Consider the following 286,776-nt stretch of genomic DNA (forward strand, 5'->3'; position numbering starts at 1 on the left):
TTGGCAGGCATTTCTTAAGGCTGTTCTTGCGATGTTCCAGGGGCAGGAAGGGTTAATGGCAAGAAGTCATTCATGAGACCCTCATGCAGTTCAGACTGGCTTCTCGGCTTCTTGCTTATTGACTGCAATCAGTCAAGTTACCCCATAACAAATTCCCTTAAATGAGTGCAACAGTCACGGACGCAGCTGGATGGTGCAAGTCTATATTCATTAAGAGGTTGTCCACACTGCCTGTCTCCCACTGGGTAGGACTCAAGATGATTTGTTCCAACCGACCTGACATTTCTCAATGCTTGCCATCTGCAAACTATGCATGAGGACGCTGAAATCCCACGTGCATTTTTTACAGGTCTCCGAATGCAGTCCTCAAGGTTTCGCCGCACATATCCATGGGATAGCCACACAGACACACATCCCAAGTGTCTTGAAGCTTCTTAACAGCACGTATGCTAAGTGCTTAATATCTGCTGATGACAGTAAAATCCGTGATTAGAAACAAGTTCCTCTCGATTACAGGCAAATTAATGAATTTGAACGCAAGAAGCCTTTGTTTCCAAAATGCAAATTTCCCCCAGCTTTATGGAGATATAACTGACAAGTAATATTATATAAACTTAAAGTGCACAACGTGATGACTTGATATATGTATGTATTGTGAAAAGATTACCACAATAAGATCATTCAACACGTCCATCACTTCGCATAGTTAATACTCTGTGCGTACGTGTGTTTTGAGAACATTCAAGGTCTACTCTCTTTGCAAATTTCAAGTACACAATACAATATTGTTAACTATAGTCACCGTGCTATACATTGGGATTTTTGCCCTGGTGAAAGGAGCATTAGGAAATACAATATTTTCTTAAGGAAACTTTCCCTGTAATGAGATATGGCAGAGACTAGCTGCGGTAGGGCTGATGAAGATTAAGATAGGCTCCTTAGAAAGCATCATGAGACAGAACATGCAAATCACCATGGAAACCAAGCCATGTTTTTATTGTATAATAGGTTTGCTAATTATACTGAAAAGGTAAGAAAGTCCACAGCCTAAGGGGAGATCAGGGCAGGTAATAATGAGTAATACAGCAGAAAAATGGAGAAATGGGGCAGCTAGGAGTATCCATCTCTCCCTGACCGGGCAGGCAGGTGTGCTATGCAGGGCTGGGCAATAGGGAGTCTCGCTGTCCTGGGTGGAGGGAAATGAGACTCAGCTATGTTTCCCAGGCTCTGATGGTTCCTGTACCCCCGGGCCCCCCCCAGATTGTGGGAGAGCAGACCATAGGAGACTGTGCTGCTGCCATCCCAACCCCCAAAGTCAGCCTGGCCCTGCAGTATACACCTTACAGGTAAGAGGCTGGACCAGAACACAGACGGGCAAGGAGGATGTGAGCCAATCCTGGGTACTGCCCACGGAAACCTCACCCACCTTAGCTCACTGAATGCTCTACTAAAAACTTGTCAGGACAAAACTTAACATTCGGTGAACACCCACGATATCTGAACACTGCACCTTTTTTTTATTCTAATAATCTCAAACATAAGGGAATATGAAGTAAGGGACTGGACAGTCCTCTAAATATACACAGGCTAGATTTAACATATAGTTTTGCCACATTTATTTCAGACCGTTTATATTTTAAATAATACCTTTGTTTCAGAAGTATTGATATCACAACATTTCTGATATCACTTAAGTAACTTCTGAAATACCCATCCCTAGTCGGGTAAGTCCTTCCTTCCCTCTGTGCTTTTACTAATCCAAGTACTTACCCATAAAAAAATATTGTATTTTAGACTTTACATAATTGGTATCACATTGCATTTAGATTATGCAGCCTAATGTTTTCATCTGCCGTTAAGTTTTCAGGAACTATGGGTATTGAGAGGGCAGAACAGGAACTGAGCTCAGCAATGCAGCTGGGCTCATCCCATGAATACAGGGAAGTCGTGAGGAATGGGGTCCTTAGGACCTGAGACCTAGACTGTGGTCAGTTTATGGAATGTCCCATGTGGGCCTGGAAAGCATGCATTGTCTCTGTCTATGGGGTTCTTCTGTGTCTATTAGAATAGTCACGCCTGGAAGTGGTATGTATTAATTGATTAGTGTCTACATAATCTCAGTTCTGAAGAATTATGTCTAAAAATATAAACTTTACATGTCTTAGTTATTTTGGTTATCATAACTTTTCAGAAACATATATCATCTGAGGCTCAAAACTGGGAAGGGACAGGCTTAGGGGTTGGAAACTGTCTGCTTCTAGAACTCAGTATCTTCAACTGAAGAAATGGTGTAGCCACTGGGGCAAAAAGAGGCAATTTGGCCTATGTTTCAATCCAGGTCTGTCAGACTCTGGAATAACTTTCAACCTCTAAATGATTGTGCAAATTATAGCAAAGAAAAATCGAACCTCTCTGAATTGTTTCCCGCCACTCTGCACCTAGCATTCTGGTTGGCCCTGTCTGCTGACTTTGGACGGATCACCCTGACTTTTCCCAGGTGTACAACTTCCCTTGAATGTCCCTAAGGGCACCAAGCTCTTCAGGCCTCACATCACCCTCTCCCACCTGTCAAGGCTCCCCACTGAACGTTTGTGAAAGAGCTCTCTGTGCCCCCCGCCTTTCCAACTGTGCATCAGGCTGGGCGTCTCCCCCACCCCATGGGACACGCTGGTCTTGGTCAGCCCCACTCCACTGTGACCTTCAAGCCAAGGGAAGGCCGTAGCTCCTAGCTCAGCAATCCGCCTGGGCCCCACCCTGCTCCAGCTGCGTCCACTGGGCTGCTGCGGCAGGGCCAGCCCGAGCCAGATGATCTGACATGATGCAAAGGGAAATTCTCAGCATTCTTTCAGCGGAAGACATTTGCCAAATGCAATGCAGAGAGGAGAAGCAGGCTGGGTTGTCTTGGGCAGCCAAATGCATCTTCAACCTTAATATCGTTCTAAGGGGGAAACTGGACCACATCTAAGCCGAGTTTCAAGGGGAACCGGTGTCTGCTGTGAGCAGAGCGGGGGGCCTGGGAGGGGAAGGCAAAGGAAGGGTGCAGGACAAAGCACTGAGATGCTCTCCTGGTGCACGAACTTCCAGTTTTGGAAAAATGTCTTCATATTCCCAGAAATGACCCCATGGAACAATCAGGTTACATTATTTTCTCCAGTCATCGATGCACAGTGATGGTTCCAGACGGGAAGGGCCAAACCCTGCTTTTAACTCTGTCCTGACTCCCACACGAACCAGTTACTTCAAGTTTCTCATAAAGGTCCTCTTTCCCAAATGTTCATTCTCTTCTCTCACCAACAACTAAGGAGGCTTGGTGGGGGAAATGTGAGTCCGTCACTTTGAACTTCCCAAGCCAGCTCCAGCGGGTCAGCTTCCACCAGGACACTCGAGGGCTGGCAGAGCCCTCTCTCCCCACAGCCACTGGGCAACTATGGCTCCAGAATAATTCCTAACATAAGCTACCCGGAAGCCTGTGCATTTTACTTATTAGAAGCATTAGATTATCTAGCCATGCTGGCAAAGCCAAATATTCCCTCAAAATTCAGCTGGTCACCTCCTCCATGAAGCCTGTTGGATTGCCTCCCACCTTGAGACAGAATCAAGCATCTGCCCCCCTCCCCAAACATCTCCCTAGAATATATGATTTTATATAATTGTCTACATCAATTCTCTCTTCCGTCACCAGTCTGGAGGCAAAACATTTCCATTCTCCCTCCCAAGATTATGTCTCTACTACCCTTTAGAGTTCAGAAAGACTTCCCACTTACTGCCCACTTAATTGTTATGAGTTGCCATCTTATAAATAAAGGAGCTGAGACTTGGAAAGACTGTCAACACCTAGACCTACACCCAGATGTTCTGAGTTCGTGTCTGGTGTTCCTTTCAGTGTTCAGGGCTCCTGGTAACAAGGCTTTAAGGCAGCGGTTCTCAACCTGTGGGTCGCGACCCCCTTGGCGGTCGAACGACCCTTTCACAGGGGTCCTGCATATCAGATATTTACATTACAATTCATAACAGTAGCAACATTACAGTTAGGAAGTAGCAACGAAAATAATTTTATGGTTGGGTCACAACATGAGGAACTGTATTTAAAGGGCCAGAAGGTTGAGAACCACTGCTTTAAGGGAATGGAGATATTGGAAGGGCAAAAACCCAGAACACAGCTTATCTGCCCTCAAGTAGAAGTTAGATGATAAGTTAAAGAGCTGACAAAAATACAACACAGTCACAAACTAAATGCGTACAGAGGCCAAGCAGAGACTGTGAATGGGGAAGCAATCTGGGCGGACACTGACCTGCCTGAGGTCTGTTTGCCTAATGGGCCCATCGTTTAAGCAGAGCCAACAGACTGCTACCACACAAGAACACAGCCCAGAATTACTAATTTTATTTTTGTAGTTGGTAATCTAGACTTTAATATGAAATCTCCAAATTTCTTTTTGTTAATCCTCACCCGAGGATATTTTTCCATTGATTTTTAGAGAGAGTGGAAGGGAGGGGGAGAGACACAGAGAGAAACATCGATGTGAGAGAGACACATCAATTGGTTGCCTCCCACACGTGCCTTGACCAGGACTAGAGATTGAGCCTGCAACTGAGGTACGTACCCTTGACCAGATCAAACCCAGGACCGTTCAGTCCACAGGCATGCTCTATCCACTGAGCCAAACCAGCTAGTGCTAAAATCTCCAATATTTTTAATGTTGGTGGCTAATCCAACATTTTAAAAAAAATGCTTAAGGGCAAACAAATACATCTACCAGCTGAACATGGCCTACAGGCCGCCAGTTTGCAAACTCTGGGGCAGGCCCACTCCCTGAACATCCAATCAACCCATGCAAATTAATCTAACTCAGCTCCAACACCCCTGCCCACTCTCATGGCACCCTCTTGCCATGTAGAAAATGGGGTGGAATACCACATTTCCTGGTGTACTGCCTGCACTGCTTTGATTGCTACTTCAGGTGGAGAACTGGTGATTCCAACACAGAAATGGTGGCCGTCAGCAATAAAGCTGCCACTGCGACTTAACTCTTTGCTCCTCCATGATACCTTTATTCTCACAACCCACAGTCAAATAACCTCGTGATTCTGATGAACCAATGGGCCATTCAGATCACTCAGCCTCACAGAAAGAGACTATTATTTTAAACTTCTGTCTGACTTAACATTTATTTTGTTTCCATCAGGCGTTCAACTACCTTCTTATAGGATCCCTTTCAGATTGCTATCTGAGTGCCCCACAGAGCCTCACATGATGGTTGTACGATAGTGAACATTCCACAAATGTGAAATAGAAGAACAATGGACTCCAAACCTTCAACCCACCCTCTCCTCCCTGCCCCTTTGCAGGCATTTTCATCGCAGACCAGCTGACAGACCTCAGCGTTCCTACCATTCACCAGGCCCCACTGATTCCTCACAACAATCCTCTAAGACAGGTCCTAGTGTGCTCCTGTACTACAGATGAGGAGGACAAGGCCCAGAGAAGCATTAAAACAAAACAAAACAAAACAAAACAAAACAAAACAAAACAAAATAACAACACTTAAGTAGCAAAGGTAGGATTTGAACCCAAATCATAGCAATCCCAAGGTCCACACCCAGTGATACGAGCTATATAACCTCCATGGGTCCTATTAAAACCCCATTGGACAGATGGCGAAAGAGGTCAGAGTTCAGAAAACATCCTAAAGTCTCGCCCAGCTGCGGAAAAAAGCAGATTCACAATTACATCAGGTCAACAACAGACTCAGTTCTAAACCCACTTCTAAATTTTCACGTTCAGTTGAAATTTAAAAATGATGATAATGTGCTTAAGAAAAAAGTGTATCACTGGCTTTGTGCTAGTCTCTGCTAATCATGCCTTTAATTAAAAAAACAAAAGTACACATGAGCTTAGCATGTTGGCGCTTCCCCTTCATTTGTAAGTCTGATTTCTCCTCTGTTTACAAGTTTGCTCTTGTCTCCCAACCTCTCAGTACTCAATGTGTGGTCCATGGATCAGCAGCATCGGCAACATGTGGGAGTTTCCCCAGGAATGTGGGATCTCAGGCTCCCGGAGTCCGAATCTGCATGTTAACAAAACCACCCGATGATTCGTAGGGACAGAAAACTTTGAGATGCGCTGACATGACCCCAAGAAATCTCAACTATCAGCCATTGTATGAATAATTCTCTTCTGTGTATCTCAAGAAAACATTGGCCAGTGAGTGCTGGTTTGGGGTGTTTTTTTTTTTAATATATTTTGATTGATTTCAGAGACGGAGGGAGAGAAAGATAGAAATATCAATAATGAGTCATGGATCGGCTGCCTCCTGCACGCCCCCTACTGGTAATCGAGCCCGAAACCCAGGCAGGTGTCCTGACCGGGAATTGGACCATAACCTCCCGGTTCATAAGTTGACACTCAATCACTGAGCTACACCGGCCAGGCTAAGTGCTGGTTTTTAAATACAAAAACTCCACCCAAAGACACAGCTCCCAACAAGAACAGCCTGAGGAGACCACAATGAAATGTCTCAGAAACCTCAGTTTGCGCATGAGTGAGTCCACTTTGGGGAGCCCCAAGTTACACCAGGGTCACCAGCTCCCCCCTGTACCCAGCCGTCAGTGTCGTCTGCCACAGCAACTCTGCCTCTTCACCCAAGATGCCCACGTTCCCTTCTTCGTGTGCTCTGGGTCTGTTTTTCAGAGATACAGGGAGGGCAGCATGGCTTTCAAACAACACCTTGCGGAACGACTGGAGAAAAACTGATCTTTTGCTACATGGAAAAAAACGCTCCCAAAAATGAAGTAATAGGGGAATAACAATGAACTTTAGGGGCCGTCCATAAAGCAAGCCTACGATGGGTTTGAGAACTTCCTTATAAAGCCATAGGGTTCCTCAGTGGCCGCGCTGTGGGTGGGATGGGGCTGGGACCAGAACCATGGAATCCTGGGTTACAGAAGGTCGGAACGGCTTCCGTCACTGGCCAAATCCTCAGTGAGTCCTTGAGGGAGACGCAGGGGAAGGGACCCTTGGCTAGGAGAAGGACCCAAGGCCGGGAAAGCCGGGAGCCTTCTCCAGAAGGCGATGCTTAGCTTTTCTCGGGGCCTGCTGGAATCTCATTATCCTGTGCACACTGTGCAAATGGGAATTTAATAATTAATTAGGGAATCGCTCGCCTGGGAGCCCGTGCAGGGGGATTAAGCAAAGCAACCGAGATGTGGCAAGGGGTTGAATATTTTATAGTGTGTTTAATTTGCAAATACTACCCACCCAGAAGGCTTAGGCAGAAAACCTATCATCATCATAATTATTATTACTCACGCAAAACTACTTGAGTTTCCATCAGACCTCCTTCCTTTCAAATGCTTTCACCAAACACTTCTCCCCAAAAATGCAATCTTTTTAAAATGAAGAAAAAGAAAGTAACACATGTAAAAGAATATTAGAAATAAAAAGGAACACGTTTGGATAAAAACGACTAACCTAAACACTACCTTTGTTTAGCCTGCGATTCTTTTGAACACTCAAATAGCTTCCATCCTGATCATTTTCTCTCACGTGCAAATTATCTCTCAGATCATTTTCTCTGAGTACCAACAGAGCTCGGAAGCACCAAGAGAAGACAACGTATTATTTCCTGTGCATCCCACACACACACTTAACACATTAATTAAGCCGCCCATTGATTCTGAGTACCCCAATATCCTATCTATAAATTCTCCTCTGCTGAAACAAGCCAGAGTCATCTATTGCCTCCCAACAAAAACCACAACTGTTCTAGATTGTGCGGATGATAAGAGCTCAAGGATTACACCCCAGACAATCTAGCTCAGTGGTTCTCAACCTTTCCTGCACATTAGAATGACCTGAGAATCTTTCTAAAATCCTGATTTCTGGGCCTCATCCTCCGGAAATTCTGTTTCTTTGTTACTCACGTTGTGGCCCCACCCCATAACAAAGAAACAGAATTTCCGGAGAATGGGGCCCAGAAATCAGGATTTTAAAAAGATTCCCAGGTGATTCTAATGTGCAGCCAAGGCTGAGAACCACTGCTCTAGCTAATTCTCTCTGTTCCTCAAGCACCACAGGTTGAAAGCTCAATCATCCACCATGAGGTCAGCAAACTTTGTCTGGAAGACACCAGATAACAAACACGTGAGGCTTTGCAGGCCATACCGTCTCTGTTGCAACTTCCTAATTCTGCGGCCACAGTGGAAAGCAGCTACAGACAGTATGTCAACCAAAGTGAGCATGGCTGTTTTCCAATAGAACTCCATTTACAAAAGCAGGTGGCAGGCCTTGGATGACCGACCACCTCATTGTTTAAGACTGCATGCAACTTTACTCAAAAAAATTTTTTAAAAAAAGCAGCCCTGGCCGGTTTGGCTCAGTGGATAGAGCGTGGGCCTGCGGCCTGAAGGTCCCAGGTTCGATTCTGACGCAGCGGTCCTCAACCTGTGGGTCGCGACCCCTTTGGCAGCCGAACGACCCTATCACAGGGGTCGCCTAAGATCATCCTGCATATCAGCTATTTACAGGACGATTCATGACAGTGATGAAGTAGCAACAAAAATAATTTTATGGTTGGGTCACAACATGAGGAACTGTATTTAAAGGGCCAGAAGGTTGAGAACCACTGGTAGGGGCACAGGCCGGGGTTGCGGCTCAATCCCCAGTAGGGGGCGTGCAAGAGGCAGCCGATCAATTATTCTCTCATCATGTTTCTCTCTCTCTTCCTCTCTGAAATAAAGATATATTTAAAAAAAGAAAAAAAGAAAGAAAGAAAGATGGGCTCTAGGCCTCTGGGCATGTTCATATGCAGACCTGCATACATGCAAATTAAACCAGTGGTGCTCCCATGTGGCAGTGTCTGGAGACCAAGGTGCACGGCGGAATGGGTGCCACACTCAGAAGGGCCCCAGCCACACATGTGATTTAATAAATACTCTTCCATCACTGTCTTGAAATTCTTAACGATTTTTGTGCAAGCCCCCGCCCGCCCCCACCATTGTTATTTTGCACTCAGCCCCACAAATTATATTGGCAGGCGTGACGACTAGGGAGGTGCCGCTCAGGTTTGGGTTTAGCGGGCAGAGGAGGCCTGGTTTGCTGTTCAACAGCCCACAACTCACAATACAGCCCCACAACACAACACAATTATCAAGATGTCGGTACACGGTGACCCCCACCCACCCACCCCAACCCCATCCACAGTTTCACTTACCCGCTGACAGCCGCGGTCTGAAAATATTAGATGAAAAATTCCACAAACAAGCAACGCACGAGTTTTACAAGCCGCCGCCATTTTGACGAGCCTGGCGAAGTCTCGCGTGATCTGCTCCGTCCCGCGCGACCTGCTTCGTCCCCGCGCGATTTGTTCTGGCCGCTGGGACTTTTCGACGCTCCCTTCGCGCAGCTGCGCGTGGCGGATGTTTCCCACGCTCAGCGCGCGGTGGCGGCTGGGCGGTCACGTGACTGTGGCAGGATCTCGGTGCTGCTGTTCACCTAAATCCCTATTTTACCTCGGAATGGCCTCAGCATGCAAAAGGGACGCGGCTGGCCATTCGGAAACGCCCAAGAGAAGCCGCACGTGCTTCCTTTAGTGAAAAGGTATGTATAGAAAAAGCACTGTGTGTGTGTGTGTGTGTGTGTGTGTGTGTGTATATATGTAGGGTTCTGTCCTATCCGGGGTGTCAGGCCTCCACTGGGGGTCTTGGAACGGATCCCCCAGAATAAGGGACTATTGTAGTGGACAAGTTAAAAACCCGAGGTTAAACCATGTAAAATAGTCCAGGTTCTACCTTTTTTTTTTTTAATCTACACATAAAGTCATTTTGTATGGTTCAGCGTAATCGAACCAGGTTTTTACATGCATGTAAGACATAAAAATATTTACGAAGCAGGAACATGTCCTCTATCAATCATCTATGCCAGCGGTTCTCAACCTGGGGGTCGAACGACCCTTTCACAGGGGTCGCCTAAGACCATCCTGCATATCAGATATTTACATGACGATTCATCACAGTAGCAACATGACAGTGATGAAGTAGCCACAAAAATAATTTTATGGTTGGGTCACAACATGAGGAACTGTATTTAAAGGAAGGTTGAGAACCACTGATGCATTTCCGACTTCTTTTCGTCCACCACAGATAAGCCTCTTGAAAGCTGCCCCCACCTGCCCAGCCTGTGTGGCTCAGTGGCCGAGTGTCCACCTGCGAACCAGGAGGTCACAGGTCGATTCCCAATTCCAGGGCATGTGCCGGGGTTGCAGGCTCGATCCCCACCAGTGGGGCGTGCAGGAGGCAGCCGATCCATGATTCTCTCTCATCATTGATGTTTACATCTCTCTCTCTCCCTCTCTGAAATCAATTAAAAAAAAAAACCTTTTTAAAATCAGTCCCCACTTTGTGTACCCATGTATTTATTTGTTTACCTTTTTTTTCTGAAAAAAGTAATACATGCAAATAGCAGAAATTTTTTAAGATTCTGAAACATACTCAGAAAAATTAATCTCCCACCTAACCTGCCCTTCATCCCTGTTCCTCTTCTCGGGATAATCCCACTGATCATTTTCCCTCCTCACACATTCTTGCAGAAGGGGCGTTCCATACACGCAGTTATCCCTGGCCGGTATGGCTCAGTGGTTAAAGCGTCAGCCCTCAGACTGGAGGGTCACCTGCAGGTTAAGGGCATGTACCTTTGTTGCAGACTCAACCTCCGGCCCCCTGTGGGAGAGGCAACCAATTGATGTGTCTCACATGGATGTTTCTCTCTTCCCTCCCCTCCACTCTCTAAAAAAAATATCCTCAGGTGAGGATTAATATTAACACATGTATATATATCATGTTTTCTTTTTTTAATATATTTTATTGATTTTTTACAGAGAGGAAGGGAGAGGGATAGAGAGCAAGAAACATCGATGAGAGAGAAACATCGATCAGCTGCCTCCTGCACACTCCCTACTGGGGATGTGCCCGCAACCAAGGTACATGCCCTTGACCAGAATCGAACCTGGGACCCTTCAGTCCACAGGCCGATGCTCTATCCACTGAGCCAAACCAGTTAGGGCTATCCTATTTCCTTTAGAATGCCTTTTATCTGCCCACCTCAAACATTCACCCGTGACCCCCTGTGCCTGGCCCAGCCCTGCCTGCCTTCGAGCTTTTCCAGGGCGAGCTACTTTCCTCAGAAGGACTCCAAATGTTCGAGGGCTTTCTCTTCCACCCCAGCTCCTCCTCCTGTTTCCCGTCTTTTGAAGTCACGGCAGAATAAACGTAGCGTTCCATTTTCCATTCCCTACTTTCTCTTTGTCACAGAAATGTATTCTTGCTCTATTTAAAATCTGCTGGGACCCAGCGCCTGTCAGAGTTGTTGAACGGAATGAAAAGCTCTGGAGCTCCATTCAGGCCAAACCTCTATACATAGATCTGGCCCTCGTTTCTGTTCCAAGCGGAGCAGGAAAGAGACAGGCTGATGTTGGAACCTCTAACTTCCCTGGTATTTTGACTTGAAGGGTGAACTGGGGTGGGGTGGGGGGGGCCTACCTCTCCCTAGGCGTGTGAGCACGGGTATATGCGACCACATAGGTTGCTCATAAATTGTTAATACCGCTTTCGAATTAAAAAGAGAAAAAAAGACAAGCAAAAGCAACCAGAAAAGCATAAGCAGCAATTTAAAGAAATGATGAATTATTTAGAAGTATTTAACCCCTGTCTTAATTCAAGGGTGACATTTCTAGGCGGGAGAAGGGAGAAACCCGTGGGGAAAGCATGGCTCGGACCCCAGCCAGCAGCAGATGCCTGTGCAACAGCACCGGGTCCTCAGGAATCTGTCCTCCTTCCCATCTTGACCTTTGAACTCCCCGGTCACTATACTTTGCCCCCCATGAGGAAGGCTGCAGGTCCCAGTTTCCCCTCACACTCCAAGGAGGTGAGAACTGAGATGCCCAGGAGGCTGGTTGTCCGGGCAGCTTAATGTCAGGGGAGGGAAAGCTGGGCCCCGTCACTACTAATGGGGTCACGTCCCCCAGGGCGGAGCACAGCGCTACTGTCCTTACCTTCCAAGGTGACACTGACGGGCACAGCGGATGGGAAGGCAGCAGAGGGGGTCTTATGGCTTGGGAGGACATCCTTCCACCTCCCAGTCTTGCTACCTTGTCCTTCAGGGCACGTTAGCCACATCCCTGTCTAAATGGACGCCTTGAGGTGGTGGAGAGGGTGCAGGATAAGGTAAAAGAACAGAAAAGAGCCGAAGCCGGTTTGGCTCAGTGGATAGAGCGTCGGCCTGCGGACTGAAGGGTCCCAGGTTCGATTCTGATCAAGGGCATGCACCTGGGTTGCGGGCATATCCCCAGTGGGAGATGTGCAGGAGGCAGCTGATCGATGTTTCTCTCTCATCGATGTTTCTAACTCTCTATCACTCTCCCTTCCTCTCTGTAAAAAATCAATAAAATATAAAAAAATAAAAATAAATAATAAAAAAAAAGAACAGGAAAGAAGCATTTGGAATGGCGCAGTAATCTCACTTTAAGTTCCCGTGAGACTGTGCTAGAAAAGCCGGTGAGATACACATCGATTTACCATCTTTTGTCGTTTTAAAGTGTACAGTTCAATGGCATTCAATGCATTCACACCTTTGCGCAACCATCACCTATCTCTAGAACTACTTCGTCATCCAGAACGGAGCGTCTGTTCCCATTAAACATCAAGGCCCCATTCTTCCTCCCCCCAGCCGCTGGCAACCACCAACTCTACTTTCTGGCTCTGTGAACTTGACTCCTCTAGGTACCTCGTATAAGTGGAATCATACTGTATGGATCTGCTTATTTCACTTAGCATAATGTCCTCAAGTCCCATCTATGTCGTACCACGTGTGGGGATCTCCTTCCTTTTCAAGGCTGAATAATATTCCATTATATGTGTGTACCACCATTCTGCTTTTCCATTCACTCACCCATGAACAGCTGGGTTACTTCCACCTTTTGGCTGCTGTGAATAATGCTGCTGTGAACATGGGTGTCCAAATATGTGTTCAAACCATGTGGCTTTTTTAAAAAAATACTCATGCCCAAGCCTTAATTTGGGAGGTTTTCATTTCACTAGCCCTGGAGCGAGTGCTGGGAACTTGCACTATTAACAAGAACACCCCCCCCCCTCCTTCTAAAGCCAAATCAAGTTTGAAAAACAAGAAAGGAGATGCCTGAACAAATTATGCTAATCCCAGGGAGTCCTCTTGTTTGCTCCTCTGTAATCAGATGAGTTCCTTTGTAATCCCTAGTGATGGCAGTAGAAACAGCTTTCACTTTGTAAATGTCAGCTCCGGCCTGTCTGAACACCGTCTGACTTTCCTGTTTACAACAGGGCAGCTGAGACCGAGACACAACCCAAGCACCAGGACTCGAGCTCTAACTCCAAAGACCTTGCTATCCGGCTGGTGTCCTGTTCTGCACTGAGTCCCCCCAAGCCTGTGGCGGCCCTCCTGGGTGACACAGGGCGACATCAATTCCGAGGGATACGAGCAAAAGGAGAGAAAAGCTCTGACGCTCGCGGGGGCTGCCGCAGGAGTGTGAGATGCAGCGTGTGTTGGTGGTCGCTGTTTCTTCGTTTCTGGAAAGGTGTCACCCACAGCTTGGAAACAGTGAGTACGGCTTGTGTTTGGCTTTAACACAGTAGGTCAGCTTCTGGCCGGCTTTAATGCAGAGAAGATGAACGGAGACCCGGAAATGCCGGCTGCCTTTTGCTGCATGCCCACCGCCCCATTCAAGATCCCGTTCTTGGTATTTTATATGATTTCGCTTTTTGAGTCCTCACCAGCCCTTCAAGGAAAGGTCTTTCTACTTTATGAACATGAAAAGTAAGAGTTAACGATGTGGTGTGATTGGCCCCCTGGTCACTCAGCTAATGCCAGAGCCAAGGTTTAAAACCAGATCCCTCTGACTTGGCAGTTGTGGGTCCTCTGCTCCTCCCTCTTTGCTTTCTCCCTCCTCCGTCCCCACCTTCCATCTCCAGAGCAAGCCAAGGTCATTTTGCCCCATTAAAACATTTCACAGATGAAAAAGATTTAAAATCGCGGCACTTGAAGATTGGTGCCCTGGAGAAAAAGTGTCCAGGAGAAAAAGAAGGTTCTCATTGTTATGGCACACTCTGCTAAACTTCCCATCTCCTGGGCATTAGCGTTTAAGACTGGAATTCCCAGAAAAGGGGCCACTGTTTCACCAAACCTACTGTTAGACAAATGACCCCTTATCTCTGAGTTGCATTGATGCTTACTACCTGGTTGCTTCATAAGATCTCCCGGGCATTTTCAGGGAAACGCGATATGAGTCCGTCACACTTCTTGCGATATTTTACAATGCCCTCCACAATGCTGTATATGTGTTTATCTCAGTAAGTTATTACCGATTAGATGAAGGAGTGAGTGAAGGAATGCATACTTCTCATACATCTCGAGTGGACCTGTTTGAATGGAGTATTAGTCGGGGTTCTCCAGAGAACCAGAAGCAGTATGCATATGGAGAGAGATTTACGAAATTGGCTCACATGCTTGTAGGGGCTGACAAAAAAAAAAAAGAATTGTTGAGCAGGACAGCCTTCTGGAAAGTCAGACAGGGTTTCTGTGTTTCAATAGTGAGGCAACATTCCTTCTTCAAAAACGTCAGTCTTTGCTCTTAAGGCCTTCAGCTGATTAGGTGCGGCCCACCACATTACAGAAGATGACCTACTGTACTTGAAGTCACTTGACTTAATCGTATCACCCTAGGATATTTTTTCCATTGATTTTCAGAGAGTGGAAGGGAGGGGAGGGGCCAGGGATGGAACCTGCAACCTAGGAATCCAACCCGAGACCCTTCAGAGGGAGGGTGTACACTAACCATTGAGCCATTCAAACCAGGGCAATATGAGGCCAGGTTTTAACCTCTCCCTTAGCAACAATACTTATTGGACAAGAGAAAAACAAATAGAGACATTGATCTTGCGCTGAGTTGATCCACCCCTCACCACTTGTGTCTTGGTGACCTTACCTTATTTTTTTTAATATATTTTATTGATATTTTTACAGAGAGGAAGGGAGAGAGTTAGAGAGTTAGAAACATCGATGAGAGAGAAACATCGATCCGCTGCCTCCTGCACATCCCCCACTGGGGATGTGCCCGAAACCCAGGTACATGCCCTTGACCGGAATCGAACTCGGGACCCTTCATTCCGCAGGCCGAAGCTCTATCCACTGAGCCAAACCGGTTTCGGCACTTTTTTAACCCTTCAACCCAGGTTTGCCTGTTTCCGGTCCACATTTCTAAGGAATTCAGGCCCTTTGCAGTAAAGAAGGCATGCATTCCCTGGCACTTTCTATTAGGGTTGTTTCTAGATTGTCAGTTGAAAGCCCATACATTTGTTAATTTGCACCCTAAACACACCCCACAGCCTCATTCAACCCTGAGTGCTCATCTGTGTATTGCAACGGGAGGATGCCTGGTTCCAACTTAATCAAGGACTTAATGAGTTGCATTAATATTCATTGTCTTCTCCACAGGAGCGCACGCTCATCAAGGTAAATAGCTGCTGGCCCGCCGCCTGTGCAGCCGGTGGCTGAGCTGAGAAGTGCCTGTTCTCATCTAGACAGTGGACTGTTTGTCCCCCAAGATGGGGAAACCCTCCTGGGCACATCCCACAGGCTACGTTTTAAAGCGAGATGTTTCCACTTACAGATCTTTCGAAAATGCCAGGCGACATTGGAAGAGCACTGGGAAATCTATTATCTGGGTGATAGGCAGCCCACAATCTTGTATCATGCCTATTGTGTGCCAGCAGGCACTGAACTGAGTGCGGGGGAGGCACTGAGGACCCCAGACAGCCCTTGGTCCTGCCCTCCCGGGTGCTTACATTTCGGAGGGGTCACCCTCCTGAGTGGAGAACTGCAAAGTGAGATCAGTGTTAGGAAGCAGAGCATGAGGTGTTAGAGCCATTTCCCAAGGAGATCATAAAGCTTAGTTGAGCCCTGGCTGGTGTGGCTCAGTGGATAGAGCATCGGCCCGGGGACTGAAGGGTCTCAGGTTCGATTCCGGTCAAAGGCATGTACCTCGGTTGCAGGCTCGATCCCCAGCTCTGCTCAGGGAGTGTGCAGGAAGCAACCAGTCCATGTGTCTCTCTCACATTGATGTTTCTCTCTCTGTGTCTCTCCCCTCCCTTCCACTCTCTCTAAAAATCAATGGGAAAAGATCCTTGGGTGCGGATTTAACAAAAAAAGAAAGGCATTGGCGATAAAGCTTCATTGAAAGGTGAAAAACCAGTCATTCACCAGATATTAGGGCTGGAGCATACATACACACACACGCACATGCACGCTCACCCAACACCCAGTACAACTCCTCTAGTGTCCCAGTTTGCCCAATATCTTGCCCAAGGTCAGAACTAATTATAGAAACCAGCCATCCCAATACCCATCCCCTTCCTGCTAAATCCCAGGATTTTATTTATATCCCAGCTATAGATTCTCTCCGTACCCTTGGCCCAGAAGATGCAGGCTGTTGTGTTCAAACCACATCCCTCAAGACCACAAGCATCAATAACGATCGAGCTTTAAAGCAGATGCTGTCTTTTCATTTTGCAAATCCAAAGATTCCCCCATCAAAAAATCCAGGGCACTTCGCTTTCTGTGAAAACCGAAGGTCATAATCCTATCTGAAATGCCCTGGCACATGTCTCTACCCCCGCGATGCATGATCATTTGGGCGTGAGTTGCGTGTTCAGGCTGACTTCCCGCCCAGGCGGGGTTCCTTCACATGTGCACATGGCTTTTGGGTGGTTCTTCGCTCTTTCCCCGGAAGGGCCTTTCCCGGACTCTGGGATTTACCGCTGCTGAAGTCGCGAGTCTGTGTTCTCGAGGGTGGGTGTGTGCATGCGCTGCATGGGAAAGCATCCTTTGGAAAAGCCCGGGCGAATCCCCTTGCAATCTGTACGTGTGCGTGCAAAAGTGCAGAGCAAGGGCTGGAAAGAACCACAACGGGGCACACCCTGACCCAGGGTTACCTCTGGGGCGCGGCTGCAGTGGGGAGGGGCGCGCTGTGGTCTCCTTTTTACTCTAGATAAGTCTGAGTTGTGTGAACCCGCACGAGGGAACGCATCGTGTGTTACACATTTCAAACATATTATATACATTTTTAAAAATCAGAATCTTTTTTTTAAAAAAACATCTCCATAGAACAAAGGTGCGTCTCCAGAGAGCAGCACTTCTCAGGGCTCAGACTGTCCACCGCGGAGACCTCACAGTAACTCCCGCCATCGCCATCGTGGAATTGCGGGTACAAAACGTGCTCTCCACGGCACCCCGCGGGAGATTTGGAAAGTTGGGGGTATCTCGGGGATCGCTGCACTGGGCCACGCACCCCCCTCACGCAGCCACCCAACCCCTGCTGTTGCGGGAGGGTGCGGCTGCGGCGGGGCGGGGCGATCCGATCCCGCACCCCACCTCCTCCTCCTCCGCCTGCGCTCGCCCCCCGCCGGCGCCCGGGGCGCTGGCCCGCCCCCTCCCCTCCGCGCGCAAAGGAACCTCGAGACGCAGCACTGGAGGCGGCAGGCGGGGGCCGGGCGAGGGAGGGGGCGGCCCGAGCCATCCGACTCCGCAGTTGCCTCCGGAGCGCGGGCTGCGCCGCCCGAGCCGCTGGGCTGGGGACCCGCTCGCCGTTCGCTCCCGGGCCGGCTCTTCCAGGCGCTCGCCAGCATGCAGCCCGGGAGCCGGCGGCGCACCCCGGTCCGCTGCTGAGCCGGCCGGGGCGGCGGGGACCTGCGCCTGCCGAGCCCCTCCTTCCTCGCCCCGGGGCGGACGAGCGGCGCCCCGGCTCCCACGCTTCGCCCATGCAGCCGCCAAGGTAAGCGCGGGGCCGGCGGCCGAGTGGACCCGGCCGGCTCCGGCTCCCCCGGGCGCCGCGGACACTTGCAGGGGCCCCCGCACGGGCTGGGTCCTTCCCAGCCCCACGTCTCGTCTTGCCCAGATTGGGAGCTTCGCTGCGCCTCGATGGCTTTCGCTCTTGGCAGCAAAGTTCTTGTGGTTTGGTATCCGCTCTTTTTTTCCTAAAAGGCTCTCCCCAGGCAGCCGGCGGCGCGCGTGGTTGGACAGCCCAGCGCAGTCTCCACTGTGTGCGGGCCGGGAGCTCCCTTGCTCCTGCTGGACCATCTACTCCCGGGAGCCGAGGACGGAGCTGGCCACCGGGCTGTCCCCCAACTGAGCCAGCTCGCCGGGTTCTCGCCCCCTGCCCCGCGCCAGACTTCCTGTGCCCCGGGGCTTTGGGGCAGGTCTAGGTCTGGGCCCCAGTCCCAGCGGTCCTTGGTGCTGGGAGCGCAGGGAAATGCGGGACTCGGCTTGAGTGCTAAGGGATCGGGTTCCCAAGTGTCCCCGCGTCCCTACGTGGTGGTTGGGCCCTTCGGTTCGGGCCACGCAGGGCGGTAACTCCGCGCCTAGCTCCCGCCGTGGCGCCCAGGGGGACAGGTGTATTTAGGGGGAGGGTCGAAGTGGGGACGCACCCCGTGAATGCATTTACCTTGCATTTGCTCGGAGGTAGAGCCAGTTCCCCCAAATTGTGATTTTCAATGGGGCCTTCGAGCTGCTATTGCGCCCTGTGGTTTCCGAAGGCGTTGGGTTGTGTGGGTTGTACAAATAGGGTGTCTTGCGGACGAATTAGGGGAAACCGCGCCATCTAGAGGAAACGGTGAGCTCCCAGCTCCTTGAGGCCGCACGGCTGCGTGTTCACTGGGGAAGGTGTCTCCTATGGCAGGTGGGGAGGCCGGCGCTAGCCTCCAAGGAGGAGGAGTCCCCTGTGTGTCTACAGTCCCGGGCTTCCGAGTTCAAGGGACAGAATTGCAGGTCGTGCTGAGTGGCAGGCTGCCACCTCAAGATCCATCACCTCCTCTCTCTGGCTTTAGGATCCTCCAGCAGAAAGATAAAATGGTACCTGCTGGTACCTATGGCAGAAAGCTGGGAAATCCATGCACGGACCTTGCTCTTCTCCCGAGTGATTTTCCGGGGACTCTTGAGCCCCGATCCCTGGAAAGGGGGTTGGCTGTGCCGGGAAGAGCAGCTGAAGGAGAACTTGGAAGGGTCTCTTACCCACCCCTGCAGGAACTGTGCGGTGTAACAACGCCACCTGTGCATCTACAAAGGAGAGGTTTCCTGCAGGCCCACCGCCACAGCGGGCAACAGGCAAGCCCCCTGTATCAGGGACATGGTCTCCAGTAACAGTGGGGCAGACTTGGCTGGTTATGGAGGAGACCGGAGGAAGGTTCTGGGTGGGGCACCCCACAGCCAGGGAGCTCCGCGTTCTCCGGGGCTGGGTGTCGCTGCCACCTTCCAGGCCAGCTGGTCTTAGCAGTGAGCTGGGTGCCCCCTATCCTGACAGGGACGTTGGTTCCTTGTAGGTTAGTGTCCTGCTCTGCTGGTGGTGAGACCCGCTGGGCAGAGATGGTGGTAAGGGAGGTCCCAGCCTCCTTTTCTCACCAGCCCTGCTGCTCCCATCATTCCCTCCCCGATGACGGACAGGTGCCTCCTGTCTGAATGGACATGCAGAAAGGTGGGTGGCTGGCCTCCCCACCCCCATGCTGCCTCAAACTATCTCTCCATTTGCAGGTGTTCATTCAATAACCAGATTTGTGACCCCCAAAAGGGGTCTTGCAGTAAGGTGGCACTTTTTTCAAGGAGGGCTTCCTGGCCTTTGCTGAGAAACCTGTCTGCTTTCTCTTCTTCCCCAGCCTCCCCAAGGCGCAGCTCACCGCCTCCCCCGTGTGCGTAGCAATACAGAGTGGAGGCGTGAGGAGCTCCTGTTAGCACAACCCTTTCATAGGGCTCTCCAGCCCCCCAGCGTGGGATCCAACGCAGGCATTCTTAGATGAGAAAATGCAAAATACAATGAAGACGTACTGAGCACTCGCATCAGTGGGACGGGGAGCTTTTTGAGCCACACTCCCAGTGTCCCTGCATGTGCTGGCATTTCCATTTCTCAGAAGAAGAAACTGAGGTGCAGGGGTGCAGCCCTGGTTCTGCAGAACTAAAGTGCTTCCCCCCCTACAGCCTCGCTACCCAATGCATTAAACTCAAGCGCTTGCTTTTACCATGCGCGGTCCCCAAATTTGGTCACGCCTTGGGAGGTGTGACCAGCCATCTCTCCAGCAGTCTGCCCTCCAGGGAAAGGGAAGGGATATTCCCAAGCGAAACTGCGCGGAAACAAACGTCTTATCAGCAACCAGCGCGGGCCCATTGGGATCTGCTATGTCTGTGCACTGAGAAGGCAGTCCCCCTTAGAGAACTTGACTTCTAATCCCACAGGGAAGGTCAGATAGCACAGGTGTCTGCGGTGTTCCTGAGGCTCTGTAGGAAAAGGCTTTGCTTTCCAAACACCACCATTGTGTCTTCACTCAACAAACTGAACAGAACTTGAACCTGAGGAAGGGAGGGCCAGACTTCCCCATCTGCCTGGTACCCAGCCCCATTCCAATGTCAGGCATTTATTTATTTTTTTATTTGGCCCTCCCTTCCCTTAGCTACAGCGCTAGGAAGGAGCAGCGTGAACAGGGCAGTGGAAAAAAGCGAGGACTGCCTCACCCAAGGGTGCATACGAGGTCAGACTCACCTGGAGACACGATGAGGTTCCCCGGGGCACCCCCTCACAGGCCCGGACCTGCTCATCAGCCCTCATGGCTGAGTTTGGAGGGTCATTGTGCCCTGAAACGGGACACATGGGAGTTCATGTTTTTCCATCAGCCAGTGCAGCTCACATAGCCTGATACTTTGTTTTCTTTTTTTTTTTTTTTTAAATATATTTTTATTGATTTCAGAGAGGAAGGAAGAGGGAGAGAGAGATAGAAATATCAATGATGAGAGAGAATCACCGATCGGCTGCCTCCTGCATGCCCCCCACTGTGGATCAAGCCCGCAACCCAGGCACGTGCCCCCAGCCGGAATTGAACCTGGGACCCTTCAGTCTGCAGGCCCATGCCTTATCCACTGAGCCAAACCGGCCAGGGCTGATACTTTGTTTTCAACATCCTGCTTTCCAAATGCTTCCCTGACCATCCTGAAGCGCACCGGCTTTGTATCTTGGGCATCTCAGGATCCTATGGTCAGAAAAAGCCGGATGCCACTCTTTTCCATGCTCCAGGGTTTTTACGTTGCTTTCGTGTTTCTCTGTTGAGAGCGCTTTGAGGAAGGAGATCCCTAAACCCCACGTGTCTGATTTTCCATGAGGAGATGGATGCTATCGGAATCTACTAACTGTGGGCCTGATGGGGAATAGATGGCCATTCTGTGGCTGCCCCGGGAGCTTACTGAGAAACTCCAAGGTCAAGAGGGGAAGGTGTGAAAAGATGGAGCGGGGGAGGCTTAACCCCGAAGCAAGAGTTAGTGAGGACAGAGCAAACCCAAGCCACGGTGATGCCCAGGCCCTTCCTTTCAGGGTCAAGAGCCAACCTCCAGGGGCGGAAGCCCACCTAGCTTTGAATTTGAGACGCGCTCTGAATGGCCTGAGGTCTGAAGGGGCTGCCATGAATTGATACTATGGACAGGTTTCCTTAAACATCTTGGTGTGCAGTACTCACCTGTGGTTCAGTGGTTAGCGTCGACCTATGAACCAGGAGGTCACAGTTCGATTCCCGGTCACGGCACATGCCCGGGGTTGCAGGCTCCATCCCTGGTAGGAGGTGTGCCAATCTATGATTCTCTCTCATCATGGATGTTTCTCTCTCTCTCTCTCCCCCTCTCCTATCCTCTCTGAAATCAATAAAAATATATTTTAAAAAAATAAAACTTGACCTAAAAATACCATTGAGCATCCAAAAGAAAGAAAAAGAATTCTGTAATTATTTCCACGTAACTAAGTAAGGTTTTTAGGGGGATGAGGGAGATGGTTCAGGGAAACTTTTCTTCAAATGCTCGTATGTTTTTATTTGTTTCTGGAAACAGTATAACCCTAAACATACTCCCATTTCTAATTCATGGTCCATCAGAATACGCACAAGGCATGTTATCTGACTAGCAACAACAATAAAAAGCCCCGGGCGACGATGAGAAGCAGCTGTGGTTTGGTGGGAAAACGACTGAACTTGGCATCGTAAGGTCCGAGGCTTGAGCCTCTCTCTCTGCCATCTCTATTCTTGGTGACTTCGGGGTTCCAAACAATTTTAAAAGGAAAGCCATGGCCCTAACCAGTGTGGCTCAGGGGATAGAGCGTCGGCTTGCGGACTGAAGGGTCCCAGGTTCGATTCCGGTCAAGGGCATGTGCCTGGGTTGCGGGCACATCCCCAGTAGGGGGTGTGCAGGAGGCAGCTGATCGATGTTTTTCTCTCATCAATGTTTCTCTCTATCCTTCTCCCTTCCTCTCTGTAAAAAGTCAATAAAATATATTAAAAAAAAAAAAAAAAAGGAAAGCCGTGGAGGGGAGAGCCACGTACATTTGACACTTTTGTCCTTTCTGGATTGGCACCCTTCCCCACCTCCCATCAGCTGGGCTCTTCTTTCCTTCGGCTTCGCATCAGCCAAACTCTAAACAACTTTGAACTTGATGAATAACTTGGTTATCTGCTCCCTACTGCCAAGTGTCTGTGCTGTTTGTGCTTGGCACCAAACGGTTCATTAATCCAGCGACTCCAGCCTTCTGCCGGTGGAGAGAGACACACAGGCCCCCTGTCCGTTCAGACGCTCGCCTCTCGGTGCGTAAACGGTTCCAAGCTGGTTCTTCTCCCCAGAACATGCTGGAACGGGGAAAGGTAAACACGGCCGTCTGTTGTCCATGACGGGAACCCGGTGCAGTCTTGACGCCGTGGCCCGAGAGCCGCTGTAGAACAAGAGGTTGCTGAGTGTTTTCCCAAGGTGTGGTTTCAGGTATGTAGAGTGCTGCCGGGGCTTATTGCTAAAGAATTTCAGGCCGACACGGAAGCACAGAACGTCACCATTCCCGTGACATTTCCCACTTGTTCAGCGACAGGTTCACTTGGTCGGGGGTGGGCAAGGCCAGTTAGGTGCACAGCCAACACCCGTTCACTGGCTCCCTAGAGATATGGGATCCCTGGAGCCCGAAGATCACCCCCAGGCAGCCAGGTCATGATGGCAGGTTGAGAAGCTGAGGGTACAGCCCGGCCTGGCCGGCGTGGCTCAGTGGTCGAGCGTCGACCTAGGCACCAGGAGGTCACGGTTCGATTCCTGGTCAGGGCACATGCCCGGGTTGCGGGCTCCATCCCAAGTAGGGGGCATGCAGGTGGCAGCCGATCCATGATTCTCTCATCATTGATGCTTCTATCTCTCTCTCCCTCTCCATTCCTCTCTGAAATCAATAAAATAATATATTTTCAAATTTTTTTTAAATAGAGAAGCTGAGGGTGTTGCAATAGGACAAGGCACCCAGGGGCTACTGAGCCAGGGGCAGGGTCACTCCATATTCCATGTCTCTTTCTCCATATCCACTGCAATGTCTAGATTTTTTGCAGCGGTTCTCAACCTGTGGGTCGCAACCCCTTTGACGGTTGAACGACCCTTTCACAGGGGTCGCCTAAGACCATCCTGCATATCAGATATTTACATGACGATTCATCACAGGAGCAACATGACAGTTATGAAGTAGCAACGAAAATCATTTTATGGTTGGGCCACAACATGAGGAACTGTATTTAAAGGGCCAGAAGGTTGAGAACCACTGTAGAAGTTTCCATCTCAACGCTGATGACAAGTAAGCAGTATGTAGACCAGATAGTAGGTGTGCTCTGGAGTCTCGAGCAAGAGGCGCAAGAGGAAAGTAAGAAGGGGAGACTTTTATTTAAATATGAAACTCCAGTTAAACAGGAGTTTAGAACCCCGGGAGGGAGAAGTGGGAGACGGATCAAAAGAGAAAAATGTGTCCTGTTGGCGTTGCTCAGTGGTTAAGCATTGACCGGTGTACCAGGAGGTCACGGTTCAATTCCCCGTCAGGGCACACGCCTGGGTTGTGGGCTCCGTCCCCAGTGTGGGACCTGGAGGAGGCAGCCGATCAGTGATTCTCTCTCATCATGGATGTTTCTCTCTCTCTCTCTCCCTCTCCCTTCATCTCTAAAATCAGTAAAAATGTTTTTTTTAAAAAAGAGAGAGAGAAAATGTGGCTGCCCCAGGAGCTTACTGAGAAACTCCAAGGTCAAGAAGGAAAGGTGTGAAAAGGTGGAGGGGGGAGGCTGAAACCCACATATCAGGGAAATGCAACCCTAGAAACTGTCACAGGCCACCAAGGGGGCTCCACCCAGCTGGGCGGAGGCTGGGGGAGTCCTTACTTCTGTTCAGAGCGAAAGGATAAGCACGTGGATAGAGTAGGGTTAACAGAGGAGAATCTGACCCCAGGTACTCCGGTGCCTGGGCAGGAGTTGGTGCGCCCGCTCGCGGTGGTGTGACAGCCCAGTCACCCAGAAGTCAGCAGGGTGGCTTCTGGCAGGTTCCTTGCCTTGTGCAGTGGGATTTGAGACAAGAGCAAGTTATGTGTGTGACTTTCCAATGAGAAGGGACAGCATTAGTGTCTTCCAGTGGGAACTGAAGTCCCAGGGACGACGTAGCAGTTAGACACTTGGCATTCCTCGTGTGGACTCCTTTAGATGTCATTCCGTCTGTACACACATCTGTGCGGCCCCTTAGGCTGGTGAGCTCGGTTTCTCCCTGACTGCTTGGCTCCTGCCAGGACGGGAGGGGGCATTGGACTGTTAAACTGAGGAAAAAAACCAAGTAGAAAGTGCTCACTGGGGAGGGAGTAGGCAGCAGGTTGCTGGTGGGTTTTGGTAAAATGGCAGGTAGCTAGATAGCTTGACTGGTTGGCCTTATGTGTGCTCTTACCTACCCTGGGACTACCTGGAGGGAAGGGGCCGGTGGTCATGAAAGATGGCCAAAATGGGCAAGTGTCCTTCCATCCAGGCCTGCGCCCCAGGATGGACACACTGGACCCCCTGCCCACAGGGGAGCGCGGCCATCTAGGAAGAGGCATTTTTAATAGTCACTTTGGTGGGATATATACTCAAAAGTAAAGTCCCCGTTAACTGGACGCAGCCAGATGCGTTTTGTGAGACGAGACCGTGAAACCAGACCCATTGGCTAGCCTTCTCTGAGGGGGCAGAGACAGGCCCCGAGACGAGGGAGAAACCCAAGGGTGAATTCTGTTTAGACTTCCAGAATTCCTCCTGACAGAGTCCCACCCCCAGGGTCACTTACGATAACAAGTCCTTGCAGAACGCAGGGGGGGTGGGGGGGCCTGGTTGGGGTTGGGGGTGGGGGGGGGGATCGCCACAGATCGGAATTGTCCTTAGAGACAGGAAACAAAAAAGAAAATAGGATAAACAGGTACTTTTCTGGATGAGGAATTATAAACAGTGGGGATCCCCAGGGACCATGGTGCTCCCAGACTTACTTTAAATGTTCATATTTCATCTGGAGGAGAGACTGCTCGGCTAGGTCCAGGCCTGCAGATGGAATGGATGGCAGACAAATGGTGATTAACCGCAGGGCGGGCGGAGCCGGTAGCAAGCAAATGCATACTGAGCTGGTGCAGGGAGAGGGCCAGCCTCAGTTAGTGCGTTTCGGAGAACATAACCCAACTTTCAAGAAAAATGGATCCTGGAGGGGATCTTTGCAAAATGTTTGTTTGCTAAAGGCCGTGCGGGACCAAGTGTTCAGGAGGTGCCTCCCACGAGGCCCAGGCTACAGCCTCGGGGAGAACGCGTAAGTGGTCAGACTCTTAACAGGAGCCGTTTGTCTGAAGTCAACTACACTTGGAGTTTCTCTGGCAAATGAAGCGCTGAGTTCCAAAACCCAAGGTTTCAAGAATGTCTTGCTCTTTTGCAAAGAGTTGGGGGGTTGTCAACAAGCCGGGCCGTTTGGCCGGTAGACACAGGTTCCTCTAGGTCAGTGGTTCTCAGCCTTCCTCGTGCCGCGACCCTTTCATACAGTTCCTCATGTTGTGGTGACCCCCAACCACAAAATTATTTTCGTGGCTACTTCATCACTGTCATGTGGCTACTGTTATGAATCGTCATGTAAATATCTGATATGCAGGATGCATTTTCATTGTTACAAATTGAACATCATTAAAGCACAGTGATTCATCACAAAAACAATATGTAATTATATATTCAACATGTGTTTTCCGATGGTCTTAGGCGACCCCTGTGAAAGGGTCGTTTGACGCCCAAAGGGGTCACAACCCACAGGTTGAGAACCGCTGCTCTAGGTCAACAGGACCCCATGCTGCTCTGATGGGGCCGGAGTCCTCCTGATAGTTAGTTTACACCGTGCAAAGGCCAAATCTCCACTTTCATGATGTCCACATTCAGCCGCACACACTTTTTCTTGTGAGAAAAGAAAAAAAAGAAAAAGCCCTTGGCATTACCGTTCCCAAATTATTTGCTCCTGCCATAAAAATTGTTTCTGCCGTCCAGATGAACGCCAATCAATCCCCTAGCAGGAATGCTGCGGAGTTCCCGTGGCCCTGTACCCCTCCCATATTGTATGATCAGCCAGCCCCTTACAGATGAGGAAACTGGGGTGTAGAGACCAGAAGTCTGGTTGCCAAAGGTTCAGTCTTGGGCCAGGGCAGGGCTGAAAGGGGCTGCTTGGAGGGTTTTGTTTTGGAGAGGAAGGGAGAGGGAGTGAGAGAGAAACATCAATGATGAGAGAGAATCATTGATTGGCTGCTCCTGCACGCCCCACACTGAGGATAGAGCCCGCAACCCGGGCATGTGCCCTGACTAGGAATCGAACCCTGACCTCCTGGTTCTTAGGTTGATGCTCAGCCACTGAGCCACGCTGGTCCAGCACTTGCAGGTCTGTGCTGTCTTCCTGGCTGGAGGTGCCCCAGAGGTGGTGGTGGTGGTGGTGGTGGTGGTGGTAGTGCATTTGCTGGTGGGAATACGAATGGGACGGTCCCTTCTCCCTCATTAGCGGGAAGCTCAGACTGACTTGCGAAAGGCAGAATCCAGATGGTGTGAACGGGTGGCCCTGGCAGGTGCCCCTGTGCAGGCTGGCCCTGTGCCCGCCTCGGTGTGCCAGGGCTGTCCCGGGCTTCTGACGAATACATTGGTGGGTTTGGCCCAAGGATGGGCCAACCTTGAGGGGAATGCCATGTGCGACCTGGATTGCCGTGGGCAAGCCTGTCGCGGTCTGCAAACTAGGGCTTCCGGTGAAACTCAGCATAGGGGGGAGATAATTGGGCAGAACCTGCTAGACTGAGACCTCACTATGAGAGGGGGAAAGATGGTGGCACCCCAGCTGTAAAGGCAGGCGAGCAGAGGCCCTCCTGGCCTTGAGTCCTAAGGGAACAGCCGCTGGCGGAGGCCTGATGCCCTTTCTTGCCCGTTGTGAAGCCGGGTTCAGAAGTGTGATTCCTTTGGGTTGTGCCTGCTGTCTTGGGCCTTTTTCCCTCGCCCGGAGCTCGCTCCTCCATAGCTGGACTCCCCTCCTGGCAGGCACAGCGCCCCGCAGCCTGTGTGGCCTCCAGCGAGCGAGGACTGTGATAGTGCTTAAGGGAAACATCGCAATTGGACAAAAACGCGGGATTCTCTTCCAAAGAACCAGATGAGTAGGCTTGGAAGCGAGGTGAGGGGGCCAAGGGGAGGAATTGGTTTGACTGAAAACACTTGCTCCGGCGCATTTGTGCTCCGTCCAGAGGATGCTCAGGGGGAGCTGCCAGCCCCTTAAATAGCCCAGGAGCAGGGGCAGGAGCGCTCCGGGGCTCAGGGAACCCTGGGGAGGAGGCACTTTGCTCCCAGAAAAACAGGCGACCCAGCGAAGGAAGTCATCACCCCATGCCCTGCCGAGCGCCGCCTTGGTGGCAGGGCCCTGAGCAGCGCGGGGACCGCTGTCCCCACGCCTCCCCTGGGGTGGCAGCCCTCCTGCCTCTGACGGGCCCGCAGGCCCCCAGCTCCCGGGCGCAGCCAGGGCAAGTGCGAGGGAGGCAGCGCGGTGCTGGGCGGGGAGGGGGTGCAGGAGGCAGCCCAGCCAGGCGGGTGGGTGGCCGGGGCCACGGCGGGCGGGCGGGCCTCCAGGTGCGCTCCTGGCTGAGGTCCCCAGGGCCACCCCGCCTAACCCCCGGACAATTTGGAGAGCGGATCTGCGGGCCGCTTGCACCCAGGAACCCCTCAGAGTGAGAGAAACGAGCGGCTTCAGGCCGGCGGTCGAGTTGGAAAGGGGACCTCGGGTTGGTCTCCAAACAGTTTCTTTCCACTTGGGTTGGAGATTTCAGGGGGGAGATTTGGGAGCGCGCTGCCGCCCTAGCGCTCTTGCAGGGCCAGGCGGCCCGGGGGCTGGGTCCTTTCCGCGTGGGGAGCCGCGGGGCGTCCCGGGGTCCCGGGTTCCCCGAGGTCCCCGCGCCCAGCGCCGCAGCCGGGCGCCGCGGTCCCCGCCCAGCTCCCCCACCCGTCGCGGGCGGCGCTGAAACCCGAGCGCGAGGGGGCGGGCGGCGCGGCGGCGGGGGCGGCGGGGCCGGGCGGACATTGGAGGGGACCCGGTGATGGATGGCGAGGGCGGGGCCCGCGGGGAGGGGGCGCGCCGGGCGCCCGCGGCCGAGGGGAACCGAGCCGCCCGGCTCGCTGCTCCCGCCGGCGGAGCGAGGGCTGCCTTGGCTGCGCAGCGTGATTGATTTTCTGCTTTTCTTCTAAACTCTTCTTCCAGGGAGAGGCTAGTGGGAACAGGCCGAGCTGGATGGATGGGTATGGGGAGAGGGGCAGGACGATCAGCCCTGGGATTCTGGCCGACCCTCGCCTTCCTGCTCTGCAGCTTCCCCGCAGGTAAGGCATGGATGGCCCCGGGCGCGGGGACCGCCTCGCAGCCCTCGCCACGGCCCCCGAGCGCGTCGGCGGCGCCCCCCGTGGGGGACCTGGCCTCCCATCTCCACTGGTCTTTGTTTCTCCCGCTCCCCGCGGAAGGCGCGATGGATGCCCGGGGAACTCCAGGGGGGACCCTACTCGGGCTGCACTGAAAAGCAGCCAGTCGGAAGGGTCTCTTGGGCCGGAGGTGCCTCCGAATTTCCCAGAAAGAGGGGGGGACCAGGGACGCGCCTCTGGGAGGCCCTGGAGGGAGGGGCGCAGGGGAGGCACGGCTCCGAGCAGGGGGGCGCTTTCCCGGGCTCCTCACCCACCGCTTTGCAGACCTGCCCGGTGCCCAGGGGTGGCTCCGGGGGCGCCCTCGACGTCCTAGCCAAGTCCCCGCCGCCCTCGCCTGCGGGACCGGCCGGCCCCACGCCGGGAGCCCTCGGACTGGGCTCCGAGCAGCCCGTATTCCTGTTTGATAACATCCCGCGTCGCTCCCCGTTTGTTTTTATTGTGTCAGAAAGGGAGAGAATTTCAGAATTAAGGCTGAAAAAGCCCATCTGTTTCCAATGAATCCCCCACAGTTTTTCACAATGTTTTTGGCAGATCGCTGCCTTCAGATTCCTCCGAGCCCGGCCTCTTGTTTTTGTTGGGGGAAGGGAGACCAGCTCCACAGAGAAGCATTTGTTCGTTCCCAAACGCTCCGGTTTCTTGACTTTTTTTTTCTTCTTCTTCTTTTCCCCTCCCCTGTCGTGGGGGGGGAGGGGGAAGGCCCGAAACTTAAATCCCTGCTCTGTTTTCTTTATAATGTTTCATAAAACTTTATTTCATTTTTGCCATATGCTGCTCACAGCTGGGAAACGCCAGTTAAACCCTTTATACCCGTTTTTTTCTCTTCTCGCTAAAAAAAAAGAAAGAAAGAAAAAAATACACATCAGCCTAGGGTTCGGGCCTAAGGGTCCCCCGTGGCGAGGCGGGATCCCCCGGCCGGTGCCATGGTGTGGCGAGGCCCCGAGGTGTCTTCTCGCGAAAATGCGAGTGTGTTTCTGTGTCTCGCTCCGCAGCCCAGCGCGGATGCGCGCAGCCCCCGCGCACAGCGGGGACTTTGCAAGAAAGGACTTGAGTGAGACCGGGATTGCGTTGTTTTGTTTTGCTCCTCCGCCAACTGGGTTTCAGGAACTGGCAGAACTGGGCCATCCAGGCTGCAGGCTGCCGCTCGGGCAGGGGGACCGTGCAGGCAGGCAGGCAGGCAGGCAGGCCGGCAGCCCAGGCGGCGGAAAGGGCCTGGGATCAGTCTACCTTCCCGCCCCGGCCCTGCTTCGGGTGTCCCCGGCGGCCTCCGGGTGCAGCGCGCGCCCAGTTCACCTTCGGCAGCTGCACGCACCCCCCCCCCTAGGGTGCCCCGGGGAGCCCTAACCTGCTCCCCGCCCTGGATTCCACTGGGGAGGCCCAGGCGTAGGAGAGGGGGAGTTGGGGTGTCAGTGCCCCTAAGAGCTTTGGACCTCCTGCGCCCTGGCCCGCCCCGGGGATCCTAAAACCTCTGCAGCGGGTCCGCCAGCAGGGAGTCCCATTCCCCCCACCACCCCCTTTTTTTTAAAAAAAGGCAGTGTCTCCATCCACAAAGCAGTCTGGCTGAAAGGGGGATTTGGTTCTTTCCCAAGAACTAAAAAAAAAAAAAAAAAAATTAATTTAAAAAATGACCCTCTCTTGCAAACCAAGTTCCCCTTTCGGAGTACTGGAGTTTGCAGCGTGTGCACCCTGGTTTGGTCCCAGATAAGGATCCGGCCCATCGGCCGTTTTATCAGATGGGTTGATAGATGGCTTTTGTCCCCAGGCAGCCCTGCGGTGGTGGGGGATGTGATCTCAGCTCCGAGCTGAAATGGAGAAGGGGGGCTTAGGAGCCCTTAAAACAACACCTTCTTGCTCTTAAAGTGGCAGCGCTGGTTAGCTTCTCAAGCCAGACGGGGAGAAAGGACGAACTCGGAGGCAGGAGGGAGCTGCGAGGGCTACTGGCGGCGGTTTTGTTGTTGTTATTGTTATTGTTGTTGTTTTATTTCCTTTCTCCTTGTTTCAAACTTTGAAGTGTCCCCCGTAGTCTGGGGAAAGCGTTGGTTATGTAATCCGCCACCCCCGAATTCCATCACTTTTGTTTTCCAAGAAGCCCATTTCTTCTTGGCTTCCAGGCCCGTAACTCAAACCTGGCCGATGGAACAGATAGCCGCCGCACTGTCACGCCAACTGGCTAATGTTTCTTCTAATTTGAGGCCTTAACAGCTGCATTTAGTCAAAATTGCCCACCTTACTGAAACCTGAGCTTTCAAGAGCGCCAAACTCAATAAGCCGGGGAGAGGGGGTGGTTTCTGGAAAGTTGTGCGCTCCAGAAACCTGGGTCAAAGACAGTTTCTTCAGGAAGAGACGGGATGAGCCATGTCCACGGCAGAGATGGACTGTCAAGGGCTTTGATGCGCTGGCAGGGGGGCTGCAGGCCTGCGGGAGAGCAGGATGGAGGACAGAGGGGCAAAGAAAGCTCTGGCAAAGGGTGAGGCCCCGGGGACATGCGGGGACCCGGGGCACGAGGGCCGCTCCCGCTGAAAACAGGTGGGCTGGATTGAAAGCCTGGGTGTGTTCGGTGTGCCGTCAGCTTGAATGGCTGCCAGGAGAGAGCCCAGGGGAGTGCAAATTAAATTGGACGGAGTTGTGCGGAGAAAGATGCCTTGACGGCTGCTACACTGAGCGGGCTTGTGTCATTTAAGAATGTTTACATGTCCCCGTTCGGCGTTTATGGCACACCTACTGTGCCCCTGGCTTGAGTGACATGGGGGTGGAGGGGGGCGCCTCGCCCCAGCAAGGCTGGCATCTGCCATCGGGTAAAGGGGAGGGGGCTCTGTTGTGTCCCGTGGGCTGTGAGGGTGTCTGCTTGGCCGATGCTGGGCCTTTAATGGGTGGCAGAGCAGCCACGTGTAGCTGGGGTAGGGGAGACAAGGGCAGAAGAGACTGCTTAATACAGTCTTCCCCCAACAGCATCCTCTTCGGAACACAATTAATAGATACGGTTAAAACTCGGAAGCCGCCGAAACCGGTTTGGCTCAGTGGATAGAGCGTCGGCCTGCAGACTGAAAGGTCCCAGGTTCGATTCCGGTCAGGGGCATGTACCTGGGATGCGGGCATATCCCCAGTAGGAGATATGCAGGAGGCGGCTGATCGATGTTTCTCTCTCATCGACGTTTCTGACTATCTCTCTCCCTTCCTCTCTGTAAAAAATCAATAAAATATATTAAAAAAAAAAACTCGGAAGCCATTGGGACTTCTTAAACCGGATTTCTAAGGGAAACCCACCCGTGGCATATGTTGGCGATACGTTGGCGCGTTTCCTACAAGGACATATGGATGCTGTCTGTGCTCCAGCATGGCGGTTCTCAAAGTGTGGCCCCTGGACCAGCCCCACCTGCCTCCCCTGGGAAGTTCTTAGAAATCCAAGGCCTGGGCCCAGACCAGACCTGCTGCAGTGCACACTCCGGGTGGGACCCCCTGGTCTCCACTTGAACAGGCCCTCCAGGCCGCGCTCATGCACAGGGAGATGGCTGCTCTGAGAATTCTCCCCTTTACTCTTCAACTGCAGCTGCTTTTAAAATGTTGGTCCTCGCCCGGCTGGTGGGGCTCAGTGGTTGAGCGTCCACCTATGAACCAGGAGGTCACGGTTCGATTCCCTGTCAGGGCACATGCCTCGGTTGCAGGCTCCATCCCCAGTGGAGGGGCGTGTAGGAGGCAGCCCATCCATGATTCTCTTTCGTCATTGATGTTTTCCTCTCTCCCTCTCCCTTTCTCTCTGAAATCAATACAAATATATATATATTTTTTAAATGTTAGTCCTCAGTGGGGAAACTAAGGCTCAGGAGACCAAGGCCTCTGCAGTGTGCAAGGGTGTCTGTGTGGTCAGAGAGATGAGACTCTCTCTCTCTCTCTCTCTCTCTCTCTCTCTCTCTCTCTCTCTCTCTCAAAGCACATTTCCCATGAGTCTGACATTCTTGCCTCCTCCCAGGGCTCCTCGCGGCTCCCTCTCCACCCCTGGCTCAGCGTTCCACAGAAGATGCCACCCAGCCACAGGCCGGGAAAACCAGTTGACAGGGCTGTCACCGTGCACATTTCCCAAGTCAGACTCTGTCCTTTGGGTTTTGCTTATGTATTCATTTCACGCGCCATTTCGCCCGGGGCAGGCAGCATACCCAGGCGCCTGGGAAAGCCATGCGTCCATCCCTCTGCGCCCAGGTCCCTGCAGTAAGGAGCCCATGATTGCTCCCCCTGCTACGGAACGTCCCTGATCACAGGCTCACACCCAGGTGTGTGTGTGGGGGGGGGGTGAGGGGGGGGTGTGCGCGTGCCCTGGGCATGTGCCCAGCTGGCCTGCGTTTGCCCTCCCCCGGCAGGAGGAAGGTGGAGGACAAGGCCTGCCCGCGGGTGGTGGTGAGGGAGAAAAGCCACTTCAAATGAATGTTGACCTGGAGTGGCCAAGCAGAGGAGCCCGGGGTTGCTGGAGGCAGAGCCAGGATGGAAAATTAGCATTTCTAGTGCTAGCCCTAGACTCAGGGGGGAAAGGGTGATGCCTCGCCTCAAAGCAGAAAGACCAACTTGCTCACCTGCAAGCCTCAATTAGATCTGAAAAGGGGTGTCTTTCTTGGCCCATCATCACCCTCCTGCGGAACCCGGGTAGCTTAGCTTAGCTGTCCGCCTTAAGCCAGGATGGCATCCTGTGCCTGGCCCTGCCCCTGGCCCTGGCCCACCACAGGGCCCTCCTGCCCGGAGGAGCCCTCAGCTGCCTGGCTGGCAGCCCTGTTCGCCGTGGATCTGGCTCCCAGTGGCCGCAGTGGGAGCTGGGGGAGGGTGTCCACTTTGTAAGCGGAGGTGTGCCCTCTTCCTTGGCAGGCGGCGTGGTTTCTTGCAACAACTTGGCCTGTGTGGGGGCTGGGGCGGAGCAGCCCTGGCTGGGTGCGGCTGGGGGGCAGTGCCTACTGCCTCAGCTCGCTGAGCGGCGTGCAGCCACCCCTGCCCACACTTGGCATGTGTGGAGGGAGTTAACCCCCAGCTCCCCAGCCCTCCTCCCCCCCCCCTTCCTAACTCACTGAGAAAATTCCTCCGGCCTCGCTCTTCGCTCTTTCTCCGTTGGGCCAGTGCCTGCAGAAAGGCCCAGAAGGTCCCCAGTGCCTTCCAGGGGGGTAGTCTCAGGCTCGGTCAGTCCCTGGGACCCTCCTAGGCTGGACTGGGGAGAAAGGCCTTTCGAAAGGTGGCCAGTTCTGTCTGCTTGCCGGTTAAGTAAGGTGGCGTCGGCTGTCGCTGGCGAAAAAGCCACGCCGTCACCTGGGTGTGGTCTTCTCGGTGTCCGATGCCAAACACCTGCATGTTGACGTCAGGGCGATGGGGTGAGATTCCTGCAAGCGGGACAGACAGGCAGCCTTGGGCATCTGTCCGGCCAGGAGCCCCCAGAACGCTGCCCAGGGCTGAGCTTACCAAATACCAACCCTGGCTCGGGTGGCCGTCCCCTCCCAGCCTCAGAGCGGAGGGACAGGAGAGGGTGCAGAATGGCCGGTAGCTCCTGCTGCTGCCGGCTGCCACGCTGTGGGAGGCAGGTTGGCCCTCCTGGCTGGTGCTCTGTTCCCATAACCACCCTCAGGGCCCGCGCTGGCCTGTTGCTGGAGAGAGAGGAGCTGCCCCCGGGAGTGGGCAGGGAAGACGGGCATGGCATAGGATGACCGCTCCAGCACGGCCATCCCAGTGGCTGTGCAGTGAGTTCTCCTCTAAGCTCCACCCAATTGCTTCCATCCCAATGGGAGCCATCGCCTCTTAAGTTACCCTGCGCCCCAAAATGGTGTTCCGAGCGTGCCGCGTCCTTGCTGGGGCCCCTGATCAACTGGATCAAGTGGGAAGTCCTCAGGCTGGTGCCTCAGGGTCCAGTGAGGAGAATACAAACCACAGGGCTCTGTCCACAGAGGGATCTTAACATAGGGGGTGGCAGGTGGGTGTGGGGGAGTGAGAAAGCAGGAGGGATCACTGAGGCACACAGTGGCAGGAAGTGGTTTCCGCCCCCGGGCTGGGAGACAAAGGGAAGAGGTTTGGGGGCCCCAGTCCATGAGGAGGGCCTGTGCCTGGCTGGTCTCAGTACTTCTGAGTGGCACCAGTGATGCTTGGGCGGGGGGGAGGGGGGTTAATGAGTTTGGGGAGACAAGGGCCACTGTCCAGTAGTGGTAATAGAAACAGCCTGGGGTCCATCCAGATGGCTCAGTGGTTGAGTGTTGCCCTATGAACCAGGAGGTCACGGTTCAATTCCCGGTCAGGGCACACGCCCAGGTTGTGGGCTCGATCCCCAGTGTGGGGCGTGCAGGAGGCAGCCGATCGATGATTCTCTCTCTTCAGTGATGTTTCTCTCTCTCTCTTCCTCTCTGAAATCAATCAAAACATATTTAAAAGAGAAGGTGAACCAGTGCGCGCCTCCAGCCTTCCCTCTTCCGTCTAGTGCCCCCTAGTGGCGGAATCCAACAGGGAGCCCGGCGACCAGAGAAAAGGGCTTTTCAGATCCCCAGCCCCACTCAACAGAGGGAAGCTGCCCGCCGTTCGCTTTATCAGGGGCACAGCTGGCACGCAAGGCCCTTGTGTCTGGCCCTAAACTCCTGGCTGCACGCTCACCAAGCAGCAGTTAGCGTCTGGCCAACCGCAGCTGTGCCTGGCCCCTTGTGATTCTGGGACCCGTCAAATCCCGCTGCCCTTCCGGACCTCATTGAAATGCCGCTTCCCCGATGCCCTCTCAAGCCTCCATTCTTCCACCTTCGTTGCATTTTAGTGCTCAGATAAGACGTGTTTGCTCTGCATGCTGGAAGCTTCCGTGGCTCGCTCTACCTCTGCACGGGAGCTCCCTGGGGCTTGTTCCAGGAACAGCATGAAGCACGGTGCCTGGCACAGAGCTGCTTCCAGAACCTTCAGCAAGTCCTGCACGTTGCCATGCACGCCCCGGGTTTGGAAGCCGCCCGCCTGGCCACGGGGCTTGCATTGAAGCTGAGCTTTGCCCCTTTAAGAAGAGGCAGGTTTTTTCTGTTCCCTGGCTCACCCCACCCCTCCCACTCGGCATCTGAAACCTGATCTAATCCCTTTGCACGCGGGTAATTTATTGGTCTATTGGGCTTTTCTTGGTGGCAAATTGCATTGTCTTTATTCCTGGGTTCAGGCTTCGGAGCGGCTTACTGCATTCCTAAGACTCCTTTCTCAGGGCCCGGCCCTCACACCCCCTCCGCGCGCAGCAAAATAAGTTTTATTGGGCTTCTTTGTCATGCAAACGAGGCGGTAATAATCAGGCTATTATTCTCCCAGATTGGCCTTGATTAACAGTTCAAAGGAGGCCTCTGAAAGCCGCTAATGCCGTCCGGGCGCGTAAATATTTTCCTCCCGCCCGGCCCCGTGCAGCTGGGACTCCCAGCTCCCTGCCTCCCTCTTTCTGTTTCTTGAGAGGCGCTGGGTTGCTATTTAAAGGACAAGAATGAAGCCAGGCAGGCAGGCTGTGTGGCTGTGGTTGCTCTCTCCGCTGTGCCCACCTCCCCCAGATGAGAAACGTTACATATTTGGCGTGTGGGAGCCAAGGATTCCAGGACAAAAAAGAGGGGACCCGGGGCAGGAGGTGGCCCCCCGAGCCGGGGTGTCGTGGATGAGACCGGTCAGGCAGGCCCACAGAGCCGCTAGGGGGGTGAGGCCAAGACGATGGCCAGGGAAACTGAGGGCTGTCTTCAGCATTCACAGGATGCAACGGCTGAGCCTCTTCTCCGTGGCTCTACAGAGGGAGGGAGGCCCCATGAAGGTCCCTGGGAGGCAGATGTGGGTCCACAGCTGGAGATTCCGGGGCAGGAGGGGCCAGCCCTGCGCTGGCCCAGTTCAGTGCAGGGAGGTCAGGTGCCCGCCGGGCAGGGGTGCCGCAGGGAGGTCTCCTGCCCAGGAGGCTGTCTGCGGGTGGAAAGCAGTGACCTCTGGCGTCCCTCTGGCCCCAGGTTCTAAAATTCCGTGGAGGTTGGTCCCAGAGCGATCGTTAAGGCATTGCCTGCACCCCACCCTTGGTCGTTGCGGCCTCTGGATTCCCCTTTGTTTGTTCCCTGGTAGCTAATCCTGAAAATCCTGTCTCAGGGGGCCTGGGTCCAAACAAACATGCATCATGGGCGTCAAAGGAGCGTACGTTTCTGTGCGGCGACTGCACATTTCCCCGGGCTTCTGGGGTGCAGCCCTGGGTATAAGGGTGAGCAGAGGCGCCAAGAGGGTCCCTGCCCCAGGACACAGTGGTCAAGATGGCAGAGGGGTCAGTGGGGGGACGAAGAAGGCGGAACATCTGTAATACTTTCAGTAGTAAAGATAAATAGGTAAAAAGAAATGGCCCGGCCAGTGTGGCTCAGTGGTTGAGCATCGCCCTACGAACCAGGATTTCACAGTTCGATTCCCGGTCAGGGCACATGCCCGGGTTGTGGGCTTGATCCCCAGTGCGGGGCGTGCAGGAGGCAGCCGATCCATGATTCTCTCTCATCATTGATGTTTCTCTCTATCCCTCTCCCTTCCTCTGAAATCAGTAAAATTATTTTTTTTTTTTTAAAGAAATGCAGCTCAGGAAAACGTCTTATTTTCCATCACTTCTCTCCTTCCTGTCTCTTCCCCTATTGGCCGTCTGGGGCCCATTGAGAGGTGGCAGAAAGGCCAGAACAGGGCCCTCTGCCGCCTGCAGGAACCAGGCAGGAGGGAGACAGCTGGCCGCCTTCTGTCACCAGGCAGCAGGGTGGCTCCCTCGGCAAAGCCGCGGCCCTCCTCTCGCTCGCACCCGCTGCAATCGGATCTCTTTCAAACGCTCAGACTTTCCTCTCCTTGGACGCCCGCATCGGCACAGGCCAGGTTTTACGGCCTGGAAGCCGGGCCTCCTGCTTTCTTATTAAAGATACTGAACATAAAAATCAGTGCCTTTGGGGTCTCTGGCAGGTGACGCCACCGCTGAGAGCGCTTCCTTTTGATGCCGGGCCAGGTTACATTCCGGGCCCTGACCTGGGCAGGCCTCTGGCCCGTGATTTAGTGCCGTGGGCACGGAGCGGCAGGACGACTCCCTGGGGGCCGGGGGCCCCTCATCTCACCACCGCGGGGACTGTCCAGCCCTGACATCCCTGACGCCCTTCCCCCCGGCCCCCAGGAAGCGACAGCCCCATGCATGTCCACTCTAGGCCTGAAGAGGTGGCAGAGGGGAACGGGAGCCGTCAGTTCCAGCCCCTGATTTCACTCTCGGTGGCCTCTTGCGAGCCAAGATGGGCAAGAGCCGAAGGTTTTAAGCCGCTGCGGACACCCGGGCAGTTCGGGGTATTAAAGCCATGGTTCTAAGGCACGGCCAGCTTGTGAGTGACTTAAACAAGCGGACGCACCACACATCGAGGCAAACCCAGTGATCCCTCCCAGTTGCTTACTACTCTGCTCTCTGGCGTAGAATGGAGAGGCATGGAGCTCCGCCCACGAGGGGACCAAAACCAGGCCCTCCGTGCCCAGGGCCGACTAGCCAACATCCACTGACCTCCAGCCAAATGCTGGTGCCTTTCTAAGCCCTTGAACCCTCTTAGCAACCTCACAGGATAGATACCGTTGCCCCTTCCCAGATGAGTCTAATGAGGCACAGAGAGGTTAAGTAATTTGCAGGAGGTCACACAGCGGCTAAGCTTGGGGCACGTATTGAACATTGGGGCTTATTCCCCCCCCCCCCCTCCAAATGTCTGCCGCTTTTGCCAGATTCCTGGGAGATGGCTGTGAAGATGTAAACAGATGCCAATGGCCCAAGGGTGGCCCGCCTGCGCCTACAGCCCTGCTGCCCGGAAACACTGACCATTCATTCCTCTCCAGGGCTGGGGGCTGTGGGAGGGGCTGCCACCAGCCCGGCCGCTTGGGGTTATTTCGAGCCGCGCGGAAGGATTTGGACAACCTGACTGCTATTTGCGGGTGGTTTTTTTCACCATCTGGGTGGGCGCGCGTTTGCAGAGTGGGCGGTGCCGGCTCCGACGGGGCGTCCTGGGGCGTGCGTGCATGCGTGCGCCCACCCTGACGGCGTGTCCCTCCCTTCCTCCACAGCCGCCTCCCCGTGCAAGATCCTCAAGTGCAACTCTGAGTTCTGGAGCGCCACGGCGGGCGGCCCCTCCCCGGCCTCGGACGACGCGCCCGAGTTCTGCGCGGCCCTGCGCACCTACGCCCTGTGCACGCGGCGCACGGCGCGCACCTGCCGGGGCGACCTGGCCTACCACTCGGCGGTCCATGGCATCGAGGACCTCATGAGCCAGCACAACTGCTCCAAGGATGGCCCCACCTCGCAGCCGCGCCTGCGCACGCTGCCGCCCCCCGGGGACAGCCAGGAGCGCTCCGACAGCCCCGAGATTTGCCACTACGAGCGCAGCTTCCACAAGCACGCGGCCGCCCCCAACTACACGCACTGCGGCCTCTTCGGGGACCCGCACCTCAGGACCTTCACGGACCGCTTCCAGACCTGCAAGGTGCAGGGGGCCTGGCCGCTCATCGACAATAACTACCTGAACGTCCAGGTCACCAACACGCCCGTGCTCCCCGGCTCGGCCGCCACGGCCACCAGCAAGGTAAGGCTGCGGCTGGGGCTGGGGCTGGGGCGGCCTGTGGGGCCCCATCGCCCAGGCCCTGCTTTGGGGGGCGGGGGGCAGACTCAGACCCCTGCCGACCCAGACGCCTCCTGCACCCACCCTGTCCTCCTTATTGTTAGTAAATGAGCAGATGATTTAGACAGGAATGTTCTAGAGAGTCTTAATGTTGCCTAGTGCGCGGGGTTTCTCAGACTGCTGGCCACCCCCACTCGGGGTGTGTGAAATCAGCTTTCGGGGGTCAGAAACCACCAACCGTGAATAGATGTAGATCAGTGGTTCTCCACCTTCCTAATGCCGCGACCCTTTCATACAGTTCCTCATGTTGTGGTGACCCCCAATTTCATTGTTACAAATGGAACATAATGAAAGCATAGTGATTCATCACAAGAACAATATGTAATTCTGTATGTGTTTTCCGATGGTCTTAGGCGACCCCTGTGAAAGGGCCGTTCGACCCCCAAAGGGGTGGCGACCCACAGGTTGAGAACCGCTGATGTCTATGATTGGTTTCACTGGGCGTAACCTGGCCCGCACAGAGGGCAGCCTGCGAAGGCACTGTTCGTGGGAAGGGGAAACTCTGGAGGGGACCTGGTTTCTGTTGTGTGCGTGTGCGCACAAGCATGTGTCTGTGTGCTCACGTGTGCACACCCGTGGCCCAGGCCACGAGACAGCCCCGTCCGCCGCAGGTTCACCCCCCGCACTCACGGCTGGAGGGTGTCCCGTGGCCTCCCGTCCAGACTCAGCCAGAGGGAGGCTGGCGGACTCGGGGTCCAGGTGATGGGGACACGCCTGCCCCCTCAGGGCCGGGTCCACCAGGGCCCCTGGGGTTCCCAGGTTGGCAATGGGTCTGTTTTCCTAGGAAGAACATGTGGCAAGGGCGCCAGGCTGACCCACAAGGGCGCCAGGCTGCCCCTGCCCCCCCGTCCCTTCCTGCCCCTCTGTCCCAGAGGACAGTGAGGTGACCGGCAGCCGGCAAAATCCCTGCCACTTCCCTCTGTGCCAACAGCCTTCGCGTGCCCACGGGGGGCCTGTTTCTGAGACCAACCGCTGGGTAGGAAACAAGCGGGTCTCTGCCCCGTGGAGGCCCTCGGCGCCAGGCCTTGGAAGTGGCGGCCGAGTTGTGGCCGGTGCTCTCTGCCCTGTCCCCCTCCCAGCCCTCCGCGGGCCGAAGGGGGCCAAGCCAAGACACCCCCCCGCCCCCACCTTCTCTGCTGCCCCCAGTGACGGGGGTGACACGGTGGAGCAAGAGCCGTTAGGCCACAAACAACAGGAGTTCGCAGGCGGGGTGTGTGCCAGGCCCCAGATACCGCCCTCCGCTCTCTGCTGACTCTCGGGGGCCCCGAGCCCAGCCATGCTGTCCCAACCCAAGTGGGTTCCTCATTCATTCTTGTGCCCCCTCAGTCACGTGACGGCCTTTTCCCAGTGGCAGCTGTGGTGCACACTGTTGCAGGGCACAGGCTGGGAGTGCCTCCCTTCCTGTAGCAGTTTCCAGAAGGACATGGGCCCTGATGCAAAGCTGGCCTGCCCAGCCCCGCTCTGCTGTGACGGGGGGCCCCTTGATCTTTGCAGCCGGCTGAGAGCTCGGCGGCGGCTTTCGCTGTGTCCCCGTCAGCAGGAGGCGCACCGGCCCCGCTAGAGGTCAGCGTTGGAGCCACACAGACTCGGGTGTCAGGGAGACGGGGCCTGTGGTCACAGGCAGGGGCATCGTGGCTGGGCCCAGCGCCTGTGGCCTGCCCCTGCCTCTTCTCAGAGGCCTCCCATCGCTCACTGACTCAGCAGACGTCAGCTGAACGTCTTTTGTGCCGGCCTCCCCCAGCTTCCCGGCTGATAACGGAGATGGAGCTGGGGTAGCAGGATGCGGAGGGCTCTGAGCAGGGCCCCGGGGAGGGAGGGCCTGCGATCCGTGCCCTGAGTGCGCCCCCCAGGACGGGAGAGGGCAGCGGCAGAGCCAGGCCGGGGTGGGTGCCGCCCGGAGCCTCAGGGAGGAGGCGAAGCCAGGGGGCTTTCCTCGCCGGGCTGAGGGGCACCGGGGGCCTTTCAGGCCCGCAGGAGCCCTCGGCCGGACTCTCCTGTTCACGTGACCCCACTCCCCTCCTGCCTGCCCTCAGCGTGCTGCCTGGGCCCAGGGGCCCTCGCTCATTCCCATGACGACGGCGTGATCCAGCCCGCACCATCCTTCTGTTCTCGTGAATAATCAGAATCTGGGCTGTTTGAGCCAATTTCCCACCCCATGGGAGAGCCTCCCAGGCCTCCTTTCCAGCTGTGCTAGCAGCACCCATTGTACAGGTGAGCAAACTGAGGCTTACGGAGCAGAGGATCTTGGGTCTCTGCCTCCCATCCCCTTTCCCCCTCGCAGGTCCCCCCGTCGCACTTACCACTCTGTCTCGCTGCATAATTCGTCTGCCTGGTCTGTGACCCCCCCGAACGTGAGCTCCATGAGGACGGGCCTTGGGCCGTCTCGCTCCGTGTGGACACAGCCCTGGTACCAGGCCTGGCATGTCGTTGGCGCCACATACACAGTGGTGGGCGAAGCCGGGCTCTGCCCCGTCCCCAGCGCGGTGGGGTGGGCCCAGGCCCGTCGGGGAACGGGAGGGGGGACAGCAAAGGCAGGAGCGGCAGCCCCGCCCGGGCCCTGTTGGCAGCGGGCCGCCCAGCTTTCAACAGGCCCCCTTCATGCTGTTACTTGTGGTTGAGGCCCTGGCACCGGTGCCAAGAAGAGTCAGGCGGCCTGTCAGCCTTCCAGGAGACTGTCTCCGCAAGAGATGGCGGTTAGAGCAGAACCAGCCTTTCCTGTTCAGGGAGACGGTGGCCCTGGGAAGGCGGCCCCGCCCCCCAGTGTCTGTGTGGCCCTGCACACGAGGCAGGGACCCCGGAGTCCCTCACCCGAGCCCCATCCTCCGATGGCAGGACCACCCACCACCCAGACCACCCTGGCTGGCCCACCTCCGGGCCCCTGCAGGAGCCCTGGACGGAGAGAAGGAAGCTGCAGGGGGTGGAACCGTATGAAGTCGCCGTCTTTACAGACCAGGGGTGTAGAGCAGCAGCAGCAGCTGCGAACGGTTCGATGAGGAGGGCTCGAAGCAGGATGGAGAGGCTGGGGCCCCCTTTATCGTCCCGCAGCACCCACAGAGCACCAGCTCGCCCTCGTGTGCCCGGAGACGCAGCGGTCCAGGTGCCCTGGGTCAGGGGGGCAGCGGCCTTAGAGGCACCAGCTGACCCTGGGAGCAGGGAAGAGAGGCTGTCTGCAGCCCACACAATCCTCCTGGTTAGGAGTACAGAGGAAAGAGCAGCCAGACGTCGCTGCCAGGACGGGGGGAGGGAGGCAGGGGGCCCACACTCACTCCCCCGGCTGTTTGTCTCCCATCCTTCTTTCTCCCAGGCCCCCCACCCCGTGGGCTTGTGGCCCAAGAAGCACAGGGACTGGGAACTAGGAGTCCGATCCCAGCTGTGCTGCTTGCTGGCTGTGTGACCTTGGGCAAGTCGCTTTACCTCTCTGAGCCCACGTTGCCTGGTCCATAAGTCAGAGGTCACGTCACCCTCCCTTGCCGTGCCACGCGGGACACTGATGTGGCCAGTGGGCCCGTGTGCCTGGTTCTCAGGCGGACAGTGACTGACACGGCCCGTCGGGGGCTCAGCCCAGCCCTGCCCCCCAAGGCAGGCTCTAGACCAGCGGTTCTCAACCTGTGGGTCGCGACCCCTTTGACGGTCGAACGACCCTTTCACAGGGGTCGCCTAAGACCATCCTGCATATCAGATATTTACATGACGATTCATCACAGTAGCAACATGACAGTGATGAAGTAGCCACGAAAATAATTTGATGGTTGGGTCACATGAGGAACTGTATTTAAAGGGCCAGAAGGTTGAGAACCACTGCTCTAGTGGAACAGGGCCTCCTGGCTGCAGCCCTGGCCAGGGTCTCACATTCAGCCTGGAGACGGTTCTTGTTTTTGCACACCAGCCCCTTCCGCCTCCCCCTCTGCCTCCTGCCCCCTCCAAGGCCCGGCTGAGGGGCTCCTTTGGGCAGCCCACGTGGCCTCTGCCAGCGTCCTCCTGCCTGGGTGGATGTCGCCCCCTCGCCTTTCTGCGAGCAGCAGTCTCTTCTGTGCCACCTGCTGTTATGTGCGGCCCGTGGGCCGTTCTTCCTCAGGGATTCTGCTGGAGGCCCCCTGGCCGCGGGGGAGATGGTGTTGGACGGTTGTGGCTGTGTCGGTTTGCTCTTGCTGCTGTATCAAACAGCACGCAATAAGTGGTTCTAACAGGCAGACCTGTGTTCTCTTCCGGTTCTGAGTCGAGGAGTCTGGGATGCATCTCCGAGGGCTAACATCGGGGTGTCAGCAGGGTGGCGGTCTTTCTGGAGGCTCCGGGGGTCAATGCGTTCATGGTCTCTTCCAGCCTCAGTGGCTGCCAGCATCCCCCGGCTTGTGGCTGCATCACGCGAGTCCCTGCCTCCGTGGAAACATAGCCTTTCTGTTGTCAAATCTCCTCTGATCCCACCTTACGGGGATATTTGGGGCTGCGCTTAGGGCTCCCCTAGGGCATCCAGGGTAATACCTCCATCTCAGAGTCCTTAGCCTAATCCCTCTGCAAAGCGCTCTGCCATGGAAGGTCACGTTCATGGGCTGCAGGGAGGAGGCCGATATCTTGGGGGCCATTATTCAGCCAATTACAGCAGATAATGAATGACCTTTTGTGTTTAATTGGCTATGCTTTTCCTTTTGTGGTTCATCTTTCTATATAGTTAATGAGCTGGGGGGTTTTCTAGAGTCATGCTCTAAAGTTCCTATTCTAAGTCAATTTTTTTAATATTTTTTTAAATTGGTTTCAAAGAGGAAGGGAGAGGGAGGAGAGATAGAAACATCAATGATGAGAATCATGGATCGGCTGCCTCCTGCTTACCCCCCCCCAACTGGGGATCAAGCCCGCAACCTGGGCATGTGCCCTTGACCGGAATCAAGTTCACGCTCTATCCACTGAGCCGAACCAGCTAAGGCCTCAGTCAGTTTTTAAAAGTAAAAAGAGTAAGTTGTTTTAAAGCAGTGGTTCTCAACCTGTGGGTCGCGACCCCTGAAAATACATCCTGCAGATCAGATATTTCCATGACGACTCATAACAGTAGCAAAGCGACAGTTATGAAGTAGCAACGAAAATAATTTTATGGTTGGGTCACAACATGAGGAACTGTATTAAAGGGTCGCGGCATGAGGAAGGTTGAGAACCACTGTTGTAAAGGAAAATATTAATCGTGCAGGTAGTGCTGAACTAGGGGCCAAAATGCGGAAAGGACGGTCTGGGCGTCCTCGGGGCTCCTCGCGCCCCATCTTAGAGCATCGCGAGCATCGTGAGCACGGGGCTGGGCCTTGTCCCCCGCAGCCCCGGCCCCGCCTGACCCCTCTCTCTGCCCGCTCCCCCGCAGCTCACCATCATCTTCAAGAACTTCCAGGAGTGCGTGGACCAGAAGGTGTACCAGGCCGAGATGGACGAGCTCCCGGCCGCCTTCGCCGACGGCTCCAAGAACGGCGGGGACAAGCACGGGGCCAACAGCCTGCGGATCACGGAGAAGGTGTCGGGCCAGCACGTGGAGATCCAGGCCAAGTACATTGGCACCACCATCGTGGTGCGCCAGGTGGGCCGTTACCTGACCTTCGCCGTGCGCATGCCCGAGGAGGTGGTGCACGCGGTCGAGGACCGCGACAGCCAGGGCCTCTACCTCTGCCTGCGGGGCTGCCCCCTCAACCAGCAGATCGACTTCCAGGCCGCCCGCGCCCCCGAGGGCCCGGCGCCCGCCGCCCCCGACACCTTCCCCTACGAGACGGCCGTGGCCAAGTGCAAGGAGCGGCTGCCCGTGGAGGACCTGTACTACCAGGCCTGCGTCTTCGACCTGCTCACCACGGGCGACGTGAACTTCACGCTGGCCGCCTACTACGCCCTGGAGGACGTCAAGATGCTCCACTCGGACAAGGACAAGCTGCACCTGTACGAGAGGACGCGGGAGCCCCCCAGCCGGGCAGCCGCCGCGGGGCTGGCCCCGGCCCCCCGGCTCCTCCTGGGCGGCCTCCTGCTCCTCGCCCTGCTCCCCGTGTTCCCGGAGGCCCTGGCCGCATAGGATGGAGAGCGAGGCGACTGCAGAAGGGCCGGGCTTCCCGGCGGCCCCAGCCTCGGAGGGGCCAGAAGTGAGGCGGCGCTGGCTGGTGAGCTTGGGGCGGTTCCCTCGGCGCTGACTTGGCTGTTGCTGCTGCTGCTGCCAGGCCTGGGGCTGCCCCTCGCCCTCCTGGGGCCCCCGACAGGCTGTGGTGACCCACTGGTGCTGTGCCCGCTGCGACGGTTCAGCTGAGTGACGGGAGAGCCGCCCCCACCGCCCCCAGCCCCGCCGTGTGAATGTGCACATCCGAGCCCCAGGCTGGAGCCCCGCCACTGACACTGGGAAGGTCACGCCAGCGCCTCCCGCCCCCGCCATGCACTGAACGCCCGGCGACTGCTGCACGCCCGCCGTCCGCGCACACTTACACTCGCACACTCGCACACACTGAGCCGGCGGGGCTGGGGCACCCTCGCGGCTGGACCCCCCCCCCTCCAGGCCGGGCCTCCTGTCCCCGGGGGTCTCAGGGCACCCCAGGCCCCCGCCCGGGACAGTGCGTGTTGGCACGTGCTCTGAGCAACGCCACTCGTGGGCTTGGATGCCCTTCTCCGGCCCCTTCTCCCGAGGCCCCCGCCCCCACTGTGCTTAGGAAGTCGAGTTGAGTTTCTAAATGTCCACACACAGAACTACCCTTTGACTTATGACCCTTCCTGCCTAGCAGGTGGCCAGAGCGCGGGCAGGGGGCCGGGGCCGCAGGGGGATGGGGGGGTGGCCTGGTGGACGGGGCCAGCTGGCCTGCCCTGATCCTCTGCTCGCTCCCCAAACCCAGGTCTGCGTCGGGAGGGGAGGGGGCTCCAGCAGGCCTCTCGGCCCTGAGCAGCCATGGCAGGGTCTCCCCTCATTGTCGGGTCCCTTCCCATGAGCCCCCGGGCCACATAGCTGGGGAGACCTCCCGCTGGGAGCCCCGCCGGCCACTCCAAGGAGCCCAGGCCAGTCCCACCGCTGCTGCTGCTCCAGGGACCCCTGCCAGCTGGGTTCCTCTCCCCAAGGTGCTGCCAGGCCCCAGGGGGCCGTCCTCCCAGAAGCCCCGCAGCCCTCACCGCCCGGCCCGCCAGCCCCACCCACCCCCCGCTGTCCCCAGGGACCTCGCATACACTGGCCCAGGAGGCTGGGGACCTGTCCCGCCTCCCCCTCCAAGAGGTCCCCTCTCTGCCAACCCCCCTGGCGGGCAGGCGGCCCCACTGGCCTTCAGACAGCCCCTGCGCTGGAAGGAAAAAGTGAAGCACTTTATTTTGGTTGTGTTTGCTCTCGCGTCTGCTTGGAAGTGGGGACCACCCCCCCCCCACTGCGTCCTCGTGTCTGCGACCTGTGTGGAGGGTCCCCGCGTGTACATACTGTAAATTATTTATTAACGGCTACATGCAAGTAAAGTTTGGGTTTTGTTTTGTTATTTTCCTTTGGACCTGCGTGTTGGAGTTTGTTTTCTGGACAGCTGGTGCCTTTGCGGGGTGCAGAGTTGACTTTGGTGGCGCGTGTCCCCTGACAGTGTAATGGGGGGCAGTTAGCATGTGTGCATCTGTGTGCATGTGTGCGTGCCTGTGTTGTAAATGTGTGCAGAGGATGTAGCAACTTCACCACCAAAGCCCCTGCTCATCTAAAATTACTCTTTATCCTCGCGACGAGCTGCATGGGGGCGGGAGGGTCCGGTCCCCTGGCCCTGAGGCTGGGACCGTCTCAAGGACACACGGGCGGCACCCTGCGGAAGGACCACATGCCCTCGGGGGCCTCGGGTGGGCTGGCCTGAGACCCAGGATGACTCCATGTCAGCGGTCAGTCTGGAAGCTCAGGCCTGGGCCTGTCGCTGCCTCCACCCCCACCCCGCGTCCCCCCGGTCACATGCGACCCACGGGGGGCACCACCCATCAGTGTGAGGAGGGCCAAGGCTCGCTCGGGGCCAGGTTCCTGCTGGCCGTCACTCCATGTCATCCTGTAACACCGGTTCTCAACCTGTGGGTCGCGACCCCTTTGGCGGTCGAACGACCCTTTCACAGGGGTCGCCTGAGACCATCCTGCCTATCAGATATTTACATGACAATTCATCACAGGAGCAACATGACAGTGATGAAGTAGCCACGAAAATAATGTTATGGTTGGGTCACCACATGAGGAACTGTATTTAAAGGGCCAGAAGGTTGAGATCCACTGCAGTGTAAAACGACCCACTGAGCCAGAGACACATTCGCGCCCATTTCACAGATGAAGAAATGGAGGCTCGCTGTGCGTTGACTTGCCCAAGATTCCTTAGCCAGGGCGGGGCCAAGGCATACAGCTTCGGTCCGTTCCTGCTCTCAGCACTCAATGCCACGAGTCTGAGGAGCAGCCCAGGGAGGCCAGGCCACATCCATCCTCATTCCTACCTGTGTGACCCGGGGTGAGTCTCTTACCCTCCTTGAGCCTCTGTTCCCACCTCTGTCAAGTGAGACGTGCCTGTCCCCTAGGGCTGGTGGCGACTCAGTGAGTTTGTCCCTGCTCAGTGCTGGGGCCGGGGCCTGGCAGCTCGGGGGCCAGAGTGGTGGAGTGAGACAGGCCGTGGGTGGGAGGAGGAGGGAGAGGGCCGCACAGGGCCTGGGTGCTCGGGAGGGACGTGAACCCAACGGCCAGCGAGGGGAGGAATCCGGAATGAGCATGCGCACCGGTCCCAACCTCGAGAGAAAGGCTGAAAGTAGGGGGACCTTTCCAGAACCCCACTCTTCTATTTCCTTAGAAAACTTGGTGGTCTGGGCTTGGGAACGGACAGAGCAAGGCCAGGACATACCCACGCGGCCTACCCGGTCGCCCAAACTGTCGGTACCCGTGGCCCTGCCCCCCCCGCCCCCCTAGTAACCAGGATGAAGTAACCATGGAGGGGGCACAGCCCTGGGCACCTGGCCAGCACAGAACAGATGATTGAGAAGCCGGGCACACGGGATTTTTTTTTTTAAACAACCTTGTTCACCATCAGATGAAAACGCTACGTTCCCTGCCAGGAATATTCCAGGCTTGGCATTGGGTCAGGACCCTCCACTCAGGCCGGGATTCTGTCCCCAGCACCTTGCTACCAGTTGCCCCCGTGAACATGGACATGTGCCTGTCATGTGCGTGTGGAACACAGAGTCTGGAGCCACATGGGGCCCAGGGCGGCTGGGCTGGGTGGGAGCAGGGTCCCTACGGCCAGTCAGCCCGCGGCAAACGCATCAGCAGAGGGAGGCCCGGGCCCCCCTCCATCCCCAGGATCTTGGAGCCCCTGGTGGGCGAATTTATAAGGAGAAGACAGGAGAGAAAGCTATTAAAAACAAATGAGGGGCATTTATAAGCAAGGGGCCCCACCCTGGGGTGAAGAGAATTAGAACACGGGTGGGGGTGGGGGGGTGAGCGGCAGGAGTGGGGCTCATCGGAGGGGTGCCAGGCAGGGAGCGGCGGGGCGCAGGGGGTGGTCTCGGACGGCAGGAGGACTTGGCGCTCCAACTGGCTCTGCCCGCCGCTTGCTGTGTGGTCCGCCTTGGATTTTTGGAGGCTTAGCTGCCTTATTTGTAAAATGGAATTACGAGGACCTACCTCCCCAGGTCACTCTAGAAACTCGATGAGCTCACGCTCCTAACCCGCCCGGCACCTGGCGCTGGTGCAACCCGGGGAGGCCCCCAGAAACGGCGGTCCCCCACCCCCCACTCCCCTCCGCCGGCACGTATGTGCCTTTACTTGGCCCACAGCCCTCTCGCGACCACTCGTGCTGGGGGAGCGGAGCAGGCTACCTCGCATTCTCTTTGCAGAGACAAGTCCTTAAACTCGTGGTTGTGTCATGGAATGCCCCATCGCGGCAAAGAAGTGGGTCAGAGGTTGGGAGGGAGCCCGGCCGGTGTGGCTCAGTGGTTGAGCGTCGACCTATGAACCAGGAGGTCACGGTTCGATTCCCGGTCAGGGCACGTGCCCGGGTTTCGGGCTCGATCCCCAGTAGGGGGTGTGCAGGAGGCAGCCGATCCATGATTCTCTCTCATCATCATGGATGCTTCTGTCTCTCCCTCTCCCTTCCTCTCTGAAATCAATACAAAAAAATAAAAATGACAATAGAGGGCAGGAGGGGGGTGGGTAAGAGATCAACCAAAGGACTTGTATGCATGCATATAAGCATAACCAATGGACATAAGACACTGGGGGGTAGGGGAGGCCAGGGGATTGTCTAGGGCGGGGGGAAAAAAAGGAGACATATGTAATACTCTTTGTAATACTTTAAGCAAAAAAAAAAAAAAAATTAAGAAAATTAAAATTAAACAGGACTCAGAATGTCCTGGCTATTCTGAGAGGAAAAAAAAAAATAATTTCCCCTCAAAAAAAAGAAAAAAATGACAATAGAGGGCACCCCGGCCTGCTGGGGAGACAGCTGTGACAAGGGGAGGGGTTGGGGGGGCATCAGCGTTCCAGGGGCTCCGATGGCCCCAGGGAAGGAACGGGCAGGAGTGGGAACCAGAAGAGCAGGTCCCAGGGCGGCGGCTCCGAGGGAACTGAGCTTGAACTGAATCGTGACCACGAACAAGACTCCGGATGCATCAGAGGTGACGGGAGCGGGGAGGGGGCAGAGGCCTGGGGCTGAGGTCTGGCTCAGGCCCCTGAGGTCGCAGGAACACTTGGCCAGGAATCTGAGAGTTGAGGCGAGGGTCATGGGGGGCGGCAGGGATGCCTGAGCCTTGTAACTCCGGGGGGTCCTCGGGCCGCCTCACGCGTGGGAGGGGGGGAGGCTGGGCCCAGAGGGGGCAGAAGCCTGTGCACCCCTGGCTGGAGGTTAAGGGTGAGGCCCGAAGGGGGCTGGGACACGGCTGTCGGCACTGGGCCCTGGCCTCACCTTGCAGCCTCTGCCCCTCTCCTGGTCCCTGCCCTGTCCTGTGCCATTTCTGCAGGGATGAGCTTTCCCCACAGGCTCTGCAGCCCTGGGGAGCGCCCGCCGGGCAAGGGTATGAGGACTGAGCCTGCCGGCCCGGGCAGGCCGTCTGTGGGCGCCTGCCGCCCTCTGCTGGAGTTGTTCTAGAACCACATGCACTGGGGGATGGAGCTGATCCCCAAACGCAGACAGCCTCACTCACCCCGCTCACCCCGCTCACCCCGCCACAGCCTGCCTTCACTGTAACTGCAGGGACAGAGCACTGGTTCACACCAGGGCTGCCAGCCCCCAGGCCAGCCCCTCCCTCCCACAGTCCGCCCGCCCACGGCGACCAGCACCCTGGCCCCCCACCCACCTCCCGGGTCTCTTCTCCCGGGATCTTTCCTCACCTGATATTTGTCCTCTCATCGTGGGTCTGCCTCCACAATCCTCCGCTCAGAGGGCGGGGCCGCCTCCTGTCTGTTCGGCCTGTGGCCTCAGCTCCTCTGTGAGCACACGGCTGGGCCCACAGGAGAGGCTCAGGGTCCGGGTCCCGGGAAATACTTTCTGTTTGGGCCCAGCTGTACGGCCCCGTCCTGAGCTCCGTGAAGGTTCAGGCTGGACCTGGGGTCGCATGTGCCCTATAGCAGGATGGCTCCGGGGTGAAGGCTGCTGGGGCACCCTGCCAGGGGGGCCCGCCCTGCAGGCCAGCAAGTTCCGTTCCCCCCTTCCCAGACCGCCCCTCCCTGACCCCACCTCTCTCAGCCAGGACTGAGGGACACGTCACCCTCCTGGTGGCCCTCAGGGTGTAGAAACCTGCCCCTCGCATGCTTCTGCTCTCCCTCAAAAACCCCACGAACCACAGAACCAGAGTCATAGAGGCATCGGACAGACTGTCCAACCCATTATGAGGGAAGGCGGGGGGTGAGGGGGTAAGAGATAAACCAAAGGACTTGTATGCATGCAAATGAGGACCCATGGACATAAGCCGGGGGGTGGGGGGGACAGCCGGGGAGAGGGGGAAAAAGGAGACTTATATTTTAAATAATCAAGTATTTAAAAAAAAAATAAAGAACCTCATGAACCCTAGAAGCTGCCTCCTCCGTGTGCAAAGGATGACAAGGCCACCTGCCCAGCCACACGCAGGGAAGGACCGAATGGGGCAGCCTGGACCCCCTGCTCGGCCCTCCCAGCATCCCCGCCCCGCGGGCCACCAGGACGCATGAGGTCAGCGAGAACCGAGCGTCATTAACAACCGTTCGCTCTTCATTCACGAAAGAAACAAAGAGGGGGGGAAGGACCACCTCTGGAATACCCCAACAATAAAGATTTATTTTTTAAAAAATGGTTAAAAACCAACAAACAAAATGAGACCATGTGTGAACCCTCCATGGGCCGCTGGCCCTGAGTAGCTGATTCTTCTTGTGTCTCGGAGGTGAGCAGCCCAGGTCACGGACTGGTCCACGCGCCCACACAAAGCCAGGTCACACGGCCACGGAGGGCAGGGGCCGCCAGGGCCCAGGGTTCTGCAGGACAGAGGGCCGGTCCAGGGCCTCAGTTAGGACCGGCCGGGCCCTGCTCCTTTAAGAGCCGCAGGTCGGAGTCGCAGCCCAGGCTGGCCTGGCACACGGCAGGGCCTTGCGTTTCATTCGGTGACCTTTCTGCTGGCACGAATGGAGGGCTTGCGTCCACGCCAGACGTGCGAGGCCCGACCCGGAGTTGGGAGGGGGAGAGAGGACGGGGGGAGGGGGGGGGGCCTGTGTGGAGCCTCCTTCTTCCAGTAAAAGGCAGGCGTTGGCAGGAGGCCGCTGAGAAGCTGGGCAGCTCCGTTGCTATTGCAAATCATAACAAGCCGATGATTGCAGCACTTGCTCTTCAGTCTCCCCAGGTCGGCCCAGCCGGGTGCGAATTGCAACACGGCCGATGGGCCTCAACTCTTCTCTGAGTCTTTCTTTTTCCCTCTTTTTTTCAATCCTCACCCGAGGATCTTTTTCCGTTGGTTTTTAGGGAGCGTGGAAGAGAGAGGGAAAGACAGAGAGAAACATCGATGTGAGAGAGACACATCGATGGGCTGCCTCCTGCACGCGCCCCGACCAGGGCCCGGGCCGGGGAGGAGCCTGCCACCGAGGTCCGTGCCCTTGACCGGAATCAACAGGCCGACGCGCTATCCACTGAGCCACACCGGCCAGGGCTTCTTCGAGTCTTTTGCTAAGAACTACGTGCAGTAAACCCCCGGCTCTCCTGTGAGGCCCCGCAGCCAGGCCTCCTGGACGTCCCGAGAGTGAAGATCGCCACAGAGATGAGGAGTTTGGCGTCCCGGTCACTGAAGTATCAGAAAAACCCCCCTGGGTCTGGCCGGCTCCTAGCCCCTGCTCGGCCGGGATCCCCGCCCGCCCGCCCGCCGGGGCCTCCCTTCCTCTGTCTGGGCCTCGCAGGCCGGCCGGCGCTGGGCCTGCCCCGTGCCAAGTTGCTAGAGCTAACATTCGTGTCAGTGTTTCCATTATAAAATGCTCTCTCCCTCCCGTCAAGAATATATAACCCGACTGTTGCCTCGCCCTCGGGGCCGGGCTGCGGGCTGGCGGGCACGGTGTTTTGTTTCCTATGGAGAGAGGGGCTGGGGGACCCGTGCGGACGGGCACGGGTCGTCAGGGGCACCCCCGGCCACCTGCGGCTCCCCCAGGCCATCTCACCGAGCGCGGGAGGCAGGCGACCGGCTAGAGCTGCTCAGAGACCACCTCGGCCGTGGCCACTCGGGGAAGGCTCAGAAACCCGTGGTGTGAGGTCGCGGTCCCAACAGCAGGGGGTGCTGTGCAGGGAAAAACACCCGTAGAAGGTGCGGCCAGTCCCAGCTCGCCCCCACGCACTGATCACCTTCGCCCGATTCTAAAAACCCCAGGGAACCCTTTCACTATCCAAGGATGAAACGTGCAGCAGTTTACAATGTAGGAAAATTTAATACATACTCTATAAACAACATTATTTACATCAGGAATCACCAGGACCGTGGCATTTCTCACAAATATAAATTAATTACTGTTTAGTCAACAGGTTTGAAAAGTCCACAATTTTACAAGAAAGAAAGAAAGAAAGAAAAAAACCATCTGTCCCCGAACGCGGGGGGCGCAGATGGGACCAAGCAGCCTGGGCCTGCGGCCTGGCGCTCCTCGCCCGAGGCGGCCCCCGACAAGCGGGCGGCCTGGGCGGGGCGTTAGGTCTGCGGGATCTCAGCGTCGCCGTCACCATCGCCATGAGAACTACCTCGTCTGCACCGCCTGTCCCGATGCAGCGATCAGACACCAGGCCGATGTGGGAAGGGTCTGGCTTCCCAGGGGGGCTCAGGGAAGGACAGGAGGGGGAGCTGGGCCCTCAGGAGGGCCCCTCGGAGCCTGGCTGGGTCTCTCCAGGGGACTTTGGGTTCGTGGGTCCGTTTCCAGGGCGACAGGAGATCGTGTTGATCCTTGTTTATATTCCGGTTTCAGGTGAGGCTACCTCCCTCCGCCTATTTCTTCCCAATTCTGCAATCTGTGCAAGCCGGGCGCCATGGAAACCATCCTCACAGGTTCCCGGGCAGCCTCCCCCACCCACAGGGGAAGAGGTCCCCCCTGTGCAAATCTCGGGTTTAATCTGAGTGCACAGCGTTCACCCCGACTCGGGTCCCTGAGGAGGGGCCTCCCGCCTCCCGCCTCCCGCCTGCCCTGCAGACACACTGCGCACCTCCAGCAGATGCTCGCATGGGGATGCTGCAATTCGATAATCGCGCTAACACTGATCTGGCCGATACTGCCTTTTGCTACATCATATGGCACTCAGAGTCCTCACTGCAAACAAGAGGGGGTTCCTTTGTCCTCATGATGTGACATCTTTGGGAATAACTCACATCTTCCACTGACAACAGGAGTCCCTGACTGACACGCAGGGCCTCCGACGGGCCTCTTCGGAGTAAAAGGAAACGTCGTGCCCCCCGAGGATGTGACGTGACCCCACGTCCCGCGGGGGAAGGCGCTGGGGCTCATCCCTGCCCACCCACCCCCTTCACTCCAGCCCTGGCAGGCCAACCCCACCTTCCTCTGTGCCCGGGGCAACTCAAACATGGGGCAGGGTTAGAATGTCAGCAAGGAGCTGAGGGTGGTGGCCAAAGCCGAGACCTGGTCCACCGCCCCCCACTGAGCGGTCACAGCGCCTCCCGGAGGATGGCTGCAGCCAGGGCCTCCCGGGCCGTCATCGGGCTCTGCCTCCGGGCATGCCTGGCACACACCTGGCGTGAAGAACCCCAACTAAGTACCATGAGGCGGTAGTGAGGAGGTGGTGGGCCACTGACCCCGGCACCAGCTGCGAGGACCCGGACTCTCCTCTGGCCAGGCCTGGGGTGCTCTGTGCAGCAGGGAGCCACGGCCACCGAAGCCACGCGGCCACCGAAGCCACACCTGCTTCCCTCAGCGGGATGCAACTCGGGGTTCGTTAGCAAAGGCATCAGTGGTGCTGCCCGGGGGCCAGGCGAGGAAGGGGGAGTGATTTTAGGAAGCGCCCCCTGGAGGGGTTCACCAGCTCCGGCCGGGACACGTTCCAGGCGGTTTCCTGTCTCCATCCAGGAAGGCCTGGGCTGCGCTCACAATACTGACAAGCTGTGGACAGCGAAGGGGACAGCAGGCCCGGCTCGGGAACGTGACAGGAGCCTGCGTAACGGACACGACACCGGCCTCCCAGCCTCCGCGCACTGCCCGCAGCTCAGTCACCTTTCCTTGGACGCCTGTCGTGGGAAGAAAGGACTCGGCCTGTAACTTAGCTGAGCTCATTCTAAAAGAAGCTGATTCAGTTCCAATGACAGCACAGGTAACAACCGACTTCTTGTCGGCCCTTCCCCCCCATGCTCTCAGGAGATGTGACTCTGTCATCGCTTCCTTCAACTCTGCAAAGGGAACTAAAATGCAATCGGCAAATGCTGACCTAGCACCACACTGAGAGCTCCCCCACTTGCTGGCACTGCCCCCCCCCCCCCGCCCGGGGAACCTGCTCCCACCTGCACGGGCACCCCCTCCCACCAGCAGGCCTGCCTCTGCCCCCCCAGCCCCACCACCGGGCCCTGGAGTTTTACTTCCTGTCCCAGGAATCAGAAATCCTCAGGGACTCACTTCCGGCCACACGCCCCCCTCCCTGCCCACTCCCAACCCAGCCTGACCCACGACTCAGCCCTCAAGACGGCCGCACCGACCTCGCTCCCCGGCCCAGCAGGCCCGGGAGGCCGCAGCTTTGAAATGTACAGACAGCGTGGGAAAATTAGTGTTTGGGGGGAAGGGGCCACGGTGAGCTGCTCCCCTCTCTGCCCCCCACCCCCTGCAACGTTAGCAGGTGTCACATCAAGAGGCCCAGGGGATCACTTGCCCCCAGAACACATTCAGGGGGTGCACCTGCTCCCCCCCCCCCTTCAAGTCCTATGACGCGAGACCCCACCCACTGGACCCCCGCCCCCCTCCCATCAGCAGCATCGTCGGTCACCGTGACCCACACCACGCACGGTCCAGCAGGCCCGGCGGCCCTCACGCACGCCTTCCTCCCCGGACCCCGCGCCCAAGGCCTGGGCGGGGACCCTCACAATGAAACACTCGGGCCTGAGATCCCTTCCTCCCGCCCTGGGGAAACAGCCGCGAGGCTGGGACACAAAAGTCACTCTTCCTCCGAGCACCCCTCAGTGGGAGGCCAGAGCAGGCTGGAACGGATGGGGTGCCTCGAGCAGGAGGGGCGACCAGACCGAGCCCCCACTCCCGGAGGCAGGCGCCCCTCAGCCGGCGAGCTGGCGGCAGCAGCGTGTCCAGAATCTCCACTTACTGGTCTAGGTAACGGGCTCCCGTTGGGTCAGACCACAATCATCCGGGTGCGCGAGGACGCTTGCTCCCCTTCCTCCCGGGCTGTCCTCTATGTTTTCCGAACATTCCAGTTATAATCTGGGTTGTTTTTCTGTTCTAGGGATCTCTCCAAAGGAGACCTGTGATCCAGGGGGGACTTGGAGTCGTGAGGAGATTTCTGAGAAGGGGGCGAGCGCGGATCGGAGACGGCGGGGTGCAGGGGGGGCAGGGGCTGTTTGTAGTCCCCCAATTTGTCTGTGTGGAAGGAGCGGTAATGGTCTGAGGGTCCCTGGCCGTGGTAGCCCATCGGGGGGCGGTGGTCAGACATCCGCCGGAAGTCCTGCTGGTGGTAGTTCTGGGGCCTGAACTCATCCGATCGCCTCCGCTTGGAGTCGTGGTGGTGCCTGCAACAGAGACGCAAGGATCAGCTGGGAGCACGGCCAGGCGCCCCCTTCCTTGCCCAGGGCTCTTCCTCAGGCCTCACATCACCAGGAACCAAACACAAAAGTGACCGCCTGGCCAGCCTGGCTCAGGGGTTGAGCGTCGACCTCTGAACCAGGAGGTCATGGTTCGATTCCCGGTCAGGGCACATGCGGGCTCGATTCCCAGCAGGAGGCAGACGATCAATGACTGTCTCCCATCACTGATATTTCTCTCTCTCTCTCCCTCTCCTTTCCTCTCTGAAAACAATAAAAAATATATATATATTTTTAAAGTAACCACAAAGGGCTATTTTGTACTCATTGGCAAAACGACACAGCCTCATGAAGCAGCCATGAAACCAGCAGCACGTGAACCACTGGTGGTTCTGGACACGCGTTCTCCCTGCGGAAAACAGGCAAGATCCCCACGCATTTCCATGCTCCGTGGCCCAGCCCAGGAGGGAAAGAGCCACAGAACTGATTCTGGGACTTCTGAGCAACAGCAAAAGCTACGATCAACCTAAATATTCAGCCACAGGTGAAGGGCTAATTATTTTACAAACTGGGCCCTCATCCGTGTGGCTCCGTGGTTAAGCATCGTGCACCAATAGGTTGCTGGTTCAATTCCTAGTCAGGACACATGCCCGGGTTGCGGGCTTGATCCCCCTAAGGGGGAGTGTGGGAGGCAGCCAGTCGATGTTCCACTCTCACATAGATGTTTCTCTTTCTCTCTCCCTCGCTCTCTCTCTAAAAATTAATAAACATGTTTGTTTTTTAATTTGGCTCAATGCAAAAAATCGTAAATGTTTTACGTAGGACCATGGTCAACTGCTTGTTATCCTAGTAAAAGAGAACTGTTACAAATCAACAACAAAAAGGCAATCCAATTCAAACACAGTGGGGCCTTGACTTACGAGTGTCCCGACTAACGAGTTTTTCGAGATACCAGCTGTCTCTCGGCCGATTTTTTGCATTGAGTTGATAGAGTAATTTGAGTTAACGAGCTCGGTCTCGGAACGAATTAAACTCGTAAGTCAAGGCCCCACTGTGTGGGTGAGAGACTTTGGCAAACATCTGTCTAAAACACACGAAGAGATGCTCACCATCCTTAATGAACGTGCATCATTAGAGAAATGCAAACCAAGACCACAATGAGATACTGCTCCCACCCACTAGAATGGCTGCATTTTTAAAAACCCAGAAAACTAGTATTGGCAAAGGGGGAAATTGGAACTCTCACGCACTGCCGGTAGGAATGCAGAATGGCTCGGTCTCTATGGAAAAGGAGTTAGGTGGTTCCTAAAAAGTTAAACATAGAAGCACCGCATGACTAACGAGTCCACTCCCAGGTTCACAGCAGCGCTATTCACAACAGCCGAAAGGTGGAAACAACTCAGACACCCCCCAATGGGCAAACGGATAAGCAAAAGGCGGCACCTGAGTACAATGGAATGTGATTCAGCAAAAAAGGGGATAAAGTCTGATATGTGCAGATATATTTGGATGAGCCTCTATAGCAGTGATGGCTAACCTATGACACCTCTGACACACGAACTCATTTTTTTGGTTGATTTTTCTTTGTTAAATGGCATTTAAATATATAAAGTGAATATAAAAAATGTAAGTCTTTGTTTGACTATGGTTGCAAAGATCAAAACATTTCTATATGTGACACGGCACCAGAGTTAAGTTAGGGTTTTTCAAAATGCAGACACGCCGAGCTCAGAAGGTTCGCCATCATTGCTCTATAGGTTGAGTGTTCAAAGAAGGCAGTCACAGAAGGCCACATTCTGACTGATTCCATTTATGCAAAATATCCAGAATGAATTCCAAAGAATGAGTACACGCTGGTAGCTGCCAGGAGCTGGGAAAAGGCAGAATGGAGACTGACTGCTAATGGTTCCGGGGTTTTCTCTGGGGTGATGACAGTGCTTTGGAACTCGATAGAGGCGGTGGTTGTACAAATGTCACTGAACTATTCATTTTAAAATAGGTAATTATGTCTGGCCGGTTCAGTGGTTGGGCGTCAAACCTATGAACCAGGAGGTCACGGTTTGATTCCTGGGCAGGCCACATGCCCGGGTTACGGGCTTGATCCCCAGTGGGGGGCATGCAGGAGGCAGCCGACCCATGATTCTCTCTCATCATCGATGTTTCTATCTCTCCCTCTCTCTTCCTCTCTCTGAAATTGACAAAAACATACTAAAAATAAATAAAAGAGTTCATTTAGGCTGTGTGAGTTTCACCTCTATAAGGAGAGAGAAAGAGAAAGAGGTGGATGGTGACTTCAGGCTGCAGTCAGGTGGAGGGCAGGGGGCTAGACGGACCCTCCTGCCGGAAACAACCAGAGAGAGACAAAACGTACGCAGCACAGGTTTTTAAGACACCCCGTCAGATGTAAGGCAGCGAACACTGGTGGTTCCTGCGGAGGGGGGAGCTCATGCGATGAGCCTGTCGCCGCCCCGCTCGCTGCTGCAGCCGTTCCCAGGCCTCCGTGCAGGGAAGGGGAGACCAAAGCCTAGAAGACGTCCCGAGCCCAGAGCCTGGGTGCGAGCAGAACCGCGGCCGCTGGAGCTCCCAGGATGGAGGCAAACCACAGCTCTGCACGCAGCAGCTCAGGGCGCTGCAGGGGGCCTCCCTGGAGTGCAGACGTGAGGAAGCTAGAGGCCACAGGGTTCCTTACCAGCCAGACTGAAACGTACACCTGGCACTGGCGGCCTCCCAACTTCCACTCTTCGTCTGGGTGCCCATCCTGGGCCTGGGCCTGGGCCTGGGCCTGGGCCTGGGCCGGTGAGGCCTACCCCATCGCTCTGCTTAGCTGACGATTCAGGGCCCAAACCAAGCATCACAGCCCCACCCACCTCTTCCTCAGCCCCAAGAGAAACTCCGAAGTCCCTGCTACCTACCAACCGTCCGCCAGCACGGCGCCAGCTGCCTACACCCCGATCCCTCCCAACACTGCGAAGGTGCTGCGATGGCACGGACGTTCGCTCCATCTTGGGACCACGTCTGGGCACGGGACGAGATAAACACCTTCGTGCATGTGCCGCCCGTCCTCCCCCTTACACACGGCAAGGCTCCTGGCAGCAGCCAGCTCGGTGTCGCTCTGCATACCTGTCGTAGTAGTCTCTGTGTCCCCGGTGGTCTCGCTCGCTGTACTGGTCGTAGGGCCTCTTCCGGGACAGGTTGTTGGGTCGGTAGCCGGAACGGTGGCTGTCCATGTGCCGCCGGTCCCCGTAGTGGTGGTCCTTGTACCAGTGCTGCTCGTACTGGTGGTGCCGGTCGCTCCCCCAGGGCGCGTTGCTGTTGCCACCGCCGTAGTTGAACTTCCTTTCCCGTTGCCAGTCTCCCCGATCTGCGGAAAAGCAAGCGTGTCTCATGACTGCGAGGGGGGACCAGGTTCCACGTCCACTGCAGTTCAAACTGAGAGGCTGACACGGGGTATAAACAGACATCGAATGTCCTCCTTGTTGCTGCTGCTCACACACCAGTAATGAGTCCTACCACGCTTCCCCAAATTTTAAGGCACAAGAAAATTCCCCGCCTCTCTCCTCTGAAATCTTAAGAACCATTGCTTTTGTCCACCTGCTCACCTTCCTACCTGGGTCTGAGCATTAAAATGAGATGTTACTCAAAAAGCAAACGTTAGCCCGGCCGGCGTGGCTCAGTAAGTGAACCAGGAGGTCACGATTCGATGCCCGGTCCGGGCACATGCCCGGGTCGTGGGCTCGATCCCCAGTGGGGGGCGTGCAGGAGGCGGGCGATCAGTGATTCTCTCTCATCATTGATGTTTCTATCTCTCTCTCCCTCTCCATTCTTCTCCAAAAATCAATAAAAATACACTATTTTTAAAAAGGCCAGATAAACAAAAAAAGAACCTGTTTAAAGACATCAAAGAGCCGCCAAAGCAAAACTCAGGACTAGAAGGACTAAGATTCCGAAGAGCAGAAGACCTCAGAGAGGGGAGGGCTGACTTCTGCAGACACTGGGGTGCCCTGTGACTCTGAGCTCAGGCTGAGGACACGGCTGGAGAAGCAGACAGCGGCAGAGCAATGGCCGTGGTGTGCAAGCTTCCACGTCCCTCTCCATGCTTGCACCGCACAGGATTCAAAAATTCCCAACGAAAAACAGGGGTGGGTGGTTCCTTAGAAAGTTTAACACCGGATTACCACACGGCCCAGCAACGCCACTCCCAGAGATGCACCTAAAGGCATTGAAAACCGGCATTCACCTACTTGCACACCAATTTCCACAGCAGTGTTTTCCACAAACAGCCAAAAATAAAAACAAAACCAAGCGCCCACCAGCTGATAAATTGTGGTGCATCCACCCAACGGAACAGTATTCAGCCACAAAGAGGAATCGAACACTGACACGTTACAACGTGGATGAACCTTGAAAATATTTTGTCAAGTGGGAGACTTCAGACACATATTGTATGTTTCCACATAGAAGGGTCCAGAATACATAAATCCTGGGAGACAGAAGACAGACTGGTGTCTACCGGGGCTGAGAGGAGGGGAGATGGGAGAAACTTAATAGGTATGGGATTCCACTTGGGGGTCATGGGAATGTTCTGGAACTAGATAAAAGTACCGGTTGCACAATGCGATGAATGCACTAAATGCCACTAAACTGGTCATTTAAAATGGTTAAGTCCATGTTGTGTGTGTTGCTTTTCCCCCTCATTTTTAATTCTGTAAAGCCAACTCGTTCTTTTTAACTGATAATGAGAGTTGAGACGTCCTATTACTCATCTGACCTTTCTCCTGTTAAATGAACATTCAAGTTATTTCCAGGCTGTTGCCATTCTAAGGCTGAACTCATGTATGTTATGCTTTTATTATCACAGGACAGACTCCCAGAAACAGCTTTAAGTACTTCAGATTATTTTCTGGAAAGACTATAGCAATTTACAAGCAGCAACTTGTGTATATATCACATTTCAATTTTTGCTCATCTGAATGGGTGGAAAAAAAAATGGGTTAGCTTAGTGTTGCTTTAATTTACATTCCCTAGTAGCAATGTTGGTCCTCTTGCCCTATTGGCCATTTGAATTTCCTCTTCCGTATGAATTCCCTATTCCTATCCTTGGCCCGTTTTTCTTTTTCTTTTCTCTTTTTAAAGCAAGTAACAAAGATCGATCCAACTTTACTCTTTAAACCTACACTTAAACATTCCATATTTAAATAGTTGTCAAAACTCGCTCAGTTGCCAGCATTCATGCACAGCTGGAGAACATCCTCAATTTATATTAAACGTAAAATGTGTTCCCATTGATGCACTAAGATCTATCACTATTGAGTAGTGAAAAAAAATGAACAATGCTCCATTTTTCTATCAGGTCACCCCCTTTTGTCAATTTACTAGGGCTCTTTCCATAGCAACAGCGTTTTAATCATTTAACTGTCACGTAGAATGTAAATTGTCTCCCTCAGTCTATCATTTGTCCTTTGGTACTCTGGGGACTATGTTCTCATCAAAGTTGAAAGAACATCCTTTTCTTGCACGTGGCCAGCCCCACGCACACAAATTAAAACAGAAAGAACAACCTTTTGGATCTTTATTTCATGATCTCATTCAGAAAACCAAGAGGACAATACAATGATGGTCAAACTACAGCCCAGCTCAGCCCAGTCCAGCCGGCGTGGCTCAGTGGTTGAATGTCCACCCAGAAACCAGGAGGTCAGTTAGATTCCCGGTCAAGGGCACATTTCTGGGTTGTGGGCTCAAACCCCGGTAGGGGGCGTGCAGCAGGCAGCCGATCGGTAGTTCTCTCTCATCGCTGATGTTTCTCTCTCTCTCCCTTTCCCTTCTTCTCTCTCTAAATATCAGTAAACGCATTTTTTTTTAAAATTCAGCACAAAAGCCTACCTACTGTCTCTGAACATAAATGACTGTTCTCTTGTCGCCTCTGCTAACAAGTCCCGCTCATGACCTACCTGCGTTGCTGAAGTGTCTCTTGTTGGGGTGGTTGTAGCTGTCCCTCGGGTGCCCGTGAGTCTGCGGGCCGTGGGAGGAGGGCAGGTGAGACTTCTGAGGGTGAAGGCTGTGCGGGGTGTGGGGCTGGGACAGCAGAGAGTCCCGGCTTGAGCCCGAGGCCTCTGGTCGAAATGGCTTCTTACCACCCATCACATCATCTTTCTTCTTTTGCTCCTGGAGGCAAAAAGGACACCAGAGGCTCTCAGGGTCCCTGGCTGGCTGCCCAAGAACGGCATCCAGGTCCCCACCTTCCGGGTCCCCCTCTGGCCCCTGCTGGCTTCTGACCTGCCATCTACTACTACCTTCTTCCCACAACTACTCACCCTTCCACTGAGCTCCCACAGCGGGCAGCTCAGAGCTCACCTGCTGCTCTGACCGACTCGGCCAGGGGTGGGGAACCTCTCCTCTGCCCAGGGCCATGTGGATATTTGTAACGTCACTCTAAGGTCATACGAAATGAGCGGCTTAAAAATCAGCCTGCTCCGTTTGGTCAAACATTTCATTAACTCGCCCCTGATGCCTTGGCAGGGCCAGGCCTAATGATTTTATGGGCCTTATACGGCCCGCAGGCCAGACGTTCCCCACCCCTGGTCTAGGCCAACCGCACCGACAAGAACCTGCAAGAACACGTGTGTGGGCTGCTACATGTCACCGCACGGGCCATGGACGGGCACCCGGGCTGTCAGCGTCCTCAGACACTCCTCTTCCGTGGAAACCACTGACTTTCTTGGGCGAACAAAGCATCAGCCCCCGACTAGTCCAGGGAAACTAGCTCCCGTGCCAAAGGCATCAAGCTAAACATCTCAACGTCTGCGTAACACCACCACCTCACCACACACGCAAAACCTTCGCCATCAAAGCGTCAGAAAACGCAGGAAGAAAGAAGGAATGTAAGTGACTTAAAGGCTCACCAACAAAAAAATTATATGAATAATTTGCTCCATGTCTTTCCAAGCCATTTTGTATTTTTTGTTTTGTTTTGTTTTTTAAGGGGAGAATGATGATATTTATTTTTACTAATATATCTTACTGATTTTTCACAGAGAGGAAGGGAGAGGGATAGAGAGTTAGAAACATCGATGAGAGAGAAACATCGATCAGCTGCCTCTGCACACTCCCTACTGGGGACGTGCCCGCAACCAAAGGTACATGCCCTTGACGGGAATCGAACTTGGGACCCTTGAGTCCGCAGGCTGACGCTCTATCCGCTGAGCCAAACCGGTTAGAGCCATTTTGTGTTTTTTAGTATATGTGTGTATCAGACAAAAATACTGGTTGGTATTATTTTTCACTTACTGTATCGTGAAAATATCACGTGAATACTTATTTCCACAGTATTATGATTGTGGTTGAATAATACTCCCCAATATGACTGTGTTGTGATTTATTTCTTACTGTTGAGCACTGAAGTCATCCACCACAGACAGGTTTACATCCTTCATAATCTCCTTAAACTAAATTCTGACCGGGAGACCTGCATGTCTGATAAACCTTACGGAGTCTTCCGCAGAAAGGCTGTGGCCATGGCTGCCCCGCTCACAGGGTCCCTGCTTCTGTTCCTCAACGTTCACTAGCTTCCGGTACCCACATCACGTGTCCAGCTTCCAACGCTCCGCCCGACTTCCACTCTTTCCCAACGATTCCATTCCTTCCCGCCCTTTCTGCCAGACGCCCTATACTGCTCACATTCACACTAACGCTCAGCAACGTCAGTGCGTCGCTGCTGTGTTTACTGCTACATCACACGTCACCTTCTTCCATGACAATTAAATGAGCAGCTACTTCAGGGTGCTGCACCCCAGCCCCACACAGTGCTGGGCGGAGGACAGGCTCATGCAACCAGCGCCGCTGAGCGCCTGCCCTGTGCCGGCCTTGACCGGGTGCTGAGGTCACGGCAGAGGACAAGAGACAAGGAACCTTCCAGGGGCTGGCGTGTTAGCAGAGGAGGCAGTGACCTCCCAGGCTGGCCCACGTGCCCTGTTAGCAGACCCGCACGTGGACGTGTCTGCACAAGGACACTGCCCTGCACATGGCCCCAGTCACTGCAGTGCCCGCCCCCTCACCAAAGGGGGGCGACTTGTGGGCACCTTCTCATGTTGGGACACCACGTACAAAAGCTGGAAGGACACCAAGTTCCCATGGCCCAGAAAAGCACAGGAAAGGCGTTTCCTGCCACAGTCCCGTCACCCCTCAGGAGCCACATTTGTAAGCTACCACCAGACAAGGACACATGAAGGAAAAGGCCCAACCAGGCCAGCATGGCTCAATGGTTGAGCATTGACCTATGAACCAGGAGGTCACGGTTGATTCCCGGTCAGGGCACAGGCCCAGGTTGAGGGCTCCATCCCCAGAGTGGGATGTGCAGGAGGCAGCTGATCAGTGATTTTCTCTCATCATTGACGTTTCTCTCTCTCTCCCTCTCCCTTCCTCTCTGAAATCAATAAAAACATTTTTTTTTTTTTTTAAAGAAAGAAAGAGAAAGAGAGAGCGAGCCTGGTGAATACATGAGCTCAGGACAGAAGCACTCAGCACTGTCTGAAAGGCCAGTAAATGTCCTGGCATTTCCCGGCCGGGGCTGTAGGCGGATCCTAGCGGAGCGAGCTGAGAAACTGCACCGCTCCCAGGGGAAAGGGGGCGCAGGACAAGGCAGGACGGCCGCAGGGGCTCCTGACCCATCTGACCTGCGCCTCCCTCTGCACAGTGAGGGCAGGGACCCAGCGGCCCCTCTAACACCCACAACCGTGACTCCACCATCACCTCCCTGGGAAAACCGCAAGGAAGGGCTTTTCCTGAGGAATTGGTGTTGTCTGTTTGAATGAACTGGGATTACGTTTGTCTCTTACCTCCTCTTCTTGAGACCTTTTCTTATGAGCCATCTTGTACAACTTATGCAACTTTCGAGCATCAAATTCTGTAAACTTGGAAACGAAAATCCATAGGTTCCTAAAAAGACAACAACAGTTCTGGTCAATTATAAAATTCAGAGAATAACTTCTTCTCTTTTGACCGATAGCAAGTGACTGAACGTGGCTGTGGAATATCGCCTAAATGTAGAAATCAAGTGACAGAAAGAAATTCTTCAGGTCTCAGCCTCAATACTACAGCTTTACACGCTACTGTCAGTGGCAGGAAATCTGGAGCCAGGGTTCAGTCTAAATATCGCGCTGGCACCCAGAACTCAGGCCCCGCCTTCCTCCACCTTCCGCACTCTGGACCCTGCCACGTCCCAGCTCAGGACCCACATGCAGTCGGGTATCTGTGCGTGGCACATGCCCAGGTGACGGCTCAATCCCCGGGAGGGGGCCAGCAGGAGGCAGCCAGCCGATGCATGATTCTGTCTCATCGTTCATGTTTCTCTCTCTCTCTCTCCCTCTCTGAAATCAATAAAGGTGAAAAAATCTATTTTTGAAAATTAATGAATGATGTCATCCAACCGATTGAGAAGATGGGTCCCAGTGGAGCAGACTATTTCAGGCAAGTAAAACTGAAGGCTAGAGGCATGTTGCCAAAAGATGTCTTATGTTGGGGAAAAATATTTCACGGGGTGGAGATGTCACGTTTACAAGACCAAAACAAAGCAATGCGCGTGTGCACGCACATGCGCACGCACACGCACACGCACACACATTCGATCAAACCAGACCGGCAGCGGCGGCCCGAGGCCTACCTCCTCCACAGCTTGATGTGGTCCTGGTCGGAGTAGGCTCTAAGGCACTCGGCGATGCGGTCCCCGATCTTCAGCAGGCAGCTCCGCGTGTGCTCCAGCTGCTCCTGCACGCTCAGCCCCTTGTCGGGTTTGTCCAGCTGTTTCAGTGCCTTCTTCACCGGCCTCATCCTCTCCTTACACTGCAACAGTCAGGAGGGCGGGGCCATGGAACGCCTGCAGCGGGGACGCGTCCCCCTTTGCTCTCTGTGCCCCGACTTCCCGGAGCGCGCCCAGCCGCCCCGTGCCCCGTGATCACGAGAGAGGAGGGTAAGGCCAGTGGCACGATGTCAGGTCGGAGACACCAGGGGTGCGCGTCCCAGCACCACCGCCTAGAGCAAGCATGTCCAGCTCGCGGCCCGCCTTTTGTTTAAATGAGGCGTGCGGCCCACCGGCTGCGAGTTTGACATGCTTGGCCTGGAGCCAGGACTCAGACTCCTTACTTGGTCTCTGAAAAGGCTGCTCTGTTTCCGCATCTGCCAGAGGGGCCTGAGAATCCCATAAGGCCTTTATGAAGATCAAATGAGAAGCAAAGTTACAGGTCTAAAAGCCGCCCGTCACAAACTAGCTGGAAGTGCAGGGTAAAATATTCAGAGTCCTTTAGGCTTGTAAGACATTAAGGGAGGTTGTTGCTTCCAGATCAAGATGGCAAACTGAACACAAGAATCTTTTTCTCCCCGTCCCCACGTCTGCTAAAATGACAGTAAAGGGATCGATTGCCTTACAAAAGAGGTAAGCCCTCAAAGACAGTGTAAACAGCAACAAAACAGGGAAAGACAAAACTACCCCAAACAGGCCAAGAACAGGAACAGGCAATTCACTGGAAACACGAATGCCCGATAAACAGGAAAATAAGTTATCAATTACAATACCAGTCAGTATTTCATGCCCCCCAACTCCCCCTCCCCCGGAGAGAGCTGAGGACCACATCATTTACATCCCAAAATGCCCGAGGCCAGCTGTGTGTCCCTAGAAGGAGGGGCGAGGGCTGAAGATAAAACTGGTTCTTTAAGACTGCCGAAGAAGACGAGATACCCAGACTACCCTAGCCGGTTCGCCTCAGCGGATAGAGCGTTCGCCCGAGGGCTGAAGGTCCCGGGTTCGATTCCAGTCCAGGGCACATAGCCGGATTGCAGGTTCAATCCGTGCCCCCCAACCCCCACCGGAGTGCATGAGGGAGGCAACCAATCGATGTTTCTCTCTCGGTCTCTTCCCCTCCTTCCACTCTCTCTAAAAATCAATGGAAAACTATCCCCGGCTGAGGATTAACAACAACAACAAAAAGAGATACCCAGACAGTGACAGACACCCAGGTGAGTTTCCCAGGAAGCAGCCCCACCACGTCACCCACCAATGAACACGCTCGGAGTCCATCAAGCCCCGCCCACATGCTCAGCACCCCTAGTGGGAGGGTTAGTCTCCACTTTTAAATGTGAGCAGACAGCTAGGGCTGCAGAGCCTCTAAGGAAGTATCTAACAGGAACAACAGAAAACAAATCAGAGAGGTGAGACCCTGAGGCTTACCAAGCCATCAGATAACCAGAGTCCAATGTCCAAGAACAAGGAGCTTCATAAAAACAAAACTAAGAGCTTAGGAGGAAATGATCACAAAACCTGTAGGTCATGGTTGTCAGCCCGAGCATCTGGTACAATGAGCCAGTAAGGCAGGTGACACGATCACGACCCTCCAACCCCCTTCCACCAACATTGTGGCAATTCCCGCAGCCGTATGTACACTTACAACCTCTTTATTTTTCAGTGTTGTCTGTCGATTTACAAAAAGGACAGCATTTAAAATATACCAAAAACTGGAAGATACTTGTAAGGACTGACAGATAAAAGGTTAGCATCATGAATGTACAAAGAATTCCTACAGCCCTAACTGGTTTGGCTCAGTGGATAGAGCGTTGGCCTGCGGACTGAGGGGTCCCAGGTTCGATTCCGGTCAAGGGCATGGCATGTACCTTGGTTGCGGCCACATCCCCAGTGGGGAGTGTGCAGGAGGCAGCTGATTCATGTTTCTCTCTCATCGATGTTTCTAACTCTCCCTCTCCCTTCCTCTCTGTAAAAAATCAGTAAAATATATTAAAAAAAGAAAAAAAAGAATTCCTACAGAAAAGGAAAGAAAAATTACCCCAAACAGGCAATTCATTACACACACAAATGCCCAATAAGTATGAAAATAAGTCAGCAATTACAACACCAGGCAGCATTTCATACCCTTAGAAGAGGAGCAAAATTAAGAAGTCAGAAACTACCAAGTGTTCCTGAGACTGGGAAAGCGATCTGAACTCACACTCCCGCCAGGGGTGCAAACGTCTACAATGGCCTCGAAGAGTAATTCTACGACATCTAACCAAGTGCCCGGCGCGCGTGCCCAATGCCACTCCCAGCTCCTGCTCAAGCCGCGCGCTCTAGAGCAGCTCTCACACGGGGCACAAGAAAATGTTGACAATTTCACCGCAGCCTACGTGTAGCGGTAAACATCTGTGAGAACCCCCATGTCCGTCAAGAGGAGAAAAAATACAAGTGTAGAAATCGTAACTCAGATCGAAGGGAGAAGCAGCCGTTACAGGACGCACGCAGTGTGGCCTTGACATGAAACTTCCCAAGGTGGAGAGTAATCTTATACGCTGTTATGGACACATGGAGGCTGTGTGGGAGGATGGGCCAGGACCCACACTCTCGCCAAACTGCCTGGGTCAAGTCTCTGCTCCACATTGTAGCTCTGTGACCCAGGACACGCCCCTTAACTCTCTCCACCTTATTCTTTAACATGTAAAATGGAGGCAATTGCCTACGTCATGTAATTATTGTAGTGAAAATACACAGAAAGCAGAGAGAGACCGCCTGGCTGTTCTGGGAACTATTCCTGTCTTTAGAGACATGCGTCGTAAAAGTCTAAAATCCCCCGTGAGGATGATCATCGAGTCTAGAATCGTGGTCACTTCTGGGGAGGGACCAAAGGAAAGGCATGGGTTTAGGGCAGTGGTTCTCAACCTTCCTAATGTCGCGACCCTTTCATACAGTTCCTCCTGTTGTGGTGACCCCCAACCATAAAATCATTTTCGTGGCTACTTCATAACTGTCATGTTGCTACGTTATGAATCGTCATGTAAACATCTGATATGCAGGATGTGTTTTCATTGTTACAAATTGAACATCATTAAAGCATAGCGATTCATCACAAAAACAGTATGTAATTATATGTGTGTTTTCCGATGGTCTTAGGCGACCCCTGTGAAAGGGTCGTTCGACACCCAAAGGGGTCGCGACCCACAGGTTGAGAACCGCTGGTTTAGGGTGAGGGACAGCAGGGGCTTCGATTTTATGTTCTGAGCTTTAAAACCTGCAGATCAGCCCGGCCGGTGTGGCTCAGTGGTTGAGCGTCAACCTATGAACCAGGAAGTCACAGTTGAATTCCTGGTCAGGGCACTTGTCCGGGCTGTGGGCTCGATCCCCAGTGTGGGGCGTGCAGGAGGCAGCCGACCCATGATTCTCTCTCATCATTGATGTTTCTCTCTCTCTCTCTCTCCTCTCCCTTCCTCTCTGAGATCAATAAAAATAGACTTTAAAAATAAATAAGTAAATAAATAAAAATAAAACCTGCAGATGGGACAGAGCTCCGGGGCACCGGACCCGTGTCAGGACTTACGATGCTGAATGTCTCCTGGTCCAGGTCATCGTCCTCGTCCTCGCCAATGGGGACAGGCTCACTTCCTGCGGTGATGTGCACGGGGCCCTGAGATCGCTTGGATTTATTCGAAGATCTGGCATCACCACTTTTAGGCTTGTAAAGAAGAGTTACAAGGAGTCACTGTCACGTGTGCAGTCGTGCCTTGCAGTTTGGACTTCCCTCTTATGTCTCAGCACTAGAGCAGGGAACTGGGATGGACTCGGTCTAGAAAAAAGGTACAACAGGCCGGCCGGCGTGGCTCAGTGGTTGAGCGTCGACCTAGGAACCAGGTCACGGTTCGATTCCCGGTCAGGGCACATGCCCGGGTTGCAGGTTCAATCTGGTGTGGGGCGTGCAGGAGGCAGCCAATCCATGATTCTCTCTCATCACTGATGCTCTCTCTCCCTTCCTCTCTATAAAAACATGTTTTTTTAAAAAAAGTAAAATAAAGTCCTCCGGGAAATCATGATTGATAGCTTCATCACGTATCATTCCCTTTCTGCCTCCAAACGTACCCCATCTTAACTGCAGATTCATCGGTGCTATTTTGGCTTCTGTTCCCTCGTCCATAAAATGCACAAAAATGTCATCAAGGGACTAAGAGTGTAACTTGGTAGAGATCTGGTACAGTAACATATAGCAATGCTTATTAACAGCTTATAAATGAATATACACTTTGCTCTAGACATTTTTATTAATGAAAATATTATGAATGATTGAATCTGCACAAATCCAAATGGATCAATCTCGTTTGCCCATGAAAGGCTGCCGAAGAGTGGAGATATATATATATATATAAGTACATATAAAATGGCATCATGAATGGCCATTTAAAAACATTAAATACTATGCTTTGTTTGTGATCACATAATATGTAGCAAAAGAAGCTATACTATCTGGGTAGTGGATATGTGGATGTTTTTTACATCGTCCTTTATTCTTTTATTTTTGAAATATTTCCCTTTTTAAAATAAGGTACTTCTGGGAAGCATAAATACAAAGGCATCCGTCACAGGATGGTTTATAGCATTAGAAATTTGGAAGCAATTTTGATTGGGGAGATGTAAACTGTTTCCAAGCTGTTATAACCAGACAGGATCTTATCTACGAAAAATGTTATTTATTCACTTGGAAAGTTGTGTGCGATATAGTGCTAAGTGAGAAAGACCTCTCCGTCTGGTCTGATGTGTATTTTATCATGGCTCTTACATGCACAAAAGTCCCAAAGGTGCTCACAAGAAATCTACTAGGGCTATGACTACATGGTAGAATTATAGCATTTACTCGTCTGTTTTAACGATGACTAGGGGCTAATTGCATAGTAACTTCATTAGAAGTCAGCAAGCATACATGCAACCCTGTACCAGAACTCTGAGGCTTGGAATGAGTTTCATAAAACCCCCAAAGGGAGGTTATATAACAGCAGGGCTTTTCACCCAATTCTATTCCAAAAGCTTAACTCTTGATGGTATTTGGGTTGAATCTTGAACCCTTCAAATTCATCTGTGGATTGTGCTCTTCTATCATGAATGTGAAAAGTGCCTTAAGCAGTTCCCTGTAAATGCACATTTCTCTCACCTGTCCTCTCTCACTCACACTTCCCCTCTGAAACATGTAGAAACACTGCAAGCAAGGCCTTCTGTCTGAGAGAACTGCCCAAACCTCACGCTCCCTTCTCTCTGCAGGCAGAGGTACAGGCCTCACGCTGACAGCCGTGCCCCTTCCTTCTCGGACCCTTAAAGAGATGGTGATTCCAGGGCCATCCGCCCTGTTCTGTTTCTAAATCCTAGACGAACGTCAGAGGCTACGGGCAGCTCAGGAAGGAGAATGACGCAGGTACCTTCTCCTTCTTGTCTTTCGACTTCTTCCTTTCCTTGTCCCCGTCTTTGTCTTTCCTGGAACCCAACTGTTTCTCCTTGTTCTCCTTGTTCTCCTTCTTCTTCTGTTTCTTTTTCATGGGGCTTTTTTCTAAGCCATCATCCTAGAACACAAGCAGGGCTATGGGTAAGGCCGCACGCTTTCCATGGACTCGCTCGCTTCCCGGGGAAGGCAGCACTGCCCCCTGTGGCTCCCCAGGGCACCTACATGTAGACGCGTGTTCTCCAGCACACGGCCTGCAAGCACGCACACAACCCTAAACTCTGGGGATGCCCAGGGGAGCCAGCAGGGGCTTTACATCTATGGTCTCTTTAATTCTCACAGCAACCTTTCAACACAGGCATGATCATTCCCATTTCACAGACAGACAACACCGAGGACCCGCGGTTAGAAAGCTGTCAGCTAGCGATCTGTGGGAGTTCTGTACTTGAACTCGTGTTTGCGTGACTCAAATCCATCTAGTCCCGGGCCCACTGCTCACTGCCTTGGAGCTAATCTCAAAGCAGGATTTCCAAGAGGAACAAAATAAAATCCCGGAAGGCTGCCACTCCCTCAAGGAAGCTGGTTTACTTTCCACTTGGCTGAGACCAGAGGTTACAAACTGGCCGCCTTGGGCCAATCCCGACTCACAGGTGAGTTTCGTTTGGCCCAGCGCCACACTGAGCCGCGCAGCGGCTGCCCCGTGATGGGAGCTCCCGGTACGCCCCCACCACTGCCTATCGCCCCAACAGTGAGTCTGAGTGCCAGCTGCCACTTAGCATTGAGACCCCCCCTTGGCGCTCTCCAGTCACGTCCATTATCTGTGAAGGTGCAGTCGCTGACTTGGAGGAACGGCGGCATTCCCTCTCCGGTCAGGAAAGGACAGGCATAGTCTAGGTTATCTGAGTGGTGCTGCGCCACCCGCACAGCAAGTGCCGCCTGAGGACCAGCCCCGCGCTGAGCGGCAGCCTCACCTTCACCTCCCCCTCCTCGGACGGGTTGTCAGAGTGCCTGGGGGACGGGACGTCCAGCCCCCGCTCATCTTTCAGCCTGGGCGCTTTGTTCTCCTTCTTCACTCGAGGCTTCCGCTTCTTTAACTTGGCCTGGAGACGGAGAGGAAGGGTGACAACGCTGCAGACCGAGCCCCTCACCAGCACGGCCAAGTACCACGGGTGAGCCTTTGAAACAGCAGCAGCCGCGTAAGTCAGAGGAGAAATTCAAAGGGGCGCAACCAGCATTGCTGGAGGCCTCACACAGCCTACGCCACAGAAAAACACCCACTGCCTTGAGCCTACGGAGTCCATTTTTTGGAATTCATCCCAAAGATATCATTCAAATGAAGGAAAAACACCGTATGTATAAAGATAATTCGCAAAAGACAGTAATAGCAACATTAAAAGAGAAAACCAGGACCCGGTCAGCTGGTTCAGTGGTTGGGGGTCGTTGACCTATGAACCTTGAGGTCATGGTTCCGTGTGATTCCCAGTCCGAGCACATGCCACGGTTGCAGGCTCGATCCCCAGTAGGGGGCGCGCAGGAGGCGACCAATCAAGGATTCTCTCTCATCAATGACGTTTCTATCTCTCGCTCCCTCTCCCTTCCTCTCTGAAATCATTTAAAAAAAACAAAAAAACACCCAGAAGCACTCAGTATCTAAAAATAAGGAAAAGGTGTTTATCTACTCAATCAAATCTAATGCGAGTATAAACATGTTCTTAATCTCTCTCTCTCTAGGGCGTAACTGACAGTATACACTCAACGTATTACCTGGAGAATGACACTACTTATGTGATACTATTACACGAAAAAGGTCAAGGCATGGGTTTGGGATACCTTTTTCCCCTAAAATTCATTTTGTTTGTAAGACAGGGACGTTAACACCAATGACATAGCTCTAGGAGCACTCAAGGAGCACACACATAGGCTGCCAGTACCGGATGCTCCTTATCATCTCGTAACCGTGCCTGCCATCTTTCTAGGTCTGCACTGAAACGAAAAATTGGGAAAATGAAAGAAGACACAGCGCAGATGAGTCACTAGTAACTCACTTGGTCTTTTTCGCTGAGCAGGTAAGGCAAGCCTAAGGAAGTCCCACTGTTGCATTAACTGTGGGTTCCAATGACCCATTTCATCCCTGGGCCCGTTAGGACCAGCAGCTGGGAGTTGGGAGTAACTTCCGGCAAAGCCGGTGGTATTCAGACAGTTACTGGAATGTTCCAAAATCCAGGCAGCGGCATAAAGAAGCAGCAGTATGTCTGAACCGGGTGGCACTGAGAGCGATGGGGGCTCTTGAGGCCATATTGTCAGCAAGCTGCCAAGATGCTTAGGTCAGTAATTAACTGAACGCTCCCAGTATGACCAACCAACCATCACTACTCGGACCTCAAAAGCAGCGCCTGACCCCAGCCGGTGTGGCTCAGTGTTTGAGCGTCGACCTATGAGCCAGGAGGTCACGGTTCAATTCCCAGTCAGGGCACATGCCTGGATGCGGGCTCCATCCCCAGTGTGGGGCGTGCAAGAGGCGGCTGATCCATGATTCTCTCTCATCATGGATGTTTCTCTCTCTCTCTCCTTTCCTCTCTCTGAAATCAGTAGGAACTTATTTGAAAAAAGAAAAAAAGCAGCACCTGACGGGAGAGGTTCCATCTGGGCAGCGGCCGCAGGGGGCGCCTGCCCGCCGCCCCACCCCCCAACCTGCAGGACCGGAGCCTCAGAGCCCCAAGCCGCCCAGCGGCAGCCGCACTCACCTCTTCCCCGCCCGCCACCGCCCCCTTCTTCTCCAGGCTCTTCCTGAGCAGCTTCAGCAGGTAGTCGGCTCGGGTCTGCAGCTGCTTCCCCTGCGGCTTCTTATCGGTCTCCACGGGCAGGATCTTCAACAGCAAAGGGAGAGAAGCGCCCGCCGCCACCCGCGTCCCGGTTAGTGGATCAGGGTCAACGGAGACGGCCGAGAACTGCGCAGTCCTTTCCCGCCCCACCCGCCCGGAATACAGACACAGCCTCAGCTCCTATCTCATGTCCATGGCTCCCAGCCGCTGCCAATCCCTCATGAGCCGTTCTCGTTTTTACAAAATGGGATGAGAAATCCAGCTCTCCCACTGGCTCCTACCTGTGCTGTTAACAGGGTAGAACAACTCAGGTAGGAGGGGCTCGTTGGCTTCATCTGCTAGAACATCCCAGCCGTCGCGGATTTCCTCCTTCCAGGAGCAGGGAATCCCTGGAGCTAGGTTAAAGCTTCGTTTTAGATTGAAAATGCTTCTTAGAGCATGGCCGGAGACACGGAGCTGTGCCCGGACAGGAGCTGGCCCTGCGGCCACGGTGGGACCTCTCAGGCCACAGTGGATTTGGTCTGCACTAACGGCAGGGTGCTGTCACCCGCTCAGGGCACCGCGTGTGGGATGAGCATTGTTCGACGTGCCGGGAGCACCACCTGGGGCACATCCTCCCGAACTGGAGCCAGTCGGCTCCCCCTGCTTACAACTGAGCACGGCCTGACTGCTGGGAGCCCGCTTTGCGACGGACAGGGTGGGAGGCTCGGTTTGGTGGGAGAAGTACGGCCAACGTTGAATTCCATCACAAAAAACACCAAGGTGGCTCACTCCTTGTGTATGGAATAGAAATGCAGTTGTTTCCAATACAACGGCCAACAAAGGGCCAGCAATTAAGGCGGAGTGACGCTTTTATTATTAAGAACCTTCCCCTGGTATTTGTTGCAATGAGACTGACCTACAATAAAAATCAGAACTTTTAAGATTTCTCTTATAATTCCCCCAAAATTTTTACCTGGCTATCACCTTCGTCCACGACACAGTGTAAACAGCCCACTAAAGATGGTACCATTTCCAAGGATAAAGAAATCCCAGGAATTTGCTGTTGTGCTAATTTCCCAGCTGATCCCCGCCTCACCCCTCCGGAAAATAGTTAAAAATAAGTAACGAATGTAAAAATATTACGCAAGAAATCTTCTAGAAATCTCCGGCGTCACAGAGTTACTTACTTTGTCCGTTAGCTTCAGCTCCGGGTCCGTTTTAATTAGCTCCCAGTTCCCATAGCCGTGCTCGTAGATCCCCAGCAGGAGGCGGGAGTCATCCTCCACTCCCCACTCCACATCGAAATGCGCAGCTTTGACACGGCAGGTTAAGCAGTACCTACAGGGGTTTCAAAAAGAGGAGGACGTCAGAGGCGAGGCCTCTCTGATTTGGAAATGAACACAAAGTATTCTGCTACGATAAAGAAACAACGAGCCCGGCCGGTGTGGCTCAGTGGTTGGGCACTGAGTTATGAACCAGGAGATCAAGGTTTGATTCAGGGCACATGCCCAGGTTGCAGGCTCCATCCCCAGTAGGGGGCGTGCAGGAGGCAGCCCATCAATGATTCTCTCTCATCACTAATGTTTTTCTCTCTCTCCCTTCTTCCTTCCTCTCTGAAATCAATAAAAAGAGCCCTAACCAGTTTGGCTCAGTGGATAGAGCGTTGGCCTGCAGACTCAAGGGTCCCAGGTTCGATTTCGGTCAGGGGCATGTACCTTGGTTGCGGGCACATCCCTAGTAGGAGGTGTGCAGGAGGCAGCTGATCCATGTTTCTCTCTCATCAATGTTTCTCTCTCTCCCTCTCCCTTCCTCTCTGCAAAAAATCAATAAAATATAAAAAATAATAATAATAAAATAAAAAATAAAAAAAGAAAGAGAAAGAGAAGACAACAAAAACACTACAGAACTACACATAACTAACTTCCAGTCTACGGTCCTACAGCACGACCACCCGAGCATGCGCACATAACACACTCACTTTTTTTTTTCTTCAGGGTCCACAGGGATGGATTTATGCAGCATCTCAAACTCCTCTTCATGTTGGATAATGGATTTCACGTTCACCTGCACCCCAGAGATCTTGATTGTTGGGCCTCTCTTTTTTCCTGGTCCTTTCCCTAAAGGGAAAGTTAAATAAGAATTTGCTCAAGTTCCACAGGAGACATGAGTCCATCCCTGAACGCCGACTCCCTCAATCTCTCTCTGTCTTATTGTTAATCGAAGATACAACCTATAGGGCAAAAAGACTGTCTCAATTACAATAGTGTCTACGATTATACTTTAATCTTCCTATTTGTTTTATGCTTTGGTTCCAAAATTAGTAAAATTAACAAAAGGAGATTCTGAAGGAATTAGCACTAAAGAATTTTCTTTCTTTCTTTCTTTTTTTTTAACTATTCCATTAACTAAGTTACTTAAGTGCTTTAAAGATGGTCTCTATAAAAAAATATGAGATCAAGTTTATCCCTAACACATTTCAAACGAATAAAAGATGTCATGGAAAGGCTGCCCTATCCCTCGTTTCAAATTAAAGCAATCCTGGAAGAATAAAATCCAGCCAACTCCAACCAAAGCTAAAATAAACCCATGAGAACGACACTGGTTTGTCGGAGGAAAGAGGGCTCAGAGTGTTAGGAAAGATCTCACTTCTCTAGACGTGTAAGTCGATGAAATGGCACTACGATTACAGACGATTGCATGGGGATCCTTTTGTAATCCACTAGAACTTCATTTGCAAATGCTCTTCCCAGCAACACTGACGGGAGTTGGAACAGAGGTGGTCAATGGAAAAGGCCCTGCTCTGAACACCAGAAACCTGGGACTCATTCCCAAATCTGCACCAACTACGCCTTCTCCCCTCTCGCTTTTAGCTATGAACCTCTCTGGATCAAGGCAATTTGCAAACAAGGAAATTCAAGAGGCTCCTAAAGTACGTAAAATACTCAACCTCATTTGTGATAATAGAAATGCAAATTAAACACATGTACACATACCACTTTTACCCTATCAGGTCGGGGGGGAAAAAGAAAAAATTGAAAATATTATGTTGATGAGACTCAGAGAAAACAGATTCTCATTCCACGCTCATCAGATGGGATGGTACAAAATGGGGTACATACATAGGATCATTTACCACAGCGCTGTAGAGCAACAGACTGGAAAGCGAACGTCCACTTACAGGACACTAATACTATTATATCCATAACATTAAGAAGTTCTTAAAAGAAGAAAATCAGGCAGTGGAGAAAAGACGAACCATTTTAATGAATGGTGCTGAGACATAAAGCAGCCACACAGGGAAAATAAAACTGGGTAGACTAGGAAAAACTCCACGTGTATCAAAAATTTTAAAAAAAAACCTCCAACTGTATCACAAATATAAAATACCTATGAAAGCACATAGGTACGGGGGGGGGGGGGAGTTTCAGTGAGTCCCCTTTATATTCTGGGAGTAGAGAGAGAAACGCTGGGTTTAAGGTTTACTTCGAGATGCATTCTGGGTGCTATGGCAGCACACATTTGGGTCACTGTCCAAATCACTCAAGGTACTGAAGTTACACACACACACACACACACACACCCCACATCCGAAAACACTTAACTCTATTTAAGATATTTTTAAAATTTTATTACTTTAGTAATATCCTTGAAAAGGAAATCCCAGAGCACAAATACTTCTTTATGAACGATAGTAGAGAACATTGCAGGCCAGACACGCATCTAAGCGCTTCACGTGTGCGGAATGACTCAAGTCATCATCCAACCCTGCATCCTCTTCTAAGCCAAGCCCTGGAGTGGCAGGAACCCCAGTGCGGGCGGCGGGTGCCGGCCTGGGAGGACCACTGGGGCCGCCCGGGGACTTACCCTCGCTGGCGTTCTCTTTGAGCTGCTCCTCGTACTCCTGCATGGCCGACACACAGCTGTTGTGAATGAGCTCGCCCAGGCGCTTCAGGTCCGCCACCGACTTATCCACCAGCTCCGCGTCGCGCGCTATGCACTCCAGGCTGGGGACAGACCAGCAAGGGACACTTCAGGGCCCTGCGCCCACCTTCCTACCACCACATGAGATACCACTGGTCTCCGATACCACTGCCCCTGCAAGGACACTTTTCCCTACATTCCTTCACCGACGAGAACCCTGCCACGCTGACTGAGGGCCAAGTTCCTTGTTTCCCATCAGAAAGAATTGTGCCTTGGCATCGACCATAAAGTAATGTCAAAGACAATGGTGGCCCAGCTGGTGTGGCTCTGTGGTTGAGCATCAAACTAGGAGCCAGAAGATCAAGGTCAGGGCACATGCCCGGTTGGTGGGCTCGATCCTCAGTGTGGGGCGTGCAGGAGGCAGCCGATCAGTGATTCTCTCTCATCATTGATGCTTCTATCTCTCTCCTCTCTGCCATCAATAAAAATATATTTTAAAAAATACGGCCCAGCCCTAACCAGTTTGGCTCAGTGGATAGAGCATCGGCCTGCGGACTGAAGGGTCCAAGGTTCGATTCCGGTCAAGGGCATGTACCTTGGTTGCGGGCACATCCCCAAGTAGGAGGTGTGCAGGAGGCAGCTGATCGATGTTTCTCTCTCATCGATGTTTCTAACTCTCTAGCCCTCTCCCTTCCTCTCTGTAAAAATCAATAAAATATGTTTTTAAAAAAACTTCTTTAAAAAAAAAAACGGCCCTCGTCTGCTTCTTTGGTGCCCACTCTCCTTTCTCCAGCTACTTTCCCTCGTCACGATGCTCCCCACAGCAAAGCACAGTTACTTCTACAATATGTTCTCCTGATTCTAAGTCATACGGAGCATGTGGATACATTCATGTCTAAAAGTCAGGCTGTCAAAAGGCGCCAGACCTTCCATGGAAAGAGTAGCAAAAAAAGGAACTGCCACGTAATGAAAGAGGCAACTTAGGAACTTTTGCTCAGCTTACCGTTCAAGAGGGAGACCAAACTTCTTATACGCCTTGATGAACCTACGGAGATGAGCAAAAGCACACGTTAAAAAAACAGAGACTTCAGCTGTTAATGCAAACACGTATCTGTGTTAAATATGAGCCGCGTAAAAACTGTCAAAAATAGACTGGACCCGATCCTTGTCTTTGCATGCTGAATGCCTCTGCAAACGGCCCACTTCCGACTGAGTGCTGGAAATCTATTCCAACGAAAAGACCAACTTTATTCTCAGGAAGCTGCTTAGGGACGTAACGGAGAACAGCGACGTAACTCTGATGTTATCCGTTTTTAAATGTGCAAGTCTGTGTAACCTGTGATCCCATCACCACAATAACTCTGGACATAAAAACCCCCCAAATAGCCCTAGCTGGTTTGGCCCAATGGATAGAGCGTCGGCCTGCTGACTGAAGGGTCCCAGGTTTGATTCCAGCCAAGGGCACATGCCTAGATTGTGGGCTTGATCCCCAGGAGGGGGCATGCAGGAGGCAGCCAATTAATGATTCTCTCTCATCACTGATGTTTCTGTCTCTCCCTCTTCCTTCCTCTCTGAAATCAATAATATATATATATATATATATATATATATATTAAAAAAAAAGTTTGCTGCTCTGTTCAGTCCACTACTGTTACCTTCAATTCCAGATTTTCCCTCATTTTCTGGCCGATAACACAACTATACGATTTCTGGGACTGCCTCAAGTATTTTTGGGGAATGCGACAAAGCAAAATAAACCTATGATTTCAAGCTTCTTGGGCAAAACCATTTTGGAAAGTGTGTTGACTCCCGCCCAACCTTATCTCCAACCAAAAATCCAACCTAAGCTTCTACCAATCTCCACCCTAACCACGCTGCCCGCCAGTCCGTGTGTCACCTGCTCCCCGTCCCTGCGCCAACCATTAGCACTGCCCACGGAAAGCAAGACGTCACAACACACCCAGGGCCTCACTGGGACATGCCAGTCACTAAAATAACCTGCTAAGGTAAGAGTCTAAGGCAGCGGTTCTCAACCAGTGGGCCGCGATCCCTGAAAATACATCCTGCCTATCAGATATTTACATGACGATTCATAACAGTAGCAAAATTACAGTTATGAAGGAGCCATGAAAATAATTTTATGGTTGGGGGTCACCACAACATGAGGAACTGTATTAAAGGGTCGCGGCATTAGGAAGGTTGAGAACCGCTGGGAGAGATCCTATGGGAGAAAAAACTGGGTGGAGGGCATGGTGACTGAAGAGAAGGGGAATGAACGTGACAACGGCTGAGAAACTCTAGGAAAGGAACAGCCTGGATACAAGGTTAGGGGAGCGCTACATGTGAAAGTGAACCTGGGATTCTTCCTCAGCTCTCCATGGCTCCATGATATACACGGAGGCATTTTACACCTGAAATAGTAAGACACTAGGGTTTTACTTCAAAATAATATCCAGACGCCCTAGCTGGTTTGGCTCAGTGGATAGAGTGTCAGCCTGTAGACTGCAGGGTCCCGGGTTCGATTCCGGTCAAGGGCACAAGCCCAGTTTGAGGGCTCGATCCCCAGTGTGGGGCGTGCAGGAGGCAGCTGATCAATGATTCTCTCTCATCATTGATGCTTCCATCTCTCTCTCCCCTCTCCCTTCCTCTCTGAAATCAATAAAAATATATTTTTATTTATTTTTTATTTTTTATTAATTTTTACAGAGAGGAAGGGAGAAGGATAGAGAGTTAGAAACATCGATGAGAGAGAAACATTGACCAGCTGCCTCCTGCACACCCCCCACTGGGGATGTGCCCGCAACCAAGGTACATGCCCTTGACTGGAATCGAACCCGGGATCCTTTAGTCTGCAGGCCGTCGCTCTATCCACTGAGCCAAACCCGTCAGAGCAAAAAAACATATTTTCAAAAGGCACAAAAACTCTGCATATAAAAAAATAATAACATCGGGATGGAGGAGCATTTCCGACGGGTGTGTGACTCGCTCTCTCTCGCGCTCCCTGCCGGAACTGATGGTATCCCTTCCCCACAAGGCCCAGGGAGCAGGGCCCACCCACCTGCGGATCTCCGCGTCCGTGAACCCCTCCACGAGGTCCTTGCGCACGCTCCGGGGGCGCCCTCGGCGCTTCGGCTTCTTGTCGTCGTCGGAGTCGTCGGTCTCGCTCTCCGAGGCAGAGGACCTCTGGGCCTGCCTCTTGGACTCGGTGTCGGAGTCGCTGTCATTGGTCTGCGCCTGAAACGGCAAAGGCGCACTGTGACCAGGGCCAGGTGCCAGGGCCTAAGGACCACGGACAGCCGGCCCCGTTCTGTGGGACTCGGAACTGGCCGTCCCATCAGACAAGTCCGTTTTTCTTTGGGAAATAAGGAGTATTTATTTCAGGTGTCAGGTAATGAAGGGAGGCCTGACAGGGATAGTCACACCTCCAGAAAAGTGGGAATTCCAAGAAGGAAAATGGAATGCAAGTGCTGGAATTATAAGTTTATGTTCACTTCCTTGGACTTCGTGTGCTATTTGTAAAATGGGGATATCAGCCCCTTTCATCAGGGGTCTCAAAGGATTAAATGAGTCAATAGGTTTAAATGCGCTGATGCCTGTGAGTCCTCAGCAAATAGTAGCTACCATTAGCTGCTACTGATTTACGATTTACTAAGATCTTGGACAAACTCCAGTCTATTATCTCCAACAAACCGGGTGGTAATGTTTTGCAAAACTCAAATGTGATAGTGCCTGTGGCGAAGAACGGTTCTACAGTCTCTCACACACTCCATCCTGCTCAGCCCATGAGCAGAGGCCAAGTGCCTCCCAGGTGAGCCAGGAGCCCAGGCACTTCCCTGTTCCTCTGCTGGGTTTCCCGAGACTACCCTGGAGCCCGCAGGTCGGGCAGCAATGCAAGGCCCCTTCCTTGAACCCTGGGCACTCTTGCAGCGTCAGAGCCTGAGAAGGAGGCTCCGCCCTTCCGTCTCCCTTGGTTACCTTTTTGGTGGAACTCCGAATTCGAGGCAGCATGTAGATTTCTTCCAGCTCCTTCTGCCGCTCCTCCTCCTCCACGCGCTTCCTTTGATCCTCGGGAATGATCTCGTCCCAGTCCCTGTGGGGGCGCTCTTCCAGCTCTTCCTCGTCTTCCATGGTGGCGAAATTGGCGACCTGAAATGTCAACAGACGGACCACTGAAATTCCTCTGTTTCCCAAAGAACATCCACTAAAACCTCAACTCAGTTTTTGTATTCTAAGTACGACGCTATGACTAATAAGGGAGTCCTGTGATATTACATAAGCAAAGAATCGATTTTCTACTAATCTCTCCCTTCCCCCCCAAAATCAATTTGCCACATCCTCAAATTCATCAGAAATTTTACTGAAAAGGAGGGAAGCAGATATAAAGATATAAAGTAGGGGTCCTCAAACTACGGCCCACGGGCCACATGGAAATACAAATATTGTATTTGTTCCCATTTTGTTTTCTGACTTCAAAATAAGATATGTGCAGTGTGCATAGGAATTTGTTCATAGTTTTTTTTTAAACTATAGTCCAGCCCTCCAACGGTCTGAGGGACAGTGAACTGGCCCCCTGTTTAAAAAGTTTGAGGACCCCTGATAAAGTGTCTTATAAGTTTAACTGAAATACATGTTGACACATAGCGGACCAGTAGTTTTATTGCTAGCTTTACCCAGTGGCCAGGTAAGTTTCTATTGAGCGAGTACAAAAAATGTTTTACATAAATGTTAAAAGCACGCTTTAACATTAAATACCCATTGCATTTCGAAGTTATTTATTACATGTTCTTACAAGCTAATATCTTTTTAAAGGATAGTTTGTAAAACACTGTGTAATATGAAACGAGAATTCTCATGATCCGTCCGCAATGTGTTAATATATATATATGAGATATATTATAGAATTATACACCTCGAACTTATATAACTTTATTAACCAATGTCATCACCCCAATAAATTCAATTTTTTTAAAAAGGGCCTTAGAAAGGCCAGAGTCACCAGTAATGTGGCTTTAATGCTCATAATATTCTGACCAGGACAGTGTCATGAAGATGACTTCCACTTAAGAACAGAGCAGCAGTCGCAGAGGTGGGACCCGGCGGACACACTAATAACTCCGTCCACCCTCAGACACATGGCACCTGACACGAGAGCTCTCTGACCCATCCTCAGCTCCTTCCCTGCTCTCCCACCGAGACAGCTCTACCTGTGGCCAACCCTGACCTCATTTCATCCTGCTTCCTTCCAAACCCTTCACCCAGTTCTCCCTCCACCCTGGCAGTAGACTCTACCACACTTAACCTGCTGTAACCTGCTTCTCTAACCTGCATCAAACTAACCATGGTCAATCCTTTCAACCAGGCCCTCTCATTTTTTTTAAAATTGATTTTCAGAGAGGAAGGGGTAGAGAGATAGAAACATCAAGGATGAGAGCGAATCACTGATCGGCTGCTTCCTGCACGCCCCCACAACCCGGGCATGTGCCCTCCCTCGGAACCAAACCCTGACCTCCTGGTTCATAGGCCGACGCTCCACCACTGAGCCACACCAGCCGGGCCTCATTTGCAACTGGGAAGCCTTTGTCTCTCTGACCCTCCCACGCCTCGCGAGCCGTCTCACCTTGGGATTACCAGCTGATCCAGTTTCTCTGACCTCACGGATTGCAGGAGAGTCTCATATGACCCTGCTGACTGGCTCCAAAGCGAAGCCGAAGCCGTATTTTCTAAATTCAGCTCTACTCCCTATCAAGTTCCTCCTGGCAAGCCCCGGCCCCAGCCAGGGCTGTAGCGAGTCTTTTCCACTTCTCAGCAAACACCTCATTTATTTCACTGGTCATTAAGGTCACCAGTTGGAACTCTACATCTCCCCCTAAAGTGTGCTTTCCCTTCTCCTTCAAAGGCAGCTCCTCCAGCTGTGCTTCTGGGGATGTCCCTTCCAGTCTCCCCTGAGGCAACGGATGGGCCCTCAAATGTTCCTTCATTCCTCTGCACCTTCAGTAGCTCCCTGTTCTCAAACACCTTCAGAAACCCAGAACATGGTGACATCTTAAAAAACAAAACAAATAAAAAACGTGGCCTTGCTAGACTCTTTTGTCACGTAAATTACCTTCTCTCTACTCTTTTAAAAAAAATGTATTTTTACCGATTTCAGAGAGGAAGGGAGAGGGAAAGAGAGTCAGAAACATCCATGATGAGAGAGAACCATCGATCGGCTGCCTCCCGCACGGCCCCTACTGGGGGTTGAGCCTGTAACCCGGGCCTGTGCCCTGACGGGGAATCGAACCGTGACCTCCTGGTTCAGAAGTCGACGCTCAAACCACTGAGCCACGCCGGCTGGGCACCTTCTCTCTGTAATTCACTAGCTTTTTAGTAACTCAATGCTGGTGCCCAGCTCCTGCATTCAGTCCTGATCTCATTTAATTTTGTATTGTATCAGATAGCACTGACCACCCTGTGATCACCCTTAAAAAAAAAATCTGCCCTGACCAGTGTGGCTCAGTGGATGGAGCGTCAGCCTACGGACTGAAGGGTCCCGGGTTCGATTCCGGCCAAGGGCATGTACCTTGGTTGCGGGCACATCCCCAGTGGGGGGCGTGCAGGAGGCGGCTGATCGATGTTTCTCTCTCATCGATGTTTCTAACTCTCTATCCCTCTCCCTTCCTCTCTGTAAAAAATCAATAAAATATATTAAAAACAAAAAATCCCACTAAGTCATCAAGAGCTTCCTGTCACTTTCTGTTTTTACACCTTTGACCACTCTGTCATCTGATTCTATTATGTTAATGTCTCTCCCACAAGTCCTCCAACACCCCCAGAGCCAACTGGGTCACCACCTGTCCCGCTGACATCATATCCTCAGTCCTCTTCACAGACTTCCTTCCTCCACCCACTGACTCAGGGCAGGATGGACCACGTCCGTGGTTACCTGCATGGGGAGGACTATCTATACATTCTGCACTCAGAACATCCTTGGAAAACTCTACAGAATGACACTGAGGCCATGAGTCAACTTACTCAGAGGGCTAGGCAGAGCGCCTGGCACCCAGAAAGCGCTATCAGGCATTAGTTATTACCGGATCGTGAATCAACGCTAAGGGCTTTCTCCCTCGAGGATGCTTATACCTTAAATTGTGACAGGAGCTCATCGGTCGCACTCGTTGACACTTCATTCTCTCTGGTTTCAGCCAAGCGCAGAATTTCATCAATATCCATTTCCTAGGAGAACAGCAACACGAGTATGGTAAGAAGGCAACAGTAAGGTCTGCACGCGCTGACAATGTGTGATGCCAACAAACCAGCTCTTTTCTGGTATCCCATTATTAACTTTCTTTTGTAGTCTCAACTTTACATAGTTTACATTTAACGATTCAAACTATTACTTATACAAAGAAGGTGGAACTTCAGAAATTACAAGAAATGAAATAGGAATAAGATAAAAGACAGAATCCTCAAATGCTTTTTCCTCATTCTTTCCTATTCAGTAAGAGCTTTGAACTTTATTAGAAAAGACAAAAAAACAAACAAACAAACAAAAAAATCTCTACGTCCTTTAAGTAATTACTGCCGCTTAATAGAAGCCTGTAACAGGCTCAGAATCTGCTTCCCAAACCATGTATCTCACCAATGACACTTGTCAGAAACGCCTTCCCTCCTTGTTAATTACCTGGGGCTCTGACTCCTCGCCTTCAAGTTCTTTGAAAAGATCCTCTGCTCCGAATTTCAAAATAGCTGTCAGCTCTTCTTTATTAAAAGGATTTGAACTGTAAAAGTAAAATGCGGTTGTAATCTCTCGGGAATGTCAAGTAAGCTCTGTTACAGATCTACCCTTCATTTAGGGGCCCAATTACTGGTGAAAATGTAAATTCCGCCCTAAGAAAAATGATCTCCCAAACATTTCATGTTTTTATCCACAGGATGGGACCGCGGTGGCAAACCTGAGCCAGCGGAAGACTGGGACATCAATCCCTTTCCTGTTGGCTCATCTACCACGTGGTTGGGCGAGACGGGTAATTAGCAACATGAAAGAAGACAGCTCTCTCTCTGTCCTTTGACTCAGAAAGTTACCATTCGCCTGTGGTCCAATGCGGAAGAACCACGCTGCTTCTACCCAGGTTGCTCTCTCACGGAAAATTATCTGAGAATGCCCTCTTTGGGGAGAGCTCGGCTGATCCGACCTGTCCCAAAGCTACAAGACCGCCACAGAACACACTGGACAATTTGGTCAAAATGTACATTCTTTCAGAGAAAGAGTTGTGCTTCCCAATCAATCCCATCAAAGCGTAACTGCCTTCCTCTGTTTCAACAGGAAAAGTCGCAAATCCCCACACAAACATTTCTACCAACAGTAAGAGAAGAGCAGCCCATTCGATCGGGTGGATTCTCACTGGGAGACTTCAAGGCAACACTGTGTCAGGGTGGACGCCTAAATGTCCTATGTCGCACTGAGAGCCGAACCCACAGGCAAGGGAGGGGCAGGACAACGGGATAAAAGGGGACACGCCTGCAATACTCTCAACAATGAACATTTTTTAAATGAAAGAAAAAGAGGGACAGGAGATAGAGATAGAGACAGAGAGAATGGGGGGGGGGGGAGAACGTGCTCATGAGCAGAGGGCTAATAAGTAAAGCGAAAGAAAAAATAGGAAAAAAATAAAGAAAAGGAAACGCTATCTTCTTGCAGCCTTGCGAGGCCTGTTTCCCAGCAATAAAAGGCCTAACATCTGTTGTACAAAATCCCACCGGAAGAGTGAATCCCACCGAGTGTGGATGTGGGCCCGTTGGCCTCTCCCAGCCCGGGCACTCACTTGGACCGCCCCGAGTTGTTTTCCAGGACCGTCCGGCCAGTGGTGTCCATGCGCTGGATCACCAGGTGGTCCAATACCATCTTCTTTTTGGCCCGTTCTATGATCTCCTCCTCCACGGTCCCCTTTGTCACCAAGCGGTAAATATTTACCTGTGGGAAAAGGAAACGTTATGCTTACGCCAGATGACACACACACACACAAAGGTTACGCCCGTCTAAAACCAGGAGGGGAAATGAAAAATACCTGGCCTGCAGCATCATAAAGGACTGACTATAAGCTATAAGCCCTCCATCCACACAGGCCTAAGCAGACGCCATGGTTTTACCACCTGCAGCAGGTTGCATTCTTAAATGTAACTGCCGTTAAGGACTTTGTACACGGCCTTGTTCTACTAATAAAAATCTTACTAAAGGATAATCCATTTCACCAAAACTGGGTCTTTGGCTGAGTATGAAACTTATCAGTTACCCTCTATTAGAACCGACTCTGAGACTCCCATACAAAGGAAATAAGTGTATATTTCCCCCCAAGAAAGGGAAGATTGGTCATGTGTAATTAACACATTGCAGACAGATCACGAGAATTCTCCATATTACACAGTGTTTTACAAAGTATCATACTTTAAAAAGGTATCAACTTATAAGAACATGTAATAAATAACTTCAAAATGCAATGGGTATTTAATGTTAAAGCGTGCCTTTAACATTTATGTATAACCTTTTTTTGTACTCGTTCAATAGAAACTTATCTGGCCACTGGGTAAAGCTAGCAATCAAACTACTGGTCCGCAATGTGTTAAAACAGACCAGTGATGGCGAACCTATGACACATTTTTTTTGGTTGATTTTTCTTTGTTAAATGGCATTTAAATATATAAAATCAATATCAAAAATATAAGTCTCTGTTTTACTATGGTTGCAAAGATCAAAAAATTTCTATATGTGACACGGCACCAGAGTTAAGTGAGGGTTTTTCAAAATGCTGACACGCCGAGCTCAAAAGGTTCGCCATCACTGAAATAGACCACCTTGAACAATGTTAGAAGAGTTACCACCAACTTTCCCATAGTAACATAGGAGAAAATGTTCCGTTCTAGGTGTTTATATCATATATCTTTTTTAGGATAAACTAGAAATTGGCTGGTGATGCCCTTTTTAGACAGAGAAAGAGAGCAGTTCCATTATAGGCTCATCTCAGCCCCAAAGACGGCTTCTCTGCACTAATTAACAGACACCTCCCCCTGGGAAAGGAAGCTAAACAGGAAAAGCCTTTCACAGAACATCCCGGAAGGCCCGCAAACCCTCTCCCGCTCCCCCACGCCACACCCGAAGCCGCTCCCACTGACCTGCTTCTTCTGCCCAATCCGATGGGCCCGGGCCTGTGCCTGCAAGTCGTTCTGGGGGTTCCAGTCGGAGTCGAAGATGACCACGGTGTCCGCGGAAGCCAAGTTGATCCCCAGGCCCCCAGCCCTTGTGGAGAGCAGGAAACAGAAGTCCTGCACACAACGCAACACATGCGTTTAGACGGGGGGCCTTCTCAGATCGTTTCCCGCCCCGACACCCCGACATCCCGACACCCCGACACCCCCGCAGGTGCGAAGGAAAGTGAGACACGACGGACGAGCTTCATGGAGGCTAACGAATGCCAGGGGCTTGGTGGCAGAGTGGATCTTCATTCGCTCCCGAGGGAGGAGTCGGGGCAAGGAACTAAGGAGCAGCAGCAGCGAGAGCGTTCGTGCCCCACCTGGCTGAGCCTCGCAGACAAGCAATAGCGAAACCCACACACACTTCATTTTCAAGGGGACGAACGCGCTCCGGCCAGTGGCCCAGCTACTGGTTTTCCGGGGGAAGGCGGATGATGCACGTAGGGCAGTCGGGACGAACAGGGAAACTGTGTTCTGCACGTGCCCCTCCAGTTGTTAGCGGGTGAGGAAAAAAACGCTCACGCAGAGCCCGTGAGGGACCTGGAGAGGCACAGCAGCCTCGACCTCTCCACGAGAAAACCAGAGCAGGTGTGGCTGGAGGGCGTGGGTGGGGAAGGCCCCGGCCCTGACACTCCAGCTTCCACAGCACTGACCACCGAGACACCCGCCTGCGTCCCAGGGCTCAGAAAAGCACAGGCAGGAGGGAGACAGTAACTACACGAGCCAGGGAAGAAGTTGTCAGATTTCTGTTTTCAGGGAGCCTGATCACGTATGGCAGAGGCTGGCAACACGAAAGTGGCACCAAAGGGGCACGCGACACCTGGCAGTTCTGAGTTGTGTCTTGATAAATGGGTACATTCGATATACATACACGGATGGAAGGCATTCTAACTAAGAGTCACACTGGCCAACACTGTGCCGTGGGAATAAAAATGGAGAGAGCTGTCTCACAAAGACATTAAACAACTAAAATTAAGAGTGATTAGGAGATGTGCTGACACACACTCTGATCTTTGGTCGAAATACCAAGTGACACCAGACTCTAAAGAAGCCTGTAGGTAGACAGGACACCTTAGAAGAGTGATGGCAAACCTTTTGAGCTCGGCGTGTCAGCATTTTGAAAAACCCTCACTTAACTCTGGTGCCGTGTCACATATAGAAATTTTTGGATATTTGCAACCATAGTAAAACAAAGACTTATATTTTTGATATTTATTTTATATAGTTAAATGCCATTTAACAAAGAAAAATCAACCAAAAAAATGAGTTCACGTGTCACCTCTGACACGTGTGACACAGGTTCGCCATCACCGCCTTAGAAGGAGATACCTGCAACATACAATCTGGGGTCTGATTGATCATTAAACCATTTTCCAGGTCAGGCTTTACTAAAGATAATATGAATTGTCTTAGGTGGCTCTTCTGCATGTGTGAAAAGAGAAACTCTAGAATGCCACCTTCTAGCTGGACACTTAACTAAATGCTGCTGTCAGCCAAAGTAAAAACAGTAAATTCAGCCCTAGCCGGTTTGGCTCAGTGGATAGAGCACCGGCCTGCGGACTGAAGGGTTCCGGGTTTGATTCTGGTCAAGGGCATCTGGGTGGGTTGCGGGCTCAATCCCCAGGAGGGGGGCGTGCAGGAGGCAGCTGATCAATGATTCTCTCTCATCACTGATGTTTCTGTCTCTTCCTCTCCCTTCCTCTCTAAAATCAATAAAAATATATTTTTTTAAAAAAACAAAACAGTAAGCCACACTGCAGCAGGGTCCAACTAATTTGAGACACGGCAAATGTACTTTTCAAGACTGGAAGTCACCAAGAAAGTGCAGATCAGAACCTTATTTTTTTTTTAAATATATTTTATTGATTTTTTACAGAGAGGAAGGGAGAGAGATAGAGAGTTAGAAACATCGATGAGAGAGAAACATCGATCAGCTGCCTCCTGCACATCTCCTACTGGGGATATGCCCGCAACCCAGGTACATGCCCTTGACCGGAATCGAACCTGGGACCTTTCAGTCCGCAGGCTGACGCTCTATCCACTGAGCCAAACCGGTTTTGGCCAGAACCTTATGATATTAACATATATCCCAATAATAAAGTGTAATATGCTAATAAGACCGATGTCCTTCCGGACGAAGTTGGGGCTGCAAGGGAAACCCGGATCCCAGGCCCCGGGTGCCTGCCGGCGGCCGCAGGGAAACCCAGGTCCCGGGTGCCAGAGGGAAGCAGGTGCCAGCAGCCAGGAAAAGGCAAGCCTGTTCTTGCATGAATTTCGTGCATCGGGCCCTAGTATCCCAATATGACCCTACCGGCCAGCCATGCCCACTTTGCCTGGCTGCTCTCCTAGGCCCAGACACTTGGTATCTGGAAGTCACTAGAGAAAACTTGGGTGACATCAAGACACCTGTCATTGGTGCACACCAGGGGGGGTAAAGAGCATGCAAAAGGTCTCCTGGACTGATCATGAGACGCAAAGACACCTTTCACTTAAGTGACTTCTCACTGCCCTCCCAGGAGGGCGGCGCCGGGAACTGTTCCTGAAACAGAACATATTCACCCAGAAAGGCTCTGCCCTGGGTCCCCAGCCCAAGCTGCCCCGATCACAAAGCCGTGCCCCGCGTACCTCAGAACCATCGGCGTTGAAGTGATCTAGCGCCTGCTTCCGGATCTCTCCCTTGATGGAACCATCCAGACGCTGTAAAGACAAGCCACAAGGCAGTCATAAGGCAGGAAGATCAGCCGCAATGGGAACAGACACCAGACTCGCAACCTTTACGGGCGCGACACCCGCTGGGTAAAAATAGCTGGAATGCACTGATGATGTGCGGGCGGGGCTGCGCTTCAGCGGCACACTCCACTCGCCCCAAGCTCTCTGGTTACCAACTCAAGGTCAGAAGGTTGTGAATCAAAGGCTATCTGGGTTGATCCCAGGATCAGCATGGCTGCCAGGACCTGTAAGGAAAAGGCAACCCACGCTGGACTTCGAGGCTTTGTCTGCTCCCACACCTGGGTGCTGAGGAGACAGGGAAATGCTACCCCTGGTCACACCTAATCATCAGCTCCTGCCGGAAAATGATGCTTCCTGACTAATATAACTAAAGCTGCCCAGTTATTTTCCTGTCTTTTTTGGTTAATCCTCAGCTGAGGATTTTTTTTTAGATCGATTTCTTAGAGAGAGTGGAAGGGAGAGGGAGAGACAGAGAGAGAAACATCAACGTGAGAAAGGCACATCGATTGGCTGCCTGCCGCACGCGACCTGACCAGGGCCGGGATCGAGCCTGCAACTGAGGTGTGCGCCCTTGACCAGAAGTGAACCTGGGACCCTTCAGTCCTCGGGCCAATGCTCCAACCACTGAGCAAAACTGGCCAGGGCAAACTGCCCAGTTATTAAGTGCTACACAAGCCACAAAATTCTTTTCATCATTTTGTTTGGAAAAACTTTTGCCCCAACATCGATAAGTGTTAAAAATGAAGCTGATCATATAGCCCAGCTTTTCCAAAAATTGCACTCTACAATCAGAGCCAAGTTCAAGCGGCCATATTGGATCTTCAAGCCTTAACAAGCACAGGCAATGCTTTTGTTAACGTGTACGTCCGTTCTACATCAAAATGTCACCACAGAGAAGCCACGTATGGGAAATAAAAGGCAAAGGTTAATGACCTGCTAATTAAAGCACTTCTCACTCTTTTAAATCCTTTTCGTGTTTCTTCCCTCACAATCACCACTTGAGATAAACAAGAGACTTTTCTCTTGCCCAGTTTTCCTTTCTCTAATCCCCACCCCTCTGTCCCCGGAAAAGAATGACCCCACCTGACCATCTTCATTAGAGGGTTAGCCTGAACACATGGAAGTAAAAATTAAGGCCGCCCTGGAAGCTTAACCCCCGGTTTCCTACTTTAGGGTAATTTAGCAAACCAAGCGCAGAGCCCAGAGGAAGCGTGGAGGGGGGCCTCCAGTCACCGAGCACCCTCACCTGGAAAGGGTAGTGCTTGATGGTCAGGTACTCCGCCAGGATGTCCAGCATCCGCACCATCTGGGAGAAGATGAGGACGCGGTTCCCCCTTTCTCGCAGTCTGGTCAACAGCTTATCCAGCAGGATCAGCTTCCCGCTGCTCCTGATCAGGGACTGGAAATGGAGAAGACATCCCCATGTTCAAGACACGGCAACCTGCCCTCAGGCTCCACGAGTTCAAATGTTTAAAATCACAGTTCGGCTTTCTGAAGGCTTCTGCCACCTGGCCGACAAGCAATTCCTGAAATGCTCTTTATCTGCTATCGATAACAATACTTTCAGATTTTTCCTAGCTTTTGTGGTTGTTAATTCGCACCCAAGGATTATTTTTCCGTCGATTTTTAGAAAGCGTGGAAGGGAGAGGGAGAGGGAGAGAAACATCGACGTGAGAGAGACACATCGATTGGTTGCCTCCAGCACGCACCGCGACCAGGGTGGGGATGAAACCCGCAACCAAGGTATGTGCTCTTGACCGGAATCAAACCCGGGACCCTTCAGTCTGCGGACTGACGCTCTATCCACTGAGCCAAACCGGCTGGGGCTTAAAGCTTCTTCCGACAGCACCTACAGAAACTAAACTGCCGCTGAGAGAGTCGTGACGAACAAGGCAAGCACGCACCAGGAGGATCTCCTGCCCGTTCTCCCTCTCGTTCTCCTCAGGGGGCTTAATCAGGTAGCAGTGGTTGCAGCACTTCTTCAGTTCCATCACAATATTCAGGAAGCCAGACGTGCTGCCCCTTGTGCCTTTGGCGAGAGCCTTGTAATTCCTGGTCAGGATCCACCTGCAAATTATAGACGATGGTGTTGTTAACTGGTTCACACAAACAGCTGGGGTCGTCGAGGAAATACTGACATTGAGTCTGAGTCTAACGAACCCTCTACACTCATGAATGCATAGGAAAATATTAAATGAATGCAGAGGAAAATCTTAAAAGTGTCCAGAGCAAAATATTAAATGATGCCACAGAGCTGGGATCAGCAAAAATCCAGGCTGTGAGGAAAATCTATACAATAGACTCAGCTTCTTCACTGAAAGAATTTACAAGGATGAGGGGTTGGGGGTGGGGGGGGAGAAGGGGGATGGATTAAAATTAACTTAAGGGACATGCCAACCAGTCACAATATATGGAGCTTACTTAGATCCCAATGCAAAATAGCAAAGTGTGAGGGTGTGAGTGAGAGTGTGTGTGTGTGCGCGCACGCGTATTTATTACAGCCAAGAAACTGTAAACACTCATTGGACATTCTAAAAATATTAAGGAATTATTAGTTTTTTTGGCATAACAGTATTGATGTTATGCTTAACTCTTTTTTTAATTGAGGTATAACTGACATATAACATTATATTAGTTTCAAAGGTATCCATTATGATTCAGTATTGTGTATATTGTGAAATAATCACAATACGTCTAGTTAACATCCATCACCATATAGTTACAATTTTTCCCCTTTTAACATACTCTCTTATTAACTACAGTCCATGCTGTATCCTACATCCCCATGACTTACTTATTTTATAACTGGAAGTCTGTACCTTTTGAACCCTTTATCCATGTTGCCCACCCCACACACATGTTCTCTGTACCTATGAGCTTGAGGTGAATTTTAAAATTTTATTTGGAGGTTTTATTTTTGCTTTTAGACATGTAGAAACACGTATGCTATGTACCTGGGATATGCTTCAAATGATACATAGGTGGGAATGGGGATACAAAAGAAGATCTGGCTGAACTAAGATTGGCCATGAGTCGGTAACTACTGAAGTTCAATTCCCAGTCAGGGCACATGCTGAGGCCGTGGGCTCAATCCCCATTGTGGGGCGTGCAGGAGGCAGCCGATCCATGATCCTCATCCTTAATGTTTCTACCTCCCTCCCTCTCCCTTCCTCTCTGAAATCAGTAAGAATGTCTTTTTTAAAAAGCGAGGATAAGCTGAAACCGGTTTGGTTCAGTGGATAGAGCGTCGGCCTGCGGACTGGAAGGTCCCGGGTTCAATTCCGGCCAAGGGCATGTACCTGGGTTGTGGGCACTTCCCCAGTGGGGGATGTGCAGGAGGCAGCTGATCCATGTTTCTCTCTCATCGATGTTTCTGACTATCTCTCTCTCTTCCTCTCTGTAAAAAATCAATAAAATATATTTTAAAAAAATAAATAAAAATAAAAAGCGAGGATAAGCCCTAACCGGTTTGGCTCAGTGGATGGAGCGTCGGCCTGCAGACTGAAAGGTCCCGGGTTCGATTCCGGCCAAGGGCATGTACCTTGGTTGCGGGCACATCCCCAGTAGGGAATGTGCAGGAGGCAGCTGATCGATGTTTCTCTCTCATCGATGTTTCTAACTCTCTATCCCTCTCCCTTCTTCTCTGTAAAAAACCAATAAAATATATTATAAAAAAAAAAAAGCGAGGATAATAAAAGTTCCTCTGACCATAAACAAATTGCTACTTCAATCTGTGCTGGGGCCTGAGAGACACGGTGGATCTGTCTACGGCCCATCTCCTGGCTTCAGGGCACTGTCTTACTCGCACTCCGGCCGCGCCCGCGGTCACGCACTTGTAATACTGTTTCTGAAGGGCCGACATCTCCACCCTGAGGATCTGCTCCACTTTGGCGGGCAGGGACTTCTCCACGTCCTTCTTGACCCTCCGCAGGAGGAAGGGCTCCAGCACCTTGTGGAGGCTCTGGTAGCCGTTCTCCCGCCCTTTCCCGTGGTCCTCCTCGAAATCTTCCCAGAACTCAAACCTGGGGGCCAAACAGTCCAGTGTTACTTGGTTCCGCACAAAGAAAAAAGCGTTTTTGCCACAAAAATTTCTTTTAAGATAAAATGGGGGGAAAAATCTTCCCTATAAGGACAGATAAACTTTATCAGTACTCGCTCTTGAGTATAAGAGAGAGGAAAACCAATGGATCACTTCATCAGTCTATTCTGCATAAAGGTTTCCAACTTTGAGACGGCTTCCAGAATTCTCAAAATTTTAGTGTATCATGCAATTAGTACATACACAAACATAGTCATTGTGCGAAATATGCAGAAAACGTAATCTTAATTCTTTTAATAAGCTGCAATTTCTTGGGAAAATAAAGCTCGTAGGTAAAATAATAATTAGTGGCAGTATTAGAGCTGTCACTGCTCAAGGGTAAAAATTATATCATTTCCATCAATAATCTTCACTGTCCCTATGTTAAAAAGTTAACGATTCGTAACAACAATAAACAAGACTACAGCCCTCTGACAAGAACAATCTGAATGATATAAATTTAATATTAGGGAAACCTGGGCACATAAAGTTTATTAAGGAATATAAGCACTTGTCACCCAAAACTGTTCTGCCTGGATTGAGACAGATTAATCCCAGGAATGAAAGGTTGGCTTAACATCTAAAACGTAACTAACAAAATATACCACATCCTGACAGAATAAAGAACAAAAACCACATGGTCATCTCAACATACACAGAAAAATAGCACGTGACCAAGTCCGACGCTGATCCACTGTAAGAACTCCCGAAAACTAGAACGAGAAGAAAACTTCCTCAGCCTGATCCAGGGGAGCTACAAAAATTCTGTGGCTCACATTCTACTCCTACCAATACTACGCCCCATGGAGGCTCTAGCTAGTGCAACAAAGGCAAGAATTAAAAGACAGCCATGTGGCCTTAACCGGTTTGGCTCAGTGGATAGAGCCTCAGCCTGTGGACTGAAAGGTCCCAGGTTCGACTGCGGTCAAGGGCATGTACCTTGGTTGCGGGCACATCCCCAGTAGGAGGTGTGCAGGAGGCATCTGATCGATGTTTCTCTCTCATCAATGTTTCCAACTCTCTATCCCTCTCCCTTCCTCTCTGTAAAAAATCAATAAAATGTATATTTTTTAAAAAAAGACAGCCATGCACACTGAGGAAAGGAAGTATAACTAGCTACCTTTACTTGGAGAAGGTGAGACCTTGTACCTAGAGTGCAGAGAAGTCAGCAACAACAAAACAGTGGGAATAACCTTTACAAGTTCACAGGATACAAGATCACTCTATAAAACTCAACTCTCTGGTACACTTTCAAAATTAGATTAAAAAACACAATTCCACTCAAAATTAAAAGATGAGGAATAAAGTAACAAAAGTATAAAGACTTATACACTGAAACTACAGAGAAAAATTACAGGTCTAAAGGAATGGAGGAAACTTGCCCTGACTATGACTTAGGCCAGTGATGGCGAACCTATGACACGCGTGTCAGAGGTGACACGCGAACTCATTTTTTTGGTTGATTTTTTTTTGTTAAATGGCATTTAAATATATAAAATAAACATCAAAAGTATAAGTCTTTGTTTTACTATGGTTGCAAAGATCAAAAAATCCCTATATGTGACACGGCACCAGAGTTAAGTTAGGGTTTTTCAAAATGCTGACACGCCGAGCTCAAAAGGTTTGCCATCACTGGCTAAGGAGGCTCAATATTGTTTAGATGATAATTCTCCCTAAATTGATAAATAAATTCAACACAATGCCTGCCAATATTTCAGCTTTTCTTTTCTTTTCAGAAATTCATAAGCTGATCCTACAACACATACGGAAGTATAAACAATCTAGAATAGCCAACATAATTCTGGAAAAGAACCAAGTTGGAACTTGAAATCTTCCCCATTTTACCAAGCGGTATGCAGCCAGTAATGAATGCAGAGTGTGTCGGCATAAGGACAGAAATATGTACCAAAGGAACAGAACTGAGAACCCAGAAACAGGCCATTATGTATTTATGGCCTCAACTAACTGGCAACAAATTTGTCACCCAAACAATTTGTCACCCAAATTTGGGACAAGGACAATTTAATGAAGAAAGGATATAGTCTTTTCAACAAATGGCACCAGAACAATTTCCAAAAATCCCTCTGCAAAAATAAATGAACTTGGGCCCTCGCACTTAACACTTAAAACAAAATTAACTCAAAATGCAACAGGTCTAAATGTAAGAAATTCTAGAAAAAACAAGAAAAGCAAGTCTCTGTAACCTTGGGTTAGGCAAATGTCTCATTTTATGACAATCCATTTAAAAATGATAAATTATACTTCATCAAATTTAAAAACGCTTGCTCTTCAAAAGACAGCATTAAGAAAATGAAAAGACAAGCCATAGTAAGACAATGCATAATAAGAGAATAGCTCCTGATAATCTAGGACAAAGGTGAATCTCAAAACTATTATGCTAAGTGAAAGGAGCCAAAACAGAAAGGCCGTATTAAGCTTCCATTCAAATGGAATTTCTAGAAAACGTAAATCAGTAGAGATGAAAGCTGATTAGTGAAGCAGAAAGTTTGTATGAACAAGCAAGAGGGAACTTTTCTGGATGAAAAAATATTCTAAAACTAGATTATCCTGATAGTTGCGCAACTCTACAAATTCACTAAAAAATAATTAATCGCATAATTACAATGGTACACTTTATGGTATGTACATTGTATCTCAAGAAGTTTTCAGAGCTATAACAACAAATGGAGGAAGGGACCATTCTCTATGTTGGATGTTAGGCTATCCAAAAATGCCTTGATCAGTTTATGACAGGTACATAGTAGACACTCACATCTTCCCTGAATTTGAATGACATGAGATGAATGACAAATAAATAGGGAAAAAAGAGGTGCCGTATAGAAAACAAAACCGGGTAGGGATGCTAAGCATGTCTAACAGGCCGCTACTCTAGGTCAGGGGGTCTGAGAAGACCTCTAAAAAGAAGTGGTCACATAAACCGAGGCAAGAATAGTATTGACGAGGAGGAGGAAAAACATCCCAGGCCAAAGGACTGGCAATGGCATGGCATGCGGGAGCAATAAAAAGATGGCTGGAGTGGCTGGAGGAGAGTGGGTGACGGAGAAAGTGGTGCGCGAGGAGTCAAAGTCAAGGTACTGAGAAGGGTTCTTCAAATCAGGCCGAGTTTAGCTTTCACTTTCAGTATCACCAACACCTCTGGATAAATTTAACTTTTATAAAATGTGCACACCATCTCTCCCATAAAAACCTCCTTTAAAAGAGACATCCCACCAATATTTTAGTGAGTTGAAGACCTTAGGAAGGCCTAAAGGTAAGGCTTCTGTTAGCAGATCTTTGGCCTTAAGGTATTTTTAATATTTGACAGCTTGTGGGCCTTGTAGATGTCACTTCAATCTTATTGATTACCTGGTAACAGCAGTGAGAAGTTCTCATGTTTCCTCTCTACTAATCACTTCCCCAAAGCAAGTAACTGAGTCACAGGTTGGGTAAACAACATGCTTTCTCCTCAACAGGCTGACTTCTGTGCCTTCGCTCACGTATGATGGAACATGCGAATCCGTCTGTTCCTGCCTCAGTTAATGCTTGGCTTTCCCCCAAACATGCATGCCACCCATGTTCCCTAAGGTCTTGCCTACTCAAAAGAGTTAAAAAGCATTGGCGTTTCAGACAGTCTAGCGTGCTGGGAAAGACACAGGAAGGAGCTTACTTCTCCGGCATAATAAAGTGCAGCAAGGACCAGAGCTCTTTGAGGGAGTTCTGAAGAGGGGTCCCCGTAATCAGGAGCCTATGGTTGGACTTGAAGTCAATCAGGGTTTTATACAATAAAGAGTCATCGTTCTTCAACCGATGGGCTTCATCCACTCCCAGGAAGGCCCAGTTAATACTGCCCAGCACAGTCTAAAGCAAAAACAAAACAGAACGAGCCACCAGGTCAGAAGGAAACCCACAAGGACTTGCAAGTGTTAATCATCTCTGTACAAAATACCGTCACGAAGGTATGCACGGAAACACTGATTCTTCAGACTTAAGGGACAGGAGGACTCTTCCGTTTATTCTGCTGGTTGCTAGATGGATGTCTACTCAAAAAAGCACATTCTCCCTCTAAAACCCATAGGGGCTCTCTCAGGCCGGGTACTGCTGCATGCCCAGAAGCAAGAACCCAAAAATTGGCATGCTGGGCAAAAAAACAAAACAAAAACCAAACAGGGGATTTTGCTGTCTCTCTTTCGTTAAGGTTCTTCTCTCCCTGTTCTCCAGCCCAACCCTCAAGCACAGAAACATCAAGAGCCACCAAACTGAATGTATTTATTTACATTGTCACCAATAGGATCACCTGCCTCATACATTTCCCACTAAACTGTAGAAAGAAGGTAATTTAAAGAGCTTCCTTTTGGTGTCCCCCTCAGAGACCACCCGCATCACCTGTTCTGGAGAAATGCCTGTGCCATGAGCGTGGCACCCAGGCCCAGTTCCCCATAATTGCCTAGAATCACAGGGGAGCTGCGGGCCTCAATACCCCTTTGTCCTGTTTAATTCCATTGGACTAGGCGACCCAAGGTCCCCTTTAACTGTGAGTTTGTTTGTTTTTGTTGTTTTTTAATAACCTTAATATTCAGTGTGGATTTACTGGTTCATTTGTTTGCTTTTTTAAAGAAATAGAGAAAAAAACATGGCAAGTGGGAAGTACACACCCTGATGCTGAAGTCTGATAACATTTGCACAAGTTACACTACAAAATTCAGCCTTCTAGTTACCAATTACACACCTTATCTTTTAAGAGGATCTCGTATGTTGTTATAAGTGCATTGAATTTGAGCCTTTTGGTCTGAGAATGAATCCATTCATATTCCCGTATCTATAAAAAAAAAAAAAAAAGGGTAATTCAGATACAATTTCTACTTTTACCAGCCAGTCTTATGACAGATGCAACAGAAACACGCCCAATAAAAAAAACTTGCAGAATTTAATAAATACCTTATACATTCTAAAATGACCTAATCGCAGTGAAGAGTTAGAATTAAAGATCTATCACTGAGCAGCCAAAACTTCACGGTCAGAATTCAAATAAATTGTCGTTTCCCTTTGCCCCTGCAGCCCCAACACAACTGATCAAAAAAATGCATTTCATCGGCGATTTCACCCCCTAAATGAGAATTTTCTTAAGGAAATATAATCTGATTATTTTCTTGGACAGGGCAATACTTTCATTAGCAAGTAAAACGAATTCCAACCATTAATGAGGTCAGAAAGTTCATTCATCACAGAGCAGACAGATGTGGGCCCCAAGAAAAAGGAAAGGGAGGCTCACTGTGAAAATGTAATTTAACCCGAATGAAAATGAAAATAACGTCAATGTGAAGGAACACAGAAGCTAACACGTTCACACTGAGGTGTGACTGGATGCCAGGCAGACAATGCCCATGACAAAGCTTCCGCGGTTGGTTGTCATGACAACGGGGCAAGGAGGACAGGCAGCTGAGTACCACCACGTGGGAAGAAAGACAACAAAGCTAAAGGCCTACTGAAGACTTCCCAGCGGACACAATTTGGCAGAGTTCTCCTTGTCTCTACTAGGGACTGCAGTGCTTAAAGCCATTTCGCATAATCCCGGAAGTTGTTTCTTCTTTTGTGATGGTTAAAAAAATAAATTCACAAAGCTAGAAGCTGCTGTATACTTTAGAAACTCGGAATGAGGGCAATGCAATCTGCCAGAGTTTCGGTTAGACAATGACAGTAGGTAATAAAAATAAATTGGAATTAGCATGACAATATGTAACATCTCTCAAAGGGTTGTGGGTTCCTGATGGCTTGCTCTTATTGGAAGCAATCCCCCAGAAACAGTTACCATACCGGGGTGGAAGAGCAAAGGTATGGGGCCAGACACATCTGTCCCAACCCCCATTCTACTTGGCAGGGGGCCAGGACTTCGCCTCTCTGAGTCACCACCTTCATCGGTTGGAAGAACATGGTCTATTGTGGAGACTACCGTGAGGATTACAGGCTGTGTACACAGAGCACCCAGCTCTGGGCCTGGCCCCCGCCAGGTGCTTGTAAAAACAGTTACCACCACGGAAAGATTTAAGTTTCTGATGCTTAAGTCTGGGAATGGCCCATTGTCCTTTCCCCTTACTCCTTTCTTAGAAGTCATGCGTTTTCAATTACTTTTTTTTTTAACTTTTAATTTTTTTGTCAAGGTCAGTTGCAACCTCACCATGTTAAAAGATTGGGAAACACATTCTAAGAACTCGATTAGGTTCAGTAATAACTCTCTGCTCAAATAGCTAAAATAATATTGACATTCTACAAGGTATTAACTCCCTAAAGCCCTTCATAAATAAGGTGGTCTTAGAAGTCCAGAGCACAGAGAGAAGAAAAATATAATTAATATTGCAATCCAACTAAGAGATTCCCCCCTTCATGTACTTTCCTTAAATATACGCATGTTTTGCAGAATATCTGGGTTGCATTTTTGTGATACAATATATCCCCCACTATCAGGGGCACAGCACAGAATCATAACTTTACCAAAAACTATAATGGCTTTAGGTCAATTCCCATAATACATTTATAATACAGATTCTACCCCAATTCTTTTGTTTACACACCGTATTTCTGCTCATCAGGTCACCTATGTAAACCACTACGTTAATCTCTGGTGCCCAGATTTCAAACTCCCTCTGCCATGAGGTGAGGGTGGATAAAGGGACGACTATAAGAAAAGGGCCATACAGCTGGTGTTGGTGGAACAGGTAGGAGAGGAATGATATGGTCTGGATGGTCTTTCCCAGGCCCATTTCATCAGCAAGGATTACACTGTTGCTTCTGCAGGAAGAAGAAGAAAAAAAAATCCTTAATTCACAAAGAAACGAAGAGCAAGGATGCCAACACCCCATATGTCACCCAGCAAAACACTTCAGTGTGAATCTCAACTGTATTTCCTCTCACCTGCAATTAAGTCTCCTACATAAGCAAGTGGAAGCTACAAACAGAGTAACAAGCGATCTAAGCATGATCAAGACTTGGAGTAGGCCTGGCCGGTTTGGCTCAGTGGACAGAGCATCGACCTGAGGACTGAAGGGTCCTGGGTTCAATTCCCGGTCAAGGGATGTAGCTCAGTTGCAGGCTCAATCCCTGGCCCTGGTCAGGGAGCGCGCAAGAGGCAACCAATCAATGTGTGTTCTCTCCCCCCCCCCCCCTTCCACACTCTCTAAAATTCAATGGGAAAATATCCTCAGGTGAGGATTTAGAAAAAAAAGGACTTGGATTACTACAAGAGCCTAGTCAGACTATATTCTTGACCTTGCATTTGGCTCTGTACCTCTATCCCCTGTAACAGAGGAAGCAGGTGGACACAAGCACATGACCTTGGCTTCCAACACAGAAAGCAGGGCACACTGGCTACCCCCACTGGAGAACTGGAGCCTGAGAGTCATGTGCCTTTGCTCGAATCACCCACGCAGGCCACTGCACGCCACCAGGTTATTCAGCGCTATACACACTATTCGCCAGACCTGCATGCTGCTGTGCGTACAGCTTGATTTAAAGACACTACAGTCTACAGCTGGGGTAAGCTATAGATTTATTTATTTATTTATTTATTTATTTATTTATTTATTTATTTATTTATTTATTTATTTTTGGTATTGTGGTTTCTTTTTTTTAAAATATATTTCATTGATTTCAGAGAGGAAGGGAGAGGGAGAGAGAGAATGAAACATCAATGATTAGAGAGAATCATTGATAGGCTGCCTCCTGCATGCCCCACACTGGGGATCGAGCCCACAACCTGGGCATGTGTCCTTGACCATAACTGGACCATAACTGAACCCGGGACCCTTCAGTCCACAGGCCGATGCTCTATCCAATGAGCCAAACTGGCTAGGGCGATTTCTGAATCCCACTCTACACCTGAATCAGTACCTGGGAAAGGGCTCCGGAACCTGCACTGTAACAAGCACTTCTGCACATTCTGATGCAGGTGCATTCCTGGAACCACACTTTGAGAAACACTGCTTTAGCAGAAGGGCTGGATTTCAACGGGATGTTTCTCTATCACATCGATGTTTCTCTCTCTCTAACCCGCCCCCTTCTCCTCTCTCTCTAAAATTAATTTAAAAAAGTAAGTATATGTTTGGGTGAGGATTAAACAAAGAAAAGTAAGACACTTGATTCACCAAGAGAGATTACAATTTTAATTTAGGGGGAAAGTACACAAAAGAACAAATCAGAACATACTTGAGGAAGGGAGAATGAGGAGGCCATACCTCTATAAACCTGGGATACACCAATTTAACATACGGTTCAGATACAGAGTATTCCTGAGTCATTTCCCTCATATTTCTCCCATCTTTCCACCCTACTGGGAGGAAACAGGTTTACTTTTCACCAAACTCCTTCCCCCAGAATATCTTCAATCCAGTATTGGTTGACTGCGTGGATATGAAAGCTGACTATACTCTTGACTTCAGATTAACATGGTAGACTTCTCTCAATCACATAATTTTAAAATTTCTACACTGCACAGTACCAAGAAGTAATTCTCTGCCTCTAGCAATAAAGAAGCCAAAAACAGTAAAGAGAAGTTCGAACATCTTTGTCTACCTACTTGCACCAGGAATGAGCCAGCCAGTTGAGCCCTTCGAGCTGGTAGTCCCGGAGCTCCAGGTTCTCCCCTCCTAAATATGCCGGCTGTTTCTTTAACGCCACAAATCGTGGTCTCTGCTTCAGGGCCTAAAAAAGAAAAGGAACCAAGCCCCAGGTCAGGAAAAACTTCCTTCCTATTCCTATGCTAAAACGCAACTGGCCATGAGTTACGTGTTCAGCACCAAAGCATACAAATTCAAACTTCACATCGGAATCAGCAACCCACCACCACTTCTTTCATTGTGGTCCGTATTCCCAGAACCACACAGGTTGCCATAAACCTGAATGTCAACCTCTCAGAGACACAGCCCATGTCTTACATAAACTTTTATTACTAAAGAACCAAGGACACCACTTCAGAATGAATTCCAACGAAGGAAAAGGTCCTGGACAACCAATCTAGCCAATAGAAAAGCTGATATACTTAGTATCTAACTTAAAATTGAGAGATGGTCCCCTTTCCATCACTCCTCTTTAAAGTGTTCAAATTATTTCACCCTGGCCTGTGTGGCTCAGTTGGCTGAGTGTTGTCCCATGCACCAAAAGGTCAATGGTTCGATTCCTGGTCAAGGACACATACCCATGTTGCAGGCTCGATGCCCAGTCGGGGGCGTGCAGGAGGCAGCCCATCAATGTTTCTCTCTCTCTCTCCCCCTCTCCCTTCCTTTCTCGCTAAAATCAATAAAAAGTATTTCAAGTATTCTCTACAATATCTCCAATTAGATGTATAACATTCTATAAATTATAAGATTCAACAAGTCAGCAAAGCCCTCTTCAACTCATCCTCTCCTATTTTCCTTTGGTGTGAAGGTTAATTCATCTTCTTTCATTTCCAAAATGGAAACGATCCTTTATTTTTGTAACAGTTTATCTTCCCAATAGCTCCGTGCCCAGCCCTTTGTATCGACACATCTTTCCCCGACAACATCGAAGCCGTTCCGCACCGCACCTTGCACTCTCTCGTCGGGATGGTTTTGGAGTTGTTCCGGCTGTGGAAGCTGTCGATGCAGCCCTGGAATTTCTTTCCGATCAGGGCTTCGTCTTCCCAGCTGCACTCTGAGTAGGGCAGGCCCATCCATTTGCACAGATACTCGGGTTCATTCGAAGGTGCCGGCTTTCGACTGTGAGCTGTTTCACGTGTAAAAATGTACAGGTAAGCCACTGTCCCTCCCAGGAGGGGACTGACATTATAACCAATGACACATCATGGGGCAGAACTGTGAGCACGGCAAAACATCAGCTGCTCATAAATGCTGAACATTAACGAACAGGAGCAATTGCTTACCTGGAAAATCGGTTTGGCCCAGCGTAGATTTGCTTGTCTTGATAGCTAAACAACGGACGGTAAGAGAGAGAGGTTATCACTATAATCAGCACTAGATAAATACATACATGCATACATGCATACATACATACATGAATAAAGTAAGTTTCCATGCTCTTACCTATCACTCTTTCTACTATCTGATACTGTTTGTTCAGCTCTGAGGCCAGCTCCTGTTGGCAGTTGAAGTATTCCACATCTTCGGGAGAAACTTTCCCCAGCCTGGACAGAAGACGGACAGAAAAAGTACCCGCTCGTTAAATCTGGGGGATCCAGACACATCTCTCAAAGCAAAGTCCAAGGGAGGGAAGAAATCAGTCTTCACTTCCATCTGCCCCTTTAGTATCTAGTAATGAGGCCGGAGACTTTATAACACACACACACTTTTAAAAAACACAACACCGGAGACGCCTCTCCGTGTGGCCGATTTACAAGAAACCTAAACGTAACGATGTTGTGACAAATTCATGTAATTTCATGGGATAAATTAATATTTCTGAACAGACCGAGAGAATAAAACTGTCTTCCAGACTGAAAAGATGACATGCCTTTTTTAACATATAATGGGCTTCAGGACTGATTCAATGTGGCTTTTTTGAAAACGAGTTATTCTTAGCACCAAAGCTCATTAAAAGGACAACAGCAGCCACCTACAATTAGATCTCACCATACTTCTGAGAATTTTAAATTTTAAGTATATAAGCCACTTCTATCTTAATGACACAGATTATTGTCTTTGACTCAAAGGAAAAATATGTGATTTAGTGAAGTGGTATATTTTGCATTGTAGTAAAACAGAAATTATAACTCATCTGGCCCAGCTGGTGTGGCTCAGCAGTTGAGTGTCGAACTATGAACCAGGAGGTTACAGGTTCGATTCCTGGTCAGGGCACATGCCCAGGTTGCGGGCTCGATCCCCTGTAAGGGGCAGTGCAGGAGGCATCAGATCAATGATTCTCTGTCATCATTGATGTTTCCCTCTCTCCCTCTTCCTTCCTCTCTGACATCAATAAAAATACGTTTTCTTAAAAATTAAAAAAAAAAAACCACAATAGGACTCATCTGTCCCTATTCCTAACACAAAGTAACCTGACCACATTACACGGACAGGTCTGATGTCCCAGGTATATTGAACCTTCCTGTCCCTCGGGCTGCAAACCTATTTCTTTAACCCAGGATGGAAAATGTACCATTGCTTGATTTCGTCCTCTTTCTTCTTGAAGTTCTCGAGTTTTTTCAGGCCCTTCACTTTCTGTTGCTGCAAGGACTCTTCGCTCTCCCACGTGCCGTGGATATAAGACCAACCCTTCCACTTGATGAGGTACTGGATTTCGCCTTCATCACTTTCCGGGTCAAAGTCACCGCTTGGGTCTCCGTTCGCTTCAACCGCATACACTGTAGTAGACGCTCCAGTGGCTGCAAAAGGATTCAGTTTTAACACATTTTAGATAAAGTACATGAAACCAGACACTGAAAAGTTTCCCAAGTACAAAATTGTCTAAAGAGTCTATTTTCAGAAGACGCACCAAAATCCTTTGACTTGAAAGAAGCAGAAATTTGTAAGCAATGCAGGATAAATGAGATCAGTAATTTCAAATGTTTTTAAAATGCAAACTCAATTTTTATACTTTCAAACATATCCCAAAACTTGCCAGTGAAATCAAAGAAATCCTTGTGTCCAAACACAGTAAAAATGAAACAGCAACACCCTTTTATTCTGGTCCCTACTAACTCAGAAAACAAATCCATCCACCCGGGAATATGATGGATAAGGTAAGAAACTAAATGTATCTCCACCAGTTACCATCTACCCAAAGTGAGGCTGGAAGAAAAAAGAGGACAGAAAAAAAATATTTTAGGTGTTACCTTGACATTTCTTTTATAGCAAGATTACTTTAAAGAAATTGAGTTCTATCTCAATTAGAATATAAAATAATCTTTATCATCATCCAAATATGCATTTAACCAGTTTCATACATTTCACAAGAAGATTCAGAAACAATTAAAGGCATATTAGCTCAATGTCAATGAGCAAGAACCTCTGCTACATCACTGCTTTTTAAGACAGTAACACAGCTTTATTCGCTTCATTTTAAAATCTCAAAAACATGTGAAATGCACCCCTCCATTCTCAGCTCTGAGATAATGAAGATGGGGGTCAGAAAAAATTCCCTATTTCAGGACAGATATGGGCATGGGCTGACATGCATCATTTCAGAGTTGAAATATGTAAAATTTGGGTCTGACTGAGCAGATAAAAAAGGGAATTTGCTTGCCAAAGGCACATACCTCCTTTCTTCCCCAGCCGTGAGTCTAAGACCTTTTCAATGGTTTCACTACTGTCCTGCTGGTCATCCACTCCTTCCCCAGTCATCTCAATGAGGTCATCTGAGTCGGTCTCGAAGTCATCATCTTCTTTATAGCTACAGAGGCACAATGCGGAATAAGTGAGAGACTCTAGCACACACCCAAACATCGTTCCTAAAAAGGGATGTTATGAAATGAAGGCAACATCACTAGCTGCCTCGACAGGCCGTGAACTTGAGGCAGCTGTCTTGAGAGGAATGAAGGCTTGAAATGAGCTACTGCTACTTATTCCATATTCCCGTTGGCCAATGCCATTCTTGTTGCACCCACGCAGACCCGATTTCCCAATACCTCCACGGGACACGGGTCAGTATTTCTGCCCACCAGATGCATAATCAGGGGCCGAGAACCAAGTGCAAGCCAATCAAACGATCGCCCTCACACAAACAAGAAACTTCCGGGGCATGACCTACCTCACATTTTTGGCCGCTCTGCGACGAGTCTGCCTTTTGGGAGCCTCATCGTCTTCGTCATCGTCATCAGACGACTCTTGCTTTTTTTTCTTTCCACGCTGAGCTTTAGGCTGCTTCTTAACTCGAGGTTTGGGCACTGTTCTGGAATGAGAAGATAAAAAAAAAATAGCAGTTTTACTCTATCATTTGGCGTTTACTTCAGATCGGTATCATTCTTTTTCCCAGGGCAGGGGGACATAGGTAGGCTTAACCAGGGGAGTGTTAGAAATGTATGTTCCCGGGTCCCCTTTTCCCCGAGATTCTAATTCACTGGAAGTCTGCATCTTCCACATGGGCATGATGCTGATGCCCACAGTCCGCCAGCATTTACAGGAGACACGGTGGGTTCTGAGGCAAAGGTCCGCCACTGACCCTCGGGGTGACCTGATATAAAAATACACAGCACGTTGCTGGTGGCATCTCTTTGGTGGGCACTTTGGAAATATCTCCCAAACTGACTAATATAACAATTTTACTTCTGGGAATTGATCTTACAGATATAGACACCGGCCCAGGCATATTAAGGTATTCACCGGAGTATTATTTGCAATAACAAAAGATTAGAAACACTCTAAGTGTCCATCAACTGGGAACTAGTTCAATAAATAAGGTATTATGGAGCCATTAAGAAAAGGGGGGGGGGCGGGTGTTCCATGTACTGATACAGAAAGATTGCCAAGATCATGAAAAAAAATATATAAAAGATGCATGGAATGTATTATCTGTATAAATGGAAAAAGAGTAAGAAGTAACTACACATTTATTTTTCTTATATGTGCACAGAATGTACTGGAAGGCCACCTGGGAGACTGACCTGCACAGACCAACGGAACAGACTGAGGACATGGCCCTCTGCCGACTCCCACCCACGGCCAGGACTGAGCGCCATAACCCGGGAGCTCACACAAGGAAATCCCCAAAATAGCGCTCTATCGGTGGTAAAAAGGTGAAAGGAGAAAATGGAGGATGAAAACTCATAATCACATCTAACGCTTTCTCTCTGGCCTGCCATAACCAATGCTACACAGAGGATTCAAGGCCCAGGATTCAATGAATGATGGATAAAATCTTGACGATGGAACTGGAGCACCATCCCAATACTGAGCTTAACTCGGATGAAAGGGGACACATCTCAGTTGATGAATTCTGCTGAGGGGGTGGGGGTGGGGGTGGGGGTACAGGTTGGGGGACAAGTGCCGCGTCCTGAGCCAGGGGTAGGCAAACATTCTGCTGTAAACAGCCAGAGGGTGTGAAGATTTTGGGTTTTCCCAGACAAGAGACAAAACTGAGGCCACCACATAGGTACTTACATAGCGAGAGAAAATAAATTTTCACGGATTTTTGAGTGACAAAATTGAAAATAAAGTAATCATCACTGAGTGTATTTTTTGTGATACATATCGACTAAGGAGAAGAACAGCACTTTTTTTTAAGGGATAACATGTCACTGAACTGGAATTCAAACTTAGTGTTCCCTATTGTCAAACTACCAATGTTCATCTATAAAGCTATACTGAGCCGGTGGGCCGTACGAAATGAGGTGGGGAGTGGGATCTGGCCGCAAGGCCGTCGCCTGCCAACCCCATCCTACACCACAGTGCAAGGGCGTCAAGTTTCCCGGGGCCCCTCTGCCTCCCGCCTTCCTCCACCCTCGCCAGTATCGTATGATGCCATCCATCTGATCAAGAAGTACCACTCTCCCGCCACTCGGCCTACTTCCTTCTCCGACAATTAGATCCTCTGTTTAATGTTACATAGATTATATGAACAAGGTAATAAACAGTGAAGAATGCTTTCAACCAGTCGGTGTTAGAAACTTAAGAATTAGTTCCCTCAAAAAGGAGGTTTTTAAACTTTTGAAAAAATATGTTTTTAGCCCTAGCCAGTTTGGCTCAGTGGATAATGCATCGGCCTGAGGACTAAAGGGCCCCGGGTTCAATGCCGGTCAAGGGCACATGCCTCGGTTGCAGGCTCCTCCCTGGCCCCAGCACTGGTCGGGGTGCATGCAGGAGGCAACCAATCGATATTTTCCTCTCACATTGATATTTCTCTGTCTTTCCTTCTCTCTTCTACTCTCTCAAAAATCAACAAAAATATATCCTCGGGTGAGGATTTAAAATAAATAAATAAAAATAAAGTGGCTGTACCATTTAAAAAAATTAAAAAGTGGTACATTATTATACAATATGTTTTTATTGATTTTAGAGAGAAAGGAAGAGAGAAGAGGAGAGCGATAAAAACATCAATGGTAAGAAAGAATTAGTGATGGGCAGCCTCCTGCATGCCCCCTACTGGGGATCGAGCCCAAAACCCAGGCACGTGCCTTGACTGCGAATGGAACCGTGACCTCGTCGTCGACGCTCAACCAACGAGCCAGTCCGTCTGGGCCAGTGGTCGGCAAACTGCGGCTCGGCAAACCGCGGCTCGCAAGCCACATGCGGCTCTTTGGCCCCTTGAGTGTGGCTCTTCCACAAAATACCGGCTCTTCCACAAAATACCAACTTCTGCGCATGGGCCGCGAAGTTTCAATCGCACTGTACGTGCGCGCCTGCACGTGGTATTTTGTGGAAGAGCCACACTCAAGGGGCCAAAGAGCCGCATGTGGCTCGCGAGCCGCGGTTTGCTGACCACGGGTCTGGGCCACAGGGAGCTTTTTTAAAGAGAAGACACAGTCTTCCCACATCACTAATCCAACATGGAGTAGGAAACAGTCAGTCATTGAGCTGCGTATCATGGCAACGCCCCGCCATGCCATCACTGGCTAACGATGCAGGCTGGCAAGAAGTGAACCACAGACACTGGAAACCCAGAGGCACCACGCACTGTGTCCCATCTCTTCCTAGCACCGCGCCCTCTCCCTCTCGATCTGACACAGACAACGCTCCCCAGAGGCGGAGATGTCCGAGCAAACACTGCACCTTCTGGGGAAAGGCCTCCGGGCTCTCACTGTGTTTTGCTCTGGTTCACTCTCTGCATCGCTGCCTGGCTCCTGTTCATCTTCTGAGGGCTCCTGCTTCCACTTTTCTCTGTGATCAAAAGCAAAGCACAATGATTTTTCTCTCAAAGATGCTTCCGGATTGTTTAGCTTGAAGATTCCGACAACACCAATTCTGATCTAATTACCCAAAAGGCAGACCATGTGTATTTTAGCTTTAATTACGCTCAAGAGATTTCTTCAAGCTCCATTTACATATTGGCTGTGCAATATCGACTCCTGGTTTTATCTCTTGTAACAAAATAAATGAAAATGGAAACTAAACTAAGGCTGTATTTTTATAAAACCATTGGTTCTGGATAAAAAATGCTGTTAAGCCCTAGCCTGCTTAGCTCAGTGGATAGAGTGTTGGCCTGCGGACTGAAGGGTCCCGGGTTCGATTCCAGCCAAGGGCACATGCCTGAGTTGCGGGCTCGATCCCCAGTAGGGGGCGTGCAGGAGACAGCCCGTCCATGATTCTCTCCCATCATTGATGTTTCTCTCTCTCTCTCCCTCTCCCTTCCTCTCTGAAATCAATAAATATTTTTTAAAATGCTGTTAAATGTCTCATATTCTATTTTGATGTGACTATTAACACTAGCCAGAGTGAACCATAATATATACTCAATTGGTATTTCTCAAACGTCAGCATCAACAGCGTCACTGAAAGGCTTGTTAATTCAGATTTCTGGGCTGCGGCCAGTTTTTGATTCAGGAGGTCTAATGTGAGGCCTAAGATTTTAGTTTTAACAAATTCGTGCCGATGCTGCTGCTACAGTGAAGAGACTTTTCTGAGAACTCATACTGGATATTTTCACATCGTCAGAATACACTTGAGGAAACAGTCCCTAAAATTATGTTTCAATGATAAACCTACCACCTACTAAATTGTCTGTTCAGCCAAAGACGTAATTATTAGACATGGAAGGTGTTCCTTTGCTCCTTGAGGCTTTAGAAGGCCGGGAAGAGCCACACCCCAATACGTATCCTACTCCCCCAGTTTCTGAGTTTACTTGGAGACCAAACAAGATACTACAGGGACTTAGCTCATTTCTCACCTGCGGGGAAGAAGGAAATATCTGGGGGAGAGGGGGAAGAAAATTTATAAGCAAGTACAACCACTTGCTCTGCAAATAAAACAATTACCACTGTGCCTCTTGGTCTCTGAATAGGAAATGAGGTTTTGCTGAGGACAAGTGTGGCACAATTGCACAGTCAAATCGATATTCTCAGGGGAGGACAGGTCACAGTCATAGGGAAGATTGCTGTGAGAAGGTGACTGATCCGTGGATTCCTAAGAACCTTCCTAAAAGGTGCCAGGGCACCCTAGCTGGATTGGCTCAGTGGATAGAGCGTCGGCCTGCGGACTGAAGGGTCCCGGGTTCAATTCCGGTCAAAGGCACATGCCTGGGTTGTGGGCTCCATCTCCAGTGTGGGGCGAGCAGGAGGCAGCCAATCCATGATTCTCTCTCATCGTTGATGTTTCTCTCTCTCTCCCTCTCTCTTCTTCTCTGAAATCAGTAAAATTAAAAAAAATAAATAAAGGCGGCAGAGCCACCCTATACCCGAGTGTGTGTAAACTTTAGGGGGAAAAAATGTCTTTTCAAGCCTTCATGACAAGGCAGTGGAGCCTTCTGTGTCCGTTACTCAGGTTCTGGTGACACTGTTTTGCATCTATTTCCCTAAGAGCTGAGTCCCTGTGGGCAGGGCCACCTATCCTCATCTTTGTCCCCGAGCTCAGCGAGAACGCAGGCAAGCAGAGACACTGCTTTGTTAAGTAACGGGATAGTTAATGAAAGAATGAGCCACATCAGTGTAGGGGTCAGGCAGGTGGGGGGCTTTTGGAAGCACTCGAGCTAAGACACCAAGGCCTGTGAGCGCTGCCTAACCCTCCATCTCTCTTTAAATCCGAGACCTCCTTATGCCTATATTCTGGGCGCCTATCGTATTCTCTTCCCCCAGAGACTAGAAAACATATGTCTGCTAGAGCCTCCCAGGAAAAGAAGTGATGGCAGCAAGGAAGACAGGAAGATGTCTCCGGCGACTGGGAGACTGGCACGTGAGGCTGCAGCCCCCCAGGGCCAAGTCCAGAACAGCTGGCGCTCCCAAGGGGCTCACTGTCAAAGGGCAGAGAGTGGCTTTGCGGGAAACACGATGAAAGAATATAACAACGAAGACCCACGGGACAGCAGATCAGATGAGAAAAATCCTCAGTCACGTGTGCGTCGTAATTTCCACGCCCCACCAGGTACTGCGAAGCTAAATGAGGGCCTACCTATGAGCTTTAGGAGACTAAAATGGCAGTGGGTGCTGAGGCAAGTTTTCCGGCTACAGGGCAGATCTGTAGGGTATGGACAACCAGGAGGACTTAGAATCTGCCAATACAAGAACGTCCAAAAACTTAGCACGTCGCCCTGACAGGTTTGGCTCAGTGGATAGAGCGTCGGCCTGCGGACTGAAGGGTCCCAGGTTCGATTCCGGTCAAGGGCATGTACCTTGGTTGTGGGCACATCCCCAGTAGGGGGTGTGCAGGAGGCGGCTGATCGATGTTTCTCTCCCATCGATGTTTCTAACTCTCTATCCCTCTCCCTTCCTCTCTGTAAAAAATCAATAAAATATATTTTTTTAAAAAAATTAGCACGTCAACTGGTCCACAGGCCCCCCAGAGACGGAAACTGACGCCCCGTGAAAACAAGTGGTTTGGCTCCATCACAGCCCCAGCCCTGGGACTCTCAACCATAACCCTGAAAACCAAAAAAATCAGGAAAAAGTCCAGCCAGACCTACCGATTCTAGGAAGATCTGAATAATCAGAGGCCTGACTGATTCTGTGTGGAAGTGTATCCGACACTGAATAATGGATTAAATTTTCAAGAACAGGGAGAAAAAAGTTAAGTTAGGATCAGCGATATGAAGTCACTTGGAATGTGCGGTGAAGAGAGGCCAGTTAGTTACAAGGAGGTGACTTCTCAACCCTGTAGATGCGCTGTGTGGGGACATTACACTCTGGAGCTTTTAAGCTTTTAAATGCTAATTCCCACCATGACTCTGGGGAGCCAGTCCCTTGTAAGGCATTATTCTTCAAAAATGTCAATGTCGCCCTGACTGGTTTGGCTCAGTGGATAGAGCGTCGGCCTGCAGACTGAAAGGTCTCAGGTTCAATTCCAGTCAAGGGCATGTACCTTGGTTGCCAGCACATCCCCAGTGGGGGTTGTGCAGGAGGCAGCTGATCAATGTTTCTCTCTCATCGATGTTTCTAACTCTCTATCCCTCTCCCTTCCTCTCTGTAAAAAATCATTAAAATATATATTTAAAAAAATAAAAATAAATAAATAAAATAAAATAAAAAAAAAATGTCAATGTCATAAAAGCAATGAAAGCCTGTGAAATGCTCTAGACCGGTGGTTGGCAAACTGCGGCTCGCGAGCCACATGCGGCTCTTTGGCCCCTTGAGTGTGGCTCTTCCACAAAACACCACGTGCGGGCACACACGTACAGTGCGAATGAAACTTCGTGGCCCATGCGCAGAAGTCGGTATTTTATTGAAGAGCCACACTCAAGGAGCCAAAGAGCCGCGTGTGGCTCGCGAGCCGCAGTTTGCCGACCACTGCTCTAGATAAAGAGAACCTGACAAGATCTAATCACTGACTGAATCTCCTAGTGAAGGTGGGAAAATGTTAGAAAAGACATTATTGGGTCAATTGACAAAAATAGGAATATGAATTGGACCCAAGTATTTCAGCAATGCTAAATTTATTTATGTTAAAACTGTGCTTATGAAAGAGAAGATCCTTAATTCTTAGGAAATACGCTCTTAGGTATTTTAAGAGTAAAAGGCCATGCTGTGCGTCTTAAACGATTCAGAAAAACATGCCATGTGCTAGTGTATATGAAAAGAACACGACAATAACGGCAATAACAAGAACGGTAACCAATCGTAAAGTACACAGGCAGTCTAGCCTTTGTGCTTTTATTGTCACAAAGTTTGAAATGAATTCCTAAAAAAAGTTTTTAAAAATAGTTTCCTTTTTTGTTGTTGTTGTTAATGCCCACCCGAGGATATTGTTCCCACTGATTCTGTGAGAGAGTGGAAGGGAGGGGAGACAGACTAGGCCAGGAATGCATCCTGCAACCGAGGTACGTGCCCTTGATTGGAATCGAACCCTGACCCTTTAGCCCACGGGCCGACACTCCAACCACTGAGCCAAACCGGCTAGGGCAAACTAGCTCCTTTTTAGAAGTCTTTAAAATCTGAGGGTTTCAGAATAGCATTTCCCTGTGCTGATTTTTCCAAGCTGGGTTTGCCCACTAGCTCAGCTCACGGAGGGCGCCCCCAGCACTGTGCCTTTCTCATGACACTCACTCAGGAGAAGAGCTCCCAAGCCCGGCTCCCCAAGCCCAGCAGGAAGTGAGGCCACACAAGTTCCTGGGGAAGAGCCTAGGCAGGGAGACGGCATGACAGAGGCACCCCCCGCCCGCCCCCCACCCCCCGCCCCCCCCCACCCCCTGTGCAGAACTAAGCGCTTCTACTCTGGGGAAAGAAAGGTCCTTGAAGGCCTCCGGAAGTTGCCGACCTTGAGTGCTCTGAGGGTAGGAGAGGGAGAGCAAGTACAGGGGAAGACTGGTGAGTTGCACCATGGCTGAAAAACGCAGGCTTCTGCACACCGGGACCAGGCCATGAAAATGGGCAGTCGGGGTCTTCAAGCACACAGCAACATCTGGATCCCAGTCAAGAGACCAGCAGAGAAGCGGGTGGTGGAGGGACGAGAACTATCAGGGGCTTCTCCAAGGCCCCCAAAAGGCCCCCGAGACTGGCGGGGGGCGAGGGGGGGGGCAGGGGGGCTGAGAACAATCTCCCCAGCAGGCCACAGGACTGAGGTAGGACCAAAGCCTTCCAAGACACCAAGTGCGGGCTTGCCTACAGTTAACACTTCTCCAACTCTAACTCGGAATCTAGAACACAGATGAAAACTGCACGTGCTCCGATAAGGCCTATATTGAACTCCTGGCTTGGCAAACTTTCTATTAACTTCTGTTAGGTCGGCAGAATAAGCATTCCTCTATTTTGGAAATGAGGAAATGGATTTTAAAAACTCAAATCACTGTGCCTTAGGCCAAATACTTAAGACTACTAACATTTGAGAACAGAGAATACATAACTGGGGCTCTTAATAAGGGCCATGGACAACTGTGTCCCATGAGAAACCCCTAGATCTGTGTGCAAAGTTTTGACTATCTACATTTTTCTTTTTTTTGAAATGCTGCTATACATTTTCCTAAGAAGATGAGCTATAAAATCCATACTTTCCAAGGGATCCACACGCCCCCAAAAACAGATTTTTAAAATTATTTCTCAAAAAGGAAAAAAAGCAAACATAGTTGCATCTTAACATTCATTGAAATAAATGTTAAAAGAATGAGCATATAATCCATGTTATAAAGAAATTTCACATTAAGGCCAAGACTTAAAGTGTTCTGGCTTATGAACTGTAATGTTAAAATTATATGGAAATGACCATGTGAAATCTCGTATTACCATGGGTGTGCAAACAATATAATATTGCCATGCCAACACAGAGAACAAATGGAAATGAAGGCAAATCTAAACCTGCTCTTTGCTCGACGAGAATAGAACACCAAATGCCTACATATTTGGTATCTGTGCACATTTGAAAAAATAATAGCAATTGGACTAACGGGGCGACACAGATGGAGTAAGGTGGGGTCCGCCCCCCAGGAGCGCAGGCTGGTGGGAAATACTTACTTAGGAGTCGAACACTGAGAATCTTGGGCTCTGAATGCTGCTGCTGCAGCAGGTGAAGCTGGGCAGGGACCCAAGATAGTGAGAGAGAGAGGCGGGCTCTGGGACCTGGGGGAGGCTGGAGACACAACGAAGGCAGTCCCAGACACGCTGACAGGTTACCATCGACCACGGGAAGGAATTGTCCCCGGAAGAGACTTACTGTTTTTTCAGCTGCCTCTGGCCTCTTCGTTTTGGGCTCCCACTCTCAGACCCGCTACTGGCCTTCAGTGTGTGAGGGGAAGAAATGAGCACAGACTTTAATTCACGGTCATCAGGGTCCGCACGAGCCCGCTTAACAAGTCTACTCAGTATAACATCATTCGACGTGAGCTTCCAGGCAGAAAGAAAAACCTCAGCATTTGTGTGGTGGCGCCCTCTCTCCTTTTGCTTTGAAAATTAATGCGTGTGTCATTTCTGAGTTGTCTCTAACGCCAGGGGGTATTTCTCAGCTTGACTCCTACAAGCCTGCGGGACGGTGGGAGTTTCTGGAATGATGGCATCGCTCTGCACCTGCACAGTCCCCGTCAGATATCACGGCCAGCAGGCCCGTGTGGCCACCGGGACCCTGAAGTGGGGCTAGAGGGACTCAGGAGTGGAATTTTTCGTTTCACTCCGTTTCAATGGGTATAAATTTTAAACGTCCCGTGTCTAGTGGCGACCGTGCAGATCTAGAATGGCACAAGGAAACGCCACAACATTGAATGCGTCATTAGCGGTGGTGGCTACTGATCGGTTTCATTTGAGACTCATTCATGAGCTTGATCAGCAACCGTGCTCTGCTAACAGCACGTGGGAAGTTCACAGTCAGAGACATCTTTGAACAGCTCTTTTCCGCCAAAATTAAGCAAAATGGCCAACCTCCCCTACTGCTCTTGTTCTGGTGCCGTACAGAGAACGTGTTAACTTATACTCAAAAGGTTCACACATCTATGTGATAGGTTGTGGCAAAGATAGCTCGGTGACCCAGTCCCAGACGCTGTGGGGAAGGAAAGCTAAGGAAAACCAGCTCCGAGGTCAAAATAAAACACCGTAAAGGCAATGCCCATGTGATGGCCAATTAGATTTTTAAAACCGATCAACTAAAATCCACCCCAGCTCACTAACCGTTGGCTATCAATATTTAACTTTTAGCAGAAGGATGATGTATAGTTAAGAATGGCAAAAGCAGGGGGTCACTTCCCTGAGACAAAAAAAAAAAAAGTTATCTCTTCAGAATGGAATCTATAAGCCTAACACAGAGGTAAGAATCCACAAAATGGTCACAAACGGAGAAAAGCTGATTCTGTGGAACCCACAGAACCCAGTAAACAGTACTAATTTTGGAAACCACCCAACTCTCACAATTGACCACAGAGTAAATCCGTGTGAAACATTTTATACGGCACACTAAACATGAGCTGGGAAACCAAATGTAAAGAAATGAGTTAAAATACATTACGTATGTCGAGTAAACTCTTTTCTCAGAAATACACCTGAAACTAGTGCCACTGTTTTGTACTTGTTTACCAGGCAAGTTACTCATTGAACAAAAAAAGTAGGAGATTTACAACCTAGATATTTAAAAAAAAGTAAGTATCTTACTACAATCGATTTCACTATGAGAAACGTCCAAAAAAAAAAATTAAAAATTTTAGGCCAGTTCTGTATAGTAATCTTACCCCTCTACTGCAACATTCACTATTACATGTTCTCCCTGGAAAGTTTCTTTTTTTTAAAGCCCCACGTGGCTTTCCTTGCTGTGCTGGGTCGAGAAAGCTCTCATTAGCCATTTAATTTCCACCCCGACGTTGAGTCTTTGTTCACGGCAAGACATACCGGAGTCGGAAAGGACAAGGTAAGGTAAGGAGCTTCAACATACCCCCTTAAAACATTTCTTTCGCTTACCTCCTCCTTAATATTAAATCGTGAAGGTTCTTGTCTGCTTCGGTTTGACCGCCGAACCCCATACACATCCGGGTACTCTTCCCACATCTGTAAAATTAACAGGCCACGCATGAATCTTTCTTCTCTTGAACCCCACCCCCATTTACTATTTGCACTACTACTGCCACATGTCTTTTAATGTAAGAGCATTCAAGTAACTAAATATCAAAAGGGTTGTTTGGTTAGTTTTGTTTACGAGACAAATAAACTCCCATCTTTAAAAAGAGTAAGGCACAATATCCTAGAACACATTCAAGTGTAACAATGGCCCTAGCTGGCTTGGCTCAGCGGATAGAGCGTCGGCCTGGGGACTGAAGGGTCCCATGTTCGATTCCAGCCAAGGCCACATGCCTGAGTTTCGGGCTCGATCCCCGGGGGGGCGGGTGTGCGGGAGGCAGCTGATCCATGTTTCTCTCTCATCATTGACGTTTCTATCTCTCTCTCTCTCTCCTTCTCCCTTCCTCTCTGAAATGAATAAAGAAATATATTTTAAAAAATAAAAATAAAGTGTAACAATGCCTCTTCATCGCTAATGGCTATTAAACTTAGATGGTACGCTGCTTACCCAGCATTAAAACATACACTTACAACTGAATAACATGGCGAGAGAACAGTGGCTTCCAGTAAGGGCAGATTTATTTACTGATGAATTTTAAGCCCCTAATGTTTTCCGTTCAGCTTTGACTGGTTATTGACCCACCTGAGAAACTAAAAAAAACCACAAACCAGCAGGGTCCCACCAAGTCTAATTAAATCAGAATCAGGGCATGTGTATATTTCTTTAATTTCCGCAGGACGTAGGCGACGCCAGATACATATAAATAGTAGGTATGTCTAACATTTAGTTAGAAATTTTCAGGAGAATCACTGTTACCCTTTCTCTAGCACACCTAATTTCACTCTGAGCAGTAACTATTTTTACTATTATTAAGTATTAATAGTTTGTAACTCTTTTTCTATTATTAAGAACTATTTTTACTAACAATCCTCACCAGCGATGAAAAAAGAAAGGTGAAAGGAGGGATTGGTTGAAGAGGACATTTTTTCACGGTGTATTTTAGCGCCACCTTCTACAAACACTCAAGCCAACCAACGTGGAGAGAAAATACAGAGGCCCCTCCTTCCTCGGCCTCTAGGGATTAGAGTCTGGGTCCCGATCTGAGCGAACTGTGGAAGGCAGTAGGAAAAATGTTATAAACAGGCAAGAGAGATGCGTGACAGCCCAGATCAGCAACGGGGCTTTGTCATCAACACCTGGGTGACAGTTACTGGCAAGAAAATATTTGGAAAGTGAGGCAAGAGGAGAATGCCCCAGGCCGAGACTCAGGATGTATGTGTGTACAGTGGACCTCAAACGAGACAAACTTGACGCAAGACGACCCAGAAAAAAACAGTGTCACCAAGCCAAGGGAGGGCGTGATCAACAGTGCCGTGGCCGGTGTGGCTCAGTGGATAGAGCGTCGGCCTGCGGACTGAAGGGTCCCGGGTTCGATTCCGGTCAAGGGCATGTACCTTGGTTGCGGGCACATCCCCAGTGGGAGGAGTGCAGGAGGCAGCTGATGGATGTTTCTCTCTCATCATCGATGTTTCTAACTTTCTATCCCTCTCCCTTCCTCTCTGTAAAAAGTCAATAAAATATATTAAAAACGCCGAGTCAGCTACTGAAAAGCAAGGCCTCCCAAGAGAACAAGGGAGATGACCGAGGAACAGGCACTCCAGAACTAGACTCCGATGTAATCCTGTGACCCCGTGTCTTCCGCTTACGAAGGTGGAAAGCCCATAATGGCCTTGGAATGATCTGAGAGGCAGAAGACAGGTCAGACCAGAGGGGTTAGGACAGCGGTTCTCAACCTGTGGGTCGCGACCCCTTTGGCGGCCGAACGCCCCTTTCACAGGGGTCGCCTAAGACCATCCTGCATATCAGATATTTACATGACGATTCATCACAGTAGCAACGTTACAGTTATGAAGTAGCCACGAAAATAATGTTATGGTTGGGTCACAACATGAGGAACTGTCTCTAAAGGGCCAGAAGGTTGAGAACCACTGCGTTAGGACAACCACGTGGCAGGAACTCTGGGCCCAAGAGGCAGCAGAGGGCGGACACTGAGCAAGTCGGGCCGAGAGAGGAAGGAGGGAGAGAGCCTTACTCTCGTCCCACCTGCCCACCCCGCCCCCACCCCTTTTGGAGCCTCTGCTAGAGCCGTGAAATTCTTCAACACAGGTATTTACGAAGCTTTTAGTAATGGGGGTGGAGGCTAAACTATTTTGAAATGATCATTAAGGGCTAATGGTATCAATGAAAAGCTACCATGTAAAAGGGATGCGTATACAGAAAACAAAAAACCTTCTTTAAAAGCTCTCCTTTTAGAATAACCGTCATTTCAGTCACCATGCAATCTTCCTAACTGGCTGTGCTGTCCATCCATGTGTTAACTTGATGAATGTTTTAGAACGGATCACCTAAATTTTAAAAGAATATTTTAATATTTCTGCCTGAAGTAATTCTGCCTTGAAATTCAGTCCGTCTTAGCGATGACTCCCCTTCTTTCTGAGTCCCCCCTTCGCCTTTTTAAATGAATTTAAATATACGAACTCTTATAAGTTAACAGGTGTGAATGCCAGACAGTAACACTGTTTCAGCAAAGTTTTAGACACACTACACAGGCCATGCACAGTTCCTGCGGTTTCCTTTCATCTCCGCAAATAAAGAACTCTCCACTGTGCATCACTGTACATAAAAAAAGAAAATTTTTACCACCTTTTAATTTTTTAAAAAAAGTATATTTTTATTGATTTCACAGAAGAAGGGAGAGGAGGAGAGAAAGAAACATCAATGATGAGAGAGAATCATTAACAGGCTGCCTCCTAAACACCCTCACTGGGAATCGAACCGTGACCTCCTGGTTCACAGGTCGACGCTCAACCTTTGAGCCACACCGGCTGGGCTTAACCACATTTTTAAAATGTTAAAAACCAAAATTATAGACATTTGTCCTTTTGCCCTATAATTTGATGGCTTATGTAATTATTTTCTTTGTAGCCTCTGATCAACTAGAGCAGAAAGCAGTCCTCATTTATATCCAGGGGCACTATCCTGTATGATAAAAGGCTAATATGCAAATCGACCGAATGGTGCTATGATGCACACTGACCACCAGGGGGGTTCAACGCAGGAGCTGCCCCCGGTGGTCAGTGCGTTCCCACAGGGGGAGCGCCACTCAGCCAGAAGCCCTGAGCCAGGCTCATGGCTGGCGAGTACAGCGGCGGTGGTGGGAGCCTCTCCTGCCTCCACGGCGGCATTATGGATGTCCGAATGCCGGCTTAGGCCTGCTCCAGTCGGATATCCCCTGAGGGCTCCCGGACTGTGAGAGGGCGCAGGCCGGACTGAAGGACTTCCTCTCCCCGCACCGAGTGCACGAATTTCGTGCACCGGGCCTCTAGTATTATTAGCAAAGGGGGCTGTGGTTTCCTTATCAAGATACCTAATGAGTTTCCTTGGGAAAGAAAGGTCTGCTAGCTGGTCCCAGCTGCAGGCAATTTGTACAGTACAGCAAAGGAGATACCTTCTTCACATCGGCTATCCGTTCCTTCTTAGAGGCTGGCTTCTCTTTGGCTTCCGGAAGGACTGGCTGGGATTTGGACCCCACCGATTCACTCTCAGAGTCCGACTGACTCTCCGAAGACTCAGAGCTGCTGTTGGACTCGCTGCCATGTCCACTTCCTGGGTCGCTGCCCTGCTCGCTCTCCGACTGGCTGCCTGAGTCGGAACCTGAGGCTTCTTCAGATGCTGAATTACTTAATACGGAAAAAATACACATACATTTAAAAAGATTTAAGAACTGTCGCATAAATCTGTTTTTCAAAAATCCTCAAAGTAAAATGATTGGATAGTGGCTAATTCTGGTAATAAAAAAATCAAAATTTCCAAATTTACTTCTATATTCTTACAATTGCAAATGATATCATTACTATCATTCTCAGCATCCTTATTGGCTACCATTTCCTGAGTGCTTATCTGATGCCATACTCCAGTTATTTTATACAAATTAGTTTCTCTGACGAAAATGCAGGATATGTATTCTTTTCTCCTTCATTCAGATAAAAACAAAATCTGACACTCAGAAGTACTTAAGTAACTCTCCCAGGTGAAACAGGTCGATCTATCTGAATCCAGCAAGTTTTATTTATTTAGTATCATCCCTCCCTCCTCAAGACAGAAACAAAGCAAAATGCAACACAGAAAAAACCAAACCCAGGCAGGGTTACCCAAGAAGGAAGACTGCAATGCGGCTGTAATTTTCCCAACAATGTCCTAACAATAGGTACTAATTGGACTGCATGGCAGCTCCCTAAAAACATCCACATTCACCCCACACCAGAGGCCCTGGGGACCTCCCGCAGGGAGCCCCAGACCTGGGAGACCTCACAGAAGAACATGAACGCGAAGAACACAATGATGCTAAGGGGAAGGCCTAATGCAATGCAGACTGCCCCTGGCCACCCGCCTCCCTGCCCGTCCTCGCTCCTCAGGGCCCTACCCCGTTTGGCTCAGTGGCTAGAGCGTCGGCCTGCGGACCGAAGGGGCCCCAGGTGCGATTCCGGTCAAGGGCACGTACCTTGGTGGCGGGCACCTCCCCGGCCTTGGCCCTGACTGGGGCGCGTGCAGGAGGCAACCCATCGATGTGTTTCTCTCACTTCGATGTTTCTCTGTCTTTCCCTCTCCCTTCCACTCTCCCTAAAAATCAATGGGAAAATATCCTTGGGTGAGGATTAACCAACAACAAAATAAACACTGCTGCCAAAACCGGTTTGGCTCAGTGGATAGAGCGTCGGCCTGCGGACTCAAGGGTCCCAGGTTCGATTCCGGTCAAGGGCATGTACCTGGGTTGCGGGCACAGCCCCAGTGGGGAGTGTGCAGGAGGCAGCTGATCGATGTTTCTCTCTCATCGATGTTTCTAACTCTCTATCTCTCTCCCTTCCTCTCTGTAAAAAATCAATAAAATATATTTTAAAAAATAATAATAATAAAAAATAAAAAATAAACACGGCTTAGGGAGGCAACCTAAGGCAGGGGGCAGCAGAAGCCACAAAATCGGAAGGGAAGGCTGTGGGAAGATTATCAACCTGGGGGCCTGGAAGGCAAGGCACGCTCCGGGTTCTCCCACAGCGAGAAAGCTCGAGAAGGCCACTCAGGAACATGCCGGGAGGAGCGAAGACACTTGAAAGAGAAATCAAGGTGAAAGACGTGGCAGAGAAAGAAATGGGGGTAGACAGGTCACCCAACTCGGCTGCTTTAAAAGGATCTTTTCATTTAGGAGAGGGGAAGGGAGGCAGAACCTAGAAAAACGTTAACTTAACAGCTCCCTGCGTCTAGCAACCAGGAGATAAAAGACAGACAGCATGAAACCCCAAAAAGTCAAGGATTGACCGCAAAATGCCGTGGGAGCCATAGGAAGCAGCATACAGTACAGGGGCCATTCTGCTAAGACTCGGAAGCCACAACAATAAAGGGGGAGGGGGAAGTCTCTATTTTGCAAAAGGGAGAAATGAAAAGCCGTTGATGAACTGCATGAGCATCTAATACAGTGGTTCTCAACCTTCTGGCCCTTTAGATACAGTTCCTCATGTTGTGACCCAACCATCAAATTATGGTCGTGGCTACTTCATCACAGTCATGTTGCTACTGTGATGAACCGTCATGTAAATACCTGCTATGCAGGATGGTCTTAGGCGACCCCTGTGAAAGGGTCGTTCGGCCGCCAAAGGGGTCGCGACCCACAGGTTGAGAACCGCTGATCTAACAGGTACCAGGCATTTCTCTAAGTGCTTTATAGATAAGATTTTGGTTATTCCCCAGGAGGCAGGGATTCCACCCCCAGTCTGGCTCTAAAGGGCATATTCTATTCTACAACCGGGGCACAAAACCTCAGAGACTCGGCAAATAAACCGTATCCCTGTTATGCCCCGTCAGGCTTGGCCAGAACAGTGACTCAGTATTGCCAAGGCTTCCTTATAGGTACCTACTGAGTCCTTGGTCCTCCACAGTGAAAGCACCTGTGACCGAGGAGAAGGTGGGAACCAGGCAAGAGGGAAGAGGAAGGCGGGGTGGCATCCACGGCTTGGGTCTCAGCCTAGCCCAGCCTTGGGCAAACTACGGCCCGCGGGCCAGATCCGGCCCGTTTGAAATGAATAAAACTAAAAAAAAAAAAGACCGTACCCTTTTATGTAATGATGTTTACTTTGAATTTATATTCGTTCACACAAACACTCCATCCATGCTTTTGTTCCGGCCCTCCGGTCTAGTTTAAGAACCCATGGTGGCCCTCGAGTCAAAAAGTTTGCCCACCCCTGGCCTAGCCCGTCTCAGGCCTGTGCCATCTGGTAACCTCTGCCGAACTCGGATCTGCGGGTCATGAGAGCATCCCGTGAAAGCAGCACTCCATAAATGCCGAAGCCTCACCACCCACACTTCAGAAAGTTTACAATTTCACATCCCAGCTCGATTCCCCTCCTAATAACAAGTTCTTCCCGGCTAGTGCCCGTTGGTGAGTCAGCGCCACACAATTTGTGACACTAGTCAGAATTTATTTATTTTTTAAAATATATTTTATTGATTTTTTTACAGAGAGGAAGAGAGAGGGATAGAGAGTTAGAAACATCGATGAGAAAGGAACATTAATCAGCTGCCTCCTGCACACCTCCTACTGGGGATGTGCCCGCAACCAAGGTACATGCCCTTGACCGGAATCGAACCTGGGGCCCTTCAGTCCGCAGGCCGACGCTCTATCCACTGAGCCATACCGGTTAGGGCCCACAGAAAGGTACAGAGGCAGCTCTGGAAATGTCCTTGTAAGTAAAAAATTTAGGCTGGTGTGGCTCAGTGGTGGAGCATTGACCCATGAACCAGGAGGTCACTGTTCAATTCCCAGTCCGGGCACACGCCCGGATTTCGGGCTCGATCCCCAGTGTGGGGCGTGCAGGAGGCAGCTGATCCATGATTCTCTCTCATCATTGATGTTTCTCTCCCTCCCCCTCTGTAATTAAAGAAAACATTTAAAAAATAAAAGGGCAGTCTACTTGAAAGGGGTGTTGGGGATATACCTAGAAGGTGCATTTATAGTCCAAACAGTTAACTGGAGAGACCTGAAAGATTAGGAAGCTAGTGGGGCCCACACCTCCTCCCAGCCACCTTGGGCATGGCCCACTAGCAGCACGTCCTATAAAACCCAGCTGAGCCCTAACTGGTGTGGCTCAGTGGATAGAGCGTCAGCCTGCGGACTGAAGGGTCCAAGGTTCGATTCCGGTCAAGGGCATGTACCTTGGTTGCGGGCACATCCCCAGTAGGAGGTGTGCAGGAGGCAGCTGATCGATGTTTCTCTCTCATCGATGTTTCTAACTCTCTATCCCGCTCCCTTCCTCTCTGTAAAAAATCAATAAAATATATATATTTTTTAAAAACCCAGCTGATTGCTCAAGACTCACCACGTAACCATTCCACAAAGCAAGCCTGGTGCTGCTCGCCTCCCACCTTGGCTTATGCATCAAGCTAATGTGAACCGAAAGGGGCACGCGCTGACCTGACGAGCTCCGGGGAGGCCTGCATCACGGCCTTGCAAACGCAGAGACCCAAGGTCATCACAAAGGATGGTCTGAAGTCAAAACTGTAACTAAAAGCAGTTTATGGTGGGTAGTCGTGTCCTAGGCCGGTATCCTCCCTGACCAAAGTCAATCTTTACCTTAACTGAGCCTCTTGTCTGTTTGCCTCTTCGGTAACATATCCTTGGAATGGCAAAGTCATTGTCCTTTGTCCAGACCCCTCAAAGCACAGGCACTGCTCTGCGGAGACCTCAAATCCCCTCGTTTTAGTGAATTAATTCTTGACTGTGAACGATCCTGCACCCACCCAAGTAAAAGAAGTGTGTGTCTGCCGAAACCGGTTTGGCTCAGTGGATAGAGCGTCGGCCTGCGGACTGGGAGGGTCCCAAGTTCGATTCCGGTCGGGGGCATGTGCCTGGGTTGCGGGCACATCCCCAGTGGGAGATGTGCAGGAGGCAGCTGATCGATGTTTCTCTCTCATCGATGTTTCTAACTCTCTGTCTCTCTCCCTTCCTCTGTAAAAAATCAATAAAATATATTTTTTAAAAAAAAGTGTGTGTCTGTCATTTTACTTTTGATCCAATCCCAGAGGTGTCCGCGCTCTGCTTTCTCGCGCCTCCCTCACCTCGCACCAGTGGATTTCATGTGACCCACTTACGAGGTCTCCTCTTTTGATTGTAATGTATAAAACAAGGTGAAAAACTGCTACTCTCCGAAGCATTATCTCAACCTGGAGCATTATTTCAATCCGTTGAGATTCTGCTCCCCAGCAACTGTCGACAGTTTGGCTCAAATAAGTCACAGAAATCCTTCACCGGTCTGAATGTTTCTTACCTTAACACTTGGCACCTCTGATTCTTAAAGCCTCAGGTGTTACTGTCTCTAGGAAAACATCCTTTGTGTTCTCCGATCCTAAACTCAGAGTCTATCAGGGATTTCCATAATCCTCTGTCATTGCAGGTCGCCCCAGCAGCTACTACCCCTGGGAAATGGAAACAGGCAGCCTGATTTCAATCTCAACTTCAACCCCCATGCTCCCAAGGTTCTCACTTGCTAGCACATCCTGGAACAGAAAACATTTTTATTTAAAACACTATACATACCTCCACATTTAAGGCACTGAGGTCTAATTAGTCCCTCAAAGGACAGGATAGTTCTTAAAATAGTATGCAGATCTGCTTTTAATACCTAATTACAATACCAAATACTGGTAATGCTAAATGGTAGTTTGCATTACTGAGTTAGAGGAGAAGATGTAAAAAGTCCCCAAGACTCACAAAAAGGGTCAAATGAAGTTAGCTGGTGAGCAATCCTTTAACTAAGCTTTCACCTAAACAACAAAGTAATAAAATTATCTGATTTCCCATGGCATGAATAGTTATAAGGCAATTTAAAACCTGGAGTTTTCAGGAATTATCCACCGTACATACAGAATCCTCATGAAAAGTAAGTGTCTGAAACTAACACAAAATAGTATTGAATGCAAACTGTAATTGAAAACTAAAAAATTTGTAAAGGAAAATAAGTATCTGAAAATTACTTAAAATCTGAATTGAAAACAAGTTTCATAATTTTTGATTGAATGATCAATACAAGGGAAATATAACGCAAAAACAAAAGGAAGGGACTCGAGTCAAAACTGGGATTTTAGATTCCGACAGAAAAATGAACGCTTATGGGAAAAGTTTAGCGCCGTGTTCACTCGTGAATAAAAATAAGTTGGTATCATTTCGAAATCCTTTTTGAAGCTGGCAAAATGGGGTGATTAAGTATTTCTTACAGACAGACTTTGAACGCGACCAGCCTTCGTTCATAGCTATTGTTCCATTACATTTTAAGCGCCATTTCCCAGGCGGCCACAAGAGGGCAGCACGGCAACACCTCACTTACGGAGCAGGCCTGTGGGTTCCCCACCCAAGAGCTGCCATTTCAGCGCTTGGGAGGGTGTGTGTGTGTGTGTGTGTGTGTTTTTCCGTAAACTTAACAAAATGGCTGAAGAGCTTTGGCAGGGCAAGTTTTCGTTGCCGGTGGAAGCAACATCAGGTCAACCCACAAAGCAATCTACACTGGGATTGCATAAAACCTATCTCCAGACTAAAGCTCTATGGACGGTAGAACAGCTAATATTTTTGGAGCACTTATGAATCAGATCCATGCAAACCTCTTCTTTAATCCTTACAACAAAGACGACATAATTACCCTCATCTTACAGCAGAGGCATAGCCAGTGTGTGTGTGTGTGTGTGTGTGTGTGTGTGTGTGTGTGTGTGTGTGATGTCCTCGTCCCCACCCCCAGTCTGGAGTATGAATCCACACTACTCAACCGCCCCTGGGACTGCGGTCCCACCGAGTCATTGGCACATTCTTCAACAGATTACTGAGGCGCCCAAGGGTGATGCAGAACAATTCCTTCTAGTCACATCTGTGTCGAAGATCTTTATCTCCCCCACCTCTGGCTCGAGGCCTATGATTGTGAAGACTGAACCATATAAATGAGGTTAAAAGACAAGGACGGAGAAAGGAAATTTCAATGTACACACAACAAGAAATGTATACATACAACGTAAGAAGAATTACATATTAAAGAAAAAAACAATAGGTAATTGGGCAAAGGAAATGGGCATGCAACTACAGAAAGGAAATGGCCAATAAGTTTATGAAAAGGTAATTAAACTTCCCCGGTAATTTGGGATCTGTCTATTACAACAATATTTGACACTCATTTGCTTTGCAGAAATTTTAAGGGTCTGATAATATTAAATGATGATATTAATATTTTCTTAAGAGAGTAAGGAAAATGGTACTCATATACCACTTTTGAAAAAATAATCACTAGAAGCTTTGGAAAGCACCTTGACATAATCCAGTAAATCTCAAAATATCCCTATGAATCATGCAATCGAAACTGTGGGTACAGCCCTAGCTGGTCTGGCCCAGGGGACAGAGCAGTGGTCTGCGAACCAAAGCGTCCCGGGTTCAATTCCGGTCAAGGGCAAGTACCGTGGTTGCAGGCTCCTCCTTGGCCCAGCCCTGTTCAGGGCTCCTGCAGGAGGCAACCAATCAATATGTTTCTCTCACATCCATGTTTCTGTCTGTCTTTCCCTCTCTCGAGGATTAAAAAAAGAAAAGAAACTGTGGTATGTAATCTAGATAAATTACCAAACTTGTGCAAGGGGCAGGCAGTATAAAATTGTTCAGAGTTCTGAAATCCTAAGATTAAAAAACAAAACAAAAAAAAACCCACACAACTCTAGACGTTTATGTGTGAAAATGAAAAGAAAGTGAAATATTCATACTATGCAATGAACAATGACAGACTAAGAGTGAATTAGATCTATAAATGACAATTTCAAAACTATTATGTTTGGGGGGTATATTTTTTTAATTGATTTCAGAGAGAGGGATAGAAACATCAATGATGAGAATTACTGAGCAGCTGCCTCCTGCACACCCCCTACTGGGGACCGAGCCCACAACGGGACATGTGCCCTGACAGGGACTCAAACCTTGACCTCCTGGTTCATAGGTTGATGCTCAACCACTGAGCCAAGCCAGCCGGGCAGAAAAGAGCTGTTTTTAACATTACAGAACGATCAGCATTCAGGAGCAGACCTTCCTAGGATTCCACAATTCTTCTCGAAGTTATTCCGACACTGTTAACTGGAAGTTATTTCGACACTCTTCCCAGAAAAAGGCACATGTACGAAATGCTGCTTACAGTTTCGGGGGATAAAGGCCAAGTGCCATCAGATTGAGAAATCCAGTGGGAAAGAAAATCCAGTGGGAAAAAAACCTACCTTTAATGAAGTACGTTTGTAAAATTCCCAACCGGTGCTAGACAGCAGTCATCTTATCTTTAGCATGCTACTTAGGGCGCATCACACATGGCACGCAGGCGTCGATGTCATTAGGGGAAAATGAATTCTAGCAAGAAGCCCGGATAAGGAACAACTGGACAACCATTTCACAGATACCTACCCAATCCAGGTCTGGCAATGGACTAAGGCTAATTATACAGAACCCAAGGCAAGCTTTCTACCAGGTAAAAACGTAAAAAGCGTTGCAACCCACTGAAGGGAACTCTCTCCCTTTAATCCCATCCCTTTGGAGCCCTGGGGAGAGATGGGACCAGCTGGACCGCCAATTCCTTTCAGCCCAATAAGCTGTCATCTTTAGACTTTGTAACACAGCCACTCCAGAGGTCAAAGGTGATTGAAAAGGCGAGGCCGCTAGCCGCAATAGCAGTAAATAGCACCTGCGCCCGCAGTGTCGCAGGAAGGAAGTGGGGTCCCGGGATCAGGCCGCAGAGAAGAAAAAGGAAAGGGCGAGGGCTCACAACTTTCTCAGTAACAACCAACACGCACTCCCTGTGGCAAGCGGTGGGCTGAAAGCTCTGCACCAGTGTCTCAAGGGCAGCGGTTCTCAACCTCTGGGTCGCGACCCCTTTGGGGGTCGGACGACCCTTTCACAGGGGTCGCCTAAGACCATCGGAAAACACATATAGAATTACATATTGTTTTCGTGATGACTCTCTATGCTTTCATTATGTTCCATTTGTAACAATGAAATTGGGGGTCACCACAACATGAGGAACTGTATTAAAGGGCATTTGGGAAGGTTGAGAACCACTGGGCTAGATAATCCTTTGCTGTGGGGGGCTGTCCTATGTGCTGTAGGATTGTAGGGTGCTCCCAGCATCCCTAGCCTCTACCCATTTGATGCCAATTGCATCCCAGCCCCAACCAAAAATATCTCCAGCCAAAAGTCATGTGGGGGGGGGGGGAGTGGATGGGCACGGGGTGTCCTTAGTTGAAAAATCATTGCTTCAGAGGTATTATTTCATTTAACCCCTAGAGTGCCGGGGAGCGCGATCACACTCCTGTCTTTCGCCACAAGTGCCGGAAGCGCGATCATAATTTTTTTCCTAAACTGCTGTAAAATCAGCAAAAATGCCTTGGCGATTTTAGCACAGTTCCTAGGATATGGGTTGGCACTCAAAGGGTTAATTCTAACTTCCCCCCCCCAAGAGACACACCACACATTCAAGAGCCATTATCCTGAAGGACCCACCTGGACACACGTACTGCTAAAGCTCTAAAATCTAATCAGGTAGGTGCCAGTTTGGTGGGTTGGTTGGTTTGTTTTTAAGTGATTGTAACGCAACGCCTATTTGCAAACTGAGTTTCGAACAAAACAAATCGGAGGCGAAGTCCGATCTTGGCCGAGGGGAGTCACAGTGCACCAGGGCAGAGTTCTTCTGAGGACGCCGGGACACCCTCTCCTGCCCGCCCCGCCTCTGCGCAAACCACCCCCACGCGGTCTCCCAAACCGCCCCCGTGGGAACCACTTCTGATGTCAAATCACAGCCTTTTGAACAGCCCTGTGTTCTGGCATCAATCACACTCACAATGAGGTGATTTTGAGTTTCTGGTTTCTTTAAAACGAAGGTTAAGATAAGCAGAGGACAGCCCTGCCTGGAGTGGCTGACTCAGTGTCTGCCCTCGCACCAAACAGTTCCCGGTTAGATTACTGGTCAAGGGCAGGTACCTGGGCTGCTGGGGGGGGGGGGGGGGCGGGGGGGGGATATCTAGGGGAGAGGATTAACAAAAACAACAAACAAAAAAGATAATTCTGAGTATTCTTGATTTTTACTCTGTTCCAATCTCCTATTTAATTTCCTCTAATCCCTCTTCAATTTGACTGCAACTTTTGGTAAGATGTTTTAAGTGGAGCCAAATGACTGATGTTTGACTCAGATTCTACCATTTATTCTACCTTGTGCCACGGTTTTCTCACCTACTAAGTAGGAACGATAATCATACCTCACAGACCTGTGAGGATTCCTCTAAGGAGCACAAATAAAGGACTCATGTCCCAGGCTCACGCATAGTAGGCACTTTAATGACAGCTATTATGGAATCTTTCCAAAGCAAATCAACTTCGTTTTCATGGAAACATCACTCACACTCAGTTCCTGCTGTTGGTTTGGTAATTTATTTGAAATGCAGGAATACAAGCACAATTAGAATCAGCAAAGGTGAGAAGTGGCTACAAATGCTTGCTGAGTACACAAGTCAACTGCAGGGAGTAAACAAAGGATCTCAGTGGGGAGCAGGGGCCCCCACAGGCCTGCAAAGGGCGAGTGCTCCCTGACAGTCAATGTGGAGAACTGGTTACCCCTGAGGAGGTCTCTAAGCAACTCGGCTACCTAACCCCCATTCAATAAAATCTACATTTTAAAAATCTCTTCACACGTGTCTGAAACAGTCAGCACTCAATAAAAATGTAAATCTACTCTGGTATTTTCCTATAAACTGTTCACCAAGTGCTGCTGTCCCTCCAAAACTTAAGACTGCCGGCATTACGGGCACGGCTGCGCTTACCCACCCAACAAGATGCAAAACCCTGAGGTTCGTTTTCATATCCTATTCTCTTGCTTTTTTAAAAAATATATTTTATTGATTTTTTTACAGAGAGGAAGGGAGGAGGAGAGAGAGTTAGAAACATTGAAGAGAGAGAAACATCGATCAGCTGCCTCCTGCGCACCTCCTATTGGGGATGTGCCCACAACCAAGGTATATGCCCCTGACCGGAATCGAACCTGGGACCTTTCAGTCCACAGGCCGACGCTCTATCCACTGAGCCAAACTGGTTAGGGCTCTCTTGCTTTTTTTAAATGCTGGTTACAGTTCATACAACACCACTCTAAGGGCTCCACAGCATAGCCACACCCACTGCTGCAGCCCTATACAGACCTCCAAGCCCACGCTGCTGTTAAAACTGCCCTAACAAGGGAACTGAGAAGATGGGACAAGCAACGGAAAGACCAAGAGTTAGGAAACAACATATGAACAAGAAATGCTGCCTCAGAAGATTCGAACCCATGGACACACATGCAAATGTGAAACACAGGGTGAGAGCTCTTACCCGAACTCAACCCCCCGGCCACTGGTATTTTTACAAACTCTTCAAGGTCTGATATTAAAACCAGAAAGAAAAATAATTCCGTCGTTAAATGAAAATTCAACCAAGGAAAATCTAAACATCTAGCCCCGGCCGGGGTAGCTCCAGGGTTAGCGTTGGCCCCACACACCTAAGGGGAGCGGGTTCGATTCCTGGTCAAGGGCACCTATCTGGGTTGCAGGCTTGATCCCCCACCCTTCAGAGGTAACCGTGTGTGGGAGGCAACCAATCAATGTGTCTGTCTCCTTTCCTCCCTCTCGTCCACTCTTTTTAAAAAAATAAAAAATAAAAATAAAAGTCAATGGAAAAAATAGCCTCCGGTGAGGATGAATGAAACAAATTAAAGATTTGTTGGCTTTACTGAACAATTCAGGAATCAGGCAGCTTCCCACCTAGCAAGTGGAGAGGAGCTATATAGGGTTGGATGATAGAAAGCTTTTAGAGCAGTGGTTCTCAACCTTCCCAACGCCGCGACCCTTTCATACAGTTCCTCATGTTGTGGTGACCCCCAACCACAAAATTATTTTCGTGGCTACTTCATAACTGTCATTTTGCTACTGTTATGAATCGTCATGTAAATATCTGATAGGCAGGATGTATTTTCATTGTGACACATTGAACATAATTAAAGCATAGTGATTCATCACAAAAACAATATGTAATTCTATATGTGTTTTCCGATGGTCTTAGGTGACCCCTGTGAAAGGGGTCGCGACCCACAGGTTGAGAACCGCTGTTTCAGAGCCGGAAAGGGGGGCACGAAAAAAAATGATCAGCCGGAAATCCGTTGTTTCAGACAAGGACCCCCTCCTCCCAGGGGGACATGGAGGGCCCATCAGCGCACTGCCTCCTGTGGGAACCAGGAGATTCCAGGCGGGCTGGCCAAGTCACATTCCTGGGGAAAGTTGGACGTGTAATTGGTTAGGCATTAGGGCCTGGCTTGCTGGTGTGGGGCTTTCACAGGAGCGACTCTGTTCTCGGCCTGTTGTGTGTCTCTCTCTCAACACAACGGACTCATTAACCATCAAGCAAATGAAGGAAGTAGAGGAATCCAAAAACACAAATATTGAGACGATTTATATGTATTTTCTAACATGATCAACAGGACTTGAGGCATTATGCGAAATCAAACGGACAGGGCTCAGGGGAAGACTGGTTACTATAAGCAAGCTGCAGCCAACATCAACATGGGCGGTAAAGAGTATTGCTGTTATAATATATATATCCCCAAATAGCACTGCACCTTGGTATTGGTTACCCAGCCTTGCACAGCCTGCAGGGAAAGGAGGCGCCTCGGCCAGGACAGCCATTACTAGCTCCCAGAAGGGGAAAGGGGATTTGTTCAGAATGAGACTGACTCCAAACAAGAGGCTGCCCCAGTACAGACAGAATCATACGCTCCATCCAGAAAAAAATAAAATAAAATAAAAAAATTCTAGGATCATATCCGAGTCACCGCACCAAAAAAAAAAAAAAAATTCTAGGAGAGGATTAACTGTAAAAGACATGCAAAGTTTCACTTAACTAAAAGCAGAGTTGCCCCCTAAAGCATCTTAACGGCCTAACCAGACCCCTGTGGGAGACCAGGACACCAGTCACCGCCCCCAGGGGACAGCCTGGCTCTCATAAAGGTGCTGAGAAGGTGTAAAAGGTGCCCTGGCTGGTTTGGCTCAGTGGACTGAGCATCGGCCTGCGGGCTGAAGGGTCCTGGGTTCGATTCCCAGTTGGGGCACATGCCAGGGTTGTGGGCTCAATCCCCAGTAGGGGGTGTGCAAGGAGGCAGCGGATCCATGATTCTCTCTCATCATTGATGTTTCTATCCCTCCCTCTCCCTTCCTCTCTGAAAATCAATTAAAAAAATAAAATAAACATATGCTCAGGTGAGGATTTTTTTTTTTAAGTGCAAAAAGCCCTAACCGGTTTGGCTGTGATTGAGCATCAGCCTGCAGACTCAAGGGTCCCAGGTTCGAGTCTGGTCAAGGGCATGTACCTTGGTTGTGGGCACATCCCCAGTGCGGAGTGTACAGGAGGCAGCTGATGGATGTTTCTCTCTCATCAATGTTTCTAACTCTCTATCCCTCTCAACTTCCTCTCTGTAAAAAAATCAATAAAATATATTTAAAAAAATAAATAAAAATAAAAAGTGCAAAAGGCTAAGAATGGAGATGAAGCATAAGGAATAAAATAACATTGCTAATCACTTGCAATTATGGAGCACTTCCTATGGACTGGGCCAGGCTCTTTGTTTAGGTACTTTATAGGCATATTTTTTAAAAATATATTTTTATTGATTTCAGAGAGGAAGGAAGAGGGAAGAGAAATAGAAACATCCATGATGAGAGAGAATCATGGATCAGCTGCCTCCTGCAAGTCCCCCACTGGGAATCGAGCCCACAACCCTGGCATGTGCCCCAACTGGGAATCGAACCCAGGACCCTTCAGTTCCCAGGCTGACGCTCTATCCACTGAGCCAAACCGGCCAGGGCTTTATAGGCATATCATTTCATCAGAATAACCTAATGAGGATCATCATCCACATTTTAGAAAAGAGCAAATTCCAAGTCCGGCAACGAAATTACTTCACTGGCCTACATTGGGGAGAAAGTTTTCAGTTCACACTGCACTGGTGCCCATGATGTACACCGAGGGAAGTTAAACGCATCACAAATGACAAGACAACTCACGAGAACTGGATCCAAAGTATAAAATCGGGACTATCCTTAGCACGATGCCTCTCCCAGGGCCCTTCTACAACACTCACCCAGGCAGACCAGGGCGACCACACCACCCCCCCACCATGGGGACTCTCCAGGAAAGAGACTTTGAACCCTTTCAGTATGAAATCCAGTCCAGAAGATGTCGATGAAATACCAAAAATGGTGTCTCCTAACCAAACGTGTTCACGGTAACATGCTACTTTGGAACTGTAAGACGTGTAGCATGGCCCGGCCGGCGTGACTCCGTGGTTGAGCTTGGGCCAGGAGGTCAGGGTTCGATTCCCGGTCTGGCACAGGCCCAGGTTACAGGCTTGATCCCCAGTGTGGGGCGTGCAGCCGATTCTCTCATATCATTGATGTTTCCTTTTCTCTCTCTCTCTCAAATCAGTAAAAATACCTTTAAAAAGAAAGAAATGTAGCATGGATGGCTTCCATACAACTCCGTTCTCCGGGATTTATTTCATAAAGCAATGCCCTGTCCCGCAAAGATAAACTACAAAGGTAGACAGCATAGGAGCTTTTCACTTGCCCTACCAATCCAAGTTCAGACTGAAGAGGCAGAAAGGTCTGAACAGACATATAAACAATGTGCTCCAACCCTGGCATTTGATGAGTCAGTTTTGCCCAGGTATAAACTTGACTTCAAAGCCCCCTCCGGCTGGGATGTAGGAGGAAATGGCTCAGCGACAACAAGCACCCAGCAGAAGTAAACCAACCCAGTTTTTTGTATTCGTATACAAAATAACGTAGGTGTTTAACAAAATAACACACTCACCTGGGTGGTCTGTGTTAATGATAAAAACAAGAGATGAAACAACAACCAAAAAACAAAAACAGTTTCTTTGCCAACATAACCCCCACCCCCTGCTTTCAAGAAAGCCAATTGAATTCTAAGGATAAAAAAAGAAAAATTTTACTGGATGTCTCCCAGAGCACTCACTCAGTTTTTTATATCAGGAACAAGTTTATTGTGCTCCGTTTTATGGGAGAAATGAGAGGAGTCTGGAAATCTCAGGTGGCCTCAGGATGAATCTCAAATGTCAGGGGATTGCTGTATGGGTGGAGGGAAGGGGGGCGGGGGCGGCATTAATTGTTAAATTGTGAGATTCAGATACTGTCAGGTGAAATGCAATAGCCTGCTAACACACTCACAACGAAAACCCTTAGTGTGCCCACCTTCCTGGGGCGACGTAATCTTTGCAAAAGGTGTTCATCTCCAAAGAGCCAAATGGCAATTTAGGAAGCGGCAGGTTTTCAAAGCAAGAGTCCAAAAGAGGGAGAGAGGAAAGCTCTAAGGACACTTTTCCAGGGCGAACAGGGGAGGAACACACAGAGAAGGTTCCAGAACCAGACCCAATAATATGCTGGTTCTTTAAAAAGATAATTCAGTGCATACAGTTCATAGATAAATTGCTATGTTATCAGCTGTATTTTAACTCACGGAGTAGCCACATCTATTCTATGGGGCAAAACATCTTCAGCAGAATAGTTTCGATCCTCGAACAGGACTGCAACGCTACTTAATTCTATCCCGTGTTTAGGGACGTTAAGGAAATACGAAAAGGAATTTAGCGAACGTGAAAATGTGACAACAAACCTCAATAAACCTTTTAAAAAACCTTTGTTCTTGTTGCTGCACGTGCACTTTTTAAGAGGTTGGAAACATCAGTGAATGATCACGTTCTACAGAATTTGTCACTGAGGCTACCAAGTGCTTTAAAATTTACTTGACCATAAGGTTTTAAAAATCACGTACAGAACCTTTGATGAGCAAGTCTGAAAACCCAGATCCACCTACATTTTCCATAAAAAATCCAAAGAATTCCGCCTACGTACCACAACGATGAGAACCTGCAAAATCTACTAGAATGAATTTTACCTTTTGTAAACTTCACTCAGAAACTTAATATACGCCCGGGGAAACATTCTACCTACACTCAGAAGGGCCACATCTCTTTTGAAGATATTTAGCTGAAAAAATTGCTGACCAATGGCCAACTACATCAAACTTCACTCCTGTCACGCTCAAAAAATGAAAAAAAATACTCCAACGACATAGGAAAAATCGTGTCGCCCGGTACAACAGAAAAACATTAATAGACTCTTGCCTTTATGCTTAAATTCATTACTCGTGCCTGTATGTCGTCATTTGGTGAACTGAGATTTATTTTTAACCAGAAATCTTTCCAAACAAGGCAGACCACGATTATCCCCGGAGTATTTTCACATTTCTCGGGACCGAATAAAAATTCCCTGAATGGGGACGGAATTAAAATTTCCTTGAGATGTTTTGCAAGATTTTGCCAAGTGATTGCAATATAAGCTAAATTTGGGAGTCACTTTTCTTTAGCACGTGTTCATCACTTTGTTTCCTAACACCTGTTTGCATAATAATGGATGCCTAATGCTCTAGTCTCTCTTCTTTTTTTTTTTTTTTTTAAAAAAATAATCTTCACCCCAGGAGCCTGCAACCGAGGCACGTGTCCCTGTCGGATTCGAACCCGGGACCCTTCAGTCCGCAGGCCGCCGCTCTACCCACTGAGCCACGCGGGCCGGGCTGCACCAGCATTCTCTCTTCTTAAGTTAACCTAATATTTACAGTTCCGTGAAAGTTCCCGATATTTTTCTACTTCACTCTATCTTGAAAGCAAATCCCTTTGCACATACTGACCTGCGCTTTTTTCCATCAAATGCCAATGCAGGGAAGGCAGGGGACCAAGAAAAAATGCACGGGGACAAGTTCAAATAATCGTCCCTTTGTTTAAGAGCCATGTGTTTGTTCGAACAGCACGGACGCCCGCTAACACGTTTCCACTGAAATAAAAATGTCTCCTCTGGCAGCGAAATGGTAACAAAATTAAACCCACTAAGCACATTGAACAGAAAAGGGGGGCGGGGAGGGGATGGGGTAACGCCCGCTGGGAGAGCAGACAAGAAAGCGGAAAACGTTCAACGCGGTCGGAAGGCTTCCTACGAGCGCCTTTTTACTTTCTCCAAAGCAAAAGCTGTTTTTCTAAAACAGGAAAACCATTCGCGGGGAAGGGCACGGGAATCGCAGCTGCAGGGTGCGGGCCGCGGGGAGGAGGGCGGACAACCGCCCGCGGCGAGGCCCTTCACGGAAGTGGCCGCCCACCGGAAAGTCCCGGCCAGAGCGCCGCTCCCTCCCCTCTCCCCTCCCGGCCTCCGCACGCCCGGCGAAGAAGCGCCCGGGCTGCGCACGCGGCCGGCGCCGCGACGTCCACGCAACTCGGCGTCGGCACGCCTGACGTCAGGAGGCGGGGCCGACGCTGTTGACCTGCTGTTACCAGGCGCGCGCTCAGCCAATCAGCTCTCGGCGCCGGCGCCGGCCGGCCTTTGAACTCGGCACGGCAACTTCCTGCTGTTTGGCGAGTACACAGTGCAATGCAGTATGTCTGTCAGCGCTGCGGCACAAAGGAACAGCCATTTTGTGACTGAGCTGGACCTGCACCAAGATGCCAGGGGCTCTCGGGGCTGCTGTCCGCGCTAAGTACCGAGACGCCTTTTATTTCGGCACCAGAGAACCAAAAGGAGGAGAGGGGAGGAGAAAGAGGGGTTTTGGTATTTCGGCTTCCAATTCGCTTTATTTGCCATCTCCTCCAAACTCCCGATCCGTGAGAATTATCAGTGTCATAAAATGGCTGCCACCGAAAAAACTGACTTTTACAGTCCACAAGCAATTGCAGTTAGCACTTCTCAACAGCCCCGGGGTTTTAGACTCGCTGCTTAGAAGCTGATTGCAAAGCAGGTGATTTTTCACCACACCCCGGCTTATCAGAATAAATCTGGTTCAAAGGCAGACGATTTGGAGATAAACTTAATAAACGGTCTCAGTTCTTAAAGATAAACTGCGAGGGCGGAGGAGCGAGCCCTGGAACACAGAACTCCGTGTGCACACACACTTCCATTCTGGTTCCCCTCGCTTCCATCCTGGGATATTAGCGAGTTACCCCACAATGTCTCTGATTTACACACGTGTGGGGTGTGCATTTCTGTGCAGGCCCACCACGGCAACTTTGTTTTAAATATGTAGAAACTTGACAGGCAGCCAATACTGTTAAGATCTTACTTCTGCAAGGGGACTTCTGACTCTAGTTCTAAAGTCACGCTATACAAAGTATATGTAACGTTATGCTTAAATATTAACTTGGAAAGAATAAGTTACATAATGGCTGGCAAGTACTGCATTATTTCCAAAAGGAGGGCACGTGCACTCAGTCCCTTCAGGTCCTCAAGTCATTCTCCAAGTTGACTTGACCCTGCAAACTTCCACCTGCCTGGCCTGCAAACGTGGTTTTTGCAGCAGACCCTGTGACACGGAAACGGGTCCTTGGTGGGGGAAATTCTGGTGGATTCAGGAACCAAGGAAGAGTTAGGGACGGCCTCCTCTACCTTAACCCACCGAAAATAAAATATAAACTCCTCCAATAGCACACCAGGGAGTCCTGGAGCTTTACAATTTGAAAAGGAAGTGATGTCATAATTATGTACATGTGTCAAGGTATTCAATGTAGGGTATCTGTCATTCAAGTAAATGTCAGTCTCCGTGGTCTCATCAAGGAGTCTCGCAAACGTTTTTGGACACTCATCAGGTACACGAGTCAAAATACACTTGACCAAGTGCATTTAAAAACACAGCCCATGCTTCTGAAGCCCCCCACTGACAGTAGGCAAGTGCAGGACAGCTTCAAAGTAGATTTCCAGGTGAAGTAAATCATTAAAAGAATAACAACACTGCTTGACTGTTTTAAATTAGAAAGCAGAGTTTGATCAAGGTTAACCACAAACCTTGCATAAGAAAGCCAACCCCCAGGTGAGACTATGCAAAATCACACCCAAGGGAGTATCCATTGTAGGTACGGAATCTTTAGTAATTTGTCAAGTATTTGTCAGGATTCCTGTTTCTTCAAGTCACTATTACTTTTCAGAAAAAAAAATCAGTGTGGGGTTAGTAGAGCAATTTTCTGTCCTAAATCTAAGGTGGGTGATTACAAGGGCATTTCAGTTCAAAAGACACAGTCCAAACTAGGTGACAACTCAATTTGCAAAAGAATGTGGAAAGGTATTTGTGAAAGCAAAGGTCAAAATACCTGAGGTCTGACGAAACAAATAAAATTGATCATTTGTAATAAACCACATTAAAAACTTTCATATTCACCATCCTGGTAGTAAAATAGCATATTATATAAGATTACAAAAGTAAAACCAAATTAGTAAGAAAAATCATATAATCAATCACATCCTTCTTAACTCCAAGATTTCAAATTCGTAACGTGCCAATTTATAAGCACACACATCCAGAAATGCATGCATGTGCTTTTAAAATTAATATACAGATCATACAAAACATCTCAGCAGTTTTATTCCTTAGTCACTAACAAGGCACTCCAGCAAATGTGAAACGAATCATGATGTGAACAGTACATGTGTAAGCTTCCGAGGATAAAGCATTCCAGGAGACACTGTTGAAATAAATCAATAAATGTAAAGCAGCTATAACTAAAGTGCCAGGATCATATACTACTCAATCTACCACCAGAAAGAGCATTGTCTGAATATAAGCATGCAAATGTGAGCCTTAAATATTTCACAAGTAAAATATACAATTTTAATCTCAGTAACAATCACAAAGCAGAAAAGAAGGACATTAAAAGAGTACTCCTGGATTTCTGGGATCAGATTTAATTTCATAAATGCAGGAACTGTAACCATCGAACTCAAGGTTTTGATAAATCCTATCAAAATGTCTTAAAATGTCCAAGGTATCAAAAGAAATAGAGAATGAAGTAAAAATGTAAACTGAGAGGCATCAGTCAAAGGGTCCTTTTTGCAAATTCGCTTTAAAATGTACATTTTTTCATTCATATAACTTTCTCAAATGTCTATTTACTATAATTTACTACCACAAGGCTGCTCTATGGCCTTCGGTTACAAGTTGGGGTATCCTAGTTTCTTCAAAGAAAAAAATTTGCCTTGTATGTAAAATGGTGCAATGCAGCAATGGCTAAACCGACAAGGTCATTTTTCTACAGCCCGAAAACCTAAAACCTGAAATTTATTGTCAGAAACACTGCAGTTTACTGAAAAGTCCCCCTCGAATAAAGGTACCTTACCTTTCGACTGCTGTAAGAGGCCTTAAGTCAACTCAACTTTCATAAATTGCTACCAAAAAATTAGGGTGTGGCATATTAGCAATCTCAAGGTCACGCTTTAAAAAACGAACCCAAATTAGTAAAATACTTAAAATCACACAGACAGCTACCCTGGCCTGTCAAGGTAAACAATGTAAGTTGAGGTTTCCCCCCCGAAAAAAAAAGAAAAAAGAAAGTTGATAGCTCCATACCTCGATGCATTGCTGTGTGGCGAACTGTCCTCCTCTTGGCTTTTGTCCTTATTTCTCATCATCTTTTAATTCTTAAATATTAAGGGGGAGGGGAAATCTGTGTTTGCTTTGAAGTCCTGTGCCCAGGTATTTACTGTTAAAAGTTGAAAGAAAGGTAAGGTCCCGGCTTCTATCGACGGTTTTATTACCAGGAACAAAGTCCTGACCATGTCACGATATTGTTATAATACAACAGCAGTTAAGCACCGAAAAAACAAAATTATTTCTAGTTTTACCTTAAAAAAAAAAAAAAAAGGCAGGACACACAGGGGGAATCATCCCTTATCAATACGGAAAGTTTCTCAAAGTAACACAGTGGATACAAATAACAAGCTCTTTATCTTATTGCGTCATCCAGGAATTTCTCCTCTTTACCGAAAATAAAGCCAACTTTCAGCTATAAATCCTTAGAATTATCACTCATGATCACGAACTTACCTGATCCATGTAGTAGGTCCAGAGCCAGAGAGTCCTAGCTAGTGGTACAAATAGATCGGGTCCCAAACCATTAAAAATAAAAAACGAAATTCTCCGTGGAAAAAAAAAACCCGAAAAATAAATAAAACAATCCTCCGATCTGTGAACGGGTCCAAAAAAAATAAAGCAACAATTAATACCGAGCCGGGTTCGGGAGGGAAAAAACCTCATTAGGAGAGCGCACAAAAATGGAGGTGCGCCATGGCTTCTAAGCTGGAAAAAACAACGACCTGGGCTCCCAGTACGGCTGCTTCTTTCCAACAAGGCACGAAAAGAAAGCCCCAAAAAGCTGCTTTTCCCCCTCAAAGGGGTTCCAATCGACCCCAGTCCGTCTCTAGGAGAGGCAGGGGGCTGCGGGGGCCCCCTGGGGCGGCCCGAAAGTTGGGGAAAGTTGCGTAAAGTGAGGCGAAGGCAGGGAGCAGAGCGCGCTCTCTCTAAGGCACAGCCGCCATCTAGAGCCTCCTTCCCAGCTCTGAGAGCTCTGCCTTTGATTGACACTCTCTACATTTACCCCACAACTCAGGTGATGTACCATAGACCCACCCCTTCATCTCCACCAAAAAAAAAAAAAAAAGAAAGAAAGAAAGAAAAAAAAGATCTTCCATCCCAGGGAGCCAGAGGACCCCACACCCCCACACCTCCCTGCCCCTCCAGACCACCCCATCAGGGGAAGGGGGGAGGGTTTCTTAACCCCCTCTGGCTCAAGCACCCTTTTTAAGCCAGACAGAAATGTAATTTGTTCCTTTTGTCTAAAGATCTGCTAAATATTTCAGTCCTTGGGCTAAAATAACTTCCTTTCTGGGCAGGAAGTGGTGTTTTATAAAGCCATTTTGAAAAAGGGATAATTCTGAGAAAATGTTAAGCTCATTTTAATATTAGTCTTTTTTAAAAATTAACCCCACCCAGGGTAAAATGGTTTCCAAATAAAAACAAAATCTCAATTTTATAGATTAAATTCAAGTTTGAATTCTTTATGAAGCCTAAAATTATCTAAAGACCAAATTAGGGGCATTTTCCATCCCAACTGGAAGAAAGGGGTACAACTCAAGAGCGCCTCCCTAGTGTTCAGTTGCATTAGCGCAAAAATTAATGCAACTCGTTTTAATTTGATAATTTCCATTTTTCTTTGTACTTTCACAAAATTCTTTAACCCATTCTATAACCTTGCAAACTTTACACCCCCTCCCCAAATCTCAAAATCACCATATATTTACTTCCCACATTGATTCAGGCAAAACCAAGTTATTCAACTCAAGAATATGGAACTACCATTGTCATATCGATGACAAATCCAAGAAACTCGACCGCCAAAACCAACACAGCACATATATCCCCAACTCTTCCCTTGTATTTCAAATCAATTTCTAAGTATGTTCAGATTTTTGACAATAGTTAATAGGTCATATCTGACAGCAAGTTATCAAAGTAATGTCACAGGTCAAATTCTCCTAAATATCAAAACCATTAACACCTATGGAAAACAAAATACTAATGCCAGAAACAAATTGTTCAACACTTTTTCTCTCAAAAAGCACCCAAGAAAATATTCACACATCAAAAAAAAGAAATCAAATCAACTTTCCCTAATCAACATTATAATCTTCCAGAACCATGTCCTTTCCTCAATGTTGATAATCACTTTCACTTTATACCCAACAAAAGCAACAAGTTGCATCTAGGTCAATGTAAAAGCCATAATCAAAACCCAGTTTCAATTCCACACTTTCTACAAAAAGTGATTTTGTACCATAATCCAAATCCAAAATTCCACTTTTGATATATACAAACCAACCACTTCAAACCATTCAATGAGAACACATACTGCACATGTACTGATAATGGATATGTATGCTATACAGTATTTGACATTAATCACAAATCACAGTATCATTAGCTATTTTCTCTCTCACACACACAAAAACACATCAAGCCGAACTTTCCATGTATAATGGGAAAATATCAACAATTGATTTGGTTTATCCAAATAAAGCCTAGCACACATTTATAAACTTAGTGTCAGTTGATTATCGATAAAATGCCAGTATTCACCTGGAAATCAAATGTCATCTGTGACATGGTGTGATTCATTTATTCTGAATTCCTAAATGTAGAGAATAAGAAAAATACAGAATATTCCTATTTTATATTTACATCACATATATTATAGACGGTATTGCCACCAAAATTTTAAGGCCTTTTATGAATATCTTAAAGGACATTCCCTTATAAATCCAACATTTCTTCCCCTAACATTAACTAGATAAGAGGCATCTGTTTTGTTCAGATGAATATTCTATCGCAAGATGTCTTATTTTCAATATTAAGAAGTGCAGATAAAAAAGACCTTTTTATCAACACAAAACTCAGAAAAATACTGTTATCACTCATCCTGAATTTTGAGACAAAATGCATTTTGTTTTAAACGTTCACTAAAATCATGTGGCAAGTTAAAGATTCTGTTATTACCTATTGACTGGTTATTTTGCAAGATATTCAAGAAGGCATAAAACGGCATTTAACCAAACGCCTATTTCTTAAAGCACAAATAAATTTCCACAACTGGTGGAAATAAATCTTAATCAACGACGTAAAATATTTTCCAACACACCATTGCCATTTTACCAGCTTTATTCAGTACACTTCACTGCTGGACAACTGTAAAGGCCCAATTGTTATTTACGGCGCACATTTAATGTAATGAGTCTTCAGCTTTAAAAAAAAAAAAGCCCAAACTGAGAAATTTTAAAGTGTTAGAAATTTTATTAAAATTAACATTTCACAAGGTCATATTCATACAGATCAAATTGAAAAAAATTCCAGACATACAAACTATCATCTCTGTTAACGTGCCATCTTTCATCTCCAAATGTCAAAAATGGGCTTGTTTAATGATACAAAAAGTCTTTGGAAAGTCAAATTCACTGTCCATCTGTGTTGGGTAAGAAACCTATTGTCTTCATTCATTTCATGAAATCCATGTTAAATGAACCCTGTCTTGGTTGTGTATTATCACAGCACTCTTGTATTAATCCATTTTCCTCTATTCCCCATAGTGGACTGCCATCTTGATTTCTCAGCGGTAGGGTCCATTTGAGACGCTTCAAGCTGTGGGTGCTTGATGAAAACATTAAAAGAAAAAACGCTGTTGGAATACCTTCAAACAGAGAACAACCACCCACCTTGAAGACACTCTTACCATACACAAAGCTTTAATTTTGTAACAGCTTTAAACTATGAAACTGTCTTATTTAAAGTTGTATGTACTACACACAACTTGTCAATGAGAGAATCCAAGACTGCACACAAGTAACAAAGTTTTTTTACTATCACAGATACACATGTAACCATAAAAAAAGCAGCAGTAACCTGGCCAGCTTAGCTCAGTGGTTAAGCATGAACCAGGTCATGGTTCAATTCCAAATCAGGGCACATGCCCAGGTTGTGGCTTCAACCTCATTGGGGGGGCGCGTACAGAAGGCAGCCAATGATTCTCTCTCATCACTGATGTTTCTATTTCTCTCTCCCTCTCCCTTCCTCTCTAAAATAAAAAAAAATTTTTTTTCAAAAAGTAGCAGTAAAGAGATAAATCTTTACTAGTTAAATGTGATACTGTTTTAGTGTTTGTAGAAGACAAAAATTTAAATTCAAAAATCCTGGAAAGCTAAATTACAGCAACACTATGGATTTTAAATCTCAATGAAGAACTTTCCAATATTCTTCTTCAAAAGAAAACAAAACACACACACACACACACACACACACTAATTATGTAAAAGAATCCTAAGGAATAAAAGAAACCAAAGCAGTGGATCAATCATAGCATAGTTTTCCAGTTAACAGATATTAATTTTGCTTAGAATATCGCAAATAGACAACAAAAATGCCACTATCTTTAGCTACATATCTGAGAATGCTGGAAATATGTAGCCACTAGGGGGAAAAAAGATAAAAAAGGCAAAGTGTCAGCTTGGCTTATTTGATATTTGCCATTAAATGCTATAAGATTGCAAATTATATACAAATAAAATACTCCCACTGCCAAAATATCAAATGTTTCTCAGAGAATGACAAATACATTACTTAACTACTTTGAATTAAAGGGATAAGTGGGAAGCCAAGTGATTTTAACGTTAAATAAATAATCCTGATGAATCAGGATCCACATAATTGCAAATATAAGTTTTAGCCCTGGTCTTCTCTGTAAATTATGCAGCTCTCAAACTAAATTTATAAAGTCTGGGTGACTGACTAAGAGGTTATTAAGTATAATAGCATTTTTGCTCATTAGGTAGTTAATACCTTGTATCCTAAACTATAATTAAAATTTGTTGTCTACTATCTATAATAATCTATAATAATAAAAGTGTAATATGCTAATTAGACCAGATGTCCTTCCGGGTGGATGAACCGGAGCCACTTGCACAAATTTTGTGCATCGGGCCTCTAGTATACAATAAAAAATCTACTTAACTATTTGGTTAACCAAGAAACACTACCATCCATATTTTTTAAAAAACTAAAAATGAGTGTCACAAAATCAGTAATAAACAAAAGTATTTCTCCTTAATTATTTTGCCGATTTCTCTCCAGCCTGAAACTCATTCATTCCCCACATCAGTAAAATATCTTCCATTTGAACTGTTCATTCCTTTAAGTTAAGGGATATACACTTCTATATAGAACTATAGAAATAAAAATACCTTCATTCTTCTTGCAGAGTTCATTATAAAACTATTTTCCCCCAATCTCTATTGTTTTGGTGCAAAATCAAGCTCTAAATGAAGTTGGGGCAGTAAATACTATTATGATGAACAATGAAACTAAAGCATTGATATCAAGTTACAATCATTTACATGTCTATAGGTGCAATTTATTCAATTTAGTACATGAAATGATAAATCAATGCTCTATTTTCTTCTGCCACAGAGTAAGAGGTAAATTTATCCAGGACTTTATATAAAAGCCCATTATTCTTTAAATTAAAAAAAAAACAAACCTAATGAGATTAAAAGCATTCCAAAATTACTCAAAATCACTAGCTTGTGTAATAAAAATAAAATAGAAAAAACTTAATATACTGGTCATTCTGTCACATATGATGTCATATATTTAATATAGTAAAAAAAGGGGGAGGGGGGCTGGGAATTGAAAAAAAAAATGCTAAAAGAGAAAGGAGATACTTCCATAACATTAAAAACCAGGATCAATCTGTACTCCTTGAAGTCAATCAAAAGCCAAAAGTAAGAATCTTATTAATATAAGTAAAAGTGCTCAGTCAAGCATAAAAGCATCTAAAAGTAGGGGATTTAGGAGTAAGCCATTAATTTTCATGGAATTCCAAATTCTTACAAAACCTAAAATTGCTAGTAAGCAAAATTACATTAAAAATTAAAAAGAAAGCAGGCATGAGTTATTTGAGCCTAGAAATATTCTTGATAACAAAATCCAGTTCATTTGTGAAGGAGTAACAGCAGTACCTACCTCATGTAGCAGCAGTAAGGCTTAAATGAGATAGTATCTGTATAGCATTTATATTACCTGGCATATATAAAGACCTCAATAAATGTTAGCTTTTACTCTGATATACCACGATAATCACAGTACTTGGGGACCTACAAACCTTACTAAATTCATATAACTTATAATCCAACAGTAATGAAATCTCTGAAGAATCCATAGAATCATGGAGTTAATTACTTAAAACACTTTCTGCTTTAAAAAGACTATTTAGTCTTGCACTAAAATAACATCAGTACAAAAAAACTGAGTTTTGATATCAAAGCCCTACTACTCTACGTCTCTCCAATAACGTGCAAATGGCTGTAGACATACTGGAGAGATGATGGTCTGATTTAGAATAACATCATCAAAGAGACCCAGATCTTTTGTTTAGTTCACATAAAAGGTAAGCTTCAAGCTCATACTATGGAAAGTTAGACGTTTCCACTATGATGTTCACTAGTTTATGTCTTCTTTTTATGGAAAATTGCTTGTTCTAAATTAAATCCCACAAGCGAAGGTAAAGACTACTATGTTAAGAGAGTAGGAAGTAATTGCTACCTCTTAAAATTCGCCAATCCTGTAGATAAAAAAAAAAAAAAAAAAACCCATAAAATTAAGGAGATCTTCTGTTTCAATTCTGATCCAGCAAATTTGTTTCAAAAACAGAGACACTGTAATATAAAGTATTGTTAACTCAAATGCAAGTAAATGGTTCATTACAGAATTGAGTTTATGAGATGTTCCCCCAAAAGAAGTAATCTCCTTATCTCTACTTCCCAACAAACCCCAATTTTTCATCTCAATAGAAATGTGGGGTACAGGAAGAAATACAAAGACAAAGAAGTGATTAATGGTTCTTAAATTTTAAAAACGGGACTCTAATAATGCCACAATTTACTAAATCATCTTAAAACTGGAACACTTATTGCAAAATCAAAGGAATAGATGGATATAAAATTATCCAGAACAGGAATGTATTTCCCGTCGTGTAATTAATTAATGTTTTGTCTTGGTGCTTATGGCTTGATTTCAATATTCTTTGTATTGGTCTTTAATTTGAAAACATTTAATAGAAAACTCACATATTTTGTCTCACTACCCAGTAAGAGCTCAAATCCTTTATAGGATTACAGTATATTAACAAGTCCGGGTCTTGCCCTAGCAGGTTTGGCTCAGTGGGTAGAGCATCAGCCTGGGGACTGACACTCTATCAAGAAGGGTCCTGGGTTCGGTTCTAGTCAAGGACCCATGTCTGGCTTTCGGGCTCCATCCCCAGTAGGGGGCATGCAGAAGGCAGCCGATCCATGATCCTCTCATCATTGGTGTTTCTCTCTCTCTCCCTCTCCCTTCCTCTCTAAAATCAATAAAATTAAAGAAATTATAAAATAAAAAGTCTGGGTCTTAATAAACTAAGTACAAAATGATCTGAGAAAGACTAGCCAACTGTTAATTATGATAACTTAATCATCTTAAAGGTCTTGTCATCAAATGAAATCTTGCCCTTTGCCCCTATAAGTTTAATAGTCAACTACACCTGCTTAAGAGATTGAGACTTGTAGTTTCTTGTCAATTTTAATTGTTACTGAGTCCAAGGTTTTAGCTTTCAGGCACATTGAAAAAATAAAGTATTAAAACTAATGTTTCAATAATGAATTTCAGTTTGGTTTTTTATTAGACCCAAAACACTACTTGATAAATGTTTAATGGACACTATATATAATAATAAATCAACAAGTATTTATTGAGCATCCACTATATGCCAGGCAATATCTCTTCAAAATATTTGATAAGACAAGGTCAATAATTGTACTATATTAGAAAAGTTTTCATCTCTGCCCACACCACTCCCATCAAAAAAAAACAAAAAAAACCACACATTATTTTGCAGGCCTTAATGGCCACTTATACAATGGAAGTTGAAATAGTAATTAGAATAAAAAATTATCTAGAATCTAATTTCCAAATGTGATTAAAAAATAAGTGTCTTTAACAAACAGCTAGTATGTAATTATCATATGTAAAATTTTTGCAGTAATAAATAAATCCTTTTGAGAATTCATCCAAATTTCTTTACACAGTTTTACCACTAATTCTTACCCACTATTTCTCAGGTTGGGAATTTGAAAAACTACTCCATAGTAATTGTTACCAAGTCATTTAATATCAGAGCATAACCCCACTGTCAGAAGAAATTATTATTAGGCTTTCAAAAAAGGGAAGTTCAGAATTACTTAATTTATTAGCATGACTATACTAACATCCATTAAAAAGTATGTTCTATTACCAAAAGGAAAACCAAGGGCTTCTGATTTCTACATACGTAGGGTCAAGTTGACAATCAAGATGGATCTAGGACAAGACAGTAACTCTTTTAGGGTTTGTGACCATTAACTACAACTATTCTCAACTCTGCAGTTGTAGTGGGAAAGCAGACACAGATAATGTATAAATGAAAGAGCAGAGCTATGTTCCAATAAAACTTTATTTTTAAAAAATTGGGGGAGTTTACCAACACCCAGATCTAAGGTGGTTAGAAGCATGTTCAACTATGGGTTTCTGTGCATTGTACCTCTTGCCTCAGTTTAATTGAAGAAAGTAGGAAATAATAAGTTAGAATAAGTTAATAAGCAAAATTGAAATAATAAACTTCACACACATCTAACCATGCTGGTTTTATTTTTTTTGTGTTGCTCTGAGCTTCACTAAATCCCTATGTATTTTTACAATTCTGACTCAGGTACTCAAAATTTCCAAAGTCATATTTAAAATTAAAACAGGAAAAAGATGTAAATTGAGTAAACTTACTAAATGCTTCCACCAACATCTATTACGTTGTACAGGCCCTTTAGAGATTCAGTCTCAGGATTCACATTTCTGCAGAAAATAAAAAGAATATAATTTTATGCGTAGAAAAAAATAAAAATAGTATTAATATGCCAGGATTTATTCAGAAACATCTTGTAAGGATCACTCGCCAAAAGCCCAAGACACGTGTATGTATATAAACAAGTAGAAGATAAAAAGTTTTACTGCAGAGGATCTTAAATTTGGCTGTACAGGAGACTCACCTGTAAAATGAGTTACTATAAAACAAGTGAATGTCTAAATCTCAGTCCCCAAGAGCTCCCCCAGGTAGATTGAATGGATAGCAAGAGTTGAGACCCAGCTGTTTAGCAGAGCCAACATCACTACTTAATAGTACAAAATTATTTCATCTTCTGGTCTCTCATTTGTCTACATTTATAAGTTCTAAAGGAAAACTTGCATTACCTACGTACAAGGTCTTGTTTTCTCACTTTATATATTGTCACTAGAGGCCCAGTGCATAGGATTCATGCAATGGTGGGGGGGCGTGGCTTGCGGGGATTGGCCCACTGTGAGAGCGCTGCTCACCCCGGTCAGCTGAGCAGCACTCCCATTGTGGGAGCGCACTGACCCCCAGGGGGCAGCTCCTGCGTTGAGCATCTGCCCCCTGTTGGTCATTGCGTGTCATAATGAGCGGTCGACGGGTCATTCCACTATTTGGTCACTGGGCTTGTATTATACAGGATATTGTTTTAAATGATCACATACACTATTCTAAGGTAAAGTGTTGGAAAGGAATCCTTAGGCACAATTTCAAACTATTTTTACTAATTGTACTGATCTACTCAACTCAAATCCTTTCTAAAATATATACTTGATTAACAAAGATCATATCCATGCTTTTCACTAGTTAAGATTATCATAAAGTAAACATGGAAGAGTTGTTTCCTATATCTCAAATATCTTCTGAATATAGGTTAAATACTATTTTAAGTCACTCCTGCTCCAAAGCATGTTTATAATAATCTCAATATGTTGACCTACCCAAGAAAAGCTGTTTAGAAGTTCAGCATCAAAGTATGGCAATTGAAAAATTTTTAGAAAGCCAAAGCACTGTTTAGGATTTAGGTTAAACTTAGCTACCCAAATGTTTTTCCAGGCTATGATTTCAAATTTTCAAATTATAAAGCAAGCTCCTGATTTTCTTTACCAAGTCTAAATTCCTTTAGTCATTTTGACTAATCAATCAATACAGCAAAAATTGGCTTCAAAATTACCTCTAAAAGTAAGGTGCCAAAAAAAATCCTCCCACGGGTAACAAAGCAATTTATAAGAAACAGAATTATTTATTTTAAGCTTCCAATTTATTCAGACTTTATAAGAGAGGATTTTCTGAATAAAGACAAAATTTAAATCATCCAAGTAAAATAAACTTATATAACCCCTAAGAGAAGGGTGTAACTGGTTTAAGGACTACTGGTGAAAGAAATGTCCCATTGGTCTGATAATGTGCTTGTACAAAAAGCTACCTACCAATGTAAGAATGTACCTCTGGGTTTAGCCTCCACCAAATATAGAAAAGGACTTTGTGCTAACACAAATATAATCTATTATACTGGCTCCTTCCCAAAATTTACCAAGTAGTGCTTTGCGCCGTCCTTTGAAAGGGAAGCAGCCAAGGTCCGCTTAAGCAGACGATACAAGTCGGTAATTTTGCTCATGCTCCTACCTATCTTTAATATTTTGCAGTACTATAGATTCTCATTGAATATGAAATTATAGGTGCCATGTAAATAACCATTTTGCTAGCTGGGCCTTTTATAATAAAAGGCAAAGACAGTTTTAGTCAAGTCGTACATTATCATCATTAGTCCATTTGTGCTTTTCTTATAATATTTGTCACCTTTTAAAACCCTTCAAGCAATTTTTAACATTTAAACTAAGAATAAGATCAGAGAACACTATGAAATATAAAATGTCTTCCACAAAAATAAGGTAGTGATAGTCATTAGAAAACGGCCACAAGACAACTCACAAACCATTAAAATGTTAAGCAAAATATCTAACATGATAGTCTAAACTAAAATTCTTATGATTACTATATAGTACACATATATAATTCATTGTTTGGAAAATATTTCATTTCATATAAATAGCTTAGCTTCAAAAGCTAAGATTGTTTTTCAAGAAACAAGACTATTTAGCTTTACACTATGTTTAAATCAACTATCAAATTGTTGTAAGAAAACATGCTACTTAATTCTATGTAAAAATAATCATTTAAATTTTAATGGTTAATTTACACTCAGAAGTAACAGCCAAAATGAAAATCAAAAGTTTGAACTAAGCCACTCAATCTGTAAAGGAAAGGTAGCTGGTAAAACAATGATATCTAAATATAGAAATTTCTTAAGTTAATTATGCCAGGTATTATCATTGATAATCCCAATGGTCAGCTGCAAATGTTTCATTAGATACAATAAGCTTTTTTTAATGTAAAGAGGGAAGGAAGGAGCGAGGAGAGAGGGAGCGAGAAAGAGGGAAAGAGAGAGAAAGAGAAAGAGAGAGAGAGGAAGAGAGAGAGAGAGAAATATCGATTTGTCGTCCCACTTATTTATGCATTTGTTGACTGCTTTCTGTATGTGTCCTGTCGGGAAATCGAACCTGAAACTGGCTATTGGAACAGTGCTCTAATCAACTGAACTACCCGACCAGGGCCTAAAGTTTAAATGTATTTAATCAAATAATTATTTTCAAAACTCCAAATAATGCTTTTTACTACAGCATTCTAAATCTTAATTGTTTAAAAACAAATTAAGATCGATTTTCCAATTTCTTCATATATATACTGTTTATTAATATCTGGAAATTCCTAAAAATAAGAATGCCGGTTACGCGATTGCACGGGTCTCGTCTTACTCAAACAGTTTCACCACAGAACTACATGATTTGCGATGCAAAAATTATAAAAACTATTCTCCACTTTTTGTAAGAGAAATAGACACTTCTATTATTTTTATAGCAGAATTTGGTACTTTGTACTAAAAGTAGGAGACTAAGGTGTACACTGAATAAAATGTCAACATTATAGGGCTAATTTACATTAGAGGCTGGGTCTCTTGATTGCTGAATCTCAGTTGTATTTTCCACTGTATCACACACCTCTACCTTTCATTAATAAAGAAGATAGAGATGTCCTCAAATTATCTTTTGCCCCTTATGCTATGCCTCCCAACAAAGAATTAAAACAGACAGGAGAAAGAGTAAATTCATTGGTTGTCCCAGTCCCGGTATCTTAACAATTAAGAAACTGAGAAACAGTAAATTAACCTTGAAAAAATGTTTATATTCAAAATGATCTATTTCACATAATCTAGCCTCTAAATGTTGTGCCATGGCTTAAAAAACAGTATAATTAACTACGAGCATGGCTTCTTTCATTTCTGTGGAATTTCAGATAATTTTTTAAACAGCTATTATTTACCATGATAACAAACGCAAATCCAACCTAATCACCAACTTGATCGGGTGATTTTGGATTCAAGAATTGGTTAAAAATGCTCATTTAAAAGTAAATATTTAACATTTACTACTTTGATCTGCTAAGCAGAAAATAGCATTTAACTAAGTAATTTACTTTCTTAATGAAATATAGTAATTTAAAATAATAGTACCTACATTTATATTTGTCTTCATGTGTCCATTATTCTTGTCCATCAAACTTATTATTGCCCATTATACAACCTTGGTTCAAACCCCAAATAACGAAACAATGAATATAAGCACTATCATGAAGTTCAGGTGAAGTACATGAAAACCTTAAAATGTGATCTATTATAATCCTGTCTCTTGTTGGTGATAAAGGAAGCGTTGTATTCCATTAGACGAGTAGAAATTACTACATCATTTAGATTTTTCTATAAATACTAAAAAAATAAAAATCTTCATTTAACATTCCTAACCTTAAACCATTCATTTATTTATGGGTTAAATTAACACCTTTGGTAGGCCACTATAAATTTATTGCCATGTTATACTTAACCTATGTCACACTTCACATGTTTGTGTCTTAAGAGGCCCAATTCTCAAATTTTGTAAGTGCCAACCACATATGAATTACAATAATTTGCATAGAGCAAACTAACATCGGCATTTGTATTAAAGAAGCTTGGGGTAGGTAGCTCCAGCTGATTTGGCTCAGTAGATGGAGTGTAGGCCTGTGGACTGAAGGGTCCCGGGTTCGATTCCAGTCAGGGCACATGCCTGGGTTGTGGGCTCAATCCCCAGTAGGGGGCGTGCAGGAGGCAGACCATCAATGATTCTCTTTCATCATTGATGTTTCTATCTCTTTCTCCCTCTCCCTTCCTCTCTGAAATCAATAAAAATAAATAAAAGCTGTTGAGCAAAATATGTTACTAAAAAAACAAGAAGACGCTTGGGGTAAAAGATGTTTTGATTATTTTGCGTGGCGCGTTTTGTCTTGCAAACACTAGTTAAAGGTGTAACATACCATTTTCTTTCACGTATGATAAACACAAATTTGATCAAATTGCAAAGGACTGGAGAGGAAAAATTAAACTAAAGCAAAGGCAATAAAAATATTATCTTTATCACTTATTTGAAAAATAGAATAAGCAAACACCAAAAGATAAAAAGATTTTCCACATAAATGTCAAGGACAAAGGTAAATTTGCCCTTATATTAACTAATAGTTATTTGGGTATTCTTAACATTCCCCAAGATATTACTATATTTTCTGTCAAATCCTTACTAATCTCAACTTGAGATTAATTTTCACATTCAGTATTAACTTATGAATAAAGAATATTTTTTGAAAATTATCAGTGGACACGTTTTTTCACTCACATATCTAGTTTTAGGATGTAAAATTATTGTATGCTTATTGAAAATTACTTCTTCCTTTTACGACTTAAAAATAATTATTAAGTTACGGAGGTCTCTATAGATGCTTTATTCTAGTTTTCCGTAAAATAAGTCATTTTTGTACGTTTGAAAACTCAGGAAAATGGGTAAAGCGACTAAAATCCATTAAGTAGCAACTAGAATATGGAATTCGATTTCGTTTCGGAAACATAGTTCTTTTAAGAATCCCAAGATCTGCAAATGCAAAATTCTAGACTAGACCATTTCTAAAACGTGATCAGTATCATCAAAAGGAATATACACTTAAGATCGTAAAGATAATTTCGATGATTCAACTCCTGATTTATCCTGGAGCACCATTTTATTGGAAAGTACTTAATGTCTTTCTGTTCTGATAGAAACTACATGTGTCAACTGTTTCAATGTTAATACAAAAAAGCTTTGATACAAAGAAATGGCATTTGATGGGCTTTTTCTCATCTTTTCAAGATAAACAGTCTGTCGTTTGTTTCATTGACAAAATTTACTGATATTTTCCTACTCAAATTGTGGTAGGCACTAAATTTCAGATGGTGGGTAAAAACATTTACTTACTTGCTATATAAAATACAGACTTCTGCAAAGATTTCCTTTATCCTCAGATATAAAACTCCATGGTCTCTGTCTTCAAAACGGTTTCTTTTGGGGGAAAAAGAAATATTCTAAGCAATTTATTGATTTAACAACCAACAGCAAGTAGGGAGAAGTGTTTTAAAACTTTTCATTATGTAAAAGAAACAAAAACTAAAATCTATGCTCTCAACAGTTGATTTTTAAAATGTTCTTCCCTAAAATCTATGAGTAGAAATAATAACTAGCTCAAATTTTCCAATAACTTCATTTATTTACATGTTTAAAAGATTAAAACTGTTTGCAGTGTATTAGAGACCTAAAAAGAGAAAGTCTATCTTTGGTTCATGGTTTTCCTCAAAATATAGTCTTTTTTTGTTCCCAAAATTAAACAAAGGCGTAAAGGACCTTTCAGTGTTTCAAACTATATACGGCTGAGTTACAACAGCTATGCATATATACTTTCTATCCCATGAAAAGATTTAAAAGCTTGGTAAAATTATTCCTGATATTTACTCATATTCATAATCACTACTTGCTGGAAATATAAATTCTCAAAAGAACAAAAACAAAACCTAATAAGCTTATTTTTATGTCAAAGTAATAAAAATTTACCCACTCTTACCTCAAATAAAAGAGCTGTATCTGTTCAGAACCATCATCAACCAAATTTTATTTTAATCTTGTAAGTTACCTTAAAAAAAAAAAAAAAAAAGGAAGATATCAATGTTTTGATTTTTAAACATTTCTTGGCCTAAGTTTCAGTATGATGAAACAATGAGAAGGAAATACTCAATAATCTATGGGTAAATGTAAGAGACAGCTCATCACACACTACCTGTACATTTTAGGTCGCAGTTATTTCTTATCTTAACATCTATCAGTCTTTGCTTTCCTCACCTTTTGGTTGCATAGACTAATACTTGTGACTAAGGCATTGAAATAAAAAAAAATGCAGAAGATTTACATCTTTGGACAGATTTAAGACTATGCCCTTGTTTTTATCTTTCCTCTTTTGATGACAGGCAATACCAAAAAAAAAGGGGGGGGGGAGTTAACCATTTTCAAAGACTCAAATATTAACATTTCCCTTCCTATCGAAGAATGCCTTTAAAAATTATGAGTAATTGAAAATTTACTCTTCTAAGAGAAATTAGTGAAGTTTAAAATGGCCACTGGTTATTTTAAATTTTAAATTACAAGTTATTTGATCTCACCAAGTGGGATACTAGCTTTGTCTTTTAAGCAACTTTCAAACATGTAGTAACTAGGACATTTATTCAATTTCAAACCAGGGTCTTTAACACTTACAGTCTCCCCTGCCCCCATTACTCTTGTAAAAAGATCTGATGAGGTAGAAAACGCCGGCAATTATTTTGCATTTCTCTATTCAGAGGGATTCTGAGATACCAGATTCAGAATATTCATTTAAGATCACTTCCAGCATCCAAAAATTTCAAAAAGGTCAACTTGAAAAAACAAACAAAAACAAAACTGGTACCTAAACAACAGAGCCTGTAAAATCAAGATATGCGCAACTGAGGTAACATGTAGCACGAGATGCATGCTATTCGGAAATAAAACCATTTTACCGACAAAAATACCTTCCGAAATGCGGTCGATCACAGCAGTTATCTTTGATCTTAGAAGGACTGGGTAAACTTGAGTAATTTACCAACAGCCTTTTTAGGCAAAAATCTGCACTTTACAGCACCCATCCCGCAGAATGGAGACAAATATATTCCAAAAACACACAAAGGTTTTCTGCACTGGCGGTCTGTTGCAAACCGAAAACTTAAATTCCCTCCCCAACGTTAGTCCCAAGTGCACAGGCGGAGGACTGCAGCATTTCTGAAACCGACACCTCTTAAAAAATACTGTTCGTGGTAAGACCATCTAGATGTTCGTGCAAGCAACAAATATGGCTCCTCTGCTCCGTCCATTTCCAGAGAGCAAGCCTACTTTAATATTTACACTGCGAGAAAGTAACTCCAAACGGAGATCTGGGGAGGGAGCCGATTAGCCCTTTGTAAAAGTTTTGTCGACCACGGCTTGGGACGATACGGATGATGATGATTTTTTTTAAAAAAAAAAACGTAAAATGACGAACTGAAACTTTTAAAAGTCTAGGAGCAAGGCTCAAGTGCGTTCCAACATGCAGGTGCGATCAGTTTGCAGATAACGGCTCCTGATGACCTTTTTTTTTAAAAAAAGAAAAAGTACCGAAACGGGTGTATTTAATCACCACCCAAATATCCAAAAGCCGAAGCAACTCGGCAAATGCCACTTATTATGAACCAGACGTCATCGCCCTGGCCCCAGCATTCAAATCTATTCCCATTAAACCGCCCTGACATGACAGTAAACTTGTCTTTCCCATTTTTATTTTTTTTTGAAATGCCAGACGCACTCCTCCCTCCTCCTCCAACTTGCATTTTTTAAAAAGACAACCTTCACGTCATCAAGGTTTTCCAGGGGCGGCAAGTCCCTTCTCCCCGGTGATCCCCGCAGCCGTTTTCAACATCGGCTTTGAAAGAGTTAAGAGCCAACACCCAAAAGGGGAAAAGAAAAAAAAAATAAGAGAAAAAAAAAAACAACAAGTTTTATTTTTTTTTTCTTTCAACGTAGCCCGGATTCCATTGTTCTTTTAAACTCGATCGCTCAAGATGAGTTCCCATCTTACCGGAAAGAGGTGGGGGGAAAAAAGCTCCCCCGTAGGAGAACCCGAAAAAAGGGTCCTTTTACCCCAAACATCAAAAGAACTCACCCACCGGAACGGAAACGGGTTCCGCGGTCCTCGCTCGGTCCCCTCCGGGCTCCCGCCTACGGGGACCCGCCGCCGCCGCCCCTTTCCCGGCGGGGCCCGGTCCGGGCAGCGGGGCCGCCCCCCGCCCGCCGCAGGGTCTGCAACGGGGTCCCCGGCACCCCCGCACCCCCGGGCCCGGCGGCGCTGCCCGCTCGGGGGCCAGCCTCCGACGCCGGCAGGGTTTGCAGGCAGCCGGCCGCGAGGCCCAGCCCGCCACCCCCCACCCCTCCTGCTCGCACGTTCAAGGACATTTCGCTTTTCCTCCCAAGGACAAAGGACAATAAAGGGGGCCGGGGAGCTACTTACCGGGTCCGAGCGCAGCCGCCGGCGCCTCGAAGTCGCCCGCACGCGATGCCCGCGCAGGGCCTGGCGCCCGCGCCGCGTCGAGCCGCCGGGACCCCGGGGAGCCTCCGCGGCCGCTGCCGCAGCGGCACTTGGGGCGTTGCGGGCCCCGGCCGTTCCGGGCGCCTCTGCCGCGGAGATCCGACCCCCCGGCGCTCGGCCGATCTCGTCTCGGCCGCGGCCGCTTCGCCCCCCGCGAGGCCTGCGGGCCGCCCGGGCGCAGCTCCCCGCCAGCCGGCGGGTCCCGCGGCCGCGGCGGAACGCCTGACAGCTCGGGGTGCTGCTGCCTCTCCGGCCATCTTGTGCCGTGTGTGTGTGGTGTCTCTCTCCCGTCTCCTCTCTCAGCTTTACTCCCTCCTCCTCCTCCCCCCGCCCCACACACCACACAACATGGCCTCTTCGCTGCGGCGGCGGCTGCGGCGGCGGCAGCAGCTCCGCGGCGTTGCTGCCCGCTCCCCGCCTCCCGCCCGCAGCCCCAGATCCCAGCGCGCACGCGCGCCGCCGCCCGCCCACCGCGGCCATTGGCTCAGCCCGCTTCCTGGCACGCCTCCCTTCTCTCCCGAGCGTCCTCACGCACGCTCGCAGGCGTCTCTCTTCCCCTTAACAACAACTGCCTCAATACTATTGGTGAGTTCTGACCCCGCCCCCTTCCACTTTCCCCACGCCGATAGGCTGGCCTTCGTGTCATTCACCTCCGTAGGGGTTTATGATTTTCAGAAGCGGCCGAGGCCCGCGATTGGCGGGTGAGGAAACCTTTGGTTGGAAACAGTTGCTCTGCGCCCCGCAGTGCGGACCCCTCAGGGCTGACTTGGGGGGGCTTCCTAGCGCCGGTGTCCGGGCCAGAATTACTGGTACAGTGACCTGGAGATAAGGCCTTCGCTTCTGGAAAAAGCTCAGGAGTCGGTGCTTCTGAATTCAGGTTTTTGCATTCTTTTTTTTTTTTTATGAAATGGAAAAATGACTGACAGTTTGACGAGCAAACACGACGACGCAGGTTCCTAGCCCTCAGGAGAGCAGCCATATCTCCTCGGCGATAGATAGGCCTCGAGATTTTTCTCCTAAACAACCAGGCCGTCGTCCTTCCGGGTCCCGTCTGACTGGAGATGCGGGAACCTGAGGGCGCGCGCGCTTCCGGTGGCCCATTCAGGGGAGCCCGCCTGCTGGTGTGTCCTGGGCCCCCCATCGTCCTCCTGGGCCCGAGGCCGCCCCGGAGAGTCCAGGGCGGTATTTGTTACCTGGGCGATGGGGGCCTCAATGATCGCGGTCTGTTCTGCCCCAGAGTTTGTTCCTTTAAGCACATCTCCCCTTTTTTCATTAATTCTTGGACCTGGAAGTGCCTCTAGGCCAGCGGTTCTCAACCTGTGGGTCGCGACCCCTTTGGCGGTCGAACGCCCCTTTCACAGGAGTCGCCTAAGCCCGTCCTGCATACCAGATATTTACGTGACGATTCGTCACAGTCGCAACATGACAGTTAGGAAGTAGCCACGAAAATAATGTTATGGTTGGGTCACAACATGGGGAACTGTATTTAAAGGGCCAAAAGGTTGAGAACCACTGCTCTAGGCAAACCACTGGAATAACTGAAAACCTACACTTTCCTCTGAATTCAATGGGAAAAGAAAAAGAGGGGATTCTCTCTCTCTCTCTCACCCACTGTTAGCATTTTCAGAAATCTTGCTCCTTTTGGCAAGGGACCTGGAGTAAAGGAAAGGCACCCCAGCTTTTGACAGATTTTTTTTGGGGGGGAGGGGTCTTGAGGCTAGAGGCGTGGCTTCTTCAGTTCTCCCCAGACCCTACACCTGGGTGAAAATCGGAGGATGTGGGATGCTCCCAGGGCCTAGGAACTAGCTCTGGCCCCTTCTTTTTATTTATTTACTTTATTGATGTCAGAGAGGAAGGGAGAGAGAGAAACATCCATGATGAGAGAGAATCAGGGATCAGCTGCCTCCTGCACGCTCCCTACTGGGGATCGAGCCCACAACCCGGTATGTGCCCTGACCAGGAATCGAACCTGGGACCCATCAGTCCGCAGGCCGATGCTCTGTCCACTGAGACACAGCAGCTGGGGCCTGACCCCTTCTTTTTATTTATTTATTTATTTATTTATTATTTTTTATTTTATTATTATTGTTTTTCTTTTTTTGTCCCTTCTTTTTAAAAAGACACCGCTGTTCGTCGACTTGGCTCCATAGGGCACCGGCTGCTCAGGGCAGAGCGAGGACTGGGACCCACCGCTCCTGCCATAGATCTGAGGTTCCTTCTGTGTCCCCCTGGCCGCCCTCCTTAGCAATATAACGGGTGCCCTCCATGGGCGCACAAAAGGATGCTGCTTTCGCTGAAATGGAACTTTCTCCATTCATGTCCAAGGGTCGTTCCCCACTGACACCCTAGGGACCAGGCAGACCCAGCCAAGAGGCGGCTGTTCTCTGCAACAGCCCCACCCTGAGCCCTTCTTGCATCTTTCTTCCCTGCATGCGCTCGCTGTGCTATTCTTCACGCCCCCCCCCCCAACACCCCCACCACCACCACCCCACCACTACCTGACGTCTGTCTGTGATTCTGCCCTTTAAGGATTTACCTCTCAAGAACTTCCGTGTCAGCAAAACAGGCCTGGACAGGCCTTTTCTTCATGGCGGACCAGTCGTTTTCATGGCTAGCTTATCCCCGTGGCCAGATAAGTTCCTATTGAACGAGGACAAAAAACAAACACACACGTTTTATCATTTCTAAATGTTAAAGGCACGCCTTGAAATTAAATACCCATTGCATTTTGAAGTTATTTATGACATGTTCTTACAAGCTCATATCTTTTGAAAGTAGGATATTTGGTGAAACACTGTAATAGGAATTCTCGTGATCCGTCCGCAATGTTCTAAGCCTTTGTGGTAGAGAACCTGGTTGAGCACACAACACCCCGATGGGGGACTATTATTAATTCTGTGTATTATCTCTACCAGGAAACGGACACACAGGAGTCTAATTGGCCCAGGTGCACACTGCTGACAAGTATTGGAACCCGGATTGAGCCCAGGTAGTTGGGTTCAGACCATTCCCTCCTGCCCTCCTAGGTTCTTTTCTTTTTTTTTAACATTTAAGGAACCATATTCTTTTTTTCTTTGTGTTGGTTTTTTTTAAAAAATATATACTTTTTTTCATTGATTTCAGAGAGGAAAGGAGAGAAAGAGAAACATCAATGATGAGAGAATCATTGACCGGCTGCGTCCTGCATGCCCCCTACGCGGGGGAAGGGGATCAAGCCCGTGCAACCTGGGCATGCGCCCTTGGCCCAAATCGAACCCTTTAGCCCAGTGGTCGGCACACTCATTAGTCAACAGAGCCAAATATCAACGGTACAACGATTGAAATTTCTTTTGAGAGCCACATTTTTTAAACTTAAGCTATATAGGTAGGTCCATTGTTATTCACTTAATGAGGGTGCTCCTAAGGCTTAGGAAGAGCCACACTCAAGGGGCCAAAGAGCCTCATGGGGCTCTCGAGCCGCAGTTTGCCGACCACGGCTTTAGTCCATAGGCCGATGCTCTATCCACTGAGCCAAACCGGCCAGGGCCCCGTTTCTTGTTTTGAAGGCGGTCCCCGGTGCCAAATAGATTGAATTGGATCTTCTGGTGTGTGGTGCCGCCTGATTTGCCAGCTCCTTCCTCGCCTACTTCTTTGAGGTCTTCCACCTTCAACATTGGGCCTCCCTCCACTGGGCATTGTCAGACCCTTTCGAACTTAATTCCCAGACCTGGGCCTCATCCTGTGGTTGTCGGTCTCCCGGCATGCCAACTGAGAACCATCTAGCTCTCTCTTGTTTTGTTCCTTCTTTGATTGTGAACCGTCACTCCAACGGTTCAGCTGTGGGGTGACACCCCCTTAATAAACATACACCTTGGTTGGCTTCCATAAAACATCTTCCTTCTCCAAAGCTTACACCCCCACACCCCTTCCCTTCAGAGAAGGCCCTTATCTGCTTCATTGACACTATTGTCTATCGCACATGACAGCCATGACTTCTTTTGCCATATCTATTCCGTGTCTTTAGCCATCACTCTTTTTAAAAATATATATATATATACATACATTTTTTTATATATATTTTATTGATTTTTTACAGAGAGGAAGGGAGAGAGATAGAGAGTTAGAAACATCGATGAGAGAGAAACATCGATCAGCTGCCTTCTGCACATCTCCCACTGGGGATGTGCCCGCAACCCAGGTACATGCCCTTGACCGGAATCGAACCTGGGACCCTTCAGTCCGCAGGCCGATGCTCTATCCACTGAGCCAAACCGGTTTCGGCTATATTCATACATTTTTATTGATTTCAGAGAGGAAGGGAGAGGGAGAGAGAGACATCAAAGATGAAAAAGAATCATTGATGGGCTGCCTCCTGCACGCCTCCTGTTGTGGGTGGAGCCCGCAACCCGGGCATGTGCCCTGACTGGGACCTCCTGGTTCATAGGTGGACACTCAACCACTGAGCCACACCGGCCGGGCTAGTCATCACTCTTTAAAGCTAGACCAGCTTTGTCCTAGATTAAAAGCACCTGACACCTGGCAGACCACATGCTATGCCCTCCGCAGTTCCTTTTCGTGCTAAGTGATCTATCTGCCAGTGAACCGAGAGGAGAGCCCTCCCTCCCCCAGTCCTGCTGGTTCCTATTACTGCTGCGTCTTTCCCGGTGAAAAACGCAGAGCAGCGCCCTCAGCCTTGGCTCGCTTAGTGGAAAAGCCGCTGCATGTGCTCTCAGTACTTCTGGCCCCGTGTCACTGTGTCCAAGAGAATACTTCTGGACGGACGGATTCAAGGATCTGTTGACACTGATCATCTCCAAGGAGACCGCAGAGGGAGGTGGAGAATAGCCGAGGGTCTAAGAGCACTTTTCACTCTATACCCCTTAGTGACTTTTTTGAACTATGTCGGCGGTTCTCAACCTGTGGGTCGCGACCCCTTTGGCGGTCGAACGACCCTTTCACAGGAGTCGCCTAAGACCATCCTGCCTATCAGATATTTACATGACGATTCATCACAGTAGCAACATGACAGTGATGAAGTAGCCACGAGAATAATTTTATGGTTGGGTCACAACATGAGGAACTGTATTTAAAGGGCCAGAAGGTTGAGAACCACTGAATTATGTGAATATATTACCTTTTTTTTTTTAATGAAAGAGAATAGAAAAGAAGTAAACTCAGATAATCTGCTGAACTGAAAGCTGACACTATTGGAAAGGAAAATAACGCGCCCCCCGCCCCCCATACACATACACACCACTTTGTAATCATCCGTGTCAGCTGCATTTTCCCCCTTTTAACTTCTATTTTTGTTGATGAAATAAAAGTCACACAACACTCAGTACCTCCAGGGATGTAATGGGGACCTGAAATGTCCCTGGTTGATGATAAGGATTCCTGGTATATAAAAGGCGGGGGGGGGGGAATAAGATGGGGGAGCAGCTTGCACTCCGATGTGACATGGCCTCACACACTGCAGACCAGGGCTTCCCCCCCCCCGTTCTCCCTGCTCCCCCACAGCTCCCCAGGCCTGTTCCCCCCGTTTCTGCCCTTCTCTCCTCTGGTTGTAATTAAAGGAGGCGGAGAGAGACGCGGGTCTGCCTTTCTCCCCGGATCTCTTCCTTTGTATCCACCTTTGCCTGGGGTGGCTCCTTTAGAGAGTCAACCCCGCTCATCATACAGGCTCAGTGATGACCTTGACTCTGAGTCCCGAGATGCAGTTTTCAGATACAGGCCTTTGCAGATTCCTGCAGCTCCCCTCCTGCTCTTTGCAGCTTCTCTTGCTGCTCAGACTCTGAGTGACTTACACACAGACTGCCTTATTTCTGCCTGCACCCTGCTCCTTCACGAGTGGCAATGTCTCTTTCTTTTTCCCAGGGTGCACCGCAAACAGGATTGAAGCTCATTTGATGCTCAAAATATGATCTCCAAAGCACAGTTACGGAGCTTCTTCCGTGTACCAGGTACTGTTCTAGAAACTCGAGATACTGCATGGACTGGGGTATCTATTCTTATGGAGTTTACATTAAAAAAAAAAAATATATATATATATATATATATATATATATATATATATATATATATAATTGATTTCAGAGAGGAAGGGAGAGGGAGAGAGAGAGAAACATCAGTGACGAGAGAGAATCATTGATCGGCTGCCTGGAGCTTACATTCTAATGGGGCAGGAATCCACAAATCAGAAAATACCAGGCAGGTATGACAAGTGATGATGATGGGAGCCTAATTTCTGTTGAATGGGCAGGGAAGGCCTCTCTGAGGAGGTGACATTTAAGTAGAAGCAGGAAGGACACAAAGGAGACAGCTATGTGTATAGCCACACACAAGTTCCAAGAGAAGATGGCAGATGGCATGCATGCAACTCATTTTGCTCCGTTCCCAAACTGCACTAAACATAGATTTTCCTTCTTTTTTTTTTTTACAAGTCATAAACTCAGAAGGAAATGTTAACTTAAGTCCCTCTATAATTTGAAATTTGATTTTCTTTTTTTTTTTTAGATCATTTTTAAAAAAATATATTTTATTGATTTTTTACAGAGAGAAAGGGAGAGAGATAGAGAGTTAGGAACATCGATGAGAGAGAAACATCGATCAGCCGCCTCCTGCACATCTCCTACCGGGGATGTGCCCACAACCCAGGTACATGCCCTTGACCGGAACCGAACCCGGGACCTTTCAGTCCTCAAGCCGACGCTCTATCCACTGAGCCAAACCGGTTTTGGCTGAAATTTGATTTTCTTAGAGTAGTGGTGAATAATCATTTTTGCATTATCCAAGCTTTTGAGTTCTCTTTTAAAAATATATATATTTTTAGCCGAAACCGGTTTGGCTCAGTGGATAGAGCGTTGGCCTGCGGACTGAAAGGTCCCAGGTTCGATTCCGGTCAAGGGCATGTACCTGAGTTGCGGGCACTTCCCCAGTGGGGGATGTGCAGGAGGCAGCGGATCGATGTTCCTCTCTCATCGATGTTTCTAACTCTCTATCTCTCTCCCTTCCTCTCTGTAAAAACATCAATAAAAAAAATAAAATAAAATAAAATAAAATAAAAAAATATATTTTTTTATTGGTTTTAGAGAGGAAGGGGGGGTGGGGAGAGACAAACATCAGTGATGAAAGAGAATCATCCATTTGCTGCCTCCTGCATGCCCCACATTGGGGGATGAGTCCACAACCCAGGCATATGCCCTGACCAGGAATTGAACTGTGACCACCTGGTTCATAGGTCGATGCTCACCCACTGAGCTATGCTGGCCAGGCAAAGCCTTTGAGTTCTAATGTAATCTTTAGGCATCTCAGGGAAATGCGCATTCTACATATACAGTCGTCATATAATTTTGGAGGTCCACAGACCCCATTCAAGGTAGAAGTACATCTCTCATGTTTGGCCTTAGCATCTAAACTCAGATTTCCCTCTTGAAGCCATTCTGTTGTCCACTAGCCCACCTTTCATTGAAAATGCTCTTTCCCTTTTACTCAGAAACTCTATAACCTTATTAAATTTCACAAGGAAATATAAGGGAACTTGTGCTTCCCAGCCAAGATGTGCTATCAGGGACTAGATTTGCATGTCCGCACAAAACAAAGCAAAACAGACCAGATAGATACAAGAAACAAGGGATTTTAAGACGTTACATGTCAGGAGACAAAGGACCATGAAGCTTGAGTACAGGAAGCATGAGGTAAGCACTGCCGTTGCCCAGCTGACTTCCTGGAACTGTGTTTTCAGGCTTCAGTTCTGCAGGGAGGGGGCAAAGGGGTAACGCGGGCAAAGCCTGGCAGTCTCCCTGAATGGAGGAGATGGACCTGGGAGTCCAGAGAAGGCAAGGCGGCTGGAGATAGCAGGACAGAGTACCAGAGGGAGGAGAACATGAGCCATGGGAGGGAAGAAAGTGAAGATCTTGACTTCATAAATATTAACAAGTCTCTTCTTTGAAATTGTTAGGAAAATGAAAAAAGCCACAAATTGGGACAGAGTATTTGTAAATCACATATCTGACACAGGACTTGTACCAGAATATGTAATGAATGCTGAACACTCAATAATAATAAATAAACAACCCAATTTTTTTAATGGGCAAAAATTTCAGAGGCAGTTAGTTGACCAAGGAAAATATACAGATGGCAAATAAGGACATGAAAAGAGACTCAATATCATTACTCTCAAAAATAATTTTGCCGGAGTGAAAAAAGCCAGACAAAGGAGTACATAATTTATTATTCCGTTTATATGAAATTCTAGTAAATGCAAACTAATAGAAAAATGACTAATGCTTTGGTGACCTGGGAATGGGAGAGAGGGCAGGGAGTGGTGGTAGTGATTTCAAAGGGCCTGAGGAAACTTTAAAAAGTAATAAATATGTCCATTATCTTTATTGTTCTATGGTTTCACAGATGCAAATGTATGTCAAAACTTATCAAATTGTACACTGCACTCTAAGAATATAAAGCTTAGCATGTCGTGCCTAATAAGCCTGTTTCTTTAAAAACTGCACGAGTTTGCTTATTTGCTTATTTTGTGATGGAGCAGCCTGTGATGAGGGTAGTGCTCTTAAATCATTTGTTCCTAACTCATTTATTTTGTTCAGCACACTGGTATTTTATCCTCAGATTTTAAAAAAATGTAATCGTGAATAAGATTCAGAATTCAAAGGGTATATAGTGAAAAACCTCTCACATCCCTCCAGCACCCCTCTCTGAAAGCAGTTAATATAACTAAGTTTTCCAAGTGCACTTCCAAAGACATTCCAGGTTTTATTACAAGAAACACACTACCAAGATGGATTTAGAGTGTGCTTCTATTTTATCTGTTGGCTGAAAGATTGCAGAATCAGGGCATGTTCATTATCAGACAGACAGATCCAGTCCTTTCAAAGCTATGTCATCAGGAAACCCGCTCCCCTAAAATTCTGACCATCCATCTCGTGTTTCTCTCACACTGACTGCTCACCTCCTATGGCTCTTAGTACCAATGATCTCCAAGAGGGTAGAAGCATTTCATACAAACTGTTGTTTTCTCTCCTTCAAACTGATTGCTTTCCCTTCCTTGGAATTTCTATGACTTAATGGCTATGCTATTCAGTGTTCAGTTGGCTCTTATCATAAGTTAATATTTGTCTGTTGGTATATGGATCACATGTCCCTAAGTAGACTCCCTGTGGCTTGACTGGCGGTAGACACTTGGCCTTAGACTTTGTTCCTCACTGCGCAGTTATGGAGGCTCAAATAACAGCTGGTTAAAGATTTGCTGCATTAAAACTACCCACCAGGCCATCAAAATCCCCTCCAACTGTAAATCAAATCCCATTGAATAGATGAGAAGAACTTGCTATGGAATGAGCTTCAACATGATTTAGCCAAAGTAACTCATCACCACTGAATGTACTTTTAGTGTAAATTCAGGTTTCTGTTTATTTATTAGAGCTCCTTAAAAGTAGGACACACCCTGAATGTTGGTGGTCAAAAATAGATCTTGCCCCTGGCACTCCGATGGCATCTCTGGCTTGCTGGCATATTACGCAATAGTCCCTAAGCAGCCAACCAGAAGTGTCTCCATCCTGAGAACTCCTTGGTATTTTAATTGAGTTCTTATCATCTTAGCAGTAGAATGATTCCTTTATGTGTTTTTTTTCTCCTTACTTGGCGTCCAGTGATGGCGAACCTTTTGAGCTCGGCGTGTCAGCATTTTGAAAAACCCTAACTTAACTCTGGTGCCATGTCACATATAAACATTTTTTGATGTTTGCAACCATAGTAAAACAAAGACTTATATTTTTGATATTTATTTTATATATTTAAATGCCATTTAACAAAGAAAAATCAACCAAAAAAATGAGTTCGCGTGTCATAGGTTCGCCATCACTGGTGTAGACACTAGGAAGACAGTGGGTAGAGGCAGTACAATCACAACCAAAGCTCACCAGCCATGGCATCACCAGCTTTGGGTCCCAACCTGCACTTGGCCGTTCCCTGGTTATCTGATCCCAGCCAGTTTCTGAACCTCCTCTACAGTAAAAAATCATGACTCTCACCTTTTCTGGTTTTCTCTGCTCTGAGATTCCTCCTTCATTCCTGATGGCCATAGTTGCCTTGGTTGCTTAGATCAAAAAGATGGCAGGCGTTCTACTAGACTTGAAGACACCCTATGCCACACAATGGCGACAGCCTTTACTCAGGCCAACCTAGGAAACTCACTTTGAGTTAGTTTCTTTATCTACATTTTGACTCCCTTTCAAAATGTGCCTGCTTTTGTTCCTTCCCCGCAAACATTGTATGTTGTCTTTTGCATTGTGTATATCATTAGCAGTTGTCTGTGGTGGGGCCAGTCTGTTCGGCACTTACTCTGCTACAGTGGAAGTGGAACTCTCTCTCAGTTGAATCTTGAGCAGAGAATTAAAAAGACTGGGAAGTCCTGGCCAGTTTTGTTCAGTGGATACAGCGTGGACCCCACAGACTGAAAGGTTCCAGGTTCGATTCCAGTCAAGGGCACGTACCTTGGTTGCAGGCTCCATCCCCTGTCCTGGTCGGGTTGCGTGCGGGAGGCAGCCAATCTATGTGTCTTTCTCACAACCATGTTTCTCCCTGTGTGTCTCCCCCTCCCTTCTACTCTCTCTAAAAATCAATGGAAAAATATTCTTGGGTCAGGATTAACAACAACAAAAACAAAAAAAGAGTATGATCATGGAGCTTATTATATTATGTAAACTAAAGCGTAATACATAAAAGATGCTTCTAAGACTATGTTATTAAAAAAAAAAAAAAAACTGGGAAGAGCTGTGACTGATTTGTTGCAGAAATAATGTTCTCGGGAGATAGTTCAACCAACTCCCCAAGCCTCCGAGTTCTTGTCTTTTTGGAATCTGGCCCTTGAGATTTCCCTTTGATCACGTGTGCTCCCTCATATTCTTTCAATAGGTCCCTTTTCTGATTTCTGACCAGAGCAGGTTCGTGTGGTTTACAACTAAAGATGATGCTATCCTGCTCATCTGCCCAATTAGACTTTGGACACGTTGAGGGCAAGTGTTCTGTCCTTTTACCTTGATGTCCCAGCACCCCTCAGCCTTTCTGCTTTCCTTTTCTGGCCACCAAGGCAGCCCCCTACCTTGGGGGAGCACTGAGAATACAACACAAATAGGCGCTAACAACCTTGACCTTGAGAATCTGCCTCGCAGTTGGGTGCAGGATTGGCATTTATGAAACGATCGTGGTGAATCCAAAGCAGAATATGATCAAGGATCTCACTGGGGCTAAATCAGCGGTCGACAAACCGCGGCTCACGAGCCACATGCGGCTCTATGGCCCCTTGAGTGTGGCTCTTCCACAAAATACCACGTGTGGGCGCGCACGTACAGTGCGATTGAATGAAAGGAGATAGACGAAACAAGTCTACAAGATGAGTGTGGATGGGAGAGTTGGAAGGGGTCGACCTCAGCGAACGTACCTCAATCAGATTGAGGATGTTTTTAGCAAAGGCTAGCTTAGGAGTACCTTAATTAAGTTAATAACAATGTACCTACTTATATAGTTTAAGTTTAAAAAATTTGGCTCTCAGAAGAAATTTCAGTCGTTGTACTGTTGATATTTGAGTTTGCCGACCACTGGGCTAAATGATAAAGACTCCGTGAAGTCCAGAAATGGAAAAGATCAGAGTGGGTCGGGGAATTGCCTGGAGGAGTTTCTTGGAGACGAGAGCTGACCCTGAGCTGTGAGGACATGGATAAGCGGAGGTAGGGGAGTAGCAGGGCTGTTTATTCTCAGTCCCACTACACCATGCTTTTGAAAAGTCATACTTTTTTTAAAGTGATATGTTGGCATATAGCAGCTATTCAAACGGGAATAAAAAGAAGAGGCATCAATGTAAAGCTAGCCTGAGACAGGAAGATAAAACCAGCAAACGATATGACAGGTAATCAGTTTTGCTCGAAAGCTATGGGACAAGCTGTACTTCATATTGAGTGCTGTATGCAGCGTTTTAAAAAAATGAACACAACTGATCGAGTAGGGAAATCGCTTTCCATCCCCGATCGCCTCAGGCTTGAAGGTCAGAAAGCCCGTGTGACACGACCACATTTAAGGGTGTAGTCGATGGCATTAGCCAGCTCCTCCTTCGGACGTGGTTTAAAAGTATGAAACGAAGAGAGAAGGGCCGAATTCTAGGAGCTAACATTTCCCAGTGTGCTCAGAATGGGAAGAGAAGTCAAGTCCAGGAAATAGGGGCAGGGCTACAAGGAAGATTGTTGCTCAGGGAGAAAATGCAAGAGGGGACGCGTGAAGGTTAGAAGGAAAAACTGCAAGGTTGGGCAAGAATTAAACTGAGCAGGCAAGGTTTTACAGCTGTTCTGAAATGCTGCAGGGCTGCAGTGTTAACCCTTTCTTTGCTAGAAGTATCCAGTTCATTTTGTTCATTAAAATTAATAAGAATAGGAAAGGGGTTTGCTTTATTCATTTTATTTTATTTTTTGTCCTCATTTGAGGATATTTTTTCCATTGGCTTTTTAGAGAGAGTGGAAGAGAGGGAAGAGGAGGAGAGAGAGAGAGAGAAACATCAATGTGAGAGAGAGACATTGATTAGTTGCTTCCCACTTATGTCGGGCCGTGCTCAAACCTGTAACCAGTGTGTGTGCCCTTGACCAGGAATCGAACCCAGGACCCTTCCATCTGCTGGCCTGATGCTCTAACCACTGAGCAACCAGCCAGTGCAGGGGTTTGCTTTAACACACAGTTAACTTTCTACCCCACTATTTTATATATATATATATATATATATATATATATATATATATATATATGTGCCTAAGCAACCAAATGACCAAACAACTGGAACAACCAGTCGACCAGTAGCTATGACGTGCACTGAGCAACAGGGAGCAGATGCTCAATGCAGGAGCCACCCCTGGTGATCAGTGAACTCCCACAGCCAACCTTCTGTGGCCAGCCAACCTCCTGCGGTCCCTCCTCTTGGCCGGCCGGCCGGCCCCCCCTATGGCCCCAATCAGGAGGCCAGCCATCAAACTCCCATGGCCACTCCCTCCCCCACTGGCCAACCTCATGGGCCAGCCAACCTCTTGCGGCCCCGATGGGGACTGGGTGAGACTGCCCCAATTGGCCCTGATCGCCAGCCAGGCCGAGGAACCCCACCCATGCACAAATTCGTGCACCAGGCCTCTAGTATAAAATAAAACTTCGAGAAGAAAGCTACTTAACCCTTTAACCCTTCTTTTTCCTCATTCTCACTGTAGGACAATTGAGGAACTCTCCTGTTCTTTTTGTTCAGATATTTAGTTGCAAGTACTAGAGATACAGACCATGAGTGCAGCACCCATGAACATGATCTGCAGCCACATTTATTTACATAGAGGAAATAGAAGAGAGCCTTGGAGACAAGAAAGACCTGTTTGGTGTTGGTTGCTGAGAGCAGAGGGTAGGGATTTAAATACCTGAGGAGGAAGTAGAATAGAAGAAGTCGGGGGCGGGGAGGGCGAGCAGTTCCCCTGTGGGACTGAAAGTGTGGTGCTGAGAACCAGCAGCGGAAGAAAGAAAAGAAGCTTGGGAAGAACCGGGCTACTGTGAAGAGTCAAAAGGGCACACGTACCAAGCTGGTGGGACTAACAGCAAGGCTGAGGGTGGAAGGGGATCGCTTCGACTCTGCAAGGAGAAATGGCTGCCATGGCTGGGAAGAACCTCTGGTCATTCCGAAGGCTCCAATGAAGGAGAAATTGGCTCCCGCCTGTAATTGGGCAATTGAACATTCGTGGTGCTATTTGTGAGCATGGAGGCTGCCTCTGAACCAGAATTACACAGAGGGTGGCCTGATCTTCGGAATCATGCTTCATGTGGTAACTGGATGCTTGAGGTAGATCATTTTCTCAGGATCGGCATGGAGGGTAAAAAAGACAGAACAGCCCTAGCCAGTTTGGCTCAGTGGATAGAGCATAGGCCTGCAGACTGAAGGGTCCCAGGTTCGATTCCGGTCAAGGGCATGTACCTGGGTTGCAAGCACATCCCCAGTGGGAGGTGTGCAGGAAGCAGCTGATTGATGTTTCTCTCTCATCTATGTTTCTAACTCTATCCCTCTCCCTTCCTCTCTGTAAAAAATCAGTAAAATATATTTCAAAGAAAAAAAAGATAGAATATGTCCCCCCCCAAAGGTTATGTAGGTGATGGTGATGGGAAGGTGCATCTGTGACACACTAAAATACATATATGCCAGAAATGCTGCCTATGAAATTGTACCTGCTTTATAAAAATTGTGACAAAATGCACAGAACAAAGTCTACCACCTGAAACCTTTTTTAAAAATATTTTTTATTGATTTCAGAGAGAAAGGGAGAAGGAGATAGAGATTAAAAAATCACTGATGAGAGAGAGAATCCTTGATTGGCTGCCTCCTGCACACCCAACCCCTACTGGGGATAGAGCCCACAACCCAACATGTGCCCTGACCGGGAATCGAACCGTGACCTCCTGGTTCATCGGTGGACACTCAACCACTGAGCCACACCAGCAGGGATGCTACCTGAATCATTTTGAAATGTACCGTTCAGTGACAATAAGTACATTCACATTGTTGTGCTATCATGTGTCTGCTTTTTAAGAATTCACAAAGCCCTTCAGTATTTTGTGGTTCATCTGGTCATTACTGAGAACATTAATTAAGGCTGTTCAGGAGGTTGGGAAATGCCTGCAGTTGGAGAAGTTGTAGTTAGCCGGTGCCTGGCTGTGATCCTCATGTTGCTGTTTTTCCCGGGCCTGGTAGGGGCTGTTATTTGCCCGGTGTTGGGCCCTGGCAGCCTGACTATGTACAGCTCAGGGCAAGTTATCTGAGAGGCGGGATCATAGAGGAGTTGAGAGCGTGGGTCTGGAGCCAGGCTGCAGGGCTCCGAACTGAGGCTGTGTCACTTACTAGCTGCACCACCTTGAGAAGCTGCTTCTGTGTCTGTGTTTCCTCTTGTTTAAAATGGAGGTAACAATGGCTCCCGCATTGAGTTGCTATGAGCATTCATCATGAGTAAATATGTAAAAAGCCTTAGGAGAGTAGCTGATAGGTCTTAAGTGCCACGAAAGAGCCATTATTATTATTGGAGGGAAGAGAGAGAAGAAGAGAGGTGGGAAGTGGAACAATGAGGATGTTTCAGCAGTTCAGGCTTAAGAGAGATGGGGCCAAGTCCACACAAGAGGGTGGAGTCAAAACCAAACCAAACCAGGTTAGAAGTGATTTCTATCTCTGCCAGAGGAGCTGTGTGTGACGCTGGCCCTGAGCCAACTTGAGAGCCGGATGCGGGCGTGGGTGTCCTGCTGGTGCTGTTGTGACGGGGCATGCTGGGAGGTTTTTCCTATGGATCTGCAGCTAGAGATGCACAAAGTCCAGAGGGGAGGGGTGGGTGTGGGAGCTCCTGAGTAGGCAGAGAGGGCCTCCCGCTGGGTAAGCTGACTTAGGAGGGTCAGGAAAAGATTGTTGTGCTAACTCCTGGAAGGCTAGGACTGACATCGGAGTAACTGTGCTGACCAGGTTGTACTCCGGGTTCTTCTCTTGAATGCCCCTTGTCATGTTTCTGTTCCAAGTGTTATGCCCCAGCTATCCCCTGAAAGGACATACATTTAATTCAGAGGGAGAGGGAGGATATAAATGGCCCTTACGTATACGAAAAGATGCTCAAAGTAACTCAATAAATGAGATGAAAAGTAAAACTCTGTAAGATCTTTGTCATGACAGACTGTCAAAATCCCCAAAGGCTGACAATATATACACCGTTGGCATGGCTACGTACAAACAGGCGCCTTCATGCAATGCTAGTGGAAATGCAAAATGGTTTAATCCCTTTGGGGGGGAATCTAAAAAGATGGAGGACCGGCCCTTTGTACTCTGAAGTATGTGGAAATTTGCCCTGGCTGGTTTGGCTTGGTGGATAGAACATCGGCCTGCGGACTGAAGGGTCCCAGGTTCGATTCCGGTCAAGGGTACATGCCTGGGTTGTGGGCTCAATCCCCAGTGGGGAGTGTGCAGGAGGCATCCAATCAGTGAATCTCTTTCATCATTGATGTTTCTATCTCTCCCTCTTCCTTCCTCTCTGAAATAAATAAAAATATTAAAAAAAATAAAGTATGTGGAAATTTGCTAAAGATATACCCAACAGATTTAGCAATCTTAACAGTAGTCACAAGGACTCACATTGGTCTAACTCAGAATCCTTAGCAAAGCGAATGGTATAGAAAAGAAAAACAAAATGGATTCTTGTAGGTCTTCTAAGTTTTGTTCAAATCTGTATATCAGTGCTTGAGGGCATGCGCAGATAAGAGTCAACATAGCCAGCCTGAGCTGCCACCCTTAGACTCCATGCTCAGACAAGCTTTCAGGGTCATGGAAGGATGGGCTGAGAGGGACCTTTAAATAAAAAGAAGCCCAGGTGCCTCCCTGGATATGTGATATAGGAAAGAAACTCAATCCCATGAGAAGATCAATGTGAAGGTTAATTTCATGTGTCAACTTGGCTAGGCTGTGGTCAAACACTAGTCTAGATGTTGCTGTGAAGGTATTTTGTAGATGTGCTAAACATTTACAGTCAACTTTAAATAAAGAAGATTATTCTCAGTAATGCCTCACCAAGTCAGGGGAAGCTCTTAAGAGCAAAAATGGAGGTTTTTAAGAAAAGAAGGAATTCTGAAAGATAGATAGATAGATGAAAGAAAGAAAGAGAGAGAGAGAGAGAGAGAGAGAGAGAGAGAGAGAGAGAGAGAAAGAAAGAAAGAAAGAAAGAAAGAAAGAAAGAAAGAAAGAAAGAAAGAAAGAAAGAGAAGAAAAACAGAAAGGATGTTTCCTATTGGTTCCATTTCTCTGAAGAATCCTAACTGATATGATTGGACTCATTCTTGAATTGTGTGAATAAAGAATTTGAAATGAACTAATGAGAGGCTAGGAACCAAATCTTTAGCAATTTCCCACTCTGCATAGTAGGGAAAGAAAGAAGGAGATGGAAAATGGCAATTGACAACTTCAGATAATTTGCTTCCCACTTGGAAGTTCACAATAAAAGTCCTTCCAGGAGGTTTTCCTAAATCCACATACCTCACATCCAAAGATGGGATGAGTTCTCAGCCTACCTATATAAGTAATGCTTAGGCCCAGCCAGTGTGGCTCAGTAGTTAAGCACTGAGCTATGAACCAGGAGGTCAAGGTTCGAGGTCAGGGCACATGCCTGAGTTGTGGGCTCAATCCTCACTGAGGGGCGTGCAGGAGGCAGCCGATCCATGATTCTCTCTCATCATTGATGTTTCTCTCTCTCTCTCCCTCTCCCTTCCTCTCTGAAATCAACAAAAACATATGTAAACAATTTTAAAAATGCTTACAAAAATTTCCTGTTGACAGGCTATAAGCATAAGGTGGACTTCTATATCTATACAGTTCTTGAAAAGATGCAATACTAGTAAGTAGGTTATTCTAGCCTCAGAGGCAATGAAAAGAATTATGGATGACTCAGTGGAGAGAACTGTGCAGATGAAAAAAAAAAAAAAGTACATTTTTTTACATCCTCTGGGCCATAAATAAGCAAATTAAATCAAAACTCAAAAGGCAAACATTAATGAGGGCAACTATTTATTAATAATATGGAATAGAATTTACAGTCTTATTATTTAAAGAGGTCATAACATTCAGTAAGAAAACCCCAAATAGTTAAATTTAAATGCACAAGGACTCTACCAGACAATTCTCAAAAACAGGTTATATGAATGGCTGGCAAACATTTGAAAATATGTGCAATACAATTCAAAGAATGCAAACTGAAGCATGGACACAATGAGATTGAATTTTCCACCTAACAAATTGGCAAAAATAGAAAAAAATAAAACTACCCGTGATGGTGCTGACAGGAGTAAGTTGCCTGTTGGAAAGCAATTTGGCAATACCTAAAACCTTGACTTAGTAATTCCTCTTCTGGCAATCCGCCTAAGGAAGACTGAATGACAAAAATGTTTTACGCAGCATTATTTAAAATAGCAAGAAACTGAAGTATCTGGACAAAGGGAGGGGACTGGTTCATTCATTTAGTTATTCAAGTACTATACTTATTGAGTCCCTGCTATGTGATCATTTCTTAAGACTGCTAAACAATGACTAGTTGTTTTAGGTGTATCTTCTTTTACAATGTGGGAATGTGGCCAGGCCACATGACTCAGTGGTTGAGTATTGACCTATGAACCAGGAGGTCACAGTTCAGTTTCTGGTCAGGGCACGTGCCTGGGTTGTGGGCTTGATCCCCGGTGGGGGATGTGCAGGAGGCCACCAGTTGATGATTCTCTCTCATCATTGGTATTTCCATCTCCCTCTCCCTTCCTCTCTGAAATCAATAAAAATATATTTAAAAAATAAAATGTGAGAATGTGGGTAGAATTTGTATAAAAAAAATAGATGTATATGATTCATAAGCCTATATATGACTAGAGGCCCAGTGCACGAATTTGTGCACAGGTGTGTGTGTGGGGGGGGGGGGGGGGTCCTTCGACCTGGCTGGCAATTGGGGCCAATCGGGGCCGTCTCACCCAATCCCAGACTGGCTGGCTGGGGGAGGATGGGGGCAGAGACGGCAGCCAGCTGCGGGGGGGGGGGGGGTGCACTGATCACCAGGGGGCAACCTCTACATTGAGCATCTGCCCCCTGATGGTCAGTGCGTCGTCACAGTGACCAGTCATAAAGGTCAGGTCGGATTGGGTCATTTAGGCTCTTATATATATATAGATTATGAATGTTTATACCATAACTGGAAGGCTACATAAGGAGTTCACATCAGAGATTGCCTTTGGTAAAGGAGCTGGGTGAGGTGTAGAAGGAAAATTACTTACTATACTCTTTTGTACCATCTTGAATGTTTAAACATGTGCATGGATTTTGTTAGCACTGTGATAGTGCACAGTGTGTATCTGATCCTATTTGTCACAGGCATGTCTTGAGTTGTTTTCAAGTGATTTCATGGGTGTCTCATCTTCCTGAATGTAGAAAGCTCTTCAAGAGAAGGGACTGCTTCATATTTCTTTGTATTTCCCCATAGTGCTTAGCACAATTTTGGCACCTAATGGGTATTTAAAAATATGTGAATAGAAAATAATGTAATTTGGTGCTCAAATACCCTGAGAGTAAAAGTTAAAATCAATGACTCTGGATACTGCTTTAATGCTGACTGGTGTATTTTAAAGCATATTACTTATATTTCATATCGTAGTTTGCTACTCTGCCAATAGGGGAAAAACAAGATAATTGATGACATTCTTTAGTGAAACTTTATATAGAGAAATGCAAAATTCCCTTTTAATTCCTGTGTATCCACATGTAATCTTAATAGTTAAATTGACTTAAAGACCTCAACAGCAAGTAAGGAAACATAGACAGTCTCAAGGTTTTAATTATTGCAAAAAATAAAAATTGTAATATAGGGATTGTTCATTTGTAAGAGACTAGGTTTGTTCTCCTATATGTTAGGAGTCTGTAACCTACAACAATTCCTTTATCATGAAACACGGTTTTATTTTGCTTTATTCTCCTCTATATGAGAAACAGATAATAAGTTGTGTTCAGTGAATTTTTTTCATTTTCTACAGTTTCACAAATGAATGATAACATCAGTTGAAAATGGAACCTCATTTGGTATATTGATTGTCTTCACCAACTACATACACACACACACACACACACACACACACACACACACACACACCCATAGCCATTTATTTTCATTACTGGCTGAAGAAATTAACTGGCAAACTACCAAAGGGAGTATATGTCACTAAGTGAAGTTCCTGAAATGCAGCTCTTCTTTTTTTTTTTTCATTTCTTTTTGCCAGCAACTTCCGATTATGAGATAGCACATTCTCTGCATTGCACAACATTAGACGGGTCAGGACTGTTCCAGAAGGTACAGACAACATTCGGTACAAAGTACAAATCAGGGACAAGCTTGAGGACGAGAAGGAACTATTGAACAAAGGACCTGTTTTTGCTTCTGAAATTCCCAGGTGGAATTAGTTTGATGTTGAATGCTGTTGGTGAAAAGGCTGGTCCAGTGTGAAAACAGACTTGGAGATAGAGGTGTAAATAAAGTCCTGAGAAGGACCAGGCTCAGTGAGCAAAGTTCTCCCAGCTGGTCCTTGCCAGTTTGGCTCAGTGGATAGAGCTTCGGCCTGTGGACTGAAGGGTCCCAAGTTCAATTCCCGGTCAGGGCACATGCCCGGGTTGCGGGCTGGATCCCCAGTGGGGGGCTTGCAGGAGGCAGCCAATCAATGATTCTTCCTCATCATGGATGTTCCTCTCTCTCTCCCTCTCTCTCTGAAATCAATAAAAACATATTTAAAAACAAAATAAAGTTCTCCCAGGTTGAAGGGGACTTGGCTACAAAATTCCATAAAGAAAGGAAACCCACAATCTGGCTGGCGTGGCTTAATGGTTGAGTGTTCACCTATGAACCAGGAAGTCATGGTTGCCCGGGTTGGAGGCTTGATCCCCAGTATGGGGCATGCAGAAGGCAGCCAGTCAATGATTCTCTCTCATCATTGATGTTTCCTTCTCTCTCTCCCTCCCCTTTCTCTCTAAAATCACTAAAAGTAATTTAAAAAAAAGAAAAGAAAAGAAACCCACAGACCTGCTGGAATGCATGGTGGAAAATTGGAGATTTTATTAAATTAAAAAATATAGAGTAAGATCCCAGTACAACAGTTGACAAATTGCCCATTGCCGATTGCCAGCCTGAATGGGCAGCCCAGTAAGGTCTGGAGAGTATGCCTTGTCAGTAAGGGATAGAGGACACACTGTTGTATTTATTGGGGCTTCAGCAGTATTTCCTTCAATAAGAGGAATAAGAAGGAAAAAAAAGGGGGTTAAGAGGAAGAAAAAGGAGGAAGAGAAAAGAAAACAAGGAAAAAGAGAAAAGATGAAGAAATTCTCACTTCACAGAGCATAAAAAAGGAATGAGGATGGGAAAGAGGAAGAGGTGGAAGTTAACATTTATAGATGTCATCTCCTCTCCTCCTCTGTACAACCCTAAAGTGGTATTGTATCACCATTTTACAGATGGAGGGACAACTCCCACAGCTGTGAAGGAATAGCGCTGGACTCGAACCTGACTATACTAATTCCCCCTCCTTTCTGTAGGAAAACTTTCAAGTCAGCCAAGAGGACATTTGTGAACTATGATTTGGCCAATTGGGATAAGTGTGTTAAGGGAAATCAGCATTACTTGCAAAATTGTCGCTGTAATGTTAAGTTAAATTTCACCTTTGGAAAAGAGGTCATGAAGGGCATGGAGAAGCTTTAAATGCCTTTACATCAATCCTGAATACGTGGGAACGGAATTTACAACCAGTCATAATGATAATGATAATGACATGCCTTAAGAAAAACAACTGGATTAGTTTATCCTGCAAATAGAAACCTGAAAAGAGGTATAATGTTTAATGGTTTTAAAATATATATTTTTTCTGGCCAGTGTAGCTCAGTTGGTTGAGCATCTTCCTTTACCAAAAGGTTGCTGGTTCGATTCCCGGTCAGGGCGTATACCCAGGTTGTGGGTTTGATTCCCGGTACGGGAGGCAGCTCTGATCAGTGTTTCTCTCTGTCCCACACAGGGGATCGAGCCCACAACCCGGGCTTGTGCCCTGACCTCCTGATTCATAGGTTGACGCTCAACCACTGAGCCTGGGTAAGCCAGGCTTTTAAAAAGCCTCCGACAGCAGTGGCTTGGAGAGATGAAATACTATAAAGAAAGGAAATCTAGGAAAACGTTCATTATAGAATCTCAGTGGAATATAGGTGACTGTTCGCTGCATAGTTCTTTCACGCTGTTCTGTATGTTTGGGAATTTTCACCATAAAATGTGGGGGGAAATCAATGACTTGATATTTGCCACTGTCAACCAATTTTGGTTAAGAGGAAGGCCAATATAAAAAAGGTTTCTCATCCATCCTGGCAGAGTGCATTGGGGGGAGCGGGGGGGGGGGGGGCGGGGGGGAGGATAGAGGGACAGGGGCTCAGTGTTGGTCAGTGTTGGCATCTCTTCTGGGAGGGATTTCATGAGGGGCCCAGCCAGGGCTGGCAGACAAAGCCAGGCAGAGGCAGACATCCATCTGTGGGCTTTTTCTACCAGGAACCGCTCGCTGCCCTAAAAGCTTTCACCTCGGGGCAGAGAAATTGAGAACTGAGATGAATGAAGTGGCCCAGGTCTTCTCGCAAGAGAAACACCTACGGTAGGGAGCCTAGGAGAGCCCCATTCCATTCGTTTTCTCTCTGTTGGCCCACATGGCCCTGAACTAGAAGCAGTGCCTCCAGCTGCGTGAGTCCCAGAACCAGCCCAGCCCCTGGCACTGCAGGTCCTTCTGGAAAAGATGACAGGGGCATATTTGGAAAAGCTCGCTGTGTGTTTTTATTGCTGCTGCTGCCATGCGGATGCTTTTTTTTTTTTTTGCTTGCGCTGTTCTCCATGTCTCCATAGGATTCCCTCCTGACTGCAGCCATTCTATGGAGGAAACTCTAGCAGTAATCTATGCAGTGCTGGCCTGGAAAGGGGAAAGCGGGGGTGAGGGTTGGGGGGGTGGGGGGGGGCGGCCATAAACTCGGCTCCCTCCCTCCCCCATACCCATGACATAAGGGATCTCAGAGGGGCCTACAGAGCTTTGCAACACACACACACACACACACACACACACACACGCAGATTCATTCCGCCAGCTTGTCAGAGCTTCCGGTTTGAAACAGCCTAATCCGGCATCACAGGGGACTGGCGAGATACATTATGGCACAGCCCTTCAACAGAAATGCACGCAGTTCCTTTAAAAAGCACGAACGTGCTTCACGTACTGACGAGTAATTTCCAAGCGACATTGTCAATTAGAAATGAAAATAAATAGAAAAACAGAGTGGTGCCCATCGTGTGGTTAAAAATATAGGATGTCTCCCCAAAATGTATAATATACATTTGAGTTGATAGCTCAGTTGATGCTTCTTTCTTTTCAGATTTAACCCGTTGGAATTAATAATTATTCAGAGTGTGTTTACACTTTTTGGGACACCCTGTATATACCTCTATGGTCATACGTGCAGAATATCTTTGGCTGTGTGTACAGAAAAAAAACTGTCAGGGGATAGAGACAGGGCAGGGGTTAAGATGAAGAATCATAATCACTGGATAAAATACGCTTTTTGTGTTAGTTGACTTGTTATCATGGATATATTTTTCTATTTTAAAAAATTACTTTTACCTAGAAAAAGTAGAAACAAAACCACACTCTTAAAGCAACAGCATCAGAACTATAGTCTTAAGGCTGCCCAAGCTCCTTTTTAAAAAATATATTTTCATTGATTTCAGAGAGGAAGGGAGAAGGGGGAGAGAGAGAGAAACATGACTGATGAGAGAGAATCATGGATCGGCTGCCTCCTGCACGCCCCTAACTGGGGATTGAGCCCACAACCTGGGCATGTGCCCTGACCAGGGATTGAGTCCTGACCTCCTGGTTCATAGGCTGATGCTCAACTACTGAACCACGCCAGCAGGGCCAAAACTCCTTTTTCCGACTGACACGAGAGTCCCAGATAATTAACATTGGGCCTGAATGTTGAGGGTTGGAGACCAGCTTATAGCAGATATTAAGGGCCTGCTGGGGAGACCCCACCAGCCTCCCCCAGGGTCTGTTCTGGAAGCCCCACCACCAGTGCCCCAAAGCAGGTTCCCTTGGGCATTAACAGCCCTAATGTCAGGTTTCCAGGCTCCTGGTTTAGTAAGAGGGGAGGAAAAGAAAGGGGAAAACCCAGCCAGGTTGCAGCTTGCAGTGAAAAGTGTGGCCATGTCACACTGTGGGTGTTTCCAGGGGCACCTTTGGCAAGGGGTAGCAAGCTATGACATCACACTCGCTAGGACTCTGACACCTGAGGGCACTTGACCTTAAATTTTGATGACAAGCCACCTGGGTTGCCCATCCTGCTTCCACCATTGACTGGCTGTGGGACTTGGGACATGACAAATTTTCTAAGCCTCAGTTTTTTTCATTCAAGCAGTAGGAGGGAGAGTGGGATGGGGGAGAGAATACTGCTACTAATGATGTCAGAAGGTTGTTGCTAAAATTAGGCTTTCAATAAATGTTGTCTAGCTTAGTAAAAGCGTGGATTCTGGAGCTAGACAGCCTGGGTGTAAATCATAGCTATGCCATTCACTAGTTTTGTGACTCAGTCTAGTCATCTGTTAAATGGGCATAATAATAGTACCTAAATCATAGGGCTTTTATAATCTATAAATCAGTTAACACATATAATATACTTAGAATGGTACATTGTGTATAGCAATTTTTTGAGCTGGATAAGGTCTTCACCGCACTTTTTATTTTTAATAACAAGGAACTGTGGTCCAGAAAGGGACTTGCCCAAGGGCGACTATTCCTTAGTGACAGAGTCAGGAATTAAAACCCAGTCTCCCAACTCCCATTGTAAAATGTTTTCCATTGTTTACTTTAGACCAAAATGTGTTCTTCCATTCTGGTAATACAATGAGAAAGAAGTGAGCAAAAACCTGTTGGGAATCAAAGAAAATGCTACTGGGTTCAAGTTCAGTTGTGTGGCCACAGCCCAGTTTCTTCAATTCTTGAAACCTCCTCTTCCTTGGGACTAGGTTGAGGATAATATGTACCTGGTAGTGGTGATGTGGTAAGTGCTGTTGTACATGTAAGGTACCAGGCGTGTAGTGTTTCTCAGTAAAAGGTAATATTAATACCAATTAATAATAGGTGATGGGATAGTAGGATCCCACATCTACAGATAGATGGCTTTTTTTATTTCTTGATCTTCCAGGGCTTGCAAACTGACTTGATAATTCCCAGTGTGGATACTTACTAACCATACAGGCTCATTTCGGTAGCAATTATTTTAAAAACAAATCAGAAATGACAGCATAAGCTCTCAAATGTCAGAGGCAGGGACAAGATGGTGTTATGACATGTGCCTATGAAATAACACAGTAAATAAGGTGGTTTTCTCAGTTGGGTAGTAATATTTCTGATCAAAAGTAGGTGTGGCCACATCCAGAAAATGCAAATTAACACCACAATGAGAAACAACTCCACGCCCACTTGAAGGGCTAAGATTTGAAAGACTTGATGACAGATAGCAAGGATGAGTAGGGATGAGGCATCTGGAACCCTCATGCACTGCTAGCCGGAGTGCAGAATGGTTAGATCCCTTTGGAAACTAGTTTGGTAGTTTCTTAGAAAGTTAACTATAATCTTACCATGCTAGTTATCTGTTGCTGTGGGACAAATGACCCCCAAATTCAGTGGCTCAAAATAGCATTAATCTTAACCTCTAATGCAGGGGTGGGCAAACTTTTTGACTCGAAGGCCACAATGGGTTCTTAAACTGGACCGGAGGGCCGGAACAAAAGCATGGATGGAGTGTTTGTGTGAACTAATATAAATTCAAAGTAAACATCATTACATAAAAGGGTACGGTCTTTTTTTTTTTTTAGTTTTATTCATTTGAAATGGGCCGGATCCCGCCCGCGGGCAGTAGTTTGCCCATGGCTGCTCTAATGGTGTCTATGGGGCAGAAACTGAGACAGGGCGCGTTTTGCTCTACCTCATCGGGGCACAGCTGGAAGGCGGAAGCCAGGTGACAGTTCCTGAGGGCTGGTTCACTCACAGGTCTAGTAGATGATGTTGGTGTTGGCTGGAGGCTTTGTCTGGAATCCCCACACAGTGGCTTCTCCCTGTGGCCAGGCTTCCTCACAATACTGTGCCTGGGTTCCCGGGGCACGCCTCCCAAGAGAGGAGAGGGAGAAAGGTCGAGGAGATAGGAAGAGAGAGATAAAGGCATCCCTGAAAGCAGGGATCATACCCATTTTTACGCCCTCACAACAGCTTCAGCCTGGTAAGCAACCTTGTCATTTATTTTTTAAAAATATATGTAATGGATTTCAGAGAGGGAGAGAGAGAGAGAAACATCAGTGATGAGAGAGAATCATGGATCGGCTGCCTCCTGCACGCCCCCTACTGGGGATGGAGTCCGAAACCCGGGCATGTGCCCTGACCGGGAATGGAACCGTGACCTCCTGGTTTATAGGTCAATGCTCAGCCACTGAGCCACACCAGCCGGGCAGCAACCTTGTCATTGAATAAGTGGATTTTCCAAAATGGATGTGTTAACCCATGTGATGGTTAACTTTATGTGGCAACTTGGCGGGCCCGCAGTGCACAGATAGGTGGCCAAGCATTATTCTGAATGTTTCTGTGAGGGTGTTTTTGGACGAGATTGACATTTCAATCACTGAACTTTGAATAGACCAGATTGTCCTCCATAGTTTGGATGGGCCTCGTCCAATCAGGTGAAGGGCGGAATAGTACAAAGATTGAGGTCCCCTGAGCAAGAGGGAATTACGCCACACGTGACCTTCAGAATTCATGCTCCGGTCTGTCATTTCACTCGGCAGATTTGGGGCATGACAGCCTCCATAAGTACATGAGCTAACTCCTGAAAATAATTGTATCTATCCATCCATCTGTGCATCCATCCATCCTGTTGGTTTCTTTGTTCGAACCTTGACCCCCCATTACCAAAGCCATGGACTTCCTGTCCAGGACTTTTTGCCCTTGGTTCGTAACTTCAAATGAGATTTTCATGCAAGATTTTTCCCGAGCTGCTTCCTAATCGTAGACAATGTGCCCCTAATATACAGCGTAATGGGGGCTGGAAGGCCTTGCAACAAGGTGGCAATTCTCTGTGGTTTCCCGAGGAGACGTGACCAGGAGCCATTACATGGCTCATCAGTAATCCGTTGCAAAGAAGCTGCGCCCATCAGAGCAGAAGTAAATCTTTCATGACCGGAAAATGCGAATCAACTCAAGTGAAGCGGGGTCCTGGCCACGTACAAAGCTTAATTACGTTTTTAACTCCATAAATGGATCCAACTAAAGATGCTTGAAAATACCCCACTTCCTGCCTGAACCAACAGAAAATTCATGATCAGAATGCAAGGTGTTAAGAAATGATCTGGAATTCTTAACGGTGTCTCTTGCACGGATGTGAGCTTTATTTACACTTTTGTGTCAGCTCTACGTCCACGTTGCTCGGTTTGTTCTTATCGAACAAATCCCAGAAAATTCGAAACTTTCCCCCTAGAAGAGACATGGAGTGGGGGGTGGGGGTGGGGAAATCCGTACCATACGTGGCTTAGGTTTCTCGCCCTGTGGAGTTTGGAAAAACACTTCAGCCCCAAGGACAAAAGCTCCCTTGTTTAAGCGCTTGCCCAGCTGCACCTCAACTAAATATATCCTGGGCACAGTGTTTCCACTCCTCCACCCTCTCCTGGAGCCAATCACAGGGTGACAAACAGCTCAGGGGCCCCTCGGGACTGGGCCTTGGGAGGCACTGCCTGGGTTACCATTTCACCTTCCCCTCCAGCTCAGGCCTGTGCGGTGGCTGCCCGCTTCCCCCAGAGGCCGCCTGAGCCACTGTGGGGAGAGGAGGCCTCAGGGGTTAACTCGGCCGCCTCCATCTGGAATCCATGCACCACCTGGGCTGACAGCATGAATGACTCATTGTTTCCCCTCTGAACGGTCTGAGGAGCGCTCCTTGGTGTCAATAACAGAGGCGAAGTAAAATCGCCTTTTCCCTTTCAACATAACCCATTTTCGAGAAGCTGAGAAAATTATAGAACTGGAAATCTGGGGAGGGTGTTTCTCCCACGGCAACTGTAGCCACAGTTACTGCTTTGAGTTGGTCTGTGGGGACAAAGGATTTAAATTTACTGTCTACCCAGAAAGAGACCTAAAGCCAGGGGAGGGGGCCTTTTCCTTGCAGCTGTGTGCCTGGCCTATAACACTTAGCTGACACCTCCGTTCTGCCCAAACCTGCGGTCGGACTGGGTACCACCCTAGATTCTATTTTACTCACGTCTTGCAGAAAGAGACATTTTGACGGATCATTTCCCATAGCTAAATATAGACATGTGTGCCTTTCAGTCGTATATGTCTTTCACATTCTGATTTCTAAAGCAGCGTATTAATAATAAGCACCCCTCCCACACCTTAAATGTTCCTGCGTGGTGCCCTTCCTTGATTTCAGCGATTTCTCAACTTCCTGGGAAACGGGACTGGGAGATTTGCCTGCACTGTGGGAGCTTTTGCTTTTCATAAATATATCTCAGTCCAATAGCTTGAGAGGCAGGCCACATGTTTCCCTACCTGTCTGCACGTGATTTATATACACCGTATTTTCAACTCAGGTTTCTCTGACTGCCTCCTATTTACTTACATGTTTAGGTGTTTCAAGGAAAACGTTGAGAAGGAGGATGTGGGAAAATAAATAAATATGGGAAGGGAAGGATCCAAGGCCTGTCTAGATTCAGGATCTAACTCCAATGTCGGGGGTGTGGGAGTTAGAACTCAAATGAAGAACACGCAGTGGAGAGTTCTTCTCGTCACATTAAAGTGACAGCCCTGAATAGATTCCAAGTCACTGTGACTTGGAATAAAGATGAGGGCACTTGATCCTGAAAGAAGAGGGAATCTGCACAGGATATGGAGATTAAGTAGAGTGCTTAATAAAATGGCAGTAAATGCCTTTATTTTAATGGGTATCAGTCAGTTCAATGGCCTTTAAATTTCTTCAGGAAGATGAGACTGGTGTGGCTTCGGCTGATTTCTTGAGATATACTGGGGGTGACTCTATCCCATGGATGGAAATTCATGTAGAGCAGTGGTTCTCAGCCTTCTGGCCCTTTAAATACAGTTCCTCATGTTGTGACCCAACCATAACATTATTTTCGTGGCTACTTCATAACTGTCATGTTGCTACTGTGATGAATTGTCATGTAAATATCTGATACGCAGGATGGTCTTAGGCGACCCCTGTGAAAGGGTCGTTCGACCGCCAAAGGGGTCGCGACCCACAGGTTGAGAACCGCTGATGTAGAGTCTGAATTAGAAAGAATCAAAGTTACAAAGGACATGTCTCTTTCCTTCAAACCTATGCTGTCATTTAGCACAGTGACTGTCTTCCTTTGGTGGTCAGTATCCTTAAAACCAAATCAGGTATCAAAATATTTGCACTAGCCCCTTTGAAGCTACTGAAAACCGGCAAAGATAAAGTATTTCTCTGGTTTGTTAGACCAGGCACAATTATTGCAGCATGCATAGGGAAATGGCAATAATCGAAGCTTTGATTTCTCACAGCTAACCACAAATAAATGGTAGTGCTCTGAATGAGCCTGTTTTACATCATACACAGCCTGTTTGCCAGTGAGTTTCCTTAGCGAATGTTAGCTGTTCAGGATAAAATTGAGGATTGGCTAAAGGTGATAATTTGCGAAGTCTCTTTAAGTAGCTGGCTTTAAAAGTTTGGAATCTTAATCTTTAGCTGAACTTCCTCCTTTCCTCAAACAGCTTTTGAGTATCTATCCTAAGGGTCAAAACCTCAACTATCCATGGGGCCAGTAAGATAGCCTAATAAGCAAAGCTAGTGGATTTAAGAAAAATGGAGATAGGCATGTTTTATGTGCCTAATAAACAGAGACAACTTTTCATTCTCAAAGGAGGTTTCTTTACAAAGTCTTGCTTTCTCTCTTTTGATATTGAGAACTATTTTACTCCAAGATAAATATCAGCGCACACTCAATCTAAGTGACACCTCATACATACGTAGCCTCAATGGGGAAGCAATAGGGAGTGGCAGAGACTGCAGTAAAGTGGAGAGCTGGTGTCCCAGCTAAGTGGCACATCTCCGCACTAGGCACCTGATGCCATGGGGAACCAGGCCTGGGTTGGGGCGGGGGAGGGAGGGCATATCTTATTCTTCAAGAGAAGTCAATGACCCTGATTCTTATGTAAATCCAGATTTTAAAATGTGACCTGAAATTTAAAACAAATATTTAAAAAGAGACAACCAAAATAGTTTGGTGAGCTGGATGAGACCTGTAGATCACCGGTTTGAGATCTCAGATCTACTCACCGAGGCACCCTGATGTAAGACGCTAGGAATACAAAGATTTTTCTTAAAAAAAAATCTTGACTCGCAAGAAATTTATGAACTAGTACCTTAAACATGATGAGCCGTGTATGTCATCGTAGGGGGAAATGACCAAGTGGCCTGAGAGCACAGGGGAGACCAAATTAGAAGGAGGTGAGTGAGTGGTCAGGGAGGAGGGTCAGAGAAGGATCCAGAAGGAAAGTATAGCTGAGCTGTCCTGCTAGTTGGGCCAAGCAAGCACAAACTGGAGGAAGGTGGTCCAGGCTGAATCACGGAGGCCACCAGCAGGCCACGCCTTTTGTCGAAGCTAAAGACAGTAGAGCCAAGTGGTTCTCCCTGTCAGGCAACTCTAAGGCTGTGCCATGAAAAGGGAGGAGAGAAGGCTGAACTGGAAAGACCATCAAAGCCAGTCGTCCCTTTGGCAGATCTGAGATGCATTCTCTTGGTCTGGTGCGGGATGAACATTCACTCAGCATCTGCTAGGAATTAGGTGTCATTTCAGAGAAACCACGAAGTAAGAATCTGAATCAGAATCAAACATGGAACCCTCCACTCTTGGTAATACCATTCTGGCTTCGTACTCCGTGGCTGTGGGAAGGGTGGGCCAGTGAGGTACAAGTTTGAACGCAAGCAGACTCTGAGGAAAGAGCTGGCCCGAGTTGTGTGCGTATCCTGCGTCCGGTAAATGCAAATCTAAATACATAAACAAGTACCCGCAGTTCAGAAAGGGAAAGAGACACACCCCATCCCTTTCTGCTAGCATTTACTTTAGAAAATTTGTGATGTAAATTTTTTTCTCTGCCCCTTGGAGCAAGCTTTTCTAAAGCTAAATAAGCTTCTTACCAGCTTAACCACCCAGGGATTTCTTTCCTAATGACCTGGGAGCCACCTCTTTGAAATGTAATCACCAAGGAAGGGAACATCCCTATCTGTCAGCTTCTGTGGGAGAGTGGGGCTCTAACTTTGGTTCCAAATTATAAACCTTCCCCCTGTTATAAAAATACCAGTTTAGTTTTTCTTCGGATAAACTATTTAGCTAACAGATAACCAGCTACCAAGGTGAATTTACAATGAACTATGGGTGATACATGGCGATGCCAAGTCCTCTTAACTGAGGAAGAGTTATTTATCCCGAGAGCAGGTATGGAACAAGGTGGGGTGTCTGCTTGGCTCTAAGGGCCAAATATCTCTGCCCATCATGTCTTGGCTTAATGCCTATTCAATAACAAAACCGTTTTCTTTCTCTTCCACTTTTGTGGAGAGGTTGTTTTTAGGTTGGCAGGCGCTTTGGTTTTTAATTCTGTTCCCCCAACACCTGTCATGAAGGTTGGCTCGGTGTAGGGTTTTCAGCGCAGAGTAGGGTAAGCATCTAATCTGCGCCTAGGTCGGATGCAAATGTGGGAAGTCTATTCATAACAAAGCGGAACTACTTCTGGGAAAGAGACCTCCACGCTCCCCCCACCCCCGTCCCCTCCCAGTGCTGCAAGGAGAAGACATGGCGTTCTCTGCGGTATTTACAGAAGCGGGGAGACCGCAGCGGCAGCGGCACAGGCGGTCCTGACCGAGTTTGGATCTCAGCTCCGTCTACTAGCGGGGGTTCTGGCACTTAGGGAACCGCCTGGTGCCACAGTCTCCCTGCCTGTAAAATGTCAGACAGAATGGGGGTGGGGGGGTGGGCGGTTATGCACCTCATAGCGCAGCGCTTGGCAGAGTAAAAAGCCTCCACAGTAAATTGTACTAAACAGTGTCATTTTGAAACTGTTTGTCGTAGGCAGAAACGCTTCTGGGACACAAAGTTGAATAAAATATAGTGCCTCTGCCCAGAGGAATTTACAATCTTATAATAAGTATAACGATACCATAAGATTAATGTGGGTAAATAGGAGAATCAGGTACTTGTAAAGGAGAGGGGACTTCCAGGTGCTATTACCTAATGGCGTTCCCCATAATTACATGGTTTATAGTCCAGTTAAAATCTCAGGACTGCTTTCTGAGCTAATTTAAGAGGAAAACCCAGAATGCTTATCCAAAGAAGTGAGTGTAGCATCATCGACTTTGAAGCCAAAAGCTCTGCCACGGAAAGGCTCGTAAGAGACCATGGCTTACACCCCCGAAGCCCTCTCTGAGGTTTCTGCCATCCAGGCACCCTAACCAAAAGGACTTTTGTAAAGTTATAAAAGTAAGTGCATATCGCCATTGACGCTCCAAAGCCAGCCAGACAACTCTTGCTTTCTGCGAAGCTCCGGGGCGTTCAAAGGGCTTTGTTCCTGACGCATTAACACAGGACTGGGAAGCCATGTTGGGAACAATAGGGCTGTGTGCACAGAGGTTGAGGCGGCGGTAACCAGGCAACGGGATGCGCAAGCCCACTGCGCAGCCGCACTCCGCTGCGCCCAGCGTCAGCCAGCCCCGTGTGCAGGGCGGGCGAGGAGGTCCCTGGAAAATTACAGAGGCTCCTTTTAAAGACACCCGCGCATTTTCTGCCCAAAGCTCCTGCTCTGGTCACCCAGCAGCGGTTCTCAACCTGTGGGTCGCGACCCCTTTGGCGGTCGAACGACCCTTTCACAGGGGTCGCCTAAGACCATCCTGCATATCAGATATTTACATGGCGATTCATCACAGTAGCAACATTCCAGTTATGAAGTAGCAATGAAAATTTTATGGTTGGGTCACAACATGAGGAACTGTATTTAAAGGGCCAGAAGGTTGAGAACCACTATAGAAATGTGAAGCTGCGGTCTCCATTTTACCATCGGAGAAGAAATAAAATTAAGTTCAAAGTCAACTCCCAAGGCAGGCCTCGTCTATAATTAGGCAAATACTAGGTGTACCGGTTAATAATGCGGATTTTTTCAATAGGTGGAATTACACATGTTGATATATATATATATATATATATATATATATATATATATATATATATATATGCTCCTTCAGATGACCACTTCTTCTGATCGATGGCGCACACACTTTCTGAGCAGCAATTCAAAACGCACAAAGACGTGGAAAATTGGGTCTCTGAATGGTCTGCCTCAAAACAAGAAAAGTTCTATTGGGACGGTATCCACAACTTATCTGAAAGGTGGGGGAAATGTGTAGCTAGTGATGGACATGACTTTGAATAAAACGCTTTTGATGTTTCTCTTGAAATTATCATGTTTTCTTTGGTTACAAAATCCGCATTTTTAAGCAGTTGAGTGTCAATCCGCATTATTAACCAGTTTAAGGGGCCACAGGACGGGTTCAGTATGCATCAGGTTTGTCTTTTACTTTAATGGTCAGTTTATACAGAATAATCTATGCATTATTCCTGTTTCTTAGTTGTCAAAGAACTTTTCTTCATGTTAGAAGCTTTTATGATTCACAAGTTAAGCCGTTGTTTATTGCTCTCTTTTCTGAAGGAAGAAATAACAAAATTCTCCTGGCTTTTGCAGCGTAAACACTTAGGCTATATTCTACTTCAGTCCGTGGGTCCGCAGTTATTCCCCTTACCAAGCAATGTTCACTAGAAGCCATCCTGCAAACAGCTGGATGAAAAGGGAATACTGCTGGTCCCGAAATCAAGCTCTTGAACATTAAATGTCTCTTCAGTCCATTTCAAAAGATAAAAGATCGTCCTCCTCTCTGTTCTTCCTCTAATGGCATTTGCTCCATGGCAGTTTCTTTTCCTTTTTTTGTAAACTGCAGTCAGGCACACCCATCCCCTCCTGCTGTGCTCAGGCTCTGAGTGCAGACACTACTGTGGGTGTCAGAAGGGAATTGTCATGAAATATGGAGGCGATGTTCCAGTCATATCAGGGCCCAGGCAAATTGATTTCCCACTTTCCTACTGAGCCATTTTCACCGTGCTTCTTGGCTATATTTAAGCCACATTACATCTCCACTTCAACACTCTTTTTACATCTTTTGCCCGCCCCCCCCCACCCCCCGCCCCCATGTAAATTCTCTCGCATTCCAATCACCACTTAGTAATTTCTGGTGTCGTTTCCGCTTTTGAGAACACAGAGCTGTGATATCGGAGAACTAAGCACGTGTTTTGCAGGAATCTAGACAGCTAGGACAGCATTTAGCCTGTAATTTTCAAGATTGGATGTCAAAGATGGGATGACATTGGTGATGTTATCTTACTTTCCAGAACCACAGGGAAAACTAATTACAAGTAACAAGCACAAAGTCATGTAGAGTTGTCATCTACTTTGAAGCTGCAGATTTCATGTCATGAGACCTGTGCCTTTGAAACAAAAATATTTGCAGTTGGTGCCTGCGTTTTTGGCCTCTGAGGTCATTTACCAGAGTAAGAAACTGAGATCTGAAAATGTCCCCTTTCAGATCAGATGATGCTTACAACTTTTAAAAGTCCTGTGGAGTCCTAGCCGGTTTGGCTCAATGAGTAGAGCACTGGACCGTCGACTGAAGGGTCCCGGGTGTGATTCCCATCCAGGGGCATGTAGGTTGCAGGCTCGATCCCTGGCCCTGGCCCTGGCCTGGGCTGTGCAAGAGGCAACCGATTGGTGTCTCTCTCACATAGAGGTTTCTCTCTCTCTGTCTCCCCCCACTCCCTTCCATTCTCTATAAAAGTCAGTGGGAAAATATCCTTAGGTGAGGATTAATAAAAAATAAAATAAAAGTCTTGTGGAAAGCCTCATCTATAATAATAAAAGCATAATATGCTAATTAGACCAGACATTTTTCTGGACAACCTTCCGGACGAGGCTGGGGCTGCGAGGGAAGCCTGGGTCCCGGGTGCCAGAGGGAAGCCGGTGCCAGCAGCCTGTGGAAAGAAGGCCTATTCTTGCACGAATTTTGTGCATCGGGCCTCTAGTTTGTAATAACACATGATGGCTGCTAGGTGCAGGTGCCAGCGCTGGGTACTGTGGCGATCCCCTTTCCTCCACAGGGAAATGGCATTTTACAGCCCAAATAACACTTGGTGTCAGTGGCTGAGAGGAGCCCTACTGTTCCTGGGGAGAATCTCTGCAGAATAGAAATGGAAAGAAAATAGTGTATGCAGTAGAGACTCACACAGCATTATTATAGAGAATGCAGATGGAGTGACCTCACCTGAATTTCCCCTCTCAGAGCCAATTCGACTGTTAAGTGGCCAAGAGGCTACATTACTGTAAGTTAGAACCTCACTCTGATGGCTAAAATATTAAGAGTTGTGGAAGAAACCAAAGTGTGTAAATACGTGTAAAAGTATTAGTAAACAGAGCTGGGAGATTTTGGTTGTCTGTTTATTTAGTAAACATGATAAAAATACATAGTTCATAAAATTTTCTGTCTTGGTCTCAATGCAAGAAGACAGGGTTTGGGAATTCAGCCTTTGAGGTAGGGGTGTCAGATAAGATACAGGACATCTGGACAAATTAGAATTTCTGATAAAGGATGAATAATTTTTTTTTTTTTAGTATAAGTGATATTTGGGACATAGTTGCACTAAAATATTATTTATCAGAAATTTAACTATTTTTATCTTTAAGTATGATAATTGTACTTTTAAGGCCTTAAGGAGGACATATGTAATTAGGTTTCTTTGCCTGCATGAGAGTGGTAAACATGAAAAACATCCAGTTCAAAGGGCCAGGCCGAGATAGGAATGTGACTGACACACACAGCATACAAATATGTTGCCCCAAATAAGTAACAGATGACCACTCTGTGCAGCCCATCAAAATAGTATCATGCACGCCTACTCTTAACTTGGTCAATCATCCATTCATGCAACAGTTATTTATTGAATGCCTGCTATGTGCCAGGCATAACTTCTGGGAAGAGTACAAATTCTGGGAAGGTAAAAATCCCCTTCTATGGAGAGTACTTATTTTTGTCAGGTGGACTAACATGTAAAATTGTAGTAAATGACAGGTCCTAAATTTGATCAGAGAGCCATGGGAACATCAAGTTTATCTGACTAGGGCAGGGGAAAACCAGGCAGGCTTCCAAGAGGAAGTGGCTTGGAATGAAGGAGACTAAGCTGGTGAAATAGGAAAAGAACAATGGGGGGGGGGGGGGAAGGACATAGACAAAGGCAAGGAGCATGAGGGCATTGTGGATTTTTAAAAGCCAACTAAATAGGACAAACCAACAGCAACTACAAAAACAGTGAAAAGTCAGGCGTAGCAGGAACTACGCGGGGATTTGGAGGCGGCTGACAGGACAGGGTGGGGCCAGATTAGAAAGAGGCGTCTACTGAGCTCGGACTCCCCTGTGGGCGAGCAGAATAGGGTCAGGCAGTGGTGGGCGAGACTGATAGGAGACGTTTCCAATTCATTCTTTTTTTTTTTTTTTTTTAAAGAAAAGTGTGTGTGTGTAATCTTGTGCTGGATCTTTGGAACATAAAGAACACAATTCTTTCTTATTTCCAGCATTTCACCATCACCCACATTTTCCTTTCTGAGAAACAACTAAGGTGGTGATATAAAATAACAGACCTTGGGGGGGGCTGTGTCACACCTCCTTTGTCCCAGAGCAGCTCGTGTGTGTAAGCCACACCAATTCCAGCGACACTTGGCGGGGCGGGGAGCTGCTTTAAGGCTGCGTCATGCAGGGTGTGTTCCCCTCCCCCTCCGTCTGCAGGGGGGGGCTGCCCTAACCCTTGAACAAAGGCCGGAAGTGGTAAGCAAACTGCTGCACGAAGCGAATGCCTTTCAATCAAACTAGGGCTCGCCAGGCAAGATCTCCCTTAAAAGGAAACGCCCAGAGAAAGGCGTTCCTGCCGTCCTGGTTCTGGTGGGCAAGGCGCAGGAAACGTGGGGACAACATGCAATGGGCGCCGAGAAACAGGCCGGCGGCTTCCGGCAACGCGCCGCGGGGACCCTCGGGGATACCCAGGGCCCGATCCGCCTGGCACGTGCGGCGTCTGCTCGCTCCTCGGCCCCGGAGCGGCCGCGTGGCCTCCAAGGTTGGACAAAGATGACAGCCTAGTTACGTCCCCAACGCGCCTTGATCCCCGACCCCAGGGTCGCAGGGCGAGCCGCACCCTTCGCCGCCGCCATCTTGTTGTTTTCTTCCCGCCGGGCCACGTGACGCGTCCCTGCGGAAGCCCAGGCTCCCCCACCGCCCCAACTTCCGGCCAGACCGGTTCCAGCCGGCCCCTGCCTGCAGACGCGCAGCTGCCCCCTAGCGGCCGGTCACTTCCGGCCCCGCCCTGCCGGCCGCCATTTCCCTCCCCGGCGGCCGCACGTCAGCGCCCTGCAGCACGTCTGCGCCGTAGCGCGGCCCGCCCCGGCCTGCGCGCCCACGTTTTCTGTCGCGTTCACCGTGAGTCTTTGCGGGCGATGTAAACGTTAACCGCCTCCCACGTGCACGGAGGGGATTCCGGGACGTGGTGACAGGAGTTTCAGGTGTTTCTACCAGGAGCCCCCGGCCTTGGCGGCCTGCCCCCGCCCCCCAGCGCGTCCCGACGGCGCCGACCCCGGGTGGGGCTGGGGACGCGACCCAGGGCCCTCCCCCACGTCCTACCCCCCCTCCCCCCACGTGTCCTCACATGTGACAAAGCCCCATGGCTTCTATTCGGCCAGCACAACAGCCTTTGCCATGGAAGTTGTTGCGTTTATTAGAAGAAAACTTACACCCAGAGAGAGCCATCTGCTCCCGTGGCAGAACTTGCATGGAATCTCGGGCATCTGAGTTCCCACCAGGCCCCGAGGCCCTCAGGTGACCCTGCACATCTGCACCATCCACCAGGGGAGGGGGCTCCTCGGAAATGCGAACCCCGGGGCCGCTCCACGCCTGAGCTCAGACGCACCACTTGTTAACATTTGGCCACGTGCGCGTTATCATTTTTCTCTCGTTATATCAGCTGCAGAGCAACCTTATTTTAAAGTCCGAGTTTCGAGAGGTAAATAATTGCCCAAGGCTCTCAGTTTATAAAGGAGGGAGCTGGGATTTGAACCCAGGACCTTGGTCTGTGTGTCTGTATTACCTCCAATAAAAGAAGGGGGGGGGGAGAATAGCCAAATTGAGTTTGCCTAACCAGCGGTTCTCAACCTGTGGGTCGCGACCCCTTTAAGTACATCCTGCAATCAGATACTTACGTGACGATTCATAACAGTAGCAACATTACAGGTATGAAGAGGCAACGAAAATAATTTTATGGTTGGGGATCACCACAACATGAGGAACTGTATTAAAGGGTCGCGGCGTTAGGAAGGTTGAGAACCACTGAAACAGGTAAAGACAAGGGAAATGTGTGAAATGTCAGAAATCCTACAGAGCAGCTGACCTACTGGGCTAAGTCCCTCTCTTTGCAAAATATCGAAGCCAAAGGCTACTGTGTGACAGGTGCCGGGGGAGCTAGCACTCGGGTTTTGGGGCCAAAGTGTCTGCAGAGCCCTGAAGGGTTGGGGGCCATTAGAGGGAGCCCCTGGAAAAGTGAGAGCAATTTGCCAGGAAGGGAACTGAATCCTAGGTTTCTTTTAATCCTATTATATTCCAGTTTGGTTTTTTTTAATGCTTTGATATTCTTTTTTTAAAAAATATATTTTATTGATTTTTTTTACAGAGAGGAAGGGAGAGGGATAGAGTGAGAAACATCCATCAGCTGCCTCCTGCACACCTCCCACTGGGGATATGCCCGCAACCCAGGTACATGCCCTTGACCGGAATCGAACCTGGGACCCTTCAGTCTGCAGGCCGACGCTCTATCCACTGAGCCACACCGGCTAGGGCTGCTTTGATTTTCTTGAAACCTTCCCCCTCTCTCCCCTGACCTCTGTCCCTGGTTAGAGTATGAATGCCCCCGTTGGCACATCCCTTAGGTGATCTGGTGCTGGATCCCAGGGCCTCAGCGTTTGGTCTTCTCCAGGTGGCCTGGCTTCTCTCTCACCGGCTGGTGGTCTCATTCCTGCCCAGCTGACAGACGTGCTTCTACGTTTGAACGGTAGAGTCAGAGGTTCCTTTACCTTCTGGGCATTTCCACCTGGATATCTCAAAACCCTTCAAAGTGAGCCCGGCTGGCTCAGCTACCCACTCACCATGGAAGGTCCCAGCGCCCCTTCAGGTCCCTCCCATCTGCTGTCGTGTCTGAGCAGACACTGGGGAGCCAGCTCGGGCATTCCCCTTTCCTGCCCCCCCACCCCCGTGAGTTCCGGAACTTTCCCCTGCTGCTCAGTCTTTCCCCTTCATCTCCATTGCCCCTGCCCTGACCCAAGACACACTCTCCCTCCCTTGATTCCAGTGGTAGTTCCCTAACTGACCTCCCTGCCTCCACTTGGCTCCCTGTCAAAATGCAAAGCTGACCTTATCAATGCAAATCAAATCTAGCCGCCAGCTCTCTCTCCTGGAGGGGTTAGACACCCTCAGCGACCTCCTGCTGCGCTCTCGCCCAAATCGCCAGTGAACGTGGCTCCTGAGGCCGCTGCTCCCTACTCTTTGGGCTGCAGACACTGGCCTCCCACTGGCCTGGGAGCCTTCGACAGGCTCTTCCCTTTGCCCGAGCTGTCCTTTCCCACCCATCACCTCCCAGCTCCTGTTCTTGGCCTACGGCTCCTTCAGTTTTTGCACACGGCTCCTTCAGTTTTTGCACACGGCTCCTTCAGTTTTTGCACACGGCTCCTTCAGTTTTTGCACTCCCCCAGAACTTACTCTAAGGCATGGTATTTTATGGGCATGGTTCTTTGTCCGTTTCAGCACCTGGACCATAAGGTCCACGGAAAGGGACCGTCTCTTCCTTTGCTGATCCTTGTGTCCTAACTGTGGTGCCAGGCACATAGCAGGCTTTGAGTAAATATTTGTGGAAGGAATGCCTGAGTAAATACCGAGTAACAAATGGTGCTCAGTTCTGAGGACCCGTCTTAATAGCCAATAACTTAGCACCGTGGTCGCCATCTAGTGGTGACGGATGCTATCATACCCTGGGCCCATTCTCAGTGAGGGTCCTTAGTGAGCTCTCTCTCGCTGCACTCCTGGCACAGAAGGGAATCCATACTCCAGTAAGGAAGACCTGAACTAAATTAAATTAAATGCAGTTGGTTAATTCTCTTGACTCTCAGTAAACATTAACCAAGGGTCTGATTCTTTGACCACCCCAGGGATTTTTTAAATAATTGAGTCTTACCCACATTTATAGTTATCAGATCGATGCAGTACTCAGAGCGTGACCTGAAAGAGCCGCACTCACACGAGTTTCAGGACAAAGCCTGGACTTTATACACTGTTCTTCTCGGAGCCTGTGCACGTGCAGGCTTCCCGACAGTATTGAATCCAGAGCAAAGCCCTACTTCCTTGAATTCTCCCAAAAAGCGCCCAACACAAGCCCAAATCCCATAAGTCCTTTCTAATGTCCTGGTGCTAAGATGCCCTAATGTCCTGGCGGTAAAGCATATGGACTTCATGAAACTCAGTGTCACTTTCCAAAAAACAAAACATGTTCATCGTTTGCCCTTGAGTGAGGTGGCAGAAGTGGGAGCAGCTCTGAGATGTGGTTATGAATCCTGGCGCCATCACTTCCCAGTAGAGGGACTCTGGGCAGCTTGAGGATTCTCCAGTGTAAAGGGGGACTAATTGTATAGGACTGTGGGGTTTTTAAAATATATTTTACTGATTTTTTTTTACAGAGGGGAAGGGAGAGGGATAGAGTTAGAAACATCGATGAGAGAGACACACCCTACTGGGGATGTGCCCACAACCAAGGTACATGCCCTTGACCGGAATCGAACCTGGGACCCTTGAGTCCACAGGCCGACGTTCCATCCCAGTGATGGCGAACTTTTTAAGCTCGGCGTGCCAGCATTTTGAAAAACCCTAACTTAACTCTGGTGCCATGTCACATATAGAAATTTTTTGATACTTGCAACCATAGTAAAGCAAAGACTTATATTTTTGATATTTATTTTATATATTTAAATGCCATTTAACAAAGAAAAATCAACCAAAAAAATGAGTTCCCGTGTCACCTCTGACACGCGTCATAGGTTCGCCATCAGTGTTCTATCCACTGAGCCGAACTGGTTAGGGCAGGACTGTGGGTTTTATAAAGGCTGATAAACCAGAAAGTTTTGCTGTATATATCTAAGTCCTTACTTAACATTGTCTATAGCTTCTGCGACTTCAAGCAAAATAATGTACAATAGTGAAATCAATATTTCCACAGGCTAATTGCTGTAAACAAGAGTTAAGTTCTTATAGCATCTCATCAATGATACTACGAAATGATGCTGAATGAAACGACCTTATCCAACGACCTCCTGGTTGAAACCAAGCGCCTTTTGGGTCTGCCTCTACGACTTGTAGTGGGAACGGGATGTAGGGTGGGTGGAGAAGGGACTGCCCATCTTGGGTTGAAACATGGTAGGTCATTGGCCGTCCAGGGGCTTTTGATGGCTGCAGTGCAGGTGTCACCCCATCCCAGAACTGCACCAGGCATACAGCTCAAAAGATTTGCCAGTCTTGATGGAAGAATATGTAAATCTGACTCAATTCACAGCCTCTCTTTAACAGTTCAGTTGAAATTGCATCTAATTTAGGCTCATTCATAATTGTCACTGGTGTAAGTAACTGCAAATGCGGAGGAGCCCACCCCAAGGCCTGATAATTACTTCAGGATGAAAACCCAACTGTAGGAACATCACGGTTGCTATGACAACCATGTGAGAAGCCCGGTTGCCCACGGTTACCTATGTTACCAGATGTCAGTGGCGCTTGAGTCTTAGCTCTGAATGAGCCTCTGGAGCATAATGGGGAAAGGCAATAGGACCTGTATGAGTGGGTCTGAATGAAAGAATCTTCTAGCGCCCATGGGAATCTCTGACATTCTTTTTCTTTTAGCCCCGATGGGTTCATGAAGAGTTTATATCTCATTACAGTTGTCACCTTGGAGCCTGAGAGTCCTAAAATAACCCTTCCTCTAAAAGGCCTTTCTTTTAAAAAAATATTTAAAATTTAAAAATAAGTAATAGAAATATGAGGTTCAAGCCTGAAAAATGCAAAAGCTCTATGAGGAAGTTCTCCTTCCTATCCTTGCCCCCACTTATTCTCTCTCTCTCTCTCTCCCCCCCACCCCCCACCCCCCGTCTCTCTCTCTCCCCTGATTGGGGCCAAGGAATGAACCTGCAACCCAGGTACATGCCCTTGATCGGGAAGCAAACCAGATTCTGTCCACAGGCAGACACTCTAACCATTGAGCCACGCTGTCCAGGACTTCTTTAATTTGTTTTTACACAAAAGAATATATGATGTACACACAAAAATACATCATACACATTGTTATGCACCCTTCACTTTTCCTTAATATGTCTTGAAATTGTCTTATGTCAACCCATAAAACACTTCCTCAATCTTTTAAAAGTGCAAGGCATTCCATTTTATGGACGTGCCATTGTGTTCAGCCATTCCCTATTGATGGCCTGTAGAGTTGTCTTCAGGACTTTGCTATCTAAACAGTGGCGTCGACTAGCCTTACATTAGTGCCATTTTGCACGTGTGCATTATCGGTAGGACAGTTTGTCGATGTAGAATTGCTGGGCATGTGGACTTGTCATTTGAAATTGCCATTCAAAGATCTCCTATTGATTCCCATGCCCCCAGCAAGTATGTGAGGCCATTTTCCCACAAACAAACAAAGAGTGTTTTATCTAGCTTTTGGGTTTTTGCCAATCTGGTAGGTGAGAAATGGCATCTCAATGGGGTTCAAACTGCATTTTTCTTGTACGTATTTAATTGTAGTGAACTAGCTACTCATATGCTTTGCCTATTTTTCAATTGGGTTGTTGGTGTTTTTTCTTAGCTGGAGCAATCCTATTAGAATATTAAGTCTGATGATGCTCTTTCTTTCCTTACAAGCCACTGGCAACCCATCTCCCTCAGAATGAAAACTGGATCCTTGCAGTCTGCTCTGTTGTCCACCTGTGTGCCCACCCCTATTCTATCTTTTCTCTCTGACTTGGTGTCCAGTTATGTTCCATTTTATTTATTCTTTTATTATTATTTTTAATATATTTTATTGATTTTTTTACAGAGAGGAAGGGAGAGAGATAGAGAGTTAGAAACATCGATGAGAGAGAAACATCAATCAGCTGCCTCCTGCACACCTCCTACTGGGGATGTGCCCGCAACCCAGGTACATGCCCTTGACCGGAATTGAACCCGGGACCTTTCAGTCCGCAGGCCGACGCTCTATCCACTGAGCCAAACCGGTTACGGCTATGTTCCATTTTAATCACTGTGTTCTTGCCACACTGATCCTCTTCCTATTCTTTGCATTTGTCTCAGGGCCTTTCACCTTTCTATTCTCTCTGCCTGGAGTAGGCTTCCCCAGCCTACTTAAAATTATAAATTCTTACTGATACACCCCTCCCTCCTCTTACAGTCTTTTCCATCTCTGCTGATGGACTTGATCTCCTTCCTGCTCACCACCAACGTGTTAATTGACTCTCTTCCCTCGCACTAGAGAGTAGGCATATGAAACCCAAGAAAGTGACTGTTCATTTACGCCATCAGGTTTTAGGATTTGGGCACTATTTCCTCATATAAAACATATCAATACTTGGGCTAGCCCGAAATAACTAAATTACGGTGAAATTGAATTGAATGTCTATATATTTTTATTAAAAAATATACAACAGGAAACAATGTTTATTTTATGTAATCAGAAGTAAGAGAAGTAAGTTTCATGAAGACAGGCATTTTTTAAAAATATATTTTTTTATTAATTTCAGAGAGGCAGGGAGAGAGAGAAACATCAGTGATGAGAGAGAATCATTGATTGGCTGCCTCCTGCAAGGCCCCTCCTGGGGACTGAGCCCGCAACCCAGGCATGTGCCCTTGACTGGAATCGAACCCAGGACCCTTGAGTCCACAGGCTGACGCTCTATCCTCTGAGCCAAACCGGCTGGGCCAAAGACAGGCATTTTTATGTGTTTTGTTCACATCTATATTCCAACAAATATAGATGATGCTTAATGAATCAGGGTCTCTTTCTCCCCAGGACTCATGTGGCTCAGCTCCCTAGTACTGAAAATATATGTCGAGAGCAGTTCCCAGCCATACTCAGAAACTGGCGTATTTCTCTTGGGCTCTTTCTTGCTACTCCTGTAGAGTCTTTTCCATCTTTCCTCCCTTGCAGTGCTTATTTCCTGGGACACAGCACTGTGGAGTTTGATAAAATGTTGGCAAATTAGGTGTCTGTGGAGTTTGGGTTATTTTTATCAGAGATACAGCCTCAGGACAACATGGTATCTTTTCAACTTGTTACTATGCCATAAAATACACTAGTGTTCTAGTGTTTATAGAGTTAATAGGTAGAGATAAAAAAAAAAGAGAGAGAGAAGGGGAATTGATTTAATTATCATTTACATAATGCAGTTTTATGAGCCTATGTAAATTATGCATTGTTGACCTTTAAATTAATTTAGGCTTAATGAGATGGTTTCATTATGTTTAAAGATGTAATATAATTATTTTATCATGTTTCTTATTGCTTTGTAAGCATGTTTCTGCTTCGTGTCTCATTAGGGCCCAAATGTATGTCCTTCTTATCGACTCTTTAGCTGTTTTCTGGTGTGAGGTTTGCAGAGGCCTGATCTGACTGGTGTTCCTAAATTGTGTAATTTTCCAGGACACATTGCAGCTTTTGCTTCAACGGAGGCCTACATTTTCAGAAGAGTTAAACATTTGATCTGAAAATGGGCTCTTTAAAAAAGTCATTTGCAACAGGAATCTTTGTCATGCTGGGCACAAAAGGAAAAATGAATCTAGCATTCAGCCAAGGCTCAGTCTTGGGCCCTCTAGTGTTGGATCTTGGAACTGTAGATTAATTTTGCACATGGCATTGGAGCCTTGAGTCCCCTGAGAATCCCAGGAAATCTGAAAGGAAGGAGGAGGACATTGAATAGGCTGGTCTCTGGCCTCATCACCTTCAGCCACAGAAGCCGCACTGTTACATATTTTCTTCAATTTGGGACACTGCTAACCTCTTCCTTGATAATATAGTTATTTTAGCGCTTTAAAAATAAAAGTTCACAAGCTATATTTACTAGAGAATAAGCATATGAAACCTAAGAAAGTGATTGTTCATTTTTGCCAGTATCTCCTCATGTAAAACCTATCAATACTTGGGCTTAACCCCAAATAACTAACCTATGGTGAAATTGAATTGAACACCTATATGTTTTCATTAAAAAAATATACAACAGGGAACCATGTTTATTTTATACACTCCGGGTTTCATGCACTCATAGTCAAACAGCCAGGCTTGGGAACGCATTCGCAATACTGAGTTTATTGCTGATCATCAGTGGGCCTTTGGTTCCACTGCAGGGAGCCCCTGGTGGAGGCACCCTTGAAAGGAAGTCTCCCGTTCTGTGCTGTGGCTAGTAATGTCCCCTCGAATCCTTCACTGACATAGGGAGAGATGTGCAGACCACTCAGGGGTGTGTTGAAAACTCTTGGATGACACAGCTCGATGCACTTCCATTCCATTGCCAGCGCGTCAGACCTGTGCAGGCCATGGTCATCTGCCTGTAAGGGGAGGCTGGTCTCCCGATCTCTTCGGTCACTTCCCCATTTATGAATTTATGACCAGATGACCGATCTTCAAGTTCCCATCCAATGCACCTCCTAACCCAGTGGTTCTCAACCTTCCTAATGCCGCGACCCTTTAATACAGTTCCTCATGTTGTGGTGACCCCCAATTTCATTGTTACAAATTGCACATAATGAAAGCAGAGTGATTCATCACAAAAACAATATGTAATTATATATGTGTTTTCCGATGGTCTTAGGTGACCCCTGTGAAAGGAGCCTGGGTCCCTGAAAGATTGCTGGACTGGGTCCTTTCTCATGCCCTCTGACAACAGGACATGGAAGACAGGTAGGTCTTTACCATGTTGAGTCACTGAGGTTTTAGTGTTGTTTGTGATAGCAGTTAACTTACCCTGGCTAGTACATTCCCCACTCTCTCTGAGCCTGTTTCCTTACCTGTGAAGGTAAGGAAATTACTTCATTCACAGTGTAAAGTGACTTAAGTAAGATAATTTAATGTACATACTCGGCACATAGTAAGTGCTCATGGATGCCAACTGTTGTTACTGGTGAATGTGACTGCCAGTTAGAAGAGGGGGCAGATTTGTGTCTGGGAGGATAGTGGTTTAGGAGGAGTGTAACAATAGGATTGTCACTGTCATCATCGTCATGAAGATGGCACCCGCTGTTTACTGACCACCTGATTGGGCCAGGCTCTGTCCTGGGGTGCATCACGTGGTCTCATTTCAATCCCCTGAGGCAGGTATTAGTAACCTCAGTGAGGATCCCAGCTGCTGCTGAAGCCGCACCGACTACACAAGCAGTGACATGGGCAGGCTTTCAACTCTGGGCTCTCTGACCTTTACCTCAGAAATGACACCACGTGTATTTTGGGGAAATGCGATACGTATTTAAAGAAAAGAAAAAAAAATGTCTTTAAATGAGACTTCCACCTGCTTTGCTTCTCATTAGGGAAGTGTTATGTTTTCCTTCTGCAACTTTCTCTACTTCAAGTTGTAGGGACTGGCTTTTATAAATTAATCCTTTGGCTGGAGATTGGCTGCAGATGTGAAAGGCCCCGGTCTCCTTGCCTTCCCCAGGGTCCTGTGACTTCTGTTTTGTTTGTACTCCCGCAGCTCTGTGTGGACTCGGTCAGTGGAAAAGGGACTGGGTTTCTAGAACAGTGCGTCTGTGAGTCCTGCACGTCTCCCTGAGCTCAAGGCCTCTTGTGAGTAGAGCAGATACTTTAAAGCCCTTTCGATACATGCATAACCTGAGCTATAATTTCCCAGAAGCACCTCCCATTTCTTTACTTTTGTGTGTAGTGAAGAAAGATTTGTGACTCCACACAAACAAGAAAGGTCTGGAAAAAAAGAAAGAAAGAAAGGTCTGATGAAAACTTCTGAGGTGCTGGTGCTTAAAATCCTGATACTAGATTCACTAGATTAACCAAAGGATTGATTTCTCTTCACAGTTATGTGTACTATATTCCCTCTTCTTCCCCTTTGAGATAACAGTTTGGGCTTCAGCAGCATAACCCACCCCATAGACCAGTAGTAGATCCATAGGCACAGATTCAGTCACTAGCAACATGGGGTGTCGCTGGACTACATTTGCATTGATATCAACAAGACAATTCCACTTGCAGCGGTTTATGTGGCGCCCACTTGCTGTGTGTTAAGACAGCCAGTAAGGACTGGTTTATAATGTATTTTACTTCCACTGCTTCTCTTCTAGGTCTGATAAAACTTTAAACACAAGAAGCATTTTTCTTTTTTTATCTCACAGATAGTTTTGCTGTCAAAGGCAATGCTAAAGGCAAGGTGAATAAAACCAACTTCTACACTTAGGGTTATTTTTGCAATATTTATGAATGTATTCAGGAAAAAGCCCAGGGCCCTTGCTGCTAGAACAATGGGTTAGGTTGCTTTTCTTCAAGAATATTACGTATTATCAATATAATAATATATCAGTATAGAGTTTCATAGAAATTCTTCTACAATAAAACTTTGAAAACTGTTTTGTCCTTTAAAAAATAATGTTATCAGGCACTGGCCGAGTAGCTCAGATGGTTGGAGTGCCATTCCCAAAGCAGCAGGGTTGCAGGTTCAATACCTGGTCAGGGCACATGCAAGAATCAACCAATTAATGCATGAATGAGTGGAACAGCAAGCCGATGTTTCTCTCGAACACGCTCTCTCTCTCTCCCTTCCCCTCTCTCTAAAAAAAAAAGTTCTTAAAAAAAATGTTATCAGAGGCAAAAAACAACATCCCGCCCCCCCCAAAAAAACACTTTGTGGCTGCTTGAAAAATAACACGAGATGGCGCCAGAGAGCCAAAGTGGAGATGGATTTGCTTCTAGGCAGGAGAAAGATCTGAGTGGAAAGGGTGGCCTTTTACCTTCTCTGAAGCCGTGCAGGGGGGTCCCACTTTCTCCACATCGTCGCAACACTTTGTTTTCTTTTTAAGAAATAGCTGCGTGGTCTCTTACTGTGGTTTTGATTTGTGTTTCCTTGAGCAATTGGTTTTTACTTGTTTTTTAAGCCGTAGAGGATTCTGTTGACAGCTTGTGCTGCATGGCCTGGTGGTTAGGGGCTAGGGGTCCGGCGTGTGCTCAAAACCAGTAGCCACGTAAAGAGAAGCCCAGTGCTTAGAGCAGTTAACCAGGGAGGCTCTTAAGTTGATGTGGCCACAGAGGGATTCAGTCCCCTTCCTCAAAACCCTCTTCTACCCACATGGCAGACATCCTGTCCCCACATCTTGAGTAAAGAGCAGCCCACTTTGAGCCCTTCCCTAAGTGGTTTCTAGGGTCCCTCTCAGTGCTGGAGTCTAAGACTGTCACAGGGGTTCACTAAGCTGGTTAATTCCCCAAGTGTCAGTCGGAACAGACCAGTGTCACCAGCATCACCCTGGGTCCTTGGGAGCCATTCAAGGCTCTTGGCCCACGTTCATTCTTCCAGAGGCTGACAGCCATGCCAGGGTTCCTGCCTGTTAGGGAACCCTAATCAGGACACATGGATGACACCCAGACTGTCCCACCTGCCCAGCTCAGTTTCTTCTTAATTTTTATTTTTAAAAAACATTTTATTTATTGATTTTGAGAGAGAGAGAGGGAGAGAGATTGATCTGTTGTTCCACTCACTTATGCACTCATTGGTTGATTCTTGTATGTCTCCTGACCAGGGTCAAACCCGCAACCTTGGCGCATCGGGACAATGCTCCAACCAGCTGAGCTACCCAGCCAGAGCTCAGCCTCCTCTTTGAAACGTTGAAGCCAGTGGGCTTCCTAACGAGACAAAGTGTCCTGTCATTGTTCCTGAAAACATGGAGCAATGGTTGGAGGAAGTGGGTCATCTTGAACTTCATGAAATGTGTTCATCCTTGGGGCTCGACGGAGGGGGGCAGAGAAGGGGGCGCATAAGGGGCACCTGTAATACTGTCAACAACACATACAATAAAAATAACTAAACAAATAAATGTGTTCGTTCTTTGCGATTTGGAAGAGCAAGAAGTATTTTGGAATAGTGCTATAGGTTCACCGAGGAGCCAGGAAGTTTGGGAGGAGAGAGGTCAGGGCAGAACACGGGCATTTTCCTTTCAAGGATCCGGTGGTAACGTTGCAGGGATGATTGCTTTTGGATCTTTGCCACGAGATGTGTTTACTGCGCAGGAACAGTCCCTCAAGGCAGAGATAGTATCTGCGCAGGGCATTCCAAGAGCAGCAGAAACAGGCCGGCTCACCGAGGAGGCTTGAGCTGGGGAAGGCTGGCTGATGGGGCAGGAGCGCCGAGAGGAAGGGACGGGCTGGCCCAGAAGGAAGGGCAGAGACCAGGGCTGAGGATGCTGTGTCACATGGTACCATGAGCTGCCAGAGGTGATGCTGCTAAGAAATTCTTCACGGGGATGAGAGCTGCAGCAGAAGGTCCCTCAACCATTCGGAGGGACTGAGGAGTGGGGCCTGGGAGACCCCTTCTGGGGAGGCAGCGTCCCCTCTTCTGTCCATTCAGGAAGATGCTCAGCCCCGCTTTTGCACAGGTCAGCCACTCACCACTCAGCAGAGAACTTGAAAAGCAGCCATAAAAGAGACATCGAGGATTTTGTGGGCCGTAAACCTCCAAGATGAATTTTCCTATCACGTTTTACGAGCATGAGTTGTAAAGCCTTCAGGATGCCGGGCTGCCCCTCCGCGGTGCCCACAAGCGTCCTCCGGAAGTGATGATTGGTGTTAGCTCAGCCAGAGACCTTGGATGATGCAGGCACCGCGCCTTAGCCCACGGAGCTGGTAGAGGTGATTGTTTTTTCATGGAAGCACAGGGAAGACTGTGCTGTCTTTTTTGAACTTCCTTGTTTGTAGATGAGATCCTCTATGGCAGCGGTTCTCAACCTGTGGATCGCGACCCCTTTGGCGGTCGAGTGACCCTTTCACAGGGGTCGCCTAAGACCATCCTGCATATCAGATATTTACATTATGATTCATCACAGTAGCAACATGACAGTTAGGAAGTAGCCACGAAAATAATTTTATGGTTGGGTCATAACATGAGGAACTGTATTTAAAGGGCCAGAAGGTTGAGAACCACTGCTTTATGGGGAACTTGGGGGGATCCCCAGTAGGCAGATGTGTGGTCCCCAACAGTACCCGAAGACCCTGAAGGTTAGAGAGAAGGATACAGTTAAGATGTGGATTTGTTTCATTTTCTTTTGGTTTAATTATTTGAGTAGATAACACAGTCACTGTATAGACAAATACACAACAAAAAGTTACCCCACCTACCAGTACCTGTCCCCTCCTCCCATAGCTAAGTACTTTCTATACCCACTTGCACAGTCTCTCATGCATATAAAATTCAGAGACACATTCTTATGCCCACCTTGTTTTTAAAACAAGATAATATTAAATAACTAGAGGCCTGATGCACGAAATTCATGCCAGGGGCTCGGCCCTCGCACCCCCAGCTTCGTCTGGAAGGTCATCCGGAATGTCATCCGGACGGTCGTTCGGCTGTTCGGTCTAATTAGCATACTAGCTCTTTATTATATAGGATATTGTTTTATATCTTGCCTTTTCCACTTAATACGTCTGGGAGATGGGTTTTGAAGGAACCTCTGTGGAAGGAAGGGAGTGAGGTGAACAAAACTGTAGATTGCTAAGCCAGATAAAGGCTTTGGGGTTGTTTGCCCAAATCTGTTAGGTTTACAGAGTGGACACCCAAACCTCAGCACGTTTGGGGCTTTCCTCAAGGTCACCCAGTGGCCTCTAACACTTACAAATCATTCCTTAATTTACAAAAGCAAAGTGTCTTCCGTTAAGTGGGGCAGTTAAATGAAATACAAGCCTTCATTTTCGGCCTAATAACCCAGAAGCTTCCCACTGCCCTAAATTAAATCAGCCTCATTAAGGAATGGGGCTTGTGTTGCAAGAAGCCACAGTGCATGGCCTGGTTTCCTCCTGCCCAGAAGGACAGCAGCAGTCGGAGCTCGTGGCTTAGGCAGCGATTTTCCGTGCCTTTGTGCTCTCGACGCTACAGATCCAGCTCCCACACTCACCGAGGGCTCACTTCTGCCTTTCCCGAGAGAGGTGAAGAGGACTCTCAAACCTGTGGTGGTGAATTCAGGCCAACTCTGGTAGATTTGCTAAAGTGGAGCAGACTAAAGGCCTGGGGTCGGGGGAAGGGCGGGCTTAGAAGGGGTCAATGGGGGGAAAAAGGAGACATATGTAATACTTTCAACAATAAAGATAAAAATAAAAAAAGGCCCTAGCCGGTTTGGCTCAGTGGATGGAGTATTGGCCTGTAGACTAAAAGGTCCCAGGTTTGATTCCGGTCAAGGGCATGTACCTTGGTTGTGGGCACATCCCCAGTCGGAGGTGTGCAGGAGGCAGCTGATCGATGTTTCTAACTCTCTATCCCTCTCCCTTCCTCTCTGTAAAAAATCAACAAAATAAAAAAAAAGGACACTTAAAAAAATAAAATTAAAATTAAAAAGGGTCCTGACTAAACCCCGTCTACTACAGGCACATGATTTCTCCAGGGACTGTGTCCTCTTAAGGGTACATAGCCCCTGACAATGGGCCTGCACTTGCAGGCTTGGAAACCTGGTTCTCCCTCTGTTGGCCTTGTTTCTGTGTCGGAGAAAGCGTGACCTGAAAAAGACCTGCTCAGTCCCACTCTGTTCACCTGGCTTGGCCTCAGAGTTGGCTCACTCTTCCTCGGTCATCGTGGGCCTTGGTGCTGAAACAGGCGTGGCCGTTCCCTGTGTGCGTGGGCAGGCCTGACTTGATAGATGCTATGCCAGATCTGCACCGTGTGTGAAGCCTCTAGCTCGGTGCCTGACACAGAGGTTCCCCCAGAAGCAGATCCTGAGACCCAGTAACGGGCCGGGGGAAACGAGACACGGGCAGGCAGGCAGCCAGGAAGCGGTGTTGCGAAGCCAGCTCCCACCCTGGGCAGCTGGGGCTCGATCCTGTGGGAGATGTGGGCTGGGATAGAGAATGATCCCACCTGAAGGGTGAGGGCGCTGGTTGGTTGAGAGCTGGTGGGCGCTGATTCCTCCACTGCCTGCAGATCTCCTGCAGCTTTAAGAGAGCTCTCAGGCACAGATGACACTGGCGGTTGGCCGTTAGCCAGAGCGCGGGCCACAGGTATGGGCAAGGCATGGATCAGGGGTCCTCAAACTTTTTATTTTTTTATTTTATTTTTTTTTTAAAGGAAGTGGTATTCTTTTTTTTTTAATATTTTATTGAATTTTTACAGAGAGGAAGGGAGAGAGATAGAAAGTTAGAAACATCCATGAGAGAGAAACATCAATCAGCTGCCTCCTGCACATCCCCCACTGGGGATGTGCCCGCAACCCAGGTACATGCCCTTGACCAGAATCGAACCTGGGACCCTTCAGTCCGCAAGCCGACGCTCTATCCACTGAGCCAAACCGGTTTCGGCGGTCCTCAAACTTTTTAAACGGGGCCAGTTCACTGTCCCTCAGACAGTTGGAGGGCCGGACTATAGTTTAAAAAAAACTATGAACAAATTCCTATGCACACGGCACATATCTTATTTTGAAGTAAAAAAACAAATGTTTTCGGCGGGCCGCATGTGGTCCTCGGGCTGTAGTTTGAGGACCCCTGGCCATGGATAGTAGCCCCCACATCATTCGCGTTGTTCTTTCCCTCTCGCTCCTGCCTTATATTCTGCCTCGGTGTTAAAGTTTGTCTTACAGACTTGACGCATTTCCCGCCACCAGCTCTCAACTGAGATTCTGTACTAGTATCTTCCTTAATTTGTCTCTAGTGCCACCATCCCCTAGCTGTGCCATTGGTGTTTTTTAAATTTCTTGCAGAAATGAGCTGGAACGCAACGCTGTGGATCTTGCACATTCCATCTGCCCACCAGGATGCAGTCTGAGGTGGAAGCAGTGATGCTTTAAGAACTGGACTTCTCGGCGTTCCCTGGGAGAGAGTAAGCAGCTTGCCCAAGGTCACACAGCTTGCGCATGGCCTGTCTGGCTGCAGGACCTGAGCCATTTTACTGGTGTCTGCTTTGAGGTATCCTGTGTGGCCCCTCGCTGCAACCTTTTGCAGGAAGGATTCAGAATCTGGAGAAGGGGCCACACGCAAATGGATACACTAGACAAGAAATGTAAATTTGGAAGGCATCGGGGGAAACCAGGTGGAGGCCCTTCTCTAGTGGAATGGTTCCCCGAATTTCTGGACCCATAGCTTTTTATTTCCTAGAATACACATTTGCCCTTTAACAAAGCAAACAGTCATTTCAATGGTAAGGTTTGGTAAACAATAAAAGGATGATCAGGTTAGGGGATTGCCTTCAACCATTTTGCCAGCAGCAGGTAATACCATGCCGATTACCAGCTTTTGCTGAATACCAAAGTCCATCAGCCTTCTGACGGACCTCTCGCATTTATATGTTAACTACTATTGGGCTTTGCCTCCAGCAGCCCCTGGCTCTGTGCAGGTAGTGTTGGCCTGGGGGACATATCTTGTGAGCTGTTCTGGGGAGCTCCAGTACCTCCCACCTCGACCCCAAAGGGCTGTGGGCCTGATGCCTCAGGAACACACGTGGGGGAGCACTACTAAGTCCCGTTTTCCCAGGAGGTACATGGGGCTCACAGGCTGAGAGGCCTGCAGTTGGCCCACAATGGATGAGGGTTGGAGGGGGCCTCGGGGTCCTTCGATTCTCCAAGCATTGTGTTTTCACTGTGTTTGGGGTTTGGTCAAACAGGCATGCCCACCCACTGCTGGGTGAGTGCAAACTGGGGACATCCCAGTGGTGGACAACACGGTTATTATCTATCAAAATTCCAAATGCTCAAGGCCATGTACCCAGTAATCCCACTTCTAGGAGGTTATCACGCAGACATACATGTGCGGAAAATGGCTTGTCCATTTAGCGGGTCCCTGCATCACTGTGCTAGTTTGGAACTCGCCTAAGTGGCCATCAGTAGGAGACTGGCTAAAACAGGAGTTAGCGTTATACATCCGTGCCAGGAGATGCCATGCAGCCTTGAGAAAATGAGGAAGCTCAGTGTCTATTGATTTGTTAGAGACAAAAACTCAAGAAGCAGACAATGTGTTCATTGTGCTGTAACTTGTGTAGAGAAAGACAGTGTGTGTGTACTGGGTGACTTAGGAGTGTCTCCGGCAGGAGACCCAGGAAATAGGAGACCCAACATCAATTGCCTCAGAGAGGGGAGCTGGGAGGCTGGGGTTGAGGGGGTAAAGGAGGCTTTTTCCATATACCCTTTAGTAGCTTTTGAATGTCAAATGATATGACTGTATTGAGTAGCTGCTCAAAAATAAACATAATTAGGAATTCTGTGGGTTCTTTTTGCCATATTGCATTTCACTCTGGAATCTAAGTTTCCTTATTTGTAAAAGGAGGAAAAGAATATTTATTTCAGAGAGTGCTGACCCCTGTGTTTATTTGTTTGTGGCACTTACCACTGCCCTTAACGACTTAATTTTAGGAGCATTGACTTGGTCTGTCTGCTGCTGGAGAAGAGAACTGTGAGGTCAGGTCCTGGGTGTCACTTGCTCAGTACTCTACCTCTGGGACCTGCGTTCGGTGAGTGCTAAACAAAAATATTTTTGGAATAAATAAAAAATTGAGAATACTTTGTTAATTAGAACATGTTCTTTGTGTCTCTTTTACTACTTATAGCATCAAATTGCAAGAGGCAGCGGTGCATATAGACTTGGATGGTCTAGGTTCAAATCTCAGCTCTGCCACTTATTAGCTGTGTGGCTGTGGGCAAGTCACTCAACCTCTCTGTGCTCAGGTTTCCTCATTAGCAAATTGGGAGCTGTGGAAGTACCTACCGCATAGCATTGCTACAGGGATACCAAGAGCGCAAACATCTTAGAACCTTACCAGACACTGTAAATGGGAGGTATGGTCACTTGCCATGACTTAGTTACTTTTCCCATTAGAAACACTGATCTCTGGCAGAACTTCTTTCAGAATTTGGCAAGACCTTTAGAAGAGTATGAATACGTCTTTGCTTGTTTGCTCTTTGAATTCTTCCTTTCCTGGAGCATTAAGGTGGCTCTGAAGAGTCTGTCTTGTTTTTCTAGAGAACATCATCTCAGGAATAAAGGCTTCCTAGTTTCGAGGGCAGTTGGCTCCCAGGTGATTGGGCAGGCGTTGTAGACGGGGATATTTTTTCTTTCCTTTCTCAATGTCCCCAAGTCCTTGGAAAAAAATCCCTCAGCTCCCTGCTGGCCTTTCCTGGGAAGCCATGCCCTTCTCCTTTCTCCCAAGGTCAGCGTGGTTGGGGTTTGTTAAAGCCCTAGCGCCTTTTCAGCTTCTCTCTCTGTGGACCTGGGGGAGAGGAAGCCGGCCCGGGAGTCCCAGAGTGCAGCAGGACGCCTTGGAAACCCTCTGCTTTCTGTGTGAGCCACTGTGAAGAGACACTTGCTGCAAGCTTCCTGGAAATTGTGGCTTGAGTGGCCTTGATGGAGGCGCACAAGGGAGATAGACAATTGGGGCCTGACGTGCTCCGCACAGCTCCTTAGGAAGTGGGGCTGGGTCCACGGGGACCTTGGCTGAGCTGCTCAGAGTGCACTGGAGAGAGGCTGTGAGGACATTAGTCAGCATCCTTGTGCATTCTGTCAGTGTTCGCAGCCCCTTGAGTTTCTGAGTGCTCGCCCCTCTCTGCGGTGGGGGGATGCAGCCACTGCCCGCTGCCCTGCCCCCCTGAGTGCTTTCATCTCCAGGATCCCATTGCAGTCGCCATGCTTCAGGGGGATGCTGGGAAGTTCTCCTGCTGCTGGGAGCCTGGGTGCTGGCTCATTAGTGCCAGGCACCCTCCGCCGCGTGCTGTGCGCCTTTGAAGTGTGTCCTTGAAGGCGCAGCTGCCTTGCGTTGGCTCCCTGGACCTGACCAGGTGGCCATGGCAGACAAGCTCAGGAGCTCCGCACACCGCTGCCTGGGCTCAGAGGCCGCAATGAATCTGCTTTCTTTCCAGGAATCTCGAGGCATGTTCGCTTTTCATCTTGTTTCCTGACACAGAATAACATCTTCTCACAGTGAAATGAAACCTCCGTGTTCCCCCCCCGCTCCCCGCACCCCATGCAGCTCAGCCATATGGAAACAGCAGTAAACAAAATCACCAGCGTGTCTCAAACCCGAAGGCAGGACAGTGAATTGGCAGCAGCCTGAAGGGGAGAGAAGAAACCCAACCTCTTCAGATCTTAGGATTTAGCTTCTTATCTGCTGGATCCTGGGGGCAGGATGGAGAAAGAGCCGTAATGTCTGATGGTGATTGTTTCTCTTTGTTTTGAAGTCCCCATACCCAGAGGTCATGAAAAAGAAACCAGAGCTTGACCTTTCAAAAATAGGAAAAAGCCAAAAAACCCCCACAAAAACCATCTACAAAAAAAACCAAACAAACATACAAACAAAACACACACACACCTCACAGCCTGCTCTCTTTGCACCACACCTCCTAAGACCAAAACACAAAGTCAAGGCCACAAATTGGCAGATTGCAGGCTGTATCTGGCTTGCTGTTGTGTTTCGTTTGGCTCACACAGTATTTTTTTTCCCTCTTAAACTTGAGCCAACAGTTAAACAATGGGAGATTTCAAAGAGTAATCCAGAAAATCTGGGGATGCTGAACACATACGCTGTTGCAGAACCAGATGGAGCCACGGAGTTGCAAGGGGCTCGTCAGCCCTTAGCGTCTCACTGCCTGTTGTCTTAGTGGGTCTCTGACCCCCGGAGGTGCCTGGGTCTGCCATCTGATGTAAAATAGCTGGCACCCATCTGTCCTTGCAGTGTTTTTCTGGATTAAGCTTTCTGGAGCAGTGGGGTATGGTGCTACTATTCTTAGATTCTTCTCCAGATTTGCCTCACACTCCCCCTCCCGCCCAACTCCTCTGACTGGTTTTATAACCCTCTTTCTGTATTTATATTAAGCCTGGAAGGTAAGCTTCCATTTGAGTCTCTCTGCCAAGACCCTGGCTTAAAGAACTCTGCTATTTGACTTTAAATTATGAGGCTTTGTAAATTTATGAATGTTCTGACTTGAATGGTATTGAGAAAGTGTATAGATGTGTAAACTATGGCATTTTTCCCTCAGTTTGTAATGGAAGTTTCAGATTTGTTCTATAGCCTTGGGCCTTTGTCAGCTTAGTAATATTTAAAAAATTTATATTTTAACTGAAGTTGACACAATATTATGTTAGTTTCAGGTGTACAGCATAGCGATTAGACATTTATACCTTACAGAGGGATCGTTGTGACAGTAGTGTTTTCAAGGAATCTGCCTGTTTCATCTAAGTTGTATTTGTTGGCAAAGAATTGTTCCACAAAATATCTTTCACTGTCTGCAGGCTCTGTAGTCATGTCCCTCCCTCATTTTTGATAACTGGAATGTGTACCTCCTTTCTTTTGTAATGTTTCATCTAACTAGTTCTTAATATAGCTGTTCTTTGGACATGTCCCTGCAGCCACACAGACTGTACCAGCCTAGATTCATCAATGGCCTTTTTTTTTTAAGGCACCAACCACATCCTGGACCATACTGCAGACGCCACTGGGCCAACCAGTCGCTGCTCAGAGAGTGCTGTGCCCTCCTTCCCCCCTGGCACGCAGCCCGGCCACATGCCTGGAGCTTCCGGTTCTTCCTGAACACACAGAAGCACCTTTGTGGTTATGGGATCTGGCAACTGCACGTTCAGGTGAGGTTCACCTGTGGGGCGGACACTGACTAATGGGAAACAGGAGGAGGGGCGAGCTGACCAGGGCCGGGACTAGCGTGAGGTGAGGAGGCATTGATGGCCCAATATATATGTATGTGTATATATATAAATATATAGTATTGTATGAATTTTTTGACGCCTCTTGCAATGTAAAACACTGAGCCACTGGCTCCAGGTTGCTGGCCCTGGTTGTAAATTGCTGGCCAATAAAACGATGCTTATCTCAGGATGTGCTCTATCTTATCTCTTTATCAGTCTTCCTCATTTCCTTCCTCTTCTTGGTTTCAAACGCTAGGTCCTGGCAGCCTTCCACAAGCAACTCAGCTGAATAGTAGGGAAACAGCATGTGGAAACTAGCAGATTATTCTCTCACTTCTTCTCCATGACTGACACCCTACCTTCTTACAGTTGAATGGTAGTTGGATATTTTTAAAGTGCTCTTACAGTGTTCATTTCATTAGATCCCTCTAAGAGACCCGTGTGTAGGATAGAGCAGACAGCACCTCGAAATAAGATGCAAAGAGAGGCCCAGCGAGGCTAAGTGATTTGTCCTGTGCTGGTCAGCAGGGTGGTCAGAGAGCAGGGACTCAGGCCCAGGTCTTCAGTGTTTTCCCACCCAATTTCCCACCTGTCAAATGGGGGCATTATCTAGTTTAATTCCTCAGCCAGGACTGATGGAAGCAGTATTTTTAAAAATTATGGGATGCAACCGAGTAGTGAAATCAATTTAATCGGGGCAACCAGTTTTTACAAATGAAGTAGAACAGATCATATCAAAGCACACCTCATACAAAGATAAATATTGTTTGGTAAAACTTTCGATGTGAGTGTGCTGCTCATACGATTTTCCAGGCTCTGGCTTTTCTTGGTCGGGAACAGGGTCACATCACTTAAGATATAGACTTTGGATGTTGTGAAGGTGCTATTTGAGCTGAGTTTTGAGGTTATTTCAGGGACAGATTGCTGGGATGTGTTGCTCTTGCACATCTGATAGTCTGGGGCAGGACCGCACCTCACAGATGATAGGCGCGCCAATGTGCCTTCAATATTGGACTAAAAAACAAACAAACAGAGAGACTGGGCATCCCTGCCTAGAAAGGCCAGAACCAAAAAGATCAGCAGCTGCTAGCTACTAGTACCATGCTAACATGATCTTAAAGAAGGAGTAACATTTGAGTACTCTGTTCTGAGCATCTGACGAATAAATGCATGGACCTCAGAGCGAACGGGGGCAGAGCCTGTGCTGGGCAGAGACCTGGGACAGGAAGAAGGCAGAAGCAGATATAATTCAAGGAGTAAATGTGACTTACGGCTGAGAAGGAGGGCTGTATCATGACTCAAGGGAGTAAAAGGGTGGAGGAGTGGAGGGCAAGTCAGCGCAGTGACCACGAACAAGGGGAGGGCGTGGAGAAGTGAGAGTTTCCCAGCAGGCGCTGCCCAGAGGGCTTCCAGGCGGTTTGCACTGACTCTCTGGTCAAATGGTTACGAGTGTGAATGATTACGTAGTCAATTTACGTTGGGTCACTGAGAAAACCCAATAAAACGAAAGCCAATCAATCAAAAAAGGTGGTTAATAAAACATAAATACACTTTAACATGAAGCACTCTTTCTAATTGATTGCCTGCTTGACCAACTTTTCTTGCAGATGCCCAGTGGGAGAATCGTATCCTCATAAATCATAGTCAAAGGGTGCATATTCTTTTAAGGATACAGTAGTTTCCAACTGTGGTTTTTACTACATATGGCGGCTTTTCCCCCTGTCGGACCATAGCTCTGAGGTGGCAGTGGAAGTCAATGAGAACACGTGAGAATTTACAAACATTGGTTTTACATAAAGATTTTCAACGGGCAACTTAAAGAAACAATGAGAATGGGGTTGTTAACAATGGTGACATGGTGATAGATTGCTTGCGTATATAACTGTAGAGGAAAAGTCATAAAATGACTTGGGATCTATAAAGAAATAGAGGCAGAGGCAGGCTAGTGAGATTGAAAGATAGAGATAGAGAAGAAGAAGGAGGAGGAGGAAAAAGAGGGGGGAGAGGAAAGGAGGAGGGGGGAGGAAGGGGGCAGCACTACATATTTCTATACAGATAACATTTATGAATATACGTAAGTATGTATGTAATTATATAAACCATACATATGTGCATATACAGGACTCTTAACAGAAAGGACAGTGATGGTGTCCCTGGTCCTGCCTGCACAGGTGCCCATGACAGCCTCTTCTGCTCTTATTGTACTTTCCTCCCCCTGTTGACCCTATGGCTGACTTCCCTTCCTGTGGCTACACTGAGCCCTCAAGGTGATAATGGTGGAGCTGACCAGGAGAAGGCCATGGCCATGGTTGGAATGAGGACCGTGGGGTTGGGGGGTAGTGGGGATGGGAGCGTTGAATCGAAAGCTGCGACAGACAACAACTGTGATAGTTGCTTTGTGATGGGAAGCTCCCGAGAGGAGCAGGAACACCAGCCCACGTGCTACACTGGTTCCCAGGTGCACTGGGCACGAGCAGGCCCCAACCACATCCTCTCACTCTTCCTTAGTTCTGAGAGGTACCGTGAATGGGCACTGAAGGGCAGGGCCTCCGGGAGGCCCTTTGGTTGACAGCTGGTGTTTGCCTCTCGTGGGATTTGCTCTCCTTAATTCCGAGTAGGAGTGATCTATGTGGGGAAATCTTGGTGCCATATTCATCTCAGCAGAGGGGCCCTGATGAACTTGTTTATCAGCCCAGCTTCCCAGATCCTAGGGCTGGGCTGGTTTTTCTCTCTCTAGGAGCAGTGGTTCAACTCTACATTCCATCCTGCAAGTCATCCTGTATCCTTCCAACAGATTCCCATTTTGCTTAAGAGAGGTAGTTCTGGTTGCTTGCACCAAGGGTCTTAACTGGTGCAGTGGTTATGCTTAGTAATCGTTTTTTTTTTCTTCTTTCTTTTTTTACATGAAATGGTTATCTTTGGGTTGCGTTTCAGCATGCTGTTCAAAGGCAAGGTGGCTGAACACGGAGGCAGCCAGATTCACGGTCTTTGTCATTCATCCATGCCAGGCTGTTCTGACTTCTCTCAGCATTTATTGTCTCTAAAGACAATGCCACCCTCCTTTTAAAAAAAATATATTTTTATAGATTTCAGAGAGAAAGGGCAAGGGAGAGAGATTCTCGACCACTGAGCAACACCGGCTGGGCAATGCCACCCCTGTTTTAGCTAACACAGAGCCCGTGATACATGAAAAATGCCTAAGTTAATTTTCTTAACATCTACCTTCGGCTTTCTTAGGCGGAAAAAATTGTGCATTCCCTGATGTACAATTCCTTTAGCTAAATTCACATTTTAGCTTTGATTTTGTTTGCTTCCACCCTTTTCTGGTCGGCTTGGCCAGGTAACTCAGTCACGTATGGCTGGAAGCCCTCATTTGCTTGCTCAGAAGGCTGGGAACCAGGGGAGAGAAGAATGAGCCCAGAAACGGTCTGTGGCAGTTACCAGACCTCTGAGCGGCACGATTTCGACATTGTTCCCAGTAACAGAAACGAGGCTGAGCGGTCCAGACGGGGCCGTCTGATCCTGACCTTCTGGAGTGGGGATTAATGGCTTGCGATGTAGTCTGGGTCTGGCGGCACCAGGCAAAGCTTCTTGCCTTTGATCCTGGATGATTTTGTTAGGTCCTTGCTCCTGGGGATGCACACAGGGCACCTGCTCAAAATAACACTGGATTCAAGAAGCAAGGAGCTGGGGAGAGGACTTTACTCAGCCCCCCCCCCCCCCCCGCCATTGGAGACACCCTCAGAGGCCTCCTTGACTCCTCTCATCTTCATCTCATACAGGAGGGACCAGTTGAGGGTAGGGCTGACTCCTGTCCCAGAGCAGGAGGGCAGGAGGCCCCTGTTAGTTCTCAGAAGGGTCAGGCGGAAAAGTGAGCACCAAGATAAGTCACCAGAGAAGGATTCTTTGTGGGTGTTGGCGTTTGAGCATATGGAGGGTTTAGGCCTATCAAAATGGTGGGAAAAGTTATTCCAGACAGATGAATGCCAGCTAGGAACATGGCTACTCAGTTGTACTGTCTCCCGTCGTTCTGTGTAATTTTCTATGTTACAAGATTATTAAAATTTTGAAGGCAGAAGTCTTTTTTCCTTTCTTTTTTCTTTCCTTTAAGGCAGAAGTCTTGTAGTGACTCTTAATATCTTCCAGCATGTTAGAATATGCTAGGTAAAGATGTGTACATGATCCGCTGGGCTTTTTTTTTTTAGAGAGAGAGGAAGGGAGGGGAGGAGACAGAGAGAAACATCGAGGTAAGAGAGACACATCAATTGGTTGCCTCCCACACGCGCCCACTCCTGTAACCTAGGTGCATGCCGTTGACCAGAATGGAAGCCGGACCCTTCAGTCCACAGGCGGATGCTCTATCCACTGGGCTAAACTGGCCAGGGCCGGCTGGGCTCTTTTATATTCAGATGATGACATGTCCTTCCCTCTGCTCACAGTTGACCTTCACTTTGACCTGTTGGAGCCAGGCTGCAGCCAGGAATACTGCTAATTGACTGCTTTTCAATCCAACGGCTCATATGAGATGGACCAAGAGCACTTAGCTGTTATAAACCAGCGTTGAATTTGGCTTCTTTTCACCTCCAGCCACCGAGTAGCTGTCAGGCGCCACTGACTTCAAGTCTATTGCTGAGCCTCACATTTATTGGGTGAGTCATTGGCAACCTCTGAATGTTTCCCAGTGAGCCAGTCGCCCAGAACGGGGTTTTGAATGAAAAGTTCATGTATTGCTTGGAAAGATCATGGCAGTTGTGGCTATAGAGGCAGAGAGGGGGCAGTGGTAGCGGTTGGCCTCTGCCCGGGGCGGTAATGGTGGGGCATGAAATGGAACTCTTTCCAGCTGGGTGGGAGAGCAAAGCTCCGAACATAAATATTTCACTTTGATGCTCATCTAAGGTCAAGCTGCAAGAAGCTCTCTTAATTGTGGGGTGAGCTAGCAGGTGGTATGCTTTTTATTGTTGACATGTTCAATTTATTTTTATTATTATTTTTTAAAATACATTTTTATTGATTTCAGAGAGGAAGGGAGAGGTAGAGAGAGAGAAACATAAATGATGAGAGAGAATCATTGATTGTCTCTTGCATGCCCCCTCCTGGGGCTTGAGCCCGCATCCCGGGCATGTGCTCTTGACCAGAATCGAACCCGGGACCTTTCAGTCCACAGGCCAATGCTCTATCCACTGAGTCAAACTGGCTAGGGCGATATGTTCAATGTAGAAGAAGGGGTGGAACAAACTCACAATGCCACCTTGAAGAGTGTGGGCTGGCGGCAGATCCAAGCCCTCCAGAAATCAGCCTTGCAATGTACGCTGTTGGCCCCGTTGCTTTAGGGCTCTGTGCTAAGGTAGTAAAAAGTTCCCCCAGAATTCAGAAATTTCACTCAGTAGAGATTCATTTGTTAAGAATTGCCCTCTCTGCATAGCCTCTGCTGAGGAGACAGGAGGCTAAAGTGATCAGTTCTTAGGATCTTGAAGTGAATTAACTTATCAGATCACTTTTATTTCTTTTTTTTAATAAAAAATTTCTTTATTGATTTCAGAGAGGAAGGGAGAGGGAGAGAGAGATAGAAACATCAATGAGAGAGAATCATTGATTGGCTGCCTCCTATACAACACCTACTGGGGATGGAGCCCACAACCCGGGCATGTGCCCTGAATAGGAGTTGAACCATGGCCTCCTGGTTCATAGGTTGATGCTCAGCCACTGAGCCACATGCTCAGACTCCTCAGTCCCTAACACCCTGAGCTGCTGAACCTGTGTCAGCTATCCAGCTATCTCCCACCTCCGAATACTTGACATGAGAAAAATGAAACCTTATGTGTTATTTGCAGTTGAAAATAATTTGTATCTTCATGTCGTTCCTCTTACAATTTATGGCTAAAAAACTGTTTCCAACTGTGCTAAGACAGGGCCCACAAACTACATCTATTTCTGTCATGAATTGAACTCTAGTGGCTATTCGCTGGCCACTTGGAGTGTTTTGCTTCTACTGCCTTGTGCCCTGGGAGGACTCCGTTTCCCGCTGTGGTCCCTCTATTTGGACTACTTCAAAAATCTGTGTATGTGCACTGCCTTTATGTCATGAAACACAAACCTGGGCATTCACATCTTACAGCAGGTCTCTTACAAAGGTATGACCAGATAATGTACCCTAGTCATATTTCAGATGGCCAGCAAACATGAACAAAATAATCCTGCAGAACTCCTGGATCTCCAGGGAGATGTCTGTGGAGCCCAGTTTGAGAAACACTGGCTGGAAAATCAAACCATCTGTCCCTTTAGGGAAGACACAGCTGAGCAGCCTCTTTTTCATTTCTTCAGATCCCTGAGAGAATATCCGGCTATGAGGAGTCTGAAGGGAAGGGAGCAGCAGGGGCCTGTGTGAGGGCTTTAGGAAGGATGGTACCAACCGGGAATGGTTGGCGTTTTCCAGAAGACGGAGGGAGGGAGGGGGACAAAGGGAATTGATGTTGACAATAGCTAAGTTAGGGGTGTTTGGAAAGACCCAGTGCAGCAATTAAGAGCTGAAGGGCAGCTAGCCCAGTGCCCTGAGGCAGAGGTTCTCACCCCCAGTTGCCTATTAGAATCACCAGGGGAGCCGTTTAAGGAGCTGATGCAGGACCCATCCCTGGAGGTTTGAATTAATGGGTTGGGGATTGGGTATCAGTCTTCCTAAAAGTTCCCTTGGGGATTCTAATGTGTAGCCACTGTTTTAGGAAAGCTTTCTTTATGGTGTAAGGCAGTGGTTCTCAACCTTCTGGCCCTTTAAATACAGTTCCCCATGTTGTGACTCAACCATAAAATTATTTTCGTGGCTACTTCATAACTGTAATGTTGCTACTGTTACAAATCGAAATGTAAATATCTGATATGCAGGATGGGCTTAGGCGACCCCTGTGAAAGGATGGTAGGACTGCCAAAGGGGTCTCGACCCACAGGTTGAGAACCGCTGGTAAGGCCACCTGTATTAATTTATTTCATGGGGGAAATAAATTATTTATAAATGTTAGGTGCTAATACTATTTGATATTATTAAAGAGTTAGCACAGTGCATCCTTACTGAATGCACTGTGCCAACTCTTTAATAATAACAAATAGTATTAGCATCTAACATTTATTGAAAGCTTATTATATGCCGGGTGTTATGTTAACTACTTTACACTCATTTAATTTTCACATTTAATTTTCTCTATGAAGTGGATATTATTATCTCCATTTTACAAATGAGTAAATAGAGGCTCTGTGAAGCCAAGAAATTTGCCTGAAGTCATTCAGGGACAAACAAATAAATATGTAAATGAAAGTAATAAGTTGCCCAAGGTCATGCAGGAAGGGGAACAGGATTTGAACCGTGACCTTTAGCTCTTTTGCTGCCCCAATTAATTGCTCTCTCAACGAACACATTTAGCAAATGTTTTTGACAATGTACCATATATGTCCCTGACATTAGGTTAGATTTTGGGAATGTGAACATGAACAAGGCAAAATTTCTCCTCTCCCGTCTGGTCAGAAAGACAGTTAATTCCAGAACAATGTGAGCAATGCCATTGCATGACCACACGCCCCTGGTGCCCGGGACTCTGGTTTTAGCAGTCCAAGTCGTCCCTCATTCTGGGCAGCTTTCAGTTCTAGGCGACATACAAAGTTGAGGGGATTTTGTTAAGTGATGAGAGACCAGAATGGGAAGTATTCAGTAGAGGGTTGAAGGTTCAGGGGAAAGTGGAGGCGATTGATGGGACAGAGCCTTAGAGGAGACAGAGGAGCTGATCAGAGTATGGTGCAGGGGATGGTCTTGAACGGGAGGAACATCCCTGAGACGGAAGAGGAGCAAGGAAAGAGGAAGAGGACTCGGGAGGGGTGTGGAGATGGAAGGGTCTGGAGTGGGGCTAGGAGGCAGCCACAGCGGCGGGAAGGTTTGGAACTCACACTGGGGCAGGAGAGAAGGTGCCACCTGGGGCCATCCCCCAACTTCTTCCTGTGTCTCCATCCTGTGCCTGGGCCCAGCCACGTGTGGCTCAGCGCTTGAGCGTCAACCCAGGAACCAAGAGGTCACCAGTTGTGGGCTCGATCCCTGTCCGGGGGCATATGGGAGGCAGCCATTCGATTATTCCCTCTCATCATGGATGTTTCTCTCTTTCTCCCTCTCCCTTCCTCTCTGAAATCAATAAAAAAATATCTTTTTAAAAAAGACAAAAAGCTCTGCCTAGGAATTCAAACAGGAATTTGTGCAAATGCAAAACCTAACGCAGGCCTTCTCTGAGAGGCTGGTGACACCCACTGTGGGAATCACAGCGGGACAGGCATGGAGAGGGTGCCTCTGGACATGGGGTGGCTCCTCTGGGAATCCAGGTCCCGATGGAAACACTCAGAACGGCAGCTGGTGTGTTCTCATCAGGCAGGCTGGAGTCGGCCTCGCAGTGGCTCTTCAGTTTACAGACACCATGGGAGGGTGAGCTGCCCCCATCCTCCCCCTCAGCCTTGCCAGAGAAAGAAGTCTGTACCCCCTTTAGTTCTGCCCAGCTGGTCTTTGCCTCTCAAAATCTTCATTTTGAGAAGCAAAAGAATGAACGTGACTTTGATGTGTATTAGACAAAAAGGAGCTCAGCAGATGGGCCACCCTTCGCTCAGAGGTTGGGGCCCCCCTCCCATGATGCACTTGGGGACTTTGTGTCCTAGTAAAAGCCCGTAAAACGTGCTCTGTGGGTGGCACCCTTCGCTGCAGTGTGATTGGCCGGGAGGGTTCCATCAGCCACTATTTTGTCATCCCTTGTTGGCGGGCTCTCCTAGGGGACACTTGAGAAACTTTGATAGAAATATTTCTCTTTGGCAACAGCCCGCTGTTTCCATGGTTGGACAATGCTAACCAGATGTGAAGTAGGCCAGCAAAGGAGAGGCCTGCCCCGGGGAGAGAAGGCCTGTCACACACTCACATCCAACCCTGGACAAGTCAGATAACCTCATGGGGCCTCTTTTTTTCCTAATTGTTGATCTGGAACAAAAATCTGAGCCCCAGTTACCTTCCGGTGTTGGGAGAATGAGGGTTAAAGAACTTGGCAAAATTTTTAGTTCTTTTGGTGATCAATTGTCAAGTCCTTTGGAGGATATATTTCAGAAATGAATGAAGTAATAAACAAAGCAGCACTTAAAGGTAATGATGTTGCCCTGGCTGGTTTGGCTCAGTGGATAGAGCATAGGCCTGAGGACTGGAGGGTCCCGGGTTCGATTCCAGTCAAGGGCACATGCTTGGGTTGTGGGCTGGATCCCCAGTAAGGGGGCGTGCAGGAGGCAGCCAATCAATGATTCTCTCTCATCATTGATGTTTCTATCTCTATCTCCCACTCCCTTCCTCTCTAAATCAATAAAAAAATGTAATGATGTTATTTTTGCACAGGTCGAATAAACTATTGTTTGCCATTCTTACAGATCCACTAATGTAAATAGTTTTCCCATCTCATATTGGCAGAACATTTTTAACCTAATTTTTCGAAAAGGTAATAAACTCACATGGCTCAGTATTCCAAATAAAGCCCGGCTGGTGTGGCTCAGTGGTCGAGTGTCGACCCATGAACCAAGAGGTCCCAGGTTTGATTGCCAGGCAGGCTACATGCCGGGGCTGCGAGCTTGATCCCCAGTAGGGGGCGTGCAGGAGGTAGCTGATCAATGTTTCTCTCTCAAAAATTAATAACAAAATATTTTTTTAATTCCAAATATGTGAAAGGGTATAGTCATTATCTTGTGCCCCTGCCCCATCCCAGAGTCCCTCCCCATGGGTATGATGACTAATGGGTCCTGGTTTTCCTGGGACTTTCTGGTTTAGCACTGAACTTCCCATGTCTTGGGAAGAACCATAGTCCCTAGCAGACTGGTTGGTTCCCCTGTATTATATGGAACCAAAATTATGAATTTGCTGTGCACCTTTTGCAGATAAACTGACAAGAGCAATCAGACTATCTTAAACATCATCACAGGTGATGAAATGAAGATTTCAAAAAAAATAGCACATGATATTGGGGGGACTGGGGACCCATAACAACACCGAGGCCCAAATCTTATGGTTTAACAATTGTTTTTAAGCCCTCGCAGCTCTGGAATTGCTGTCTTCCTGTCAAAGAAATCTCGCTGTCAGGCGTGGGGAAGAGTCACAGAAACGTCAACAGTGTGGCCCTATTTCCCCCAGCGTGGCTGATCAGGCTCCAGGATCCCTTTGTTTATAATTTATTTTTGTAGAGTTAAATAAACATTTGTGTACCGGGGGCTTGGACTTTGTAAATACGGGTATTTGCCAAGTGATCTTGTCGAGTTCCCTGTGTGATTGTAACTGATTTGGGAAAGCCCAGTTTCAGAGAAAGCATAACACGGTCCTTTATCAAGTGTGAACTGAGAACAACACTGGGAGGCCCTTTCCAGGCTAAAAATAGACCTAGAACTCGGTGTATTTTAGCTCTGGGACGTTCACAAATTGCCTGGCAAACCAGCACGTTATTATTTTATGAATCAGCACCAGCCTTCCTTTTAAATGTTCTAGCTTCAGGCTATTTCACTTCTGTGCAGAGAAAGATGAATTATTTATAAAAATGGGCATGAATATCATATGATAATACCCTCATTTCTAGCGGGGAATAACATGAGCTGTGGCTGGTACTCTGTCAGGTCCCCAGGAGAGCTGATGGGAGCAAGCTGAGGATAGGGCTGCATCCTTTGGAAGGGGCTGATGCTAAGATGCAGGATGTTGTCCTCAGAGGATGCTCAAGTCTCCCCTCTCACTCACGTTCTCTGACTCTCTTATCTTCCCTCCTTCCTTCCCTCTTTCATCCTCTCTCCCTCTTCCCCTCCCTCTCTCATCACTGAGCCACACCGGCTTGGCTAAAGTAGTCATTTTTAAAAATATATATTTTATTGATTTTTTACAGAGAGGAAGGGAGAGGGAGAGAGAGCAAGAAACATCGATGAGAGAGAAACATCGATCAGCTGCCTCCTGCACACTCCCTACTGGGGATGTGCCCGCGTAACCAAGGTACATGCCCTTGACCGGAATCGAACCTCGGACCCTTCAGTCCACAGGCCGACACTCTATCCACTGAGCCAAACCGGTTAGGGCTAAAGTAGTCATTTCTTAAACATTGGTTGCAATGTGAAATCTGGAACCATACCAGTGAACTTTTGTACTCTGTTCCATCTAAATCCATTGATTTTTCCTGCATTTTGAATGGGTCTTTTACCCATATAAGATTTTGTGACATTGTGTGTGCATTGGCCATTTGGGGACATTGGTGTGCTGATTTATGTAGCTCTTCCAAATCCATCATACACTATCCAAACCCTACACTTTTTAGTATCGCCACCAAGCTCATCAGAAAGCATCTGAATTGACAAGTTGTCTAAAAATTCAAAATTTCACTTGCAGGTTTGCATTATCATCACTGGCTACAATACTGTTAGTTGTTATCTTTGAAGCGACAGGCTCACCTTGTTTATTTTTGAGAAAATGCCTGCCAAAGGCCAGGTCTGAAGTTTAAAACTTCAGATTAAACACGGTGTTCCTGAAAAACGTGGGAAGTTCAGTTTTCCCATGTGCTTTTTCTTGAGACAACCATCATGCTTCAGTATGCAGCAGAAGTGATTTATTCATACTTACCATCTCATCACATAAATTATTAACATGATCTGTTCTCAAGGGTCAAGATTTAAATAATTTCATGGCTAGATCAATGGCATTCTGAAGTAAAACTGGCTTTCTTTTTTTCTCTAGTGCATGGTTGTGAAGAATCCAATCGCTATGAGTATAGCTTATCTTGATTTATGCTAGGGTACCATCAAGTTTTATCACCATTTTGCACCATTAGTGCAAATGTTAAATCAGTGAAAATGCCAAATAACATCTTAGTGTTATTACGGAACTAGTTTTGAGTTAGCAGGCTTCTGGGAAGTGGCTCAGGCACTCCAGGAGTCTACAGGCCACATTTTTAGAACTGGCAGTTGATTTTAGGAGCAGCCCAGCATGCTTCCAATAAACTCCCTTTTTCTGAAATCAGCCAGAGTTTCATTGCCTGTCATCATTGTTCCGTGTTTAAAAAGGTCATGTTTATGTTGGTTGAATCAAAATGTCTAAGGACTCTAATTTAAGGGCATTTTGTAAGTAAGTCCTTTGTTGTGATGATTTGCCGATTGAATGAACTATTCTATTTTTATTTTTTTTAAATACTCATCCAAGGATATTTTCCCATTGATTTTTAGAGAGAGTGGAAGGGAGAGGGAGAGACACAGAGAGAGAAACATGGATGGGAGAGAGAGACATCAATTGGTTGCCTCCTTCATGGGCTCAGACTAGAGGTGGGGATCAGGCCTACAACTGAGGTATGTGCTCTATATCAGAATCGAACCCGCAACCCTTCAGTCTGAGGGCTGATGCTCTATCCACTGAGCCAAACCGGCTAGGGTGAAGGATTCTAAAATTTCACTTTTCTAAAAATATCCAATCTTTATGCTTTCTGTATTCGTGGTGGTAAGTCATTGTTACATAGTCAAACAAATCTATGCTGCTCCTTGAATTGTGGCAAAAGAAGGGTTAGAGTACTAAGTCATATTTTCTCTGTTCTTATGGCTGCTTCCAATGACCTTTCTGAGCTAAGTGTGACTCTCCTCACTTTAGACATCAAAAAAACACAACTTGCATTTGGTGGTTAAGTCCCTGGCCAAGGCCACTCAGTCAGTGGTCAAACCTCTCTCTCATCTTGACTGAGAGGCTCTCAAACCCAGTACCTCTTTGCTCTACCACATACGAATCTCTGATAAGGACAAAAACATGAACCCGTGATGCGAGGTTTATGCCAGTGCTGCAAAATCATGGACGTCTGAGATGGTTCATTAGGAATTTATTTTGTAAATTATATCGTGATGACATGATAAAGCTGGCTCTGTAACCAAAGCAACATTTTTGACATGCCAGGAAGTCGTATTTTCGAGTTGGAAGAGACTTGAATCATGTGACTTGTCCAAATTTCTCACCACCAGAGCATGCTCAAATAAGCAATGTGCATCTTATTTTATTTTTTTGTTTGTTTGTTTTTAAATATATTTTATTGATTTTAGAGAGGAAGGGAGAGGGAGAGAGAGAAACATCAATGATGAGAGAGAATCATTGATTGGCTGCCTCTTGCATGCCCCCTACTGGGGATTGAGCCCGCAACCCAGGCATGTGCCCTTGGCCGGAATCGAACCTGGGACCCTTCAGTCGGAGGCTGACGCTCTATCCATTGAGCCAAACCAGCTAGGGCTGCAATGTGCATTTTAGGTAGCACTTCCTGGGTGATGACTTCTGATAACCTGATTATTGTTCATTTCATGAAAGAAAAACTATAGTGGTCACCACCTACTTAGATGCTGGCAGAATCCCCTCTTCCTGATATTCACAGCTTTGGGATATCCCTCCCCTTGAGTGTGGACAAGATCTGTGACTTGTCTCTAACCAAGACAATATACAGGGTGTCCCCAAAAATGTATACACACTTGGAATAATTATTAACTCCAATGGATTAAATCTGAAAAGAAAGAAACACCAATTGAGCTATCAGCTGTTAAAGTGTGTATACATTTTTGGGGGCACACCCTGTATATATCAAAGATGTTGGGATGTCATGTCTGTGATTGGGTTTCATAAGATAATGACGTCTTTCTTGCTAGCAGACTCTCTTTTGCCTTATAGATTTGCCTTTTTTGATGCGGCAAGCTGCCATGTCAGAAAAACCCACATGGTAAGGACCTGTGGCCAGCAGCCTATGGACAGCTGAGTCTGGCCATCAGCCACTAATTGGGCGTGCAAGCAGGCCCTTCTCCATTCGAGTATTCAGGTGAGACCTCAGCCCCAGCTGGCAACTTGCTTGCATCCTTGTGAGAGTCCCTGAAGCAGAGGGCCCAGCTAAGCTGTGATCAGGTTCCTGGCCCACACCACCTGTGAGATAATGTATGCGTGCTGTTTTAAGCTGTGAAGTTTTGGGGTAATTTGTTAGGCAGTTATAGCTGACCAATACACTCTACGATCTTTATTATCTGCCTCTTTCTTTAGCAGGTCCAGGAGCGAGCTGTTTAAGGTCAGTGAGTCCTTGTCACGTGTGTTTATCTGCTTACCCATTCCACCACTGGAGTGTCCCATCAGAATCCATCCTTGGGGTGAAAGGTGGAACCTGCGGCCCACAGTGTACAAAGTGCTCCAGGAAAGCACTCTGTGGGCCTCACACTAGAACAGCGGTTCTCAACCTGGGGGTCGAACGACCCTTTCACAGGGGTCGCCTAAGACCATCGGAAAAACACATATATAATTACATATTGTTTTTGTGATGAATCACTATGCTTTCATTATGTTCAATTTGTAACAATGAAATTGGGGGTCACCACAACATGAGGAACTGTATTAAAGGGTCGCGGCATCAGGAAGGTTGAGAACCACTGCACTAGAACCTTCACTTACCATTTAGCTTGCACATCAGTCAGCCAAGCAGTTACTCCCTGGGGTCTGGAACTTCAGCCTGAGCGGGGGACTAGTCATGCCCCAGCCGCTGTCCACAGCGAAGTTACGGATGCCGAAACGCACATCCCAGCCCGGCTCATAAGCAGAGGTGCAAAATGTCTGAAGCCATGAGTTAAAAAACTTTTGCCAGAAAGGGGGGGAAATGGGGAGATACTGAAATGTCTGCAATGCATTGGGCGTCGCGCACCCCACTTCACTGCAGGCCTCAGAGTTCCAGTGGGGGCTTACCTCCAGGTCGCATAGTCCTGGATTCTTAGTCTGGCTCAATCTGGGTCCTACATCAACTATTAAATGAGAACAAGAGAAATACTTGTCTCCTAAAGGGGTTGTCGGATGAAATGTTAGCCCGGCCCTTCTTCTTCCAGGGATTCTAGGTTCTCAGCGTGACCGGGGCCGCGCGTGAGCGAGCGGAGCGCAGCCCGCACCCCGGCTGGTGGCCTGCCCCGCCCACGTGGGGCCGCGGCCGGTCGAATGACTCCGTGCAACGTGTTGGCGGCGGCGGCGGCGGCGGCGGCGGCGCGGGCTCTTCCGGGCGCCGCAGTTTCCTGCCAAACACCGCGCAGCCGCCTCGGCAGCGGGAGTCTCGGTTGCAGGCCTGGCGCGGGTGCGGGACCGGGCTCAGCTGCGCGCCCTGCCCGCCCGCCGGCACCATGCGCGCCGCGCCGCTGCTGCCGCTGCTGCTCGTGCTCCTGGCCGCGCCCGCTGCCCGCGCGATCCGTGCCCAGGTGGTCGCGGAGCCGCAGCCCCAGCCCCCGGCGCCCGGCTCCCGGCCAGTGAACACCACCCGGACCGGGTCGGGGGCGGCGGCGGTGACGGGCGGCGGCGGCAGCTCCAACAGCAGCGGCGACGCCCTGGTGACGCGCATCTCCAGCCTGCTCCGCGACCTGCCCACCCTGAAGGCGGCCGTGATCGTGGCGTGCGCCTTCACCGCCTTCCTCATCGCCTGCCTGCTGCTGCGCGTCTTCAGGTGGGTCCCGGCGCCCCTCTCCTTCCCCCGCGGCTCCACCTGCACCGCCTACCGGCCGTGACCGTGATCGCGTCCGCGCCACCTGCGCGCACAGATGCTCTGAATGCCGCTCGGCTCCCCCTAGGCGCCCGGTGTGCGCCTCCCACCCCGCTCCCTATGCCTCGCAGGTTTGCCTGGTAACATTTTAGGAAATTTCTCCACTTTTAACTATATACATATAAAATAAATATTGATTCCCTTGAACTCTCTGTGAATGCTTAGCACCAACAACAGCGCTCCGATTTTTGATAACCTTACAAGGGATTTATGTTTATACCCGTTTCACAGATGAGGGTAAATTTTCCCGCCAGGCACGGTGGCTTAGCCAAGTAAACTCCGGGGTGGAGGTAGAATTTGTATCCAGGTCCGTCTGACTTCAGTCTTCCGTCCTTTCCTTCCTCTGAGACTCCCTAGCCCCAACCTGCCTTTTTTCTTTTTTTCCCTCGTGTTACTAAAGGAAGCAGTATCGGGCATATGGGGGTGTCTGCAGGAGGCCTGTTGGGGGTGTGCTTTGCGCCCCAAGGATGCTTGGTGACTCCTGGTGGCCTCAGTACTTCCTGTTAGTGGGGGACACGGACAACTCTGCTCTGCTCCTACCTGACCGAGTTGGTTTAAGCTCCATGGGTATAAGGGATCCTGGAGAGGCTTTTGTAGGTTGCTCAAGTTCAAGGAGAACGTATCTGGGAAGTTGGGAAGGATGTCCAGGTGCCTGGAGTAGGGCGATGGAGAAGGCGACAGTGGAGGCAAGGGGCATATTTCCCCCAGTGCCTGGGAAACCCTGTCTTTGAAGGAAAGGAACCGAATGTGTCCGGTTACTGGGCGGGCTGCCGGGTCCTGTGGGTGTGTATGTGTGTGTATCATTACTCACGGCCATTCCCTCCCCTTCCAAGTGTACACAGTGTGCTGGGGTGTTTGATCAGCTGTTGGAGGTTTGAGGCCAGGGGCTTGTTCTCCCGGTGGGAGCATTTTCAGCGGCAGAAACAGAAACCAGACCAGGAGAGGGAGTTATCTATAGGTTTGCAGTTATGATGTGTTTCCTGGTGAGTCTGTAGGATGAAATGGCAGTGGACCTAAGATAATGGAGAGGGGGAACTATGGCACCCCGGCCACCCCACCATCCTGTGCCCTGGCTTTGGCCGCGTTCCTCACTGTGCTAGTCCCCTCATGTGGGAATTGAATTGCCCCTCTCTGGACCCCGGCCTTCCCTCTGCCCATTCCTCTGCTGACAAACCCCCCTGCAGCCGTTACCTGGGCATTGCATCCCGGGGCCCTTAACAAACTGAAGCCAGCGCACCTTGCGGCCATCAGCCTCCCGAGCCTTCTCTCTGTCTCTTGCTCCTTTCCCTACACTCCACGGTGCTGGCTTGTGCGTTATCCACTCCGGGGCTGGCCATTCCTGCTTCACACCTGCAGAGACTGCCCGCAGCCACCAAGGCCTGGCCCCGTGCTTCTTCCCAGTGTTCCTGGGTATCCACGTGAGGCCCTGGCTTCCTTTTCTGGCCTCCCCCAGCCCTAGCCTTCATGCAGCCTCCATACAACCCTTCTCCTGCTGTGCTGGGTGGCTGGGTGTAGTGTCCAGTCCCGTACTTAGAGACAGCCCAGTGTCTCCATAGCCCTCCTGGCCTGGCATCCAGTGACGCTCCATTAGCCTGATTCTCTGGTTGGTCAGGTGGAGTCAACGTTGATGCCTAGAGCAACTCTGAGCCTGGGGGTTTGAAACGTTTAGCAGAAAATAGGCCGCTGAGCCCAGAAGGCGGTGGACTTTTTAAGCAGGCATTTGAACTATTTTGTCAGTCTGCTCCTTATTATCCAGGAGGGGGAGAGGAAAGCAAGCAGCGTGCGGCCAGATGTGAGGGCCCCGAGCGGGAGTTTGGGAGGGAGAGCAGCCCTCAGGCCTGGCCGGGATGGGTCCTCATTGGCTTGGGTGCGGAGTGTTGGGAGAAGGTTCTGGCTTCACAGAGAAGCCAGGGATGGACACGATCTGCCTCCTCTTCCCAAGAAGGCGGTCTTGGGGTGAGCTACCAGGTGGACAGGATGGAGACGGGAACTGGTTTCTGATGGAGTCAGCAACTCATGGCATTTGCAGCTGGGAAGGGCCTGGGTGCTGCACAGTCCCCATGGGCTACTTGGCAGAGAGAAAGTTGTATCTCAGGGTAGGGAGTGAGTCGTCTGTGTGATTCTAGAACACTCTACACGTCTGTGGCTAAGAGTGCTGTGCCCCATCACACTGCTCAATAGTCTGCACTGAGACCTTCCCCCTTTGGTCCGCTGTAGGCTCAGTCCACAGGTTCCCAAAGGCCTGCGCACTGGCTGGGCATCCCTCTCACCTGCCCCCCCTGCCCAGCTTCTTAGCAGGCAGTTGCCTATCCTGGCCATTGTGCCCCGTCACCCTGAGGCTAGCTCACCTGAGCCCACAGCCCTTCCACCCACGGAAACTTCTCCACCTGCCAGCCCTCTGCCCGCCCTGAGTCCCTACTTTGTCTCTGAACCACAGCCCTTGTCTTCTGCCACCAGCCTTGTCCCTGCTCCCGCCATCGCCCCTCTGCTTAGCACGTGGGCAAGCTGGCTCTTCACGACCAGGGCCTTGCCCCCCTCCTGAGTCCCTGTCTTGGTTCTGCCCGCGGTTCCGCCCTTCTGGACTTCTACGGGTTCTCCAGAGGTGGCCTGTGGCCTCAGGCCTGCGTGTTCTGCCCACTCTGACCCTCTGTCTGGAGTCCCCTTCACCACCAAGACCACATTGCCAGCTCCTTGCTGTTCGCCCTCCTGCGGCGCCTCCTGTGAGAAGCCACCCCTGCCAGGGCCCACCAGTGCTCCCAGAGCACACTGGAGTTTGTTTGTTTTTTTAAAATACATTTTTATTGATTTCAGAGAGGAAGGGAGAGGGAGAGAGGGAGAGAGAGAAACATCAATGATGAGAAAGAATCATGGATCAGCTGCCTCCTGCACACCCCCCACTGGCGATTGAGCCTGCAACCCGGGCATGTGCCCTTGAGCAGAATAGAACCTGGGACCTTTTACTCCACAGGCCGACACTCTATCCACCGAGCGCCAAACCAGCTAGGGCTGCACACTGGAGTTTTGAATTTCCCACGTGAGTCAAGAGTGTCGCTAACATGTCTCTTTGCCACAGGAGGCTGAGGGCTCCCGAGAGCAGGGCTGGGCCTTCATCATTTGTCTCTCTAACCCCTACTGTGGTTCCAGGCACAAGCTGCCATCTAATAAAGATATTTTTAGCAAATGAATGTTGAACTTCTAAGTAGTTTACACTTGCTGATGATTCTCAAAATGTCCTCTCTAACTAGATGCATGGCTGATGCCGGAAACGGGTGAGGTAGGAATTGGTTTGAATGGTGGCCCTTCCTTTCCTTAACGATGTAGGTAAGGGGGGAAGGGTGCAGTGTTTTTGTTTATAAAGTGGCAGTCCTGGCCTATTTTCTGTTTTCCCTGAAGGAGTCACTTCGCCAGACAACAGAAAAAATGTGGATCCAAGGAAACTGTTAAAATTAGAAGCAAAGAATGTGTATTGCAGTGGGAAAAAAAATCTTTAGCCAAGCAATCCCATTCCTAAGGCACACACATTTTTCACTGTGATACAGAGTCTTTGCTTCTAAATGTATTATTAGGAGAGGACGCAAGGATGCACGGGCAATGGAATTCAGAGCAGTTGTGTTTGATGGCAAAAGGTTTAAATAGATCTAAGTTTGCAACAGTTGGGCATTGGTTAAAGGAATTACAGTAATCCTTACACTGGAATACTATATGGCTGTTAAAAATGATGGTGTTACTATAATACTATATATTGTTAAATGGAACAGGTTATAAACCACATGTTTAGTATGAGCTCATTTAAAAAAATAAATTATTTATGTGAATGTGCCCCAAAAATCTATGTACGTGTATGTATTCTACACGTGAATGTATAGACTGTTTATGACATCTTTATCATTCATGATACATTTCTACATTGTCTGAATTTCCTTAAAGTGGACATCTATTCGTTATTTCTCCCCCTGTCTGTACACTCAGCTCCCTGCTGCATCCTTGGACGTGTCCCCCTGAGGACCTGTATAAGAGCATCGGGGTGTACACCTATGAGTGGGATTTCCAGGTCGGGGGGTACACATACTTGATACGCTTGAGTCTATACTATTTTACCCTCCCATCTGCAATGCCTGTGGGTGGGGCCTCAGGTTCTCCCATCATGTTCAACACATTAGTATTATCAAACTTGCTAAGGTTTTCCAACAAAATGAGTGTGATTTGGTATCTCGTTGCTTTGTTTTGCGTTTTCTGTTGAGGTTCAATAGCCGTCTCATCTCTCCCCATACTTATTACTCCATCTGCGGAATCATTTATACCTTCTTAATGTATTTTAATCATTAAGGAAAATTACTTTAAGATGAGACAAAATTGGAAGGAGGGACAGCAGTTTGAAGGCAGAGTGCCCTCTGGCCAGAGTACGTGTGTGTGTGTGTGTGTGTACGTGTGTGTGTGTGTGTGTGTGTGTTTTGTACGTGCAGTTCTGCCCAGTTCACAGTGAAGCCATTCCCCCCACCCCTCATGTTGTTCCTTGACATGCTTCTGAGAGCTGGAAGGGAAGCAACTAAGAGGCTGTGTCTAGTAAGTGGAAAACTTCCATCCCCCATTTTGTTGTTGTTGTTGTTAATCCTCACCTGAAGATGTTTTTTTCCAATGATTTTCAGAGAGCGAGTGGAAAGGAGAGAGGGAGGGGGAGGAGGGGAAGAGAGACAGAGGAGAGAGAGAGAAACATTGATGTGAGAGAGACACATCAATTGATTGCCTCCTGTACGATCCCCTACTCGGGCCAGGGATCAAACCTGCAACCCAGGTACGTGCCATTGACCAGGAATCGAACCCAAGACCCTTCAGTGCATGGGCCAGCGTTCTAACTACTGAGCAACACTGGCCAGGGCTGATCCCTCTGTTTTTTTTTTTATGTCAGAGCATCTGCTGGGGCAGCATGGATTCAGGAACAGCACTTACGCCAGTGGCCGCTGTTCTCAGTACCTTTGGCGTCTTAGGTCTGACTTTACCCTTTGAGATCTGCGGGGATGGAACTCGACTTTCCGGTGTCTTACAAAGACAGTGGAGACAAGTCAGAAACCACCACCTGAAACCACAACTTTCCTTTCCTCCTGGGAAACCTTTCCCCGCCTTGGCGAGCCTCCCAGCTCTCCTGCTCCCGCCACGTTTCTCCCAGATCTCTGTTGGCTCCATGCCCAGCCACCTCTTATTTCAAAAGCTCTGTAAAATCTCTGATCCGAAAGGACGGTTTGTTTTGGTGCTTCCTGGCGAATGGAGAGGAACACAAATTCTCGCTGATCTGACATTGCCCAGCTGTCGCGCAGGCGTCGGCGGCAAAGATGCACGCCACCGTGTCCTGCAGATGTTGGAAGCGCGGAAACCTAGTCGTTTCACTCAGCCAGGTCTTTGGAAAGGAACGAAAACTTTCTTACTTAGCCTGGAATCCCCAAACTTTCCCCAAGTTGTCTGTGTACTGACATTTGTAATAAGAATAAGAGTTAATATATGCATATATGCATAGCCCCTGGGCACAGACAGTAGTGCGGTGAAGGCCTGGGGTGGAGCAGGTGGGGGGTGGAGAGAGTCAATGGGGGAAGAAAAAGGGACAGCTGTAATACTTTCAACAGTGAAGATAAGTTAAAACAAAATAAGAAAGGTCAAGAGAAAATATAAAAGCTTAATACTGTTAGGATTTGGGGAAAGTTGCCATTCTGAAGTGTTTTTTCGTTATTGCGCATTAGCATATTGGTATTATTTTAATAAATTGGAGCGTTGGGCAGAGCCATGGTTGGAAGACTCAGTCCCTTTCTGTGACTTTGAGAAGGACTGTGGAGTTTGTTTGACATCAGGAGACCATTTCTTTTTTAAGGAGCTCATTTTTGATGATTTGACTAAGATTTGAATTGGGGGAAAAGCGAGCTAGGCAGCTGGACATCTGGGCTTGAGGTGGACAGTTTGGGAGCTCCTTTCGAGAAGTAACCATCCCTGAAGTGGGGGTAGTGGTGGCAAGAACTGACCTGTGCCAGGGACAAGTAGATGCCGAACGGATCCCTTATGCCGTGTGCCCCGCAGCACGGTGACACCACAGTTTCCAGGCTGTGTTGGGGCCCCGGGGTCCACCCAAGAGTCTCCTGGTCATCTTGCCGCTGCCCCTAGAGGCTGCCTTCCTGGCTCCAAGCCTGGCTTTCCTCCGCTGGCACCGCACATAGAACCAAGTGGGCCAGCCCTTGGTAAACACACTTGAGAGCTGGAGGAACAGGTCTCGGGGCATTGCTGTTGTCACATCTCATGGGGCTCCTCAGACAGGTCAAACCCGGGGTGACCATTTCACCTTAGAAGAACCAGAGGTGGTCCGGCTTCAGGCACTGAGAGAGGGAAAGAGAAACCAGCGTGGGGAGCAGATAGAGGCGGCCGTGTAATGGAGGAAAGCCCTACAGTGCCTTGTAACTGAGCTTTGTGTGGCTGCCTGGCCCGTGTTGCGTGATCCCACTGGACACACTGTGTGTTGTGTGCTAGACGCAGGTGCTGGGGTCAATCAACGAGGTAGCACTTTATTAATCCCGAGGGGACAGACAGTGCCCACGAGGGGAGGGAAGCACTGAGGTTGTATTATTAGCGGCAGGGACCTTGGCTGACCTTGTGAACCACCCCATCTCTCCGGCCTCCTGGTTTTAGCTGAATTATCCAGTGTCACTCACGCTTGGCACGTGTGACCAGTACACCGTGGCCAGGGAACGGGGTCAGAGGCTGCAAGCTGATGGCCCACAGATAAGTGTTTATGGTTCTGTTCTGATCTGCACGGTGATTTTAACCAGGCAGCTGAGAACACTTAGACATTGGGAGTCTCCTGCTTTTCCTGACGAGTGGAAATATCTGGAAACGCTGGGGCTCTGCCCCACGTGACAGCCAGGTGCGGCGGCTGGGCTTGTGAGCACCACCCTTTGTGTCTCTTGGCCCCCGAGACAGAGAGTTGGCTGCCAGATGGCCCACGTCACCGTGTTTGTTCTAATGTTTATGCCACGCCAGGCCCGCTTCACTGGTTTCTGTGCTTCTGGGGCTCTGGGGTTTGTGGGGGTCATTTTGCTTGACCGGGTGCTGGTGTTGGAGCAGAGGGGCCCCAGCAGGACAGGGGGGAGGGGTGGTGACGCTGGTGACACTGCGGGGGGCACCTGGAAGGTCGCAGACACCTGTGTTCAGGGAGCCGTGGCCGGAGCCCTGTTGGATAGAGGTCGGGGTGAGTGACTTGCTCAGAGGAACCGAGACAAAGGAATTGCAGAGCCAAGATCTGAACCCCAATCCCTAGACGTGCCGTCTGTGGATCTGACCACCATACCCCCAAGTTGAACTTTCAGTCACAGCCCTGATGGGCTTGTTTAGTTTTGTTTCTCCCTGGGTGGGGGGGGGGGGGGTGAACGAGGAAAGAAGGCCTCTCTCCAGTTGGTCAGCGCTCCCTCCGCCTCTGTCTGTGTGGGGTGCCTGCCAGCCTCCCTGGGAACCTGCCGCTGACCAGCTGTTGAATGGGCCTTTGAGTAAACAACCCCCCTGGCTTTAGGATTGCATTTCAGAGTAAAAGAATGTTGAACCTCTCCCCTGAGTTGTTAGAAATGTGTGCTTTGGCTCCAGTGGAGGGACCCTTGGTCTCTTCTAGAACGTCGCTGGTCCGGCCTGCTCCCGTGAAGGCAGCGAGGACACTTACTGAAAACCGCCAGTCGCCATCACTTTGTTGAGACCTTGTTCTAGGGAAGAAGAATTGTGGCAAGGGGGCCATATTGACTCTACTTGCAAAGGGAGGGGCACAGAGAAGGCAAGGCATTGGGAGAGTCCAGATAGTGACTGAGAAATAAATGCAAAGGCCATCAGCACTGATAACAGCAGCAGTGTTCCCAGTGGCATCGTGGGCGCTCAGCCATTCCCCGATAAACGCTGCCTCCCTCACGCAGAGAGCCTGACGCTGGAGAACGCGGGGCTTGTCTCCGCACTTCCCCTCTGGCCCGCAGTGGTCCTCTGTGATTTCAGAGGTAAAAGCTTAGTGCTGTAACCCAGCAGCCTCGTAAATCCTCCTGATGGAGACAGTACTGACTCATTTTTACAAGTCCTGGCCGCCAGGAGAGGCGGCAGCACTTGTATTTGCTGGTTATATTTACTAACAGTCGTTTTGCTAAGAGGCTCCTGTGTGTAGGCCTGTTACATGTATCATCTCACTTCATCCCTCCTCGCCTGTGAGGGACAATTATTCTTATCACATTTTATTTATGAGGCTTAGGGAGATGAACTCACTTGCCCATGCCCACACAGGTAGGAAGTGGCCAGGCTCTGACCCAGATCCCACCTGATGGCCCCCAGGGCAGTGCTCTTAATGCCAGCTTGGGCCCCCTGTGCTTGGAGCAGTGACCGTCCAATGCCACAGGGCCGGGCAGGGGACGAGGGGGGAGGGGACAGGGTGCATCATGCCCATGCAAGTGCAGAGCTGGATCCTGCCCTCTGAACATTTTGGTCTTTTGTGCATCATGGATTTTCTATTATTTCTCTTGGTTCCTGGGTTTTCCAGTGCTCAGGGCAGCTTTAATCATCTCTGTTTTGTGGGTGAGAACCACAAAGGTTACTGAGGTCAGGAACGTGTCCGAGGTCCCATGGCTGAAAGCGCAGGAGCCCGTGTATTCCCCAGGCCCTGGAACCCAGGCTGGGGACAGTGCGTGGTTTGCCACGGGGGATGGTGGGGTCCTCAGGATTGTGCCTCTCTTCCAGGTCCGGAAAGAGGTTGAAGAAGACCCGCAAGTATGACATCATCACCACCCCGGCTGAGCGCGTGGAAATGGCCCCGCTGAATGAAGAGGATGATGAGGATGAAGACTCTACAGTATTTGACATCAAATACAGGTGCGGGTGGGGACAGCAGCTGCCCTGGGCTCCCGGGCTTGGGCGGTGAGAGGGTTCACCTTTGAACACCCGCAAGGCCAGGCGTGGGTCCTTGTTCTCTGTTCAAGCGTTCGACCGTGGGATGTGCTGCTTATGGGGGGAGCTGCTCTGATCCCTACACAGCACCCAGAAAGCCAGCAGGGAATACTTACAGATAAAGGGTTATTATTCCTCACTTTCCCCAAACGTGAACACTGAAACGTCAGCTCTACAGAAGGAGAGGGAGGACGGCATTTCAGACAAGAAGTTGGCCATGTGCTTGCTGCGAGGGACTTGGTTTGAGCAGCCCCATCTGCAGTCACCGTGAACACAAATGGAAGTTTCTCAGCCTCTTAAATGGATTCCCGAGAGCATGGGGTGGGCATGGGGGCTACTCCTTGGGGGGACTTCACCGATGAGCTCCCGAGCCCGGTGCACTTCCTCAAGGCAGCCTGCAGGAAGGTCGGAGGGACGTGGCGACTTCAGGAGTACAGTGTGGGTTTCGGATCCTTTGGAGATAGACTTCAGCTATGGAGGATTCTCAGAGTGGGAGCTGGGTGAATGTAGTTTAGAGATGACGGCTCAGGGGTCTAGAGAGGGGATGTTGCTTGCTCTAGGTCTCAGTTATCAATGGCAAAGGTGAGACACAAATCCAGACTGAACCCAATCCTGAGCTTTCCCCCTCGCCCCCAGGGCTTTCCAGAGGAACAAGAAACAATAATCTTATATCTATATATAAAGAGATTTATTATGGAGGCCCAAGAACCAGGAGAGCCCACGGTGTAAGTTCCTGTCCCAAGGCAGGAGAAGACCAATCTCCCACCTCAAAAACCGTCAAGTAGAGAGAGCAAAGTCTCCTTATTCAGCCTTTTGCTCTATTCGGGCCTCCAACGGATTAGGTGAGGCCTCCCCACAGCGGGGAGGGCAATCTGCCTTACTCAGGCTGTGGATGTAATTGTTCCTCTCATCCAGAACACCCTCCGAGGCTTGCCCGGAATAACCTGTGAGCAGATATCTGGGCACCGTGTGACCAGTCAACACATGAAATTGACCATCACACACAGCTTTCCCACCTGGCAGGGAAGTCTCCCACACCCCCCTGACCTCACCTTGGCGCTACTTAGCCTTGGCTCTTCTGATTCAGCAAAACAACGTTTGGGATTTTGATTAGAGCTGTATGGACTCTATTGATCAGTTTAAGGAAAATCAGCCCTTTTATATTGACTTTTCCAGTTCATGAACATGAAATGACTTTCCATCTTTTTTTAGATATTTTCAAAAATGTCTTTCAGTAATTTCAAAAATTTATCCATAAATGTATTATAAATTTTTATTCAGTATTCTCAGGTATTTTATATTTTGAGACATATCTGCTTTACAAATACTATTTTCTTGTACTCTATGCCTAAAAAAATGACTGTTACCATATTTACATACTTTACTTATATTGGAAATAGTTTGTCAATGAATCCCACCGAGGAGACACAAGCAAAACACAGATTGGTTATAGATAGCAGAGGAAGGGGAACAAATCATTAGTTAGAATTTACAGTTTTGGTGAAGAGCAGCACCCTTTGAGAAGAATAAGTAATAGTCATACTACAAAATAATATACACATAAGAAAGTTAGTGATGGTACTGATTTTATTGCTAAGCCATTTTATCTGCCTCACATTCAATGCACAGAAATAACACATAATGTGAAGAAAACTGTGTCCTCCTCATTAGTCACAATGAAAAGGGTCTGCTGCACCCACAGGCCAGTGGTTATGGTACAGTAAGAGCACTTGATGGTTTAAGTGGACCAACGTGCTGTTTTGATTCTGAGCCACTGAATAAAATAATTTCATCCATATTTGGTGACCAGAATCACTTTGTGGGCTCTGTGATACACTGAGCCATTTTTGTGGTAGTTTCAGATCTCACTAAGTAAGAAAAAATTCCTCAACAAAGAAATACAGTAATCAGTCTGTTCAGAAATTCTATATGCAGGCTCTTTCTTGAGTGTAAGGTAGAAAAGGGGGCCTTTCTTGAGTACATTGATACAAGTAGTGTTGTCGTCTAAAGGCTGGTAGTCTGGCCTGGCCGGTGTGGCTCAGTGGTTGAGCATTGATCCATGAACCAGGAGGTCATGGTTAGATTCCAGTCAGGGCACACGCTCAGGTTGTGGGCTCAATCCCCTGTAGGACACATGTAGGAGACAGCTGATCAGTGATTCTCTCCATCATTGATGTTTCTCTCCTTCTCCTCTCTCTGAAATAAATAAAAACTGCCACTCTATTTGGTTACCTTTGCCGGGAATAGCCTGATACATTCTTTGTGCAAAGATTTTAAAAAAAATTATTGATGTTCAGTTCTTTGAACAATTATAGGACTATCTAGTCTGTATTTTTTCTTGGGTCAGTTCTGATGGGTTGTATTTTGTTCTTTCATGTAAGTTTTCAAATGTTGTTCACAACATTTTTTTTTAAAAAATAGGTTTTTTTATTGGTTTTTAGAGAGTGAGAGGAAGGAGAGGGAGGGAGAGAGAGAGAGAAACATCCATATGCTGTCTCCTGCACATCCCTTACTAGGAATTGAGCCCACAACCCTGGCATGTGCCCTGACTGGGAATGGAGCCAGGGATCTCTTGGTGTGTGGGTTGAAGCTCAACTACTGAGCCACACCGGCCGGGCACACAACATTTTCTTATTCTCATCTTTTTAATCTTTGTAACATGTGTGGTCATGGTCCCTTTTTATCCTTAACATTGATTACAGTTGCCTTTTCTCCTTTTTCTTGATCCAGCTTGCTGGAAGTTTAATTTTATTCGTCCATACAAAGAACAAACTTCAGCTTGTTTGATCCTCTCTATTATATTGCCATTTTCAATTGCTTTCTGCTTCTCTTCCTTAAGCTTTCTTTGGGTGTGTTCTGTTCTTTCCCCCTAACTTCTATTGAATATTTAGTCGTTCATTTTCAGCCTGTCTTTCCTGGAATGTTTATTCTGTAACTTTATCTACTTCAGCTGCCTCCCACAGGCTTTCCTTATCACGGCTGGGCACTGGCCTGCCTCCCTGTGTGTTGGGAAGACCTGGACTTCGAGTAGTTCGCATTAGAAGTTTGTGCTGTTCATGGTTGAAGTAACATCAAGATGTCAGTGAACTTGAAGTGAATCACTTAGACACGAGACCGCTCTAGTGCTCAGGCTCAAAGACAACTGATCATTTAGAGAGACTGCTTAGAGGCCTTCCTTATCAGAGGTGTATCCTTATTCCAGATAAGAAAAAGGGGAAATAAAATGAGCTGTAATCTCACTGCTTCGCAACAACCACTAGAGTGTGTGTGAGTACACACGTGGAATTTCCTTTTGTACAGAAATAGGACCATGTCATACATGCTGTTTTGGAACATCTTTCACCTGAACAGCAGGCACATCACGAACAACTTTTCAGGTCAATATGTTTGAAAAGAACACGAATTTCAGGGGCAATTTTATGTTCAGTTTAGTGATTTTGAGAACTTCCTTGTCTACACGTGATCATCTGTTCACAGCTCTGTCTTTTTCTCTGGGAAATAGTACATTTAAAACGGATGTGGCTGGATTGTAACCCTGGGTGATTTCATGAGTGAGTGCGAAGAGGAAAGTCCTGTTTTTGGTGCCAGGGCAGTCAGGCAGTACCTGGCTCTTACTGTTATACATGTGTAGTCCTGATACTATCTTGCGACTTAGCTCCTCAGGCAGGAAATGGAGGAAAGGCAGGCAGGCGAGCCTGCAGCAGCCTTCTTGTTAGGCTCCCATCCCTGGATGTTATAATCCATCAGATAAGACCTCCAAAGTACAGGGCCGGAAGTGCTGGTGGTGGTGGGGGAACTTGTAGAAATGAGATTCCAACTCTGTACTTAAAAAGGCTAATTAGGCCCAGTTGGTGTGGCTCAGTGGTTGAGCATTCACCTATGAACCAGGAGGTCACGGTTTGATTCCCGGTCAGGGCACATGCCCAGGTTGCAGGCTTGATCCCCAGTAGGGGGCGTGCAGGAGACAGCCGATCCATGATTCTCTCTCATCAGTGAGGTTTCTATCTCTCTCTCCTCCCTTCCTTTCTAAAATCAATAAAAATATATTTTTAAAAAAGGCCATTTAAAAAGGGGAAGCGGTGGCAATGCAGAGTACAGAGAGAACCCGGAGGTTTTGAAATGGCTCCGTATTTCAAAAGATGACCGAATCCTGGTTGCATGTGTTTTGAGCTTGGTTGGCCTCGCATGCAGTTGTGGCTGATGTTTTGGGTCTGTCTGCATCCCTGCTTTATTACAGGAGACTTTTTTGACACCCTCTGGGCGTCCCCTAAGGCAAGGCACATGCTGTTCTTCCGCTTGTCTGGTAGGTGGCATCGGCAGTGTGACAAATGCTGCCCAAAGGTATGGTGCCTGGAGAACACGCTGCTCCTGCCAGCCCTGCCTTCCCCCAGGAGGGAGGCCCCTGCTCCTTTGCTCCTTAGGTTTGGAAAAAATGTGCCTGTGGGGTGCAGGTATGTGTTCTAAAATTGCCTGCCTCCCACCTCTTGTGGATAGAGCTGCCTGTGGGAGTTTAATTAGAAACTGATAAGATTTCCGTTGCCTCACTGGAGGCCATGCCTGGCATCTTGTCTTTGGAACAAAGGGCATTTGGTGGCTGTTGGCAGCAAGGGGACCCTGGAGACTAGGCTGGGAGTAGGAGAAAACAGACTTGACTTGCTTATTTCTTGACTGAGGCCCGGGGTTCAGTTGCAAAGCTCACTCAGGGCAGGGACTGCTTGAGAGGTTGGGCTCGAAGGCCCTTGTGCCCACCTCATTTTCTGAGGATGGGAGCGAAACTCTTCAGAGCATTAGTATGTGGACTGCAGAGGCGATGGATATCGTGGGCTCCTGGGGCCTGGAGGAGTCGGAGGGTACACGGTGACCTGCAGGCTCCCCGCAGATGCTGGGCATCCGACCTGGGCCTGCAATAGCATCAGGGGCATCCCCAAACCAGCTGGAATAAAGCTCTGCCAGCCCTGCTCCTTGCAGAATGCTGAGCGCGTGTGTCAAAAGTGGGCATCTCACGGGGCGATTTTGTTTGAAAAGCAATATTGGCACTTGGGGGCAGTTCTCAGCTATGGTATCACACATCTTAAAAAACTAATTAAGCTTCATGTCTGTAAGGAGCGAGCCTATGCGAACAGGATGTCTGTGTGGCAATGAAATTTATTACTAAGTGAGTCTGACTTATTCAGTTCTTGCCTACATACACGTGCAGTTTATAGTGCTGCCTAAGAATCTTTTATTTGGAGAGAGAGAGAGAGAGAGAGAGAGAGAGAGAGAGAGAGAGAGAGAAGCATTTCTATCTTTTGCTGAGCTCTGGCATAAACAGCTATAGAAGTACTAGGAAGGAGGGATCCAAAGAGAAAAGAGGTGGTGGCCTAGCGGGTCCGTGTGGGGAACTAAGAAAGGATCCCAAGCTGGGATCTGAGGGAAGGGGAGGGCTTACTTGGAGGAATGGAGTTCGCCATCCAGACAGCAGCACGTTCAAAGGTCCTGTGGTTGGGGAGTGTGACTACAGGATGGAGACTGTTTAGAGAGGAGCCAGAATGGGTCTGGGGCTCTGCAGGAAGGCACTGACTCACTCTTCCTCTTCTTTTAGGTAAAACCGGTTTCCCAGCGTGCTGGCATCCTGTGGAAAGTTGGTCAGCTGCACCTGGGCGGGAAGGATCTGGAAGCCGTCTTGTCCGAGGTGTTGAAACCAAAACAAACATTATTTATGAAACTGGCACATTTGTGTGCGTCGAACGTCTGCTCAGAACGTCACCACAGGAGACTCGCCTCTCCCTTCCTCTGGACACCACTTCAAAATGTTGCCCTTTATGCCTCCTCAAGGGGCTTCTGCCTTGCCGAGGGGCACAGGGTAGAAACGTGTTGACTTAAAAAATATTAACCTGAAAGCAACTGTTGACAAAAGTAAAAGAGATCAGAAGTTATGAAGAACCTCAAGAAGAATATCTATCTGTGCAGTGAGGCGTTCTGATGTTCTGCTCTCCTGGATCTGTGCCGTGCGAGGTGTCTAACCCTGTGGACTTTTGGGTTTGGTCAGGTTCTGGCCTCATGTTGGGAATGGCTGTGTTCAGAGTGAGAGTCCTTGGAGCTGGTCAGCCCATAGCAGAAGTATATACATGTTTGTGGCTCCTTTTCCTTTTCTTCTTTTGTTTAAAGGGTTCAGCAGAACTGGGCATGGCTAGTTCATAAAGGATTTTGAATATCAGGGAAAAAATATATGTATGTGTGTACCTCTAAAGTAATTTCTTCTTGTCTGAAGGAAAAAGAATGCACTAGGCAGCCTTTGGTTAGTAACATCCTGTGTGTGTCTCTGTGCCCTGTCATAGTTCTTACATTGTCGGTCTTAGACATCTAATTGCCAAATATCACTGTGGTCATTTGAATGCATGGTGGTTTGGTTGGTGGAAAAAGCACACTGTCCAGGCTGGACTAGAAACCTGCTGACTCGGGGGGTACCACAGCTGTGGGTCAGGGGTTCGGGTGGCTTCTGGAAGCAGGGACTTGGGTTGGCTTCTCAGGTTGATCGGGGTTCCTGTTTCACTGTTCCCTGGGGGGATGCTCCTGCTAAAGCCGACTGGCAGTGCCTTTGGGGCCCTGGGACTGTCTTCTCCCCGGAAAGGTGTTTTGTACTTAAAAAAAAAAGCCCTTTTCTGGCTTCCTGCAGGGTTTGTGTATGGGTCTGTTAATTGTCTGCACCACTGCCTTGGATGAAAACTCCAGCCTTTCCCAGCTCAGCCCTTTCTCAGATTCTTCAGTTGCCAGAACCGAAGCCCTGGTGGGGGGGTGGGGGGAGGGGGGGGTGGGGGGAGGGGGTCGGGGGTGACCCTGGGCGAGACCACTATGGGAAGAGCACGTGCTGTATGGAATGCACCGTGCCTGCTCCTCCCTGATTTCATTTCCTTTGTTGATTTTCCTCTTCCTCTTTTCTGTCCTGTTTGCCAGAGGGATGGGCCTGCTTTCTCTCTCCCCGCCAGTGTCTTCATGGGCCATACATGGCAGCTGTGCGCCCTCTGCCCTTTAAACTGGAACTGCCGCTCACACTTGCCTTTTCCACAAGCGCCGCGGAATGATCTGCGGGACCGCTGGGTGCTCTGCCTTCCACGGAAAGACCGGCTCAGGCTGCCCGGCGCTCGCCACCAGGCCTGGCAGACGCAGCGGGGAATGACCTTCCAAAATGTGGAGCTTCAACACTACGGGTTCTTAAACAAACAAACAAACAAACAAACAAAAACATCAACAAAAAACCTCCGGCATGAACCATGAGTGCACTGGTTTGGATGTTTTTGAGATGGAGGCCAGCGAGAAGCCTTTTGGTGATCAGGGATGAGGGCGCAAGACTGGAAGAGGAGGGGGTGGGGCCCAGTGCCATGTGCCTGGACTTGGTGGTTTAGAGAACAACTTAGAAATGAAATGGCCCTTGGAGAGGGGGACAAGCTATTATTCCACATACATTTTCAGGTCTATTTCCCAAGCCCTAGCTGGTTTGGCTCAGTGGATAGAGAGCATCGGTCTACAGACTGAAGGGTCCTGGGTTCGATTCCTGTCAAGGGCACATGCACATGCCTGGGTTGTGGGCTCGAGGCATGTAGGAGGCAGCCAATCAATGATTCTCATCATTGATGTTTCTCTCTCTCTCTCCCCCTCTGAAATTAATAAAAAATACATATTTAAAAAATAAAAAATCATTTCCCAAGAGCTGCCTCTTTGGTTGATAAATACTGAATCCTCACTGTTTTTGGAGAATCTTGAGGTACCTCCAAAGAATAAAGAACTAATTGTGTCAAAAACTGCTGGCTAATTACTGCCTCCTTCCTTGCTAGGCTTAAGCTTTCCAGGAGTGGGACCGGGTAAGATCAGACTGTGTTTATGTGCAGTGAGTAAGCTCCAGAAAGAAAAGCTATTGGCTCCATTTTAACTTGGGGTCCTTGGATGTTACGGAGAAGCCGGTGGGTGAGGCCTGCCTTACTCCCCCCCAAGGAGCTAGCGCTCCTGTTCTCTGCCTTCTAAACTGGTCCAGGGGCTCCTCCTGGTTTTTAAGTTGTTTTTACAGTTGTTCTCTGTGCCTTTCTTCTCTTGATCTCTTGCCTTGTGGTTTGCTGTTTTTCTTTATAGTTTTTTGTTTAGGTTGCTTTCTCTTTGTGTACCTTTTGTAGATTTACGTATATCATTCTTTATAGCACTCTATTTGAAGCTGATTGACATTTAGGATATATTCTATAAGGACTACATTTTTAATCCCCTATACATGCTAAGTACTTATGTAGTTTGAGTTGAGCTTAATACTTTTTTTCTTTTAACCATCGTAGTAGCTTTTCAAATGTGTGATTTGCTGTATTTATTGAACATTTGGCTGTCTCTGTGAGGTTTTTTCCCTCATGTTTTCTTATTTCTGGTTATGGCCTTTCCTTTTCTACTTAAAGGAGACCCTTTAATATTTCTTGAAAATCTGGTTTAATGGTGATGATGAAGTTCTTTAGTTTTTGCTTATCTGGGAAACTCTCTCCTTTAATTCCTTGCTGGGTAAATTATTCTAGGTTGCAAGCTTCCTTGCTACTTTGTATGCTCTCTCTCTCAAAAAAAAAAAAAAATAGATCAAGAACTTTGTCTTTGGATGAAAACAGCGCCTGCTCAGAGATTCTATGCTGGAATTCTCCTTTTCCAATGATTGACCCAATCTGCCTGGTCCTGGGCTCTCTTCCATCTTGGCAAGAATGACGCTGATGCAGGGACACTTCCCACCCGCTTTTCCAGAGTGTGGCCCAAGGATCAGGAAACAGACTTTAGTAAAAGTCCTGGAGCATTTGGGGTTCTTCAGCTTATCACACCTGGCTCTTCTGGAGTCTGTTCCAAGGGAGAAGTTAGCAGAGTCCATTCAACGAAATGAAAAATTCTTTAAAGAGGCCCTGCCACTCCCTTCTGGCCTGTAAAGTTGCTGAGAAATCAGCTGACAGTATCACAGGGTTTCCTTTTTGTGTAACTAATTTTTCGCATGCTCCCTTCAAGAATGCCTCTATCTTTAACTTTTGTCTTGCCGTGGGTCTCTCTGGGTTCATCTTGTTTGGAACTATGCTTCCTGGATCTGGATGTCTTTTTCCTTTTCCAGGTTAGGAAAGTTTTCAGCCATTATTTAAATAAAGTTTCTTTGTTTTTCTTTCTTCTCCTTCTTGGATCCCTGTAATGCAAATATTAGAGTGCTTTAAATGATCATGTGTGTTTTTTCTTGTTTTTAATTCTTTTTTCTTTGTTTTTCTGATTGGTTCATTTCCACCAGTCTGTCTCTAGGTCACTGCTCTGATCTATTTCTGATTTCTGGGTTTTTCATTTGTTATTGTGTATTCTTCAGATCTGCTTGGTTCTTTCTTACACTTCCTAATTCTTTGTTGACGTTTTCCCTAAGTTCCTCTATTCCACCCCCAAGTTTGGTGTGAAGATCCTTATGGCCATTTTTTAAAAATGTTATCAGGCAAATTATTTGTTTCCTTAGGGTACACCTCCCCCGGACCCCAGGGATTTTTCTTATTCCTTCTAGAGATGTTCTTCTGTCTTTTCATTTTGTTTGACTTTCTGTGTTTGTTTATATGAATTAGACAAAATAGCTGTCTTGGAAAAGCGGCCTTATATAGAAGCCGGCTCTGTGCGGGGTGGTTTTGGGAGACCCGTAGGAGCCGAGCGGTGCTTAAGCCCATCAGGAGCGGCTCCAGGCGGGGAGACCAGGTGTACCTAGTAATGCCTTGTTGGCCCTGCTGGCTCTCTGTCCCAGCGGAGATGGGCTCCAGCGATGTGTCCAGAAACAAACACACTGCAGCGACCTTGCAGGCTCTCGCCCACCCTAAGGAGGTGGAAGGGACGTAAACCATGGAGATCACCAGCCCCTCTAACCCCGGAGAGGCCCGCTGGCTCCCCAGTCTTCTCTGTGTAGCCTCTCTCTGGTTGGTTGCATCGAAGGTGATCCACGTAGAAGTGACCTCCACATGGCTCTGCATTCCAGATGGTTGTGGGTGCTGAGCATGCGCTCTGGGCGCCTGGGCACGAGCCTGACAGGAGGAGCCGAGCATGCGCTCTGGGCGCCCGGGCACGCGCCTGACAGGAGGAGCCGAGCATGCGCTCTGGGCGCCTGGGCACGAGCTTGACAGGAGGGCCCTTGTCCGCGAGGCCTTGGCTGTGGTGCCGCCTGTGGTTCCGCCTGCTCCCTGTGCTCCGAGGCCTGAGGCTCCAGGCCGTGCGGCGGGACCGCTGAGGGGACCCTGCAGGTAGGCCCAGGCCCAGGAGAGGGCGGCCGCCATGGAGGTGGAGGGACGGGAGCCGCCGCCTCAGGCCCAGGTCCCGCGGCTCCGGGCGCCCTGGGCCCAGCTTCTCTGCGTCTCTCTACCTCGTTTGTCGTCAGAGCGTCACTGGGCGCTGTTGTCTCTCGGGGGTGACGGCTCCCTGTGCTCGCGGGGCCTTGGTTCTGCCCACGGGGCTCAGCGTCCTCCTCCCCCGCCGGCTTTCCCCTCGTCTCCATTTTCTCTCCAGAGAGTATTATGTGGCCATTCTCACACCGTGTGGGGATGCGGGGAGACTGGGGAAGGTTATTGCAAAATGGCTTTTTTTTGGTAAAGACTTCGGCACCTTATCCCCCAAAGGGAGGCGTGCCCCCTTCCGTGGGATTCCTTTGTTTGGGTAGAATTTTAATAGAATCCGGAGAAGATGACCCAGGAGAGCGGGAGGCGGGGCATGGAGTGTATCCGTGCCCCACACTTGCCACTGATTTGGGACTTGAGCCATCGCAGCCATTTCGAGAGGTGGGGACATTGTCGGAAAGAGAAGAGGGGGAGATGGGAGAGAGGGGGCGGGGTGGGGTGGGGAGGAAAGCAGAGGGGCCGCCACTGCACCCACAGAGGCGGCGTCACTGAAGGCATCGGGGTTAAGTCTTATGTAATCAAATGATTTCATCCTTTGAGGGTCAGGGGGGCCTGGAGGTGTCTGCTGCAGCCCCCCCGCCCCCCATCCAGCACAGAAAAAGGGTCTGAGACCCTCCCCCTCCTGGGGCGACAGGTGGGAGCCAGCGCTTACCTGGGGCCTGGCCCTGCCGGCGTCTGGAAACGTCCTTGTGGTTTTAATTTTTTTTATTATTACTTTTATTATTTTTTTTTTACATTTTAATTTCTTTATTGATTAAGGCAGCGGTTCTCAACCTGTGGGTCGCGACCCTGGTGGTCGCCTAAACCCATCCTGCATATCAGATATTTACATGACGATTCGTCACAGTAGCAACATGACAGTGATGAAGCAGCCGCGAAAATAATTTCATGGTTGGGGCTCATCACAACATGAGGAACTGTATTTAAAGGGCCAGAAGGTTGAGAAGCACTGGATTAAGGTATTCCTTAATTTGTCCTCATCCCCCCATGACCTCCAGGCGGCGCGGGAACACCTGACGTGGCCGCAGGGCACGCATGCGCACGGCTGGCGGAAACAAGGCTCGTTTGCACGAGGGCTGGGAGCGCGGCAGACAGCCGTCCGCGTGCCGGGGGGTGGTCAGGAGCCCGAGCCCAGCACTGCCTGCCACCGGGGTCCGTGGCCCACAGCGTCCCGGGCCTGCCTTTCCTTGTAACGTGTCTCAGAACGTGATGCTCTCCCGTGTTCAGCCTTCTCCAGGTCGAGCCGAGAGGCTTACCCGCAAGCTCTGATTTCCTGGAGATGGTCTCTGGCCTGTGTGTGGTGCTTGTGTGCAGCCCGAATGAAGTAACGGTGCACGTGGCGGGCCCTCAGGCAATGCGTTGGCATCACATGTCACCTCCAGCAGGTGCTCAGGGAGCCACAAGGCACGGTGTGGGCCTTCTGGGCTGCAGAGGCGGACGGGACCAGCATGCCCCTCTCTTCAGGCTGCCTGCAGAGTAGGAGGGATGGGGGGTTTGCACCCAGAACCCATCCTGGCCATCCGCAGGCCAGCGATCTAACCACCGAGGAACCCTGGCCAGGCAGTTCCGTTTCTCTTAACGAGCATTCGCTAACCTGTCAGTTCACGTGTCTCGATATTGCCCCTCGAAGGTGCAGCCACTATATGGACACGATCTAGTTCTGTTTTCTTCGAGATTCATTAAGAAGTTATAAGAAAATATTTCAGACCAGTATTTGATCAAATGTGAATTTATTATAAAAGCCATTTTTTTCCTATTGGTGAAATTTTGGAAGACATAATTATAAAGAAGTTTATTCTAGATAATAGTAACCCTTGATATTTTGCTGTGTTTCCCCCCTGAACTAATTTCCTGACTTCCTTCTTTCCCCCCTTCCGTCATTTATGTACTCATCCTTTGCAGACATTTATTGAACGTCCACTGTGCCAGGAGCGTTGTTCATTGGAAGGCTTAAGGAGTTGAGTCTGGGGGAGAGCCAGCCATGACCTCCGGGGAAGAATAAAAAGCGGTGACAGGGACCCAGGGACCTCAGAAGCCCTTACGAGGGAGGGAGGGACTAGCTTTGTTTGGACAACAAGCGAGCTCTGGACTGTATGTGGGTGCCTTTTCTATGTTCTTCTTTACAAAATTGGGCTATATAACCTGTTCTTTTTCACTTAATATTATGACCATTTCCCAGTGTCCATAATATTTAAAAACAATTTTTTTAAATTTTTTTCTTTATTAAGGTATTACATATGTGTCCTTATCGCCCCATTGCCCCCCCCCTTCCCCCACTCATGCCCTCACCCCCCTGGTGTCTGTGTCCATTGGTTAGGCCTATATGCTTGCATACAAGTCCTTTGGTTGATCTCTCCCCCTTACCCCCGCCCTCCCCTACCTTCCCTCTGAGGCTTGATGGTCTGATCGATGCTTCTCTCTCTCTGGATTCATTTTTGTTCTTCAGTTTATGTTCATTAGATTCCACAAATGAGTGAGATCATGTGATATTTAGCTTTCTCTGACTGGCTTATTTCGCTTAGCATAATGCTCTCCAGGTCCATCCATGCTGCTGTAAATGGTAAGCGTTCCTTCTTTTTTACTGCAGTGTAGTATTCCATTGTGTACCACCATTTTTTAATCCGCTCATCTGCTGATGGGCTCTTTTAAAAACAATTTTTAAAGAGAGCCTTAGAATTGTATTTTGTGGGATTGTTCTGCTGAGTGGCCTTCTCTCCAACCTGTGTTGGCAAAAGCTATGGATGGGAGAGGCCCCATGGCAAAGGATAAGGAGTGAGGCCCACCGGGACTGAACTGGCCCCTTAGAAGAGTTCAGATAGTTTCTTACTCCGCCTTCCTCCCCCCTTTACACCCTTTTCAGCATTTCAGTCTGAAACCTGTAGAAGGATGAGCCTGTCTGAGCGCAGAGCTCAGCTCACCGTGATCCATCATGATCTCCGTGCGATCAGGGAACTTCCGTTCCCTGCTGGGCCCAGCTGCCCCAACCCTGTTGTGTGCCCTTCTGCCCGTCTGCTGGCTCTCCCCTGGCAGAGCAAGCTTAATGACCGTCTGCCTGTCACTGAGTGGAGCCCATAAGAGGCAGCTGCTCCGTGTGGAACTTGTCCCGTAAGGGCTCAGCAGGCAGAGGGACTTGAAGCTCCTCGCCCCTTCCAGCCCCGTCAGAGCCCCACCAGCTTGTGTCCAACCCCTGTAGGCATTGCAGCCTCGAGAGCCCTCGGTGGTCCTGCTGTGTGGAGAGGGTTCAACCCTGGTCTCCCTGAGCACTGTCCCCAAAGCAGCCATCGTGTGAGGTGTGCATTCCGTTTGATCTGTTCTCAGATGTCCATCCACTTGTCCCAGCATCACCTACTTGAGAGGCCCCGTCTGTCCTAGACCAAGTTCTACAGAAAGTTTAATGTTTAAAGTCTGGGAAGGTCCACGCACAGTCTGAGGGCTGAGCGCTGCTAAGCAGGCTGGAGCGGCACCTGGGCACCATGGAGCCCTTTGTGCCTCCCTTTTGTGCTTGACATTCGTGCCCACAGAATTTATGGGAATTCCAACTATTTCTTCCACAGGGGGGTAGATTTCCTCTGAGGCCGGATCATCTGTACCCAGAGCCCCAAGCAAGACTCAGCAGGAGGCTGCCGGCTTCCTCTTCCTCCAGTTCTCCCTTCTACACCTGTGCCCATGGCTTTCCTGCCCTGAGCAGGGGAGAAGGCTGAGGGGTGTGTTGGGGGCACACCTGACTCAGGTTCAGACTGGAGAGGGTGTGACCACCGCCTGTGGGGCCGAGAATGGATTTGGACCCATTTAATAAAAAAAGTCAGTTTCTACCGAACGAGAGAACTCTATTGCCCAAAGCAGTCAGTTCAGTGACCAGTGGGCCCGGGTCACTGAGTCACGTCTGCAAAGCCTGAACTTCACCGGGTGAGAACAGGAAGCTCTGTGACGAGTGGTGACCCCAACTTGCTGGCCATGGCCAACTGGTTCTGCTCCAGGGGCTTTGGCTGCATGTTTCTCAGTCTGGAGGCCCTGCCAGATCTTGGGCTGCAGTAAGAGGTGCCAGGGTTGGCTGTTGTATGAGGGGGTGCTGGGGCTTGGCGGGAGGAGGTGGCACCCAGGCCTTGGAATACCAACAGCCAGCCCAGAGGTCCCTCTACGACGTCCACTTGGGGCCCACTGTGAGGTCCCCTGAGGACATGTGGAGACCCATGAAAACTTGCCACAGAAGCCCAGATAGATTCAGTAGGCCTGTGGCCTAAGACTCTGCATTTCCAACAAGTTCCCTAGTGAGGCCAGTGCTACTAGTGCAGGGAACCACGTCTTAAAGAGCAAGACTTTATGTGGCCGTTTCCTACATCCTGCTTCGTCACCACCTGTTGGCTTTCTGAGCCCTGGCCCTGGAGGCTTAGGCCACAGCCCCGTGATCACTGCTGACCCGCCTCCACTTCTCAAAGACTGTGATGCTTCTCGGATGTCCTGGCCCGAGGGGCACACGTGCTGACTCCACAGACCACCTCCGAGAGCCGAGGCTAGGAGGCTGCGGTGAGGATAGTACTCATGCCCTGGAGGAGCTCGGGGAGTGGGGACTTGGGTGGGGCGATGGTTTCCTTCCCATGCCCAGGAGAACCACCCTGTGTGGAGGGTCCGGGTTTCCAGGATGGCGAGTGCCAGGAAATGGTCCTGCTGTCAAGGAAGGGCCCAACCGGCCTGACAGGAGCGTTGGAAGGAATAGATGCGGAGAAGAGGAGGAGAAAGCTCCCTGGAACCTTTGATTACAACATACAAAAAGTTGCAGGTTCCAACTTTGCAGTAGAGATAAAGAATCATGAAACTCATGCAACAGCATGGTAAACACATAGGTGGGATGTTTTAAATGTTTTGAAGAATTTCAGACATTTGCTTATGGGATAGTTCCAGTGTGTTAAGGGCCTTTTTGGTACACGGAGGTCTAGATAGTGTAAGAGAAAAAGTTCGTGGGTAGATGGGCGGCTGTGCAGATTCTAAACGGGGTTGGTAGGACAGCAGTGCGGCGGTGGTCCCTTGGTCTGACTACCAGGAACAGCGGGCAAGGAGGACCCAAGGCCGGTGAGAGCTGCCTTGCTCAGGCTCACTTGTAAGTTGTGCACCCAGAGTTATGTGAATGGCTGCCAGGTGGGCATTTTGGGGTGACCCATGCCTCTGTCCAGTAAGACATAGCCACCTCTCTTAGCATGAGGCAAGATGGCATGACGCCTCTCGACACTTAGGAAGGCAGAGGGAGCCGGTGGTGTGGCTCAGTGGATTGAGCGTGGTTGCATGTATTGAGAGGTCACAGATTTGATTCCCAGTTAGGGCACATGCCCGTGTTTCAGGTTCGATGCTCAAGTTTTGGGCTTGATCCCCAGTAGGGGGCATGCAGGAGGCAGCTAACGGATGTTTCTGTCTCTCCCTCTCCCTTCCTCTCTCTCTAAAACCAATAAAAACATATTTCTTAAAAAATAAAGAAGATAGTGAAGAAATTTGCATTTGAGAAAAGCAGCATGAAAATAAAAAAATTCCCTCCCCCAAATGAGCTCCTCTGACCCATTTCCCGGCTGGCCTGCCCCAAGTCCCACCTGCCTCTTTCCAGGTTCCTCTGGCTTCCCTACCCTTCTCACAGGCACCAACGTCATCTCTGATTCAGTGTCTGTCCTCCTCTCCTCCCCTCCCTGCCTCCAACCAACTGCTCACCGGTTCTTGTCACTTCTCCAGCCATTGTAAGTCTGTCTTTCCTTTCCACCCACCGCCCCTACTCCTGTCCAGGTCCTCCTCCTGTGAGCCTGCATCTCTGCAGAGTGTCTCGTTTTCTAGATGCTTCTGATGCTGGGGCAGGGCCTCTCAAATGCTAGTCTCAGGGGCGGTTGTCTCCAGCTCTGACCAAGGTATTCCTTTGGTCAACAAACCTTCAGTGGCTCCCTATTGCCAACAGATTAAAAGTCCAAACTCTTTAGCCTAGCTTCGGAGGCTCTCTGTAGCTGGCTCCTGGCTTCTCCCAGCTCTTCCTCCACTAGTTGCTTGCACAGCCCTTTTATTTGTGTTCAGCCCATTTCCTCATTGTTTCTGGAGGTGCCTCACACCCCTTCCGCTCAAGATCCACTGCAAGTTCCACTTCAGTGTGGCGACCATCTCCACACTTTATTCTATGAGGTTGCTAGGCCCCGTGGAGATTGAAGATCTGGGGAGTTCAGGTGCAGCCCATTCTGTGTGGCTTCTTTGCTGGCCTGAAGGCTTATGACCCCGGGTCATCTTGTCCCCCTGGTTCCTACCTCTGTCTGTCTGCTCCGTTTACCGAGTCATCCTGGGCGTAAGATGCAATCAAAAGTCAACCACACAGAATATTTGGGGGCAGTCTGTTGGCTTTCTGGAGAACGTGGGGATGGTCTGGGGAAGCCTGAGCTTGTATACTGCAAACACACACACATACTCTTTACAAGGATGCCTTAGAGCAGTGGTTCTCAACCTGTGGGTCGCGACCCCCTTGGCGGTCAAACAACCCTTTCACAGGGGTTGCCTAAGACCATCCTGCATATCAGATATTTACATGACGATTCATCACAGTAGCAACATGACAGTGATGAAGTAGCAACGAAAATAATTTTATGGTTGGGTCCCAACATGAGGAACTGTATTTAAAGGGCCAGAAGGTTGAGAACCACTGCTCTAAGGGGTTTGGGGAAAAGAGACAGCCCAGAAGAGAGGAGGAATCGGAGTGCTGGCGGAACCTGTAGAGCTTGGATGATCAGCGAGGAGGGATATGCCTGCAGATAGAAAGAGCTGACATATTTCTAGGGGACTCTCGCCTAAGCCTGTACATAGGATATTCTGTTTCTTCCAAACTTAGGCAATGTTCTAGAAAAAGAGGCCCAAGTGTAAATCAAATCACATTCACATTCCTTAAATTCACCCCAGTTCTTTGTTGTATACTTCCATGTATATATTTATGTTATTGAGGTCAGCTTGTGCCTTCTGGTCTGTGGCCTGCTTTTGCCATGTTTCACAGGCTTCTGTGCCAATGACCCCTTATTTAGCTTAGGACATATTGTACTTAGTTCTCTCTCTTTCATGCTCTTTTTAAAGCAAATCTCTAATAATGATGAAAAGAGAAGCAGTGGGGGATGCTACAGCTAAAGGGGTCTAGATGACCGCTTGGTGGGTGCCCAGAAGGTTGTAGATGAGCCCAGGGACAAACTAGGACACAAGCCGAGATGTACATGTCTCCATAAACCCCTCCACTTCCTGCAAATTTACAAAATCCTTTGTGGGCTTGGTTGGAATTTGAGGTTCCTGCGACATTGCTGAGTGCACGGCTGATTTTCCTGAGGAACGTACCCTCATGTATCTAACTATTCTCCTATCCTGGGATGTTTAAGTAGCTTCCAAGTTTTCACTGTTATTAATGCTTTGAAAAAAACATTCTTTTAGAGGCGTCTTATGATTGCCTTCTCTTATTTCCAAGAACAGATTCCTAAAAACGGCATCACAGAGGCAAAAGTTTTTGGCATACACCACATTGCTTTTGATTTTTCGAGAGTTCATACTACCTTGCACTCTGGGAACCCACATGTGAGCATGTGGGTCTTGCCAAGGGCCTCTATGAATGTGCCTTGTCCTGATTCCACACTTCTCAGTCCTACGGTAAACCCAGGCATGTCCTGGTCAGAGCCCAGGAGGAGAGAGGAATCAGGACTGTTGGAGGGGCCTGCGGACCTCAGGATCAGAGAGAAGAGACAGATAGCAGGAAGGTATGCCTATAGGCCATGCTGATGTGCCCGGGGACAAAAGTCTTTCTCTTTTTTCTAATGATTGCCTTGGCTTTGGAGTTTATCAGTTTTAGATACCAGGCTTCTGAATTTGCAAAGACTGAATAGAGGTCCTCATGCCTCCCCTGGTCCTCCATGGTCTCTAGAGAGAAGCATGCCCTTTGGTAGTGAGCCAGATGGCCTTTTCGCTAACTGCCTTGGGCAGCTCAGCTGGCATGGACATCCCTCTTTAACGTCATCATTTCACCAGTACGTTTTCAATTTGTCAGGAACCAACCTTGAGTGGTTCATTCATTCATTTCACAAATATTTACTGAGCACCTACTGTGTGCCAAGTCCTGTTTCGGGCCCCAGGGATACACCAAGCCAACAAAACCGACCACAACAGCCCTGCCCGTGTAGATTTCTCATTCTTTGGAAAGTTTTCTTGCATGAGGATGCATTTAGGAACCTTTCACACGTCTAAGTCATCAGCATAGTCGCCCACATCCCCCTTATGGTTGTTTTAAGACATAAGCTCTGGGAACATTCTAGAAAGTTGACAGGGGCACTTGAAGCAGCTGACTGTGGGGAAGTGTTTCTCCCCTTGCATACCCACTGGTCATGGAAGGTGCTGTGCTGACAGCAGTAGTTTGGTTCCTAAGAACCCAGTTCTCCAAGGGAGAGTTACCGGCTGAAGTGCCATGCCTCCTTCCAGGACGCCTTGGTTTTTCCCTTTTCTGCGCCACGTTCTCACCCATCAGTATTCTCCAGGGCCTGGAGAAGGAGTTTGGCAGGCAAGAACTGGTTGGGTCACACTGTATTTGATTGCTTTTTCAGATCCCAATAAAGGGTACCATTATTTCTAGGGGGTCACTTGAAATATACAGATGGTTCAGTGGTAACCACAAAGTAAAGACCAGAGTGGGGCTGGGCCTGCTGAGGTCCCTGCACCCCCAAGCTCAGCAACTTTCTGTTAACATCTTCAGTCAGGATCAAGCCAGCTGTGCCCAGAGCCAAGAGCAGCAGCTAGTTCAAGTAGGAAGAAAGGGAAAGTCCTACAATAAACTGTTGATACTTATCTATTATATGGCAAGTTCACTGGGGCAAGGATGAGCTGCTTCCTCCATTTTGTACCCAGTTCCATTTTCAGGAGCTGGTCTACCTGTGAGACTCAGGAAATGTTTGTTCAATTGAAAAACAATCCTCAATAAGATGCCTCCTTAGAACCAAATTTCTGAGCCTGCCTTTAAATTCAAATGCAGACACACGAGACCAAAAGATTTTAGAGGAAGTTTATGAATGTATAAACTTTTATTTTACTTTTTAAAAAAATATGTTTTTATTGATTTTTTTTAAAGAGAGGGAGAGAGAAACATCAATGAGAGAGAACCATCAACCAGCTGCCTCCTCCTACCAGGGATCAAGCTTACAACCCGGGCACATGTCCTGACTGGGAATCGAACTGGTGACTTCTCAGTGCATGGGATCACACTGGCCAGCACTGTAACCCTTCATTTAAATCACCTCCTAATTTTCTCTGTCCCTAGGTTGTCAGTATCCAAAATTATAAGTTACCGAGTATCTAGTCACTTAGTTGACAAAGGAAAACTCAGATATTTGACATTATGTTAAGGTAGGCCAAACGGCTATAACAAATAGACCCCAAATAGAATGGCTTAACCACAACATATATTTATTTCTTTCTCAAATAAAAGTCCAGATTGTTGAAATGAGGGGAGGTAGTTCCGCTGTATGAATTCCCTCAGGGACCCAGGCTGATAGTGGCTCTACCACATATATATAATTGGCTTCCAAGGTTGCTATTACCATCATTCCAGGTATTGGAACATGGGGAACATACTTCCTTGGGCTTATGGGCTACCTGAAGTGGCACATATCTCTTCTGCTCACATGGGAAAGAATGTACCACATGGATGCACCTGGCATTATGAGCGGGAAACCAGGTGGTCAGCCGTACACCTAGCAACCATGGAAGTGAGGACGAATGTGGGTGGAAGCAGAGAGACTTGCAGATTTTGGATTTGGAAGAGATCTTAGATGGCTGCTTGTCCAACCACTAACCCAGTCCAAGCACTAATCTTCTGGCTTCAAGTGCTCCATGCCCCCATGACGTAACTGAGCTGACTTGCTAATCTAGGGCAGGGAGGAATACCAAGTCCAAGTCTATGGGAACAACACAGGAAGGGTCTTCTCCTTCAAACACATTCTCAGTCGCTTCATAAAAATGACAACAAAGGGGAAAATAAACCCAGAGAAGCTGCTTTCATGGGGGAGCCCATTCTTGGTGGCCCTGGCACCTGGGATTGTGTCACCCCATGCTTCAGTCACCCAGGGCTCGCTATCCGCATCACTGATGATGCCGCTGGACCCCTGCGAATTGTAAGTGCTGCTTCCAGCTGTCTCTGGTTGTTACCAGGAGGAGAACTTTTTTTTTTTTTTTTTTAGATTCTGAAGAAAAGGCAACATTAACCCATGGGTGACGCTAGAAGGCTTCCTTTCATTCTAGTCGCCTACCTCATGAATAGTCATTTTCTTTAGCGTGACTGACCTCACTTTGTCATGTTTCCTCTCTCCCTCACCGCCATCCCCTGTACCATTCTTTTTTCCTACAGATTCTGCAGTTCTGGCCTAGTGGTATCTTTGATTATTCTTGGACTTGCATATCCTACCAGTGCCCCTGAGCTCACAATTCCACCTCCCTGTGCAGGCCTCCTCAGTCGTCCTGCCCAACGCTCACCCCATAGACTCCTATCTTGGCCACTTAAACATTGCTTGGATTGTGGCATACATTTTTTCAATGTTAATCATGCCTTCCAAGTGACATTGTAAACTCCTTGAGTGGAATAGGCCTCGTCTCTTGTTGCTTCCTTGGGCTTGAGTGTGGTGTAGTGAGCATTCCGTAAATGCTTGTGCATGGTGGTGGGTGCGTAAGAACTTGGGATACTGCAGTGACTCGAGCTGGAGACATAGACGAATGTAACTAACCCATGGCGGGCAGGGAGTGATAAAGTCTGTCTTCTGAGCGAGTCCCCGGTGATTGTGAGCAGAAGAGGCGGCGTGGCCAGAGGAGAAAACAAAAAAAGCAAAGGCTCCCAACTTCACTCAGCAACCCTGAACTCGACTCGCACAGGGTCAGGTCCTAGAGGCCTAGCATCTGGGGCTTGGGCCTGCGCGGGCAGTGCCAGGGAGCTGCCAGTCTTAGGGGTGTTTCTGGAAACACAGCTTCATGGAGAGGACAACAGCCTCCCGAAGAGAGGGGGAGCCAAAGTGATGAGAAAGAACTGCAGCCAGGAAGGCAGGGCTGAGGACCGGCTCTGGGTCACTTCGTCCACCTTTCCGGCTTTATCCCCTTAAGGGTCTTCCAGACACTGCTGCTTGCCCTGAGGGAGAAGAAGTTAGACCAGGGGTGGGGATAAGCTCAGTCTCACCCACTTCACACTGGAATTTAAAGGAGCGCCAGCGGCTCCTCAGCTCCAGCCATTTAGGAACTGGGTGACAAGCTCGGCTCTGTTTGAGACTCAGGGTGCACGAGCCCAGGGTTCCCTGAGCAACGGTCCCTCAGGGTAATCAGTGTTTCTCCAGCAGGGAAGAGGAAAAGTAGCATGCAAGGCATCAGGAAAAGGAAAAGGCTTAGACATTGCAGGTGCCCGTGCTTCTGCTGTGCAGGCTGCTTGGGGCCTGGATGCGGGGCGTACCTTAAAGCAGGTTTCTTGAAAATTCCCCCCTTCTCCCCAGGGTCTTTCCTACAGGCACTGGCTCTCTACCTACTTTAAACCCAGGTATGACGACGTTTCCCTTCCTCAACCTACAAAACGACAGGAAGTATGCAGGGGTGAGTTGGAGAAACGCGAGGTTCTGGAATGACGTGCATAGCATGGACTCTCTGTGGAGACCATTCACCCTGTGCCTTTTCTAGGGTCCAAACTCCAGTAGGAAAAATGTCAGCGTCTGACTCCCCTTCCCCGGCAGCTGTCAGCGGTGCCTGTTGTTTTACGATGACATACCACGGAGGACCCACCCCGGGTTTTGCTTTTATTATTTTATTTCTATACGTGGTAGCAAAGCCACACCTGTCACTCTTAGACGTAAACTGTGAGCTCTCCTCCTGGAGGGCTCCTCCTGCCCCCAGCGAAGTAGAAGAGAGGGAGGCCTGTCACCAGTCCATTCTCATTCAGTTTATTTCCCTCTAAAACCTCAGAGGAGGGATCTAGGGTACCCAGGACCCCCGATGGGTACCACCATCTCCCAGGGGACCCAACTGTGAGTTGTGAAGTAATTTAGGGGGCCTTGAACTAATAGACAACATCAAAGTGCACTGCACATAGTAGGGTAAGTACTGTTTTGTGAAACATATGCCATCCTTGAATACATGCTTAAGCAAAATGGGTGCCCAACTGAGATGTATTTCTTGTTGTGGTCCTAATTAAAAAATACCTAAATGACCCTCCCGGAGTCCCAACTAATCCTGGAGTTATGCAGAGTGAGAGTGAAGCCCAGAGTGGGTTGGGGGGATGGGTGGTCCCAGAGAAAGGGGGGGGCTTTTTATCTGCCTCCTGGATATGGGACGTACCTCAAAGCAGGTAGGTCCTTGGATCCAGCCTTTCTGGGCCTGGAAGGACCACCGTGAGCCTTGGGCCCACATCATTTCTGGGACACAGAACTTCCAAGAACCTAGGTGGGAGGAGCTGTCCTTTGGGAATTTAAAGGGACGCAGCAGTACAAGGGTGACATGTCCAGGGCTTTTCTTCATCCCTACATTCCCTGTGAATTTCTGAGATGCACAGACTGGAAGAAGAGAGCCTGCTGAACTTGGAAGAAAGGAGGGAGATAAGGTTGGCTTGCACCCGCTCCTGCCTCCGCGATTGGAACAGGCAGCCTTCGGGGCTATCGGGGCCCATCTTCGTGGCAGGTCAGACCCACAGTGGCCTGGGAAGACCCTGTGGGGGCAGAGGGGAGTCTGCTAGGATGGGGGCTCACAGTTTACGTCTAAGAGGGACAGGTGTGGCTTTGCTACAGTATATACAGTATATATACAGTATATATACAGTATACAGAAGTAAAAAGCAAAGAAGAGTAGACGGGTGGGTCCTCAGGGCGGAGGGCTCCGTGGCTTCCCTAAGAGTCAAAAGAGCAACGAGAGGCTTAACCCACAGGGGTGGGTTTCACAGCAAAGGCATTCCGACGGGAACTAGGGCTTTGTTTTTTCCAAACTGAAGCATCTTTAGAAGATCAGTTGTCAGAATTTTTGCCCAAGCTACAGGCTACAACATGGCTAAGAAACATTGCCCAAGGTAATTTCCAGAAGTATGTTCTTCCAAGTCTTCAAAATTGGGGTTGGGAATTTTCTGTTCCCTCGTTTTTGGTTTATTCATCTGTTAACTACAAGTGGTCTCTCCAGGCCCAATATTTACAAAAAGATGGGAAGATGTCCTCAGCCGCCACCTTCTCAGATTTCCTTCTGGGTTGCAGTGGGGAGACCTGACTGGGAGGGAAGGGTCCTTGTCCCACTGGTCCATGCGAGGGAGAGGGAGGTGTGCTTGTGCTAGAAAGAGCGTTCTGAGAGACTGTCAGGCATAACATGCACCTATGTGGGCTCTGTTCAGCATGCCCCGCCCCACCCCTTAAAAATATTTCATAGGGTTACTACACATACCAGAGTCACATTCTTGGGATGTGTGACCGCGGCACAATCTTCGTTAACAAAATTGTTCCCAACCACCTCCTTTCACAACTGAAACACAGAGTAAGCAAAAGAGAAGAAAAACCAAGCCCACGCCATAGCCTTCTTCAAGGGCAGCCTGTCTTCCCTGGGTTGGACGGTGGCAACGGGGCCGTGACCATCTTTCCTTTGGCTCTAGGGCCCCGGCTGCCGGGCTGTCTTCCAGTTGCGTGCCATTGAGTCAGGTAGAAGCACACCTGACTGTTCAGTCCCAACCTATTTCCAGCGACTCAGGGGTGTGAGTGCTTTCTCTGGGTGAACACTTTAGTCGGGGGATTGAGAGGAAAGCTAGGGACAGAGCAGCATTACTCCGCCGTCAGCGCCGCAGTGGTTTCCATTGGCTGGTTCCTTTAGCCTTTGAAGACTCTCTTCACTTACTTGGAGGCTGTTCTGACTTGAACCCTTCTCTTGGTATTTCCTAGTACCTTTGCCATAGGCCCTCCTTCCCATTGGTGGTTCAGGTCCTGCCCTGTTCATACCCATTTCCTCCCTCTGGCCATGGCCACCCCAGGCATCTGAGTATCAGCCTTTTCACCCAGCCCAGCCGGGGTCTCTCTCGCCTTTCCCAGCCCATTAGGGCCGTTCATGTACTTCATGTTAAGCTCGGTTCTGTCACTACCTCTTGTTTTGTCTTATGTTTGAATCTTGCTTATTAAAGCAACAGCTTCTGATGATCATTCATAATGTTTACAGAAAACATGAAAAATACAGAAAAGTATAAAGAAAATAAATCATTCATAATTTCTATTGTCGGAGATGCCCGCCTTGTACATCTTGGTGGGTTTGCTGCCTTTTCCTGTCTATCTATCATATGTGATGGTTTATAAAATTGATATGGTGCTGTCAAATTAGTTTCTCAGTTTACCCAGTTCGGGTTATAGCACAAGTATTTTGCCTGCTAGGCAGCTTTCCAAATACTGATATTACCATCCTATTAAATGAAGGAGAATCATAATTCATTTACTCGTAGTTTCCAAAAGGTGTTCATTCACACCCCCATTAGCAGTGTATGAGACTGCCTGTGTCACTTGGTGTCTGTGAAGCCGTCAGACATTTGTGAAGGCAAGAGAGAAAGCACTGGATATGCGTCTTGGGCTGCTGCTCAATTCTAAGAAAGTTTTGGGCAGGGGATGGGAAGTCCCCAACCAGAATTTCTCGAACATGAATTCCCAGACAGGCAGGAACGGGCTGGTATGATAGGAGGGGGTGGGCAGCTGGAGCTGTCAGTCAACTCTGCTTCCCAGAGAAGGTTCAACACAGCACACCCACTCTCCCACCCCGACCCATGGTCACCCCACTTCACCAGATCAGCTACTAGCGTATTTAAAACCTACAGCAAAAATGGTCTCATTGTGCTGATTTGCCTTTTTCTCCTTAACCTTGAGATCAAATATTTCTTAGGAATTTTGTCATAGACTGGTGCTTCTAAAAATTGTTTGTCTGGCTTCTCTGTTTGCCCATGATCATTTTTCTTATCGATGCATAAAAGTATTTGCTATGTTAAAAGCAAATACTTGTTCATTTCCTTCAAATATTTTTGTAACCAATTTATTATTTCCCTTTCTGTTTTATGTAGGATATTTTTGATGTGGTTTTAAATAACTCACTCTTCTGTTAGAATCACTTTCATTTGCTTCATGCTCAGAAAGCTTTTGCTTATGTAGGCTTTAGTTAAATATACAATATCTTTGGACTCTTTTTTTTTTTTTTTTTACATTTAATACACTGGGGTTTTATTTTGGTGTATGGTATGAGGGAGCGATCAAATTGGATTTCCTCCCCCATCCCAAATAGCCACATTTTCCAATTTCATTTTTAGAGAATTCAACCATTGCTTTTCGGTGATTCCTTTCTCAGATTTAAGCTTTTAAAATCTATACAACAGGTTTCAGGACAGTCTGATTCTACTTCATGGATAGGTCTGCAGTCTTGCATCAGCACCGCACTATTTTAACTACTGTATCAATAATAGAGTTGGATTATCTCTTAGGGAAAGCACCTCCTTCATATTCTTTAAGCAGTTCTTAGCTATTATCCTTTTTCTCTCTCTTCTAGCTGAGCTGTAGAATCTTTCAAATAATTAGGATTGCATTTCACCTAAAAATTACTTTGGCAAAGATTAGCAGCATTAATATATACTATTTCAATCCAATGTTACATCTTTTCCATTAATTTTTCCCTTTTTTCAATCTCTGTAAAGTTTATGTTTTTGATATTGGTCTAGGACACGTCTCATTAGTGTTATTTCTAAATATTTTCAATGCTCTTATGAAATTTTCCCATGTTTTCTGCTTTTTTTTCTTTCTTTATTGATTAAGGTATTACATATGTGTCTTTACCCCCCCATCCCCCCCCCTGCATCCCTCCTGTTTTCTGCTTTTTGTTGCAATATAGGAAAGGCATTGATTTGGGAAATTTTGATACATTTATCTTGTATATTACCACTTTCTTAATGTCTTATTCATAGTAAGAATGTTCCAATTGATGTTCTGATATTACCTTGGTGCATAATCATATTATAGTCTACAGATTAAACATTTTGTTTCATCCTTTCTAACAGATATATAGCTATTGCAGAGTTTGAGTTGGCATGTTGTCCTATTGCCTCAAGGGCTCAATTTCCCAGGTATGGGTTGAATTTATTTTGAAAATTTAAATAACCTTAAAGGGCAGCACGTGATTTTAGGCCTTATTGAAATGCAGACTGGGATTAAGAAGCTTGAACAATACTATTGGGGTGCCAAGTGAACAGGATGGCCTGTATTTCAGGGTAGTCCCCGGGCTTTTCACAACTGCTTGAGTATATACTTCCTGATGAATCCCAGGAGTGTGGGTGCTCTGTGTTGCTGGGTAGGAACTTTAACAGGCAGCACAGCTGGAGTAGGATTGCGACCTGCCAGGAACACTGAGAACAACAAGATCATAGGTTGAAAGTGCATGAAGTTGCCTGTTAGCTCAATGGTTGGGTATCGACCCATTAATCAAGAGGTCACCGGTTCGATTCCTGGTCAGGGCACATGCCTGGGTCACGGGCTTGATCCCCAGTGTGGGATGTGCAGGAGGTGGCCAATCAATGTTCTCATCATTGATGTTTCTGTCTCTCTCTCCTTCTCCCTTCCTCTCTGAAATAATATATTAAAAAAAGAAAAGAAAAAGAAAGTGCGTGTAGGTGAGACAGCAGGCATAGGTTGGCAGGGGCGTTTCCCCCCAAATGAGCCAACCTACAAGAAGCAATCCCAGACACAAACCTTTGAAACTTTTCAAAGTCCTAGTCTTGGTGCCTTTCGATCAGGCGCTCGAGGATACATTTCCCAGCTGTTGCTTCATGAATTCAGAGAGGCATGTGGAGGAATTGAAGGGGGGGTGTAAGTATCTCATTTTAAAAGTCTGAAAGTATTTTCAAACAATTCCCCTTTTAAAGCCAAGTGTGGATGCTCTGCGCATATTGATTGCATCTGTGGAGTAGCTGGGGCGACTCTGCGCATCTTTAGGGCTCAAGTCGTGGATTGGCTCAGTGCTCAGTTGGAATAGACACATAGCTGACTTCAATTTTTTTTAAATGAAGAGAAGCTAATCTCTTCCCTATAAAACACCCTCTTAAGCATCTATATTAGTTACGCAGAAACAGAGCAAGCACTCATTTTTAATAGATTCAGAGTAATTTTTAATAGATTTTTATAGATTTCCTCGCAGAACGTTCTGTGACTTGCCCTGCGTCTCCTGAATGGGAAGCTAATTAGGTGAGGAAGTGGACTTATTTGCACAAGAACTAAGGCTTCTGGGAAAAGAGTCCAGCCCCTAATTCCTGATATCCAGCGTCCTGAAGTCTTTTGGGATGGTCATAAGGGTGGACCAAACTCAGGCATAAAATGTTACCCTGACAAAGCCTGCTGAACCAGGCTCAATATAAGCAAATGCAAGGGAAGTATGAGTTGGAGAAGAGGGTGGGATTTTAGCACAGTGTATGACCGGGCTGGAAGCAACCCTGGCGCCCAGCTGCTCAGGCACACTAGATGTGCATTGGAAAGAAATAGCGCAGGGTGTGCGCATGCGCATGTGCATGTAAGTGTGCGTGCGTGAAGGTGGAGCACCCAAGATCAAATTCAACACCAAGAAAGTGGGGCCATCTTCCCTTGAAGAAACCTGCAGCCGGCTCAGGGGCCAGCAAGGGCATTGTCTGTGGACTAGTCCAAGCCTGAGGGACCCTGCAGGGTCAGTGCTCAATAGTGACACCTGTTGTGCCCAGATTTCAAAGTTCCCAAGACCCCCAGGGAGCCAGTCAGTCCGATGCAAAAGCAAAGAGTCCTTTATTATGCAAGCCGGCCTGCGCTCCCCGTTCACCAGACCCACCGACACAGCGGAAAGTCCAGTGGCCGAGAGAGCGAGGCCTGATGGGACAGGGGGTTTTAAAGGGGGGTGGAGTGGGGGCAGGAGAGGGCATTGTGGGCCCTGCCGATTGGCCAGGCGCGAGTCGGTACAGGATGTGGTCATAGTGATGGCGTGCACTTCCCTTGATCATCATTGGTTAATCCAGAGAAATCCTGGGTGTGGCTAGCAGCGGCTTCTTCCCGTGAGGAAGCACATGGCACCATCCCAAAATGGAGGACCCAAGGCGAGATGGAGGGCGCACATGGCTCTGTCCCAAGATGGCGGACCCAAGGCAAGATGGAGGGCGCAGTCCTTGTCCGGCTCCTGCTGCTGCCGCTCGAACTCGCCACAAGGCAGGATGGCCCCCCCGGACAGCACCCACAGCTGGCCTGCGGGCAGACCGGGACTCCAGCGCATCTGGGCGGCACAGGCCCAACAAACGGGGTGCGGCCCAGCTCCGGAGGAGCGGCATCCGCTCGGAGCAGGCCCGGCCCATGGGGCCGGTGCACTGCAGCATGGCAGCCTCCCCGAGCCTGGGCACGCGCCCCACTCCGCTGCCGCCGCTGCTGCACCAGGCCCGGTCCAGGGGGACAGCCCGCGCCGGGCTCCCGCTATGGGCCGGGGAGCCAATGCCCCCCCCATGGGGCCCGGCGGTCGGCCCACGCAGGCCCCGGTCCCCCCGACCGGCCCCGAGGGCCGCAGGGACCCTCGGCCCCAGCACGGACAAGCGGGGAGCCGACCACGGGGGAAGGGAGGAAAGAGCGAGGCGGTGAGGCCTTCCGCTCCCATGACCTCCCCCTGTGGTCGGTCGCCGCCAGGCCCCACCGCCCGGAGAGGCGGGCGGCGGCCTTTCAACACCCTGTGGCAGTGAGTCCCAAGAGCGAGAGAGAATCAACTAGAGAAAGGTAAACCAAGGCACTTGTTAAATCAGTGCCCCGGAAACCAAACTTTCTGGCCTCCTGCTTTCCTGTCCTCAAGTGACAAGCTTCTCAAGGACTCTCACTGGAGGGAGGGTATTGAGCGAGAAGGGGGACATAACTCCCTGGAGGGGCTCCTGAGCACCCCCTCCTTGGAGATGAAGGCCCGTGAAGAAGAGCCGAGCAACAGGGCCTGCCCAGGATGAAGGCACCAGGAGCATGTACACTGTGGGTTCCTTCCATTTCTGGAATTAGGCACACAATCATCAGACCTTTCTGGAAACAAATGATGGAAATGTAGGACAGAGAAGGGCCAGAAATACAGTCATACTTTAGGGACCCCAACCTTCCTGCGTGTGCAAGGTGGTTGGTGGTTCTTGTCGGGTGGTTGTCGTGTTTCTGCTGGTTTAGTCGGGGGCGTGTGGACATGGAGGTCTTGCTCAAGTCGCTAGAAGTGCAAGTGACCATTCACCCCTAAAGGCTGCTTCTGGTTGGAGTCAGCATGAAAGTTTTCAGCAGGAGAGCCCTTTTATCTCGTATTTTAGAATGTGAAACCGTCATCAACCAATGAATTAGTTGTTGAGAAGTCAAATTCCTCTGGGAAAAGAGGGAACAATTTGTAAAGGCCCTTACTTCTCCCTCACCTTCACTATTCTGCAATCTCTCTTGGCCTTTTCCTCCTTGCACTTAGAATTGTAAATACAACTTGGGTGATTATTTGATTAATGTCCATCTCATCCCTAGACTACTGACTTCCCGGGGGCAGAGATCCTGTCTGTTTGCCCATCACTTTCTCCTCATGAAGGCACAGGAGGTTGAAGTGCCCACATACAAGTTTGGGGATGTAGCCACCTGTCTCCAGGTGCAGGGTGGGTAAGTGGAGGCTGGGGGTTGTCAGAGGCCACTGTTTTGGGTCAGGGGCTGCTCAGAGTCAGGGGGCATGCGCTCAATGGCAGCCTCGAAGCTCTCTGTGGAAAGGACCCTGGCCAACACGCTAGTGTTAGACTGTAATACATGCGTGCCTTGGTTACAGAGACTGATTAGGGCAGGAAGATTGTTTGGATGGAGAGGAGGAAAGGTGGGGCCCCTTGGGCCCCAGGAGAGTTAGAGCAAGTGTGCGGGGCAATTGTCCTGTCTTAAAAATGTCACTCAAACACATGGGTTTGACACCTGGTTGGGAGGAAAGCTGGCTGAAGAGAAGGCCAAAGAGTGAAGAAGAAACTGGCAGTCCCTTAGGAGGCGCTGGGCCCAGGGCTGTGCCAATGGATGAATAGTTTCTGCCAGCATCCCTCCGGTGTTCCCCCGTTTTCCCAGTGCTGCGAGCCCCATCATGATAGTCCTAGGAAAGAGCCACTTAGACAAGGCTGCTCCCCTGTTCTAGAACCAGGGCTCCCAAAGGCCAGTACCCATAAGGAAATGGGCCCGGGCTGCCAATGCCCTGAACTTGGTTCCAGGAAGGAAGAATCAGTGTACCTCTGCTGAACTTATAAAGTTTCCTAATATTAGAAGATCCCAATCTCCTGTAAATAAAAAAACAAAACAAAGAAAGCACCAAAGCAAAGAGGGCCACGGTGCTATTGAGTTGAGCTAGGAGGGACCTCCTTTACCTTCTCCTGCTGGATTGCAAAGCTCATCATCCGATGCTACTTTGGGAGAAGGTGGGGGCATGGGCCTGGCTTGGATCCACCAGGAAACACTGAATATTTGCTATTGTTGCTAATTTGTCTGTCTGTCCTACCCAAACGCGAACACCCAGAGGTGGGGTCTGACTTGTTCATTTTGCAACCGTGGGGCTGGTAACCTGTCCCTCCCAGAAGCATTCAAAGGGGGGACCCTGCTGGCGCTGCCACCTGGTTTCTATTCAGGCAAATGTTAATATGATCACAATAGAATCACCAGGACATGGAGCTGGGCCGTGTTCATGCTGCCTCCTACCTGCATCCTTGACAGATAGGAGGCAGGACAAATGGAATTGGGGTGAAAAAGATAGAGCGATGGCTTTTCACAAAACCATGGGCTGCTCATTCCAAAGGGTCACTTCCCGTCCACCGAGTCCAAAGACCTCATTTTACATCGGGGGTAACTGTGGCCTGGGGCGCCCTGTGCATTTTCTTTGCTTTGTGCCAGCCTTTCTGAGGCTGGGTCCAGTGTGCCTCCACACATGACGTAGCCTGGAGGGGCAGCCACTGTCACAGTTGGTCACAGCTTCTCATGGCTCCTGTGACTTGGGGAGCTGTTTTGCATGATCACCCCTCAGTGGGGTTAATGAAGGTTTTATCTGCGAGGGCACAGACGTAAGAGACTTGAGACCCAGGGTCAGCAGGGGCAGCTCATGTTTGGTGGCATGAAGACCAAAGTACAGTACAGAGGGAAAGACACAGGAGGACTCACTCCAGAGCACTTTACCCTCCAAAGAGCAAGCCCTGGGTTGAGAAAGAAGCCCTGAGAGGACGGACTGGAATCCCCTCTGATCATCTTCTGGAGCAACTTCTCTCCCTGCTTCCACCTCTACTGACTGCCACAAAGCCTGCTCCCTCCCTCCTCCCCCAGGTGGTGCTGGGGACCACAATGCTGGGAAAGCTGTCTACTGGCGAGGTTCCTCTGATGTTTTAGAAGCAGAGGCTCAGGGCCTAGGTATGGTTTGGCAATATCAAAGAGGAGAAGTGAGCAGGGATCTCCTGTGCCCACGTAGTGTGAATAGAAATAGCACTTCACAGAAATTAGCCAGACACGAGCACCAAGAAGAGTAGCCCTGATATCGGGGCAGAGGTGGGCTTGGAGTTGCGCATCGAGAGCAACAAGAGTTGATACCCTTGTTCCTGCTTGTAACACACTTTTCTGCTGAGATCCCCTTCGTTCTCAGCAACTATTGGTCAAGAAGGAAGGCCCAAAGCACAAGAAGTGAAAGCAGTCAGGTTCGTGGCCACTCCATCGAGCCAACAGAAAGAGAAGTGGCACTATTGTTCCCCAAGGACAAGTCAGTTCAGAGGCCCAGGGTGGCTCCAGGCAGCACCCCAGCTGTCCTCTGTGAACTGCCGGGCCCTGTCATCCATAGGGCATGGGTCCACCTCTGCTCAGCTGCCTGGTAGGTAGGGAAGTGGGTTGCATATCTATCAATACAGAGCGATGCAAGTATTGCTCAGGACAGAATGACCCCCAGGTCCAAGGAAAACATTCTGTAATGCCTGGAAAGAGGCGGGGAGGGTTGAGAGAAAAAAGTACTGTACGTAATCTGACTCATCCCTCTGGTGGGATGTCTATGTTATTGCATCCAGGAGGTAATATTTCCACGTAAACCTACTTGCCCAGTACTCCTGCAAATGAACGCTTTTGACTGTGATCTCAAATAATGGCGGGTCGGCCCCCCATGGTGGTCCAGCACCCAGTTCTCCCGGGCCAGAAACCTGGATGTCACCTTTGACCCCAACACAATCAACAACTCATGTCAGTTTCCACTCCCCGACTCCTTCAAAGGCGAATCCACCGTCTCCAAAAAAAGTCCAGATCCTGCTAGTCACCAGAACTTCTGTACAGGTTTCCCACTTATCTCCCAGTCTCAGACTCCACCCCTCTTCCAGTCCCTTCCATGCACCAGTGGTGATTTCCCCGATACCACTTGGCACCCCATTTCTTCCTGGCTCACAAAACCTCCAGCAGCTTCCCATTGTTTACAAGTTAAAGTCCGAACTCTAACTTGTTGTGGGTGACCAGATGCTCCCTCCGTAGCCCTCCGCTGGCCTCTCTTGCTTTGTCTCTTACTTTTCATCTGGAGGCATCCTGAATTCTTGTCCAAATGGTTCCTCAGTTGTTCCTTTTCACTTTCCGCACGCCCCCATCTCCTCTCCTCCATCTCCTCTCCTTGTTGAGAGCCTCAAATTTCACTCAGATTCCAGCTTACAGCCCTCTCTGAAGTTGCCGGATACCCTTTAGGAAACTTGTGAACTGGTATGTTCCCTCCTGCTACCTTGTCTGGGTTGCTTTTATTTGTCCATCTTTCTCTCCAAAGACACTGTAAATTCCTTGAGAGCATGGATTGGGTTTTATGGATCTCTGAAGGCTAATCCTTGAACACAGGGGCCTGAAGACTGTAATTTCTCACCCTGGTGACTTGTGGGTTACAGATTCTCCCGTGACCCCCACCCAGGACCAGGTCCAAGGGAATTGCAACATTCAATTGAAGAGACGCATCCATTGACTCAACACTAATGTCCAGTTTGGACTGGAAGACACCTGGGCTGAGATGAAATGAGCAGGGAGAAATGGAGAGAGGAGAGAAGAGCCTGAAGGAGGCTGTGTGACCCTGAGGGAAAAGGGGACACTCTCTGTACCCATCAGCAGGGAGTACCAGCCAGTGTGGCCACAACCCCAGAGGGGCCGGAGCGGAAATTGCTGTGCAGAGCATTCGCTGCAGCCACCCAGGCTTCCCAGACTATCCAAGGGGCCGGTCTGGCTGCGGGTCAGTGGAGAAGCTGGTGGGGCTGGAAGTAGTGTCATGAACACGACAAATAGCAGCAGCGTAAGGGGAGTGAACATCTCAAACCGATGCAAAGCGACCTTCACCACCCAGAGTAGAATGAAGAAGATGATGTGAGTGAAGATACGGGCTTTGGGCTGCACCCACCCTGCCTGCCCAGGGGACCGGTGGCAGTGGCCGTGTGGGGAAGCCCCAAAGACGGCCAACTTCTGTCAAAACGAAGACTCTGTCAAGTGATCCCCAGGGTCCCTCCCTCTTTATGTTGGAAGCAAACATCATCTCAGCTGTCTCCAAGCCCCAGCCATTCGAGGTGTGGGTGCCCATCCGCCCTCCACTAGATGTTTAGGGTCAGAGATGATCTCTATTATGAAAAGGGTTTTCTGGGTGGAAAAAAAAGGAGCTGAGATCTGAAAGATAGGGTGTTCTGCCCAGCAGAGGCACGGTGGGCAAAGGCTGAGCCTACGTTGGCTATGGTATTCTTGTCTTGGGGATGGGGGCATCACCTGCCCCCACCCACCCTGGGCAAGCCTCTGACCTTTCCTGCCTCCACCACGTGCCCACTTCTCCCTGCCCATTCCCCGTAGCTGGAGCTGCCAGGCACCCCATAATCTTATAAGTGCTGGAAAGAGAGACGAAGGTGGGAAAGTTCAGGGAAGTCAGCCAAGAAGAGGGACGCGGGCCAGCCCTGCCCACGCCCAGCTTGGCCTCTGAGAGACTCTGCTGGGAGCAGACGCCCACCTACGCAGCGGAGCAGCCGGACTCCTGACAGCTGCCCCAGGGGGACGTGCTGGGTGGTGAGGGCCCTCTCAGATCAGTTCACATTTCAACTCTCCCCGGAGTGGCAGGCTGGGGTGCAGGACCGAGGAAGACACATTACTAATCCCATACAGCAGTGTTTTTCACACTGTCGGTTGCAAACCATTAGTGTGGTGTGAAATCAATTTAGTGGTGTATAGCCAGCACTTTAAAGCAGCTTAAAAACAAAAGCTTCAGCGTGTCACTTGCAGAAAGGGAGTTTTTGTTGTGGTTTTTTTTTCCTCCAATTTTATGTCCATCTCCATCTCTCTATACCTATACCTATACCTATAACTATTCCTATACCTATACCTATACCTATACCTATACCTATACCTATACCTATACCTATACCTATACCTATACCTATACCTATACCCATACCTACACCTATACCTATATTATATCTAAATATCTATACTGGGTGGAAATAAAATTTTTTTAATATTTCTTACTGCGGTGTAGGGTCTAAAAAACCCCACTACAACAATTGGAAAATCCCACCACAACAAGTGGCCTCGACTAGAATTGCTGGGCCCTACTGGCCCTGGAGAATCGCAGAGAGAGACCAAGCCAGAGGTTCCAGGCCTTGTTTGGCTCCTTGAACCCTGTGGTCTGGTGACCATCTCCCCATTGGGCCCTGTCTGTCCTTCGTGAGAGGACGTGCCGGGGCCCCTGAACGGGCAGGGCTGTGACGATAAACATCCTGGAGGACTCTAGGTGTGTCTCTAGCCATCTGAACGCTGTGGCTTCTCATCGCATGGGGGCTCACATTAGCTTCTGAGAAGTGCAGACTGGAATAAGAGAGCGCAGCGGCACTTGGTAGACTTAGTGAGGCAGAACGGGAAACGAGGAATCTGTCGGGAAGTTGTCAGCGGCCTCCTGGGACACGGGAGCTGCCAAGTGAGCCTAGGGGATGGGCAGGGACAAGCATTTGTCTTCGGTAAAAGCGTGAAATCCAAGATCATCCGGAAGAGTGTAGGTGCCAGGGACGGGGACCTTCCTGGCGGATCAGAGCCACAGGACCATGTTGGGGGGCCATTCGAGAAAGACCAAGGGGCTGGGAGGGGGCATTCCCTGCCAGATTTCCTTAGAGCAAGCACCTCTGCTAGCGGCAAGCTGCATTGGAGAACAAGTGTGAAAGATTTTGATCATTCATTACAGGAATGCTTCACAAATTACCGAGGATTGGAGAATAGCTTCCAGAATTGTGAGAGAAGGGGTGTGTGTGTGTGTGTGTGTGTGTGTGTGTGTGTGTGTGTGTGTGAGGATGGCTGGCCCATTTTGCTGTAGAAAAAAAGAAAAAGATTCAGTGTCATCTAGAATACTTCCTTGAATATACTAATACTGCATGCTTAATTTACTTGGAATGATTTCACCCAAGATTTCAGAATTACTTGTGCTTGGTGATTGCTGTGTAAACAAAGAAGGAAGTAATTCAAAAGTCTCATGCCCGGAGCGTGGGAGCATTCAGATTGGGGTTCCAGTGTTCAGTAGAAGCTCCTGTTTTCGAAGCTTAGATTGAGAAGGTTGAAAAAGGCTAATTCCAATGTAACCCTGATATTTGGGGGGCTAGCAATCGGAATCCATGCCAGCAAGCTCAGCGTGCATTCTTGATAACCTATAATTAAGTCACTACCTCCTTCCCAGATACTGGTCTTGCAGAACCTGTTACAGAGGCCATAAAACTGTGAACAGTGCACTGCCCCAGAAGGAGGGTTATTAACGCTGGTGCCAGGCCAAACCATCAGATAGGGCCTGGAGACCCCCCAACACCTGGGGGCCTTCTTGCAAGGCCCGCGAAAAGGACCGGAAGCATAATCCATATTGGCGGGACAAAGACCACAGGGAGATATAGAGAGAAGCCCTCTGCATGTTTCTTCGCTCGGATTTGGAAAGCTATTCCCTGAGTCCGCCGGCGTAAATAAAAAGTGTCCCTCCTTTTAAAACATTGCTTGGTTTTCTTTGGTCTTCTGCAGCAAGATAAGACTTGTTCTTTGCTTCTTTCAAGTCCCCCTGTTATTTCCCCATCGATAAGAGACCCTTCCTATCCCTCATTTTCCTCCCTCCTCCTTTTTCCCTCCTTTCCAGGGCTACCCATCCTCCCTGGCTTTTAATACCCTGTGAATTGGGCAGAAAAATTAACTGGACAAAGAGAAGGTGTGGATTCAGGTGTTGGGTCTCCTCTAGGCCCTTTCTCAGGCCCAGTCCTCAACCAATTGTAACTTCTTTTTACCCCTGATTTGGGAACAGCTAGAAAGAATCCAACCTGCCTGAGCACAGCATGGGAACAGAGACATAAAGAATAAAGGGCAGTGACAACTAGGATGAGATGGAGAACGCCACTCTTGAAATGGAATTTCGCTGCTCTCATTACTTTCAAATGGGATGCATTTTGCAGATTAAACATCTGTGTTCATGGGAAAAACTTTTTGAGACCCTTGGGAGCTTCAAGTTTCACCATGTGGACTGGAGTCTGCGGGACTATTCCTCACAGGCAGGAATTTTCAAGAAGGCTAGTTATTACGCGGCTGGAGAAATACAACTCAGTGGCAGTCATGGCAACAGTGGTTTTTTTGTTTTTTTTTAATTGTAGTTGATTTTTAGTTTCATGCTGTTGTGATCCAAGAAGATGCTTGATATGATTTCAGTCTTCTTGAACTGGTAAAGACTTATTTTGTGTCCTAACATGTGGTCTGTCTTTGAGAATGTTCCATGCGTGCTTGAGAAAAATGTATATTCTGCAGCTTTGGGATGAAATGTTCTGTAAATATCAATTAAATCCATCTGATCCAGTGTGTCGTTTAGGGTCACTGTTTTCTTGTTGATTTTATTGTCTGGAAGATCTATTCAGTGAAGTCAGAGGGTGCTAAAGGTCCCCTCCTATGACTGTATTGTGGTCGATCTCCCTTAAAGTCCTCCAGGAGTTCTTTGCATATTTAGGCGCTCCTATATTGGGTGCATATATGTCTATCAGGGTTATATCCTCATGTTGGAGCGATCCCTTGAGTATTATGTAGTGATCTTCTTTGTCTCTTATTATGGCCTTTGTTTTGAAGTCCGTTTTGTTAGATATGAGTATTGCTACCACGGGTGGTTTGTTTTTTTTCGTTTCCATTTGTATGGAATATTTTTTTTTTCCATCCCTTCACTTTCATCCTCTGTTGAGTCTTTTGTTCTGAGGTGGGTCACTTGTAGAGAGCATATATGTGGGTCATGTTTTCTTAATCCATTCAGCTACCCCTATATATTTTGATTAGAGCATTTAATTCACTCACATTTAAGGTTATTATTGATACGTGCTTATTTATTGCCATTTTTATTCTTTATGCCCATGAGCCTCTCTCTTTCTTCTTCTTCTTACAACAGACCCTTCAGCATTTCTTACATTGCTGGTTTGGTGGTAATAAACTCCTTGCTCTTTTGAGAATTAAATTTTACAAAAATATGAGACAAGCATGCCTGCCATCTCTCACTGGGGTACCCTGTACTGAAGGACTCAGCCAGGATTCCTAATCAATGGCTTATCTCAGTCTGTGGTCCCTGAACTCTGCCCCGAGCTGGCCGAGGGCACTTCAGCAAATGCACAAGAACAACACAGAGGATTTTAAAATGTTCAGAGTGGACACAGTGACCTCTGCCAGGCACCGTGCTCCTAAGTTGTGTGCCCCTGGCTGCCTGTTAATGGAACTACCAGGCTCGGGGCACTGCAAACGATTACTGAGACAATAAGGAAGCCTTGAACCGAGCAGGTTCGGCAACCCTTTGTGTGTTTGGTGAGACACCGGCATGTATCCATTCTGATGGGCACACGGCAAAATGCCTGCTCACTCGCAGACACCTTTCCTGGGTCTCCCTGCTCCAACTTGCCATTGATTTGTTCCTATAAAATAGTTGCATATGTGGCATGAGCTTTACCTTGTTTCATAGCCCGGCCATGACTCCTGACTTTTGGGCTAAGAAAGAGCCAGTTTGCTCAGACCTCCAGACAGACAGACCGAGGTTGGCACAGTCTGCCTTTCTGCCATCTGATAGCATGCCCAGGCCCCCTCCGTCTGGCCCCTGCCCGGGCTACCCTGCCAGCTATCGCTGCTAATGCTCTTCCTCCCTCCAGTTAGCTTGCCCCTGCAGGCCCCCAACTGGCCTGGCCCCCTCTGGGCCCCCCTCCCAGGACAGTGGATTCTGCAGTCCAGGGCTTTCACTTGACCGTTGCCTTCAACTGCCGTCGGAATGTTCTCTGACTAAAATTCTCAGCAGTTGGGACGCTGGTTCTGTAGCCAGTTGGACTCTCAGGCCTCCAGAGACTCAGTCCAGACTTGTGTTTGGAGACCCAGCAGCTCGCTCAGTCACTGGCGATGCCCAGTGAACATGGGATGAATCAATTTAGTGACTTAATTCCCAGCACGGGTTCTAGGCCAGTCATGGCCACGCACGAGGTCTTCTTGTCCCTACCGGATCATTTTCCAGGGGTTCTTCCTGACTTAGCTGACAACTTGGTGTTTGTGACTGGGATGTCGGCTGCCTCGTGCAGCCCCTCTCTTCCCCCTTAGGGTCTTGTGCCTGCCCTTCCAGGCAAATGGCCAGTGTACGCAGTCCCCAGAGGTGGGGCAGGCTGTGTAAATGATGTGCTGGATTTAGTAATCTTTTCCCTTCTCGTGGTGACAGGGAGGGGAGACCCCATGTCTCCACTTCCACCATAGGGGCCTGGCCTCTGTCTGTTGTTTTCTGTTTGTTGTTTCTATTACCAAATACGTGCCTGAGCTGGGCTGTCGGGGTGGGGTGGGGGGCTGGAGAAGTCACCCCTGCCTTTGACCCGGTGAACTCAGTGTTACCATCCACCCCCTATCAGCACTGAGAGGGCATTTCAAATATAGAAAGAAGCCCTGGTCGTATCCATTTTCTGAGTACCTTGAATGTAAAAAAAAATAAAACACATTTTTGAAAAAGAAAAATGCCAAAAATCGGTACCGAAATTGTAAGTGGTATATTCTATTTAAATGCTTAATAAATGAATGCCCTTTAATGTATAAAAGTACAGTGGCTGGGTGTAGCCCCTCGTGTGGGGAGAGGGCTCACGGCCTGTGGTTTTAGGCCCTTTGTGAACGAGGTTTAAAACACATGGCCACCCTGGCATCCTGCGCCCCTCCATCCCCATGTTAGGTCTGGGCGCCTTTTGGGGGAGGGGGTTCTTCTTACCATAATGTCCGGAGTCCTACATTCCCCTGGGACCAAACTGTGCCCATGGGCAGGAAGCGGAGCCCTGGGCTGGCCTGGCCTGCAGCGGACGTTGGGATTGCATGTGGGTTGGGATGAAGAGCATCCCTGCTCCTCCCGGTTGGGGCTAGTCCCTGGGGTATCCATTCAGTTCTAGTGTCAATACAGGCAGAGGAGCTTCTCCAGGTGCCTTTCCTCAGCCTGCGCGGCCTTCAGACCTGAGTTCCATCCAGATTTCTACTGGTTCCTTCTGTGACAGTATCAGCTGTTGGTCCACTGCCTGACATGCCCACGTGGGCCGGGCGTTGTCCTAAGAGCTGCACATGCAAAGGTGATTCACAGTGGCTCTCCTAAGAGGGGCTGACTTGTGGGCCAAGCACGGTGCTATGTAGTGAACTGATCTACTCAGGTTGTGGCAGAATCACAGAGGAGGCACACACACCCTCCCCCCACCATTTCCCAGGGCTCGAGTTCCTGAGAAGGTTCTGGGCCAGAGAGAGCCTGAGCTGAGTTGTGATTAAGAAAGGAGAGCCAGGCCAGGACTGGCTTATGAGACAATCCATGCAGTGGGGGCACCCAGCTTGGGCAAAGGCACAAAGGAGTGATGGAGCAAGGGTCTGGGGGACCCGAGTATCAGGAAACGAGGGGCAGACGGGCATGCAAATGCAATGCAGGACGCAGGAGACTAGTGAGCAGCAGGGCAACGAGGGGGGCCCCGTGGCATTTTGGGGGAAATAGTTAAAAAAAACCCAAAATGCATTGAGGTAACATTGGTTAATAACATGTAAATATCAGGTGTACGACATAATAATTCATATCTGCACACCACCATATGGTGTGTTCATTGGATGGAATTCTTTGGTTGCACTCTGCAGGGGACGGATCGAGATAATCTCAAAATCCGTGCAAACACCCCACCACTGCAATGGCCCAGGCAAGAGATGAAACCCCAAGTTCGGGGAATCGGGAGAAGGGCAAGCATACGCTAGGGATGGCCCCAGGAGATGCCACCACCTAGGAAAGGAACAGAAATTGGGAGGTGGGGGTGACCATTGCTTTTTCGGAGAAACAGACGGCTCTTTGGGACACAGTAGGGAACGAGGGGGCAGGCCAGAGACCCTGGGAAGGAGCAGATAAGGTCTCCTGTGGCTGCGGGGGGAATGGAAGGGGAGGTGTCTGCTGCTTTCACAGTGAGAGTAGGTAAGAGACACAGCCCGGGACGGGGAGAGGAGCAGCGGGGTGGACGGATCCCTGGGGACAGAGGAGGGACAGGCAGAAGAACCCGACAGGCGGAGGGGGCTGGGCGGGGGAGGAGGACTTGGGCGTCCGGAGAGCACCGTGGGGAGGGCTGGGCTCTCACCCGTGTGCCCACTCCTCCCACCAGCTCATGAAGGTGTTCCTTGAAGGCAGTGACTGGAACCACTGGTGTTGATCTCTATCTCAGGAGATGCATCGGGAAGGAATCGGAAAGGAATAGTACAGGAAATCTTTTGTTTGTAGTTGGGTAGGGTGCGGGGTTGAGGGAGAGCGAGTCAGGAAATAGAAAACAGTGCATCTCTATGTTCTTCCCAAACATTTGACCAAGATAAGGAGAGAAAGCACAACACTCATGGTTGGGGCCATTTTTAAACCTTAAAAATAACTTTCTTTGTTTCTTCCTTTCCCCAGCCAACAACCCCCCCCCCAAAAAAAAATATTTTTTTTTTTGCATATTCCTTGAATAAAAGCGGGGAAATACCTGTAAGGAGGAAGAAAATAAAAATCACCTATAACTTTATTCATGAGAAATATATGCCGTTCAATTTCCTGCCAGACTTTGCTTTTTAGTAGAAAGGACATCACGCAGGACGTTCTCGTTTTGCCACACATTTTATATTTTCACTTAATATTTCTTTTTTGCGGGGCGCTGTGGGCCTGGAGGGTTTTCTTTCTCCACTGGCCTTTGGAGTGGCAGTGGCGGGGGGAGGGGGGCCTTGGCCAGGTCGGTCTCCTCTGCGACTTCCGCTGCCCCCAAATGGCATCACGCGCGTGACCCAACCCAGGTGCTCACAGGTGTGCCCGTCGCGAGGCTCCCGCTGGCAGGCCTGGAAGTTGGGGAACCTGTCACACTTGATCTTGAGCAGCTGGATGCGGTAGTGGGCACAGGGGTCTCGTTGCTGGAACACCAGGCATGCATCGTTCATGCTCATCTCCGTGAGGAGCGTGGCCACTGTCTCGCGCTCCTTGCACCCCAGGGAAGCCATAGTCTAGTGGGCGGAAAGGTGGGGCTCCCCTGAGGTATGACCCAGGTGGCGTCAGGCTAGGTGCACCCCCATGGCGGCTGTTGCCACAGATTGCTGTGGCAGCCGGGGTCACCTCGTTCCCGTTTGGAAGCACCATAGAGAACCTCAGTGTCCCGGCTCAGTCCCCGTAATATTTCTTGCATCCCGTTCTTCGTTTGAGCTACTATTCTTCCTAGATATCCTTGACATGTTTATTCCCCTGCCTGTCTCATAGGTATGTTCCCAGTGGTTCGAAATGCAACGGGTAGAAAAGGGCATTCAGTAACAAGTTGGCTTTTACCCCCTGCCTCTGAGCTCCTTAGTTCTCTCTGGAGGCAATTGGCGGCCTTACCATGTCTACATGGTGGTTAGATAATATTCCAGGGCATGAATGTTCCAGAACTTAAAGAACTTCCTATCTTGTGCATTTAGATGCTACTTGGTTTTATTTTGCTATCGGACCGAGGCTATTAATGAGTATTCGTTTAACTAAATCTTTGTACACATTCCTTATTTTCTTAGAGTAAAAATCTGAAAAATGCGTTTCCTGGGTCAGAAGGTAGAACCAATTTTGAAAGTCTTTTTAAAAAAAATAGGTTTTAAAAAATTGATTTCAGAGAGCGGAAAGGAGAGAGGGAAAGACAGATGGAAATATCAAGGAGAAGGAGAAACATGGAACAGGCTTGATTGGGAATCGACTCAGTGACCCCTTGCTTCATGGAGTCATGCTCAATCCACTGAGCCACCCCGGCCAGACGGGAAAAGCTTTTGGATCCCAGATGTTACCTCCAAGGAAATGGAAGTCAATTGACACTCCCACAGCAAAGCTTGAGAGTGTTTCTATTCCCGCCCAGCCCTCGGCTCTTGTTATTAAAACTAGCTTCTTCCAGCTGTGCCAGTATAGTGGGTGAAAGATACCTTCAGGTGCCACTCGCCCACACTGGGAGTTGCTTTTAAGGAGAAACGAATGGCACCTGGGGATACAGTAGGAGACTAGGTGTTGAGAGGACAGCACAGCTCTGAGTACGGGCGGGGGGGGGTGGGGGTGGGGGGGGGGCTGGCCGGGCTGCAGCACGAAGATGGAGCCTTCTAGTGGGCAAGGTGGCTGCGTCGTCACTGAGTCCCAGGCACCAGGCCCTTCATTTTCAGAAACGCCCCAGCCGAAGGGAGGGAGGTACAGCGACCGTGGGTACACAGGCCGGATTTTTGTTTGTTCTCCGTTCCCCTTTTGAAGAGGTAATCTGGTGGGTTCTTTACGGAAGGCTTCTGGAGCCACTGGGTTCCAGGAGCAGTGTGTGTGTGTGGGTTGCGGGGGGGGGGGGGGGGGGGTGAATGCTCTTGGGTGAGCAAAAACCACCTCTCGATTTTGCCCCATGCACAGGCCTTGGGGTGAGAGCATGTGTCCTTGTGCCCTCTGATGTCAGGCTGCATGATTCCCAATTGGGGAAGGGAGCTGAAGGGCTGCTTGCATGCACCCAGCGAAGAGGGGAGGCGGAGGAACACCAAAGAGGCCTGTCCCCGCCTCATCCATAAACCCCAGGTCTTGCAAAATGGTCACTGGAGGGCAAAGCTGGAGAGGTAGGAGTTCCCTCCATGTTCACCCTCAAAAGTTCCTGCTCCCACCACGCTGACTCCAAGGGCGGCTCCTGTCTTTGGCTTATTTGCACATTGTAGACACAAGACTATTTTTAGGCCATTTAGAGCTTTTTTTCCTTAAAAAAAAAAAAAGAGACAAAGTAACTGGACAGTACGTGGTTACTTGTCTTTGGGTTTGGATTGCTGGAGGTTGACATTCATTGCTTCCAGTCTTGACTCCAGGTTGCGGAGGTCAAAGTTAACCCCTGTGCCCCAGGAGCGTCTGCAATGACTGTCGGCTTCCTTTAAATTCACGTCCCAGAGAGCAGGCCGGGGAGTGACACGAGAGTTCCCATGCCCCGTGAATTCGGGGTCATATTTCGCTGCTACAGATTGTCCCCCAGTTATTGTCATTGATTGTTCTTTAAAAAATTTCCACCCCTCCCCCTCCAAGGCCTTGTTTTTGTCTCAGGTGTCATTTCTAGATAGAGCCTGCACTCCGGCTCGATTCTTCATTGGTCACTATACTGGTTTCCCAGGGCTTGCTTAAAGTGGGGTGGCCTAAAGCGACCACCTTACTGGCTTACAGTTCTGGAGATCAGACGTCTGAAATCAAGGTGTCATTAGGGTTGGTTCCTTCCGAGGGAGAATGTGTCCTCCCTCTTTGCCCGGAACCCTCGGCGTTCCTTGGCTTGTAGATGCATCACTCCCATCTCTGCTGTTTGTTGTCGCGTGGTATTCTCCTCTGTGTGTGTGTCTTTGCATATTTTCTCCTCTTATAAGGACACCAGTCATTGGATTTGCCCCCGCCCCCCCCCCTCAGTTCAGGATGACCTCATCTTAACTCATTACATTTTCAA

The 286,776-nt window shown here is 48.3% G+C and overlaps 3 protein-coding genes and 2 long non-coding RNA genes across 16 annotated transcripts; 3 read left to right on the top strand and 2 right to left on the bottom strand.

Moving 5' to 3' along the window:
- The first annotated feature begins 17,538 nt into the window (after positions 1-17,538).
- RGMA (repulsive guidance molecule BMP co-receptor a) lies at positions 17,539-46,966 on the top strand. Of its 2 annotated transcripts, none has more exons than XM_059678315.1 (4): positions 17,539-17,855; positions 28,640-28,755; positions 38,890-39,404; positions 44,842-46,966. In XM_059678315.1, the coding sequence occupies exons 1-4, from the start codon at positions 17,842-17,844 to the stop codon at positions 45,529-45,531; spliced, it is 1,335 nt and encodes a 444-aa protein (XP_059534298.1). In that variant the 5' UTR covers positions 17,539-17,841; the 3' UTR covers positions 45,532-46,966. The 2 variants fall into 2 exon arrangements, with proteins under 2 accessions (XP_059534298.1, XP_059534297.1); XM_059678314.1 differs by lacking the exon at positions 17,539-17,855 and adding an exon at positions 27,703-27,912 and having other exon boundaries at positions 28,644-28,755.
- Positions 46,967-53,326: 6,360 nt separating this feature from the next.
- Positions 53,327-143,730, bottom strand: CHD2 (chromodomain helicase DNA binding protein 2). 6 transcript variants are annotated; one of them, XM_059678309.1, is made up of 39 exons: positions 143,195-143,730; positions 142,718-142,850; positions 122,645-122,876; positions 119,040-119,126; positions 117,316-117,377; positions 111,298-111,405; positions 108,341-108,481; positions 107,850-107,983; positions 106,751-106,976; positions 105,682-105,782; positions 105,522-105,566; positions 105,186-105,364; positions 104,199-104,323; positions 102,199-102,415; positions 100,359-100,448; positions 99,300-99,490; positions 95,388-95,576; positions 93,459-93,621; positions 92,801-92,953; positions 91,450-91,521; positions 88,747-88,896; positions 87,402-87,550; positions 86,261-86,357; positions 85,720-85,812; positions 82,576-82,746; positions 81,659-81,834; positions 79,604-79,645; positions 78,544-78,683; positions 76,658-76,796; positions 75,867-76,017; positions 74,620-74,742; positions 72,847-72,975; positions 71,856-71,996; positions 69,995-70,129; positions 66,304-66,482; positions 65,480-65,579; positions 62,597-62,810; positions 59,769-60,009; positions 53,327-56,636 (listed from the first exon to the last, which is right to left on the bottom strand). In XM_059678309.1, the coding sequence occupies exons 2-39, from the start codon at positions 142,777-142,779 to the stop codon at positions 56,303-56,305; spliced, it is 5,481 nt and encodes a 1,826-aa protein (XP_059534292.1). In that variant the 5' UTR covers positions 142,780-142,850; positions 143,195-143,730; the 3' UTR covers positions 53,327-56,302. The 6 variants fall into 6 exon arrangements, with proteins under 6 accessions (XP_059534292.1, XP_059534291.1, XP_059534293.1 ...); XM_059678308.1 differs by lacking the exons at positions 142,718-142,850; positions 143,195-143,730 and adding an exon at positions 139,028-139,208; XM_059678310.1 differs by lacking the exons at positions 111,298-111,405; positions 142,718-142,850; positions 143,195-143,730 and adding an exon at positions 139,028-139,208.
- Positions 143,731-145,973: 2,243 nt separating this feature from the next.
- LOC132222838 (uncharacterized) lies at positions 145,974-160,625 on the bottom strand. Of its 5 annotated transcripts, XR_009450314.1 has the most exons (6): positions 160,146-160,625; positions 159,485-159,560; positions 157,659-157,727; positions 157,019-157,102; positions 151,541-151,609; positions 145,974-146,347 (listed from the first exon to the last, which is right to left on the bottom strand). It is a non-coding gene; the product is annotated as an uncharacterized LOC132222838 (long non-coding RNA). The 5 variants fall into 5 exon arrangements; XR_009450312.1 differs by lacking the exon at positions 159,485-159,560 and having other exon boundaries at positions 160,146-160,612; XR_009450315.1 differs by lacking the exons at positions 159,485-159,560; positions 160,146-160,625 and adding an exon at positions 159,805-159,953.
- A 36,110-nt stretch (positions 160,626-196,735) lies between these two features.
- On the top strand, positions 196,736-232,795 carry LOC132222946 (uncharacterized). The gene is made up of 11 exons (XR_009450339.1): positions 196,736-197,457; positions 205,917-206,005; positions 208,840-209,944; positions 212,992-213,110; positions 214,636-214,733; positions 214,830-215,058; positions 216,136-216,428; positions 217,672-217,852; positions 222,352-222,561; positions 231,615-231,759; positions 231,975-232,795. It is a non-coding gene; the product is annotated as an uncharacterized LOC132222946 (long non-coding RNA).
- Positions 232,796-232,801: 6 nt separating this feature from the next.
- On the top strand, positions 232,802-249,093 carry FAM174B (family with sequence similarity 174 member B). 2 transcript variants are annotated; one of them, XM_059678316.1, is made up of 3 exons: positions 232,802-233,403; positions 242,233-242,409; positions 243,922-243,940. In XM_059678316.1, exons 1-3 carry the CDS (start codon positions 233,087-233,089, stop codon positions 243,923-243,925), a joined length of 498 nt encoding a protein of 165 aa, XP_059534299.1. In that variant the 5' UTR covers positions 232,802-233,086; the 3' UTR covers positions 243,926-243,940. The 2 variants fall into 2 exon arrangements, with proteins under 2 accessions (XP_059534299.1, XP_059534300.1); XM_059678317.1 differs by lacking the exon at positions 243,922-243,940 and adding an exon at positions 248,021-249,093 and having other exon boundaries at positions 232,825-233,403; positions 242,233-242,364.
- Positions 249,094-286,776: the final 37,683 nt, after the last annotated feature.

The sequence above is a fragment of the Myotis daubentonii genome, chromosome 21 (assembly GCF_963259705.1).
Source record: "Myotis daubentonii chromosome 21, mMyoDau2.1, whole genome shotgun sequence".
In the NCBI taxonomy this organism is placed as follows: domain Eukaryota; kingdom Metazoa; phylum Chordata; class Mammalia; order Chiroptera; family Vespertilionidae; genus Myotis; species Myotis daubentonii.

What these genes read in the sequence shown, in the direction of transcription:
- RGMA (XM_059678314.1), top strand. Translation starts at nt 27,775, where the DNA reads ATGCCCTGCCGAGCGCCGCCTTGGTGGCAGGGCCCTGAGCAGCGCGGG. An exon ending in GCTCTGCAGCTTCCCCGCAG is followed by an intron (nt 28,756 to 38,889) that starts GTAAGGCATGGA and finishes CTTCCTCCACAG; the next exon opens with CCGCCTCCCCGTGCAAGATC. An exon ending in CCGCCACGGCCACCAGCAAG is followed by an intron (nt 39,405 to 44,841) that starts GTAAGGCTGCGG and finishes GCTCCCCCGCAG; the next exon opens with CTCACCATCATCTTCAAGAA.
- CHD2 (XM_059678308.1), bottom strand. Translation starts at nt 139,128, where the DNA reads ATGGCTCTTAAACAAAGGGACGATTATTTGAACTTGTCCCCGTGCATT. An exon ending in CTTCAGAAACAGTATTACAA is followed by an intron (nt 93,622 to 95,387) that starts GTGCGTGACCGC and finishes TATAATTTGCAG; the next exon opens with GTGGATCCTGACCAGGAATT. An exon ending in ACGGACGCGGAGATCCGCAG is followed by an intron (nt 79,646 to 81,658) that starts GTGGGTGGGCCC and finishes TCATCTCCGTAG; the next exon opens with GTTCATCAAGGCGTATAAGA.
- FAM174B (XM_059678316.1), top strand. Translation starts at nt 233,087, where the DNA reads ATGCGCGCCGCGCCGCTGCTGCCGCTGCTGCTCGTGCTCCTGGCCGCG. An exon ending in CTGCTGCTGCGCGTCTTCAG is followed by an intron (nt 233,404 to 242,232) that starts GTGGGTCCCGGC and finishes CCTCTCTTCCAG; the next exon opens with GTCCGGAAAGAGGTTGAAGA.